Raw genomic sequence first — 288,358 nt, 5'->3', positions numbered from 1 at the left:
AAAAATGTTTTGAACAGCAGTTCTGCTTTCGTTTAATCTCTTAGAGAAAAAAATATGACCTGAACAATATTTTTTTTTCTTTCCAAGGGATTTGCAGAAGAAGAAGAAAAAAAAAGACTAACATTGATAAAATAGTTTTCTCAGTCCGCACTTAAATCAAATTGAGCCTTGGAGAATGATTTGAAAGAGGAAAGTGACCAGATAAAACCCATTAATTTTGAATCTGAATGAGAACAATGCCTTAAAACCAAGCACATTGATAGATCTTAATATACAGTAACCTAGAATGACTTTTTGTTAATGCAGTGGGCTGTAAAATTGATTAGAGCAATATTTAACTTTTGTATGGCATTCTATAATTGGAAGTAGCTGTGAGTTAATATAATAGTTGGGAATTTGAGTTGAATTTCAGTCAAGATAATAAATTATACTGACAGTTCTCACCTGTGTTTCCTCAGAGAGTTTTGTCTCAGTGAACGCAGAAAGAAAGAAGGAAGTCACATCGTGCTTTCTGCACGAGCTCGTTGAAATTGTGTTCCTCTCTGTTTTTAAAAGGAGGTTAGAATTCTCTGGCTGGTGGAAGTTTGGCGGAGCAGACTAATGCGTTACAATAAAGTTATTAAGTGTTCTGTGGGGGAAAAAAAGAAAAAACATCAGCAGACATTACATCTCAGTTATAAAAACACCGATTCATTTTGGTCCTCTGAGTTCGACAGAATGAGTTAAGGAATAAAACATCCAAGGCGCGTTTTAAAACTGATTACCACTGAATTTCACTCTCAAAGCTTTTCCAAATTCAAATTCAGTGTGAAAACATTACATTCTAACCTGTTTTCAGATACTGTGGGTGGAAACATCATTCACTCTCACAATGGATTACTGCCTGTATGACAGATGATCACTGAAGGTTTTTAAACCCTGACATTTACTACGGATGTTTCATATTCATAAAAACACTTTCTGCTGTCCGACTTTAATGTAGATGTGTATTTGGCCAGTTTTCCATGTTCTCATGAAAAATGCATTTAACCACAAAATGGACACCGAGGACTAAAACCCATACCAGCTGTTTTTAACACTACGCGGTGTATTGGGACGGTTTCATCTTTTTAAATCTCATCTGAGTAGAGGACTGTGGGAGAACGGATGCACACTGACAGCTCGTTCGCATGTTGTCTGCTCAAACACGAAACCAATCCCCTTTTAAATCTGTTTCACGTTGTTCATTTACAGTATAATACATCTCTGCCATTTCCCATCATTATATATGATTTTTTTCTTTCTCTAACCCTGCTACTCAACAAACGTACACTTGTGAGGACATTGTATTGCTTTATTGCACCAATTTTACTACCATGGAGTACAACAGCAAGTGTGAAAAACAGTTCACATAGCGCCTTGAGAAATCATCCGTTTTTTTTTTTTTACCCCGGTCGTTGTCGCCCTGCGGCTTCATTGGATCTTGGCCCCGTGACCAACGTCTGACCCCTACGTCAACCTTACCCGCACCTGAATTGGGCCGGCCAGCCTGTGTGGCGTTAGATAGATGTCGTAAAGGCATGTGTGATGGAAAATCTAGTGAGCTGCTGGAAGGAGTTCTCGGGAGACGCCAGATGTCTTGAGCAGAAGCATTTGTTGCCAGCAATGAGCAATTTAATGTGGAGAAGTTAACCACAGCAATGCCGGTTTAGTCCCAACAGGTGACAGGAGTCTCATGGGTTAGTGTGTATTCAGTTTGAGGTCCCCACCGGGATATAAAAACAGGCCCACATACACACACACACACACACACACACACACACACACACACACACACACACACACACACACACACACACACTCACACACAGTTATTGTTTATTAACACCTGGGATTTGCCTGCAGCAGACTCTGTATTCAACTGTCAGCCACTGAATAATTCTACTGGACAGAATTGGGGCTCGAGTGTGTTGTTCAAAGACAAATTCCTGGTCGTTTTTTTTTTTTTTAAGAAAGATTGAAGAATTATTCAGATACCTCACCCAACCGCACTCCCCCAGCTGGTTGCTCGAAGAGCGGCACTGTTCATTTACAGCCGGTGTTTAGCGCTCCTTCCTTCGCGGTACCTCACAGCGCAAAGACTTCAACCTGCAGGTGTCCCCTCACTTCCCCTCTCCGCCGATTTTCAAATGTCACTTCCTGCTACAGCTGGAAGAAATTCAGGTGCCTGGCAAAAGCAAACGTGACCTTAAATGCCCAATCTGACATTTTAAAGTGTAAAGCTACATGGAAATGAAAAAATGCCTTTTTCATTTAGCAAAGTCCTAATGTGACAGAAGAAAACATCGGTCCTGCAACTTCACAACTAAGGGAAGCGAACAGCAACATGGTGCAGTGAGGCGTTCTGGTGTGTGTCCCCCAACAACCATGTTCCCTGTAATGTATTCATTCATTAATTTAATTTATTTATCTACTGTATAGATACTGTTCCTTACATAAGTAAGAAGAACAGAATATTCACTGAAAGACTATTGCCATGTACCGTTTATGGTCTAGGTTAATCTGCAACGCTTGGGGGTCACCAAAGCCTTTCTGGAATAGTTCAGGGGACCATAAATGTCCGTACATGTTTTGTGCCAATCCGTGTATTAGACACTGAGATATTTCAGGAAATATTTTTTACTAGCTGGTAGTGCTAGAAGAAAAGCCCGTGGCAGTCGGCCTGGACCAAAGTGGTGGATCGACGGCTCAACCGTCATACAAAGCGACGCCGCCATTCCTAAAGCCGTGTCTAGAATGGCTAAAAAAAAATAAATAGAATCCTGAGGACACTTGACGAATCCGTGACTTTACGCCCGATCACGCCTCAGAAACGGTTTCGATTTTAAAATAATGAGGGGTTTGAAATATATTTGAACGGGTATCACGACAGTTAGTCCTCGTATCACATGCCACACCAACATCCTGTTTGAACCAGAAAAACACTGATGCTTCTGCTCCCATGGAGACACCATCGAGACCGTTATGTGATTTCAGTTTTTACACACTTACTGTACTTATAGAAATTAGAGCATTATCTGGATGTTTGCTGACCTGAGACTGCACTGCTGCTTCATCTCCGAGGATTATCATTCTCTGTTACAGCGGTTTTCCACCAAAGAAAATGAGATATTTATAGATAATGCTATATTAGATTGATTTTGACCCGATTTTATGTTCTCACTCATCAAAAATGTATTTATTCTGCAGCTCTTTTTACAGTAAACAGGGTCAGGGTTAGAGTTTGGGAGGCGATAACAGTGAAAAGAAGATTAGGGAAATGATATCCGATCTATCCTGCAAATTTATAGAGAAACCGCATTCAAGCCCCTAACAAACTACAACATCCCCGGTTCGAGTCTGGCAGGGAGACCTTTCTTATACATCATATCAACTCTCTGTCGCCATATTTCTGGGAAATGCTTTTTATATCTGATGTTAAGATCACCCAAATAATTGGCGTGTTTTCAATATTCTAAATAACTATCATTACATTTTATGTTTTGAGAATTAAAAAAACAATTAGGCATATCCCTCAGTCCTATAACCTCATCTCTCGGCAGATGACTTTATTTCCCCTGAAGCCATAACCGGGGTAATTTGGAAAGTCGCTGTTTGAATTCATTGCTGCGCAGTAGGATGTTAACCCCTCTCTGCCGGTAATAAGGAGCGAACTGTTTAACATGTGAGCAGCGGGTCAGATCAGGGGAATGTACCAAACTGCTGAATGTCTGAGCGAGTGGCTGTGAAACAAAGCTCCCCTCTCCATCCCTACAGTAGCGTTCAGCCCGGAGAGCCGGAGTCATACAGGCACAACGGAGACATATGTTTCTGTCAGGCGGTGTTAGGCTTGATTCTCAGGCAACACAGACGCCATTTGAACATTCCTGGATGACTCGGCCGAGGCTGCAACAATCCGCTGCCTTCCGTCCGTCACTGGCCGAGGGAAACCGGGGGCACACTCTATGCCTCAGCTCATCTCTTGAAGTGTTTCATTGGAGGTCTTGATTTTATCTTTTCTGTTCCTGCTTTACGTACTTGACTTAAAACTGCCGTTAAGTCGTACCCCCCTTTTTGAAAAAATCACTTATCTTCCTTTCGTTTATGAGTGCAGGATGAAGAGTGGTAGTGGTGCTTTTAAAACTAACGTCTCAGCGTAAGATAAGCTGACGTGACTGCTGTTGCAAAAGGCCAGCGCACTTCCCACAAGCTTTCTTCTCTCGGCATAGGTAACTAGATTTGCGCTGCATTGACTTGTTACCAAGAGCAGCTCGGTGTGAGTGCAGCAGCGGAACACAGGCACGTTTACGTCAGGAGCAGACACAGGTTAATTTGACCCTACGGTCCCCACTGACTCACCAGTAGGACAGTCATTACAAACTTGTGCTGTGCAGCCAAACACTGGTCCAACCCAAGAACTTCACGGAAATCCCAAACATACCAAATGTATCAGGCTGAAACTTGGAAAATTATGTAGAAAACGATGCAGAGGACATAGAGAATGTTTACATTCCAGGGAATGATGCAGCTATAAAGACATGGAATTTTGGGCTTGGACACTTCACTTAGTGTAAACATGACGTATCTTCATGAAGAGCTTGAACAAGATGAACTGACACAGCATTGTCAGTATGTTTTTCCAAACCTTAAACCTACTGGATGTGCGGGGGGGGAGGGGTTGAGAACACTGGTTGTAAAGGGGTTAATTCGGTTTGTTTGGCTGTGCGAGAATAACGGCTTTCAAACTGTGAAGGCACCAAATAAGAGCAAAGAGTTCCAAGTGCAAAAAAAAAAAAAAATCTCAAAATATGGGGGGTTTTGGTTATAAAGGAACAGGCAATAAAATCTGATAGCCAGCTGTTGACAGCTGCTCATGCTTGAAAAAATTAGCCCAAGAAAATGAACCAAATGGCACATTGCAGTCTGGACCGAAGCTCCATTCCAGCTATTTCTTTATGCAAATCCCTAACTAGTACTAATCACAAGGACTGGAAGTGATTCTTTTCATTTATAAAGACTTTAGTTTTATTAAAAAAAAAAGTTTTCCAAAACTTCAAAAACAAGGTAATTGTGACTGCTGGGTGTAAGAAGCAGTTTGGCCTCTGGGGAGCGCTAACAGGGCTTGGGCTCTCAGTCTTGTGACTATGTGCAATATGTTTCTGCATGTTTTCCAAAAACAAAACAAAACAAAACAAAAAAACAAAGCAAAAAAACAAGTCATACTATCATGAGTCAGCTGTGATACAGCACACATTTGCCACAACACCATCTGCTTTGTCTAATTAGAAATCTCACTCTTTGGTTTTGTTTTTTTAGGAGAAATTGTGTTTCAGGAAACCTGAGACAAAATCAGACAAATGTTATTATTTTTGAACTGCATGAATATAATTTATATCTGTCTGGATAATATGCAGTTACCAGTCTGGATGCTTTTAAGACCACGATGATAGAAAAAAAAAGAAAAAAAACCATTAACAGACATTCACAGAATGTGTTTATAGTCATTTAAAGGCTCGAATTCCTCGCGCCCGTTACCAAAAGCTGACCATATTACAAAAGCCACAGTTACAATATACAACCGGTTTCACAAGTGTTGAGCTGGCAACTGGAGCAGTAGTCACTTCAGGTTGGCGCTACAGGTGAGACCTCTGGACCCCGTGTGAACGCTGACATCAGCAAGCTTATATGCACACAATGGCGAAGCTAGCATGCTCCTTAGCATTAGAGGAGCTGGGAATTCTATAGATACCTTCAGAAGAATGATGAGTGTTTTAATTTCAAACACCGCCGGCTAATCGTCTTGTAGACAAAACTGCTGGTTGCATCTGTGACTCGGATGCACGCCAGTGCACGACGCCACACACCGGAGCAACTGCTGCGCCAGATGCATGCGCCAGCGTTGAGCGCCAATACGAGCGCTGTGGTGGTGGACGGCTGTGTCCAACTTTCACACACATACTGCAGTGGACATCTCATCTCGGGGCCCCGCTCAAATCGTTTTAGATGCCTAACATCAACCACACGGTAGCTTTTTATTTGCAGGTAGTTAGGATTAGTTAATGGAAAATTTTCAAAAGAGCCACGAACGCAGTCTGGGTTTTTGCAGAATTGTCCACTACCAAGATTCTGCCTCGATGCCCTTGATGCTACAATCTTTTTTTTCAGAAATGAAAACAGCCCATAATGGGTTTTTTTTCATTTTTTATTCACCTGTAGAAGAATGACAATGGCTTCTGGCTGGCCACAGTCCTGCTCCGGCACAATGCTACTATGTACTGGGGAAACAGGTCGGTAATGTGAGACTATATTGAACATCGTGTTCCAGTAGGGACATGCAGAGGTCAAAAAGATTTTGAAATTCAATGAATGTGGCTCCAGTTTTTCTGTCAGAATTGAATCAGTGCCCCAGCCGCTTACTTTTACCTTAATTTGATGCTGAGTAAAGTGCACAGACAGCTACTTCAACCTCCAACAAATCGTCAGGGAAAAAGAAAAAAAAAAGAGAAAAGCTGAGTGCACTCCCCTGATTGTATCTGAAGCTGTTCGGGGTAGTGGCCCCTCCGTGATCCATAAACCAAGCTAGTTGAAACAAAACATCAACGGAATTACAAGGACGACTGGCGTATACACACTAGTAGAACCGTTTATTGTGGAATTGTAAAGAGGTTTTTATAGGTCATTGTCAGACAAATTACCATATCAGTTTCATCCTGCCGTCAATTGTGTCTGTTCGCACCAAACACTTCCTAATAAATGAGGAAAACTCAAGTTTATAGCAAAAGTGATCGCAGGATGGAGGCGAGAAAATATTTCCCCGTCCAATTTACGCCTGTGTTGATTCACTCAAGCACATGAAAGAGCTCTACTAGCAGAGAAGCAAACAATACCGTCATGAAAATATCTCCTGAAGACGTGACATGTTCTCCAGTTCTGGCCCTGGTGTGTGACAGCTTGTGCGGCGAGGAGAACTTGGATCCGATTCATCTGCAGCGCTACCACTCGTTTCCCCGCAGGAAGACGTCTGACCTTGAGTGAAACTTGGAAGAGATGTAAATGAAGAAAGCAGCTTTTTAAGTCACAAACATCCCGTCAGCTTTGTAAATGCTCATCGTTGTGGACTTTGTGGAGGCGTAGCGCTTCAGGTGTTCATTGTCCTCTTTAAGGATTACAGAGTTTGGATAGGTGCGTAATCCTTTCAAGTTTGTATCTGCGTCGGACCGGCAGCGAAAATAAACAGTCTATGCAAGCAGCTCTCCAGTCCCTCATCCTGACCACTAGGACAAAGTCCAGCTTGTCTCTGTCCAGGAGAGCGTGTCCACCTTTGAACTGCTGCTCCCACATCTTGACATTTTTCTTCTCCGCCCCCCCTCCTTTTTGTTCTTGCTATGTCCAGGGTTGCTCATGTAATAAACAGGAAGGCTGCTGGTGTGTGATCTTGACACATGACCCCCTGTGAGAGTGCGGAGACAGACTGCTGTGGTTATTCATCTCCTCTGGAGCAGTGCAGCTCGTCTCACATGGATTAAGGGACAGAGGGGAGACCTCCAGGGAACGTACCTGGTTATTACCTCTGTGTTTGACTGCACCGAGGGCAGCGACTGGCCACCCGGCAGCAGGTGGACACAATCTGGCTGTTTTTGTTTGCTTTTAATAAAATTATGATTAGACCTGTGTTTATTTTCATCCCGAACGCGTCGTATGACACACTGTTATATTCAATTCGGCTGCCTCTAACTGTATGCAATCAGTGATCTGCAGCAAGAGGTCACCGCAGTCATGCGATATTGATGGCGGAGGAAGTGACCACGTACTTTACCTAAGCCGAAGCAATCGAAGAAAAGTGAAAGTTGTGTATTTCAAATTAGACATATCAGGGAGTATGTGCTCCAAGATGCACCAATAAATATCGTTTAATGAACGCTAGGTAATACTGATATGTGTTACATGTTCATTTAAAAGGGATCGCTCATCGGGACAAGCCCAAAGCGAATTACTTTCTGACTCCTCAGCTCCCCTCAGCCCTGCGAAGTGATTTAGCATCTTTCAGCTCATTGCCTTGTCTTTACGGCCCTGAAGCTTTTTACTGTTTCGGTTCAATCTCGCCGCTCTCACCGGCGCCGTTTCCAGCTGCCGCGCGCTGGCGACGTCGCTGTAAATTCGTCAATCAGTCAGCCAGTCAGAGTCATTCGCCTTTATAGCTCTGGCTCCGCTGTTGCGGGTCCGGCCAAAAAAATTAATTAGTACAGATTTAAGTGTCAAAAGCAAAAGTCCTCATTCTGTAAAATGGCCTCTTTTAGTATGTTGTTATATATAAGACTGTATATTATTGCACTTGTGTAAATAACATTAAAGTGAAGATATAAAGTTGTGTAGGGAGTATCCATAATAATATGGTAATAAAACTTTGGACTTAATGTGGCAATCTCGAAGATTTTCATTTAAATAAATGTCTGTTAAGTCAGTGTCTGTCGCCGAATGAGGCAACACAATGGTGATTGAGCCTAAGGCCCGATGATTAAAAAATACTGCAATGTTTATTTATTCTCGGTTTGCAATCCGATTATTTCCTACAGCCGCAGCTTCACATAAAAAGCATTTAGCTGGCGAAACACGAGTTGACTCTTATTATGAAGTAGTCACAGGAAATACAGCGTGTCGCTGAGCTTAGCGCTCACCGCCACGGTTAATCAAAAATGCCTCTACCAAACAGGAAAAGGTTCACTCCGGGCCCTTTTTGGACAGCAGATCAGTTTGAAATATTGCAGGGAGTAATGGAACACAAAGGGGCGGCGGCGGTGAGCTGTTAGAGGAAGAGCTGCAGGCGACAGGTTGCACACCCCCAACTTCTCAGCCAGGTGACAAACTCCTTCCACTGTGCCCCGCTGGTCCAAGACTCGTTCTGTGTGCCGCATGAAATCGGATCACGGTTGCTCACAGAAGGATGGGCCTGGCCTCTTTATTAAAACGACACTAGTCTGTTTTGATGCCTCGCAGAATTCTGTGACCTGTAGTATTGAACTGCATTTGCTGTTCCCACCAGTAACAACAGGAGTCGCCAGATCAACCAGGACTTGAAATCTTTGACAGTGCCACTTTACCACAGCAGTTTTATCGGTGCCTTGGAAAACGTATTGTTTCCACCTTTAAAGCGACGTTATGAGGAAATTTGAGTTCAGGAGGTTAATAAAAGCGCGATATCATAGTTCAGTAGAATATTGGAAAATTAATATTGGTCTTTATGTGAACACATTTGCGCGCGTGTGTGTGTGTGTGTGTGTGTGGACACGGCAAAAACATCACCCAGGGAAATCTGCTAATTTGCGATTTCAAGCCTGTCTGAATCAGTTAAAACTTTCATCGAGAATTATCTGCCACATTTTGATGATGACTGACAACGCTAATCCGGTGCGAATCAACCCATTGTTTGTTTTTAGTGGGCGATTTCTTTTCCCCGTTCTGCTGGAAACACGTTCTCCGTCTTCCGTCTGTCATGAAAAACGGATCAAAGCTTTTGGCATTTTGGGCGTAAACCTCAAGGTTTGCTTTGCCAAACCATGAAGTGACAAAATGTAAAATGTTAAAAAAAAAAAAGGGGGGGCACTGCTGATTGCAGACACATTTACTGTCTGGTGTTAATGCGTTCCTGAAAATGCACGCATGAATCACACAGACTCCATAATACTAACAGCTTCCTTCTAATGCAAATAAGGCTAAAGACCATGTAAATGCATGTGCTTCAGTGTGTCCGTGTGTTTAAAAAAGTATTATTATGCAGCACCCTGTCCCGCACCGGGTGGACAGCATCAGAGGGAGATGCCACAGTGACAGTGGCTGAACCCCACACCCTCCATTTGTCCGTCAGTGTCACTTCTGCCTCCCAAGCTCTCGACCTCCCCCATTTCATGTCGGTCTTCAAAGCGGGTCACATTTCAATATGGCAGCCCTGGCAATTATCACTTAATTGTGCCCTCCGTGCAAGACAGGGGACACTCACACAGCAGCAACAGCCGCATCCTCCAATTAGTTCCTCACTAGCAAATTATTAATTAAACCAAATTCTTCACATTGCTGTGAAAGCAAATAAATGGCAAATCATTATGATGGTAATTGCACGTTGCAGTAATGGTGAAACTGGTCATTAGCGCTCATATTTTATGTATGCATGGAACTCTGTTCCCGAGACCTTGAAGCAGTTTTAACCACAGTGAGAAACAGAGGGTGATGCGGTAGCAGCAACTGGGAGCTTGTGTTGGTTTCACACAAGGTCAGTTCATTGTGTGTGTCTGTGTGTGGGTGTGGGTGATTGTGTTTCTACTTTTGTGCTTCTATTGTTGTGAGGACCAACCTGAGCACACCAGTATCTTGTTTTAACATTTGGTTTTTTGCATTTAAACTTCCTAACCTGGTTCCAGAAACACAGGTTTTAAGAAATCCGAATATGCTAGTTTGGATGCTTTCATAGAGACCGAGAAACGGCAGCATATTAACAACCTATCCAGGTGTCTGATTACTGCTGCATGTGCAGGTGTATCCTCAACTTGAGTTAGTGGAGTTTGGTTTTTGGATGGTGAGAATATCTTGTCTGGCCCTTGACCTGACAGTAGGGTTTGGAATTAGGTTGAGGGTTGGGATTAGGGGCTGGGGAATGCATTGTCTTAATGAGGGTCCTCACAAGTAAACACGTTTGTGCATTATGTATTCAACACTTTGTGGAGTGCACATTCTTAAGAGAGACAATTGGGAAACAGCCTGAAATAGCCTGATTCTGTCTGACACTCAAAAATACGCCTGCCAACCCCTCTAAGGTTCATTAATAAACTTGTTTTATCTCATCTGTTTATTCCTCCTCCTGCTCCAAAGTTAAAGGTAAACAAAGCTACCTTTACATTTATTGTTTTTCAGAAAAAAGCATTGTGTGATCCTTGAGGCCTAACTGCATTTCCTGCCTAATAAAACATTTACTAACCGGGACCCACTCTTAGAAACGTCGCTCTACTACTAGTGGTCGAAAACTCCGCAGGGTACCTTTGATGCACAGCCGTAAGAGTTTATCGATCTTCTCCTCCAACTATCAGCAAGAAAGCGAATAAGCAAATTTTCCCAGAATGTCAAGCTATTCTTGAGATTGGATTTTATTTAATGTGGGGATCAGGCATGTAGCAGTTATTGCTAAGGCTAGTGTAAGACTCAAGAGAATGAGGGTAAATTAATTCAAGTTTATCTAAAAATTGGACTTTTTAACTGACGTTTTTCACTAGGAAAAGTACATTAACGAAGGCTCAGCTTGTATTTAAGTGTCCCAGTAAACCATGACTGTCACAGCGAGCCAGCAGGCACAATACCAGGACCCTGAAACAGTATCTACTCAATGGAAATCAGCCATTATTAAATGTATTATTTACATATGTGCTTTTTCTACTGTGACATGTCGAAATGTCTTGAAGATTTGAACCAAACCTCTCTTTTCTGTCTGTTGTCACACTGCAGGGTGTTATGAACCATCAACCTGGCTACAGGTGTTAATAAAGGATTGCTGGTAATGATCTTCTACTGTATGTAGATTGATGCAAGAATCATATACTTAAATAGTCAGTCATGTAAGCTGTTACATTAAACTGTTTCATATATTCTGATGACACAGGCAGTCAATGGAGTTTGAATCTAAGTGCTAATGTCTTCATTGACTTTTGTAGTCATGCTAGGAGTGTGACTCTAGGGATGGCAATGTTGGTCTTTCATTCTGTTCCTCCACCGCTTCGGTCCAGAATAAAATATCTCATCAACCTTTATATGGATTGACGTGAAATTGTATACAGACGTTCGTGGTCTCCGGAGGATGCACCCGGCTGACTTTGGTGATCCCTTGATTTTTTTTTTTTTCACCTTTTGCACGACCAGCCGGCCAAAAATTTTCTCTAATCCTGTAAAACATCTCAACATCTACCTGATGGATTCAGGTAGAATCCATCAAGGTGGTTTCGGACAATATAGCCCAATGACTTTGGTGATCCCGTTGCATTTTCTCCAGTGTCATCATGATGTTGATATTTGTGATTTTTAGTGAAATGTCTTGACAAATATTTGATGGACTACCATAACATTTGGTAAAGACATAGATGTCCCACTCAAGAACTGAAATAATAAATTTGGGGATCCCTTAGCTTTTCATCTGGTGCCATTATCAGGTCAAACGTTTAGCATGCTAGCGCACTAAACTAAGATGGTGAACATTGTCGACACTATCTGCTTAATATCAGAATGTTGGCATGTTGATGTTAAGCCGCTAGCATGGCTTTAGACTAATAGTTCTGAAACAAGTCTAATTGTAAGTGTGGGGGCCAAAATTGGGCTACATTAAATATACCGCAGGTGGAGGCCTAAAGGTTATTGATGAATATTTGACACCTGGCCAATTATCTGATTAAGCCGAACTCACTTATTTTGCCAACCTTCTCCATTCCGAGTTCGTTAGTGAGGTTGACTGCTTGCTGTTTGAAGAATGTCAATAGAAAGAAGAACAGAAAGTGGCAGGAGGAAGAGTGCCACAGTGGACACTCTTGCCTGCTTTTCAGTTCAAATCCCCCTGATTAGAAGCAGCTTTCCAATTGAGCGGAGCCAATCAAGACTAAGTCCAGCTCCGAATTGTTTCCTCAAATTAGACCAGTTGTAGTCTAATTGAGCAACACAGTGGTTGTTTGAAAGAATAATACCTTTTAGATTTAAACTGTAGAACACAAACCAGATTTAACAATGCCTTCATGAATGATGGCTAATGTACGTAAATGGCAGATATTGTGAATTCCCATAATGGAGCCCTTCAATTGGAGAATAAATGTCTAGTTAAGATGGATGTTTGGAAGAACAGGGACCCAACTGTTTCCCATCACAATCTGGCCCTTAATTGTCATCAGAGTGTGCTGACAGGCATATGTTCTGGTCACTTTACATTGAAAGCATTGTCAGAGGATCCATCTGTGTGTGTGTGTGTGTGTGTGTGTGTGTGTGTGTGTGTGTGTGTGTGTGTGTGTGTGTGTGTGTGTGTGTGTGTACGGGCCGTTCACCATATGTGCATGCTCAATCTATGTGTTTGACGAGTGCTCCAAGGCCAATGTTGACACTTGGATCAGAGACGAGGCAGAGGGAGGAAGGGGAGAGGAGCTGGACGTGAAGATTGAATGTCCTTCCAAGGACGGGAGTGGAAATGACGATAAGGTGGAGGGGAGGAACGGGAGCAGTGTGCTTGGGGCGACTGGCGTTGGCCTGCTCTGCCTGGTCAGAGATTTAAAGGCCTAAAGAGGGCACAAGAAGATGCTCAGGAGATTCTGGCCCTGAGCAGCCTGGCTTCTATCTACGCTCTTGGTTTTAATCTATTTTTAGTGGACTGCCACATGAATCTCCCTTCCCTCATTTGCGACAGACCCCAGTGTTTTCTATTGATTTTTCTCCCCCTGCCTAACTTAACCATCCAGACTCAGTGGCACGTCCGGGGAAAATTTAAAGGGTACTTTGTCCTGATGTACACAGAAGCATCCATGTTTCAGATATCAGATGTTAATATTGCAGATGAATTTCTCAGAGGAGACTCTAAATCTGATTTTTCATAGTTGTTCACCTCTGCTCGCCCGCTCTCCCCTGGTAGCTGCCCTCAGCAGGGAAAGGGATACAAAAGGCCTGAGTAGAGCTCCGAGTAACTATTCATTTCCTGCTGACAGATGACACAGAGTGATGCATAGCCTGTAGCTTTACTTGATTTATCAAAAATACACAAAGAGCACAACAGACACTGAAAGAAGACAAGGAAAAGGCCATTTGAAATCTGCTGAACGGGTTGCTTTTGAATGCTATTTGCATAATTGGTTGTTTGCCTCAAAATGATGAATAAACCGAAATACGCACATAAAAAACAATTGAAGTTTAAAGGCAAACTGGTGTCCACTGCCAACCGAGCATGCACCATGATAAGTGTGCCTCCGCTTCTTTGCTAAGGAGAATGAGATTGCATTGTGCAGATTGCATTTTTAAGCAAGGTCCAAATGACAGGACTGAAACTGTCAAAAAAATCAAATTGTATTGTTTGGTGCCAGCCAAGGAAATACAATAAAATATGAACCCACACACTGCAATAAACTTAACCTCCATATTAAAGAAAGCCTAGTAAAAAATGATTATCTATCACAACTGAATAATACATGAAGTTAAACTGCGCTTTTGCTTTTTAATAGTAAAAACCTCAGGGAGTGCTGACGACGTTCAACTCAGCGTTTTCCCTGTGAGGATCTGATGACACAGTTTGTCATCTCACCGCCCCGTTAGCTCTGTTTATTTGAGACAGACTCATCAATTCACGTTAAACGTGGATACGGGCGAGACGTTTTTATGTTTCTTGTGCTCTGAATCTAGAAGTCATCTTTGCTGTATCCCTGCACACAGCCAACCTACTTAAAATGTACCCACTTACAATGTTCAGCAGCTAAGTGCTTCCATGGCTGCAGGTTTCCTCGGTTAAGCTCAAGAAAAAGATGTTCGGCGTTCAGCTTAAAGTGCCACTTAATAATTTGGACCATGAATAACAGGCCAATGTACTTTGTTATTCTCCAATGGAAGCAGGTGGTCTACACCTTCTCTTACCCAATCAAGCCCCTTTTATAATCAACTGGAGTGTGGTTGGCCCAATCAGATTCATCAGTAGGATTGATTTTTTTCCACTGGGCTCCAGGATAATTAGCCAATTTCGACTTGAAACAAGGTGACTGATTACTTCAATGAGGGTTTTTCCGACTTGACTTTGCATTAGGCAGAGGAGGTGAAATTTTAAAATACTCACTCTTATTTCAACTTCTTGGTCGCTGTGCTGATTCTGGAGCGCAGAAAAAACAAATCTATGGAGATGACAATGTAGAAATACACAGCAGCTAGTGAGAAAAAACTTTGTGAGGAATAGTTCCATCAGATTAAGAATCAAACCTCTCCTTTTCACCAGTTTTCTACAAAACCCAAGAAGTGCCATGGCATCAAGAGTAATCATCCACAGATCTTAAAGGGCAGAAGTGCAGACATCCATCAAGCTCATTGTCACCTACCTTCCCATGCCACCAAAGAAACAAAACGCCCTTAAAACTAAACCAAGGAACAATAGTTCCAGTTTTTCAGTGTCCCACTATGGCCCAGTCAATGCCGAGTTTCCCATCCTTTAGCCCCGACACAAAGTCTCCTTGTCCCCCAGCGAGGAAGATTGACACATCCAGCCCGGTCTTTTCCATTGCTCTCTGGCCCCTTGCCCATATATGCATTGTCTTGTCCGCCCTGCCTCATTGGAGCAGTCAGCTCCATTCAGGCAGGTTCACGGGGGGGGGGGGGCATTTAGTCATGCACTGTCAGCTCTGCTGTAGTCCTTCGCCTCTCCCCGTGAGGTGTGTCAGGGGAATGACATACACACACACTCTCACCCAACCCGATCCAGGCATGACATGCATGAGACACATGAACACACAGTCACACACAAAAATCATACTTGAGCCCAGACCACCGAGGAGGTATGTCAAAAGGAACGACGCAGGTGGGTTGGCTCGACATGACTGTACTATTTTTGAGAATTGCACAGTATAAAGGGAGAGAAGTGAGCAATGAAGTGGAGGACTGTTTGAAAGAAATTCCTGGCAGCGTGCGATTGTGTTTGTGAGCAGAACTGGGAAGTAACCAAGCGCATTTCATCAAGTAATGTGCCTCTTTGAGGTACTGGTACTTTACTGGAGTATTTCTATTTTAAGAGACCTTTTACTGGTGTATCCACCACAGGTGGAAAGTCACTGTACATTTTCATGCTTGAGTCTTTCTACTTCAAATTTGTACTTCTATTCCACCACGTTCAAGGAAAATATTGTACTTGTAGCTGTAGTAATTAATCGCAGCACTTTGTAGATTGAGATTGGCCATGCCAAACATATGCTAAACTCTTAATATGCAGAACTGGGTATCATTAAAAAATTGTATGATACTAGTGCATATACGAGTTTTGGTACCAATACTAAAACAATACTTTTTACACTTTGAATACTTTTTTCATTTGACAAAATAAGCTTGTGTCTGAACATAAGCAGCTTTCCCTAAATTAAATAGTCTGAATTTGGCAACAGTTGTTTTTTTTTTGTCTGTTTTGGGTTGCTACCAAAAAAAGTTTTACGGTTTTATAGTTGATCTTAATACTTTGATATACTGTGGCTATAAACAGTTTGGAATAGCAGCAGGTGGCGCTATGTCAAATTACTTACAGGTAAATCTTTACAATACAGTAATCACTTATATCACTTTGAAAAGGCTCATTCTGCTCAATGAGTATATTTACTTTCTCTACCTACAGTCACAATACATTTTACTCATAACGTTTCTGTACTTTTACTGAAGTGAAGTCTACAGACAGACTATCACTTGTAATTTACACTGTGGCATTGCTACTTCCGTAATGGATCTGAATGTGTCATGTTACCATAACATGTAACGTGAAGTCCTAAAATACTTCACTAACGCTGTGAAACTCCTGCTAAGAAGAGCAGCCCTGTTTTGTGTGATGACGATGCGGTTTTGACTTTAGCGAAGACGTTTTGCAGAGGGAAAGAGGCTGGAGCATGTCTTACCCTGTTAAGGAGCATCATAATCCCCCAAATGATCTGAGAGAAGAAAAATCCTCCGTATTACAGCTACTAATTTAATTCACACTCTTCAATTTCTGATGATTTTAATTAATTCATGTAGTTAATTTAACACTTGGAAAGGGACCATTTTCCACTCTGAGTACCTTTACTTCTGATACTTGAATATACTTTACTGCTCATAGTAATACTTAATTTAATTTTGCATAACGCAGCTTTAGTGAATACTTTTATATTCACACTGGGTCAAATAACAATGTATAATGTGTCACTCATCGTGGATAAACCTGCAGAGAGCAATCGCTAACTCTGCAGTTACACTTAGCTTCACGGAGCTTTATAGTCTCTCTCGGCTCATTATTTCAGACGCAGCCTTACTGTTTTGGTTCAGTCTCAAGGCTCTCAGCTGAATACTGGATGTGTATTCAACACAACTCCAAAGAAATGCTAATGATGCTAACGTTGCGCTGTGTCCAATGGATGTGTAATTTGGCAGCTGTTAGCTAACAAGCTTGACCTGTCGACTTAAAACTTGTTGTGCCGTGTTCACAGCTTCATGTCATAAATATTGGTAACTTCAGGTTTGGAAGACCGGAGTACGGTCCCGCTTGTAATAGCACAGTTTCCTACTGTGGCATTCCTATTTTCACCCTCCCCGTCTGAAGGATCTGAGTACTTCCCCCGGCACCGTGTTCGTTAGCGCACATGCGTTAGCGCACGTGCGCACAGGAACAGCGCACGGGATGTGGAGTGACACAGGAGTTAACCTTGTCTTACCACTCATTGTCTATTCATATAGCATACTGTATCTGCATAAGAAATGTAATCACGGGCTTGAAGTTTTATTAAAGTAAGTGATGTAGAGGATGACTAAGACAGTAATCCCCTCTCAGCTCTGCTCACCCTGTCTCATAATGATAATGGTAAGAAGAATTAGTTTCAGCCTGCCATTCACACACACACACACACGCACACACACGCATACACACACATGCACACATGCACACAGACACACACACACACACACAGACACACAAGTACTATCATCTATCTTGCCGAACGCAAACTGTAACTAAAATTATAGACAAAATCCGTGCACGCATTGTCACCGCGGAAGCAACTGCAACACATTTGTGCACACACCAGCACACGCACGCATATACTCACACGTGTGAGCATAAGCACACGCGTACACATTCAGTGATTTCTTAGGGTGCACGTCTGTGTGACAGAGCGCTGGTGAGAAGCAATTTCCCCCCCTTGTCATTATTAGATTAGTGCTTGTATTATTTGGGAGAATAAATTGGCCGCGATTGAAATGAATGCCATCAGCCAGGCTCTAATACAGATCTCCTCTGTCTCTTCAGCTTGATGTTTGTCCCCGATTATGAAATAAAGACGGAGTGTGCCAGGGGGAGCACCGCCGCCACCTCCACCACTACCACCACTATTCAGATGGGACACTCACCCTGCTCCCACCATGTGTTTGCCTTGAGCTGGGCCGAGTCAATCGGGCGATTTGGGTGACCTCTACAATGTGACAAAATCCTATATGGTAAGTAACTGCACACACACACCGGTGATGATCCGAGTGTCAGGAATTACATCTGCTGTGACTGCAGAGTGACCCGACTTCCTGTTTGCTTTGTAGGAACAAACGATTTATCCACTCGGGACGGAGCAATCCTGCTTTCCCCTAATGCCTAATTGTCTAATTTGGGAGAAATTGCAACAAAGCAGCGCAATCGAAAGTAGCGAGACGCTTTTAAATCACCTGTATCCATCACTTCAAGAGCGCCGAGGTCACATGGGACTCGCTGTTGTATGCCGCTCCATTAGCAGGTCATACAGCTTTGTGCAATGTTCGCGCTTTGCTTAAATGCTTCCTTTCATTTCCCCCTTTGATTCGTCGACTGCTGAAATAAGCTCAGCCGGCGCCACCCGATGACTTTGGCTCTGAAGGGTAATTGATTGGCAGGGATTACCCCCCCCCTCCTCCAAGTCACCTGGTGTAGCAATCTGCAACCAGAGAGCGTTTACCTCAGTGTGATGCTGAAAGTAACGACAACTGCCGGATGTAAAATACGCAAAAATATTTTCTCTTTATTTTCAACAGTGACCCTGAGCCTACCCTTTTCCTCAGATACTGCTGAAACGGCCCCAGGAACTTGCAATTAATAACCGGCAACATTTCCATCAAAAAAAAAAAAACCCAAAACAAACCCAAACTCTTTCTTCAGTCTTCATTGCCAACTGATATAATGTTACACACCTCATGACAGTTTTTCTATCTGCCTCTCTTCCGTCCCAGAAAAAACAAAAAATCTCAGTGCAGCACAGTACATGATGCGTCTTTCAATTCTAACTGTTAGCAAGAGCAATGAGCACCTGAACCGAACTGAAAGCCACAAACCGGTCATCAAAAGGTAATCGCTGAGGATAAGTGCATTTCCATCCATCCACCTGTTTTAATGCAGATTTTGAATTTGTGCATAGGAAAACCTGAGTGCAAATGCCAGAAATTTGCAAAAAAAAAACAAAAAAACAAGTTGGTGTGTTGATACAAACAAAATGCAATGGAAACAGACTTTTAATCATATGTCATGATGTAAATGAGGCTTCTGAAAAATAGCGGCAGATGAAAACATCAGATCTGTGCGGACCAATGAAGAGACCGTGACCGTCCTCAAATTAACACATAAAACAAGCGTTAATGTCATATTTCCATCACGTTTCCCTCATGGTTTTCCAGTGTTTGAGACCTGACTGGTGCTCTTTTAATTACATCCTCTCACTGCTTCCTCTGCTTCTGCAATGGTTCTTAATGGAACCAACTGGAGTATTAGCGCCACCAACTGTTTGTATGATGCGCCCAACTCCTAATATTCGTATAACAGTAGTATATATATTTTTTTTTTTGTGCAGATTTTCTGGAAGTTTGGTTTAAAATTTGTGCTACATTTGGATAGAACCTTGACAAATGATGGGAATGACTTTGAGGCTGTCCAGCCAGCGGGCCTTTTTACAGCAGACATTCTGACTTGGCAGAGATGGAAAAGCACAGGTTTCATTAATAACAGCCTGTAGCTGCATTCCAGTCGGTTCATGGGTCCAAGTATTGCGCTTGCTCACTCCCTAGCGTTTTCCCAGTTTATCTGCAATACAGACACGTAATTGACCTGTAAAGCAGTTAGCTGTGAGGTGGAACCATCCCCCCTGACAGGCAGCTCAGCTCAGCTCAGCTTTTTCTTGGCAAAGTGTTTTATTGCTAATGATATGTAATAGATCCTCAGTTTTTCTTTACATTCAGATTTGCACGTATGGAGGTATGGTGGAATACTATTTACGTTTCAACTGTCATTGCAGCGAGCGCTGACGGCGGCTCCTGTAACTGGTCAGAAGGGACAGCGGGCGGTGGAGGGACAGGTGCAGTCCGTGGGATTGCAAACTATCCACGCGTGGTGCGAAATCAGACTTTAAACATCATCAGTGACATGATAATCACAAAATGATACAACACAGTACGTACAAATTTTGTGATTTCCACGCGAAAAGGTAGTCAAGTTAAATCCAGATGTGTTTTACACATCTAGGTTGCGTACTTTATAACTGTTATTTCACCCGCATACCCAGGGATGTCTCAACATTACTGTAGGCCCCGTCATTTGTTGCACTCGCTGTCTGGACGTCACTCCGTGGGTCTTGTGCCCCGCGAAGTCCCCAGCAGTCTGATCTGAATCCAGCTTCTCTGCCCTCTCATTCTCCCTGCAAAATCTGACCAGTCCACTCAGCCTCTCTGGTCCCACTGCGCTCAGTCAGGTTTTTGAACACTGAGCTGAACGAGCTCTGCAGTCACAACGGGGATGATCAAAAACGGCAGAAAGGTGGTGGACGCGCCACTGACAGTAGAAGCAGGGAGGAGGCTGCGGCACCTCCTACTGGCAAGGAGCTGTAACTGCAGGGCAAAACAGTTTACGGAACAAATCAATAAAAAATTACTTTTATTTTTTGAGAGTATGCAGTATAAAACATTGTTTTTCCTTAAATGGTTGAAATCCATGTTGTTTTTTATGATATTTGATTTCATTTAAGAACATTCAGTGTACTTTCTGTGAATCTGTTGCACGAACAGAGAGCAGCACATGGCTTAGCGTGAAAGATCGCGGATATTAGCGATTAGCAACCCACCGGTAATGTCGGGTTGCCCTGGCAATATCCAGCCGGCCGTCCCGGCTAACGCTGACGTTAGCCCTTCAGCTAAACCTGCGGCCAACTCTTTATTGGATTATATTAATGTTCAGGGCCTCATGAGGGAGTTCATCAGCATCAATCCAGAGGTCAAGTCTGCCTGTGGCGTGCCAAACGTCCTCATAAGGTAAGATGTTGGTTTCTTAGCATCCATCGCAATGTGTGTCCCCGTTATTCACCCCTGCCGCCGTGTAGTATGTTTGTATAATATTTCTGATTTGTGACGCAATCTTGAAAAACAGCGGAGGGGATTGCAGACCAGGGCTGTGTACCGATTGCTTTAAGTCTTCCATCACTGTAACCCGGGTTTAGTGGTTTATCCGGGTTTAGCCTGTGTCAGCGGTTGCTGTATCTGTCACTTGTGGTCTGGCACTCCATCTGAAGTTTACAATGTTTACCAAGCAGTATAAGTGGGCTGTTCTTCTATATCTGCTCTCTTAAGCATTCACCATTGCCTATTAATTCAGCAGTTGTAAGAGTTAAATTTATTGGACGGATGCATGTATTGTTAATGCCGCTTTTGAAAACTGAGGTTGAGAGGATTTCTTTTGATTTGCTACATCGCCTAAGCCTATTATGGGTGTGCCAAGCCGGGTTTCACAATTTCCATGTCTTCTGGTTTGCATTGTGCAATTACCTAATCGTTTTGGCTTTCCGCCTTGTGTGAGGTTTCTTTGGCTAAAATCATTAAATATAAATGATCCTGTCTGTTTAGTTCAACGGGGTAAAGTACATCATATACTGTGAGCGTAACTCTGTTCAATTCTCACTAATCAGTGAAGTGTGTGAACAACGGACCGGAGTCTCCGTCAGTAACAACGACAGCTGCCTGTGAACCTCTGCGGGGTGAATGTGCCTCGGTAGATCCGCGTATACACTCGTCTCCTGTGTGAAATGGCTTTATCCTCACTGTCCTGCACTGTTATAAATTATAATAACCTGTTTATGGGTCACCCCTCTCGCCCACATTCATACACTGCCTCACTCCCTCTTCCTCTCCCTGCAGTTCTCATGCATTAAGTTCTGTGTTGCTGACTGCGTAGTTGCTGCGGCTGCTTCGACGTACAGTCTGTAATATTAGTCTTCAAGTTTGCTCTCTGCTGTCGCGTAAAAGGTTCTAAAATTTTTGTAAAATGTTGTTAGTAACTATTAAATATGAATGATACTGGCCGTTCAGATTAATGCCAAACGTATGAATGTCGCACAGCATTTAGTGTGACGCCATTATATAGACGGACTTTCCCCCAGCGCCTCCAGCTCTGACTGAGTTTCAGTGTCGCTGGGTAGAAGTGAACGCGGAAATCACAGCCGTATTTTAGTATTTAGCGTTTAGCCAGACCCCAGCATGGCAGGCGTGTTTGATTTGGGACACGTGCCGTGGACGCGGGGTGGTGCATTAAGTCAGCAGCTTTTTCTCCGCTGCAGCTGCTGATTTGTGTCTTTTTATTTGCTGCCTTCTCACACAGTTAATCGTAACTTCATCATGCGACTTTTGTTTTTACTCTGTAGAGATTTTGACCTTAAATGTAGCGAAGTAAAAGTACGTGAGTTAAAAAATACTTAAGTGACAGTGAAATTACTGATTTTTCAAAATAAAAGTACCAACAAAAAAAAAAAAGAGAAAAACATTTTGTTACAGTAACAAGAGTAAATGTTACTTCAACCCTTGGTCCTTAGTGTTACTGTTCTGTTCCGTGTCTAGTTTCTAGTAGGTCACAGTTTGCTCTTGGGAAAGAACGCATTTTGCACCATGGGTAAAGTTATGTGCATGGTTAGTATTAATTTAAGCTGATGTCTCACGCGGCCTCTGGTCGGTCGGAGGCCGTAAGCCTGTGCGTTAAAGCACCGGTGAGAATATCAGTGGATATCAGTGTGTAAATGGCTACCGTGTAGATGAGGCCTGAGACTACAATTACTAAAGTATTGGAACTAGGACAGCCAGGTTCTGTAACACCACTTATCCAGAGACTGTTTGCCTGCTTAACTGTGTTGTTACCCATAGGATACTGTCCTAGTATGTATATGCAACTGTAAGAATCATGCTTGGTTTATGTTGCTGGCTTTAGTTATTAATTTTGCTCCTCTCCATGCATACAGATTTTATTATTTGACTTTATGTTTTGGGCGTGTTTATTTGTTGTCCTGCAGACTCTTGTCTTGTTTTAACGATATGTGAGCTCACCAAAGCTAATTGCTCAGGACTACCCTGAGATGACAAATGTGTGTTGATTCCTGAACTGCATGTTTAGATGTCTAAAAAAAAAAAAGCCTCCAACTGCCCAATATTTTAAATTTCTGCTCCTGTATCAATTGTAACGTTGATATTACATCTGACTCACTCTGTTTGATTGACGGGTGAATTCTGGAAATAACAAGGCAGAGCCTCAACAGAAAATGGTGCTTTGCAGTAAAGATGGGAGACAAAATAACATGGACATGAAAGTAGAATGTGCATATTACTTGTTGAGGAATGTCATTCTAACATTTCCTTTCAAGCTGTACTGAAACTAGCCAGATTCAGCTACTCTCACCTTTCCTGCGAACGGAAAGAAAACCTTGAGCAACCTAATGGATTATTCAATGATTGTAAAGCAGAAACCTCTTGCTTTTGTGTGTGTGGTTTTTTTTTATCCTGCCTCTCCAGACACTGTGCATCCTTCCTGTCTGTCCATCAGCCTGCCTGGCAACACAATTAGAGAGCTTATAAGAACAATATCCACCCAACGGGACTTACCACACATGAATGCTTACTCCACTCCCAGTACACAGTCAAGATGCCACCCCAGTTCATTCTGTCAGACACTTCAGCTGCAGTGAAGTTCCCTGTCTGTGTCTGTCTTTTACTATTCTCTCCTTTGAAGGAGCATTTCTTTTCTTTTTTCCTTGCGCTGTGCGGAGGCCTGAGGGAAGCAGCTGGACTCCGCGGGTTGCTGCCGAGGCAAGGCGGCGAAAAAAACAGACAAATCAGAGAGGCCTAATTGTTTTTTAATGTGCTCGGCTGCATGGCAGGAGGGCTGGTTGAGAGATTGCGAGCGTGTGTGTTTGTTTATGTGTTTTTTTTCTCTATGTCTTATTCATGTGTATCAGCGTGAAGTTGTGTGAGATCGTATGCTTGTTGTGTGCCGGCATGCTGGTAATGGTATACGCAGTGTGTGTTATTTGTGTATGTTGTGATAGTGGAGGAAAGCAAAGTTTAATTTAATTTTGATTTCATAAAACATTCCCCCACACTCTCTTTAGATCAGAGCACAATTATTGGGTAATTATCGTAATTTCCTGGCGTGGAAAGATGAATGAAGATAAAACAAACACGTCTTCACTGTGATTTTAGTCTTGACTTGTAAAACCAATGTTTTTTTCTGTAAGTCTCATTTTTTTTCATACACAGAAACTCTCAGTACTCAGAGATATTTATGAGTTTTTCTCTAAGAATAATGTCAGTTTGACCCTTGCAAGCACTCACTTTAGTCTGCTCTTTTTTTTTAGAAATAATAAGGTACTTCTTTTTTAGAGCCATTTTCCCCAATGGCCTATTCAACCAATCTGATTGCTACCTGTGACACAGAGGCAGGCAGGGAAAAATAGCGCTGTTAGTTACTTGTGTCATGAAGCGGCCAAATGTTCAGCTGCAAACAACCTTCTTGCATCACAAATGAGGGATGGAAGTGGTTGAGATTGGTGAGAGCTGTCTCTCACTGTCGTCAGCAAAGAATTGGCGACTCACGGTGACTGACTTGGGAGATTTTAGGTGGGTTCACAGCTACAGTGACTTGGCGTGTTACTGTACGGCTTCCTGATGTTTAGCTGCAGACAGTATTCTCTACAAGTTTCTCTATCATCTACATCTCCTCTGCTGCGAATGGTGTGCATTTGATAAGGAACATCAATAAAGGATAACAGCTTCTACCCGGGTTCACCTTGTCTACTACACGATGTCAGAGTCAAGTACAAGTGCTGATTTTTTTGGAAAGTAACACAAATTCAGGAAACTACTGGTTGAGCACTCATTTTATCACTTCAGCACTTTATGTACAAGCATCAGAAAAGTAGCACGTTGCACTTCACTTTACTTCTGTTTACCTATTTAGCATTTATAGGCAACATACAGTAAATATATACAGTATAAGATCTAAGTAAACAGTTTGTAACACGGAATATTGTAGTTGAAGCCATTTATTAACTGTTTGTATACTTGTACAAACAGTTGTACAAACTTGTGTATATATATATATATATATATATATATATATATGTATACATATATATATATGTATATATATATATATACATATATATATTTCAAATTTCAAAGGTTGTGGGTCACCGAAGTCAATAGGTTTCATCCTCTGGGAGCTGTGAATGTCTGTACAACGTTTTATGCCAATCCATCCAGTAGATGTTGAGATTTTTCACACAATAAGTGAAAATTTTGACCCGCTGGTGGCCCTACAGAAAAGGTAAAGGGGTGACCAAAGCTGGGCACCATGGATGTCTGTGCAAAATGCCACGGCAATCCATCAAGCAGTTGCTGGGATATCTGAGTCCTGACCAGAGTGGTTGACCAACTGTCCTTGCCATTCCTACAGCAATGCCATTCCAGTGGCTCCAGATGTGTTTACAGCTGCTTACAATTATAGTTTATTTTCACATGTTATAAACCACACATTAATCAATTAGATGCTGTTTTTTAAATGCTAAACCCGGGGTTGGATTAAAGTTTTACCCAAGTGGTCTTCTCGGTGGTGGCTCTTTGATTATATCGCTTCTGCAGGCACCAAAGCGTCTTTTCATTTGTCGCACTGCCTCAAAATTATACTCTGAAAACTATCTTATACTTCAAAGCTCTCACCAACAGCAATGGATTCTCGATCTAGCAATGACTTGTTCATATTGGCAGAACCACTTTTAGCAAGGCGTCTGTCATGTTTTGAAGACATTAGGCACACTGCCAAATATTGTAATTTCCGCAGAACTCCTTTTAAAGGCGCCATTTGAAGCTTTGAAAAGGCAGATGAAATTACATACAACTAGCACTCAAGCAAAACATCTTTAGAATAGATGAAAAGCTTCCGTTAATGTGTGAATTATTTCGGATTTATCCACATTAGCAGCAACAATTAAATCTCTTGGCATTTCAATGACATTTATTGTATCATCATTAAACACTTTGATTGATCACAGGATGGCTCATTTTGCCATCTAGATCTTAATGTCACAAGTGGAGTCATCTATTAATTAATACTGAGTGAAGTCACCATCCATTACTAACAATCTCAGACATTATAAGAGTATATATCAGGAATAAATGAACATTAGAAAGTAAGCTCCGAAACTGAAAGACCCACAATGTTCCCTGCTTTGACCGCTAAACCCAATACACAAAGTTATGTATTGATTTCAAACTTTTGTCTAATTCCTCCTACTACTGTAGCTAAACTGTAGCAAGCTAAACACACTTTCAGTAAAGGTTGAGGGCAGCAGTTGGCCTGTGAAGATTTTACTGCTAGCAAATGTAACTGTGACAACGGTATTGGATAACACACAAGACATAGTGATTAAAAAATCATAAAAAGATGCTGTAAAAAACAGTTGGACCAGACATACTTAAAATGAATGATAAATACAATAACAGGAAATGTGGGTTGGAGTTTTGGTGGTGAAAAATCAACATGCAGTCCCCACAAGAAGTACAGCAGAGTCATTAATCCAGTAAAGACACACACAGAGCCGAAAAGAGTAAAATCAAAATCCAGTTTGTCCAACTTCAGACAAAAAGTAGCTTGCGATGTCGTGTAAGCAACATATTGGCCTCAAACAACTAGTATAATGAATGGTCTGGTCAGGAGTAAACTGACAGCAGAAAAAGTGATTTCTATCAAATCGCAAATAAATAATCACAAAACAGAGCTAAACAAAGAGAACCAAAAGACGATCCAACAAGGGCATTTGGGAGGTGGATTAAACATGCCAGTGAATATTTCCTCGGTCACAGATCTGACAGAAAGCTGGATGTAACAATGTTAGTTGAGCTGCTACGGAGCTGAGCAACTAGGGGTTGCTATAGAAACAAATTGCCAAACTTGAAGCAACTGGTGGTGGAGCAAAACTCACTAATGCTGAAACATTTTTGAAGAAGGCATAGCATAAAGGACTTAAAGACCTGGATGACCAGGAACTTTCTGCTGTCAAACTCAGATAAAACTGGAGGTTTTCTACTTGGCCCCCAACACCTCAGAAACACATTATCTAACGATTTAGTTACTCCGGAAGGCTTTGCCCTGGCCTCCAGCACCACCATTAGGAATCTCGGAGTTCTCTTTGATCAGGATCAACTCCCGCATAAAACAAACTTCAAGAACTGTCTCTTTTCACCTACGTAACATGGCAAAAATCAGGCACATCCTGTCTCAAAAAGATGCAGTGTGTTAGCTCTGATTAGGATTTAAAATCCTCCTCTCCACCTACAGAGCCCTTAATGGTCGGGCACCATCATATCTTAAAGAGCTCATAGAACCCTATTACCCCAGTAGAACACTGCGCTCGCAGAATGAAGCCTTGCTCACTTGTGGTTCGTAGAGTCCTTGGTTCCTGAGCCTTCAGCTATCAGGCTCCTCTACTGTGGAACCATCTTCCAGTTTTGGTCCGGGAGGCAGACGCCCTCTCCACGTTTTAGAGTAGGCTTAAAACCTTCCTTTCTGATAAAGCTTCGAGTTAGGGCTGGCTCAGGCTTGGCTTGAACCACCCCCTAGTTATGCTGCCATCGGCCTAGACTCCCGGGGGAGTTACCATGATGCACCGAGCTCCTCTTTCCCCCTCTCCCTCTCCATCTGTACGCATTCATATCCCATCAGTGCTCGTTTCTAACTTGACTTCTTCTCTCTCCCGTAGTTTTGTGCTTCCTCGTCTCTCTCCTCTCTCCTCTCCTGTCGCTTTCTGCAGGTATTTCTGCCTCTGGTGCTGCAGAGTCTGGATCCGCCCATCATGAGACGGGTTCTGTTCAAGGTTTCTACCTGTTAAAAGGGAGTTTTTCCTCACCGCTGTCATCAATTGCTTGCTCTGGGGGGAATGTTGGATCTCTGTAAATATAACTATAAAGACTACGGTCTAAAACTGATCAATATGAAAAGTGCCCTGAGATAACCCCTGTTATGGTTTGGCGCTAGATAAATAAAATTGAATTGAATACAGCTTTGAGCATCAGGGTGACCACCCCGATGCCAAACTACCTTTTTAAACCTTGTACAAAATGAAGTTTGTGTTATAATATTTATGCTTATGGACGCTTACTTTTTTGCCTTTTTTTTTTTTTTTTCACCAAAGTGGGACAAGAGCCTGTGTTGTACCTTTATGCCAAAAGTTAATACCAACTCTGCACGTAGAAGATGTGCGCCTCAATAAATTTTCCCCCTGATCCTTAGGGCTGTTTTTCCACATTCCCAATATAGTGCACTTTAATCATTAATGCTGCAGTGGAAATGCATTTGCTCATGGCTTGGTACAGCATGTATGATTAAATTGCGGTCATACCAAGTAGCAGGGTTGACCGGGGCCAACCTTGGACGGTCTACTCTCAAACCAAAGCTCAGTCTTGGCCTAGACAGCACACATGAAGTTGGGCTGGTGACTAGGGAGAGAGCTATGTTTTTTAAAAGTGTCTCTGTATTCAGCTCTCAGTACTTTTGTAGCTTGTGGCTGAATCTCAGTGGTGTGGTGTTTAGCTTCAGTCTTCCGTTCCTCTTCTTTCAATCAACAAATAATCAGCCCCAGTGTTTACCAGTCGCTTTCCTGCAACTCTCGTGTAAGTTTGCCGCTAATGCAAACGAACATTTCCTACTGATGTTGCACATGAAAAGCTTTTCAGTAGTGAAAGCAGGAAGCTTTTATTATGAAGAAGACATGTTTAATAACCTTGAGAATGAATAAGCCCATTTTATGTTTTATTGCTCATTGTATGATCATTTTAAGGGCTATGCTTTTTAGTAAAATGTCTTTCATTTCTAATGAGTTCCTCTGGATGGATGAGTCTTAAAAAAAACTTTTGCTGTCTTTTATGAAAGGAACCTTTGTGATAGATTTTATTTTTAGAGATGGGAATGGTAGACCAAGTTTTTTGTGTGCTGTGTAATGTTATATGTAAGCTGTAACGTTCTTGTATGACAGATGTTTCACCACTGCAGTGGTATTTTTGGTGTCTTTTAAATCTTGAGTGGGCTGGAAAGATGTGTATGACACAACAAACCACAACTAAAACTAACTTAGTACAGGAAATGCAATGTGTTTTTGTGTGTTGTGAAAATGTGTCAACACAAGACACAGGCAGAGAAGAATAGTACAAACAGAAGAAACAAAAAGAAACAGTCACAGTGAGGTGTTAAATAAAGAGTTGCAGGTGACAGGCTCTCATTACTCCGGTTTTTGCAAACCAGCACATGTTCAGCTCATCATCAAGGTAAATAGAGCCGTTCGCCTTGCCTTGCTGCCCTGTGAAAAAACACAACTTAAATGGTCACAGATGCTCATGGCTCAGCTCGGCACAATTATCCCCACCCTGATCAAAAAAACGCGCAATAAGAGGAGGAATCCTAAATCTGCTCGTTTCTATTTCACAGTGCTTTAAATGATTAAATGTGTGGAATAACAAAATGAACAGAGTGTAATTTTTAACATAGTAAGTAGACATTAATTATTCTGGACATTAAAAGTGAGCCTTGGCAGGTACTTTCTTCAGTTCACCCGTTGGCAGTTGAACGTAAGTTGGCACTGGACTAATGGCGAAAAGCAGCAGCAGTTGTGTGTTGTGCATACCCTGTTTTACCATTTTTACCATCGTTACCAACATGCTGTTTAACTTGGTTGTGTGCGATTGATCGAGGCAATAATGACTCACCTCAGGCTCACGGTTTTTATCCTTAATCAAACTCGTTTGTCAGTTTTGGAGGGGACTTTGCAGGCATCAGGAGCCACTTAAGTACAGCCGGTAGTTCCTTCTGCTACTTCAGGACATAGGTAAGGGAGTCACGGACCCCACATCAGCTTTCCCTACAGAGATCGTTCGGCATGGTTATTCTGTGGTGAATAGGAGCTGGGCATCCAGGCCAATGGGGGCAAGGAAAAGGGGCTTTTATTCATGGCCAAACTGTTGAAGTTGTCCAACAGTACAACCATCTGGGGACAATAATGGCCAACAAATTAACATTTGACTCTAACATTGATGCTGTCTGTCGAAAGGCCAACCAGTGCATATACTTTAATCATAAGCTCAAAAGTTTTAATGTTGACACCTCTTTAGTGAAAATGTTATATTCTTGTTTTATTGAGTCCTAAACCTTTTCTTTTATCCGTTGGTTTGGGTCAATTACTCTGAAGAACAGGAACTGGTTGGAAGGCATTGTAATAATGTGGAGTAAAATCGCTGACACTAATCTGGAGGAACGCTCCATACACTACAGAGTCAGAGCTGACCGTAGTCACCCCCTGTTCAATGAACACAGGGGTCTTCCATCTGGTCACAGATATATCCTGCCCAGATGCAGGACCAACACACGTAAAAATTCATTTGTCCCTGCTACCATTGGCTTTTTAAACAATATTGTGTAATTCTTTGTCCTTTTTTGTGCAATTGATTTGAGTGTAGGTTGGTGTGTGTTGATGACTGTATTTACTGTAATTATGTACTACTGTAGGCTGTGCAACAGATTGCCCCTCAGGGATAATAAAAATTACCTTGACCCTTGATCCCTTGAATGTTCATTCAATCGCTGAGCCAGGGACTGATGGAACAACGGGTTATGTTTTTTGCATAACGTGTGTTTTTCCTGCACTTATGTAGTCAGAACGCTGGTTAAAATAGCTTCTCATAATAGCGGAGTTCACCATTTGGAACACAGGAGTACTGTATTTGCTTGTAGATGGTGCACGGGCTCATCAATGATATTACCTTTGTAAAGAACTGCAGTAGAGGCTGTGAGGAAACAAATGAGAGACCATCTGCTGTTCATGCATAAAAAAATGAACAGAGGACTACTTAGAGTTGCGACAGTGGAATAACACTGTGATGCAAGTGGTTCCTACCAAAAACATGCCACTCTGCATCTGCAAATACATTTTATTTAGTCTTCATCTTAATAAGCTACATGATCATAGTTGTGGTTATTTTTCATCTCTGTTCCTAGTGGTCGATCAGTCAAACAGTGTGGGTGGTACTGGGACATTTTTCCCTAATTTTTCTCTTAATGAATTTCCATTTTTGTTCTATTTTGTTCTGGTAAATAATGGTGACTATCATTTTTTATGTTAACTATATACGTTTTATTTGGAACAGCAGAGAAATTCAGGGGAAAAACCTGCCAGACACTGTTAACTCACCACGATTGTGGCATATCAAGGGAACGTAACAATACAGGTTTGTTGATGTAAAAAATAAGGAGTATCCAGAATAGATTTCATTTTTGAAGGGTTTGACTGTCAGACACTTTCCCTTCTCTTTATATTCCATCCCCCTCTCCCTCAATCGTCCTCCTTCTGGATCCGTAACCCAACTCTTCTCAGTCCGAATGGAGAATTTCCTTTCAGTCATCACATGCCACCAAGGGCTACACGTAACCACAGCGCCTTCAGCTAATAAAAATCAATGAAACATAGGGCGGTAATACGACATTAAACTGAATATGACCTGCTATTGAAACTAGACTGGTCTTTTACATGGTTTCCATTGTGTTGTTTGCTTCTGCTGATGTGTAAAAGTCAGGGTTGGCTTCATTAGGTGACCTGACTGAGAGCTGGTAGAATGGGACCAAAGGCAGGAAACAACAACAAGCATGGCTTCTCTTTTACTTCTTGTTTTATGTTATGACCATTTAATTGATTATCTGTGATACAGAAAATTGTAGCATAATAGTAGTACAAGATGACTCCTAAAGTGAAAAAAATTGACCTGTATATATCAGTCACAGCATTATCTAGCTAAAGATAGCAAACATTAGCCACTCATTTTACCAAAACAAGTAAGACTCCTGCAGCGAAATGCTTCAATGTGTTTTACTTTACCAGTCCTACCTCTTAATGTCTTTCCCGTTCTGTCTCTGTCCCTTTTCCTCATATCTCTACATTTATGAAGAAGATTCATAAGGTCCGGAGATAAGCGCCATTTTATGGTCAAGATGAAACATTTTCAATTTGCTTGGTTGCTTGTTTGCCTCAGTTAGCACCAGCCGGACTAGTTTGCATCTTATCGTGCGCACTTCCTTTTAGCTCTGTTTTAGTCTCTACCACCTCCTTAGAGAAACATCTGACCCTTTAGATGCTATATGTTCCACTTTCCTCACCAGCTGGTCACTGACTGTCTGTCCACCCTTTGGTGCTGGGCAGGTTGTGGACAGTGGGGTTCATCAGAGCTTGTTTGCAGAAAGCAGCCGCCTGCTACTGCTGGAAACGAGGTTGATGAGAACACTGAGACTGAACCAAAAAGTAAATGTGCTATAAATGCATATGTATCAGGTAAAAGCTGCAGAGTTGGGTAGATTAATTAATATGAGCGACCCATTTCACATTACATGTAGTCACTCGATTCATTGTTAATATACAAAATATTGACTAGTGGAGCCTCAAGGAACAAAGTGCATCCTGATTAAAAACATACTTATCTTATTTCATGGTTGAATCTACCTCTTTCCTCTGAAATATGTGAAAACAACGCAACAATGAACATTTTACTCCCTATAATGCATATTTCCTGTTGCCTGGTACCCACGTCCATAACAACAAACTCATAGCACTTATTCATTGTAGAAAAAAGGGGGACAAGTGAAAAAGAAAGAGCCATCAGTATTCAGAGATAAATTGGCTTTTATCCACTGATGCTGTATGTGTGGTTGCATATGCAAGGCCTTTCTCTGAAGTCAGAACTGCATTATTAAGTCAAATTAAACTGTGTTCTACACGCAGGAGCTGAGTGCTTGACCCTCAGACCATCTCCTTGTGCTGGATTAGAAGGCCAAATTGATCCTGTCTACAGTTTAAATAAGGCCATCTCTGGACTGAGGCACCCCCATCACTGATGGTGCAGATTTTAATCTTTTTTTCTCACCACTGGACTCACCCACCCTCATTAACACTTCCCTAACACTGACGAGCCTGTTCTTCCCACACTCGCATCGTCTAAAGTTTTTTGCTCCTCTGGCCTGTGTCCTTATCACGTCGTATTTGGGGATAGTGTTGGTCGCTCTTTTGTCGTTATTTTTGTCTGTGGGGCCCCTTATCCCACCTCCGTTCCCCCGTTGCTGTTTTTATCTGCCGAACTCTCCCTAATCCTCCCTCTCTATTTTTGTCTGTCTTGGATTTAGTGAGAAAGGCCGAGGGAGCGACTGAAAGGGATTTACGGAGTCCTTGGTGTCACTGAAGCCACTGAGACTGACATTAAAAAGCCAATAATGAGCCCTCCATCCTTATTTTCCTCAGGCACTGACCAGACTCCTGTCTGTCCAGTAGGCCCGGTCTTTTTGCGGTTCAAAGGTAATTTGTCTTGGTATTACAGAGACTGTCTCGCACACACTTTCACCATAACTTACCCACATTCCCATTTGAGTTAATTTAATCTAATTAGGTAAACATTTTGGATGATGGATTTTAGGACCCTATTCTTGTAGCAATTACTGAGTTTCAGGACTATTGATTTATTTCAGAGAAGAGCTGCGGTAGATTTTGTTGAACATTACCAGGAGGCCAACTACAGTATGAAATACACTGTATATACTCAGCTAATTATTGTCTGGGAGGTGCACTGCAAATTATGAAGCACATTCACTCTCACTACGAAGCCGTTGATTGTTTGTGGCGTTCAACACATCAAAATCTCGTATTGAGTACCATGTCATCAACAGTTATCTTTGTCAACCTATTTGCTGTGTTAAGCAAGAAACTGGATGGATCTTGTTGCATATGCACCACTCTTAAAATCAATAGTATAAATATGACCCAAACATTAGAATTTAAAAGCATGGCTGTTGTAGCCATGCTGTTGTAGGAGTTTCTGCACAGAATTTCATTAACATTAAACGCAGCATCAGCACTGGAGAAGATGAAAGCATAAGGACATAAGCTGGTATTTAAGGTTATCTCATTAAATCTGCAAAGCATTAGCAACAATCTGACAACATATAATTTGTCCCCAAACCTTTTGTCCTTTTTTCACTGGGTTCTGTAACAACACCCCCTTAAGTTCGTCGTAGGGTTGCCAAACATGGAAAGATTACCGCAGGATGTAATAACCTTATCTGTGCAGCGAAAAACTGGATTACAAAGGCCAGAAAATACCTCAGCACGGCTTATCGGGCTAACATTGTGCAGATTGCTGCAACTGATTTGAATAGCATGTTGCTTGAGGAGTCCCATCCCGACTTAAAGCAGATGGTGATTGCAGAGAGGTGGAAGTAATTAAAATGGTTAATCCTCAGAAAGATGGTGCATTGACGCCTTCCCACCGCCTGTACTGAGCCCAAACTATAGCAACACTCCCAGGACAAGTCAGACAAGACCAAGAATAATATATCACTTGCAAAAAAACATGTGCTTTGAATGATTTCTTACTATTTTATCATGTTGACATTTGTCATGATGAATTCGTTTTTGTCTTGGCGCAGTGACAAAGCCTGAGGGCACAATTAACAAGCATACTGTGGTTATGATTTTGGACCCAGTCTTGGCTGCAGTCATGATGGCTTCCATGGTGAGAGTAGTTTATCAGCCTGGTAGATCCAGTAGTTGCCCTGCATGCACTCACTATGTGCTAAGTCTGCCAGTAGCTCAATGCTGTCTACTGTTTAGGGGTACATTTGTCTAAAAAGTCAAACTCAATTACATTTTGCCTTTGGCAACTCGTGGGATTTGCTCATTGTGTCATAGATTGCATTTTTATTCATCACTCCCAGCTGTTCCCCTTTTATGCGCACCATTTTCCACAGGCCTCAACCCTATTGCTTGTTTCTGGTTTGCACAAATCAGTTTTAGGAAGTATGCAGGCACCTATGCCTACCCTCACCCTTTTTACTATAAAGCTTTAAATCAAGATGTAGCTCTGGAATCGTAGTTTAGTGGCCCATGAAAAGATGGATTTAAAAAGTCATCTGCTCTTCACTGTGCAATTAGCAGCACATTAACACACCTGTGTGGTCACTCTCCACTTCCTGACACAAATGTTGGCAGTACGTGGACTTTAAAAATGTTGTCTGCAGTAATGTCTTGACTGAGGAGCTATTTGTATTCACATTGTGCGCCCTTCAGGAAAATGTGGCTCAGGCTGGCCATTGGGAGCTTAGTGGTGTGTGCGATAGAACACTGAGGTACATTAAACCAGCAACAAGGTGCACGAAGCATAGTCATGAATGAGATCTGACCTCTAAAGCGTGACTTCAGTGATTCTCAGTGTGAAGCCACAACCTTTATAATGGCAGCTACTGATGGACAGGAGCCATGTTTTCAGGTCCAGAGTTAATATCTGTGACAAGCCACTGATTATGTTTGCAGTGAACTGGACTTTGATTTAAAAAAAATGCACTAATTTTGACCTCTGGACTGAAATTACACTCATATGAAAGGACACCTGCATCTTTTGAACTGGATTCCAACGTAAGCTCACGGAATTAAGTATACTAAGGATGCTTTCACGTCTAACCTGTCTGGTGTGGTTCAAACAAACTCCGGAGCTTTTGATTGTGAGGTTGGTTTGTTGGGCCGGTGTCAAAGCTGTCACTCGAACTCTGATGTGGACTAAACAAGCAGGGCCACGTTGCCTGAAAGACCGGGTCTCTGTGCAGAGCCGAACGAACTCTGGTGTGACTCATTTGTGCTGTGAAACCAAAGCAGACCTACCACAGGATTCTATGATGGTAGATACTGTATGTGATTTTAGCATAAATTCAAAAGCTGAACTACTATTAAAATTTCTCGTGAAAACAAATTGTACTATTGAAATCTATTTGCTCATTGTGAATTCTTCAGGAAGCAATGTTAAGCAATCTGTGTACATATTTATTTATTCAAATAATTTGTTAACCATGGTAACAAGTATACGCATCAGCGCTTGAGTGAAAGAGTGCAGATATGCATCAGAATTAGTACAGTAATGCAAAATAAACAGGGAAGCAATAACACCATGTACGGGACGGTAAAATAAAGTGAATCATCTGCAGCATATTATGTATAATGGTCCACAAATTAGGCTGTTCTGAGGCAGTAATTATGCCTAGTGGTAACGAGAAATCAATCCGATGTGGTCTTATGCCGCTCCAGTGCAGTCTGCAGACGTGTAACTCACTCTGACAGAGCTGACATCTGCTGTTGTGACAGGTGTAAGAGTTTACTTTCATGAGCTGCATGAGATACAAAGTCCCAACCACTTCTCCGGCCCACGATGCACTTGGACTCAGCATGAACTTTTGTTGAGACAGCAGTCCGTGCCAAAACATGAGCGTGACGTTCAATTGGTGGATTATTAGTTGTGCACGCCAAAAAGAGAGAAAAGATGTATCCTCGCAGAGGAAGAAGAAGCTCTTCCTCTAACATTATTTGTTAGTTTTAATCCTAAAACTGAACTTGGCCAAAAGTGTTTAAATCCTGCTCCTTCTAATGATCTGTCGGCTTATTCTTTATTTGGCATATGTGGTGTCGGGATGGAAGACACTGACACTTCTTCCTGGCTTTGCACATATGAAGCAGCCACTAACATCTTTAAATCACAAATAACTTTGAAGTAGTATACTCTCATTAACTCCAAAACTCTTAATCTTAAAGAGGATGAAAACATGGAGAAACTGAGACAAATTCATTTTAAACGGCCGGTGGAAGTTTTACTCTAAAATCCAGAGGAAAAACAGCAATACATTCTCATTTAGCCTGATATATTTTTATTATTTTTATTTTCTATAGTTTTCTCCACTTCCGACTGCAGTTACAGGCTTTTTTATTTTATTGACAAAACAAACTCAGCTCAAGGTTGGCAACAAAACTCACCTAAGGAAAGTGGTCTCAGAATTATACGTATAATTATACATATATTTCTATATATATATGTGTGTATATATATATATATATATATATATATATATATATATACACACACACACATATATAGGTAGCAGGGTGTAAGATGCAGGCAGGAACAGCCTACATGGAACGCCATAACCAAGTGGCTGGCATAGTGTACAGGAACATCTGCACTGAGTATGGGTTGGAGGTCCCAAGGGACATGAGACACCTCATAAGGTGGTTGAGAATGACCAACCCAAGATCCCGTGGGACTTCCAGATCCAGACTGACTCCACAAGAGCGCAGTCCTAGAAGCAGCTAAGATACTGCACAGAACCCTCAAACTCCCAGGCCTCTCCCTGGTAGAGGACCCGAGCTTGAGGAAGACCCACCCCCCCATGGGAGGGGGGTGAGAGGGAGATTTTTTTTAATATATATATATGTATATGTATATATGTATATATGTGTATATATGTATATATGTATATATGTATATGTATGTATATATGTATATATGTATGTGTATATGTATATATAGATAATGTGGCCTACTGTGTCTTGATGAACTATCATCTCTGAATGTTGTCCCCGGCTAACCGCTGGTCATGCCATCTCCACAAGCTTTACAAAATGCACCAAGGTCAAAGCCATTTTACAATAAGCAGCACTGACCCTAATCGCGTCGGTGAATGTTAAACCGTCACCGTTCCGGTATGTATCCAAGTCGACTCAGTATCAGCCCTCATCATGCGGTGCGTCAATATCGTCACAAGAGAAAACATTTTTGTCAGGCGGTGAAGAGCACGGAGATTGATAAGTGTCAAGTGCAGGGAAAAGCGTGTATTGATGCTCTTTTCATCTATCACTGTTCGTCAATTGACTGTATGTTGTGCTGTTGCCAGTTATGGTTTTCTCTCTCACTACTTGAGTCTGCTGGGTCTACTGCATTTTGCATTGGACTGAATGGTCTCAGGGTCTATTGTAGGATAGATCTGAATGTTCTCTGATCCCCTTTTTAAATTGGGTCTCTTTTTTTTTTTAAAACCAGGGTATGCACGTCAGATGCGGACAGGTTTTCCAAAGGTCTGTTTCAGACCTGTTCCAAAAATATTTAACTCGTGAAGACCTCTACCTCTGATGCTAATACTTTAATCCTGGTGTAGTGATGCAGGTTTCCATTGAAAGAATAACTGTCATCCTGTGTAATGCATTTTAAACCTCTTAATTTACATACACCGGGGAACAAAGGTAGGATTCATTACAGGGTGTTTCTTTTGGATAAGACTGCCTTGTTCAGGTGTTTCTACCACTGAGTGTGTGCTAATCATACAGTGCTAACAGCCCAACTGCCTATCATCAGCTGCCAGATCATATCACGACGTAACGTGCATATGTAAAGAAACACACTTCCTAAATTTTGCTTTTATTTGCGTAAGAGAAATACTAAGTAGATACCAGTTGGACTCTGAGACCATCCCAACGGCAACCCTGTATTTGAACTTCCTTGAAGATGAAAACAGAAATGAATAATCACTCTTGCTTTCTCATCACATCATCACAAGAAAGTCAAAGGAGGAGGATCATGAGCTGAACTGTGCAATTTATGTACTGTTGCATCAAAAATGCATAAAAAACCTACAATGTATACAATATGCCGTATATTATTGCTTTAACTCGAGCACTTTGCCTGAGTTTATAACAGCTGCTTCTCCTGTATCCTGTCAAGACATTTACATATTTTCTAGATGAGCTGCATCACAAATGAATGTTAATGATCAATATTCATCAGAAGATAAATTACACCTCATTATTGAATGTACACGTGGATGCTTGTGTCTGTCTGTGTGTGTGTGTGTGTGTGTGTGTGTGTGTGTGTGTATCTAAGCATACGGGAGGCTTTCAGGGGGCCTGTGATGGCATTCATCAAGTCCTTCATATCAACTACTGAGCTGTAATGTAATTTCAAGAGTAAAAAATGGTGCACAGTGCAATGCACCCAGGGCGTACTGCATTTAAAACCTATTTTTCACCGACGTCTTGTCATCAACAGTTCCCGGCTATTTTTCCAGCTGCTTAGCAATGTTAAATGGCAACATTTTCCCACCTGTATAATCAGAAGAGTGCAGACTGATTGGTTTTTTTTGTGTGTTTTGGCTAGGTACAGATGGTCAGCACAAACCTTTCATTATCTCTTCCAGTGAAGGAAAGACACCCAAATAAAGTTAACGCAATTACACAGAAACCAATTAGTTCCACGCTCTCTGTGTTGTGAAACTGAGGGGTGTAATTACGGAGATGCAGTTTGTGACGGTTATGAATGTCTCGGATGTGAGGCAACTCCATTACCCATCCTTGTGTTATTTAATTAGTCTGTTGCTCACTTTTTGCTGCAACATTAAGGGTAATGTTGCAGGGACTAGAGTGGCGTGGAGACACAGGCACACAGGCACAGTTTTTCATAACTAACACAGAGCTGTTCCTGTGTCACTTAATGTAGCGTGAAACATCAGAAGGTCGTATCCAAACACTGCAGTATATCAAATGATGGCCCTCTTTATTGATCGAATGGTGGTAATTTGAAATACACTTCTCAGCTGAAGGATCTTTTTGGTGAAATTGCTTTTGTGTATCCATTCTGAATCTTCTCGTCAACGTCCTCAAATTATCCCATGGGACACTCATCCGATGCTTCTGGCACCAGTTTGAAGTTGTAAAGTGATCCACACACATACTGATAGGTCCTCACTTGTGTGTTTCACTCTTGCTTCAAATATCAGAGAAATTTCTAAGTTATGCTTACATAGTTTTAATTTTGTATTATCTAATGTTATTATATAAGTTTGCTCAAGATGAATCTATAAACATATGAATGTAAAAACATTATCTTGAAGCTTCACTCTTGCCACGATAGTGAATATTGGGTCACATCCTGGAGATGCGATGGGTTGGCAAAGTTAGCATGCTAATGTTACTTTGTATCATTAAAGAAATGATAAAGCGCGATCTTTCTCCGCGTGGTTGTGAGTAGATATGAAATCTTTTTAGCTGTGCTATCATCATCTGAGGTGGAAATTACAGGGGTCACAGGGGGGTCTGGACACCCCCCTCCTGGGACAAACAGAGTTGTCCCCCTCGAGTAGCTACTTGGCAAAGGTTAACTTAAACCAAAGGATGTGTCGGACATTTTTCTTTACTTCTACCACTCAATAGAATAAAACACATTAACCACCATATTGGTAAGGGGCAGCCGCATCTCCTAATGCATGTAAGCAGGAGGTCTATCCACAATTAAAACTATCATAAATTGCTAAATCTTCAACTGATGTTCAAGCCGTTTGGTTTGCTACAAATGCCAGATCTGTATTTACGATACAGGATACTTTGTTCTCATACCAAAATACCCTGTCTTTTGTGGATGGTAACAGTAGTTTTTCTATGATATAATATTTAAGATGAACTTAGCCTATGTAATTAGGATCTAACTATATCCTTTTTTTTCTCACTGCATCTAAAATGGCTGCCATGATATAATCTTGTTTACAATTTTGGCAATAAATGAAGAGCCATTCCTTAAAAAAAAGGAAAAATTAGAACAAACACTCTGTTAGATTATTAAGTAAATTTCTGGCAGGCTTCATAGCATTCTGAACACATTGACAGCAAAACATTAGAGATCTGCTTCTTCTGGAAAACTTAATGTAATTATACATTCAGTTAATGGGTGTTGCTTCTCTCCAACTACTGTAAATATCCAGCATTCTCTGTGTGTGTGTGTGTGTGTGTGTGTGTGTGTGTGTGTGTGTGTGTGTGTGTGTGTGTGTGTGTGTGTGTGTGTGTGTGTGTGTGTGTGTCTGTGTGTGTGTGTGTGTGTGTGTGTCTACTTGTCAGCCAGCCAGGTCAGCTAAAATGGCATCCGATCATTTTTCAGTGCAGCCATAAGTGCAAAGACGCCGGTATTATCAAAGGCAATTTGATAAAATCTTCATAAGAAAGGAGTGAAGGGCTTATGGAAATGTTTCATAATGGGGTCATTAGGCAAAGGCAACGCAGAGAACAGAGCTGGGCACAGAGTGGTAGAGACAGTCAGACAGAGGCATAGAGTCTCAGGTAAATTTATTTTAAACATTTGAACATGCTGGTACAACCCTTGACTTATTTACTCATCAATTATCCAGTAAATATAGTAGTGATAAGGTTTTCCTCTACAGTACTTTTGGCAGCACCTTCGGTGTCCCCTTCAGGAATTTCTGTGGAGAAATTTTTGGCTGGACCACAACAGCAGGGCCAGCCCAAAAAAACGCAAATGTCAGTAACTGACCGAGTGACTGACTGAGTGACTGACTGAGTGATAAAGTTACACCATTGGTCAGCTGAATTCCGATTGACTGAGTGCTTAAGTTTAACGCAGTGGCCATTGCTCTTTCAAAATAGAAAGGCAATTTCAAACCGTTCCTACTGCGCCATCAGGGGGGCGTTTACAGGCCGTGTTGCCAACTTAGAGCCTTTGTTGCTCAATTTACCGACTATTCACACTGTCGTAGTGACTTTTCTTGACAAAAGCACCTTCTTGACAAATCTAGAGACTTTTTGGACAAACCTTTGCTACTCTCCGTAGAAGAGAGACGCCAGTGTCGCCCCGTTAGCGCGAGGTTGGGCTTTCCCTCTGCAGGCACACCTCTCTATGCGTCTCATTCAATTGACAGCACGGCAGCTGACACAGACGTGAATGAGCGTCTAAATTTCTCTCTAAATGATCATTTTAAAAGTAACTGTAGCTGACATCACAGCTCAGCCGTTGTCTTCAACTTATGTGCATGAAGATTTTGTCAGACGACGTCGTGGTTATAAAATCAGGATTTTAGCGGTACAGAGCAGCAGCTTGGAATTGGCTCAGAAGTGACTTTTGGTTAACATGTAGTCTGAATGGGTTACAGTATGACCTATCTGGACTGTTTTGTCTCTATGACTCCATACATTGACCACATTACTTTTGGTTGGTTGTTATATTAGCAAATTGAGAATCGAAGATTTCATTGTGGATGTGAGCAACAGCAGTGCGACAGATCTAATACTGAATGTGCTTAATACAATCAGAGAGAAGCAGACCATACTGGATGACATCATCTTCTCTGTGTATCTGTACCCTCTCATGACTCAGTGTCGCTGCCCCCACCGACACTGAGAGTTCGGTCCGCGGATCTGAGAGCCAGGGGTCCCGGCCTTTTGCAGAGAAAAGCTTGCGGCGGCTCCCATCTGTCATCAGCTCAGTGGCCAAATGAGCCTGTTCTTTACTGGGAGCCAACAAGATGGATGGAGCCACTTCATCTAGGCTGCATGAGGGCACAGTGGAAGCACTGCACCGCATGTCCCTTTGACAGCCAGCTCTCCCCCACTCTGCCTCCCTACGGTTACCATCAGGGCAATGTAGAGTACAGCTAACTCATTAGCAGTACTAACACCATGGCTGCCTGTTTCATTTACTGAATAATTGTTTACACCCATCAACATTAAAGGCAAGTGTGATCCTCAGATCATTTTTACACTACTAAAAATTGTTTTGTTATGAAAGAATATTATTTATGTTTGTGGTTCAATATTTCCCTCAATCTACCTGTTTTACCTCTGCTTCAGGTACCAATTCCCAACAAGTTGCTGCAGAACTTAAGATACCTGCACAGACGGTGTCTCAACATGTAATCAATCTCTTCTGTCATGGAAAAAAACCCAAAATTGGTTACTAGTTTGAAACCTTTTTTTATCTGCTCTATGCAACACTTCTTTTCAGCAAGTATCTGCAGTCCCCAAGATGGTACACCCCATTCATTCCAATGAAAGTTGCTCATTGGAGGGTTGCATATTTTGAAAAAAATTTCGGGCTTTAGGGCCTAAAGAGCTTGTCCATGAAGGTCCTCCTTTGGTTGACTACGCTACCCCAAAATTGCAGCACAGTCGATTGCTGTCCCTGGGTCCTTGGGCTCCTGATGTCTGTAAAGGGAGGCAGGCTTACCCACATCGGAGTTGTTGCTAAAAAGCAGATTACAGCTGGGTCACACTCACCAAGCATCTTTTAATGGCGTTAGGGGCTGTACCCTCAGTGCGCTCTGGGATGACAGAGGATTGAAAGTAAACATAAGGTCAAACCGTCTATGAACCTTTGCCATTAGCAGCATTTTTCAACCTCCCTACTGTCCTGGTTGAAATTATTGGCACCCCTGGATTTTAAGTACAAAATTTAGAATATCCTTAGATATGAATGCAAATTAACCAATTTTGTATAATCAGAATATTCAATAAAATTTCCAAAGTTACTGAACAAAAAAAAAAAGCCACAGTCTTTCTGGGATAATGTTCTATGGACAGATGAAAAGCAAAGTAGAGCTCTCTGAGAATGCAGTGCATCAGTTTGTTCATGGGTGACAAAATTAAGCCCATAAGGAAAATAGCACCCTACCTACAGTAAAACATGGTGGAGGTTCTATCATGCTGTTGGGCTGCTGTGTTTCCTCTGGTACTGGGGGCATTGAATGAATGGAAGGAATGATGAAATCAGAAGATTACCAGGGCATTTTAGAGAGAAATGTGTAACCCAGTGTCAGGCAACTAGGTTTGAGGCGATGATCTTGGGTCCCCTCAGCAGGACAACGACCAAGAGCAAACGTCCAGCAGCACAAAAGAATGGTTGAAAAGGAAAAGATGGACTGTTGTAAAATGGCTAGTATTGTGTCCTGACCTAAATCCCATAGAAAACCTTTGGAGATACCTGAAAACTGCCATTGCAAAACGGACTTCTGCAAAGTTAAAAGAGCTTGAACGCAGAGCAATGGAAGAGCGGCAGAAACTACCAGCAGAAGCTTGTAGATGGCTACGACAAACGTTTAGAGGCCGTCATTGTTACCAAAGGTTTTGCAACCTTATATTAATGAAGGGTGCCGATAATTGTGTCTGGGGTATTTTTTGTGTTTGTATTATTTCACTGCAAATTTTGTTTGTTTTTTTTATATTCTTTTGTTCAGTAACATTGGATATTTTATTAAAATATTTTGAAAGTAGAAAATGGATTAATTTACATTTATTTCTAAAATATTCTAAATTTTGTACTTAAAATACAGGGGTGCCAATAAATTCAGTCAGGACTGTATGTACCAATTTGCTGGTTAGTTTCAACCCACAAATATATTAAATAGAAATAATGTTGCAGTTTCTTTGACCATTGTACCTGCAGTTTGGGATTCGGTTAGTCATCTCATGTTGCTTTGAAAACTCATACATTAGAGTGTTGATTTGCAAATGCTGCCGCAATGCACTGGCTTATTGTGAACCCCTTTTGTAGCAGAGTTTATAATTGTGATTATATTACTGCAGAGTTTATGTTCCTTTCCAACAGGTGTTTTCATTAAATGTATATCTGCCTGTGGAAAGAGCAATTATGAGAGCATTTAACTCTCATCAACACAGCTAAAGTTATTCCACCTACCACATAGCAGGTGTTTGGAACTACTTTAATGTACTGATCATAAGTTGAGTCTCTTGTATCATTGGAAAAATTAGGTTTTATGGACGGTCATCAAATAAATCGGAGTTCAGCATCATGTCATCAATATTTACAATGCACATTATAATGATACTTAGTCATTACTTTTGGCTTTGACATTAGGTTTGATTTTGACACTTGATTAGCCTCTAACTCTAATGCTAGGGTTTCATTTCTTCGCATGACGGTCTGCACTCTGAGGCTCTATTATAATATTATTGAGCCTCTAGACCATCTTGAAGTGATTTCCAGAGTTTAGAATACAAATCCAGTCAACCGCGACTGGGCCTCAAAACCTGAGGGTGTCACCATAACCTTGATGTTTGATGTTGAGGTCTTTTTTTTTTTTTTTTAATACTCACCAGCATCTTGATATAATTTCTGCAATTACCCATATGGCATTATTCTGAAGTACAGGGTCTGAGTAGCGCAGAATCCTGTCTTATATTAGTGGTGGTGAAAGTTGTTTTTCATTGAAATTGGGTTTGGGAGCTTTAGGCCACTGTTGATGGAGTTGTGGTTTCAGCTGAAATGGCTGTCAGGTCTTACACGCTACTTGTGCTGTTAGTTAACACTGTTATGAATTTTTCCAGCTCTCTCAAATATAAAATTATCCATAATTTCCCTCAACTGCCAAAGCCTTTAGTTTGAAAAGGAAAGAAATACCGCTCACCTCCTTACTACTGTGATGTTTCAAAGTTAAGTGGTTGCTGGTGACATGAAATCTTCAGGGAGGATGATTTGCCAAGACATATATTCAAGTAGCAGAGAAAATTACATTTTCCACATATTTTGTTAATGCTTTGCATATCCACACCATGATTACAATGTGGACATGCCTCTCAAAAAAGCATAGAGAGCAACCACATCTACAGCAGTCTGTTCCTGTCATTTTCCTCATCTCACCCTCCCTCTTTCTTTCACCCTGCTGTACACAATCAACTTTCCACCCTGAAATAAAGTTCAGAGTCTGGCAGAGAATGGTTCCTATTGTCATGGGGTCTTGGTCAGCAGCCAAAGCGCTCCATTACTGTCCTTACGCTCTCAACATTTCTTTTTTGCTCTTTTTCTCTGTTTTTTTTTATCTGTAGCCCTGTCTGTGTTCTCTGGTTGCTGTCTGGAACAACTAAGAAAGGAAAAAAAGGAACGAAGGAAGAAGAGACATACAGTATGAGACGAATGGGTAGTGAGGCCACATAGAAATACCTAGATGGCTATCGCTTGTTGTCACCATCATACTGTTTACATGAAAAATAAAGCATGCACCCAAGAGCATGTCAAAGAGCCTTGACAATTAAAGTTTTTTTGTTTGTTTGTTCACTTTTCGTTCCTAACAAAAGAGCTAAGAATCCTAAGAATAACTTCGACTAAATGAGGAACTGTGGTTACACAAATAAAACTGTTGATTCTTGTCCTTTTATACAAGCAACCTCAACCAGTTGGGATGAAAACAAAAATATGTTTTAAATATACACTGTGTATATCGTATATACAGTCCTGACTGAAATTATTGGCACCCCTACATTTTAAGTACAGAATTTCGAATATCTTCAGAAATAAATGCAAATTCATTAATTTTGTATAATCAGAATATTTAATAAAATGTCCACAGTTACTGAAAAACAACAAAAAAATGCTTTCACATAGTGAAATGAAAAATACAGACATAAAATGTACATGTGACACAATTAATGGCCGCCCTGTGATGAGTTTAAGTTAGTATTTAAATCAGTGTTCACCTGAATTAACCAATGAATGATGGTTTAACTGCATAAAAAGGGGCTGATTGTTTCCAGTGTCTTTTTCACAATGGCGAAGACAAGAGAGCTGTCTGAGAGCATCAGGAAAGTTGTTATCAAAAAACATAACAGTTCCAGAGGCTACGAGGCGATCGGCAAAGATATCATGAAATCCCTGTTTCAACAGTTCGTAATTTTATCAAGAAGTTTCACAGTCAAAAAACTGTTAAGACGCTTCCAGGACGTGGAGCTAAGAAGAAACTCAACGAGAAGAGTCTGCGAAGGTCGATGCGGATTCATTTCTGAAGATATTCTAAATCCTGTACTTTAAATTCAGGGGTGGCAATAATTTCAACCAGGACTGTATATTGTACGGTAGCTGAGACAGTTCAATGCGTCCCATCTTAGTAAAAGTAAACAAAATACAAGCAAAGAAGAAAGAAGGAACCATTCCCACCACTTTGACAACACTTATTTATGTTCAGCATTTATTAAAAGAAATGCTGAACATAAATAGACCACTCGCAGACTGGGGGACAACAACTGTTTGTAGTGAATAAATGGCTAACCTTATGTGTATTGCCAGTGATATGAGAATCATTAAATCACAATATTGGAACTAGAATATAATTGTTTTAATATATATATAATATAATTATAATTATATCAACATCATTGAAGAGTGGTTGATACATTAATTGACGTGTATGTATTTGTTTTTGTTTTTTTCTGTATTTTACAGTACCTTTTTTGTATGTTTCTGTATGAATTGTCAAATTGGTGGCTGTTTCTGAAGTTGCTTGCGTTTAATTATTTGCGGTGATTTTTTTTTTTCTTCAATATTCAGCATCACTGTTATGCAGATGACTCACGGTTTTACACCTGATCGCGCTTCCTGACTGCAAAACCTTTTTTTGTCCAGATGACATCAAATGCTGGATGGTGAGGAACTCTCTACAACTAAATGAACCCAAAACCTTAGTAATTATACTTGGCCCTCCTAACTCTATTACTAGCCTCAGCAATGCGCTTGGTCCCCTTTTTACAAATTCACATAGCGTGTTAAAAAATATTGGCGTCCTCTTAGACATTTCTCTGAATATTAACATAAAAAGTAGTAGTGTTGTGAGGGGCAGCTTTTATCAGCTCAGAACTACAGGCAAATTAAAGCCGTTTTTATTTCAGAAGGACCTGGAAACAGTCATCCATGCTTTTATCACCTCTCGGCTGGATTACTATAATTCCCTGTGTATGGGGATGACCCATTTCAGCCTTTCACGACTACAAATGGTTCAAATTGAAGCTGCCAGACTTTTAACTGGTAAAAAAAAAAAAAAAAGACAACACATCACTGCTGTTCTGGCACACTTCCATTGGTTAACAGTGAAATACAGAACTGATTTTAAAATCTTACTATTTGTTTAAAAGCCCTAAATGGTTTAGCTGCACAATACATTACTGATCTTTTTATTCCATATTCTGCCCCCAGGTCATTTAAGTCATCCTCGCAACAACTCGTCTCAGTCCCCCAGTCACACCTTAAAACCAACAGTGACCAGGCTTTTTCTGTTGCTGCCCCCAGGCTCTGGAATAGTCTCCCGTCCCTCATTAAGTCCTGCCCCACCATTGACAATTTTAAATCAAACTTAAAAACCTACGTTTTTTTTTTATCTTGGATTTAGTTCAGTCTGAGGTTGCCTCATGATTTTGTCAATGTCAATGTTTTAATTCATTTTTATCTTATTTTTAATGTCTTTCTACTGCATTTTAATCTGTTGTTGGCTTTATTCAGTTTCTCTTAAATCTCTCGTTGATCTTGCATGCCAGCACTACTCCTTTTTTTATTTACATATACTCGTATTGCTAATGCATCTGCCGCGATTGTGAAGCACTTTGATTAAACTCCTCTTGTTTTCAGATGTGCTATAAGTGACGTGACCTATTTTTCCACTAAAATCTTCCCAGGAGGTGCAAGGAATCTCTGAGCCCCTCCACCTTAAGACTGTCACTCCTCATTCTTATTCTTTCCTCACAAGTTAACAGCCTGTCTGCTCGTGAAATGTTCTTAAGCAGCGAATCTTATATTGCCTTGATTTTCCATTTTTAATCCACAGAAATACACCGATGTGCCACAACATTAAAAATCAGTAACTGGTTTTAATGTTATGGCCGATTGGTGTATATCCAACAACACCTCCTAGGTGTGCAGTAATCACGGATTATGTTCACCAAGCGACCACAGAGTCATGCACAAGGGATTTGGTCAACAGCCTAAAAAAGAGCATATCCTTGTGTATAACTGCACAGATCATCTTATCTCGGGCGTAATCTCATTCCACGGCTTTGATAAGATTTCTTGATGAGTCACGAGGTTTTCAGAGGACTTTTTCGCATCACTTCAACTTACTTTTTCTGCTTGGAGGGAGGAAGGGGGGAGAGGACATGATTTACCTTAAGAAAGGAAAAAATCATTGTGTTGCGAAAATTAATCCTCAGCTCTGTATTCCAGAGAAGCCTCTGTGATTTCAAACTGACACACTGCATTGCTTCACCAGTTTTAAATTATCATACAGATAATGCAAAGTCTGTGTGACACTCTGTTGGTTTAGATCATTTTAATGGAATGACATTAAAGTGCTTTTACAGGCGACTGAAGAGTGAATGCAAAGAAAAGAGGCCTGCAGTATCACCCCGTAACATTGCACCGAGACGCTGCCGTGCAACAGGGCGGATACTCGGGCAACGGAGCCCGCAGTCTGATCTAATACATTACACACACCTCACATGCACAGGAAACCCTTGTCTGCCCAAAATGCAAATCCAATTTTCAAGGCAGGGGAAGAGAGTCAACGCGTACTCCGACCTTTGCCAGCCACGGCACTCTGTGTCTTTGCGGGCTAATCGATTGGTATTGTGCGACAGGCTCAACAGCTGTTCCAAGCGCCGGGCAGACGCGAGCTGCCTATCTGTTCTGTTCAGACTCCTTGGCTGTTTCTCCCAATTCAGCTTGGAATTTAATGAGCATCTTCCTGCCCTCTGTCTGCACAGTCCTTCCCTTTGACTCAAGGCTTTGTGAGACTTGCTCCAGATTATGAATGTTCACCTCTGCCTCTCAGGGTCCGTATAACTGACACAGTCAAGAATGCACAACGGTTTCATTTGACTGAAGCGGAGGAGGGCAATACGGATAAAATCTTCTGTCGTGGTATCGTGAAATTTTATATTGCAGTATATAAGTGAATAAATAGTTTGATTTTCATGTCCGGTGATTTACATGACCCCTCCCTGATGGAATTATATCTAGATATATGTAACTGCCTCCTGTTTCGAATCAAAATCTTTGTTATCTAACAAAATCGGCTTTTGTGAAACAGCAGACAGATACCAAAGTCTGGGAGGTATGCATCTGTAAAAGGCTTCAGTTACTGATATGGGAACTTCGTTGACTCAAAAGTAACATTTCAACATTCAGAGTGGGGAAAAGAAGCAGTTAAGCCCTAATCTCATCATCGGACTTCAGATACGATCAGTCACGGGGTAAGTCACCCTGGAAAGTTTGTTTTCCATTGTGAACCTAAACAAGAGATTATTCTTCTTTCATCCATTTTGAGCTCCGGTATTGGCCCACACTTTGAGCTGTAAATATATCATAAATGCTCTGTTCCCAATACATTCTCAAGCCGTGCATTCACTGGCTCGCAACCAAAATATAGTAAAAGCAGAATATAATCAGAGTATAATGTAGTTATCAAGGGCATGCTGTCTAAATGTGTCACTGGAATGGCTAATGGAAAAATCTGCATTATTTTATGGAAACAGACGAGGAGAAAAGGCCTTTTTTATTCTTACTCTTTTATTTTTTCTCGTCACTTACTCTTTCTTTTAAAAAGAGTTAGTGAATTCAGGGATTCAGGGAACAGTTTTATCACAGGGCTGCAACATAAAAAAATCTCAAAAAGAGAAGGGGTCTGAATACTTTCTGAACGCACTGTATATTGTGGTAAAGTTGTTTTTTGGAAATGACATTGTGAAACCATTTATAGATAAAATAACTGAGACATTTGCTTACATTCACGTGTCAAAGCCCTCTAGCAGCCATAGGCATATGACTTTTGTCCTTTGGAAGCATGTTGTTTGTTTCCCATTTCATACCAGCAGCCACCATTGGTTTCCCTTAATCATGACTGCAGTCACTTCCTAACCTTAACCACATGGTTATCGTTGTAACCGTGACGAAGTAGTAATTTTAAACAAATCCAAGATGTTTCCTTACCCTTAACCCCTTCTTAATAGCGTTTTAAAATCACAAAATTGATTTATTTTCCAAAAATGATGTGTCATTCCGGCGGGCGGTTACAACAAACAACAAACAATCAACATATTTTGACACTTAAATCGGATGGCATGTTGAAATAAACAGAATGAGGTTTTTTTTATATGTATAATCCAGTGAATTAATTACATGAGAACTCAAAGTTCTGCATCACAGTCATTTGCGGAATTTGTCAAACTCAATCTTTGACGGTTGACCAGTTTCTCTCGCTAAATAAATCGGTTTAATCTGGTAATCTGACTAAACGGTTTTTCACGACGCGTATGATTGTCTGACCGCTCGCGTTTTGTTGCACAGTTGCGAATATTTTTAGTAAAGTCACCGCGTTCCAAGATTGCAGCAATTACTTTGGAAAGTATAATATTATCATATCCAATAAAGGTGATGCCCACAGCTGCAAAAAGAAACCCCACACTGTAATAAGATATGTGCAGTATTTTTGATGGTGGGTTTCAGGGTTTGATCTGCAGTGAGAGCGTGATAATGTTCCTTATAGACCCAGGTCAACTCTCCTTATCCCTGTCCTCCTCCAACCCTGTCTCCTAGAAATTACATTCATATACTACTAAACTGTTTTCCCAATTACACTTCCACAGCAGTGGAGTCACCACGAGGTTGGTTGGGGTGGATGGCGGACGTACAAAACGCACAACTGTCATGCCAGAGACTGGAGTTCGCATCCACAGTCTCATCTGTGGTTAGGTTTAGGCAACAAAACCACTTTGGTTATGGTCAGGGAAAGATTGTGGTTTTGGTTGAATGTAAATAAACACTTTGTGTCCGAAGTCACGGTGAACTTTTAACTCTAACGTTAACCAAGTGCTGCGAGAACCTAAACATATCCATAAAAAGTTTTTATAATGCTTTAGTCACTGTGGATATTGTAGCGCAAGATCAGATGAATTGGTGGAAAGCAAATACATTGTCTGTGAATATTTTACTAACATGTTCCCCAAATAAATAAATTAACCACATATCCTCATTACGTCATTACGTTTATTAGAGCACGTAATCCGGACGCAATTGCATTTCCCTCAAAACCTATTTGCTGCTGCAAATTAGCAGTATATAAAAGTGATTTCTAGGAGACAAGGTTGCCTCGAGTGACATAAGAAATGATTTGGAGAGTAAATGTCATCCAACAGTAGATGATAGCACAAAGGCTGAGATGATCTGCAGGGTTTTTTGGCTTCAGTGCCTTCGATGCATGTAAATCCCCAGATTTCCCAACGCGACTGTAAATACACCCTAGTATATAAGCAGTCAACACCATGTCTTTGGAAGCTTGCTTTTCCAGAACTAAACTTTTTCAGACAGAGAGGATGCTCCATGTTTTGGCTTTTTTCGCCCAGGCTGCTACAGACCAGCACTACCAAAACCTTTGTGATAAAAAGTAAGCAGGAAACAGAGGAGATCTGTGTGCTTTTTCAAACACAGCCCTTGCGGCGAGCCTTTCGATAGCTCAGTGAAAAATGACTACAGAAATCAAAGACTTTCAAAGAACACTTAGAGACAAACCATCTGATAGGCGGCGTGGAAATTCACACTTTTTCGCTTTTGGAGTGACTGATGCTTATTGCATATCCTCCCATCTGCACGGCTGATAGTTGAAACATAATGAGAGGAGACAAAGTGTTAAGAGGCTTTGCGTGGCTGTATCATCTCTCCAACTTTGAAGGGTATTTCTCCCATCCTCTCCCTCCAGCTGGCGCCTCCCTCCCCCCGGCACTGCTCTGGCTGCTGGTAGCGGTCTTGGGCTCAGGGTCATGGCCCCTGTCACTAGCATCCCACACAGGCAGCAGATGGGCCAAGCACACACATACATACACAAACATGTTCATATAAACACAAAAACATGCACACACTCACCATACATCGATGTGCACAGAGCATATGGCTCCCTTTTCATTTTTGAAACAGTTCAAAGAGATGCATTTTTTGTGCGTATATTTACATTTGTCCTTGTACTTAAACTTTCTTATTAAATTTGGCCTTGAAAAGATACATCGCATGAGAGAAATCTTCTACTCCAAGTGTCAGTGCTCAGTTGTACACAAGAGACAAAATTAGAGGCAGGATCACTATTTGTGTTTAGGAATTAAAGACTAATTAGACATTTTTGGCAGAGAAAAGGGTGAGAAGATTGGTACCACTCTCATGTCTGTCTGTTACGTATGAGGCTAAAGCCAGGAAGGGTTTCGTTTAGCTTATCTTAGCATAAAGACTGGAAGTGGAGGCTAATAGCTAGCATGGCTTTGGCCAAAGTTGAAAAATATGCCTAGCTTGGAGAGCTGGAGCTTGTTGGTAGATCTTTATTGAATCAAATGATGCACAACCTTGTGAAAATGCTAGGAGGGAGTAAACGGCACAGTACAGAAAAAAAAAGAAAGAAATTCAGAGAGCTATTTTGACTAACTAGTGCTAGCATGTTCTTGGTTTGCTAGCGTGTTAGCAGTCAGTTCACTAGCTAGTTCGTCAACAAGCCCTGCAAGTTGTCCTTACTTCACCAGGCCTTACTGCCTGTTTTGCAAAGACACGCAGTTGTGCAACCGCGCCTTGAGACCCAGTGAATAGTTCTAGGTGTTTTCCATTAAAAACATAACAAAGTTTTGTGTATATAGCCCAAAATCACAAATTTGCCTCTAGGGGCTTTACAGTCTGCACAGCATTAGGGCCTCAGGTCGGATGAGGAAAAACTCCCCGAAAGGACACACCTTTACCAGGGAACAAAGGAGGATACCTCGGGAATCCCTCTTGCTGGATGGACACAAATGCAATAGTGGGTCACTGCTGAGGTCCAGTCCATCTCTGACTCAGCCTTCGTGTCTCACGTCAGGATTTTAGTTAAGGAATGAATGTTAATTCAGCGCAAGTTAAGAGTATCAAAGTGTGTGTGTGTGTGTGTTTTCTTTGGCCATGCATACGTGGGCAAAGTCTTACTCGGTGACGCGTGAACGATGAGGCCGAGGACAGTGATTGAGGGAGCGCGAGCCGGGCTGACTGATGACACATCTCCCACTGCGTGAGCTTCTTCGAGCCTTTTCCTTGCTGCTGTCTACAGAAGGTGGTCAATAGCTGAGAACTATGTGCCCGCCTCAAAGAATTAAAGCACGTGTCCTTTTTTTGCACTGGGGTGCAGAAAGTTATAATCCCTCCCAGACTGGCTGTAAATTAAGGGAGCTTAAATGGGGGACATTTAGAAAAGCTTAGCCCCCCCCCCCCCCGAAGTTCTGATGTTCAACATATGTCACAGTGGCATCTCTCACAATGAAACGGTCGCAGCAAAGTGCACATCCAACATTTTCTCGAACAGAACAATTACAGTGCTGTAATCTACATTAGTCTTAAATTATAGCTTTAGTAGAAATCCTGAACGTTTTGACAGCGGAAGGAGGTTTACGACTTGGTACAATGTACTTTTAATGAGTGAATCACACAATTGCATAGTCACCAACAGCATGACGTCACTCTCTGTTGTACTCTTTCCCAACTTCTTGTTAGTTGTGTATACGAGCCTTGCAAAGTGCTGACTCTGAATGTGTACTGTCAGATCTTCGCTGAAGAGACGTGAGGGACTAATCGATTTTGTGACGAGAAGGAGGTGAGAGAATGGATTGTCCCGGGGAGAGAGAAGGCCACACGGACTGATCCACCTTGTCTTTTCTTTTCGTTAAGTCTGATCTTTCTTCACACAGCGCTTCCTCTGACGAGTGCCTCGGTGCTTTTATCCTCAGACACTGAACTAATGAACTGATGGCGTGGCTGCGCTATAATGCCACACGGCTCTGGACTGTAACTGCCCTCAAGTGGTTTTTCTTCCACCGTTATGTTAATGGTTCCATTGCTCTGACGGGACAGAAAAGTACACCAGCTGCATAATGTAACTTCCTGCCCAGCTCTTTGTAGCTCTCCTCCACGTAAGCACAGTCACACGATAAAACTCATGAGATTTAGTGGAATGAATGATCTATTTGTTTGAAAAATATGATAATAATGTGATTATTACTATTATTACAGAGGGCTTTCAGGTTGTGTAATGTGACCCCTGGCAGCCATATTGAGGGTCCCTCAGTACAACAACAGAAGCAGCTGCAAACAGCTGATTGTATTTCTGCACATACACCTCTCCATTGCATTTTACTGCTGTTTTTGACAAAGATATTGATGATCTTGTACGTACTCGTGCGTCTGGAGCGTACTCTATAAAGTTAGAAAATCTGTTTTGGGCTTTTCTAAGATACTTAAAGTAGGTTTTCTGTTGTCTAAGCCAGTGTGGGTAGTACTCGCATGTAAACTTTAGCCTGCTTCAGGTGAAACGTCACTGCACACATTATTAGAATATACGTTGAGCAGCACGGTAACAACGCAAAAGGCCAAAACAAAACAACCTGCGGGTACACGGCGACACATGCAATTTCTCCCTCCACTACACTCATATTCTGTAGTTTCGTATCTGTCAGAGATGCAAAGAAGCGTCCAAGGACTGCGAACACCGATGCTTCATGTCAGCCGAAGTAGCATATTTCACAAAAGGGAAGCTCTCCAATCACTACCTCACACCCCACATGCCTTGAGCATCAAGATAAGACCATTAACTCCCACAGTAATCTCAGTCTTTCTTATCAGACGATTCTCTATTATGAGCCATCTCAGTTATCATCAACCTGTGACCCTCTGACAGCAAACACAAAAACAGTCAGCTTGGCTCCAACCTGTGTCTAATGTGTTTGGGTTCCTCTATCTGTCCTGCGTTACAAACTGTAGCAGATCTGACATTAACATCATTAAAGAGCATCTTTTATGGTTGATAGGAATCAAAGCGCCGCTCATTTAAAACCACATAATTGAGCAATTCGTCACCTATTCATTTATTTAATAGTTAGTTCCTTATTTGGTTCTTACTTTTTCCGTGGTAAGCCTGGATTTTGTGTACTACTACTAGTAAACTGTCACAGGTTTCCTGGTACATACACCCATGTTAAGGTACCTTCTGTGTAGTTCCAAGGTGTTTTTTTTTCTCTTTGTGGCTTTCGCTCCACTGCCTCCCTGCCCTGAGGTCACTACTTAATTTGATCTCACGGGGAATGTGTTTAAATAGAACATCATTTTCGGGGACATTCTGTGTGTCGTTTCTACGCATTTTAAGCTTTTCGCGTGTCTTTCCACGCCATTTTAGTCCCGCATGTCAATTAACCCCCGTCCCCGTTAGGGTCAGGGGTGAGTCAGGACAGAAATGACGTGGCGTGAAATGTCATGCAAAAAGCAAAAAATGCGTAGTGAGAACACGCCGAGTGACCTGAGGAAATTGGTTATTCATACGCGATTTGGTGAGACTTGGCTGCGCTACTCTAGGGAGAGAAGAGCTCCATGGTCAGTACATGTGCTGGGTCAGCAGAGACAAAGCTGTGGGGATGTGAGATGAACAGTTTTATACTGGAGGTTCTCAAAAAGGTTTGTGTACTAAATTACACAAAACATGATGAAACCAATTATAAAAGGCCCGACCTCCTGGAAAACATGTCCTGGGTTATCATAGCCTTTGAAACGCGCTGCATTTTCAAGAGCACTCCATCGGGGAACATGGCTGACACACAGCTTCAGTTAGTGGTGTCTCTGACCACATGTGGTCTTCTGGTCTTAACACTTTCTGTTGTACACACTGTCATGCGCCTTTATCTTCATTTAAATAGATATTAAATCTCCAAAGAGTAAAATTGTTAGTTAGCAATCATTGCAATGCTCTATGTCTGCTATAAATAGTTAATTACATAAAGGAAATGTAAACAGAACTGAGAAAAAAGTCATAAAATCTGTATTTGTGTCAGACATTACTGTATCGTTGGATTTGAAAACTATGCAGCTGGATTCAGTTGTTAGTTCCTGCCTCTCTTTACTCTTCTGCACTCGTGTCAGTCAGTCTTAATTTTTTTTTTTTTTAAAGTTCCTCAACAAAAACTAGATTATTGAGGGCAAAGAAAATTTCCGATGTGTCAGCAGCTGAGCCGCTTCCTCCGGCTCACTGCTGAGCTCTCTGCTCAGCAGATATTATGTCTCAGCCACCTTGCAGTTTAATATCATATAGATAGAAGAATTTCCCATATTGTTTAAATTATGACCCCTTAAGATTTTCATTATATCAAACCCTACATTTTTGATACTGCTGTGTTTGTAGTCTGCATTTTCCAGCAACAGCCACTCAGTATTTTTGCACTCTGTGATTACTTCTCGGTGCACTAGTGTCATTGTTACCACCTTTTCCACGTGGATTCAAATTGGGATGCGAGGGATTCACTGGAAATGATCCACGTGTAACGGACGTGATGCAGAAGGCAACATTCGAGCTTGAGTTTTGTAATACTGCATCAGGTGACACTGTTAACCGTCTTCTTAGTCTTCTTTATTTATAAAAGACCATGATATAGTATGATAAATCCTAATACTTTTTACATTACCATTACCATCACTACCTACAGGTGTTGATACCAAGCAGGAGTGAAATTTAGGATTTTAATTTTTATAGTTTTCTCACAAAGTTGTAATCTAAACAGCACAATTTATGGTAAGAATGCAAGAACAAAATGTAGAGAAGACAGTAAATAAACCTACCGTTAAACAGAACACAAAATTGTAATCAACAATTAGAAGGGCTTTTTTTCAAACCAGGATGTAAATGTGTTGTCACGAATCTTTAAATTACTTGCAAATGAGGTGTCATCTGATGCAGCTGCTGTTGAGGGACCATCCATCCTGCTCGGTTATTTTGTATACGGAGTAAAATCATTAGCTGACTGTTTACAGTGCAAATGCATGTCACCAGAAGGCCGTATGGATAAGTGATCAGCTTCTGCACTGCGTGACACTTGTGAGTTATCTCACAGTGCCCGGGTGCAAACGGGGAGCGCAACGACGCGGCAGTGACACAAAGTTACGTTTCCTATCATACTTCAGCAGGAGATTAAATGAGCACCGAAGTTGAGAGCCCGTGGTGAAGGTTCCCATTAGCTAGACTGACAGCAGCGGGAAATCTGCTGCAATAACGGCAACCTCCCCTGCTCTCTGCAGATGTACAGTAATTAGCCCATCCACTTATAATAGCTTAACAATTACTGGCATGTCACCATTTTTTATTCAGGAGATTTGCTTTGTTGACTCATTTGGGAGGAAACCAATAAGAGTTTTTGATGCAATTACTCATCATTAAGGATTAGGTGGTTGTTGTTGTTATGGACTCTTATGAAGGCTTACCCAAGAGCACGAGCGGGGCGGAAATTGTTTTTTGTTTTGTTTTTGGCTGCACCGCAACAGCGGGGGCCAGCCCTACAGACGTAAATGTCCCTGACTGACTGAGTGAGTGGTGAAGATACACAAGTGTCCCCGTCGGCCGTTGCTCTTTCAAAATCAAGCGGTACGAACAGTTTCCACTACATCATCAGGGGGGCGTTTACAGGCTGCGTTGCCAAATTAGCGCCTCTGTTGCCTCATTTAGCGACTTTTCACACCCCTTTTAGCAACTTTTCCTCACGAAAGCACCTAGTGACAATTCTAGAGACTTTTTGGACAAACCTTTCCTACTTTCCGTAGAGGAGGGTCGCCAGCGTTGCCCGGCGAGCGCGAGGTCGGGCTTCCCCTCCGCAGGCAGCACCTCTCCATGCGTCTCATTCAACCGACCGCACAGCAGCTGAGACAGACGTGAATGAGCTTCTAACTTTCTATCCGAGTGATTATTTTACAGGTAAATACAGCTGAAATCACAGCGAAGCCGTTGTCTTCGACTTATGTGTTCGTGATTTTGTCAGACGATGTTACGGTTACACAATCAGGATTTTATCATTGGTGAGCGACAGCTTGGAAATGGCTCGGAAGTGACTGCTGGTTAACATGTACAGGCACTATTTCATACTTGTTCCTTTGTCTGACAACAGAGACAGAAAAACATGTAAATGAGAACAGCTACAATGGGAATGTGGCTGTATTAAAACACTGTCTATTTGAGCAGACAGATAAAGAACAGTCCAGTCCTACGCTTGTTTCAATAGAAAAAAACAAATGCAGTATGTGTGATGGTGAAACAACTGGGGTTGGGTTTTTTTGTTTTAGTTTTTGGTTATTTTTGAAGACAGGTTGCAGGGGTTAATGACACAGCGATTTGGCTCTAATAACAGTAACATTAAAGGTAATGGAAAGTGGAGAATGAGGTATAACTTGGTTATAGAAAGTTTTGCTGTTATTTTTCTGTCTTTTTTTTTTAAATCAACAAATGATACAAAATTCAACAGACCACACACTGAATGCACGGAACACATTACAACACAATTGTTCCAACATATTTAACGAAATAATTTTTCCTGCTGCTTCAGGTCAAAGTTTGATATTTTCATCCTTTGCTTGGTTTCTTCTGCCTACATTTTGTTGACCGCTGTCCGTGAGATAACACGGACGCGGGAGCCGCCTCTCTGCTGCTGACAGACACACCCATCACGAGACCACTGCAAAGTTCTCATTTATACCGCATGTTCTGTTGTTAAATGATGACTTTACGCTTTAACTGGGAAGGGGTGAATATTCTCACCTAATATAGTCCGGCTTACCACGTACCACAGAGACCTCTGGACATTCTCAGAGTACAGGTATGTCACATGACGGATTTATATACAAAGAGCAGAGCACGGTTCACAACACTGAGTGGCCCACAAATTAATTAGCTATAAAGTACAGTGGGCTGAAAATCCCAGTAGGCACAGATTTGGTAATCTACACGTAAAAAGACTAAAGGCTACGGTAACCCTGAGCCTCAACCGCTGTTGCTACGGAGAAGAAGCAGAACTGTAGTAGGAAAGTAGGAAGTTGCATTTGGGAACAAACACCGCGCCACATGGCTGAATTGATCCAAGATTACCCAGAGTCCAAAAGTGAACGTAATGCCTCTGAATATTTTATCAGCTGCCCACAGAGAGTGATCTTTAGCTTCAGTTAGCCATTAGACGCGCACGCAAAAAAGCATTTTAAACTCTGTGACTGACTGTTTCTTGTCAAAATGCTCCTTGAGAGTTGAGAGCTGCCTTTAACTGTTTAATAGGACAAAAAAAAAGAAAAAACATTTTCTGTCATGGTTGTTTCCTTTTTTGTACTGATGATTCAACTGGCAGGGTTTCGTGTCCATCTAAGCCCAGGAATCGCTCCAGCCGTCGACCCTGTCTATGCAGAAAATGAACAGGACTTTCACTTCTAGAAACCTGGACACCCCAAGTAACTGCTCCCACCTCGTAACTCCATATGTAACCCACACATATAACTAAAAAATAAATTTAGCCTAGTTTTAGCAGAGTTTTTGAACTTTTCAATTGCCGAATAAGTGCATACTGGGAACCTCCGTTAATGTAATTTGAGTTTTGCCAACTGATAATCTGCGTTTCTGAAGAAAAGTACATTTATGTTAGCGTTAAATCAGCCATTCAAGCCGTATAAATAATTGGTGCTTCATTCACATCCATTCAGACTGGAAATGAATAATTCTGAATTACAGCCAAAAAGATGCAGAATGTAAAGGTTTATGAACACAGGAATGAAATTATAGCACAAAACAAACTCAAATGACTTTCCCCAAGGACAGTAATTCAAAAGTCCTCACTCATACTTTTCCTCCCTGTTCATCAGTGTTCGCTGCGTTTGCCAAATGAAGTCTCTGACTTTATTCGTCTCCCTGCCTCTCAGATGGCTGTCTGAGTCGCAGACTGTGGCCTCAGCTGTGACAGAGCCCGAACACCGCCACCGGAATGTTAATACAGCTCCACATTACCGTTGAATAATGTCATAAAATCATTGCTCATATTTTTATAACCACATTTGACTGTTGCTGCAGATATTAAGAAGTCCGCCTCCAGGCAAACATATTGCCTGAGTTGCAGAGGAGCGGGATGATTCTTAATGCAAATTTACTCTGCCAATGTCACCTGCTGTTTGGACAAATAATCCTTTTCCCTGGTGGAATAATTTCCGATGGCTTGAGATGTTGACAGAGGATGGAAAATGCCATGCGTAACAAATATTGATCCAGCAGACGTGTGATCAATAATGTGATTAGGGGAAGAAAAAGTCAGGTGAAGCACATGAAAGCTTGTCCACTCGCTGGTGTGACTGCGATCCAGCACAGGCCGGGGCTATTTTTACCTCTGCACCATGATAACACACCAAAACGGGCGATTACCCTGGGAGATGAGATTACAGCTGCAGGAACACTGACGCAGCACATGCCCAGGCACAAACAAAGGCAATTAAGCTCACGCGTAGTTTCACACACACACAACAAAATCAGATACTTGCATGAGATAAAAGTCAGTCTACAAACATGGGAGCAGCCTCTGCAGCTCTGCCCTATCCTTCACAATGGCACGCTGACCTTTCAGAAACATTCCACCCAGACAGAAACAGAAGTAAATGATGAGCGGCTGCACGGGATGAAGAGGGATTACGCGCTCAATGCTGCTAATCAATGAAAGAGCAGAAAAATTGTATCGGGTGGGACAAATAATCGAGTTAGAGCTATTGCAGGACACTAGCGGCTACAGCAGCTCAGGCCCGACGCTGAGTACAGTATCACATAAACATCTCAGCCTTTGTTACAACACACAAACGGCTCTTACTGTCCTCACCTGTAGATTCACAAAAACCAAAAAACAATACTCAAATTTTCACCTCCTAGAATTTGAATCAGATATATGCAGCTTTTTGCAATAAAAGAATAGTTTCAAATTTTGGGAAATATGCTATATATTTGCTTTTTTGATGAGAGTCAGAGGAGAAGATCACCACTCTCAAATCTGTATGTTAAATATGAAGCTACAGCCAGGAGACGGCTAGATTAGCTTAGCATAAAGACTGGAAACGGGGGAGGGGGGGGGGCAGCCAGAGTGGCTCTGTCCAAAGACAACAAAATCTACACACCAGCACCCTTAAAACTCATTAAGTGGCATGTTTATTCAATTCATAAAGAAACCAAAACCGTGTAAACGCAAAGTTGCGGTTTTATGGGGGATTATGTGCAATACTATTTCGGCCGTAGTACCTTCCCGGGGTCTCCGCTGGTAACTTGACAAAACTGGTGACGACTAGACTCCTCACCATCTCATCTAACTCTCGGTAAGAAAAGCGTATTTACAAAAATGTAAAACTATTCCTCGAGCGGAGGAAGTGTATGATAGTATCGACCCCTTCAACGCTCTTGACACAAACTGCATCAAGTCAAGTAACCTAGGACACATACTTGTACCATTCACTTGTCACATGGCGGTGTCCCTAAGTTGCCTTAGCAGTTGTGGAAATAGTATTATGTATAATACATAGAATATATTATCTGGCTGAGGCATGAATGAGCCATAGTGAGACGGCAGCTTACAAAAATTCCTATCAGTCCCACAAAGCACACATCTCAACACCTGTGACTCAGCTGGCTCGTTGGGAACAGCCTTGTAAGATTGTTTACCAGCAGTAGATATCGCAACATTTTTCAATATTGAAACTTATTCAAACTTCACATTCAGTAGCAGCAGGACTCCTGTTTTTTTTATTATTATTAATACTGTCTGTGTAGTTTAGCCTCAACCCCAAGAGAAATTGATTTGAAATTCAAGTAAGATCAATTTTTATCCATTTACAGCAGAATGGAATTATTTGTTATCTGTCCACATGGCCAGTTTTTTTCCAGTAATTCAAAAAGGTCTTGTTCGCTTATTGATGGTCGTCTTCCCGGTTGGAAGGCCGGCGACAGAAACGGCAGCAAAGCGTGCGTGTGATCGCTGCAGGTGGTTGTGAGACGACTTACAGAAAAAACAAGTCTTAAATTAAATATTTTTCTGATCAACATGACAAACATTAAATTACCAGGCCTTGTTACCGCTACCACAACTTCCATGTCAGGGGAAAATGACACTGGCGGGATGTATGCATCGTCGGCTAGTGATCGAATAGGGCAGAATAACCCGCCGCTCCCAACATTAATATGATGTCAGACTTACTTATAAAGTGAAAGAAAAAGGCAATTCATGCCAATGATGTGGTAGCAGGTTGATTTAGAGGCAGCACTTTATTGTTTCAGTACACTAACTGGATTCTGCATTCCGCCAAAATGCACCAGGTTCAGCATTTTGCCCTTTCATTGAGGTCGGAGTCAACAGTTACGATGAATTCCAACGAAGACCCAGAGTCTAAGCCAAGAAAAAAATGTCAAAACGCCCAAAGAAGCTCCTCAAACCACTCCAGCAGAATAATCCGCTCCTGTGCTGTTGATTTGTTCAGTTTTTTGCCAACCACTAATCGTTCTGCCAAAATATGGCAAAATACAGAGGCCTCATTTCCTTTGCTAGTGCAGTTACCGCTGACCTTTGACACCCGCAGAGATAAGCTAACTCCAGTCGCAAAAAAGGCAAGCTAGCTAAAATGTGTCTGTGTAAACAGTGCTGGAGGGTTATATCAATAAAATAACATTTCGTTTTGTATTTTAGCGTTCATGAAGATTATATTTTAAATCATGTGCTCTAAGCTACAATAAATTAAATTCCCCGAAAACTTGATTACAAACTGTTCCAGCAAAACAAATTTAAATGGTTGTATGGATTCTGAAAGAGGTTTTAATTTATGAAGCATTTTGTCTTGGTCTCCATAATCAGTTTATCACGTTGTCACCCTTGCCCCCCCCAATCCTTTCTCCTCCTGTCAGCTCCTCTTCCTCCTTGTGCTCCTCTTCTGTCCCTGTCTTCTTCACTTTCCCATCCCCTTAATCTCTTCCTTGCCATCTCAGCTGCACTTTCACTCTGTCCCCATCTCCGGGTTTTTAATGGCTCCTGTCATCTGGGAGGATGCGATGAGGGACGGGGGTTAGGGAGGCAATGTTCCCCGAGGCACCGAATCCACCAGGATCCAGGAATTTTCAGCACCGGACAAGATGTGCTGTTGCTAAATAGTGCTGTAAGTTGATTTTTCCTTAGATACTTTTGCCAGTCGAGTTCAGAAATGCAGTTCTATACCTAACTGAATGAATACGCAGTCACTTACACAGTTAACATGTTTATATATAATTGATGCAGTTTAATGCCCCTGTTAGTTGTTTGGGATCTTCTTTGAAGTCTCTACAAATGTCATTTCATTTTGTGAAAAAGCTGTGCTAACCTTTAGCAGTGTTACCTGGGCAGGTGATGAAAAAGAGGAATACTAACATGGTAAAAGTGACAAAAAAAGTACAAAAACACAGTCAGTCATGAGTCCCGTTATGGCAAAAGTGCAACAAGTCCTCCAAATAAAAACGTAATAATCCAGAATGACACATGATCTGATTGAAGTTGCCACAGTATATTGGCTGTGAGTTCGGTTCACAGAGGTCTTGTTTGCCCTCAGGAAGGAGACAGTTTTCTGTGAACACGTTGGCACAATAAAGTTTATTGAGGAGATCAAGTTGCCCTCCTTCCAACACGCCAAAAGTATTGTTATTTTCATTTTTCATCAAATGTGTGCAACAGTGGAAGTGATGAATCAACAGAAGTGCAACTATCGCTGCGGTTAAAAACATTGCAAACAGCTCAAATGCAATGTTCGCATCGTAGTCGTGGAAGAAGCGGCGTTTTTTTTCTGTGTATGGTGACAAAGCTGCACAATTCATGGCACTAAATGGTGACATAGCAAAGCATACAAAAAGCTCCCATGGGCTGCTAGTATTCAGAACAGATATGAAATGTCAAAGCATACGAGATGAGGCAGAAGGATGAGAAAGACAAAGAAGTGGATTAATTCGGTATGGTCTCTTTCCCTCCCTGTATCACTCACACTTTTCATACCAAAGAACTGTAAGACGTTCTTAACTTGATCAAGATCAAGCTAAGCACTCCCATCAATTGTTCCTGTTTTCACTCTTACCAAAGGGTCTTAGCGACTTCTCTTTCTTAGTATGACACAATCAAAGGTCTTTCCCTGCGTGAGAGAATTGTCTTTGATTGAGAGACTCGAGAACTCTTTGTTTGGTCATGTTTCTCAAGGACAGAGAGTAGACACTTCATCTTGTGTCTGGCAAAACCAGAGATTTAAAAAGGCAAAATAGCGACTGTATGTGTTTTAAATGACTTGCTCTTATGAGACATTAAAAATGTCAGTGATCAGAGACTTGCTTTAATGTTGATTGTAAAACTGAAAGGCAAATTATTATGGTGCGGTAGCTTTGCATCTCTTAAATAAGTGGAAATGATAAAATGAAAGGCAAAGGAAATGGAGACTGTTCTAAAAGATGCCTCAAGTCAGTGACTGCATGGGGAGAGCCAGCTGTGAAATTTGACATTTGCTCAGTTGTTGTCAGATCATCAGGGTGAATAAAAACACTTTCGGATTTACATTTTAGGTGTTTAATTGACAGAGCAACAAAAAGTATTTCTGTCTGAACCACATTCGTTCATTACCTCTCGAAAGAAACATGATCAGCACTCCAATGCCAGATAAATGTATTTCAGGTGATGGGACCAAGGTGGAGTGATGAGAAACGAAGGTTCACCTTGTCACATTACTAACTAAAAGACGGCAGCCATGCCATTGCCGCGTTCGCGTGCTCTCGTAAACAGAGCGACGATTGCGTTGAGCAGAAGGTCTGCCTTGGAGATGATACTGAAAACAAACACATACGCAGGCAAGGCAGCACATTGGATGCTAGCTAGCTCACAGTCAGCACCTGTACAGTTGTTACATTGGCTGTTCGGAGCAAGTGAAGATATATTTCTCCTTTAAAATGTATCTGCCTCTGCGAATTTGTTGTCTGTGAACGCGGTTTCAAGGGGGGCAGGGTTGCCCCGGGGATTTGTCTTATGGCATTTTCTTAATTGGTTGGAACACTTGAGTTTAGTCTGGGTTTGTTTCTTTAATCTTGTGAGAGAGGGAGTTGATACTGCAGGTTTTCACAAATAATAATCCTTCCAAATGATGGACTGAATGGGTAACACATAATCATACCAACATTGTAAAGCAGGATTTATACTTCTCCCAAACCGCATGTCTCCCCCCTCTCTTTCATGGCTGGCTCTTCACAACTATTAACACGTTTGATATCCAACATGGTTGGACAGCACGTCTTTAGAACTAGTTGTGAGAGACTATAAAGCGACCCTAAGCCTCCACGTTATATATTAAGCCTACAAAAATACAGTACTTACTGAATTTGTACCATATGCAACGACAAATCCCGGTAATTTGACACTGTCGACCAGTGCAGTTTCTCAACGGTTGGCTTTCACATCCCTTGTGGACTCCAGGAATCATGCCAGCACACACTCATGGGAAGTGAACCCCAGAGACCTAGTTTAAGGTGGACCATAGTCCCCATTTCTGAACTCTATTAATGGTCAAGAAAAATTTCTACACTTCGCCAGACATATCAAAGTTTGGGAAAACTCCAGGGGAAATCAAGTCCAGAAAAGAAATATAAGGTCTAAGCATTAAAACCTTTACCTTCTAGTCAGTCTTTGGCTACATATAGAGTTTACAGTTCCACATCCACTTTTCCTGATTCATAAGCACTTGTCATGATTTTCCATTACAGGCCTGTCATTCCTCCCAGTCAGTTTTTATTTACTCTTTCCATCACAAAGCTCTTCAGTCTCACTGCTGTCAGGCTACTCGACAAACACAGACCAAGTCTGTCGACAGCCCAGATCCTGTATCAGTGTGGCGTTCATCTCCTTTTGTTCAGTTATTGTGCAATACACACCCACACATGCACACGCACACATATTCTCACGGTCAAAATGAGGTTGGATTAATCCTCTCGTTCGCTGCCTGTCTCCAGTCAGGCCAAAGCTTGTAAACGCCGACCACACCTCTGACATTACACAGAAATGTACATACACACAGTTGAGATTTACTCCTTTAATTCAGATGTAGTGTACATGTATTGATCTCATAGCATTGGGTTAGAGTGTGCTACCACTGCGGTGCATTGATTTTTATTTTTATTCCATGCATTTGAATTTAGAGCAGGTGTCAGAGCAGTGGTTCCTACCGCTGCTCCTTAACATTCAGAGCCCTGCTGTTTTTGTAATTGTAGCCATTTGATCAGGGAACAGATTTACGCTTGGGTTGCCAGGTGAGTGGTATTTAATTTCGACTAACTACCTGACGGGACAGAAAACCACATGAAGACACTGTGGCTCATCAGGTCAGGATGGACGACTAAGGCACCAGAGGTTATTGCAACGATGACGCTTTTTACAATTTGATTATACTTCTGCAAAAAAAATTGTCCGATCATTAGAATTCTTGATAATGAGACTAAATCACTTCTTTCCAAATGAGAACCACTGTGTTCTCATGTGCATGTACAACACAAAAAAAATAACAACCTGGTCGAAAACACATTGCTGAGTAGTGAGTATTTTTAAGGGTTTTTTAGAATGGATTAGATTGATAAATAGATATTGGAAGGCGGTTTCGCAGGTTCTATTTATACATTCAATACATTGCTGCCTGGTGCTGAATCCTGTTAACAGTTGTACGTACATGGAGGTAAAAGCATACAATGCGTTAGACATAGCACAGAGCTGCAGAGTCCCACACAGACAAAAATGTCTGCTGAGGTTCATTTCATCCTGCATTTCCGCTTTGTCACTTACTAGACCACAAGAGAAGAACAGTTTAGAAAGACAAGAATCTCAGAACTTATTAGTTTAATTGTTCGGTCACTGGAAGTGATTAACAACCTTATCAGCTTCCTGCAGATGTACAATATGGTCACTTTGTGCTACAGTACGAAGTGGCAGTGGTTAAAGGTACATGTTATTTGTAATAATGGTAGAAATCCAACTCCGTACACTCACTCTCTGCAAGTCTCAAACAGTCACACACATACATACAGATGATGAAATCTGGTAGATCTTATCTAATCTGCACAGTGGAAATCAAATTCTGATTGCCTTGGCGAGTTGCAGCTGTCCTGGCTGACGGGACCAGTCACATTCAGAACAACGTCAGTACCCAACTCACGAAGGTGGGTCCTGCAAGGCTTAAGCCCGCTCCTCCTCACACAGTCTAATCCAACAGGGACCAAAAGAGATGGCGTGTTTAGGCAGTCCTCATCAACTCGTCTAATCAAAGTTTTCCAAGTTAACATTTGGAAATTGTTTTTAAATGGCAATGAAAAAAAATGGTAAAAGGCAGTGGTTAACCAAGAGAAACCAACTCCTGACAATGCAGCTTCCACTTCTCTAAACTCCTTTGATAAAGAACATGTCAAAGCCTCCAATTCTTCAATGTTTCTTAGGGACATCATAATAAATAAGAATGTGACGCATTCTGTCTTGAATGTGGACTCTAGAGTAGGCTGCCCTTGGATTAGGACGTAGCACATGTTGGAGTAAACAGGTTAACTGCTGTCGCATCATCTTTCTCTAGATCAATCTTTCCCAGTTTGGGGATCTGGAATTGACAAAGCTGTTGCCAGATAAGTCTGGGGAGGGGGGTCAAAAGTTACCTCTCCAGGTCTCAAGATTTCAAGCCAAAATTAATGGGGACCAATGCTCTGGATAACATTTTTTCTCAGTGACTTCTCACTACTGGAAAGATCCACATCAAAAACAAATTAAACCTTAACCAACATTCAAAGATGGTTAAAAAAAAAAAGCTAGGATTGGATTTCTGAAGATTTGAGTGTCAGTCATAAGACATAGTAACACATAGTGCTTACTTCACATCGAGAGCATATTTAACCACTACAGTGACACTGGCACAAAACCTTGCTGCATTAAATTATCATTTATTCTGTCAATGACTAGATATTATAGTGCGAAGGCCAACAGAATATATCTTCATTCTCCATTTAGCCATTCATCTTCAGCGATCTATGGGAAAAATCCATCACTGCTTAAACGGACAACACACGCCTACGTCACCACAACAGAAATCAGTGCTGACAAATTGAAAAATCCAGACCTCGCAGATCCAACCTGAGCACATGCAAGATCAGTCTGAGTATTTGATTTGAGAAATAAATATCTACGCAGATGACTATTTTAAGAGCTGCTGCTTTAGTACATTGTGGCCGCAAACTCAATAACAACCTAAACATAGTTTTTTTTTCGGTAAATCTGTCCCTGAATGTCTATTTTTTAGATGTGACATCGCACCAGAGGCAGTTCAGAATGGCCTCTTAAAGGATGCAGTTCCGTCATGTCAAAAAGTTAGTGAAGCCGTAAGGAGATCCAAATTCCCCAACTCTTAAATAACATCTCTAACTGCAGAGTACACCCCGAGACTAGACAATCTTGTTCTTAATAATACCCCCTCTTTTTTAAATTGGACTGTCCTAAGTCTGCTGACAACCCTGGCGGGATTATTTGCACTGACTTTTTTGGGTCTATTTTTTACTCACCAAATTTTATTACACAAGCCGCAGACCAAGTGACAGGTCAGGGCCCATATCACACACAAATACACACGTCTATATACACACAATACAGTAACAAAGACAACGACTCACATACACAGCACTCACCACATTTTTCATATCCCACAGCCTCTCATTTGTTCTATTTTCTACTCCCATGTCTGACTGTTTCTCCCCAGAAGCTTTAGAGAAAAATGAAAAAGAACTCCTCTTTATTTCTGACGCCTGCACAAAACTGGCTTATCGTGCATGCATTGGAAAAAGCCTTAGTTGTGATAGGGGCAATAAGAAAGGCCACAGTGAAAAGGTAGAAAGTCTATGAGGAGTTTTATTAAGCTGTCAGAAAATGAAGGGATGAGACCGCGTACTCCCATTGACCTTGGTCTGATAGCGTGGTGCGATAACCTTAAAAAAAGAATTTTTTTCAATCAGCTCTGCATTATAGAACCAGTGGCGAACTGTGGCCCTGGACCCTGGGCCTTTTAATAATAATACATGTGGCAATAAAAATCGAACGTAGTAATAAAACTAATTGCCAGAGCCCTGTCACATGGAGGGTCGGCGTATTGGAGGTTTATTTGCCCTAACTGGCTTCATAACACAGATTCCTAGTGGGCCGCGGTGCGGACCACCAAGATTGTTTCAGTGTTTCCCCGTGAAGATGTACCAACCTTCTCCGTGCGTCGGCGAACGTTTGTTTCCAACCGAGCCACCCAACCGTAACTTAACTGTAGTTTTTAAAAAGAACATCTTAAAAATACATTTTGAGAAAGACCCTGATGCTTAGGCCAAGCAGGGGCTTACAGTAAACTGACGGCAACCATGAGCATATCGAACCGTCAGTGTGGCTCAATTACAGTTCCAGAACAACTGAATTCAGTTTCATAAAATCACATTCAGTTTCAATTCAGCTCCAAACTAATAAATTCAGTTAAAACTTTGCTATTCAGATTCAGTTTTTCAAGGCAATTATTCAAGCAATTCAAATTCAAATAGCAATGATTCAGGTTCAGTTTTCTATTTCTGCCCATAGCCTACTCGTCTTCTAGCTGTGCGCAACAGTCTTTCTCTGCTGTTGTTCGCTCAACTGCAGGTCAATACCTATTTCCTTTTCGGAGAGACAGTGGCAAGCAGGTGTCCGGGGGTAGGCTGATCTTTCAGACCTGCTTTACTTAGGCAACTCAAATTATTACATCCCGTGCCGGACCAGGGCCCCATGCTGGGGTTGAAAAGCAAGCAATCCCTTCAGTGCCCGTTAGACCTGGATAGGGACTCTAGCTGCTTGTTTGAAAATGCCAGCGGTAGCTCTTGCTAGCTTGCACCAATCCTGACAAGGCAGGTGATGGTCGACCTTTCTGGATAATTTGTAGTTCTTCCTGAAAAGGCAATCTTAAAAATGGAGTTTCGATCATTGCAGCCTAACAGTCGTCTTCTTCTTCTGCACTAACTCATCTCTTTTTTCCCTCCCTACTCACTGACCACTTTCGCAGGTCGCTTACCAAACTAGGTATTCACGAATGCCCGGAAGATGTCGGGATATTGTCCCGCCCACAACTCGGCAAAATATGATTGGTTAAGACAACTGTCAAAATCAAATTCACGCCCACACTGACTATAATTACACAGCCATTCGGGACAGCTAATGAAGGTCCCGGCTGGGGGGAGTCGCTGGTTCACCCAGTCGCCGATTTACGCCATTGGAAGTAAATTGTGATTGGTCCATTTCCCGTTCCATTGTATTAAACTACTAGTTTAGCCAAGAATTAATAGTCCAAGTTTACAACGATGATCTTGAAATTACTGCTATTATTTCAGCGAATAAAAATAATTTCAAAAAATGTTGATTAGGAGTACAAAAATGCTTTCAGTATTTTTTTCACAGCACTTCACTGAATACCTTGAAGGCCCAGAGAGTTCCACACTGTTGCAGCACTTTCTAAAAGGCAACCATGTTGAGTGCATTTTGGACTGCCATGTGTGTATGACTTTCAAGATCCCTTTTTTTTTTTTTTTTTTTTTAATTATTGATTTCAATAGATGAGAAACACAGAGGCATTAAACTAAAGTCACAAAGGAGAATCAAACCGTGGGGAAGTGGAGAAGGTTGCACACATCCACAGGCCATGGCAGGAAAATGAAGACAGAAAAAAACGAGTGAAGGAGCAGAACGTCTAAAGATACATTCAATTTCTCTTATATTGACAGGTCAGGCTAGAACCATTATTTAAAGAGGCACTGCACCCTTAAACATGTTTGTTTTAAGCTATAAACTAAATGACGACTGAACTCTGTTGAAACATATCAACGCTGGTGTTAATGTTGACGTTTCTTGCCAAAGTTATAAAAATCAGCATTTCATGGGTTTAAAATGGCTCGACACGGCATCTGCTGTTTTAAATCATCCTGAAATAGAGTCAACCGTTTGGGACCTCTTTACGTCATGAATGTTATATTAAAAAAAAGGAACGTTAACGCCCTCTAATCAGAGATGGGCAGCCCACCTCCCCAAGCGCCTGTCCTTGAGTGGCAGTCTGTGAAACCATGCTCATTTTCATACCAATCGAGACTCATCATTCACAGGAATTTACGTTATTATATAGCCCTCTACTTGGTATTTTTCAATTTTGGCGCAGTGGTTCGGACCGCATTCTTTCCCTTCAGACCCTCACGCGGCTCGGCAGGGGTTGCAGATGGCAGCAGGTCCCTCGATGGGAACGCGCCGCTGCGTACATCTGCAATCGGCATTTTTCACAAATGTGTTTCTAACTACATACTCAGTTCCGAGAGCTCTGGCTCCGGGCATTACTGGGGCTGGAGCCAATTCAAATTGAGATGGCTCAGAACCACCACGGTCCTCTACACGCAATGTCCACTCCAGGGGGTTCTGGAGGGGAAAAGACCTCCACTTCAAAAGAGCCCCCTGGCATAGGTGCCTTGAGATTCTGTTTCGCTCTCCATTTTTCTATGGCCTGGGGACGTCACTGAGCAACTTCTGCCTCACGCATCCACGCCGCGTTGCTCAGCCACTTGTGCACTTTTTTGGCATTCTTCAGCTCTGTGGAGTGGGTGGAGTTAGGCTCAGAGGTGCGGCCGAAGTTTCACCTTGAAGTAGTAATTCGTGACATTTTGATACCGGTTACGGAAGTGATATTGGCCTACTGTTTTTATCTTTTTATTTTTAAAATACATTCTTGTTATATCACAGAACATTCTCATTATTGCACAAAATCAACATATTTCATTAAAAGAAGAAATGTTACTTGTGACATGATAAATTTGTATGTTTTTAAACTAAGAAAGTTCAATATGTTGTTCGAACTGGGAAAGGATCTAGTCTTTTCTCTGAATTCCTAAGGAGAAGACACTGTAGCCTCCATCCATTATCTAAACCCGCTTGTGCGCAGGGTCATGATGGGAGGAAAAATGTGTCATTATAGCACGTAAACATTTTTCTATATAGTGGAAAGGATAGGATTTAAATTGGGAAAAAAATGTCAGTATTTCGAGAAACTGAGAAATTTTTTTTCTTCTTTTATACCGAGCCTTTTGTCAGACTGCAGTCGTGATGCCAAGTTCAGGCTCGGGAAAAACCGCACACTCTTCAAATGTTGTCACCCCATTAGATGGCCGTCAGTTGTCGTCCCTCCTGATGTTGTGCTGCAGAAGTGGCAAACTGCACCCGCCAGTAGACCAGAAGGTGCACATCGTCAACACTGTCCTCCCCTGAAAAACAACCCCGTAGGTCCGGCTATCCAAGCAGCTTATTTCGGCCCATAGTGACTTTTTATCATTATGTGACCTCTAGAAGTGGAGGTCTGGTGGACGGGTGGCATGACAAAACACCAGACTTTCAAATGGGAGACCGCTGTTTGTTTCCCATTTCACACCAATGTTGTTACTTTAGTAAGTACTTATTTTATGTTAACCCCAACCACGATCTTTCCATAAACCTAAACAAGCGCTCTTTTTCATTTTTTTTGTCTAAACCCGGCGTGCTCCACGTATATTACTGGACCCATGACGGCGAAAGTCCAGCACGTGCTAACAGCTACTGAACTGGCTCGTAAGGTGGAGCAGGGCCCTGTGAACCCAGATCTACGCTCCCGGTGACAGCTCTTAACAGCCATTTAATGGGGCGATAATATTCGAATCGACAGCGGAAAAATTTGTTCATGTTCAGAATAAACAAACCACAGTCGAACGTACAAACTACACACAAACAAGCTGGGTAAGGAGAGAGATCAGAGCATAACAAGGGATGTAAATGTCCCACGCTGGCACCCCACAGTGGCAGAAAAAAGTAAGTGAATGAAACAAATCCAGTAAGGAGGCGTGGTATAATTAATAACTTAATTGAACAATCATTTTAAATAATAATCAAGGAAAAAGTAAACACTAAATATAACAAAATCTACATCATCGGATACTGTACGTAGATGACCCACAGAGGACATTCTGAAGACACAGGGCTGCTGCTCTGTAAAGCCCAAATGAGCCACAGCATGTGTGACGTTAATTTAATGTCACTGGCAGCACGTTCCAGGAGGGCAAATAAAAAGCCCTTTCATTTGATTTACATCCAGTTGTCATGTTCTCCCCGAGCTGAGACTTACAGCGTCTGAGGTCTTCACTCAGCTGGTGTGCTTTACGCAAGTCCACGTGCTCGACTTACATCCCACATCTGCCTAACAGTAACTTATAGTATCTGGGAATGCTTTTGGTTTTTCTTTGAGGGCTGGAATATACAGTATGTATGTTTACCATCAGCATCTAATGAATCCAGAGCTCTGTTTTCTCTCCGGTCTTTGATGCGCCATACTGAGAAATTATGATGACTAAGGCTATCTTGTTGTGGTATGCTAATTGCTTCAAGACCCCGACTGTTCTTTAGCATAGTATAGGGTATACAATCCACTTTGCACATTGAGAACGGGTCTCCGACAGAATTACCATTTATCTTCACTTTCGTCTCATCTCCGTACTTCTGGATATTGTAAAGGGTCAGTTAATCCAGATCACGAAGCGACATGTTTTTCTCACTTGCCACTAGTGGTAGCCTGGTTCCAGTCCCCGAATGGCTGCCCATAGTTTGTTCAGTTATTCAGGAACAACTGTTTCCCCCAGTTGGAGAAACCATTGACCAGCTAGAGCGTGGATGGTGGGATTAAGAATTTGGACTTCATGCGCTTGTCACTAGCTAGCCACCTGACTACATCCATGAAAAACAGCAACAGGAAAACAGCAACCAAAGTGGATGAGATCAGCACAGCTGCACAAGTTGTTGTAGGGTGAATTACAGGAACCATTAAAATGTACATATTTTCTCAGATCAATGTAAAAAACATTAACTTAATGTTGTGTACCACATTTTATTGACATTCAAAGTAACCTGGAAGCTGACCAAGCATCACACAGGCTGCCTCATGCGAACCAAAGATGCCTGCAACAAAATCCTACAGTATGACAGTAGAAAAATGCAGTTTTAACCTAACAGCCTTTCAGGACACCTTTTGGTAATCATTTCTCAAAGTCATGCAGGTTTACAGCTTTGGATGAGTGTGAACTTAAAGGTGATGTATTTGCACGTGTTTTCTCCACCGGTGCAGACCGTCACATCAACACCCGCCCGATGTCAAAACGGTGCCAAGGTGGACTCACTCGTTCCTTTCCAATTAAGAGTCAGGGCCATTATTTTTGAACAGGAGGTTAGTTTAGGTTCCCTCTCGGTGTGCCAGCACATTAGGGGCCATCTTGTGTCGGGGAAAACTTCTCACCGGCTTCACTCCCACGCTGCTCACAGTATTTAAACATTCATCCCCACGGGTGCTCTGCCTCCCCCAAATACTAACTCTCAGACTTTCTTGAGATCAACTACTGAGCAAGCACCGCCCCTAGGTTCACACACACACACACACACACACACACACACACACACACACACGCATAAACACACTGACACACACACACACACACATACGCCCCTGACTGAACCACATGTTCTTCATTATATTGAGCCACTCGCTGGCGAGCCCGGGGCTGTTCACTCACCTCCTGCCCCCCCCCCCCCCCCCCTTCTTTAATGGGACTGTGTGTGTGAGAGAGTGTGGGGGTGAGGTGAGGCGGGGGAGTTGAGGTTCAGATGGGGAGATCAACTTGCACTGGGGGGCTTACAGAGGATGTGCTGAGAAGCAGCCTGTACCTACAAATTGAGTACAGTTTTCAAAAAAAGGGCCACCAAAAAAGGAGTTTTCTGTGTGTGTGTGTGTGTGTGTGTGTGTGTGTGTGTGTGTGTGTGTGTGTGTGTGTGTGTGAGCACGTGTGCGTGTGTGTGTGTGTGAGTGTTTCTGGGTCTGTGTGTGCTTGCCCTTGTGAGGAACACTCTGTTTTCTCACATAGAAAGTGAGAATACTTTTGGAAAGCGATGCCATTTTGATTGGTCCTCACTTTGAAGGCCTGTTGATTTTAGAGTTAAATTAAACCCTGATCTTAGCTCTGAGGAGTCAGTGTACCCAAATTCCAAAAGAATAAATCCCCCTTATCTCTTGCGGTATCTAGCCAGGCCCCGGTCTTCTTTTCATGTGCTAAGGTTTTGAGATATCCATCTCTGGGACTAGTTCTTTCTGCAAAAAAAAAAAAAAAATAGTTCCAATGCTAACTGTTCACATACACGTTGCCGCTCGGTTTTGTTTTTCAACGCTGTGAGCACCACAGACTAAATTAAACTCCCCCCTCCAGTGCACTGAGATGGAGGAGAAGTTGGACATCTCAAATCTCGCTCAAGTTAACCCAAAGCTATGTCCATGACACCACTACAGGTACGTGTCGTTTTGGTAATTACTGTATGTAAACCGACCCTTTAAGGGTCTGGTTGGTTCATTACAACTCGGATCTTGTTTTCATAGGTTCGGCCATCATTTGTGTCTGTTATCTTTAGCTTTGTGCCCAGTAAGTTCATTACCTGGATTCGGGAACAAAGCAACATTTCTACAGACCGACAGACAAGAAGTGCAAGCAGTCGGGTTTTTAACCCCAAGTTAGAGAGAAAAAACCAAGGCAAATGGTAAAATTATTACCTTAAACCTGCATTACTTTATTTTCTTTCTTTTTTTTTTTTTTTTTTGGCCATTTGGGGGCAGAACAACAGCCTGTAAAAAAAAAAAGTACATATTATCACCTTATAAAGTTGTAATAGCGATCGTGTTAGCAAACAGTTGCCTTTTTGCACAGCCGGCACATAGCGAGTTCCGTCAACATCCATTTGGAGGCCTGTGTCTGTCAACCTGGTGAACATAAGTCCAAGTCTCCATCTCCTTTAAGGTCTGCTTTGCTCCCCACCAACACTGAGGGAAATATCTGGCTCTTTGGAGGCTCAACGCTTGTCTGTCAGCTGTGGCTTGAAACGAGGCTGATGAGAGCAGTGAGGGTGGATCAAAAACAGACCTTGAAACCAAAACAACGAGCTCAGAGACGCTTGAAGAAAAAACTCTGTAGCGCTGAAGGTCACCGCAAAGTCGGGGCGTTGGTTCTCTGTGGGGCTGTCGCTACAAGCGACCCATTTGACCCATTGTACATATAAAAGTATTAATTAGTTGAGGTTTAACTGTCCGTAACATTCATCCCAGTTTACAAACCAACTTCAGCTTTGACCATCTATACTTACCATCGCTATGTGTGCGCAGATCGTTTGCGAAATGAGGAATTTTTTACTGATGTCCCAGTTGCAGCGAACTACAATTACCCTTCATTTTGGTGGCCGCTGGATGCGCTAGCTCAGTGAGGGTCCTCACTAGAGTAGCAAAGAGCACAGGTGCGCCTGTGTGCTCACACATGTACCTGCATGTGATAGTATGTAGACATACCTGCAGTGCACGTGGATACTCTGTGTGTTCATGGGAAAGTGGGCGTGCACTTTGGTTTCCTGTCGGTGTGCACATGCAGGCGGTGTGTGTGTGCGTGTGTGTCTCAGCTATAGTGTTTCAGCTCTTTACTGTAACTTTTACAGCCTGATGGCAGGAGGCGCCCGTAAAACCGAGAGCGGCTGCTTCTTATTTATTTACGTTAGTGATTCTGCCCCCTTTTTTTTGTTGTTGTTTTGAACCAGGAAGTCTCTGCTGGGATTCGGGGGTTGTTAGTTCTAGCCGGCTAGCAGGCGAGAGGTCAAACGAAAGTGTTTTTACTCTGTCAGCTTGTAGTTTAATTACCCCTCCGCTGCACCCGAAACCCCTCGAAGTTTTGAGCCTGGCCCCAGACTCATGATTAAAGACGTGTCATCTCCAGCGTGCGCCCCCCCCCGTTGATAATGATCATCATCAGCATTAGAGCTGCAAGCAGAAGTGATGGGATTAGTATTAATTATGTTAGCCTACTTTGTTCTGATCATATGGTCTGATGCTGTGGGTGATCAAGATAAAGATAACATTTTACAACACTAACATGTTCTACTTGAACCACCCCTAACCTCAGCTAAACGACTTTCTATTACAGACAAATGGGTGCTGATTTTTCTCACAGCGAGAACTCTCAAGAATACGCAGTGAAATATTTCTTTTCAAAATTAAATTGCAGAGGGGGAAATGCTCACAGACAGATATTAAAGGGTATTCCACAGTACGGCAGCTGTTTTATACGGGTGACAGGCAGCCAGGAGTTTAATATTTAGCCATAATCATATTTTACTTTCATGTCAGTGCAACTGTAGTTGTTTAATGTTAAAAAAAAAAAAAAAGGTTTTCACACTATAGCTCAGTTTAGGTTCTTAAAATAAGAACACAACATTTCAGCTTTTCATTAATTGTTTAGAGAAAAATCTCAACCAAAACAGAGCAGAGACTGTCAAAACCATCCCACGGGTTTTTGTTTTTGTTATCTCTTTCTTCATGATGTACTTGGCTGAATATGTAAATGTCATTTCAAGTAGACTGGAGATTAGATGACGGCAGCTTTTTCTGGAATCATCAAATTTCTCACAAAGTCAGCTTCTGAATAAATCTGAGGTGAGAAATATACAGTCCAGTCGCAGAATCATGCAGGTGTCTTACTTCGACAATATTGACTCGAGGCTCTGGCGTCTCAAGAGACGGTGAGTCGTGCCACCATCTAACACTCCCGATAGTTTGATGATTGGGTTGTATCGGCTCTCATAACTTAGCTCATGAGAGCATTAAATGTAACATGTCGTCTACACCCTCCATGTAGGCAGAACCGCCGCGAAATGCACTCATCATACGTACGTGAGTTGATGAAAAACAGACCCTGGGCCCCGAAGAGATGCCTCCAGTCGCAGTCGCGTGAAGCGCAAGTCACGTGGCCCCCCCGTACAGCAGTAGGTGATGTAGTCGAAACACACCCGTCAAACTGACTGACAACTGAAATAAAATGACTGAAAGGCTTCTGGTGCAGACGGAATAAGAGCCCCTGTCATGCAGCTGTACAACCTGGCAATACTGGACGTCTGAGGTGGACAGTGGTACAGGTAATTGATCAAATCTGACAGAGATGTAGCCGATATTCTTGTTTTTTAAACTCCCAAACATCCCTCTCATTTGGTTTTTGTAAAGCTGTGGCCATGATCCATGGTTTGTTTCTTTCACATTATCGTGCTACATATTGTACATTGGCCACAACACTGAGCATTAGTTGAAAACAGCGTATGCTTTATTATTAGTGATCAAAAAAAAAAAAGCCTGAGTAATGAGTTACTGTAGATACTTGTTTTTAATCTTTAGTCCGTCCTAATTGTATTTTTGTCATCTCTACCCACTGCGATGACACAGTTTTGCCACTGTAGCCTTCAAAGTTTCATCTGGTCTGACAGTGTTTTCTAGCCACTGTTGTACATTAATGAAATCAGTCCAGCAGCCCCACCACCGTCTCCCCCGGCCCTCAGCCACACTGGGTGGTTCAGTCACGTCGTGTAATACAGCACTTTGAGAAATCATAATTCACGCCACATTCCCTCTCAGTGACATGGGACGGCACCGGCGGTGACAGAGGCGGGGGGGGGCCCGAAGCAGTGATGCGCGGCTTAAAGTAGCTGTCACGCTGATTTGCTGGTCAGGAATCAAGCCTCTGTGCTGCGTCACCGCTGCTGCTATTAGAGAGAAGATTCTGTGACTGGCTCCCAGCAGTGAATAAGCTCCGCGGGTGCAATGAGGCGCAGAAAGTTTCAGCTGAACTGATCAGTCTGACTGTACTGCCGCAAAGAGCCAAAGGGCAGCTGCTGTGTCAGAGTACTGAAACAGAGAAGAATGACTTCAGAGTCTGTCTGCTGTCTTCACAACAAACTGGTGACTTTTATATCATTTATTGGGTAGTTTTGCTGTCCGGTCCCCAGTTCTGTCCTTTGCCTTTTCACACCATAAAAAGCAGTTTTTCACATTTTTGTATTCAAATGTTTGTACGCATCACTCGAGTACTGCAGTATCCGGCCCAGTGAGGCGAAAGGCTTCTCTGGGGACATCTCGGGCTTCCGTCTCTGGCCGCAATCACCGCACAGCGCAGATGTTGAGGCCTTGTCGGCACCGAAAGCAGTTGGCGAGGTTGCAAGTGAGTGGTACGATAAGGTAGACCTGCATCCGCACTTGGTTAAACCCCTGGCACCTATCGCCACTGTGGCTGTCAGAAAAGACACTGCTGCGTCTCAGAGTCATAACTCAAAAAAAATTTGAACGCACAGACACGGTACACGCGACACACTTTCCGAGGAAAGTTCATCTGATTAGTTGATCATCCAATCAATGTCCATAAATCCGCTGCGACTTCATTAAAAAAGACGCACCTCGTACCTCCAGAACTGGCCTGTGAATCATCACAGGCAAGTTAACTTTCCTTCGGTATCATAGTAATCCAGTGATGGTTCTGTGTACAGCTATGGATACACTGTAAACAGGAACCGCTAATAGCTAATGCTGCATACTGTCAATGCTGCCAACTTTAGCAAAATTTGTTAAAAACTTAGGCCAAAAATAAACTGGGCCCGGGTTGCGGTCCACAGTGCAACTCACTGAATCCGTGGCTACATTACAGCATGCTTCCGGTTCACATCCCCCGAAGCATCATGGGAACTGTAGTTCCAAAAGAGCCTGATATACAAATATTTCTCGTGTGTTCAAAACCTGTGGACACACAGGCAAAAAAATGGGGCCTGTCTGTCAAATTGAATTTTAACATGAGAAGTCAAACTATTTGTTTCTGGCTTTGTGAGCCACCAAAACTAAGCAATGGAATTTATGATAATAGTGGCTCTCAGTACTAAGTGCTACTCCTTTTAACACACCACTAATCACCAGTTAATGTGAAAATCGGGTCCCTGATAGCTATTATAGAATAATCCCAGCCAAGGTATTCCAACATGGCCACCACTGGAGGTTGTTGCGTCACCTGAAAGCTCTATAAAGTGACTCACAGGACCACAGTGGTCCCACCAGGAACCACTTAGACTTTAGACCCTAACACTGGCATTTCTAATGCCATTTCTCTACATTTCAAACTTTATAGGCTGTAATTAAGAAGCAGTGGCGGTTCAGTCATTACCAGCCAACTTGGGTGTGGCAAAGCGAGCCGAGTCTGGCCGCTACTGTGGCAGTTTGACGAGACAGCAAAGAGCGTCTGAGCCTCGTTTGCTCTTCCGTATAGTCACCGCTCTCATTCATTCAGTTGATGGAATTTGAAGCTGCATCAACGAGTCTCTTGATTTGTAATTTAAGGCATGTTCACGAAAAAAAACATATTTGGAGTGTTCTCCTTTGGTTTGTTGACGGGAGTCAACATTAGAGGCGACACAGAAATGTAAATGTGAATGTAGCTTTGGTCTCGAGCAAAGTTCAAACGAGTAAGCAAACGTCTGTGCTTTTCACGAGAACCTGATGTAAACAAACCAACACTTCAAGGCCGCAGATGCTGATATCTGAGAGCAATTAGGCATGTTTGTAAAACCTCGAGCCACAAAAGTGCATCCTAAATCTTTCCCATATTCGTGTTGTTCTTGGACGGCGTAAACATTGTTCAAGGTTCAGATTTTAGCGGAGGAGAAGAGGCTGAAGTCACAGGGAGCGGGATCAAATTATGATCTGAGCCCTCACCTCACCAACATCGTACAGGATAACAGCTAGCAGACTTGTCCGTTTGATGAGACACTGTGACTTGAAAGACAGATTTATAGATACCCGTGGGGTAGGAAACACGAAACCGGTCATCACATACACGCGAGGTAATTATGTTTACATAGACGTGTACATCCTTTCCTTTGCACTGTGATAGCGACTTATCACGGTGGGTATAACGTTTGCGACGATAATACCACCGCTGGATCGGAAGACACATGTCTAACTCGCGTTTCTGGTTAAAAACGGGCAACAGCTGCTTTCCTGTTTCACCCTTTCTCTTGAATATCACATCACAGACAGATGTGACAGTGGACCGGCACTGAGAGATGACTCGATGCAAATGTGATGCCTGCGGTTTTTCCCTTCTCGCGTCAGACATCAGAACTTTAACGATGACATCACTCCATCTCCCCATGTCGAAGGGCCTTAAGAGGCTGACACCGCACACGAGATCACCTCCACGAGATCACCTCCACGTTCCTGTCATGATCAGCGTAACCTCTGTAAGCAGTTGGCAACGCAACCTGGGGGGGGGTTGCAAAGGGAGAGACATTAATTTAATCATTCACATTTCCTGTAAAAATCGCAACAACGTTATGACTGTAATGTCAGCTTGAGGGGCCAAAACATTTTAATTTGAATCTTTTTCACTTATAAATAAGATAGTACGAGATACTTGCAGGTTTTGGGAGTGATACTATCGTCTTGCGGTGGTTTGAGCAGCAGCTAGAGATGAGCGGGAGAGGAGGAGAGGGGAAAAGAGAGACTGGGAAACGACGCTGACGGGTAAGTTCATCCTAAATGCCTAACGATCCTGTAAATGCATTCAGTTTTAGGAGAAGGTTCCTCAGAGGGAAGCCACTGATTCACTCCAGAGCTTGCGTTCACAGAGTTTAGCACTCTTGATCAACAATCAGAAGATGCTCTGAAATGTAGTCTCAAAGTGTTGTAGCAGTGAAAGTGCTTATAATTTTTATATTGTAATAGTGTCTGTAGCAAATATCTGCTGCATTCAGTCCACCACAAACCTAAAGTGTGATAAAGACTGAGTCAGATAAAAAAAAGCTTTGCTACACTATTGGTATCGAAGCTACAATAACATTACATTTAGATGTCTGGCATTGACTGCTGCTGTGCGCCAGGATGAATCAACGGCAACAACATGGAGCAAAATCCTTGGTCAATGCAACAAAATCTGTGTTTTCAGGCAATTTCAATATCCCTCGTGCAAATCTGGAGGTTGTTCTAGCCGGAACTGCAAAAAAACAAAAATAAGGAAATAAAAGGAAAACCATTTAAAGATTAGTCTGCAAACCAGAACAGGGAGACAAGTTGCGTCGTGGCGCTACAGTCACACATGACTTACTCATCTCAATATTAAAAATATTAAAGACTTTCTATTAGCTTTTATTTGTTTTTTTAAAAAGTGCCAAGATTGAATTTTTTTAATAAGGAAAATTGAGTTAAATTAAACTTTAATTAAAATTAAACTAAATTAAACATTAAAAAAGTAAATCCAACTCATATGCAATATTCAAGTGAAAAAATCTGATTATAAAAATACAATTTGTGATGCAGCACTGTAGTTTAACTACTTATTGTTCCTTAATCACTCTGAGGCATAACCAACAGCCTCATTTGTTTTATTACTATTTATTACCAGAAGCAGCAGAAAAGAAACACTGCAACTTTTGGATGCGTGGGAAAATGTGAAATTGGGTGAAAACCCCTTTGTGCAGTCTTCAGGGAGGGACCATGTCAGACGCATTCTTAATACATACAGTACTTGTACCCGCATTTTAAAATAGCTGCTGCATTAGAGTTGGCAGATTAAGATGGCAGATTACCTGAAAAAACCTTGAAGTACAACTTTATGTATCTGATGAAAAACATTGCTTCAGTCACCAGGTTAAAATTCTTGCCTGTGGTGCACACGGCATAAAACTGCTCTGAGGGTTCATGGGAGTCTAGTCGGGGCTTTAGTGGAGCGAGAGATAGGACTTTTAACTAGATGCCATGGGAACATCTCGCCAGCGCTTCGCAACCCCTGCAGTGTCGTACCTAGATAAAGATGTGTTCATAATGTCTGACTGAGTATTTTTAGGCCTCCCATCTGGAAGCAAACAAACGCACAGTAGAGGAGAAAGTGCCGGAAGAGCTGCTGCCTGGAACTGGACCTCTGAGATGGTGAGCGTGTGAATTTTTTTTCCCAGAAGAACGAAGGCACCCCAATCAGTGCGCTACACTTACCTTGTTTAGTAACCATCAACTATTGGAAACAACTTCAAAAGATCCATCTTGGCCCATTATGAGCCTGTGAAATATAATTATAATTCTTATGAATTTATCCTTCTGTACTAAAGCGGATGTCAGGGTTTATCATTTCTCCATATAGCATTTTGCATCATGACAGAATCGACACACACTGTGGTTCTCCATTCTCGTTAACTCATTGACGATTATCGAAATCTGTTATGGTTTGATCTCTTACATAATTGAGAGCACATATTTTTTAGATTAGATTAGATTTTATTACATTTGATTTTGATCTTTCAGAGCAATGAAAATCTGTTCAGCAGCTCTTCAACAGTGCGCAGCATTAAAAAAAAAAAAAACAGTTCAATAAATAAAAGCAAAATACAAAATAAATACAGAGGCAAGTGATAAAAATGAGGCAAAATGACCTAAACAGTACAGTAGTGGTAAAGTAGCAGCATATGGGGTCACATGTGCAATACTGTAATATGTGCAATATGATTGTCTTGGGTAAGTCCATGAAGTGGGGGGCAAACAGTCAACGTCCAGGGTAGGTCAGATATTGATTATTTTGTAGTCGGGCAGTGTAAATGTCCTTCAGAGGCGGTAGTGGAGTCCCAGTGACACGCTGAGCCACTTTCCCCGCCCATCGCAGTTTCCTCCGATCGATGGTGGCACCGTAAAAGTTTACTAGCAGCTGCTGGGGGAGAGGGGACTGTCTTAACTTGTTAGGGAAGTATAGTGTCTGCTGGGCCTTCTTCCCCTGGTGAGAGACATTTACAGATCATGTCAGGTCTGCTTTGATGTAGGCTCCCAGGGATTTGAAGCTCTCCACCCTCTCTACCTCCTCCCGTCGTATGCAGAGGGCGGAGTGCTCAAATTCACCTTGATCTTCTGATGTCAGTTATCATCTCCTCAGTTTCTGTGGTGTTGAGGACCCGGAACACCAATGGACCCCATTGGAACACCCCTCACCCTTCAGGTTGTTGTTTGTTATCAGTCCTACTATGGTGGTGTCGTCTGCAAATTGGACAATGGTGTTGGAGCGGTGAATGGGAGAACAGTCATGTGTAAAGAGGGAGTAGAGGTGGGGGGCTGACGACACACCCCTGCGTGGCTCCTTTATTCAGGGCCAGAGATGAGGAGGTCTGACCTCCAGTCCTGACATTTTGGGGTCTTTTGCTTAGAAAGTTCAGTATCCATGAGCACAGTGAGCTGTCTAAGCCCAGGTCACTCAGTTTTTGGACCAGTTTGTGGGGGGTTATTGTATTAAATACTGACCTAAAATCAACAAACAGCATCGTTACATATGTTTTCTGCTACTCTAGATTTGTAAGGGCTGTGTGAAGAGCTGCTATTACCGCATCACCTGTTGATCTAGTGGTCCGATATGCAAACTGACGTTGAGCAAGATCGGCAGGGATGATGGTTGAGACTGTGTCACTGTCCTCATGGCCAGTGATTGGCCTTCTCCCCTTCCACATGCACCGGGAGTTGTTGTTATTGAAGCGCTCCCCCTCCGTTTATAGCTGTGCTTGGCGTCACCGATGCCCCCTCCTCAGTCTCCCTGAGCCCTGAGAAGAGTTTGTACCTCAGTGTCCTCACGGTTCTGTTTGGGATACACTTTGACTGCCTCGGTTATAGTCACATTTGCAGCACAAAAGCTCATGTAGGAGAGGACGGCTGATCTTCTGCATCCTCGGCTAATCCAATCTGTGATATGAAAGCGGTCCTGCAGTGCTGATGTGGCCTCCTCAGTCCATGTCTTCACTGTTTTTCCAGATAGTTTCTGTCTGCAGATCAGTCTGGTCGGTTCTATAGATGGAGCTGCTTGCTAGCTCGATAGCAGCACAGGGAGCGTTCGGGTCCAGCCAAGTCGCCGTCATTGCAATCACACAGCGGTCCAGGCTGTGCGAAGTGATCCTAATCTCGTCCATTTTCTGATAAGTGTCCGGGAGTTGGCGAGAACGAGACTTGGGATGGCAGGTTTGAAGGGGTTAGCCCAAAGCTCAGCTCGGAGCCCCTGCTCTCCTGTCCCTCTTCTGTTTCCTGTACCTCCATCATCCGCTTCGTATCCCCGGGGGATGGTAATCCCTCTGAGCTCGGGAGTGCGTTGGCTCTCCAGTGGAATGTAGTCCTTGTAAGATGTGCAGTCGGTTTAATCCGCACTCCCCGGCAGCTGCCATCTTTTGTACTGTAGTTGTGTGACTATCACTTTGGCGAGAGTTCATAAAACTGCACACAAAACAATGCTCACTGAAGAGTGCCAGGCCAATGAACGCAACCGTGCTGTGTCTTGCTAAATTTTGCATCTCTACAGCGAGTTTTTTGAACAATGCAGGAAGTGGTTTGAGCTAAAAAAACTAGATTTTTCTGATGAACACGAGGGTAACTTGCACGGCAGGGCTTTGCATGGTTAATATTGTCATATATTGATATCAAGGCAGTACTTTGATAAGTGCCGTGATATTAATACTGTCCGTATCACCCAACCAAATGCTGTACATCTGTAAAACAAAAATCTCGGCCTTGATGTGGAGACTTTTAGGTATGAGAGAGAACCATGGCATGTTGCAATAAACTAACTGTTCCGTCAGTTTTTAAAAGTGACGTTTACATCTGAAGAGAAATGAATAGAGCTTGTAGCTACTGCTGCTTTTGCTGCCATGATCCCAACACGGTCACTGTATGACCCCATATAGTGCGACCGTGTTCGAAACTTTGAGTCTTCCCGAGACAAAATGACAGAATTTGTCATTTCAGCACGTGCCCCCAAAGGATGTTTACGCTCAAGTGACAGAGTCCTCTAGCAGCCACAGTAATTATGAAGGGAGGCAAAAGGGAAGTCAGTTTGACATTGTTATAGAATGGCAATGATTTATTTTGTTATTTAATATGGAGGACTTGGTCCAGTGTTTACTTGTGTTTATGCTGCGTAAAATCTCGATGGAGTATTAGGGCCATTGCTGGTTAAAAAAAAAAATTAATGAGCCAGGAGAGGGGGGTAATATTCTGAGAAAACACTCAACATTTCTGAGATTAAAGTCGTAAATTTACAAGGAAAAACACTGAAATATTGGATTCCTTTGTCAAGGAACCACATCGCTTCACTTTGCAAGGTTGGATCGACCTCATCACACCAGCGATGTAACCAGCGATTTCCTTGCATCTGTCAGTTGTGTTGTAGTTCCTGATGCACAAAAGCTATCACCTCATTCAAATCAGTAGGTTTACTTCTGAACAGGCACCAGTTCACGGCAACGTCTGGCAAAGTTGTAAAGGTCAACGAGGAGTTTTTTTCTCCTTTACGACTTTAACATCGGAAAAATCAGGTTTATTCACCACGTACGTTAACGCACCCGAGGAATTCGGTTCTGGCCGTTGGCGGCTCAAGCAACGCAGACAACATACGGACAGTGTACATGTTATGTACAGGCAATACAAAATCTACAAGCAATATACAGTTTGTATAAAAGATAAGCAATATACATAGAGAGCAAGACTAAGTGGTAATGCAAACAACAGTAATGTGCAGCCTGTATGGGAATGAAATTGTGGTGTATGAGCATATGTACATTAGAGTATTGTAGATGTGAAGCAGGGTGTAATAACTACCTGAAGAAACAAGCGTAGCTATGTCATGGCAGATGACACTGGGCGCCTATTTGTGAGGGAAGAAACTGCTGGGGTGTCTGGTACTTTTGGTACATGGGGCTCTGTAGCGCCTGCCGGAGGCGAGGAGTTGTAAAAGGTTGTGTCCAGGGTGCGAGGAATTTGTAATGATTCTCCCTGCCCGTTCCCTGGTTTGTGTACAAAGTACAGGTCCTGGAGGGTGTTCTGCGGTTCTTACACTTTGCTGCAGTCTGTTCCTGTCCTTTTAAGAGCCAGCCCCCCCCCCACAGCTCTGTAATTTAATGGCCCTAATAAAACGCCATAAAATCAGATGCTCTCAAGGAAGATATTCCATGTTGGGGTAATATGGGATCTTCTGCCCACTTTTTACTCTCTCAGGTATGTTTTTGGTAGGAGTAAGAAAGTATAGGAACAATGCAGCTTGCATCACAGCTGCTCGCCTACATTAGCACATTGCCAAAAAGCCAATATATCATGAGCCTTAAAATGAAGCAGCGTTTATTCAAAACCACTCATTACAGGTTGCATAAATTTACCATAGAGTGAGTCGCACCTCTAAACATCTCAGACGTTTCCTTTAGATAATTGTCAGAGCCCTTAAGTGGCAGAACTATCTAGTAATTTACAAGAAAAAGGCAAAAAAATGAAAAACTGTCAAGAATGAAATTAAGATAAATTTGTGTAGCAGTTCAGTGTTTCTCCTTCTTTCCTATCCCATTAATCACTATGCTCCCCTCTGAAGAGGTCCTGACCCCCAGGTTTGGAATCACCGGTTTAAACCACAGAACTGGGGTTTACAGTACATGTAGAGAAACGTATTGTTCGTGCAGGGAACAGCTGTCAGTCTGTTCGCGTCCCCCCCCCCCATCTGAATTTTCAGGTTTAAGCTGTAGCTCAATTACTGTGCTCCTCTCCTCTCACGTGTGCAAACTGCAAAGCGCTAATAAGCCCATTTTAAGTGTTGTTTAATGAACTATACATAGAACAAAGGCCATCTTCTCTGTCTGTGCCGCTGTGTGTTAATTGCCCTCATGCCTCTGACACCGGATCAGACTGGCTTAGTTCAGGGTCGTGGTTTGCAGAATTACACCTCTACTACGGTAATCTCTAGCTTTAAACCCACGATATTTATTAAAATATTCCAGTGAATACAACCACTTTGCATTCAAGCTGGCGATACGTGTGGAAATGTCAAAATATTCTATTCTGGCCTTTAGCTTTGTTCTTTCCCCAGAGTCTCTCAGTTCGTTTAAATCATTACAAACCTTAGGCTACCTCTGCAGACCGGCCTTGGACTCACATGTAGCTTTGCATTTTCCCTCCCACATGACTTATTTCTGGCATATACTTCTGTACTGTTATGGAACCACTGATTGTTTGCCTTCTGGTTTGTTTCTCTCCTTTGTTTTTCTTAGTTAAATGAGCAGTTAGCATGAATATTACTGCCTTCATAACACAGAATGATCATATATCTGCACAGTGTTGAGGGTTTTTTTTTTTTTTAATTAATTCCAGGGAATCAAAGATCTCTGGGCCGAGCTACTGAGATTGTTGGCTTAAACTTTCTCCGCTGAAACAAAAACTCCCATCAGTTACCAGTGGCAGGAGATGAAAAGATCTTAAATGTGGGTCTACGTGTTGTCCAACTGGGATATTGCAGCAAAAGCGGGCCGAGGTAAGCTGATGCCGTTGGCTGGTGAGGTTTAAGACACTCGTGTACCGTACATACGGTGGCTTGCTTCGCGGGGCTGCGTCGAGTGTGTGCAGGCAGAGGGGCGGCTGATCCTCCTCAGTGTCGTGGGCCCAAACCAACGCTAAACCCAGATCGTCAGAGGGGGCGTCCATCTGATGACCGTGCACACCTGTCTGAAGGTTTTGCACTCACAACTTTACGTTCCATGTGCTTTTTGTTTGGTAAGGCAGCTCAAAGGGAGGTGATCCACGCGTGGAAATGTTCCTCATAGCAGCGGCGTCGTTGATTAGTGGCTATTTGGCTAACTAGTGGGACTAGATAAACAGTGGGGGTGGCCGGACAACTGAGCAGGCCCCTGTACAGGAGCCTAAGCAGACACAGCGTAGATCTGCCGCCAGGTTATGCAGCCGAGTACCTGCTCTTTGCTTCGGCGCGGCTCGGATTCAAAGATAAGTTAGGCTAGGGTGAGAGGAAGGTGCGACCTGCAGAGGGCTCGGCAGGTCGTCACAGCCTGACGCCCGCTAATGACGGGTCAAAACACCAGTTATTATTTATACTTGGCTTCCAAAGAAATTCTCACCCAAAATTCTGGCACATTCTACCAAGTGTATAACTGGAACATAACTGTGAAGTAATTGATCTAGGAAAACCTCATTTTGTTTGCATTTTGAAATCTACACTATATTGTTTTCAGCGGCTTATAGTCGTCTACTACTCCTGTTTTATTGCCGCATTGCTGCCTCTCTATTGCACATTACCAGCATCAACAGGCAATATGCTTTACCGCGCTCTACACGTGGCGGAAATGTGTATCTCGTCACCCCTGTGTGCCCACGGTATGAATGTGCTTCCTTGTGTGCACGCTGGCAATAGATGAGGAACCAGCACGGCTCGCTCACTGAAAGCACTGTTGGTTACTTTTTTAACCCTCTTCCTCTTTGCTCTGGCTGAGATACGGCGCTTTCGAACCAAGTCTAGCCCCAACGTCAAGTCCTACCATTCCAGTTTCATGAAATCAAACCCTAATTTTTAGAGTTATTTGCTTTTCAAGATTCTATCCGCATAATGACTTAAACATTATGCTGTCATGTTTTGAATGGATTTCATTGACAACGATCCATCTGTGGGCCGTTACAAAATATTTAAAATATCGAAGATTTCTATTGATACAATCTTCCGAAATAAATTAGAAAATAAAATTATGAAACTGAACCCAGGGGCCTAATTGTTAAAAAATAAAAAAAAATAAACAGCGAGTGAGGGAGGACACTCCCAGGACGTCTTACATATCGTTGATTACCAAATAGTCTGAGCTATCACAGCTTTTCGAGACACTAGGGAACATAGTTTTAGTGCAGTCTTGTTTTCATTTTGCAAAGTAATACCAACTGTTCCAAAAATGGTCCCAAAACAGTAAATAAAGAGTGTGTTTATAATAAGAAAACAATGCAACAAGAGTTTTTTGCCGCAGACTTAAAGCACAGGGAATGACTCTTAAAAAAAAAAAAACTTACTGGTGTCTCCTCTGCTGTATGGCTCGTGTCTTTAGTTCTCCCTCTGTTGTCTCAGACCTCTGACATCGTCTCGGTGCATCTCGCCCAGCTTTCTCGCTCATGAAATTCAATTTACACCCCCAACACACTCACCTCTCTGTGGTCGTCTCCTGTTCTGTTCTTCTTTCTTTTCCTCTGTCAGGAACATATCTACCTCTGTGTGCTCATCGCGCCAACTGCAGCACATCGTCCAAACAAATGTCCTATAAACATAAAAGGCTTGATGCTTTTTAAAAAAGCAGACCACTGTTTTTTTTTGGGGGGGGGGTTTTCCCAAAAGCAGGGACCCTTAGGTCTGGCAGAAGCAGCAGGTTAGCAGCATAAACAGCAGTGCAGAGTGAGGGCATTATTTGCGAGAATGCAGCATGTGTGTGGGTGGGAAAGATTTACCACTTCCATACAGCATAATCACACCAGGCCTTAAATGTTTTTCGGTATTGCAGGGCTCCAGTAATTCAGAGAGGATTGTTACCGAGTGGATGTTTTTCTATGATAGAGACAGTGAAATTTATACACTATTGTCAAACCGCCAAAGTATACATCACGCAAATGGTCTAAAAATGACCTCGAGGTGTATCGGTTCGTGTGTTTTGTTACCAAAGGCAAACACTTATTCCAGAGTAAAAACATCATAATTCAATAGTATGACAGGTGGAGCCCCGTGTTCTCTTTTCGGGTCTCAGTTTACAAAAGGGAGCAACAGCAGGATTCATCCGGTTTACTGGCAGCTCCACCACACAAATATGTAGCTTTGTCCTGAGCTGTGGCATCCCAACAATTTAAACTCAGCAGAGTCGCAGTCACAGATTTTGACAGGAATTACCAAAGGCATCACCTGTGTTTTGCTCATGAAAGTGTAGATATTCAAACTTCACATTACTCTATCTTTACATTCTTCTTATCTTATTCTAACTCACGTCAGTTTGCAGAAACAACCTCCGCTCAAGGTCCATTTATTTCTGGCAATCAGGAAAAGTTAGGTGGAAAAACTGGAGCTTAGCAGCCTTGACAACCTGCAGCAGTTGGACGTAGACATTTTTTTCACCATCAACAGCCAGTGACATTGCTCTCCTTCTTTGCATTAAAAGCTGGACACGAGTTGCCAAACCACTTCTGAAATGTCAGCGTTTGCTCCGTGGCCTTCACTTCTGAGTGTTCGGCAAAGGTACGACTGAATATTCTCGTGTATTGGGTGAGTAACCGTGGTGGACTATCCAGTCCGAGTTGTGGGCCAGCCACCCGACACAGTATCATCTTGTGGTGCCTTCATGTCATTTACAGTACACGTTCTCATGGCTTGTGCTTTGAATAAGCAACAGTTCCTCCTACTGCTACTTAGGTATAAAACGGTTGAACTAGCCGATCACGGCTACGGAAGTTTCCCACTTCTCTTCAACTCTTCAACTACAGGGGAGATTTCTCAAACTGCCTGATGATTAATCAATATTAGAGATGCATTAAGGTTGCGGGGGCTTATTCTCAGTTAATAAAACCCAATCAGTGTTTCCTTGCTAAGCACCAACAACCATAAATGATTGTTGATTCCAGTTAAGTTATATGTACTGTATCCCCTTATAACTTTTATATAATCAAAGAGCATAATTCATTATTATGCACTGCAATTCCAACCATAGCCAGAGAGAACACCTGATTATTACTGGCAGGAGGGTGTGCATTACTTGTGAAATTGTGGCCTTTAAGCCATTTTAAATTACACAGCCCAGTATCCCTGGAAATTACGCCGTCATGATTTATGCCCAATGCCAACATTCGGGGCCAGTACAGGATGTAGTTTTGTCCCGGAGTCTGCATCCTGTCAGAGACCTTCAGACCTTTTTTATTAATCGTAACCACAATCTTTCCCTAAACCTAACAAAATATTCTGTATCCTAAGTCTAACCATACCTAAATCGTAATTTATCTACCATAACTGCAATCTTTTCCTAGCCTTAACTATTGTGCAGATGTTTTAGAAAGCGTGAATATTAAAACGAAAACGTCATCTGGTATTTTAGAATCATCTAATATTGGTTTTCTTGTGTGCTGTTGGGATTAAAATGACATCTGGGTGGTAATGTTTATGCCAAGCTTAACAAACATAGGGCCAATGCCATGTTAACAAATAAGAAGTATATCGCCATATATTATAAGTAAACAACCCTTACCTCGTGATCATTGGCAAGTAGCCATGGTATAAGCACAATAATTCTCTCCAACCTGTGCACTTACTGAAAAATAATGCACGCAATTTGAGACGGCTGTTATTCTTGTGGGTTCACTTCGTGAATGATCCCTTACACATACCATAGCATGTCACGCACCGTTCTATGAGTAGTTTGGGGTCTTCAGTGCACTTGAGATGCAGGTTTTTGGATCCTGGGAAGTGGGGAAAAACTTGGGGAAACCGATGTGAACACAGAAAAAAAAATTCAAGCTCCACACAGAAGAGACCAGGCACCAAACCCAGAGCTTTTTTCGCCGTGGGGACAATAGCAAATGATTCAACTGTTAGTGTCAAAGCTGCGCAAGATCACCGCAATTAGCGATGCTCATGCTGAACGTAGAGATCAGAATAGAAATAGTGTCACACTGCGTAAAAACTCAAGTGTGTTAAATCAGATTGATAAATAAATACATTTTAAAAACTAAATTACATTTTCTCGTTGGCTCTTTGAGCCTTATGAGATTTTCAAACGAGGACGTGATATTAAAAAAGAAAAAAAACAAAAATATGGAGCCACTATGGTAAACAACCCTGTCAGATTTTGGCAGTTTTTCTTCCCGTTTGAAATTTACATGACTTACCCTTTCAAAAGTAGGTTACGCCGTGGTATTCTGTGGTCTCTGTGCCGCAGCTGCAGAGTTAGTTCGGGATGATATGGATCCATAACATCCTCTTGTTTAACACAAAAACAAAGATGAAACTCTTGTTAAGCATGCACCCGTGGGTGAGTTTCTGCACTGCTGAATTAAATATGAGTCGCTTTTCTCTCCTGGCGGAGCCTTGGTCTCTACTCTTCCGCTCACATCCTCTTTGAAGCCAGTAATGTTTGAGGAGGGCTAGTTGGGGTGCAATTTTCTCTGATCACTTCCACAGCTGAAACTTGTCACTCTCTGACAGGAGGTTAAACTCCGAGTGCTCCTTAGTGAAATTTTGCCAAGGACCAGCACAACTTCATGTGCAGACAGAAGTCAGCTGATGTTGATCAGCCGCTACGTGACTTCTCAGCAACAGTTCGGCAAAAGCTTTTTTAGCAGTTAATGTCTGAAATTAATCAAATAAGCGGAGTCATAAGAAAGCGTTTGCTGCTCCAAGGGGTGTTTTTCCCTCTAGTGGTTTTTTTTATTTTATTTTTTTCTTTCTCTCTCTCTGCAGCTCTCGCTTCTCATATATTGTGATTATTTGTTAGACTCTTGTCCCAGAGAAGTTTAAACTTGTTGTTAAACAAGCTTGACTTGCTGCAGAGCTGTTGGGGTGTTTAGGATTAGTTCAGTGAAAATGGACCTGATATGTAAAGACGGCGGTATCGGGGAATTATGTTTTTCAGCTGCGCCTTTCTCTGTCTGAATGGATGAGGCTGGGTGTTGGTATTTAGAAAAAAAAAACTGCTATTCAGATCTTGGAACACGTGATACCCTGAAGCAGCTGTGCTGCATTTCATGCACCTGATTCATTGTCGGCCGCAGTAGATCCATATCCAGAGCGTGATGCCTTAACAGAACCAATTTGTTGAGATTTGAAAAATATTTTAGAGGTATTTGATGGGACGGATGGCTCTTATTGCCAGAGATGTGGTTGAGGAAAAATCCATCAAAACTAAGGACAGTTCCACTCCTGTAGTTTGGCTGACTTAGTTCAGATCAAAAAAAAAAAAAAAAAGAAATAGCCTTTTAGTGCTGGTCTGCTTCATGACTTTTCTACGAAGAAACCAACAGGAGTGAACAGGGAGTCACATGCATCGACAGGTGACTCACTCGTCGGTTGCTAAGTTTAACCCGCTTCTTAGTGAGGGAATGTGAAATAAACCACGGCTTCCAAAGGATCTTGCGTAATTAAGTCAACCAAGTGCGCTGCAACTGTTAGTTGCTCCCGCCAGTTTTCTTCCCTTGGAAACCGTCAGTTCGTTTACTCAAGTGATGCACTTCAGTAAACAAATTGAGGTACTTGTATCTCACTTAAATACGTTGACTTTATACTCCTTTATAATTCTGCTCCATTGCATTTCATAATGAAATAGTCACAGGTTTAATCCACTACACTTATTTGACAGCTGTAGTTACTAGTTACAGATTGAGACTTTACATACATATGATCAGTTTATAAAATATAGTCATATCACAGTGGACCTTGTTCAGCTACAGTATTTATGATCTAATGTGTAATATACATTTAGAATAGAAGCCCCCAAGGGACTATTCTGCATCAGTACTTTTAGTTTTCATGCTTAATTACATTTTGCTGACAGTCGTCTATAATTTACTTGTCGGCAACAAATTGTCCATCTCTCAACACTAAGCAGTTTGTAAATCATTTTTCTAAAACAGCTGGTCTCTGTCATTTTGGCAGACATTACCCAAAAAGGAGGATATTGTGAATAAGAAGGTTAGCAGATGCATCAGGCTTCGGTTGGAGACAGTACACTTGTTTCAAGTCATTGTTGGTTTTGGTCTCTTCAGGGCATTTGTTGACATTAAGAATCCTATAGAGTATGACCAGACCTATCCTGTAATTAAATAAAGGATAAACTTCTTCCACCACTTGAATTTGTGTCACCTACTGTGCAAACAGAACAATAAAGTGTGGTAACATTACTGATAAAGGGCATCATGGGGCCATTGTGAAGTGGAATAAACCTGTAAACAACCTCACAAATCAGTCTGCTGTCAGTTTGGGACGCTGCTTCGTGCTCCCCTCAGCTGAGGAGGGTCGGGCACCAGGCTTCACCACCAAAGCGTATTTTTCGGAAGTATTCTCAAGCCTCCGGAGATGCCTCAAGCACAATCAGCGAGAAGACATGTTTCTGGAAAAGTACATTTTCTATGTCTAATTTATTAAGATGATCATTTAAAAAAATCATAGTAAGTCACAAAGAATACATGTTCTACAAAAGGACGATGTAAAAGCCAAAAAAGTTTCAGTTGAAAGTTGCTGCTTTCTTTTGGTCCCAATACCACATTTCCCATAAATCCTAGCTTAAAGAGGATGTTGCTGCTTGTCGCTTCTTTCTTTCCCTAGTTTACTGTATTAATACAAACGTCTTCATATTATTGTGGGTATAATTCTATTAAGATGTTAGCTTGACCTAAGAAATTCAATGCAGCAACTCCCCACACGCTTCCCACTGAACAGCAGAACTTGGGTTTTTGCCTCCGGTACTCGCAGGGGAAGAACACATGGGCTGTTCTGGAAAGATTTCTGTCAGATTTCTCCTAAATTATTCACCAAAATTTGTTTTCTGAATACATTTGAGGCAGCAAATAGGCCAGTTGCAGAATCAGGCTTCGATTTAGTTTTAAGAAGCCTGGTTTTAATAGTTGTGCACAGGGTTTTTGGGAGCTTCGAGACTCAGTGAGTCACATCTTCGCCTGCCTTTTTTCTCCATGCGGCACTGACTGTCCCCACAGCTGCAAAACTGATGCTTACTGGATATTTTTCCGACCCAAATCACATTGTGAAAACCGAGCCGGCAAGATTTGGATTTAGTCTTTTTTCAAGGCTGGCGTTTTTCTAGTTATAAATAAGACCATTATTCTATCGATGCCCCATCTCTTCATTTTGTACAATATTAACCCACGCTACTAACTGCATCATCACTCTTATAGATTGTTTTCCATCTAGGATCAATCTGCTTGATATTTCTTTATTGCCTGTGTCGGGCCCCTGAATGCCTGAAATGGGACTGACTTTGACTTAATAAACGCAGATAACTCGGAGAGTCTCCTCGGGGTGAAGTAGCAAGTGTAAAAAGTTAATACATTGTTGAATTAAAGTCACTAAAAGGGTCTTAAAAGTTGCCAGACGCACAGGCAGCAGCTGAGTTGCCCAAGCTGGGTTTGAAGTTTCAGGGTAGAGGTCTTCACTTCTGAGGCGAGCGGCAGAATGAGAACTGTGAACTTCTCAGCTCCCCAGAACTCTGTTCTGACAAGCGAAGTGAAGCCCAGCTCATTGTAGGAAAATCAGTGGCCTACGGGATTCTGCACAGTTTGCTGGAATCCGATAAACAGATATGAAATAGGTGAGAATATTGTCGTTTGTCTACAAATCCCCCAGTTGGTTACAGAATGTTTGATTTTCAGTGCCGGAGGTGGAAATAGGACTTTCAATTATTTATATAAATTTCTTTTTGAAGCGTTTAAACAAATTATTTTAGTTTGCATGACAAGTACAGCTGCTTATTAATTGATCACAATAATTGATGGTGCATCAAGGTGGTGTTGGTGTTTGTGTTCTCCGTCTGTTCGGGGTCTGTTCAGGTAGACCACATTTTGGATCGGGTCTAATCGTGCTCGGTTCTATTCGGGTTGGATCTGGCTGTTCTCGGGTCTCTTTTTTTTTTTTTTTTTAAATGAAGCTATGTACATGGGGTTGGGGTAGGTTTTCCATGGGCCCGTTTTGGATCAGGGCTCGAAGACCTCTAGTTCAGAGCCCTAAGACAACAACAGTGAAGATCGGGTTTTAAAGACGCAGTGAAGTGGACACTTTAACTTCCTGATAAACTGGGACTTCCTGGCAAAGGGACTGTTCCATGGTGACCTCAGCCTGCGCTTATAGAAGCCATAGAAGTCTTTAACTTATCCCGCCCTTCTGCCCCACCAATCAAATCAAACCGCCTTTCTCTGCTTTGCTGATACAACTGGAAAGGAAGGAATCACAGATGCCATTTCATTATGGGTGTGAATATCTGCGTCACAAATGATTCCGTATGTATCCTGAAACGCGGTTCATGATCCCATACAAAAACAATACAGATAAATGTCCAGCGATGCCTCTGAAAGCCGATTCAATACGATCCGATTCAGTCACAGTTTGATAGTTTTACTTTTTTCTGATGACCAAAATAAATCAACAATTTCTACAATATCAAATACTGAATCAGAAAATTCTGCCACACAAGCGATTGTAAACATAGGAAGTGGTACACAGGGTAACCTAATGCCCAGTCACTACGGAGAACTCATTTTTCACTTATATGCTGCAGGACCGGGTGTTCAACTCAGTTCCTGGGTCTCTGGGTCCAACTGAAGTCAGTGTTTTCAGTCATGCTGCACGGGCACGTGTCCCTTTTAAATACTGTCTACTGCTCCTCTCGGTAACTCTACTGTCGGGCCCACGCTGACAGCGCCTTCTTCGATGAGTAGCGAGTTTGAGATGCTACCAGCATATTTTGTGCTTTGAAGGCTGCAAATGCAAAGATTGAAGGCCGAGTCATACGTGGCACGCCGGCCCTTCTTTCAGTGGGGGCTCTTGTGGACGGCTTGAGGCTGGTCTGTGATTGTGTACGGTACAGAGGAAGCCAAAATCTGCAAGCGTGTCAGTCCTTTGTAGGAGTGATGTACAGGAAGAAATAAATGATCTAGGAGACACAAAAAACAAACTGCAATGCAGCTACGTGAAGCGTCTGGAGTAACAGTTGTCGGTCTCAGTTTTTGTCAAATGAATGAGCTGTCACTGCGTTATCAGCATCACTGTTGCTCTCTGCTGCTTCTGTATTCATAGAGCAGAATGCAACAAGTTCACATATGCTCACTGGGGACTGCTGCATATCATTCTGGGAAGTGTAGGAAATCATGACGTGAAGGAAAGTGGGCACAACAACAAGAAAGCGACGACACAACAGTACAGATTACTGTAACCCCTGGAATTTCACCTTTAGACACGAAGTCGCTGAGACGAGCCGCTTAAACACCACATGTCTGCGCATGTGTGAGCCCCTCCACGGCAAATGCTGCTCAGTGGCGAACAGACGTTCCTGACTTTATGAATATGGATATGAATAATGCGGTGAACATCTGGCTACAGTCGCACGCTCCACAGAAAACGGGGGAAAAAAAGAACAACAGAGTCAGAGAGGGAGACAGCGGGAGACGGAGTCTCGTTTCTCCGAAGGTGCTAAAGGTCAGTCAGGAGCCCTTAATCGAACGCACCATGTGCCACTTCCTCGTTTCATATATTCTATGTGTCTGGAAAGCTGATGTGGAGCTCTGTGGTTTGGCAACGTCCAGCTAGTCATCATTACGCCTGTTTTGTTTGAAGATAATCCCCGTTATGTGGCCGTGTCGGGAATGAGGCGTCTGGAATTTCAGTCCCTCCTCAGGACATGCTACTCCATGTCTGAATTATCTAGAAGTCACATTGAGGTTCCTCGACAGGTAAAGCGCACACGTCCGTTCAGAGAGGTTTGATCTTCCTCTGCTGCCGACAAAAACCCCACCTTGTGAGACGGAGAGATATTATTTTGGCCAAGGCCAGAGGTCATTATCTTGTTCTCACGTTGTCTTTGGAGGATTTCAGGACAGCGGGGAGTCGTCCTCTATTTCAACACACACATATATAGTGCATATTCACGTACAAACGCACACATGTAGCTCAGCGGGATCTTTATCCTCTAACAGGGTCCTCTCTTGCACCATTGTAATGTCCTCTGTCCCCCATGCTCCACGTGTATCTGCTCATCGCGCACACAAATAGATTTCTGTGCTCGTGACGACCATCGCTGACATAATCTATTCCCAACCCACTAACTCTAGCTTTAAAGGGTCAGTTCATCCACGTTGCAAAAATTAGAAGAAAAATAAAAGAATGTTTTTTAAAAAGTCTCACCGACCCCAAGTGTTGTCTGACGATGCAGAACGTTTCGGCCGTGATTTGGCCTCTGAAGCTCCTGCTGCTACCCCAATACAGTGCAGGTGACTGTAATTCTGTGCTGCTCAAAGCTACAAAAAACGACAGTACGGTCGGTCTCAGCTCCAAAATTAGATATCACTTGGGGCAGGTGAGAAAACTTTGAAATTTGGGTGAACTGACCCTTTTAATCTAATCCTAATTATATTCTTACCGTGCACCGCAGCATGTCTGCTTTTGAGTGTAAAGTTTGTGCGCTATGTACAGTATATGCCTCAAAGATTCACACAGCTGAGAGAAAAATGTAGTGTCCATAGCAATGCTTTGTCTGTGACGGAAGCTGAAATTACAGATATTCGTTCATGTCTGCGATGGCGCGAGATGACGAGGACTCGTGACTGTCTGGAATTTCAATTTACTGCACACTACAAAAGTGAAGTGTTTAGTGGCGGCGGGGCTGTGTCCGACGTTGGGAGTAATTTCACAGCCTACTGAGTGATATACAGTACACTTCCTTACCGATATGACGAGCAGCTGCGGCGCGAGTGGCGTTGTTCGCATACACTAGTGGGTACCTGGAGACTTAAACAGTCTAATTAGCAGGCGACAGACCATCGCCTGAATATATCCTCCTCGACCAACTTGAGGAGATTACTATATGTTAAGGTCATGGCAGAAAAAGCTCGGGAATAGATTAGTTCCTAATCAGAACTTTGTGCCGTTGTTGTTGTTGTTGTTCATTCGGTCTGCAGACGACCTTCCTTCTGATCCCGACATAGTGCTTAACGTGCTTAATTGCGTCTTGTAGACACGTACCATCAGTGTCTCACACAACTAATGATCCAAACAATCCCTGCAGGACATCGGGGGTAGCAATCACGCACATGTAACTGGAACCAAGTACATCGGAGGCGTAATCACGGTTTAGTGCAACTACCCGTTCCTAGTGGTAATAGCCACATTTTGCTAAGAGTAAATAAAGGCAAACGGTAAACTTTTAACCCAAAGTGTTCCTTATAAACGTCCATCACAGTTTGACCTACCGTTTGATTGGCAAGAATGAATGCACTTAATGACATCTGGCTAAAGTGCTGGTCGTTGTTAAAACCTGTCTGATCATCCAACTGATCGTGCTTGTTGACCCGTCGGACTTCTTTCTTGTAATGTTGCCGTGCACCCAGATGCCAGCAATTAACTACATAAGTGCAATATTTTTATTACCGATGGATAAAACAGTGAAAATAAAATCCAGTTTTTAATAAACCGTGATTATCCTTGAACCATCAAACAGCCCTTTGAAGTGGGAATTGGGCAAATTGTTTTTTCAGTTTCCAAAAATATTTCAATGTCTGATGCTCAAACTGGTCCTCGCAAATACAGACGTACAAGAATACATCGACAGACAAACACAGCTCATAACTGTTTTATTTTCCCTCTGCCTCCTTTCCCACCACATGATAAACCCTCTGTCAGCCCCCCCAGTACCTGTTTACCACATCCACAAGCTCCCAGCTGTGCACACACAAACACACAACACACCAGCTCATTAGCTGACCCGGGGTTTGGCTCCTGCCCCGCTGCGTGACTCTGTGGAGCAAAGGGTAAAAGGTAAAGTCGCAAGGTATTGTCAGTGTGTGGGGTGGGATGCCAAGCATCGCCTGACCCAGTTCTTATTTCTCTGTAACCACAGGGTCCAAAGCTACCTGCGAAACCTGCGGGGACATCCATCAAAGTCTGCTCTTAGAGTCAAAAATGACAAAGAAGCAGCTGAATACCTTAAAAATAAAATGTAAAATGACAAAATGACTTCTGATGGTTCAATTATCTTCTGCTCTGAACAAAAGCTCTGAGCGGAGACTGTGAAAAGAAAGACGTCGCACGTCAAAGAAATGCCACCATTTTGACATCGGCAGTCCTCTCACTTTTCTCCACTGCTGCATGAGAGATTCGCATTTCAAATACCAGCAGGCACACAGGAGTCGAAGGGGGAGTTTGCAGAGGGGGGATATTGCAGGAGGGCTGATTTGATCAAGCGGCAGGCGGCTTCACTTCGCCGCCAGCCGCCCACCCCCCCTCCCACACTCCCCACTCCTCGCCACCCCATCTCTCTTCCACAGAGCGAGGGAATAAAAGTGACAGAGTGCAATCACTGTCTCTTATCTGCCAATGAGGAGAATGGGTAGGGATGAGATTGAGTGACCGGCCGGCTGTGGCATGTCTGCCGTGTCAGCCTTATTGAATTATGACTTGGCAGGAAGTGGAATGTTATGAGCCGCGCGGGGCCACGGCAAGATATCACGGGCAGTGATTCCGTGTGAGGCAACGGGGTGGAAAAGGGGCTGAAATGAAACCTGTCTGCATGTAAAGTTCATAATGTCTTTTATGGGGTAATGGGATTTGAAAAGATATTGGATTGGCTGTGATGAAAAGATGAGCTAAAGTAGTTTTCAGGTAATGTAATACATCCTGCAGCGGCCATATACGAGGGCCGCGGCTACAATGTGGCCGTGAAAAGCTAATTGTCTTTAAAACAGCATTGAACTATTTTTGACCAGCAGGGGGCGGAAAGACAAAAAACCAAAAGGCACAGAGGCCCAGTGTACCCTACATCTAACCGTTTAGCACAGAACAATGGGATGAATTTTGGTCCAGTATTTACTTCTTTTAGCTCTGCTTTAGTCTCCACCAGCTCCTGAGGAAAAATATCTGCGTCTCTAGCTGCTAGATGCTGGGCAATTAGAAGCCACTCTGTCCGAGCTTGTTTGATCAAAATGGCTCCCTGTATGCAGTGTTGGTGAGAGCCATCCATCCATCCATCCATTTTCTGCCAGTTATCCAGAGTCGGGTTGGGTGGCAGCAGGTTAAGCAAGGTGGTCCGGACGTGGCGCTCCCCAGCAACATTTTCCGACTTCCTCCTCGGGGTGGAGATGAGATGAGACATATAGTCTCTCCAGCCTTCTCTGGGTCTACCCTGGTGGTCCCCCAACTCACTACAGGCACAAAACATTGAGGTTCTGACTCTGGTGAGAGTCATGCAATCTGACTGTTTGTTCACAACATAACACACAAAGCATAAATATGAGCAGCCAATGGTGTGTATGTCAACCTCCTGGTTCTAGTTACAAGTAGAAGAATAGGGCAATGTATATACAATATCTGCCACTTTACGAAAAGAACTGTTGAGGTGTGGCAAACTGATGCCAAAATGGCTGCAAAGCCACCATCACTAACAGTTCGATGTAAATAAAATAACATGTTAAAAAGAAAGGTATGTCTTACGTGTTTTAGGACAAGATGCAGCTCAAGATGCAAGACTTTTAAGCCCTTGAGTGCTTGAAATCAGTTTCAGAGAGTTTACAAGTAGCGTTAGAGGAGCGTTTTAGCATCTTTTAGCTGTTTTTTTTTTTGTTTTTTTTTGTCTGGTTTCGCAGCAACTTCTTTCTCGCCATTTCCGGCAGCAGCCGGCAGCTGTTTTGAGAGAGAAAGGCCCGATCAACCCAATGTTTGCTACATGCCCAGCACCAAAGAGCAGACAGACACAGTTAGTGGTGGGCACAGGGGAGAGCGAGCGAGCAAGAGCTAATGTTGCTCCATTTCTGCTAGACAGTGTCTGCTAGAAAATCAGTTAACTGCTCGTTTTCGACTTCCACCTGACGCCAGCCCAAGTCTTAAGTCTACAGCTCTAAAATTAGTACAAGCCAGCAGACCATCAGCAAGCCACTCCCAATATGTGACTGGGCGAAAATATAGCAGACCCAGGCGACAGTACGTTTCCTTTTATCTGCTAGCAGACGGGGCGGCCACGTCGAAATGTGTCAGCACTACCAAGTTTTTGTGTTACAACGCACAGCCCTTTGACATTACACCGACTCACGTGACTGTATGTTAACATTACACAACGTGCTTAATGCAGGTGTAAGGGCTGCCCTCCCTTCTATGTTAGCTTCTGTTTTGTGTATTTTTTGCTTAAGAAATATTTCAAGTATATCTCATCATTAAACCTATCTTTATATATTCATCTATTCTTTGTGTACAACCAACAGAGTCTGCAGCAGACTGCTTGTGCTCAGATATTCTCAGCGTAACCTTCCTTTTTTCCTTCCTTCTTTCTTTTACTTTTCCTTTCTTCTTTATTTCACCTTACGTTTTCAGCATCCTTCCAGTCCTTTTTCATCTATGTCATGCTCCCACTAGCTTCCCCATCCTGGCGACTTCTTGGCGACAACTCGTGTGACTGACCCTCGTTTGAGCAAGGTAACGTACAAGGACAGCAATTATCAAAGGGACATTGAAACCTGCTCTGCAGCTCGGGCCTGGGATTTACGGAGAATTACACAGCAATAAAACAGTCAACGTGTTTCTATGCAGATATATGTGGTAGACAGGGCGAGGGCTGTATTACGGCTGTTGAAGTATTATGTGAGGGAATAAGTACAACAGGGTCTGTGGCTACGTGCCCTGCTTTGAAATTAGCTCCGACTAGCCTCACCCCAGAGGGCAACAGTCAAGATACAGCGGAGAGGAATAATTGAGAGAAGCTTTTTTTGGTGTGTTGACCATTTATGTGCTGTGTGAACTCACAGATATCTGCGGTCCGGTCTAATAAACATACTTCCAGAAGGGATCAGAAGTGTCCTCAGCGGCTGAGAGAGAGCTGCTGTCACCACTGGCATTCAGACTTGATTCCCACAATTGTCAGAGCTCAGCAACGTGATGAACAGTGAGACCTGCAGAGAACTAGGATGCTCTTCCCTTCTACACGATGATGTATTTTTAATCTGTCATTGTTTAAACTGACATTTAGATTTTTATTCCTGCAAAGTTAGTAACTCAATCACTTCCCAGACACACCAATAGGAAACAAAACTAATCAGACATTATAGCTTTTTAAATGTCAAACAGATCTGTGGGAAAAAAAAAAACAGCTAAGGCGCTTTATTAAAAAATGAACAGTACTTTGATCTTCTTTATTATTTAGATCATTAAGAGGCCCAACATACAAACAGCACCTCCTTATTCTCACTTAGAAAAATCACATTTCATGTGTATTCCCAAGCTGAGTTGTTGTCTTTCTGGTTGAAGTAATCCTCTCTAAAAGTCAGATACAGAACGAAAGTGAAAATAAATCAGTTTAATTCTCCCTGTTGGATTATATCAGACGCCCGATTTTTTTAGACAACAGTGGGTTTTTGAAGTCGATTTGCGAATCAAGGTCATGCAGCTATGCAAGAAGGTCAGAATCCTGTGTTCACTGACGTATTTTACCGCTCCTCTATTACTGACGGTCTCCTTAATGCAATTTATGATTGTCAGATGCAACAGCGATAACGTCCTGGTTACAGACTTGTGGCTGCACCGGGGCAGCTCACGAGTCTGACACTGTGTGACTGTGTGATTGTGAAGTGACTGAGAAGATGAACGAAGGTTAGAGATTGACTGCGGGGACAAATGCGTCCTCGGCCATTTAGCAGCCAGGAGTGACCAGGCATATCCGTGGCTCTAAAGTCGTAATGACATCGAAATTATTTTATCGCTGCTTTAAGCCATCATCACAGGTTGCAGCCAAGTTGGTAGTTAAATCTCTGGTCTCAAACGAGCTGATTATGAGAAAAGAGTCATCTGTGGCTGCACTGGTTTCTTAATATATGGTACTTTGAAATGAAACACTTCATATGCTTAATAAGTAAAATAAATATGCATGCTTCCCGAGCAGTTCCACAGATGTGCCGACAATGACCCCCTCTTCGAGGGGACCTGGCACCTCACCTAAAAGAACGTCATTAGTGTTGGAGTTCACTGAAATTTATAGTGGCTCATGGTCTATGCCGTTTTATGGGTCTTTCCATCAGCCAAGAACTGTTTCTGCGGGGAAACTCCGTTCTGTCGGACGCACAGAATCACATCCTACTGGCTGCCATCACACTGTGTAGGACTTTATATGAAGCTGTCTGTGCTGTGTTTACCCAAGATTTGTATGTTTGTATGCATGACTCTTGACTTTTTTCCGCTATGCACACGTTTAAAACGACTGTATATTTTTTGGTTGTCAGTAAGTCGGTGCTTTGTGACACAGAGCTCTGGTATAGGAAGAGTTGTTGGACCTTGTTCAAATGAAAGCCAGAAATGAAGTAGCCGTTTCGCCCAGCGAAAAAGGGGATGAAGAGAATAAAAACCTGCAAATAAAACAGAATTTCAAAGTGTAAAAGGTTTATCACCCTCCTCTCTGCCGGAGTAAAAGGTTCACTAAATTTTCAAAATGTGAGTACATACAGCTCCACAAAATTTTACAAACTTTCGGAATATAGCTGTGTTTCCATTACATAAAATGTTATGCTCAGCAGTGGAGTGATTTGTCTACATTAGATTTTAAAAGGAATAATCAAACTGTGGGCTTGAAAGGTGGCTCTGAAAAGTTTGCAGCCCGCTGTTTGCGGCTCTCTGTGGAGGGCGGCAGCTCAGTGAGCTTGGAGTCATAGAAGCTCCAGTGGATTCCAATGAAGACCCGGAATCACGGCAAAAATAAACTGTCACGCGTTAAACATCCACAGAACCTTTTCCATCACTCCTGCAGCGTAATCCAGTCTGTGTGCTCAGGATGTTACAATCAAATGTCCTTTTAGAGCTAGGAGGAGACAGAAGCTGCATATTTATCTCTGTTTTGGAGAAAGTGTCGGAAGCGTACCGGACAACTGGCTCAACAGCAGCGAACCGCTACTCTGGAGTTCCAAGGAAATCTATCGTAATCATTCTCCGTCCAAGCTTACTACACTTACCTTCCCCCACAAAGGAGCAGGATGCACCTTTCCACGTCATTATATAATATCAGGTGGATCAGTTTAACAGTCAAAACAGGGCTAAAGGAAAATAGAGCTGCCGTTATGGGCTCGCTGACTGGTCTTGCTGGAAGTCACCACAGCTTCTACCGGTGTCCGTTTTACGTTTTGTTTTTTTTAAATGTATCAGTTTTTCAAAAGATCCGGTTGTTAATAGGCTGCGTTACCGCTTGACTCGCTTTTGCGGTAGCCTTGGTTGAAAGTTTTTTCGTGCACATGGTAAAAATGTGACGCAATAATAATGTGGTATGTGTCTCCGTATAAAATCAATGAGCGGTCAAAACCTGTAGGGCACAGTCAGACAACATCAAAAAAGTTAAATACAGGAATGGACATGGGTTTAGCTCACAGGTAAAATTCTGCTTTGACACCATGTCCAGTCCTTTATCGATCTTCAGTGGTCTGAGCTTCCAAGCCCCCATGTAATTCGTGCACATGTGTCATAATTCGTCCTTGGGCCTCTTTTGTTCCCTCCTTTGGACTTACCATCCCTTCTGTTAGGATTCCTGTCTCAGTCCTGTTTGTTTTGGCCTCTGTCTCCTGCCACTCTCCGTCCACCCACCGGATGTCCTCAAACTTTCCTCCCTGTTCCGGCTACCTGACTGCCAGCTCCGACTGCTCACCTGTCTCCTATTCCAAATCACCTGCCCGGCTTCCCTGCCCGCTCGCACACCTGTTCCCAGTTTCCTCATGTCCAAAGCCAGCGCTCAAACCACTCGTGTCCAGCAGCTCCTTGCCAGATCGTCTGACTCGGCGTCTGTTTGTTTCCCCACGCGCCTGCTACATGCATGTAGTAACCTGTCGTCTGTACCTGCCTGCCTCCTTGTCCACCCATCTGTCTGTTAGCCCGATTTTTGTCTATTAAAGTTCCTTCACTGAAGCTTCCTCTTTGCGCCCGTGTTGCTACCTTCAGCTGTTACAGAATGACTTAAAGACCGGCAGAGGAGAGGAGAGGAGGGGAGGCATTCCCTTAAGAAATCATTTTTAGCAGTGTCATATAAAGTAATGTTCATTTTGTACATTTTATCGCCAGCTGATACAGTGCACCGCATCCAGCTCAAGAATGTCTTATATGCACAGTGTATGTGTCCGGGGGGGAAATATATATGTGCGCAGGAAGTGAAGCTCTATATATTATATTGTTTGGAATAACCCGAAGAACTACTGTGTGGTCACGAGCAGTGACGGACGCCATTTCTGACCAGACGGGGAGAAGAGCGCCACCTGCAGAATCACACCCCTCGTCAACCGAAACTCAAAGGGAAGAGCCAGCACTGCCCGCGGCGATTGATTGAGAGGTGATCTCTGGGGGGGGGGGGGAACACTGTGCAGACACACCACAGCAGTGAGCGCTTAAAAACAAAGATGGAGACAAAATGAAAAAGGGGGAAGTGGGTGGGGGGTATAAAACAGGATGTCACGGTTTATCTCTTACCTCAACACATCCATTCTCATCAGTGTGAGGTCTGCTGATCTCACTGTGCCAAAGCCTGCCTGCCACAAAGGTTAAAAAAAAAAAAAAACGCAGCAGCCGAGGACGGGCAATATGTTTCACCCACATCATCATAGTGCAGCCACTTCTCTTCCTGTGGTGGGTTTTTTTTTGTTTTTTTTCCCCCTTGCTTGTTTGTTTGCTTTTTCTTTTCTTTTTTTTTTTTTTTCCTTCCACAACAGCCTGAAAAAAAAGAGCCAGCCTGCCGTGATGTGTCAGTATGCCTGTCACCTCGAGGGGGGCGGCGAAAGGGGGGCACTCGCGGTCACATACAATACTGCATTAATTGGGATCACTTCACCAGGGGAGGGGAGGTAGTGTTACATTAGCCCCCCTTCCCCTCTTTCTCCCTGACAGTCTAATTAGTCTTTCTGAGCTGCAAGTACGTCTCTGTGCGTTAGAGCATATATATGTGTGCGTCTGTGTGTGTCTTGAGGGGTCGTAAACAGCTACGTGAGCGCATGAAGGACAGAGGGCCTTACAAGGGGGTGGGGACGGGGGCAGATGAAAAATGCCCTGATGAGTTATGGGTCATCAACGCCTTCTCTGCTGCTAATCAGCACCGTGTTTTCACTCCCACCCCCCCAACCCCTTTCCCCTGCCGCTGCACCACTGCCGCTGTGTCTCTGCACGCTGCTGGATCCTCCTGTTAACCACCAGTGTTCTCAGTTAGTGACCCCCTTTTATTTTCTTATAATTGTACAGGATATCCACGCTAACACTGCGTTATTTTTCCCGTGTCTTTTTAAAATGTCAGTAGACAAGAAATTGCGATCCAAAGTTTCTTGGCTACTGTGTGAATGAATGCTGTAAACCAGTCGAAGTAGCCTTGAAGCTTTTGACTGACCATAACAGTATGTGCTGCAGACTCCAGGATAGTTCTTGCACCATCAGAAAGAAGCAGGAGCAAGACCTTTTTCAGGGGAAGGAACCATGGCCCAGGAACTAAATTGAGACTCTGTTTGATAAATTTTTCCCAACTCCTAAAAAGGTATTTGGGAAAGTTCCTGTGATCAAAAAGAACTATTAACGGCCCTTAAGCCAATGTGCATGAGTTTCCCGATTAAAATCTTTTAGATGTAGCTTTTGTATGAGCCAACTCAATGACACAAGTGTTCTTTGTAATTCCCTTTCATTGGACTGTGTAATGTTTGAATGAATGTTAGAAAGAAGACATGTAATGGCGGACGCAAAGAACTTAAGGTAAAACGCCCATAGTTATTTTTCTGCTTTTCTGGAGGGTGACCATGTTGAAGTTGCATTTTTATGCTCTTCTTATCTTGCTCAAATAGATGAAAAACATTCAAAATGTAAAACACATTTTTTTTTAGATTTTGCTCACTATATCTGTAAACTTGGCATAAGGTAGAAAGCAACAGTAAAGCCACTTTCACACTGGAAAAAAAAACCCACTAACACCCACTAACATCTGGCGTTTGTCTTCAGTTGGAAAGGGTACAGCCGGCATTCATTCCCAGATCAAATGACGTTGCAGTAGTCATGGGTATTTATCAGCTCCAACTCCCGTCGGCAGTGATGGTGAAAGGTGCTCACGCTAATTTTCGCCCCTTTTCCGGCGCGATGCTTTGACACGCGCCGCAGTTCCCGACGTTGGGGCATAAATAGCCAGGAAGATTTATTGCTTTTTACAGTCTATGAGAACAACGTGCAAAAGCGATTTTTGTGCTTCATATGCAACACTGCGTGAATTGAGTTTGAAGAGACTGAAGTAAAAGATGTAAAAAAGTAACCACCGTAACATAGTCACTAGCCTCCATGCCGCTTTCTACCAACCCTGTTTATATGGACACACCAGGAAAAAAAAACAGGGCGAACTCGTCCACTGACAAGTTTGCCCAATTGCCTTTTTTGTAAAAAGGGTAAAAGAGACTTCCAGGTGCCTTGAGTTATCCGAATGTTTACGCATATAGTAATTTCATTTAAATTCTAATGGGACAAAATTCTTTACTTTCTTATAAGCAAAAAGTAGGAACCATCCATATTGTTTGCAAAGTGTAGTCTCTATTCTTGTGATTTGTTGTTCAAAAAACTAAATTAAATTAGGCCAGAAATGACAACAGAGCCTCAACGCTGTATTAATCTGACGTACAAAGAAACACAGTCTTGGATCAACCTTTACTGCTCGGTTCACAGATCTATGAAATTAAACAAGGAGATCTCACATGATTCAGAACCCTATGACTCGTGAATTATACAGGTTAGAGACTGTGGATTTATCAGTTTTACTCTGTTTAGTATGTTTGTGGTGTAATTGTTTGGCTTTTATAATCTGCAAACATTGCTCTGCTTCTGGAAAGGTCAACTCTTCCAACGTGACTCAGTCACATGACTCAATCAATAAATCAAATCATCTCTTCTGGCATTAAAACCGTTTCCCACTGAAGGTTAATAAAGTTTCTAAACAAAAATCACTCATTCAGGGATAATAATTAAAAGAGACAACGGTTCATGTTTTATTGGCTTTGATATTATGTTGGCATTTTCTTGACATTATTATCTTGACATTATCTTGACAAACTACAACTACTATGTTCTGCTCATCTGCACCGCTCCTCCATGTGGAAGTTTCTGGCTAACCCTTCTGTGGGAAAACTGATATTGATGGCTGGGAAGAGTGGGCTTTTAATAACAAGGCCAATATTTGACTCCAGACTCTGCATTGCAAAAAAACATCGATACTGCTGGTCGTTAAACAAATGGTGGACAAAAAAAAAAAATTGCTCTCGGACTGGTTCCCACTCCAGAGGCATGGCAGACGGACGCAGTAAAACGTTTAATCACCGCTCTTTAAAAGCTCAGAGATTTATTCACCCCACACTGTAGAAGGCTGCAAATGGTGCGATCTGATCTGTTTAAAATACCGCCCTTGATCCGCCCAGGGCAAGAGGGCTTATCTGGCTCATTTTGTAACGTGACTCGCTGTTTAACTGCCCACTAGTGATGGAGAGAGAGGGAGTTAGGAAGCCAGCAGGCAGTGGAAGGTCAGCCCAATGTGAGCTGCCGAGCCTGGCTGGTAAACATCCCCGGGGAGAGGTGTTAGAGGCTGCTTACGCAGCCTCAACCTGCAGCCCACCAGGCACAGCTCGGCAGATGAGGCTGGGGCTGCAGAGTAAACCAGCCGAATCTCCCACCAACCTCCTCACTCCTACTAAAAAATCATTCTCATTTGTTATTCACATGCCCTTAAGGTTCCAGTGCCTGCCGATCAACATCTATGCCAGCCTCTCTGTGTCTGTAACACCTATGTGACTGTGGAGCTAGTGGGTGGATGAGCATGAGTTAATACTTCTATTTGGGAGACCTCGCTTCACCTTTGATCCTAAATTTCAGAACTTTCTTTATGCAGAACAAAAGTGCTTCCAGTATCAAACAGATGCTTTTTTCTGTTTGACCATGTAAGGTGAGATGCATCGTGTGTCAATGTGATGAATCTCATAGATGTCCACAGCTGTCTCACCATGTGCTGTTTCTGCAATTGTTTACTTGGGTTTGATGGATATGACGCTGTAATCCTTGTGACAAACCGACTGCTACAGTAGGCCTGGGGTGGCTCCTCATGCAGCCTGGCTCGTTTGCATGGCCCATTGATGTAAGCGAATAAGACAAAAGACAAAACCCAGATGACGAACACGTGACGAGGCCACTGGAAAACAACGTCTAGACATACTTTGGAACTGACAGGTAACATGAATGAGGACCTTTGTTTCATTATATGAGAGAAAATGTTGCCTTAGGTTCTGTTTTTTCCTTGTAGCAAACAAATCTGAGTCAAGTCTCAAGTATTTGATGGAGCAGACTAAATCACCAGCTGCAGGTGCTGGAATAAATATAAACAACATTTTGTTATGTCGTAGGCTTATGCTAAAATTATTTAAATTCATTTTTTCCCTCATCAGGACTAGACTCAATACCCCATGATGACAAAGCGTAAACAGAATTTCAAAAAATTTTTGCAAATTTATTACAAAGGAAAAACTGAATTATCACACTGACATGATTTGCAAAGGCACACATCTGAATTATGGGGTCTCACAGCTGACAATGCATATCTGAGCAAAAAACAAACCATGAGGTCGAATTCTGTCAGTGCTATGCAAAGATAACTGGACTTGCTTGAAGTTCTTGAAGACGTTTCACCTCTCATCCGAAAGGCTTCTTCAGTTCTAACTGAAGAGTGGAGAGGTATTTAGAGATCAGCAACACTCGTGAGTCGTTGAGGTCGCATGAGTCGTTGACCCTACCGGTCATCATGTGAGTCGATAGGATCACAGGGGTCACGGTGTGGACGGCTGGTCAGCTGTCTGGGGAGTGAACTTAGAACTGCAGTGTAGGTGGCTGACAGGTGGTGTCTCAGTCCACCTCCTCCTTTTAGTGACAGTTGTTCCAGATTGACAAAGATGGTTTCTTTCACTCCTCTTTCAAACCATCGGTCTTCTCTGGCCAAAATACGTACATCATTGTCCTGAAAAGTGAGAAGTGTCCTTTGTCCTTAAGATGCAGGTGGACTGCTGAGTCCCGACCTGAGGAATTGGTTCTCCTGTGTTGTACCATGCACTTATATAGCGGTTGTTCAGTTTCCCCAATGTACAGGTCATTGCATTCTTCGCTGAATTGGACTGTGTAAACTACGTTGTTCTGCTTGTGCCTGGGTTTTTTGTCCTTAGGATGGACAAGTCTTTGCCTCAGAGTGTTACAGGGCTTGAAATGCACGGGGATGTTATCTTTGTAGAGGATCCTCCTGAGATTTTTGGATTACTGGGACATGAGGTTGTAGGAACTGCCTGCAGAGCTCAGAGACAGGATTGTGTTGAGGCACAAATCTGGGGAAGGCTACAAAAACAATTTTGCTGCATTGAAGGTTCCCAAGAGCACAGTGGCATCTGTAATTCTTAAATGGAAGAAGTGTGAAACAACTAGGACAACTTCCTAGAGCTGGCCAGCCAAATTGAGCAATCGAGGGAGAAGGGCCTTGGCAAGAGATTTGTCCCAAAACCATGTGTTCACTCTGGCTGAGCTCCATAGATTTGTTTCGGAGATGGAAGAAACTTCCAGAAGGACAACTATCACTGCAACACTCCACCATAAATGGCAGAGTGGCCAGACAGAAGCGTCTCTTCAGTGAAAGACACACAAAAACCACTTGGACCTAAAGGACCTAAAGAACTCTCAGACTGTGAGTAACAAGATTCTCTGGTCTGATAAAACCAAGATTGAACTCTTTGTCCTCAGGGATAAGCCTCTTGTCTGGAGGAAACTGGGCACCGCTCATCACCTACCCAATAACATCCCAACAGTGAAGCATGGTGGTAGCAGCATCATGCCATAGGGGTGTTTTTCAGCAGCAGGGAAAGGGAGACTGGTCAGAGTTGAGGGAAAGCTGAACAGAGTAAAGTACACAGATATCCTTTATGACATCCTGGTCCAGATGACTGAAGACATCAGACTGGGCCAAAGGTTCACCTTCCAATAGGACAATGACCCTAAGCACACAGCCGAGACAACGCAGAAGTGGCTTAGGGACAACTCTGTGAATGTCCTTGAGCCCTGACTGGAACCCAATGGAACACCTCTGGAGAGACCTGAAGATTGCTGTCCCCTGACGGTTCAGACAGAGATGAATGGCAGAAAATCCCAAAATCCAGGTGTGCAAAACTTGTCACGTCATACTCAAGAAGACGCAAAGCTTAAATCGTTGCCAAAGGAGTAAAAGGTAAGTAAATACTTGTCTCATTGTGATATTTCAGTTTTTCCTTTTCAATATTTTTGTAAAAAGTTCTAAAATTCTGTTTTTTCTTTGTAATTATGGGGTATTGTGTGTAGATTGATTAGGGAAAAAATGGATTTAAACAATGTTAGCATAAGTCTGCAACATAAAATGTAAAAAAAGTGAAGGGTTTTGAATACTTTCTGAATTAACTGTTTATTTTCTCACTTACACAAACATGTAAAGCAATTAAAATACATTATCGTTTTGCAGATATGTTATATAAAAACATAATCTAGATTTAGACATAATATTTGGGAGATGGGGTGGCTCTGGTAGAGTGCAGCATGTATCCAAACACCCTTGTTTTTCTGTGTAAGCCTAAATATGAGTTGCATTGCATCAACTTGTGATGATGCATGTCCATGTGTCAGGAAATGCCACCTTTCTGTTCAGTGTCAATGCTCCAGAAAAGCAAAACTTTTATCACACCAGGTCCCTGGATTGGCACATCCTACCGACTGTGCTCGACCACCTTTCTATATGTTTTTCTTTAGAGGAATGGAAGTGCTACTTGTTGAATACTAACGTGATCATTTTTGCTAGAATGTAGTTTTCAAATTTAACTATCCAGTGCAGCATTTATCTTTGTATACAAACATAGAAACACATTATCATCAAAAAATCATTCATTTACTGTTAAATGAGGGATGTGTTATTATATCTATGTCGGACTATTGCTGGGCGTTATGTTTTCCTTCATTATAACAGTTTCCTTTCCATTTTCTGTTATTGCCTTTTCCCCACCTATAGACACCTATGACCATACCAGTATTCCAAGGAATTACGGTCATAGTGGACGATTCCACACCTCAAGAACTATATCTAATGCCAAAGTTTAGTGCCAATGTAGGACGCCCTTTATCTAGGGAGGTGGAAATTAAGGGTGTGGAGGTCAGGATTGAGAATGGGTAGGTAGTACATTTGGCTTGCATACAGTAAACCAAGTTTGGTTTTCAAAGAGCAATATTTAAGGTTTTTTTTTCATCATAAACATGATCTTTCCCTCCCTAACGCAGTGTTTTAGTTGCCTAATCCTAATAAGATCACACAGTATCCATAGTTTTCTTTTGCCATGAATTCAGTCTTTTCTCAACGATTCCAAAGTTGCCACATAGAAAGGAAAGATTTTTAAATCGTTAGCTTTGAACGTAAAAAACATTTCTTTGTACATAATCCTAGATTTTGCGGAATCGTCCAATATAGACATTGTTTTTGGTGACTGGGTTGACGTGACACGCCTTGCCATCCAAGGAAGAAAGAGGAGTCTCTTTCACATCCCCTAAGTTTTCCATTTTTCCTCATGTTCTAAGGTCTCATCACAAGGTACACTCAGTAGATGTCTCCATTTCTTCTGAGCCCTTTAAGGACATCTCCTCCCTTTTGACTTAAACTTTGGTCTTGGAAACAGGATTTGACAAAACAATCTCACCACAGGATATAGTCAGTAGCTGTTCAATAGCTGTTCTGGAGCTGTTTGTTGATTGTATCACACTACTGAGTGAACCTTGTGGTGATATTGTTTTGCCAGCTACTGTTTCAAGGTCAAGAATAAACTTTCAATCTCACATTTATTAAAAACAACACGGACAAGGAGTCCATAGTGCTCAGAAGAAAATGGAAATTTGAACAGACCTTGCGGTAAGATTGCTTTGCAAACTTCTGCTTCCAAGGTCAGGAGTTAATTTCAATCTCAATGTCCTTATCTTGTTGGAAAGTTGTGGGCTTGGTCAAAATCCCTGCAGATCCATGCTGACTGGGCTGCACTTGAATTTCTCCTCCTCGCCCACACAATGGAAAAGTGATGGTCACACCCAAAAGGGTTATTTGCTCGTCCAAACAAAATAGGTGTTGCCAGAACTTTGGTGATGTAGGGGCTACTCGCAGGGCTGGTGGATGAACTGTTGTAGCTGGCAAGATACTGGCTGGGCCAGCGTTAGTCAGTCCCAATAGATCCTGGATCTTCTCTCAACTGTCGTGGGCTGTTTTCTCTCAACCGTTCTCTTTACTCCTCTGTGGCATTTTGTTCACCATTGTACACCATTTCATTCAGTGAAAAAAGAAGAGGGAAAATAAAGCTCTCAGAGCTAAGGAGCTTGCTAATGGTCCGTTAGCAAGCTTGTTAGCTTGTTACCTCGGCAGGGTTGCTTACAGGACAAGTAAGTTCACAAAGTTTATTCGAAAGACACATTTATACCATAGACTTCTGCTTCCTACCTGTCTGCAAACTGTTGGTCTGCTGCAGAACACTTTTTACTCCGCAAGAAGCGATTATTTAAAGTTGAACTGATCAATTTCACCTTATTGAGTGAATCCTCTGATCACGGTGATTCGATTGGAATCAGTTGATTCTGCCTTGAAATCCTGTGTGGATTTTGAAATCCTGGTGTGACCAATCCTTAATACTGAAGATCACCCACTATATATAGAAACCCAAGCCAAACTGTGACTAGTCAGAGCTGGGACTTGGATGTCAGACCCAGGTCAGCCCTGTGTGTGTGTGTGTGTGTGTGTGTGTGTGTGTGTATGCGTGAAAACTTTCTGCTGGTTGTGCAGGTGATGTGTTAGTTTACAAAATCAGCTCTAAGCTACTGTGAACTCCCGCACAATCCCCTGAGTAATAATCACTAAAATCTTGAAAACCGTCAGGCAGATCCCTTAGCGAACAATAACAGAGGGGATGTGACGATAGCTGCCCTTCTTCCTCTTCTTCCATCTTCCCTTGCACACTTGTTTTCTTTCAGATGGGCAATGATGCTATATGGGAGGGCAGTCATGATAACTCTGTTGGGATAATCTGGTGTTGTAATCCTCTCCTCTGTAAATTGGGCACTTAAACTGCCAAGACGATGGGATTCTGAAGTGCTATTGAGAAACACTCTGCCACAGATTACCCCCCTCATTTCCCATCTCATCCTCCATTTCAGCCACTTTCATCCTGTCATTTTTCTTTTTTGTTTATTGTTTTTTCCACGGAAAAGATTGTGATCTTTTTGAAGCACAACAGATTTTTTTTTTTTTCCTCTGAAATCCATTTTGACTGTTTCCCCACTTTGCCGTCTCATGAAATGGAAGCTCTGCCAAGAATTGTCAACAAAGTTAGAGGTGGCCTTTTGGAAGGTTGTGATTGCTCATAATAATCAGCATTCCCTCAGGCAGTGCTCTGTCTTTTGATGCTCCATGGGGTACAGAAGGGTGAGGAAGGCCCATATTTGAGATGATGATGATGACGGTAGAATTGCACTAAACCTGTTTCATGGGTGCTTTAAGAGACTATAACCCAGCCCCACAGACTGTATTTTCTTACTATGGGTTCTTGTGCCATATGGTCTTATATTATGTTAAACAACTGAGGTAAAAAAAAGAAACACACACATCCCAGTGAAGAGCTGGCTCACAAGCAGACATCAGAGAAATGAAGGGGAAAAGCTGCACACTCATAACTCTGATGCAATCTTTTTATTTTAAATTCTTTTCATTATAAATTCTATCCAGCAATGTTTTTTCCTCCTGAGGAAAGCAGGAAGGGTTGAGATTGTGCCAAAAAATGATCTATAAATTTAAAATAATAAGGCAGCATCTAAAATTGATTGTGCAACTTTTCCATTCCTCCACTGTCTTAAAAATGTAAGTACATATTGTGATAACATCTTGAGAGATTTCTTACTCTTGTTTATAAGTGTCCAGAGGCTTGTTTGTTTTACTGTTTGTAATTCTTTGTCGTGTTTAGGGTTTTCATTTTTTCTCTCCGCAGCAGCTTCAAAATCCAGAACTGGTAACGTGCTACAAAAATAAAATCCCTTCCCTAGTCGCCAGTTAGTCATCATCATCGTCGTCTTTAGTCATGTAGGACTTAGACGTGTCGAGTGTCGGAGCGAATGCAAAACCTCTTCCCTTCCCTCCATCTTCTGTGATAAAATACTATATTTGTTATCCTTGCTCTTTGAAAAGAAGCTACAGATTCATGAAATTCACGCCTAGTTTTAGTCTTGGTGGCAGTTTTAGAAAGATGTTGTTCTATTAAGAAGATATTAAAGCTAAAAGACAGGTCTCTTGATTGACAAGTATTCCCATACAATCCACCACCCAGGCTTCAAAGTGAGATTGTGTGTATAGTGGTGAGCAGTAAAAACAAACAGCAGGCATCATAATGTGCAGTACCTCTATAAATATTCAATAGGTTGACATCACAGGTGGTAGACTCTGTTTTGAAGTTTGTGATCCAAAGGTTGCTGGTTCCCCTAAATCCCTGTTCCTGAAAAAAAAAAGTATTTGTGCTTGAGTAAAGGTTTTTAAACCAGAGACTTTACTGTACCTTTGTTCCCCCTAACACTCTGTCTTTCATACCGTTTTGATGCTACCGTCGACACTGTTTTATGGCTGCTTTGATGCAGAGCAAATTAAACAGTGAAAGTTGTCAGATCGTGGACAACCTCCATCTTGAACTGAGATACCTCACTGTAAATCAGGTTTCGGCAGTTGTTTGGTTGTTGACATCTCCAGATTATTCATGTTCAAACTGTGCACACAAATAATTATCTAAAGGGTATGAATTAGTAATTTGCATGAACAAATCTTAAACAGCTTTAATACCTGGTCAAGATTAGCACTAACCCTATCCCATGTACTCGAAGCTTTCAATTAATGGTACAAACCAACACGCCGATGCTTGTTCTGTATTTTGCCTCACACTTAGCTTCTTTTTCCTGCACCTGCCTTGTCATCGATCCACACAGGTTTGACTCCCTAATGGTGGAATGACCTCCGTATTCCGGTCATAGCAGAGGACTCACTCCCCCCTTCTTTTGTAGACGGAAAACTCATCTCTTCAAGAAGCGCCTCACATCTCCCTTCTCTGCTCGCTCTCGTATGTTCTCACCCGAAATCCCTCTCCTTCTCCGCTTAGCCTCTGTTTCCATTTTGTTGCCTCGAACTTCCGTCATTTTGTCACGGCAAAGTTCTGAGGGCGCTGTGGTTGTCACCCTTGACCTCTTGGTTTCTTGTAATGATGGTGATCTACTGTAGGGAGAGAAGCTGATTCTGCTGCGGGGCTCACTAGCAATTGTCAGCTATAGGCCTACATAGTAAAAAAACAAAGGATAATTACATTTTTTTTTAAAAGCTTCAGGGGGAAGTATACCGTATAGTATTTTATTAAGTGGTACTTTACAGCACAATAACTGATGTATAAAGCTGGAGCACTTTAGCATGAGGGATGTGCAGTGTAGACTTTGTTCCTTTTAATGGAATTAAGAAATACGAATTGAATGAAGTCTGCACAGTATATCTCACATTGCAATGTGCTCCTGCTTTTTGCATTAACTTATAATACTTTGTCATTGTCCAGTGATTTTAAAGTTTTCAGATACTTAGAATGATGACATAGTCTGAGAAAGGGCTGAGAAAATTCTCCTGCATCCAATGCTCATGTGAACCACTGGATTATCAAAAAAAAAACAAAAAAAAAAAACACACTGTTACCAAGAGACAGTCCTTGCAGTTTTGTTGTTAAGTCTCCTTCTACTTTGGAGCATGCAAACCTCACTCTACCTTAAGTCATGCCTGGTTCGCTCTTTTGCCCGGTGCCCCTGCCCATCAGGGACCCATCAAGTCCCCATTTCGCACATTAGCTAAATCTTTAAAAAAAATTAGTTTAGAGATTAGTTTAAAAAATTAAAAAGGGCTGGTAAGTACTTAATATAGAAACAAACCAGGACCCCAGTTCAAGAAACATACAAGACTTGCATGAAAATGTTGCTATTAATGGAACAACTCCAAAGGCCAAACTTGGTCATGTTATCTGACCACATACTGCAAATTGTGAATTGGCTGAATCCCACGGCCTCCCCAACGTCTTTCTGAGAACTCTGGGTCTTTTGCTTGTCTTTGTAGTCTTCACGCAATGAATCATGCAAACGGAGAAAATTGTGCACACTCCTCAAAGGCATTTATGGCACTGGACTCAGTTGTACACGTGAAAAGCGATGGAAGTAGTTGTGTGAAGACTGAAAATGTTCATACCTCCTCACTCACACAACCTCTGCATTGAGTGGGACTTATTGTCACATTGTCTGTTTGGGAATTTTAAGGATGCCCTCAGATTATCCAACGATTTAAACAATCCCACCAGCTCTTCTTTTGAAGCACGCTGTCTTGAGACTTTAAGGCTACAGTGTATTCTTTCCCAGGACCTCTTTGCAGATATTTCAAACCCTGCCTTAAAGTTGAAATATATGACTCTTTAACTAAGGTTTGGGACGTTTTGAGATGTCTACCGTTATTTATGGACAGAATGGAGCTGTGTTAGCTGAAAATGTTAGACTAGCAGCAAGAGCAAGAAATTGCACCAACAATAAAGATGACAGAAAACAGCAATAAAAAAGTCTTGTGGAGATAAAAATGCTGCAGATACAGCCAGTTCACTGTCTTCACTGTCTGCTTTATGTGGTTAAATGCATGGATTCCAAGGACCTCAGACTCAGACGAGATATTTGGGGCAGGCACCAGCTTCGGGAAAGGCGGAACAGGGCAAGACGTTTCTTGCCTCAAGGTGAAATTTAAGGATGTGTATCGGTTGCGACAAAACCTATTGAACCAATAAGTGTTAATGCCTGTATCATGATGGTCGGGAGGGCAACGGCACCAGAGGTCCCTCGGGGTGGAGAGTCACACCCTCATCCAATTAAATGCTCAATTTGTCTGTGTTTTATTAGATGCTCGTGGGCAAACCCCTGCACTGACTCCAAATGCTAGAAACACCACATAAAAAGTAAGGACTAGTTCTGTCCCGATTTGATTCATTGATATACTGATTTTTCCCCAAAACGCCCTTATTGGCACCGGTGGCGCACAGTAGTAGGCACTTTGTACCTGATCCTTCCCTGGTCAGTATACTGAATGATCCAGAAGCTTTCTCCAGTGTTACTACTACCTGTAACAGCTGGAATCACCAGTGCTGCTTCTCACATGCTCAGTATAAATTTGTTTGTTTTCATGCTGCAACACTGACTAAACAGCAATTTAGTACATACAATGTATTTAGTACTCTTTCAGCCTGTGGTTGTCACACAAAGAAATAGAAACAGGGAAAAAAAAAAAAAACAGCAGTTAAATATACATCCGTCCATGTGCTTTTGTTGTACCAAGGAGACCACAAAAAAAACATTGACCACATGCGTCAGGCCAGCTTCTGGCTGAATGCTGTGACCAGTGGCGTGCCGCCAGGACAAGCAACGCAAGCAGCGCTTGACCAGTTGTAGTAGGTTTTTTTTGACTCTGCTCCGTGACGTTCCTCACAATGTGTTCATTCGCCACCATGGGATGTTGAGCACATGCTGGTGTTTTGGCCACAGAGTCACCTAGTGCAGCTCAGGGACCTTGTGGTCAGAGGACGTGTCCTTCAACCGCAGGACCAGAGTTCAAACTGCGGTGTCAGTGTCTGCTCTGCCGGAGTATCCCTGTGTCAGACAGTGAAGCTCTACCAGTATGAAGCACACTACGATCCACTATTAGAAAAAATATACCATGGAATGAATTTAATGAATAAATAATTTTGAGCACATACCATTGTTGATTCCATATTTCTGATTGAAATTACATTTGCGCTGCTGCTTGCATTATGTTGGTTTTATCATATCACATTCATAATTTCAGCAAATCTGACCGACGTCCAAAACCTATGTTGGCAGCGACCCCTTTCGTATCATGGGTTTTATATAAAGATATCGATTAGTACAGCTTTAAAAAATTGGGCTGCTCACATTCATTGTTTAACCCTGTTATTCAGAGATAATGATTTGATTATCTTGTTATTTTAAGATATGAAGCCATCATGTCTTGATCACTACTTTATGACCTCATTATCTTGAGACAACCAGAGGCAGGTATAATATTATATGTTGGCGTCTCACACTCTCACCTGTCACTTTTGAGCTGCCCCCCTCTGGGTTGTCTTTCTCTCGTAGGGCTGAGAGGAACGAGTCCGTGATGACTTGAATTAACATTGAATTAAGAATACAAGCCCGTTTTACTGCAGTAATGAGAAATTTTAGGTTACGATCACTATTTGTTATCTGGAGGTAGTAAAATAATGATGATGAGGTAGCAGCTTGATGTCTCGAGATGACGAGATAACTAACCTCCAGATAATGGACATTAAAAACAACACACAACAGATGCTCTGGGGATACAGTAAATACGTTTTCAGATTATTTCTGAGTGCTTAACAATGGCAGCTAGTCTTGTTGGAGCTCTTGAAGACATTTCACCTCTCATCCGAAAGGCCTCGACTGTTCTGATCTGATCCGTTCAGAAGTGAAGAAGCCTCTTCGGTCTAGCGGTGAAAGGTCTTTGAGAATATCAACCAAGTCCAGCTGCCTTCGTATAGCACTTATAAATACCATGACCTGGACGATTAAGAATCTTCACAGGCTCCTCAGACTTTCGCCAAGATTTTCATATAATTACTAAATGTAGCAGTGGTAGTATTGTTGAAACAGAAGGAGCGTAACAGCCATCTCTTCCGACCACATGCTACTGTTTAATGGCTTAGCACAAAATCATTGGTATGCAACAGTGGATGCACTCACCGGAAGGGTATCATGTGCATATGTTTACATCTGTGTGAGTTGGTGAAGTGCACCAAGAGGACATTTTGTGACAGCAGTAGATTTCTGTCTGAGGCTCAGTGTTTTGGCAGTGACGGAAGGAGTGAGAGTGAGAGAGCTCTATTCCTTCTGCTTCTATTTGTCCTAAAGCTGACCTCTGACATTTATTTAGATGATAAACAAACAACCAGATCTCTCTTAATCTTTGTCTATTTGAAAAAAAAAAACCTCCTGGGGATTGTGGATGCCAGAATTGGATTAAGATCACACAGAAACCAGATTCACACAGCGTATCACTAATACAGCCAAATGGCCAGACATGTTTCCAGTCTCTTCTTATGGCTGCTTGTGTTGTGAAGTCATCACTTCTCCACATTCAGATGTGAGTGACACGTACATTAAAAGAGACATTTACTCTATATCAGGTGCACTAAGGAGCCAGGGGCATGTTTTCAATTCACATGTGGAAATGTAGCCTTGACATTAGAGCTGACTAATCTCTACATGATGTGACTGCTACAGGATTTGATCTATATACCGTGCAGTCTGTATTGGCATGTTTGAATTGTTTTGGCTCTGTACTTCAGCACATTTGATTAGATTTTAAGTGAAATATTGACTATGGGGATTAAATGTTGACTTTCGGCTTTAACTGGATGAACAGTGTAGGACTCTTAGCTCTTTTTTTAAAAAACAGTCCCCAAATTTTAGGACACGGCAGCAACGGAAGGATCCAAAATATACAGACAAGGCAACGGAGAAGTTTTGTTTCCTGCAGTGCTGGATCTACATCCAAGTACATCCAAGAAGCACTGTGTTGTTTTTATCACAAGGTGGAAAGTGAGGGTGCAGAGGTCAGGGTAGTGGACAGACGTCTAACCCATCTGACTTTCATCCTAGACACCTACAGACAAACATCAACATGGTAACAACCTTGTTGTGAGCATGTTAGCAAACCTAAGCACCACTGTGCTTAGGTTTAACCTGACAGAACTGCAAAGGGTTGGAAAAATCACCTTACTCCATTGTGTCTGACAGTATCATATCTTATATATATATATATATATATGCTGTATAAGGCTTGTTTCAGCTCTTCGTTTAAACTATATTATGAGTAAAACATTCACATTGAACTCAATGTTCCAGGAAATGGAGATATTCTAGATGTGTTGTCTGCATTACATATACATTTGCACAAAATTTATTTGTCAGACATAAGATATTATAAAAAAAACCTCTCATATTTCTGAAACCTGAATTTTCAGAAATATTGTCACTGAACGTACCGTAATGCATGATTTTACAGAATTATCCGAAAACAACATTCCCGCTGGCAGTGGGGTTGAGACCAGACCGAAGGAAAGCAAAACCAGGGAAGATACCAACTGTCTACTGATGTTGAATGCAAAGGATTTACAACCCAATAATAAATATGATGACGTTTTAGGTCAATCTTAAAATGAACTATAGAAATAAGTCCCCCCCCAAATTGAACGACAATGTACAGTATGCAGAGGTCCTTGATTTCTGTACAGTTCAGCTGATGTGGATGTAAACACCCTCAAATTAAAGCTGAAAGTGAGTGCATCAGCATTATAGTCATTATTAAATCAACCATGCTGATGTTCAGAGATAGCAGAATAAACATGTTGTCCTATTATTTACAGGCTGCATGAGATGTTCTAACCCAAATAACATTTTCATGCTATCTTCATTTTAAATAATTTAAAATAAAAACCTCAAAACTACATTCTGTTTGCACCGTAACAGAATAACAATGTCACTCTATTCAGGTCAAGTTAAACGAACTCACAAAGACACAAACAGTACATACTGCCACACAATATATGCAAACCCTTCAGTCACATTTACACACTCAAAAGATCCATAGTTTAAAAAGGACTAATTGCACATTTCTTTCAGTCCATCTGCACACACCTTCAATCCAAGCTACCTCGTACTATATTCTCCCCGTGGAATAGCACTAATACATTTATATATACTGTATTAATACGTATTGACAGGCCGGGCTATGTCGGGTTTTCTGGAAAATACAGGTAGATATTCTATGTGGTTTACAAACAGTCCTTTCAGTCCTGTGAGAAGATGAGACAATGAAGCCTTGTGGAACATTGTCATCATTATGCTGTATTCATTGACCACTCTTCTCTCTTTCTGTTCTTCAGCTTTCGGTGCTTTTGCTTCCTCAAAGAGACCCATGGGACCAAACATGGAATATATAGCTTGTGTGTGTTTCTCATAATTGGCTGTAAGGTGACTTGAGTCTTCGAGTTGTTCCAGCGGACTCCAAAACAGGCTGTTTGAATTCAGCCATTGTGATCACATGCGTCTCCTCCAGTGCAGGCATTTTGTGAGGAACTGCAGCATGATTGTCAGCCCTGACTCAACCTATAGGTTGCAGGACCAGTTTTTAAGAATCCTCTCGTGGTCACAAGATCATCTTGGGTTTTTAAACATGTTTGGTATTTGGGTTACAGGCCCCAAACATTAGGGTATTGCAAGAGTATTGTTGTGAGCATCCTACAGAATGCAAAAACAAATTTACAAAGTGGAATGATCATTTAAAGAAAATGAGAAAATAAATACTCAAAAGACCATATAAAACATGTGATGTTTGTGCGGTTTCTCTAAGTCGTAATTGTCATATTTTATAGTTAAAGTGAACCAATGTTGACTGTTGGAGATGCAAAACATGTGCCTCCAGTGTTCAAGTTAAAGAATAACTGCCCTTAATTAATCTTTTTCATCTTTTTCCCTTAAAGGGACCAAAAACCAGCAATGACTTAAACAGAATAACAAGTATTGTCTGAGTAACCACAGCCTGATAGCTTATTTATCTGTGCCATGGAACTCCAATTTCATCCAAAGATTTTTTAAAGGACACCATAAAAGAGCCAGAGCTCTGCATTCAGATGACAAATGGCCAGTGCAGATTACTCTGAAACAACAATTACATTTATGATTTCCAGAAAGCATGCTCAGAGGGCTTCTTTAATTGGTCTTCCCGAAAAAGCTGAAACATTATACTGCAGTGTTTGGTGCATAAGCTAAATTGGAATGTGCTAGTTTGCTGGACAGTGACATTTGAGAACCTCATAATTTTAACCAAGATTTAAAAAAAAACATTCTTTAGTTTGCATTCAACAGACTCCAAAGAATCAAAACTGCATAGGAGCTGTAAATGCTGAATGCTAACATGACAGATGTTTCTTTATCTTGGTTGAAATAACAAAGTCTTCATATCTGTCTTGCCAGAGCGAGAGTAGATGCCAATTTATCTTAAAGTGATACCTGAAAACCCCAGGAAGGCATAACCGCTTTTTATTAAGACCACTGAAGGAAACCATCTATGGCAATATCCACTATCTGGACGACGCTAAAGGGACAGTTTTGCTAGAAACTGTGACTTTTACTTTAGCTCTCCATTTGAGAAATTATCACCGTTGTTCAACTCTCGACTTTACTCATTAACTAGCCCTAAAACTAACTGCTCCTCAAACTTTTCATGGCAGTAAAATAATACAACATTAGCAAGTGTTAGCCAACTGCTGCGCCACCAGGTGTCTTTTTTGCACCTGTCTACTATAAACCTACAAATACAGCTCAAAATTGACAGGGTAAATTAAGATAAAACTGGGTAAAAAAGAAACAAATGGAGTAAATCTACCAGTGTTGAGCCGGAGCTAACCAAAAACACACAGCCATGTTTCTGCTGCTCGAGGCCAAAGAGGTTGTTGAACAAGCGTGACCCGGAAGGAGGCCATCTTATTTATACGACCGCCAAAGTGGCTGACGGAAAATGTTGCATAGCCACTGAAGACAATTGCTGCAGGAGCCACTTGAACCGTTGTCCTTTTATGTATAACACAAGAGCGTTCCGACGAGACAGACTGACTGAAATGGAAATGCAATAGATTTAGGCTAGAGATGAATCAGTCAGTGAGTCCATAGCCATCTACTAGATTATCATCAAACACTGATGCAGAGTCAGACCAAATGCCTCAACACTGCCATCTCTGCGCAGGGGTCTTGTTAGTGTTTCTGGGAATGTACAAAACATCACCATTACCGGCTGATTAAATCTTGTTGGTACACTTTGTCCCCGCTTCTGAAATCATGTTCAGCCTTTATTCTTAGCAGGACATTCATAATACGTGCAGTTTGCATGTTCGGTGCCTTCTTTGCACAGCAGCTTCACAGTTTATTAGAAAGAGAAAACAATGGATGTGTGCACGCGTTAAATATATTTATTTGTACGTGTTGTGTACAGATTCGCAGTGATAGGCGTGGAGTGGACTAAATACAGTATACGGGAGTAGGACTGAAACAAAAAATAATTTAAATGCAAGCCATTTGTCAAGCAAAAATGGCAGCATTTTGCTGCGTCTAGCTTCTCAAATTCATGGATTTGCAGCTTTTGCTAGTATTTTGATCTAAATGGAATCTCTTTGAGTTTTGGACTATTGTTCCGACGAAAGAAGCATTCAACACAAGCATAATCGCTTAAGGGACCCTTGAACTCTTGATGGGCATTTTCACAATGTTATGACATTTTATAGACTGAGCAATTGTCAGTTTTTTTCTTCCGGAGTGATGTGCAAATGACTTACAATCCAAGCAACAGCAGGACAACGTGATTAACTGATTATAAAAAAATAAAAATAAAATAGTGAGTTAGTAGCAGCTTTTTTTCTCTATACTGGACATAAATTCCAGACCTCATATCACAAAAGAAACTGTATTCTCGTGAGTCGGTACTGTAGCAAATTATATACTAAATATACTAAATGATATGTTGCTATTATGATACAGTTTTCCATATAGCACATGCACTGAAAGCTGTACAGAAAACCGAATGAGCACGCATTCGCCAGTATGGTGCGACACAGTATCATAACTCGGCTAATGTCGTTTCACATTCATTTAAATGCCGTAAACTCCCGAGAAGTCCAGCTACGCCTGTGTTCTAATCCCCGGTCCTGCGCCCCGATTGGCCGGCCGGACTTAACGACGGGCCCACCGCCGTTCAGGCACTCAACATCTGGGAGCAAAGTGAGCCGCGCGGGGGGCGGGGCGCGACGCGCACGGAAACCAGAAGCCGGAGGGAGGCCGGCCAGTCGCGGGCGACACGGTTCCCGGCGCGGCTCCGCGATTGGTCGGGGGGCCTGTCAAGCTGGGCCGCGCGGGGCGGGGCCCGAGTCGCCGCCGAAGTGTTGTGATTTCAGTCTGGCTCGTGTCTTGTCACAGTCGTGAGGGGCGCCTTTTCGCTGCTCCGGCGCTCTGGGAATACTAACCGTCTGGCGGAGAAGAAACTAGCTAAAACTAACTACCCCTGTCCCGCTCGCTGCGACTTTACCGCCGCTCCGCACCGGCAACACTGTCTCTCCCCCTGAAAGACCCCGGCGTTTGTTCATTTATGTTTTTGTTTTTGATTTTTTTCAAACAGCGGAGGCACGAAAGGAAACATTAAGGTAAGAAGTGGTTCGCTTGCTAGTTGGGAGACTTTAGCGATGCCGCCGCCGCCGCCGCCGCCGCTTACTTTGCTCATTAGGAGTCTGATGCTCCAAGTTTGCCACAGCAGACAGATTATTTCGCCATGTAAAGGGCGTTCAGATCTTTGCAGCAGTTTTAATCACGCAAACACAATTTTTTCCCCGACGCGTTTTGTGAACCTAAGCTGTTCATTCGCCCTCCTCAGATTGAATTTGGGCTCCGGAGAAGCCGTTTGTTTTGCTCCTTTTTTTTTTTTTTTCTCGGCTGTGTTCTCGAGTCCTGGTCATTTTTGCACCGAGAGACAAACAAACAAACAAACAAACAAACAAAACCCCCCCAGCATGAATAACAAGTCTGTGTCAGCTGATGTTGCGCTGATTTCGCAAGCTGTTGGACATTTTGTAGTCCCCCCTTTGTGGGTCTCGCGATCTGGTTTTTGACACAAGTTCGTGGATGTCTAATATGTGTTTTAAATGCCTCGGACATCAAACCCGCAACACACGAATCACGTTTTCTCGCTCTGTCGACCGTTGCTGCGAGAGTCCTCCGCAACTTATCAGGAATTAGCAGCTGATAGCGAGCGGCATCTTGCCTAAGACCCTTAATTGAATTTGGATGCTCCGATTCATTTTTCCAGCCATAAAAAAAAAAAAAAAAAAAAAAGGCCAAATTTGTTTACTCAGAACATGTTTGTGCCGAAAAAAGCAACACATAATAGGGGATTTGCTGTCTTTTACGAGAAGATAACATTAACCAATCAATTTGAACTTGCAGTCGCCTGGAAAAGAAGACTGTGTTTGCGTGACTGTTTGATTACACTTAAAAAAAAACAAAAAAAAAAGGGAACGTTTCCTTTTCACTTTGCATAGATCTTACCTGCTAAATCATGCTCACTTCATCTGCAGTTCTGTCTTAATGCCAAACTCGGGGGGGGGGGAACGATGAGCTCATTGTTCTAACAGGTTTGTGCTTTTGCACGCAGTTTAGGCAGCAGCCTGCGTCGGACTTCGGGGTTTCTGATGTCTTTGTGCGACGAACAAAGAGATTAGATGGCTGTGTTTTTCTGTCATGAGATTCCCGGGGAGCCGCTGGTGGTTATTTATGGTGAGAGAGATGCTCAGAGCTGCTCTTGGGCCATTCTCTGCCGAAATGGGACTATGATTTGTCTCAGCCTGTTGTGCATTACCCCTCTCATCTCCCCTCAGTGGGTGTTCAGTTTCGGTTGAGGATAACAACATTTGCCAGTAAATAAAATCTCTCCCATGCACAAACAGAGATGAGGTACACCACTGCTACTTCTATCTTGGCCTGATGCAAAAATAATGTCTGCGTTCTTGCCTGAAACTGGCCTGTTGTTTTTTCTCTGATCTATCTACGGCCTTTCAAAGGTTTTTGCAGGCATTAAAAAAAAAAAAAATGATGTTCACCTTAAGGATGACATTGCCCTGACTGAGCAGCAGAGGCAACATTTGCTCATGTAGAGTCTGCCTCTTGTTTTGGCTGTCGGGGGAGAAACATCATGCACTCTGCGGCCCAACCAGTCAGATGTTTGAGTGGAGACTATGTGGTCGGATCTTTTGATTTTCTTTGGTTTTGCCTTGTCCCCGCTCTCCTCAGCTGCTGCAGTGATATCACAGGATGGGGAGGCCACTGATGGCTTGCGGTTTCCTAGCGCAATTGTACAGTGACTTAGCACTCTGTGCTGCTCAGAGGACATTGCGATTTGGTTTCAGGTTATTTTATTTGACATGTTCCTGCTCTGCTTACAAGGAGAGGTGCTGCTGCCCTGCAGGAGAAGTGAGACACTCCTGTGTTCCCTGAGTCTGTCTGATACCTACCAGCAGGTCTGTCTGTACTCCCACTTATTCTCTATACGGTGCATATAAATCTAAATTCAAGGTGGTCTCCTACGCTCACAAACAATAAGCTCTCTTATTTTTCCTCTTCTTTTTTTACACAACACCATTAGGAAAGTCATATTCTGCTGATGGGTGAGTTACAGTTTTAAATGTGGGAGAGAGCAAAGTACTCGCAGCGCATTCATTTCCTTGTCACTGCTGAAAATTGCTTGCTCTTCGTCCAGCGCTCATTTGCGGGCCCTGATAGGTCTGTCCCTCAGTTGGCATGGTTAATGTTGCATTTAGCCCAGTGTATAATTTTATTTCCGATTTCCATTTTGGTGCTTTCTTTTAGTTTGAAATGACAAGAGGCCCCAATGGAGGGGTCCCGCGTGTGCAGATGGCATCGTCCTAATGGTCCTCAGGGTAATGATGGTTGAAATAGGCTCCTAACCGGGGGGCTGAGGACTGTGGCCCTGGGGGGGGATGTTCAGTGGGCCTGTTTCCATTTTCATCACCGAGATAAAGTGCTCAATATCTGCACATAGCTACATATAACGCTCGTGCACACACAGTTAGTCAACAGTTTGAATAGGTCAGTGGAAAAAATGAATTTCACTAGAACACATGAAGACACGTTACATTAAATCCCAAGGCAAACTTTAAGTCGCCGAATTGAGGCGCAACGTTTATTTCGCCTCCATTTCAAGCTCAGTGGAACTTGAGAGCATTGGATAATATTTTTATGGGCTGTTGTTGTGGCACCTCGACAACAGCGATTTGTCTGAGGTGTCTCAGACCTCAAGCACATGGTGGCATAGTGCAACTGCCGATGTCTGAAGAATGGGCCGGCAGCAGTGCTGTGCTTCAGGAAGCAACAGTTAATCTCGGCTCCTCATCCGCGACATATGGCACTCTGTTTGGCCCTGCACCTGTGAGAGGCACCGGTCTGTGGCACCTCATATTTCATTTTGATAATGGCTGGTTACCCGTGGCAACTGGGCAGCCAATGAGAGCCCCGCTTCTTGAAGGGGATGGTGTAAAAAGGAGAAGAGGGTGGGCTGTGAGGATGTGAGCTCCAAGGCTGTGTCCCTCCACCCTCACCCACCCCCACCCTTCCCTGGCTGGTTGTGTTGTGTCCAGTGAAGGCTGTGGGACCCCTGGGGAGTGAATAATTACCTGTCAGCCCTGCAGGCTCCCCGTCATCCATAATCCAGGGCTGACATAGCACAGGCCGGTCCAAGCTATCTGCTGAGACCACCGGCCCTTGGCCTCCAGGTTTTGCCCTGTTTGGCCACGGCTGGTAAGAAATCACATTAACATGTTGCATCAAGCGTTACAAATGGATAGGTTAAGAATAGCAGGCGAACCTGCCTCCTACCTTCTGCAGCATGACTGAAGTGGGTCCTCCATCACTGTCCTGACCGGACTGGGTTTTTTTTTTGTTTTTTTTTAAATGGTATTCAGCCGTTCTCCCAACTGAGCAGAAACAACTTCTTTACTGTGCTTGGAAGAAAAGTTTCCCCTCCTCTTTTTGCTGATTCAGTGCACTGTATCTCCCAGGTACACTGGCCTGCACACCGCCAGTTTAGTTACATCTGCTCTTCAATTGCTGTTGCGGATTTCTGCAAGTAATGCTGAATGCAGTGGATGTTTTCAGTGCTGACAACCTTTTCTCCCCCAATCCAATCAGGAGCTATTAGATTTGAATCATTGGCAGGCTGGTAATTACTTTGGATTCCAGAATTATTGATGACGGCACGCACAAGTGTCAGCTAGTCATGGCAGCGCCGGGTCGGTACTGAGCTTTCTCTCTCTCTCTTCTATTTTCCGCAACTATTGTGCTTCTTTTTGTAAGCATGCTTTTGTGCCTCTTTTGACTCTGGTGGCGTCATCCATTTGTTATGGAGTGGTCTGTTGGAGCAGCAGTATCTCAACAGAACACAGGAAGAGACTAAATAAACTGGTCAAGAGGGCAGGCTCTGCCCTGGGATGCTCCCTGGATACAGTGCAGGTTGTGGGAGAGAGAAGGACTTTGGCCAAGCTTTCATCCTTAAGGGACAACGTCTCCCACCCCCCTGCATGAGACTCTTAACAACACTGGGCAGCTTCTTCAGTGACCGGCTGCTCCACCTGCGGTGTTCAAAGGAGCGATACCACAGGTCTTTTCTTCCTGCTGCTGTCAGACCAATGAACAGTAGTATGTGCAATATTTCTTTAACACATGCAACGTTATCCCACCATTGCTTTACATACATGCAATACTACTCTTCATGTAAACAGTGTGCAGTACTCACCTCATCTAAATACACTGATGATGTGAACACTTTTTTCTCTCTTAACTATGCTTGATACATACCCTCGTCTATATCCTGCTGCTGCTGTAACGATGCAAATTCCCCTTCCGTTGGATTAATAAAGTTCATTTTATCTTAAACAGGCGTGCAGTGGCTCCCCTCCTGTGGTCCTGGTGTGGTTGGTGCAGGGCTGGTAATTATAGCCAAGCTGACGAGTCTGTAAATTTTGGGAGGAAAAGCTTTGAGTTCAGTGAAAGGCTAGAGGGAAGGAGAGGGAGAAGAAGAAAAAGATGGCAAGAGGCAGCAGCCCACAAACTGGACAAGTGACAGGCTTCGGTCCGTCCATCCAGACTGGCTGTCTTCCTGTGGTTTTGTTGAGCTGTTTTTTAGAAACGTTAACCCCTTGTCGAACATGGACATGGGCCCCGCTAGCCAACCCCCACGGCCACAAGCAGCATAGCAGGAAGACTGGATGACTGTGTGGTTATGCCTCATGAAGCACAGTGGATGGAGTCCAGCAATTACAGGGGAAAATATAACCTGTAGCACGCAATGTCAGCAAATTGCCTCAAATTTATATTTTTAGACCAGAGAGGGTCTTATGTCCCATGAAAGAATCTTTGTTAAGAATTAAAACCTCAATTGCTGTATATTTTTCAATGCTTTTATTCTCCTTTGTTTCATTTCTATGTTAAGTCATGTACTGAGGTTTCTGTGTTTTTGTTTGTGGTTTTAGTTTAAAAATTGCTGCAATCAGAGTCATAATAATTGTGGATACATGCTTTTGACTCCCTCACTGCTGTATCAGTGGCCTTTTAGACGAAGGAGAGAGTCCTTATACAGTACAAAGTATCATAGACAGTCACACTGATTTGTGTGACTAGCAGGCTGTGCGTGGTACCCACCGGGCAGCTTGGAAGCAGCATACACAACAAAAAGGATCTCTCTTGAAAGGAAAGAAAATGAATCATCCAAAAATGAATCCTTGCCCTTTTTCATGCATATTTCATGTGAAGAAGTAGCTAATGTGGCTTCACATGTGCAATGGATTTTCATCGTTTTAAAGGATTATTAGCTGATGGCTAAGCGCGTTCCTCCAAAACTCCCATTCAGCCGCGTCACCCACAGTCCTCACAATCCTGTTTATTTTAAAAACCTTCATGCTCAGGAGCATAATATTACCACCAAAAGATTAAGATAATACAGACATAACAACACACTCCCTCTTGCCACCATGGAGAAGACAGAAACATAGCTTTCTCTCTAAATCCATTAAATTCTTCTTGCCTCAGTGTTTAATGGGAGGAAGCGACTGAAATAAGGAAACAAATGTCTCTGTAAATAGCCTTGGGCCATACATACCAGCTATTGATTGTTGAACTCTTTGGGTTGGGTGGGCTTGGGGATGGCAAAAGTACATTGGTTTGTTGTTCCAAGTGATCTCTTAATCCCTTCATAATGAGGGCAGACCTCCCGCATCATTGATTAGCCAGCCAGGCTGAAAGTGGTGAAAAAACCATCCACCTGACATCCATATCTCCTGGTCTTCTTTCTGGTACTGGATAAATTAGAAGGTATTGTGAAAGTTTACCTTTTCACATCTGAATATATTTTTTTCCCAAGATAATATACACTGTGAGACAATAGAGCCATACCGTTTATACTGTGGGTGCTATCCCCGTCTTATATCTGGTTGGGGTCGACATTATGAATGTCCTCAGTGACCTACTTTAATCACGTAGACTGTTGTCGCCCCCTTTAATGCCCCTGAAAGTACAACAATGAATTGCATCTAACCTTGACAGCAGTACAACAAAACCAATCGCTGTCAGTCAGCGTGTGCTTAAAGTCCTTTGTGAAGGCTCATTCTGACCAGAGGAAGTCAAGCTGCTGTTGTTCTACTTAGCAGTTGTTACCAATGTAATCTCTAGTGAGTGCCCAGTCTAACTCGGACAGAGAAAAATTGCAGCTGGGTGTGAGGTGTAGCCAAGGAAGCCCTGGTACCACCTCCCCCCCCAAAAAAAACTTCCTGTTTCGGATGCGTCGGGACACTTTGACTTTAGTAAACAAAGTGTAGAACCACATCATAGGCTACAACACGAAGAGTGCATGGCCAAGAACGATGTGTCGGCAGAAAATCACGCACTTGACAAGGACACATTTCAGATGCAGCAGTCTGTTACACAAGTTTTGCTACTGCTCCTTGATACCATAGAAAGTCTCACAGATAGTTAGATAATGAGAGCCATAAAGGTGTTAATCACATGAATTTATTTTATGTTAATGATTCCAAGAAATGTGAAACGGAGCCTGATCTTACTTTGATTTTCTTTATTAAAAAACTAATGCCTGAAGTTCCATTTAACTACTCAATATGTTGAATAAATGTGACTCCGTAATTTACGATTTATGGGTTTATTATTGGTCAGTACCAAGAATTAATAAGGTCATCTCTTGCAGGCCAAATTTCTTGTTGGGTAGGAGCTATTAGCTGCTTTTAGTATTTGAATAATTCTAGATATTAGCTTTATTAAGATATAGTATTTTATTGTGCTAATGTGATTCTTTTTTGTTAGAATTTTACAGTATAGTCACATAAATTTTCTATAAGTAAACAGGTATAGGACCAGCATGCACCTGGGCACGTCTATTATTTATTTATTTTTTTTACCAGAGCACGAGACGCAGAAGGAGCCATGATTTCTTTGTTCTTTGTTTGCTTGCTAGGATAAGTGAACAAAGAGAAACTGACGGGTACAGTTAATTATAAAGTGAATTGGTGGCATTTTGATTTCAAGTTTGTTTAATTTTGATTAAGGCAAATAACCACTACGGTTTGTATTAGTCTGTTGTGGGCAGTGTTGCAAATCTGCAGCTGCTTAGTAGTTATGTTGGATTTACAAGACAGTGGCATCAGCAGATCTAAACAGTTTGTGGATTGCATTTCAATTGACTCCACATGTAAATACTGTATCGCAATATACTGTGTGTGTGCGCGCGTGTGTGTGTGCGTGTATATATAATATATATATATATATCACCTCTATTGCAATCTGTCATCTCCGTCTTCATCAAGTGTTTGTTGCTGTGGATTTTTGGTGCTTCGTTTCCCAAAGATTGGCTCTCAATCAAGTGGTGTGGGCGGCTCGGTAACGTCCTTTCCCTTGGATTTTCAATTTGTGAAGTTTTCGTTTCTGTTAGTCGAGTTATTTTCTTTGCCTTTTCAGCCATGGTGGCTATCACAGCTTTTACAGACAGCCCAGTCGTTCTCGTATTTCCTCCAAACAAGTGGCTGTTGTTGCTGGAGGAATTGTAACATCCATCTTTGTGCCAGAGGTTATTTTCCCTGGAAAAACCTACTGGACACCCTGGGCCTCTCACCACCTCTCCCTGATTTGGTGTGCAGTCTTAACAAGAACATTTGGCACAGCAGACATTTGTTTTGTTTTCAGCACCAAAAGTTTATACTGACACATGCCTTGAATTGGAATATGTCTTCGTCCAAAAACAATAAGGGTCAGTTGGGGGAAAAAAAAAAACTTAAAATAATTAAATAAATAAATAAATAAAAATTATTTTTTATTTATTTCTTACTGAGAACCTTTGTCCTGACGTGACATGTTGAGCTTCTTATTATTAGTAAAACACACATCCAGCCTTTGGTGTCACAGATTGAAATCTCACAAGTGATGGAATGATGAAATTAAGAGAAAACAAGGCTGATCCAAGCATGATGAAAAAACAGGTTGGCTTCATTTAAATTGGCTGATAATGCCTGAGAATCTGTTGTTAGACGTGTCTATTTTTGGTAGAGTTGGGTTTTTTGACTGTTTGTTAGTCTGTTAGTAGCTGTTTAAACTAAAGCGAGTTGGACAGACTTCCCTGGCAGACTGTTAAATTTAGGTTTTATTTAGGAGTCAGCTGCAGGCCTAAGCTCCTGCTTTGTGCAATTTTAAGATAAGAACATTTTTTTTATGTCATTTGACTGCAGGTAATCTCGTGAAGTGTGTCTGTAGAGAGACTGAAATTGGTGAGTGAATGAACAGCAGTCAAGTTGTGACACTGAAAGATCTGTCGAAGTTTAGACTAGAATTAGAGCAGCAAGTAATGATTATTTTCATTATTAATTGATAGGTCATTTACTTTTTGATTCACTGTTTAGTCTATGAAATTTCAAATGACACGTCTATCACAAGTTTCCAGCCTACAGGGCTGTCTTAAAAATGTTTTGTTTGACTGATAGCTGAAGCAGTTTGTCTATTTCATAGATTACGCGACTGAAAATTGATCTGGCAACTATTTTTAAGTACGATTAATTTAATCGTTTTGTGTCCTTTTTTCCAAGCATGAATGCAAAAAAATAAATAAGAATAAATTCCACCTTCTCAATTGGGATGAAATGCTGCCTTTCCTTGTGTTATGTAAACTAAATGTGTTTGAGTTTTGGTTTGCTGTTCGGAAAAAACAAAGAATTTAAAGACGTCACCTTGGGCTTTAGGAAATCTTGACTGGCAGTTTTCATCATTTTTTTTGACATTTTATAGATCAGTTAATCAGCAATGAAAATAACCATTATTGCCCTAGTTTAACCAATGTTCCAGCCTGTATTCCAAAAAAAACGCAAATGTATCCAGTTTGCAGTGAAAATAGAAAAAAAGCAAGTAAATCTTGACATCTGAGAGGGTTGCCAATGACTGAATTGATTGTGTGTCTAAATGTTTGGAATCGCTGTTTATTGTATTGTTATGTGTTTGGGGGGTGAAATCCAGCAGAACTGCACTGAACACATACTAAGACTTGTAGGGAAGTGTGCAGATTGTTGTTGCTGGAAAAGTACACTTCATTCCTGAGGCTTCAGAGCAAAGAAATGTGGGTCAAGAGTTTTTGGCAGAGTGAGGCTGAAGGATTGAATATCTGATAGTTCTTTATTTTTTATTTTTTCCTGGTTTGTCTTTTGATAATCTGTTGCACAGCAATTGTCTGGCTTGTCACATCTTGGCTAAAGCAATTAGGCTGACTGCATTGGGGGGGGGGGGTCTGCCGCTTAGTTACTATAGAAGTAATTCTGAGTTATGAACATGTCTCATTGTTGCTTATTGCAGTTTTTTCGAAATGAGAATTTTTATGGTCCTGAAACGTGAAATGAAGCAGGAAATTAAAAACCTAAGATAAGCCCTTTTTTTTTTCTGTCTTCTTCATCCAAAGCTGCTGCTTTCACACAGTAATGCCCCATCATATCCCATTCCTGCTCTGCACGCGCTCAGAAGGTGACAGGTATTCACATATTAAATTTATTTAAGTGTTCAGAGAAAATTTGCTGTTTTTCTTTTTTCCCCCCAGAGAGTTATCAGACGTCTTTTGAAAATGAAATGGGCTCTCCTCTCAGCACTAACTGCATTTAATTTCCAAACTTTCCAAAAATAGCAGAGCTGTTTGACCTTGTTCCTTGAAAAGTTGGTCAAGTCCCGTTGCACAGTACGTACTTTGAATGGACAGCACGAAGTTAAACTCTGCAAGCACTAATTTTAGGTGAAAGGTTCATTGATGGTTTACGAAACTCGGATTGGATTCCTAGCTCTCCTTTTCCCTCAGGCTCTTTATCCGATTTCTTATGCATGCACCCTGTGCTCTGCAGATAGGAATTGTGGCTGATTTTCCACAAACAACACTCTGCATATCCCCGTGCTTAAATCTGGAATCTGTTAAATTTAGAATGTGCAATGCTTTTTCTTTTAAGGTTTAACTGAATCCCTGTGCGTGTACGTGTATGAAGTGTTTTACCTCTGTGCAAGCATTCGGCGGTGGATACTTTAGCTCTCACGCTATTTTTTGTGTATATTTTAGTTGTTGCCATATGTGCAGTGAATATTTGGCTTGGACATGGTGTAAGATAAGTCTGCTTGCCTACACTTAGCTTGGTCATTTTCCTCCGTTTCTAAGAACTCCGGCCTCATTTCCATCGAATCGAGGCTATTTTTAAACCGGTCTTTGAGGAGGAGCACGCCGGGGTTTATCGGGGGGGGGGGGTGTCAGTTGGTGTCATATGAATCCAAACTGGGCAACGGTCCAGGGTGAGTAAAACACACCTCCTCCTCCCCTCCACTGCCCTGAACTCTTCCCATTCCAAGAGTGTGCGTGTGCGTCTGTGAGTGTGTGTGTGTGTGTGTGTGTGTGTGTGTGTGTGAGTTAATTAACCATGTGTTGACTCACCCTTGCAGCTGGGTCTGTGTGTGTGAGTGGGGGACAGCTTGCATGGTCTTGGTCAGGAAATAATTGATTCTTCATAGATGAATCATGAGTCTCTCTTGGAACAGTTCAGCATTGATGCATAGAAATATTATTGGAATTTTAAAATAGTGCTTTAATAAATAAAACCTTTTTCTTCCAGATCAATATGTGTGTGTGTGTGTGTGTGTGTGTGTGTGTGTGTGTGTGTGTGTGTGTGTGTGTGTGTGTGTATGTGTGTGTGTGTGTGTTTTGTGTGTGTGTGTGTGTGTGTATATATACATGTATTATCAATAATGATAATGATGATGATGATGATGTGTCCGTGTGTACAGTATACACACCCCAACACATCTGACACAGGATTTTTATATATATATTTTATACTATATTACTGACTAAATTGCTAGTAATTTTTCTTGACAAATTGATTATTTGTTTGCTCTATAAAAGGTAAAAATATGTAATGCTGATAATTGCCCAGCACAACAGTCCAAAACCCCAAGATATTCGGTTGAATATCATAGAAGACTAAGGAAACCAGCAAATGTTCAAATTCAAACTCGTAGCAATACAGTTCTGGCATTTTTGTTTTAAAAATTACTTAAATAATTAATTTAGTATCAAATCTTCTCATTATCAACTAATTGGTTAATTTACCTCTAAAGTGAACAAATAACATAACACGTCGGACCGTGAAATGTAAATAATACAACAGTAAACGCACCATGTGTAGCATAAGGCTAACTAGGACAGCAACCAGTTATTGTCTTATAACTCCATTGAGATCATCAGTCATTGTTTTTCAATTGGTATTTTAATTTATACTGTCGAAAATAGTTTAAAATATCCATTGAATGGTCTGAGAAGCCAACTTCAAACCAACACACCAAAATCCTATGGTATTTGATTTACCATGATAGAAATAATAGAAAAACAGCAAATCTTCACATTTGAGAAGATGAGACAAGGGAATGATAAATGACTAATGACTTATTCCATGTCTATAGACTAGTTTACTAATTTAGTAATTGTTCCAGCACTAAAGCTAACACATGTAAAACACCTTATGGTCAGTGAAACGTGTTGTAAACAAGCTGTAACCTCAACTTGACAGTTTCTCGTATATCTAATGTTTTAAAAATGATTAATTTGAGAAAAATGAAACTGACCTTTCAGGCCTCCAGATTTTTTGGTTGCACATGCAACTAAACATTTTCATTGGTTACGCATGACATTTAGCAGGTCTGTCTGTGTGTGTGTGTGTAGTTTTTTTTTTTTTTTTTTTCTCCCCCATCTGCATTCTGTGAAAAACCTATTCAGATCTTTCAATTAAGTGAAAGTACCAATACAGCAATTTAAAAATACTCCATTACATGTAAAAGTCATGCATGAAAAAACTTCTTTAAGTAAAAGTACATAAGTATAAGCATCCAAATGTAGTTAGTGTAAAAGTAAAAGTATTGGTTTGTTCAATTTCTGTGGCTCAGATATGATAAAAACAGCCCAAAAAGGTGTAAAATGTTTTATTGTGGCGATCAAAATTGCGGTGAAAAATTTTGGGTGCCCGTAAATGGAAAAATTTAGGCACACCAATGCAACCAGTGTGACAGGTTAGTCTGGAGCCCTGCCTTTGTCATGATTGATTTTGATAAATGTTATATTGAATGGTCTCAGTAAGACAGCAGATGGAAGTCATAAAAATGCAACACCATAAATCAAAGTCAAAGCACAAGTTTCCTAGAGATTCAGAACCAGAGTGCACGTATGGATATGTAGGTCTGTCTTTATTTTGTGATGTTTCCACATTTAATATCATCAGTATTGGCAGTTTTGAAGCATGTTATTGTACGTCTAACATCTGCTGTAGATGAAAAGGGTCAAGTTGCTTGTCAGAAAATTGGATTAGAGTCAAACTGTGATCCTCCAAACATGAGGACAATCTCAGAGTAATCGCTGAGGATAATTTTAGCCATAATTGTGCAGCCCTGCGTGTGTTTTGTGTGTGTGTTTGCCTGCCGTGATGTGGATGACTGCTTGAGGCTGAACAAACATTCATTAATTTACTCTGTGTTGTAAACTTATTTCCGCCAAGAGAGAGACACAAACACAACAAAACACCTCCTACTCAGTCACACAAGCCACTTTCCTGGTCCAGCGAATGAATCCTCATCGGCTGTTTGATCTCTCTTCATTGCTTTCCTGCTTGTACTCCCTGCCTCCACAGTCTCTCCCCGGGGGGCAGTTTTTGATGACTGGCGGCATGCAAACCAATTCAGGGTAAACAAAGCACCCACCACCAAACCACGCTGTTGTTTTAATGTCACGAAAATGACAGGCGGCTGGCTGAAAGGAATGAGGGGGCAGCACACTCACACTTTCACTCTTGGGCCTTGTCGGAGGCTCACAGTAGCTCTCCAGCAAAACACAGACAGTCTGCACTGGTTTGTGCCTGTTGCTGCAGGTACCGATAGGATGAAATGTCAGGAAGTCCAGTTTGGAGGCTATCTGACACAGAGACATTGCACAGCTGGTTGTATTCCTTTGAGGCAGGATTTTACAACTTTGCAAAGTTATCATGACAGCAGTCATTTTCTCCTGCATCTTGATGCTTGCAAGGTAAGCAGTAAAATAAGCACAATACTACAAGCTACTAAAGAGTCACCTAGTGTGGACCCTTGCACATATTTGCTTAACCAATGTTGTAGTTGCAAATAAGTATTTGCTACACACCTTTCTAAACGTCACTACAATCATTCCATTTATAAACATTAAACTATGTCAATTACCTAATTTGATTAGTTGCCACCTTCCCACTCTATGGACAATCTCTTGTCCTTTCCACAACATCACAGCCTGATTAAATTTGGCTAATTGCCCTCCAAATAAGCCAGCAGCAGCCTGGAGCCGTAACTTGCCTGCGGTGCATGTAGATATTATAAAAATGAGTTATCCATGGTGCAATGACATCAAAGGAAAACACTGTCCAAATGAGGGTCCAAGACTGATTTTCTTCTGTTTCAAACATTTTGCCAGGACCAGCTTTTTTGCTGAGTGACCCATCGTGCTGCAAAATCCAGCTACTGTAGGTTTAACCATGCTCTTCAAATTGAATGCTGTACTGAATCCGGTTTGTGCCTGGCCTAGCAAAAACTCATTCATGTGTATTACAGACCACTGAAAAAATAGGTTTATGAGCACACATACAACTTCAGGGCATGACAATATGACCGAATATCATCATAACAATGACAAATATATATAGCCAAGTTTTCTTAAAAAAATTAAAACATATTTTAAATGTCATCAAGTCTCTCTGAATCTACAAGTTTTGAATATATGGCATGATCTTCTATAAGGTGGTGCAGAAATATTAAATGGGCTTAGAACACATTATGTTATATGCCTTTTTGTTATTAAAAGCAGTTGGGGAAAACCTGAACCCACCAAGTTTCACAAAGGAAGCCAGTTGGTGACTCCCAGTTTCGGTAACAGTATGGTCTTTGTATCTTCCAGCACTAGGTCAGGCTTTTATATACTTACAAGCATCAGCTATTTAATTTCAAATACTTGCTTTATTGGCATGAAAGCGTTAAAGTATAGTGTCATTATTCAAGTTATAGTCAAATACCTGAATTCAAGTTAAAGTGACTATTGCTCTCAGCCATCACCACAGTCTGTGTATATCCAGGCCTACGTTTCAAATAACCTCTACATTAGCATCATTGAATGATGAAACCCTGACTGTCCATGAACAAATTCCATAACTTTACTTACAGAATACTTGGACACAAATATATATATATATATATATGAGAAAAGGCCTTGTGCAAGAGATGTGCAATTACATCTAATCAAATCGAAGAAAGTTTTGTTGATCTTCAAATGGAAATCATGAGTCATTTAACAAGCACCAGCACCCCCACCATGATCTGGCACACTTACTGCACCGTGCTCCATTTCTGTTTGCTGCTTGTCAGTCGAAGCTGCTCTGATGTGAAAATTAAATGCTTAAAAAAAAGAGAGAGACTGACTGCTCTGTGCCCAACATGTGTGGGAGACACAGGTCAGTTGCTGTGTCAAGGCAGTCCATTCACTACGAAGATCTATTTAATTAGGCTATGTTCTTTTAATTAACCAGCAAGCACAATGTCTGTGTCCATTTGTCACCCCTGCTTTGCTCAGGCGGAGCTTGGTGAATATACCCTCTTTTGTCTCCTTGTGGTTCCAGAGGCCCCCGCTTCCTATTATGTTTCCTTATTCACTGAAATATATTTTTTTCTTCTTCTCTTATAGATTAGCATGATAATACCCCATGGAGGTTGGGGAAAGTGGTGAGGAGCTATTGCGGGACTGCTCATCAGATTCACTGTGTGCAAGACCGTGGTTATTATCATACTGAATGCACCATCAGTTAAACTAACAGCCTGAATTCCGACATTTATCTCCAATATCATAGACTAACTGTCAATTGCATAGGGAGCACAATGGCAACAATGGAACTACACTAGCACTCAGTAGAGCGCATACCTACGCCAAGGTGAAAAATGCCCCTTCTTGCAATATTAAGGAAAGTGATAAAAAAGAATTCTAGATCTGCTCCTTTAGCCGGATTCGTACCAAAATTTAATGGGTTCTTCCCTGGTCCATGCCCAATCCCCCCCACCAGGTTTGGTGCAAATCGGTTCAGTACTTTTTGCGTAATCCTGCTAACAAACAAATAAACCAACAAACAAAAAAACCAACAGACAAACACGGGTGAAAACATAACCTCCTTGGCGGGGGTAATTATGGGTTATAGCTCTCTCCTTGGAGTCTGGATCTTTCCCCAGTGTAATTACCCAATGCTAATTCTGCCCCCCCATGCATTTACCATGACAGAAACAAGGCTTCGCAACTGTTTGGATGTCAAGAGTTGGGTGAAGTGAAATACGAGTGAATAAATGTGTTGGTTTGCATACTGGCGTTGCCCACGAAACACGAGCAGATCCTCTGTTTCTCCCTTTAGCTCTGGGGAGGGGGGGCTCAGCGAGAACTTGTAGCCGTTTTTCCAGAGATGGGGTCAGATTCAGGTCAGGCCACCTTGAACTCCTCAGCTGGATTTATTGTGTCGGAGGTGGACAGGGTCAGGCCACGCTCCTCCCCTCAACACGAGGACTTTGTTAGTGTCAGACACAGACAAATCCCCGTCACACTCTGTAAGGAGAATCCTGCAGGGGTCAGAGGTCATGTGTTAAGAGGGGCGTCCCTGTGGCATGACCTGAATACTGATTGAATTTCTTGAGTGAGTGTCAAGGGAGGGGGGGCCCTGCCTGGTGATAGTAGGGAGGGGTTAAGGCATTTACCCTACCCCATGTGGCAATGTCGGGTGAGGGAATGTGGTACAAAGGAAGGGAAAAGGCACAAGAGTCTCAACATGCCTGACTCCTCTGCTTGACTGTACCGCAGCGAGTGTGTGTTTTCACTTTCCCTGAAACAAGACACTAGGCCACATGTTTTCCTTTTAATAGACAGCTAAGTGGAGAAAGGGCAGGAGTGTGTTCTGGTTACCAGATGATTACTGGGTTGTTGGCATTTGGTGGACGACAGAGGAGCACACACTCCCCAGTTCCTCTGCTAGATTTATTAGTTGTTAAATACGCACAACCATGGAGACCATTAACAATTATACGAATCATCCAATTAGATCAGTTCAAAGTACTTTGCAGATGACTTACAAGCTAAAGGGAGATTCCATTTTCATACTACTGGAATAAGACTGTTGTTCATAGTAATCATTTCTTTCAGTAACGATAAGATTGTTGATGCGAAAATGTAGACATTGCTAAATAGAAGTAAGATTGGGCGAGAATGAGCAGTCAGATGGTAAGAAAGATTTTAAACAAACCAACAGGGTAGACAATCATTTTTAAAAAGTAAAATTGTCATCCAAGCTCTCCATAGTGAACATCCATATAGTTTTACAGACGGACTTCCTGCTTCAACCTTGAAATCTTGTAGTATCATAGTGCATTGTTTTTTCCCCTGTGCATTTAGAGTTAGTGTTACACATTTCAGGTGTGCTGACTTTTGGTTTTACCTCCTAACTAAACTTTTGGCTTATTTACAGCCTGATTGTTTCACCCAAGACTTTGTCCTACCAATGCCACAAAGTTCCCAGATCGAATCAATTTCTTTGGTGGGTTTAATGTTATCATAACCATAAGAAATGATAGCCAAATCCATGGAAATAGGACCTAAGTTGTGATAGACTGGAATTTTCCTTTAAACTAATGACAGTAATATCACGGTCAAATCAAACAAGTTAAACAAGTTAAACAACATTAGACTAATGCGAAGAAAAAAAGTAAAAATAGAGAAATAGAGAATTTCTTATATTTATTGCAATTTATTTCACTCTAGAGCACTGTATTGAGCGTTGACCTTAAACTTAATCTTCTTCTTTTGAGGACATTGTTTCACTTTCATCTAGTAAGCTGCTAAATTATCAAAGATGGTGTTTTCCCAGTAGTGCTCAGTGGTTTGACTTTTTTCAGAACTACTGATATACAGTATCATGATATTTTAGCAGAGATGCGGGGCTTACACAAGTCTCATACTGATGCATTTCCAGAGGGCAACTATAATTCTGAATAAAAAGTTTGTCCTTTTTCAGTATCCTCAATGGCATTATGCCATTTAAATGTCTCTGATCTCCTCAAGTGAAATACAAAAAGGTCACAAATAAGACCGAAACAGAGAGCGCACCGCCAACCTAAAACCTGAATTTTCCCTATCAGGGTGGCCGTGTTATATGAAGCTAACTTGTTTCTTTTTGAAGAAGCACTAAACCTTAGTGAGGTCATTGTGTCCTTTCATTGAACCCCCTGAATAGAATTCTCAAGAAAAACTCTAAACTCAAAATGCTTTGAGTTAAATTAAAACCTCTTTCAAATGCAACACCTCAAGCAACAGGTAACAAAGAGACCAATGACAACAAGGTAATCATCCCGTTGCCATAGACTAATTGCTTCATTAAGCTTTGCTTGGAAAGAAAATTAAGAAATAACAGCTATGGAAAGGTAGCAGGAAAAAAAGTTTGTAAAATGGCCGAGCAGTATATCATAATGGACTTGAGCTCTGGATGATCCCAAAAAGCTTCTAACATTGATCCTCAGAACAGATCAGGCACCCTTGAGTTTGGATCTGGGATGATGAGTGACTAATCTTCTTACAGTGGGCTCAATTGACTAATCAAACTGCTGCCAGGGCAGTATTAACAGGTTTGGGGGAGTGTGCATGGGAATGCAATGGGAGATTTTTACCAGCCGCGACAACTTTGCTGTTATTGTTTTCATCTTGTGTGTGTGTGTGTGTGTGTGTGTGTGTGTGTGTGTGTGTGAGAGATCATGGCAAAATGTGGTCCTGGAGACAGGCGGCTTTGAGTACTTTTCAGGTGTTTACATGTTTGTCTGGCTGTGGACAGATTTTGTCACTGTGATAGCGTCACAACCGGGCAAGATGCAGTCAAAAATTTACATGTGTGTAGTTGCGATCAAAATGAAGGCCTAGTTCGAAGCTGGGTGTGATCCGACCCGTGACTACTGACTACTCATGTAATAATGTAGTAATGACTACTGATTACTCATTGGTTGGAACATCAATATGTTGATTGGTGTCGTGGCTGGTAAACCTCTAGTTTACAGGTATTTTTCCCTCTAGACCACTATTTGCCTTGCAGCCCCCCCCCCAGTTGCTACTATTAGCATATTCAAATAAATAGTTACTAGCAAGTGCTGCCCGACACAGGGCTAATCATTCCTTCCCCGCATTCCTCTGAACACATCTTGTGTGTTCCTGCATTTTTAATGGGAGCTGACATAAGCAGAGAGGTTGTGGCATCATATCCAGTCTTACTGTCTTGTATCTATTTACTGAATCAATAAAAGAGTAATTCCACAAGTGTGAGGTTTGAAGACTCAATGCATCCATAATTGATTCAGCAGAATATGTAGACTAAGAGCTCGAGGCAGCCCAAGTAAGCAAACAAGGAATATTTAAGTGAGTAGAAGATGAACTGATCTCCAAAAGGCATAAAGTTAAAGGTGAAACATTCTTTTCAACATTTTATGCAAGATTAACGTATTGTTTTCATTTTTGTACAAGTTTAGAGTGAAAAAGAGAAAAGACCACCTTTCAAAAATTTGGGCACCCCAAGAGATTTGAGCTCTCAGATAACTCTTGCCAAGGTCCCAGACCTTAATTGGCTTGTTAAGGCTATGGCTTGTCTTACAATCATCGTTAGTAAAGGCCAGGTGATGCTAATTGCAAAACTTTATAAATACTGTGACTCCTCAAACCTTTTCCCAGCAATCAGGAACAATGAGCGCCTCTAAGCAGCTGCCTAGTGCCTTGAAAATTAAAATAATTGATGCCCACAAAGCAGGAGAAGGCTATAAGAAGAAGGCAAAGCATTTTCAGGTAGATGTTTCCTTGCTTTGTAACGTTTAAAAAAAAAAAAAAAGGCAGTTAACAGGAGCAGTGGAGGTGAAGTTGAGGTTTGGAAGACCAAGAAAACATTCAGAGAGAATTGCTCGTAGGATTGCTGGAAAGGCAAATCAAACCCCAATTTAGCTGCAAAAGACCTTCAGGAAAATTTAGCAGACTCTTGACTGGTGGTGCACTGTTCTACTGTGCAGCGACACCTGCACAAATATGACCTTCATTGGAGAGTTAAAACCTCAGCACAAAATTCATTGTCCGAAGTTTGCAAAGGAACATCTAAACAAACCTGATGCATTTTTGAAACAAGTCCTGTGGAATGATGAAGCTAAAATAGAACTTTTTGGCCGCAATGAGCAAAGATATGTTTGAAGAAAAAAGGGTGCAGAATTTCATTTCATGGAGGGGAGAAAAAAAAAAAAAAAGGAAAAAAAAACAACTCTCCAACTGTTAAGCACGGGGGTGGATCGATCATTCTTTTGGCTTGTTGCAGCCTGTGGCACGGTGAACATTTTTCTGCTAGAGGGAAGAATGGATTCAATTAAATATCAGCAAATTCTGGAAGCAAACATCACACCGTCTGTAGAAAAGCTGAAGATGAAAACAGGATAGCTTCTACAATAGGATAATGATCCTAAACACACCTTAAAATCCACAATGGACTACCTCACGAGGTGCAAGCTGAAGGTTTTGCCATCGCCCTCACAGTCCCCCAAGCTAAACATCATCGAAAATCTGCAGATAGACCTCAAAGGAGCAGTGCATGCAAGACGGCCCAAGAATCTCATAGAACTAGAAGCCTGTTGCAAGGAAGAATGGACAAAAATCCCCCAAACAACAACTGAAAGACTCTTAGCTAACTACAAGCAGAGTTTATGAGCTAAGATACTTGCCAAAGGGGGTGTTACTAAGCACTGACCATCCAACCTTTTGTTTCAGGACCTTTCCCTTTTTTGTTATTTTGAAACTGTAAAATGTGGAAATAAAAAAGTAATCTTGCTTAAAATAACAAACAAATGTATAATCTTGAACTTATTTCCAAAAGGATCAAGTTAATCTTTTACATGCTTAGATATTCACAGTGACAGAAATTTTGACCAGGGATGCCGAAACTTTTTCATGCCATTGTATGGTCCAATGGTTAATAAGCCAAGCATTGATTTGATTCCAGCTTAAGGCTTGGCTGAAGTACTTTGGTCAGTCAGAGCACATTAACCCAACCATGTAAAATGCAAACCTCCTGCAGTACTGTTTTTTGGTCAGGACATTGTTTTCAGCCTTTTGTGCATAATTGAAAATGTAATTCGGATTATTTGATCTGCAAACAGAGGTGCCAGAGAGCAGTTTTGATTTGCTATGTTAGCACCAGTGACCACGCAATGCTACTGACTTGTGAGTCTGGCAAACTTTTCCAAGAGTTTAACCATCCCCCGTTTCATGCCCCCTAAATTGTATCAATCAAAAATGATGGGAGACATGTTGGCATGATTCTAGCAGATTTCCAGCTGATCTACATTACTGAAGCCCTTCTGGGTTTTGCTATAAAGCACAGAAACACTCTACTAAATTAGTCAAGATGCATTTAGGGGCAATTTGTAGTCTTGGAATTTAAAGTGCCTCAGAGATGGTCTGGAACTTTTGTTGAGCCTGCAATGGAATTTGTTTCCCACTTAGTCTTATCTGCCCTTTTGATGTTTTTTGTTTTTCCCAGGCAGTACTGTAAGTTCAGAGCCTGTCTGTTATAGTTCCTACAAATGGTGAGCACAGACCCTTGTCAATCAACATTTAACACTATATTACTGAAACAAGAAAATAATGACCACATGCCCAATGATAACATGCTACCCAGGATAGGCCGTTGCTTTATACACAACACAGCAGTCGTACTTTCTTTCTGGGGATTGCGGTCCTTTTGTTGAAACAAAGAGAACTTGAGAATGTGGAAGAGAAAAATTAGCAGGAGAGCTGGCTTTGCCTTAACCTTAACTGAATCATCATCAGCATGTGGCTGCCAGCTGGTGTGCTTGCTAATCCAGAGCATGCGGCCTCCACAAGTCTTCCTGGGTTCTGCTGCTTCAAATGTGGTGAACTTGAGGTCAAAACCTCCATCATCTCCATTTGTCAGAATTAGTCTTTGTGCAGGTCAGGATCCAGCTAGGTCATTACATTAAACAGCATTTCCAGAAAGCTTAATAGATGGTTAAGGGCAACTATCTTCAGATTCACTTATGGATAAGCTGCAGAAAGTTTCTAGCTCAAAGATCTTCCAGAAAAATGGACAAGTTAATGAATTTCTGAAGTTACACAAAATATGAATGCTTATTGTGATGCCTGTCACAGTTTAAATTTTGCGCATAAACTCTTTTGAGATTACACACAAGATTGAACCTCTGATCGCTTTTTTTATGCTTAACGTTTAATTGAAAACTAATCAGCAGTGGCTGTATTGATAAGAAAATTAAATACATTTGCTATATGTTCAGGAGTCGGCTCCTTCAAAATCAGACAAGATTGCTAATCAAGCTCAGTGAAGTTGTCAATTATTCAGAAATTCACATATCGGCTTTTTTTTGTAATATTATATGAACCTCTGTTTAGGTTTGTGCACTGGCAAGGTGAATATATTTTCACCTTGTCAGAGCGCATTGTGAGCCAAGATGCCATCATGAGATTTGGCTATTTTGAGATTAGAGATTTGTCAAAAGATTCTGTTCACTTCTCTCAGAGGCAACCTGTTGTCACGCAAACATCACCAACCATGTCTCTTTTCCAGAGTTCAAAGCAACTGGGCTCACATTTTCATGTCACATTTTGGCATTTTCCGGATGAAAGTAAGCAGTAAATCCAGCATTAATAGTCTGTCATTGTTATTCATAGTTTGGACTTTTAGAGTTCTTTGAGAGAAAATACAACGTGATTGCTCTGACTGCTCATAGAGGCTTAGGTTGCATCACTGTAAGCTGTCCTGCAGTATGTTCTAGACAGACACAGATGCAATAGTCATCTCTTATTTTTCATTCACAGATACACAGCTGACAGCTACTCTCTGAAGTCTGTGCCAACCTGGTATACCTGCCGGCTTGGTAGATCGCTGCAGGCACACAGTTTGAAAACTAAGGTAAGGAATGCTGTTTCTTTCTAAAGTGGATCCTGTGTAATTAAAAGTTGAAGAATATTTGACTTGGGAAGGACTTGAGTCTCTGTTCACTGATCTTTCAAATGCAGTATTTAGATTGAATTGGTTGTAATGTGAATGAGTAAGGTCTACTTTAAGGAGATGTCTATTGAGACCACTTAATTAATGGATGCTTTGTGGAAACGCTGCTACTGAAGCAGCTTTTTAAATTAGATATCATCTACTCAATTACTTATCTACTCATTTTAATCAAATGTCAGGAATTAGCTTTTAAATATGGCAAACTTTTATGAAGTTTTTTTTTTTTCCTCAAACCAAGGACAAACTTAGTTTAAGGTCAGCTGATACAGTAGGACTCCATAGGCACTGCCATGAATTTACTGAACTAAAGACTAGCGAAAGCTTTGTGCTCACTGTTCATTATTAAATATTGTGTTGACACGTACCATTTTAAAGGCCCTGAAAACATATTTTCATATCAGTTGTTTACTACGTGCAATGGGGTTCTACACGAAGGCGTAGTTTCTGCCGAAACAGTTTCACATTATTAATTCATGTCATTTCATTTGAGAGATGTCTCCATTTGTCTGTGCTCTTCTCGATAGTTTCAAGCTGGTGAGGCTCTTTTCGAAGGAGATGTCAACAGTTGAGTTTTAATTAAACTCTTCATAATAATAATATCTTAGAATGTGTTTTTCTGAACGTTAACAGGCTTATCAAGTCATGATTATTTAATGTTACAGAGAAAAACTTAACATTTAAAACCACATTTTTTAGTGTACCTAGTTTATGATGAAACAAGCATTGGGAAGAAAACTACTCTTAGATTACCAAGCTCTACAGTTTAGGCAAATTTTATATGAACAACATTTAGTTGAATTACAGTATAAAGTTACTGGTGGTTCATTAATCTGCTGCTATGTAACTCAATTGCTGTCATTGGTTGTAAAGTGTAATTCTGTGTTTCTAGTAGTTTGAAGCTTTGCTGTGTAGTAGTTCATAGAATATTGTGTTCTTTTCTATACACTGTAATTCTGTTACTGCTACAGTCTGTCTATTCTGTACTAGGGATGTTCCTAATAACTCATTTCCCTGTCGATTAAATTATTAAGTATTAAATATTATTAAATTTAAATTCAGTCTAGCCGACTAGACTAACAGTAAGAAAACTCTCAGTCAAAATTGCCGTGATGAGCCGCGATACATTTTCAGACCAAGCAGGACCACAGCATCTAAAGGTAAACGATGTCATATTGGTTCACCAAGCGTGGTTCATGTTAGCAGCGCTACGACCAGCAGCCTTCTTTCCTTGCAGATTAATGTTCATATGCCTGTGCTGAATGTGGTTACGCATTGCTCCCGTCGCGTGGTTATACATCAGTTTATTCTGACACAGCCCACATTACAATCTTATTTTCATTTTCTAGATCTAGATACCGGACCTGCAGCCCCATCTAGTGCCGGGTGGCTGCGTAACATCTTAGACACAACAGTTAACTGGCATTGTACATTAATAAAATATTGATAAATAGTCTAACCGACTAGTATTTCTGGTGCTGACTAGCGAAGGTAGCAGCGTTTAATCGTTTAGTCAGTTAACTGCACGAATCCCTACCCTGTACATGCTATCTGTTGAATGTCAGGCAGTCCTGGAAGACGCATCTTCTGTCAGTCTACATGAGCTTCATTCATTGTTTCCCAGATAAAGGGCTTTGTCTTTTAGTTTTTCCTTATCTGATTCAAGGGTCTAAGGATATAGGGTGTAAGCCTGTGGGACGAACTTGTGATTTTGGGCTACATAAATGACTTTGACTACCTACAATATTGACCAATAAGTGTGGTACTTAAGAACCATACACACCCAGTTTAGGTTTTCCAGTGAGGTGAGCTCTGTTGTGCAACTGCAGAAATATGTCAGAAAGCTGTAAGAATCACTGAGAAGCTATTGTGTCTGACTGGGCATTTCCCCAGTGAGCTTGAATGTGGACAGTAGAGGACAGGACCAAGCAGCACCGATGACAAGACACCCCATGGGATGGCTGGAAACAGATGGCTGGCCAGATGCAGGCCTGCTGTGACCTTGAAAGCATCTGAAGGTAAAAACAACAAAAATGTCTCAAAAACAAGTGACAATCGACAATATAGCAGGAGTGGCAGATCTGGTTTTTCTGTGCTTCTTTTGAGCAGATTTGTTGTTAGACTTGTTGGTGTGCCTGTAGATGTTATTGTGTTTCATTAGGGTGTGATCACGCATACAGTTCATTTTCTTAGGTGTGCACCTCATCGGAGAAGGTAACCTTTTTTGGGCACATTCTAATTTGGTTGGTTCTGGTTCACACTGTTCAACTGCAAGGGAACCAAAGCTTGTAAACAAGAGGAGCTCAAAAAGCTTTTATTAATTGGAAAAAGTTGCGGAGAATTTGGTGTGGCAGGGAGGTCAAATTATTCAGGTTCCACTCTGTGCAACTTTCACTAAGCATGATGGACTTATCTAAGCTTTGTTTTCCAGAGTTTACCTTTTCTGGTATTCATACCAGTTAAAAACACCAGATGAAATAAACATCAGTTGAGACTGTGCTTCATAGTTGCTTCATTATGTTATATTTGGCTCTCCAAGCAAGAGGAATTGGTAACTATCAGATGTTGGCATCCACCTTCGTATACCTATTAAAGATTGGGTTTTGAAATTGTTTTCCTGCCGTTGCTATTAATCTTGTTCTTTCTTCTACAAACCTGTTCTGCAGATGGAAGAAAATTAAGACCTCAGCATTTTCTGAGGGTCTCTGTGAGAATTACTTTGATTGGCATTGTTTGCGGACTTCAATCAACATTATTTTCATTATGAATTAATCTGACAGTCACTTTCTAGGCCAATCAATGAATCAATTGGTGCATAAAATGTCAGAAAATACTGAAAATGGCCATCAAAATTGACCAATGCCCAAATTATCAATGCAGATTGCTTGTTTTGTCCGACCAGCAGGTCAAAGGCCAAACACAATAGGTTTACTATCATAGACGACTAAGAAAACCTGCAAATAGTTGGAAACACTTAATCTCTTGCTCCATTTTTGTTTATGAAATGACTTATATGATAATCAATTACCTCAGTTGTTGCCAGATAATTTTCTGTTAGTTAACTTATTAATTAATCAACTTAATTTTTTCAGCTTCAGTTCTCAAATTTAAATGGACTTTAAATTTGTGAACATGCGTTCAATCTCAGATGTTGATTTGATGATCATGGGGGAAGAGTTGTCAGACCTGATCCTGTGATAATTCCAAAGTATTTCAGAGAATCTTCAAGGCATGCCTCCACAGGTTGGCACATCATTCCGTGTGAGTGTTGTATTCTTTTTATTGAATTATTGGATTAGATAACATTACTCCTACAAGTAATGCTCTGATTTAATGTTTCAAAATGAAGAGCTAATGAAATCAATCGGCCGGACGGGGCTATCTGATGGATCGTTGCAACGAATTGAACTATTTAGTTCGTTGGTTTTAGTTAGTTAAGTTAGTTTTAAATTGGCACAGTTCGCTGAACAGTAGTGATCTTTTGTTAATACTAGAAGAGATACATTCCTGATGTGATTCAGGCAGAAGACTGAAGCAAACACCACCAGCAGCCTGATGTTGTGAGCACGGCAAAGGGAGAGCCATGATCAGAGCTGGGAACTGGATGGTGAGGTGGTGGGGATGGGGAGGGAGGGAGGGGGGGTGAGAAGTAAGAGGAGATGGGGGAGGGTAGAGGTGTCAGGCGTATAATTGGGGTGAGGTGATCTCTGGGGTGGATAGAGGAAAGCTTTATTAAGACCGCTCAAGTCTGATGTGCTTGCACGGCTGCCTGGCTCTTCCTCGCACACCCACGCGTACCGGCCAATCTTCGATTTCCACAAGAGACTCTGTAACAACAAAGGGATGAAGGGCAAAGTCCTCAAGCTCCTTTCAGTCACAGATAAGACAAAAGACCCCATTACTTGAAAAGCGCTGATGGGGAGGCAGCAGTATATGGATCTGCCTTTTTTCTTTTTTCTTTTTTTTTTCTTTTTAATTAAGGCCTATTGTACCTGCGTTCTCACTGGGAAGCTAAGTAGATATTACTTATTGATAGTGCTGTCGTATTGTATCCTGAGATGGTGTAGATTTTGTCACTTAGTTGTACTTCAGTCAGACATGCCAACAATTCATTCAGTAGTCTACCACAACTGATGACTGCTTGATACGATCCCTGAATTCACTTACTCTTTGTAAAAAAAGATAATAAAAAAGGCCTTTTCTCCTCGTCTGTTTCCTTAAAATAATACAGATTTTTCCATTAGCCATTCCAGTGACACACTTAGACAGCATGCCCTTGATAACTACATTATACTCTGATTATATTTTGCTTTTACTATATTTTGGTTGCGAGCCACTGAATGCACGGCTTGAGAATGTATTGAGAACAGAGCATTTATGATATATTTACAGCTCAAAGTGTGGGCCACTACCGGAGCTCAAAATGGATAAAAGAAGAATAATCTCTTGTTTAGGTTCACAATGGAAAACAAACTTTCCAGGGTGACTTACCCCGTGACTGATCGTATCTGAAGTCCGATGATGAGATTAGGGCTTAACTGCTTCTTTTCCCCACTCTGAATGTTGAAATGTTACTTTTGAGTCAACGAAGTTCCCATATCAGTAATTGAAACCTTTTACAGATGCATACCTCCCAGACTTTGGTATCTGTCTGCTGTTTCACAAAAGCCGATTTCGTGAGCCAACAAAGATTTTGATTTGAAGCAGGAGGCAGTTACAATATGGGGAGAATTAGCAGGCCTCCCTCAGTTCTCAGCTGTAAATTGGTGTCTGTGAAACTTATGAAAAAGGGGCTGGAGGTCTGTTCTCTGCTTCCTTAGTAGCTTTTTAATCCCCCACAGCTCTGGCCATAGGGAGAATTGATTGCGCGTATATGGCCCTTGTGGAGAATGGCGCTACTCCTTCTCCAGCCCTCCCCTGTCCTCTTTCCACTCGGTCCTGCAAGGCTTGGTTAATCCTCTACCTGGTCACGGTGGGGAGATTGCAGATTTTTTCAAAGCCCTTTGCTGGCTGGACTTCAAAGTTACAGGGATATAGGGACTTGAGGGGGCGGGAGAAAATGAGGTCCACTGCAAGCAAAGACTGTGAGTGGTTCACCCCAGCTTTTTCTTGTGCCATTCCTGAGGTGACACTGAAAAATCTGTGGTCTCAAGGGAGAAGGTTTGTTGTTTGCAAAGACAGGGCCATGGACACAGTCTCAGGAAATCAGTTGTTTCTAATGTTTGCAGAGCTCTTGGTCTAGCTTTTGAAACTATATATACATAACATATTACATAACATACACACATGTACTCAAAACAATATCCTTATTCAAAGAAAAAAATAAATAATTCCAAAAAGCAAGAAACACATACAAAATGGTTGTTCTTCTTCTTTACAGATTTAAAGAACTGACAGGTCTGCCACCATGTTTTAATAAACTTCATCTGTTCTTTGTTACAAACTGCTGCCAAAATCCACAGTACAAGTAGAGGTCAGATACTCCAAATTAGTTTGACATTTTCTTTCCACTGTTCACAAAGTTCATTTACTTTGAAAGAAAATAGTTCAGTAGATTCTGAACTCTCTTCTCTACCTTATCTTTTCTCTGGGACTAATCTTATTGGGGTCTCATCAACAGTATTATTCAGCTGGATTCACAGGATGTCTGAATGCCTCTGCCATTAGACTGGTCTTTGTTAGAGTTTCAGCACTGTTGTTTCAACACAGAATTTTGATCCAGTTATTAATTTTATTTTTTTATTTTTTGCTACAAATTTCTCTGATTTGATGGTAATGTCTTTGGATTTTGATCCTCTGTTAACCTTTGTTGATGGTACCAGTTTAAACAAAACAGACTAAAAAACACAGGGCTGGAAGCTGGAGATCTATCGTAACTCAGTGAATCCACAGTAGCATTATACTTGACATTCCCCCACAACATTATGGAAACTGGCGTTCCAAAACTTAGAGAATGATTATCCCCCAAATAAAAGTAAGACTAATAATAATGATGATGATTATAATAATATTAATAATAATAATAGTAGGAGTGACAAAATCCATTCATTATTAACCTTTTCACTAAAAAAAATGGTGCTACAATAATTTGGTTTCTTAATTAAATGATTCCATCCATATGCTTTATTTTTTTAAATTTTTTAAAAATTCATCTTTTCATTTTTTTTTTAAGAGGCAGGCGAGACCTTTTGCACAGTGTGTCTCTTTGTATATTCAGTCTCGCCATTTAAATGCAGCTAATCAACTTTCTTAATTGCTTTAACAATTCACTCATTTAAGGCTTTGATTACAATGAAGCATGATTCCAAATTCTTGGAGCTCCAAACTCACCGCCCCACTTATTCAACAAATACATCTGAATGTGCAACATGGGAATTTCTTCAAGGGGACTCGTGGGTTTTAAGATTATACATTACTCCCCTTCTTGATGTTCAGAAAGTTTGCAGTTGACATACAGTGACTCAGTTGGACCTTAATGTGCACACACACACACACACACACACACACACACACACACACACACACACACACACACACACACACACACACACACACACACACACACACACACAAACTCTACCATGTGTGCGAGAGATGTCAGTAAGCCATTTAGAGCTTCCCCTTCATAAAGGTTAGTTAGTTTTAGATTAACAAGGAGGATTCTGTCATTAACTACGGTTTCCTTAGTAACAGCTGGGATTGAGTTTTATCTTATTCCACTGAATTTATGTCATTAGTACTGCTTACTTTAAAATGGATTTTAGATTATATCAGTGTGCTAAGGGTGCAATCAGACCTGCAGTTTGTTTACTTTGTTCTGAATTGTAGCAGAAAAGTTAACTTTGTTGTTTTTCTAATATGGTTGATTTAGCCACTAAGTGCCCAAACACCACTGACCAACGGCTTGTAAACAAAAGTTGTAAAAGCTGCCTGTGAGCCCAATCGCAATCTTAGAAATGGGCTTTTTATGTAGTTTCTCTGCTTTTTATTATCGGAAATTAGGAGTGCAACTAATGATGGTTTTGTTTTAATTCTTATTCAGTTTTTCATTAAATTGATTAATCGTTTAGTTTATAAATTGTCATAAGCTTAAGTTTTCAAGCTCAAATGAAAAACGTATGCTCATCCTCGGTTTTCAAATGTGAGGATTTTGTGCGTCTCATTGTCATATATGATAGTAAACTGAATATCTTTGGGTTTTGGGCTGCTGGATACATAAAATTATTTAAATGTCGACTTTGGTTTTGGGAAATTATCTTGGTCAATTTTCACTATTTTCTGTCATTTTATAGATTAATCGATTAATGAAGAAAATAGTTGGCAGATTAATCAATAATAACAATGGTGATGGTTGCAGCACTACAACAGATTATCGAGTCTTTCCTGTCCAAGCTTTAAATCCACATGTCTCCCCCATGACAGGGCAGTAAAGACGATGTTGAAGCCTGACTCTATTGACCATAAAAGCTGGTTGTTTATGGGCGCAGTTGATGCAGCATGTGGTTATTGATCAGAAGCTTTGGCATAATGTGGGAGGACCAGTCTGATTAGTTTTGAGAACAGAGTGGGAGCTGGTGTTATTACTTTTTTATGTAAACGAAAGGTTATTTCCTTTACATTTGAAAGACAATTTTCAAGCGATGGGTCTAAAAAATCAATTCCCTCATTCAAATCGATATTCATTTGAATGATCAGATATCGATTCATTTAACTTCTTTATAGCTCTTCCTCCCAAAACAATCTACTTGAGTAGTATTATAGGCATTTAATGTACTCTAGCATACAAGTACACTATGGTGCTGGTTTACTATACAGTCGTTTGGCGACAGCAGAATAACATTTTACAAGAAACTTTAGCTTTTGCATTTCCTGACAGCCAACATTTTCCACTTCAGTTTGCATCATACTGCATTTTCCACATGTACCGCTATTAACGGGCATATATAGAAAAATATATATATTAAATAAGGATTGTGATTTAAAAAAAAAAAAAAAACTAAATCCACTGCTGTGTCATACAATAAGTAGGCAGTAGGTGTATTTTTTACCTAACGGAGATGCCTTGCTGTAATCTTTGTTGCTGCGGATGTTCGTACTCTCATATTTCACATCAGATTTGGACTTGAACATGTACGGATGGATTTGAGAAGTTGCCATTTCCTATCAATTATTGTCTGTTACTTAGTTTTAGGTACTAGTTACTTAGTTTTACAGTTTACTTTCAGAACCTCCACACCGGTAAGGGGATGAGGCAGTGCTCACAAGCGCTGGGTGTGCTGCCCCTTGGCAGGCTTCCGGACGTTTGGCTAATCAGAAGAAAGTGGGCTTTTGAGGAAGCCTGAGCTAATACTCGGACACGCAAACGTTTTAGTGAAGTGGCAATCGCAAACCTGTATACAGATGTGAAACATAGCATCACAACTTCACTTAAATTGGCAGAGCGAGTTGCCCTAACTCGTGACAGCCGGACATTCAGAGCAAGGCATTTGTACCTGACAGTCACTTCTCACTATGTTAATTATTATTTGATTTTAATGAAATTAATTATTGTAACTGCTTTGGGATCAGTTCTTCGTGTAAACATAAATATTTTTAATAATGCACCAGGTTAGAGGGTTCCTTGTACAATTTACAGCATTAGTTCTCTGAGAATCTTTTCCGTATCCAGGCAAAATTGATATTGTAACTGAAATATCCGTAACGAAATCAATATTGAATTAAATCGCATTGAACCAGAAATTGAATGAAATTGGTAACCTGTGAACTGGCATTGAATCACTTTGGGGAATCAATGAGGATACACACTCCTACAATTTTCCCTCATAAATCCACCTGAAAAACACAGGCTGATTTTGCTCCAAAGACTGTGAAAGAGTCTTTGAAAGACTGAAAATGATTCGGTGGCGGTGGTTGATTTGGCGATGTAACTTATTACCTTCCAGAGAGATTTTTTTGTTTATTTATCGCTAATATCACGTTGTGACTGCTGCAGAGCGTGAGGTTGTTTATCTGAGAGTCTCTCTTATTTCTTATAATTGATGTTTACAAATTCCCTAGGTGGGCAGATAAGGTAGATTGCTGTATTAATTGCCTGCATATGCAATTTAAATGGTTAATTGCTTGCAGTTTGCTGGAATGTAAATTTGCTCAGCTTGGTTTTAAGAGAGTTTGTTTATTGAGGTGCTGGCCGCTGACAAATCAGATGCTTAAATTGATGCCCTCTGCTTTGAGGAATGAATGTGCCCTTTTTTCTGATTTTTAGCAGTTATTAAGGTCACAGTGACTTATCTGGATATTCTTTTTTGTTCCACTACAAAAGGCATATCAACACATTAACTGCAATCACAAACAGCAAAAGGGTGAGATCTAACATTCAGTAAAAGAGGATATTCATATTTTTTTTTTTTTGTGTGTGTCTGTGTGCTACACTGACAATTATTTTAAATTATTGATTCATCTTTGCATAGTTTTTAGATTAGTCACCTGGAAAAAACTGAAAAACACCCATCCCAAGTGTCGAGAACCCAAGATGATGTCCTCAGATTTTTTATTATGTCCGACCAACAGTTTAAAACCCCAAGATATTGACTTTACAATGAAATTAAATAGAGACAAGCAGCAAAATCAAAATTTGAGAAGTTTACTCGAGAAACTGTTTTGTTTTTTGCTTAATAATCATATACCTAAAAATTTAATTATCAAAACTGTTAATTTCCTGAAGTTCAACAAGGGCTGGGCAATATATCGAATTAATTTGATTAAATCAAATTTTGCTTTTTGCACAATGTATAAAATAAAATGTCTATTTTCAAAACTGACTCATTAGACCATGAATCAGTGTGCGAATGTTTCTATTCCATCTGTGCTGAAACCGATTTTGAAGTTGAATCTGGTACTGAAAGTCCGCAGCTGTATGGAACAACCTGGGTTATAGGTGGTTCAGGTCTTTTATCAGTATTTCTTAACTGTCTTACACATGAAGACCTAAAAAATATGAAAGAATTGCGATTATATATATTTTTTTGGTCATGTCGCCCAGTCCTATGACCGATCAAGCGATAAATTGACTGAATATTTCATCATTAATTCTGTCTCTGTGGTCACATGTGCAACCTGGCATGTAAATCGTTATTCCCATATGTAAGAGTTCAGTAGAGCGATAGTAAAACATGCCATCAACTGTCATTTATAGGATTTAAATGCATGGAAATACATTCTGAGCCTTGTGGGGCTCCCCCCCCCCATAAAAATGTATATTTATATCCATATAAACCCATAAATAAAAACCTAGCTTTTCATTTCTGCTCTTGCAATGAACGCAATTATTTTGATGCCTTTTTTTTTTCTCTGGAGCAGTCTGACTTGAATTAAGCAGCCCCTTTATCACGACCACCTTCAGCCAACTCTCTGCACGGTGTGACTGACCCATGATAGATGACTTCTCTATGGTAGCTGACACGGGCGGACACGTCCACTAAATATCCCTCTGTCCCACTACCCCCCCAACTCCCACCGTTTTCAATAAAATCGACCATCTCATACCTCTACATATGTGTGGGTGTTTGAAATTAGTTCATCTTCATTCATCCCCTCTCAGCGGGCTTCGCCCCTGCACTCAATATCCAATTTTTGCCCAATTGTTGGATGAAGAAGCAGAGCGCTCTCTCCCCGGCTTTTGTTCATACCCTGAATTTCTCTACACATCAGCACGCACCTTCGGCGGGGCTGATACATGGAGAGGGAGAGTTAAGCGCCCTCCTCATGAGCATCTGTGTCTCAGAGATTGTGGGGGTGACAGTGGGCGGATGGGACCAGAAGAGGAGGCGAGGATGAAGCAGTTGAGAGGGTGAAGAAGATGATTACTGAGAGTGGTCTTGAGAGAAAGTGGCACACGGAAGTAAGATGATAGATTTTTTTTCTTTTTTCTTTTTTCTTTTTGGTACAGCAGAGCCTTTTCAGACATACACACAAACGTCCTTTCTTCCTGTTTGCAGTTATTTTCAGTCACTCCTTCTCCTGCTTCTTAGAGCCATTCGTCCTACCCCATTATTTGTTCTGTCCTCTTTCTTGTATTCCTTTCCACCTGTCTTATCACTTCACTCTCCACCTTCTTGAACAGAGCTGTGATTGGAGAACATTGAGCACCAATGATCCAATCTCATCCCTATTCATAGTCTTCAGAGCACTTTCCCTCTCTTCCGCTCCCCCTGCCTGGCCTCCGCATCACTCAGTAGTGAGCCTGCTGCCTCTGCTTTTTACCTCTTTGTTTCACACATTTTGTTTAGCTTTTAAGTCCCCTTTTTACTTATCCGACTAACTTGCCTACAGTAAAAAAGTTGACATGGCATCGCGAGCAAAAGGCTTGGTAAGCTTTTTAGAGCCAGTCACGGTGCAACCATTCCCCCATCGTAATTACTGCTGAAACAAGCAGCTCTGGGAAGTTTCAGCGCCGGTGGACCCGTCATTACTGACAATCTCCCGGCCTTTATCTGCCATAGCTAAGATGCTCTCGCACTGCGGGGCTGTGATGATTGCCTTACTGAGCTGGGGGAGTAAGAGGGGAAAAAAAGAGGATGATCAGAGACGAGGAGCAGCGTGCAATTGGAGGTTTTTCCTAAGTGTGAGAGAAGCAGCACCGCTGCTGAGGCTCTCACACTGAAAAAGTGTTTTAAACCAAAAGCTGTTCAAACTTGCCAAACAGTCATCTTGGTTTCCATGGTGATTCGACACTTTCTAGCTCCAAGTGCGGAACTTCAAATCTATTACACTCACGCAGCCTTGTCAAGCATGCTTTTGCTGAGGAGGTGTCCGGTCATTGACTCTTGGTCTCCTGTCAACACTGAGGGTAGAACAGCGGATTGTTCATACCCTTCAGATCAAGTCGTCAACACTCAGGCCTTTTTAGCCCAGGAGGTGTCACGAGCCACTTTCTTGTTTGCATCTGCTAACAACTTTATCAAGCTTTATTGAATTAAATTTTTTTTTTTTGGTCTGTCACCAACCAGCTCTCAGAAGCAGTACATTGTATGTAGGAGGGCTGAAACTGTGACACGGTGTTAATTCTACTGTAAATTACCTACGGCCCTGCTCCGCTGTTTGACCTTCACCGTGTAGAACCACGAATGCACAGATTTTGACATCTGTGCTCACCTTAAATTTGAGATTAAAAAGTATATATATCTGATCATTTTAAGACATCACAGTTTGTTTGGAAGCCACACTCTTGTCTATTACACAAGTGTGATGTGGAAACTTGAGCGCACATACACTGAAGATTGACTTTTCAGTTGGGGAGATGTGCTTTTAAGAATTTTTTAAAAAGGAAAGCTCCAGTCTAACTTTTCCCAGTAGTAGCACTGGTGCTCAAAACTGAAAAGTTTAGAAGCACCAGCACAGAATTTCGGAGCACCAGCTTAGACCGTCATGCAATACAACACATTCATATTTTTTGCACCTTAACTTGTATCACCGATAAATTGTTGGTGATAAATAGACATTCACAGAAATAACAATGTGCTGTTTTATTTTACAGGAAAAAGTCACAAAGTAGTGCTTTGAGAGAAAAAAGTTAAACAGTGCTTTTTTTAAACATAGACACCAAAGCTGACAGAGGCACTGCAATTCCATCAGTGCATCTGTCCCTGCATAGTTTATGTTTCATGCTGTTGTTGTCTTTCATGTTTAAAGTTTGCAGCGGAGTCAGCAAACTTAGTTTTCCATGCAAATGTTGGGCCAAACACAGAGAAGTACATACAATACATGACATTCCTTTCTCAGCCACATGAACTGCGTGAGCCACTCCCGTCGGAAAGAGTTTAGATGCCTGCCTTTTCCAACACGAGATCACCTGCCGATTTCTCGTTTGAATTGTCCAGAAATTTGGGACTGCAGTGGAACAAGAGGGTCTGAACGATCTTTTCTTTTGAAAAGCAAATTGATAATTTGTTTCATCGTCACCAAAGGGCCAAGCAAGAATGTCCCCATCCCGCATTGTTATGATGACCATGGCTGTATCCAGGTTTTGAGAAACACCAAGGCTCAAAAACTGAGCTTGCCAGGGGCGTTCGGGGCATGTGTTGAACAGCACAGGGGCATAATGCTAATACCATCCTGGGCACAGTGGGCAGTGCCTGCTCTTTGTCTCTCATCTCCATCACCTTCTCTCTTATCTTCTTTCCCTCAGTCTCCTCACCTTGTCCCATATCTCTTCCTTCCCAAGGCTGGGCTTTGATTGATGCAGTCTTTTCATTTTCGTCTGTGTCAGTGAGGAAAGTAAACACAGGGTCAGTTGATATTTACATGCAAATGTTACTGGCCTCCGCTAGGGAAATCTTTACACAAACTTAATTGAAAGTTGGTAGCTAGTTACTTCACTCAAGTGAAACTAACTAGCCGGCATCATGGTGGGCGGCCACTGTTTCTATTCATCCCATGATGTCCGGGGATGAATGGCATTGAACTACAAGCAGTCCTCTAGTAAAATTCTCTAGTTACCTGTATCATGCTTGGGTGGATTCAGCTGCCTGTCCGGTTTGTTGACGTAATCAAAGGACCACGATGTTGAGTAAAGATTTTAATAGAAGCGACAATATTGTTACTCCACCCAACCTAACACAAGCGATGACGCCGGTGATCAGATGAGAACGCCGGCTATCTTGGCGTTTGTGCAAAATCTTTGAGTCAGCAAAGCAGAGTAATTTTTAGGCAGTTTCAAGACTTTTATTATATACGCCGCGGAAAAAATACCGAGGTCCGTACCTCAGCGACCTCAATGGTGGGTACGGCCATTATGATGATGAGAGCCTTGCGTTAGCTCTCCACTCTAATCACTATGTATCTATCTCACTCTTACAAACGTACGCACACACAGCAGTTCTCACTCCCTCCTGGTGTTTAACTTGATATACGACGAGGAATAAAAAATACGGGGGGGGGGCATATTTGCAATTAGCACTGGTGCTCCTAGTTATAAAAATTTAGTAGCAGTGTCTCCAAAAATGGTTGCAAAATGCGACTCAGTGGTTACAGTCTGGAGCCCTGAAAGGCAATTGAACTTCTGTTAACAAACCATGTCAGACACAAATTAGTATTTCAAGCAGTGTTTCTATGTCTTAAAACATATCTGGAGGAGTCTTAAAAGGCTTTTCATATCCACCTCTTTCTTCGCAGCTGAAAAAGAAGGGTGACTCATCTTACTTTAAAGAGCTACTCGTATGATAGCATAAATCTGGGGGCCCATTTGTGGTCAAAATACTGTTTCAAAAGGCTTTTCTGTTATTTTGAGGTAACGATGAATTTATTTCTGGCATCGAAATGAGTCACTAGATGTTAGCATAGTGGTTATCAATCCGTAGTAGTAACTCAAAGGCTGTGGAAATGTTCTCTGCTGTAGACCAACAAACTGTTATCACCAGCCATTCTGCAGCATATCCTCTGCCTTCTGTGCCCACTGTTAGTGCTTCAGCGTTCCATGAAATAGCTTGACTAAATTTGCAGGCTTGTGTGTGTGTGTGTGTGTGTGTGTGTGTGTGTGTGTGTGTGTGTGTGTGTGTGTGTGTGTGTGTGTGTGTGTGTGTGTGTGTGTGTGTGTGTGTGTGTGTGTGTGTGTGTGTGTGTGTGTGTGTGTGTGTGTGTGTGTGTGTGTGTGTGTGGCTCCATCCGTTTCCAAATGGGCGTGGGACTGTGCTAAAAAGGGAGAAGGGAAGAAAATACTGGCAGAGAGCAACTTCAACCCAGCAGGTGGAAACAGGTGTCATTACCTACCTACCTGGTTGCAAGCACCTGCCCCAAGCTGGATACAAACTGGTTCTTGAAACAACAACACAGACATTGCAACACAAGGGAGTGCAGAGGTTTATGTTTTCATTCCCTGAGCTTTGGGAGGTTTCTTTGCTTCTCACAAGTACATATTTTTAGTCATTTTGCCTTTAATAAAAGCGCAAAAATCAGTTTGAAACATTTGAATCTTCCTTTCACTCGGAGTTTCAGCACAGTTGCCACAGTTGGTGGTTTGGAAATGACCCTTCATTGTAGTTTTTTCCACTACTACCTGGACTACAGGCACAACAAGATTTTATATGAAGAAAGTATTCAGTAGTGTGTAGGTACTCGATGTTCTGTCAGCGAATACTAGTTTGTATGGAAATTACACTATTGCATTTCTTGGAAAACTCTCCTGGTTTGTGTGGGTGTGTTGTTTGTTTTTGTCCAATAAATAAGCACACAATGCTGTCACAGCATGAACTTTTGCTTATTGTATAGGTTGTAGTTTATCTCATGCAGGTTATATACGCATACAGTGCAGTCAGAAATTGTTGATAATGTGTCTTTTTTGTTGTGTGGAATTTATACACTGACTGAGCTTAAAAAGCTGACTCCTGGCTTTAATTTGAGAGCATTTTCATCCACATGAGATAAACAGTTTAACCCTTTTTGTACACAACCCCTCGGTTTTTGCGGATGGAAAGTTGATGAACTACAGTAGTTTACCTAAACTTAGATAAAGGCATCATTGTTTATATTTGGGGGATTTTTTGTCTTTGGTTACATCTTTCAGCAGTGAAACACATTCCAATTTGGACACATGTCATGTGACTGAACATACCACTATTTGGCCATAAAAACTCCTTGGTTGCCTTGTATGTTAGTTTAGGATGATTGTACAGATGTGTTTTCCTAAAACTGAGGCACTGTTTTTCAGAAAGGACTCCTAGTCCTAAACTGTTTGCCCAATATGGATGTAAACACCCTCAAATTAAAGCTGAAAGTCAGCACTTTAGCCCCATAGCTATTTTTCTTCATTTCAAATCCAGACTTCTGGTTTACAGAGCCAAACAATGCAAAACATATCAGTGTCCTAATACTTTCTGACCGCACTGTATATGCCCCACTAGTATATGTCTGTCGCTGCATATTCCTTTGGGCCAAGCCACCAGTTTTAACAACCCTGGCACTCTACTACCCCATAATCTCATAAATTAGTCATCACTTTATTCCTACCCCAAAGGTTATATGCATAATGCAGAAAATGGACACAGTAACAATAAATGAATATTTTAAAATCCTAACTTTATCAGTGTTTTGTCTCATATTACTATTAGCTAGAAGTATGTCAAAGTTTGTTTTTATGAGTTTTACGTAGTGGGAGGATTATTTTTCCCAAGGTTGTTACAGTCTCTTCTCAGTTTTCCACACAAACTGGGATATGCTCTCCAACTGCATTATACCGACTCGGACCAGGCCGACATTCTCTCAAGGGCAAAACCTGAATAGGGGGTAGCTCTTGTGCACTGTTGACGAATGAAGCACATCCATGCGCCAAGTTCAACAAGTCAGCTGCCTCACCGCACCAACCTTCAGCCTTTTTTTTTTTTTTTTTTTTTGCACGCTGGTCTATCTCCCCCCTGCTACTGCACTCATCATCTCCCCTTTCAAATGGTAATAGCACTGAACCATGCTGGAGCTCTTCAGCTAGAAGTGAACTTAGAAGAGAATTTATGGATGGTCATGCAGAGTTTTTAAGTTTTGGCCCAGCAGGCACCGAGAATTTTTCCTCGTGGCCGAATCATTTTGGCTATGGTCACAGCAACTTAACATAATACACCACGGGTCTCTAGCTATTGTTGTTATGCATAATGGAACAAATTCCAGTTACAGTGTCCTCTCTGTACACGCACCACTCTATTTTTTTGCTCTACAAAAACCTCTGATGTGTGGGGTTTGCTGCCTGGCATCTGCGTGCTAGTGTGCTGACGACTATCCAAACTCTGTTACAAAGTTAATTTATGAAATTTGCCTCTAGAGCAACATAAACACACATCCTAGGTTGTCTCCCCCACCCCTGTCATCAAAGCTTGTCTAGCCAAAGAAGAGATAATAACAATCAAAAGCTGAGCTCAAGCAAATCTGCTCTCTTGACGTGTTTGGATTCTGGGAAACCTGCGCATGATCACACACAAACTACAGAGAGAAATGAGCCACGCATTTGCATGCAACTGTCTTCTATTGTTTCATAGTGCCTCACCCATTCGTCCCCCAACCAATGGGCTTTGTTTTGTTGTTTTTAATATGTTATCAGCATCCCAGTTGCACAATGGTCTATGATGCATAACACGCAACTTTAACATCCCATGTGCAAAGGACTACTGTCAAATGGCATTTCCCACTCTCATTCCTAAAGTGTGAGTTAGGGTTTAGGTTACACTGAACTATAAGAAGTAAAATGCTACAAAAACAACCATAAGGAATGTTATTAGACAGAGTTTACAGATACAAATATCATGTCAGTTAGAAGTGCACATCAATTGTAAAGCCTTACTGTAGCACAGTTTTATGCAAAATGCATGGCTTTGTGAAAAAAATCTGCCCTTAATTATTAAATTATAGCTTTTCATTTATCATAGTTATTAAATGTACATGTGTGCTTAGTGATTGATGTTTTAAATCACTTCCAGGTGCATGAAGAAATTTCAACGAGGCAGAAAAGCTTTGGCTTCTGTCTGACGCACTAAACTCTTACCATATAGGGGAAAAAAATTTAAAGGACACTGTCTGAGATGCATTTACCATATGTTAAGTGCCAGTTTTTTATTAAAGGTTTAAATGGCAAAGAAAAGAACAACAATAATAAAACACTAAAAAGGAGCGCTGGTAGGCAGAAGAAAGTAATGTCTCGCTCATAACCTTGGCATTGATTTTGAAAACAGCTACACCAGTTTGAGAAGGTGAGGGTCCACTCTATTATACATTAAAATGAACAGCTTGAATTCAGTTGCTGTCAAGAATAGGCAGAAAGTTTAGGCATGTATTGTGAGCTAGCAGTTAGAACAGATCTTGGCTAATCACCTATTCTAACATTCAGTACCCGATTATGATTATCAGTTTATCGATTAACCCCTACTCAATTCATTGCCTAGCAAAACTGATAAACATGAGTTTCAGTTTCAGCAGCATTTTGTGGTAAAACTCTAAGCTAATTTATTTACTTTTTAAGATTATTTACGTGTCTCTCGGGGTGTGAGAGAGCGGCCAAGACAACCAAGAGTTCATGCAGAGGAAATTTACAAAGTACAAGAATTCAGTGCTTATTCCTGGAAATGATGCCAGACAAATTGGGTACAGAGGCAGAGGCTGTAGAGAGAGGACAAGCCAGGCTAGATGATCATCTGGCCCTCACAGTGTGAGTGACCCCAACTGATATGCTGTCAAGTTTCTCCTTTAAATAACTCCAGGCTCCATTGCCAGACCCTCTTCAGAGCCTCAGACCTTGGAAGAAAAATGCTCTGTTGTAAACGCTGGGTTGTGTGTTTGATTACAGTTGCATACTTGTGTTAGTGTGCGTGCGTGAGCAGAATTTGTTCCTGCTGATTGTGTGCACGAGTTGATTGGTGGTGATTTGTGTGAATTAGTGAGGGAGGGATAGATCGACACAGCAAATTGAGGCGGGTAGTGGAATCGCTGACTGCCAAGTTGTACAGCAACACTGTATTTAAAGACTGTACTAAAGCTTTCTACATTACTCATATTTTCTTGGGACCTTTCACAACGCAAAAACAGGAAAAGGCAGACAAGCACTATGACAGATCCTCAGAACACAGCTCTACCCCAGGTTTGCACCTCTCAAAAGTGATCCCTGAACCTCTTCATTACACTCTAACAAGCCTCTCGAGTTGAGTGTTGTGCGTTCTGGCAATTTCAGCCGTTTCTCAATAATTAAAGCACAGGGTTAAGCAGCACTAGCTTGCCTCTTCGCTATTTAGTTTTTCCTGTTGGGGGAGCCCATTGGGACCAAAGATTGGTTTCTCCGTATGAAGGTATGGCAGCAGTGTGTTCAGCCTCAGCCTCGTCTCCCATGGCATCAAGCTGCAGGATCCAGGCGGGTGATCAAAAACCTGGCAGCTGTACCTTACACCACTGCTGAATACATTTTTTATTTTTTTTTTATTTTTTTTACCCCCCCTTTCCACTTTTTTCATATTTACTGTTCATTACCGGTGCATAAATAAGTAATGCAGGATCAATCAGCCGAAACCTGGCTAGGAGGGAGGCTCTAGGACTTTATAACGGAATCATTTGAATAACGGGGCGAGTGGCTTTGTTTTTTAAGGTTTTGTCAGAAAACAGTACCACTCATGTTCCCAGGGGATTTGGCTCTTAATTGAATCCTGCCTTTAAGCAAATTGTTCATTATTCATGACTGCACGGTGACGGAAATGGAAGAAATCCTGTCTCTACAGGAGATGATTTGCACATCTGCCTCTGCAATGCTATATTCATCCAAATGTTGTCTTCTGCACCCGCCCCTACCCGGCTATGTTTGTTCTTGGCTGCTTTCTTTAATTTTTCCCTTTGCTTCTCCCCTTTGTATCCTTCATTTTCCCCTTTGTTCTCTGCTTCCCCTCTCATCACCTTGGCAAAAACCAGCCCCTGAAACACTTAATTGAATTTCATTGACGCGAGCTGTAATTGGCTTTTAATCACCGTTTTACATCATGTTTTGATATTCAAATCAGTGGTGTCAGCTCAGAGAAAGGGACCTCTTCAGTGCCTTGCTGTCATTTACTGTGGCTGATGCTACAAGAGGACCGTCTCAATATTTATGCCATGTTTAACATCTTGCCTTTGCTCCCTGACTGAAGGGAAACGAGCTGTGTTGATGCACAACGCCGCCTCTGGAAGCACAAACCTAAAGACTGACTGACACTTGATAGAGAAATGTTTGTGTTGCCAGTGGCCCTTTGTGACAGCCACCAGTTATGAGAGATGTTCACACCCATTGCTCAAGGTGAATCAAGTTGAATTGTAATCACCTATACGTAGCCTGTAATGACCCTTAGCCCTATTTGACAAAATCCCACCTTTGTCTGAGTGTCATAAAAGAGTCAAATTGGAATACATTCTGCTGGATTCAGTGAAAATGACTCCTTTCAGTGTTACTGGTTTCTCTTATGTCTTTTGAAGTTAGATGTCCATAGACATGTTCAGAAATAAGTCTTAGAAAAAAGGTGCTCATAACGACCTCGTTTCTTGCCTCATAATAATGACTTTTTCTTCAGTATCAAATTTAACAAAGTCCTTTCACTCCAAAAAGTCTTGCAATTGATTGTGAAAGGACCAAGAAATCCTGCACACTGTCAATCCCTTGTGCTCACTAGATTTATGAAGTTTTGGTTTTTGGACCCTTCAACGGGTCCATAATTTCCTTCAGTATCAAAAAAATATCCAATTCATGCTGGTTGTGGCTAATGCGTGTTGCACATCTTCAAAACAAACACATGTAGGCAAATGTATTCTCAAAAAATAACTATATAGGACATGCCAAGCAAAGCCAAGGAATAAATATACCATAAGCCTGTCAATAAGGAATGAAAACCAAGGAAGGACCTGCACTGTGTTATGTAAACATCCTTTTGTTTGTATAGTTTCGGTTTTCTAGGGGAAAAATACGGTATGTATATAAGCTGATCAGCCACAACATCAAAACTGGTAACTGGTTTCAATGTGGCTGATTGGTGTAGGTTTATTATAATCAATAGGTTCCATTTTTAAACAGACTGTGTATTTGGCAGGTGGCCACATCAGGCATGAAGATGTGCGTTGCAAGCACTGGTCGATAAGTCAGGGTCAGTCTTCTGCCTCCACTCAATGCTCTGAAAGCAGTTCCCACGCTCTTTGCTACCAGTGGAGGAAAGATGAGAGTAGGCATGTATTCTGTAGACGGCATCAGTTTGAAAAAAACACACTTTTTTTTTTTTTCCCTGTTTTTGTTCCGAACTTTGAACATTGCAGCAAAACAAGGCACTTCTGTAAGATGTTCATAAACTTGTAGACTTCAGGATGGCCTGTTGTTGTTTGTGCTTTGCTCAGTCCAATCCCTTGACTGTTCAAAGCTCTGCAGCTCAGTAGACTTTTCTCACATTAGATTGAGTGCCACAGGAGACAAGGATTAAGATGCATGAGTATTTTCACTCTCTCTCTTTACTTTTTACTCCCGTGTCTATTTTTTGTTAATCCACCATCAACCCCTTCTCCTCTTTGTCACATTCTATCAATGTCTCTCTATTGCTTTCTTTTATTTTGTCCTTTTTTAATCTCTTTTCTCTCCTCTGTTTACTCTCTCTCCTCTCCCTGGTGGCTTAATGATCATGAGTGACGTTTAGCAACTCCTCAGCTGCCAGGGAGGCTTTGGGAGAGAGCCCACTCTTTTTAGAGCGTCCGTGATGCTCCCCCAACAAACTGTGACACTAAGATGAAACGTAAGCTGGCAGCAAGCATGTAAGCCATGCAACTCCCTAGACTTTGGACAGGTTTTTGTTCATTGCTCCATAAGACTCATTCCGCTCTCCTTTCACTCTCCCTTGGCATCCAGCCGAAGAATGTAAAATCATTTCTCTTTTACTCCTGGAAGAGGGAGGAGAGGCAACCTGAAGGCTTGTGAGTTATTGCTACGCAGCGCCTCCAACGTTCTCCAATACCTTTCGTTCATCTAAGTAAGTCATGCAATTAAAGACTTGCACATAAACTCATTTTTGTCACTCCGGGAATGACTGTAAAACCAACGATTATTAAAAAACTTTACTTATTTAGTTTTCATATTAACTGTCATGACCAAAACCGCCCCGAATCCCTGCTAAAAATCACAGTTTTCCTCTCACCTTAGCAGGAGGGATTTTCCAATCCACTTGCCCTGTGTGATTAATTTTGGTTGAATTGTGAGGGAAGCAATTATTATTTCAAGTAATTTTAGGTATTGCTTAATATTCAATGGTAACCCTAGGCCATTCTTTAAAAACTATATTAGCTATAAATCATTAAAAATAGTCAGGCTGTAACCAGCACAGCCTGAAACCTGATTAAGAGAAGTATTGCTCACAATGGAACTTGCTGTGGTTCATGTGGGAGGTACAACCGCACACACTGTGTACAATTTCACTGTTACATTAACTCATCGGATGAGCAACCTCTCATATTAAGCTTCGGCAGGTCTCCTGTCCAACCCTTCATTACTGATTCCCCATTATCTGGATGCCTGCCCCTCTGAGGCTATGAAACCAGGCTGATAACGAGGCCTGCCATTTAAAAGGCCACTGTATTCTCACTTTGTCATGTCTCATTACAAACCACTGCAAAATTTGTTTACACTCCTCTCTTGGCCTCCCAGCCCTCTTATCAAGACCTGTTTCTGCAAGAGTCATAGCAGCCTAAAAAGCCTTCATCAAAGAAGTAGGTCTGAAAATTTCTACATTAGAGTGAAATGCAGTTTCAGTCAATATTTCCTTCCTCTGCTGCACCCTCCTCAATTTTTTATTTAGCGAGATCAATCTTGTTTCCACACAATTGCACAGATTGTAATCTAGTCAGGTAAAAGAAAAAAAATGCTCAATTTGAAATAGAGCCATTCATCACAGAGTAAACAGCATAACAGAAGGGCCGAGAGAAGGAGCAGGAGAATGCTAAGAGAAAATGCTCAGGGTAAAGAGAACAGAGAAGTAATTGCCACTGGAAAGGCAAACAAACCACAGCAGCCTTTGCCTGACAGAAGTCAACAAAACCCATCGTCGTTCCCCGCTGTCCTCACAAGGATGTGACATTTAAGAGGGAGGTGTCTTGTCTTTGCAGACCTAATTAACATTCCCCGATATGCCAGCTGGAGCTGGACACCCTGCCAGTGCTGTCCCCCTTTTCACCCCTAGTCATGTTTGTCCATGAAGGTCTTTACTTCCTCTAAATGTAACTGGCTCTCAGTGACTGTTCCCTCATGCCCCGAGGTCTTTATTGTGTGACGATACACACAGGCTCTGCCAGTGTCGTCTCAAATGTTCCACTATGGTCAGTCTATTTGCCATTGCCAGAGGCTTCAGGCAGTGGTAGCTATGGTGACAATGCAAGGCCTGAATTTTTGGAGGTGTCAGAGCCCCCGGGGCACCACAGATCTAACTACAAGAATCTGTTGAACTCGATGCACTTTCTTTGCCAGGTCGGGTTACAGTCCTTTGACAGATGTCAGAGAAATGTATCACAGGCACACAACCTTATCTCAGCACACCAATGCAAGAGATGGAATACAATTTCTTTTTTAATTTGGTCACATCTTCAGGTGCCCTTTTTTTTAATAGTTTGTTCTGCCATGATTGTCATCGCTGCTCATGGTTACTATTCAATTGTAACCGTTAATTTCAAGCTCCAAACTACTATTGCTGCATCTGAGAACAAGTGTACCTGATGATTCCTCTCAGAAATTACCATATAGATGTTTAGAGCAGAACATGTAAAACCTTTTTATGAACTGGTTACAGGTTGATACACAATTGAGAGGGAATCTGGCATTGAATCACTTACTTACTGCTATTTGCTATGACCTACACAGCAGACAACACCACAAAGCTAATTTTAGAGACACATTCTAAGGGCTTTTTCACACTAAGTTCGAAATTCCACTCATAAAAAATGTAAATGTTCTAAAATTCCATACAGACAAGAACTGTCTGCTTTTCCTCTGAGCAACCAATAAAAGAATCTGTATTCACTCGTTGCTGTCCACTAGCCGCAATGATGGACTGAGCACCAGAAGTTGTATGACAAGCAGGACAGTTGGTATAGAACTGAAAGATAACACATGGTAGAAAATTACAGACAACAAAGAGAAAATGGATTGGGGGTTTGTACATTATTGTTCTCTGCTCGTGTATGTGCTACTGTCTTGAGTTAAAATTTTAGCCTAAAATACTGTTAACTTTTTTTTTTTTTGCTGGAAAGGTTCAGAGCTTTCTGAGAACCCTCCTTGATACATGAAAGAAAGAACTGCTTGATATGAAAAGCGGGCAGGCAGCAGGAAAAAAGGAGAATTGACATAAGAGTAGAGTTTCTGTTCCGGGCACAGTAAGAGGGTTCACTTTTTCTAACTGTTAATATTTTCTAAAAAAAAAATTGCAATGGATTTGGTTTACATATCTAAAATCTGCTGATTACAAACCATAAATTTGTTGAATTCTAGACATGAAAGGGACTTCTTTTCATTTTAAACCAGAACTTCTTCCTCATTTTAAACCAGACTGATACAAAAACATTTTAGGACATCAGTGCCTTTCTCTGTGGATAGCACTTAGGAAAAGAATGATACACACATCGTTAATGCCAGCAGTCAACTTTCAACCCCAACCATTGATACTGCATGAAGCTGTACAGCAGACTGGATTCAGAATTCTGAAAAATAACCAAAAATACACCAAAAAAACAGGCCTCCTCCTGGTGTCAGTATGTGTGTATGTGCTGTATTGTGATTTATTCATCACCTCAGTGTTTGGCTTCTTATCAGTAGTGCAGGCAAGTATTGAGCTTGCGGAGATGACAGAATTGCAGGGCTCGCTGTGCCGAGCTGAATATGTGAGCCTGGAACAATAGACGATGAAAAGGAGAGAGGCAGCAAGGGGTTGGGGGGCGTTGTCACTCGCGTGAAAGATAGATGCCACACAGAGCCTGGGCTGAAAGCGGGACAGCTCTCAGAAGGACAACATAGAGACAGGGGGCCAAGATACCAAATAGCCTCTATTTCTTGATGTCTGCGGTTTTAGATCTGGGCCGATCTTTCAAGGACTGATTCATCAGTCTTGTCTCTGTTTCAGTCTTCAGGACATACCAGTCCGATAATGAATAAGCATAACTGGTTTGGTTTTGATTGTTCGGGCCCCTCCCTTGCTGTCATTTCAAATTAAACTCCAATTTAGATTGTGTGCCTTTGTTCATTTGCACCTCATTTGCTCTTACTGTTAGTGGAGTTTTCTCCCACTGGTAGTAAATTCCAGTGACATTTCATCGTCTTTGATATCCTTGATTGTGTACGCCACCTCAACTAAAACACAGCCACTGAGTCTGAGCAGGTCTCTGTGGACTGTCTCCACTGATCACTTCCTCAGCCCATCTGTCTTCCAGGACCACACAGTAGTTGAGACGAACCCTCACTGCAGGAGTCTTCATTAAACCGATCCTCCCTCCCTCCTCCTCTTCTAGCTCTCCCCAGGCTAGGTTGATGAGAAGAGTCGATTAGCTGGCACCCCCACCTTCCCCAACTCAATCCCTGCCATTATCTTCCTCCAACATCAGCCTTGACTCATTTACATACTTGAACGGTGCCTAGGCAGTCCTGACCTGCTTTCTCACTCCAAACCTCAAGTGTCTTTAATAGGGATTAGATTGGTTTGTTGACCTCAGCTACCACTGATATGATGGAAGATTCAACTTGACCAAAGCAACATTAACATTGTTTTAGTAGTTATATTTTTGAAAATACAGTCTTCATTTGAAAATCTTGTTCTCAGTTTTATTGCAAAGGTTTTTGGCATGCACACGCTTACGGTGAAAAATCAGTTGCCTAATATATGGATGATTTCAACCCAGAAACAATCTGCATCACTATTTAAAATAACCTGTATCGGCAGAACTCCTGTCTTTTAAATTTCTCTCTACCTGCATCTGTGCTGTTCTGTGTGTGGGAGGTGGGGTGTGATAGTTTGGCTCAGTTATGCTGCCAGAGAAATGGATTTGCAGTGATGGATGCCATCAGTGGCACTGTACAGGTCTCAGCCTGTTGCTGAATCACAGCTTTAAACTCATTTTGTGGGCACAGCAGAGCCGTTGTGCTTTGTGCCCTGGCTCGGGACCTGGCTCGTCTAACTGCCCTGCTGAATCTTGCATGCCAATTACCCCCACCTACTTGCCAAGAAGAGCAGGCGAAGCAAGAAAATAAAGAAGTGTTTTCTCACTTGCTGAGGCAAACAATTTGTCGTAGTGTCCTCATAATTCAAGGCCACAGATAGCAGGGACTGTCACACTGTGTAGTATCCTACAGATGACCTCTTAGTTAATTTGATTATTCTCATCAGTCATTTTCCTTTCTTGTACAGTCTGTTAACGCAAGTGTACTTCTTGTAGCAGCCTTTTTTGCTTGATTCACCACATCTTGAACATCTTGACATTTCTTTGTGTTTTTATGAGTATTGTGCAGTGTTCAGATCTGTCTTAAAACTATTGGGCTCACTGCACACTGTTTACCTTCGACGTGCTTTGCAGAGTGATGGAAAAAATAAACTGCAAGAATGTCAAAAGTAGTTTTGAGCGCTAGAATTAATTTCACTCACACATTCTCATCACACATTCATTTTGAATTTTTCCAAAGACTTTGCACAGGTATGGAGTTGTGATTAGATGTTTAGTGTCTTGAATTCAGAGTCCTTAATGCAGCAAAGAAAAATTTTTTTTTTTGATATTATTATTGTTTTTTTTTTTTTTCACATACTGACTTTTTTCACACACACACTATCACATTCACACTTTGCTTTTTTTGCTTTTGACTCTTCTTTTTTGCCTTTTGCAATTGAAGGCAACCCAAGATCAAAAAGTAAGAAGTAGTACTCAGTAGTAGTTAGTTACCTGGAGAAAGCATGCTACAGTTACAAAAGCATGAAGTGATCAAATCCAAAGATCTTCTACAGATCTTCTTCTACTCACTTTTAGATGTGATGTGTTTGTTAGTGTGTTGTTTGTTATTGTAGTAGGTGTGTTTTTTTGTTTTTTGCAAACAATCGCAGAGACAACCGCATTTCAATGAATTACATTGATTTCAGTGTGAGTGTGAATATATATGAATATTATGTGTTTGGTTTGTTGTGTTATTATACAGTGGCTGTGCACCACCTGACTCTCCTCTTCCTGTGGTGTTGCATTGTTTGTTTGTTATATATTTACACATTGAGAAACCTTGACTGACTGCAACACCGCCAGGTGAAGTGTGAAGGTGTGAAGGCAGGCGGCTGCCACTGCACTGCATCCAGCACCCACCAGTCCAGTCACGGTCCACTCTGCATTCCATTCAAAAAAATTTTGACATGCTTCAACTTCAGCGGCAGCAAAAGAAAATGGGCAAAATCTGTGCTTGTTCATAGTTCTCCACCGGCCCCTCTGTTTTCTGGTCTGAGACAGTAGTCTGAAACACTGTGATGCCATGTTGCTCATTCATTTGCTGAAACATTAAAGGGCTACTACTTTAGTATTGCACTTCCATGAAATTGGTGGTCTTGCGATAGACAGATTTAAAACAAGACTTATCAAAATCAATGTAGGAGAGGCTAGGAGATTATGACTTTGTGTGCCTAGTATTGGTAAAGATCCAAAACCTCTGGATTTTACATCCCATTATGGCACTAAAAGCATTTCCTCTGTTTGTAACATAAGCTTTATCTTAAAATTTGCTGTTCTCCAAGCACGAGATAACCCTGATGACATTGCCATAACGTCATCAGGGTCATCATCAGACTTGACAGAGCTCCTCCAGAGCCATAGAAGGCATGATTAAACATTTTTCACTTGCTATGTAATACTTCTCATGACTAATAAGCTTAAGTGTGTGTATATGTGTATGTGTAAAAATTTGGTGGAATTGCCCTTTAATGCAGGAACACCATCTTACGACAAAATAGATTCAGGAATGTAAAGTATGCTGCCAGTAGCTGTTTTTTCACCGTGTTGCAGTGTTTTAGGGAGGATTTGTCCCTTAACATTGTTAAAACAGTCCAGCCTCTTAGGAAAGTCTGTATTGATGGCCTGTCTTGATGGAGATACTGTTAGTAAAGTGACACTAACATTAAACTGACAGTATATTTCTGCTCATATCTTTCTGCACCCCCCCCAAAAAAAATCCCTGGGAACAACCCCCCCCCCCCTCACAAGAATCAGACAGAGGGATTAATGGCAGCTGTGTGTGACCTCAGACCTGTTTGGGTCTGTAATGCATTAAGATGAATGCAGCCATCCCACTCTCAGATGATGTATTGCAGGCTACAGGGGAGCCTCTCCACTATGTAAAGGAGGCGCTTACAGACATGGCACTTTCATCAATCAGGAGGAGGACTGCTGTAATGTTGTTACACTGCAGAAAGAAGAGCTTCTGTTTATATCCAGCAGACAGACCTGCAGACACAGACCCATGTCTCTGTTTGGATAACAATTTTCTCATTTCACTCAGATGGCAATATCAAGGTCTCAATTAAATTGGCACCTGGGATCGCACCTTCGCACTTCCTTACGAAAACCCCAGCAGAGCTCATTGATGGTGAGCCTGGAGCTGCTTAGTCAACACTTCAGAAGCCCTGGAGATGATTTTCGGCATGGTGTAATGCCCCCAGTGGAGTGATGGTGTGTTGCAGCAAAGCCTGCCAGCTCCAGCGAGGTTAGGGCATTAGAGGGGTTTATGGGTTAAATGCAGGTGGCCATGGCTAATGTCATTTCCCGTTGACAGTAGAGAAAGTAGAAGATGACCGAGATGTCTTTTTTTCTTTGTATTTGTTCTTCTATTTTTTATTGCTTTCCCTCGCTCTTTCGTTCTCGCCTCCAAACTAGAACTGGGCTATAAATATCAGAGTGATATAAGAACCAATATCATATGGGAGTTGGTTATGGAAATATCAAAAATATATCTTAAATATTGTCTTGTTCAGGTCTTTAAGGCACTGTTACAGTTAAGTGACAGAATTTCTTCAGTTTTTTTGAAAGTGTTTCTTAAATCACCAATAGCAGTCCCCACCGTTGACATGATCATAACAGATTGTCAGGTATGATTTTGGAGCCAGTAGTGAATCGATACCCAACCCTATTGATGATAAATACCGTTATCGTGCCAAAATTTGCATATACTTTGATAACATTTTATTCAAGAACACACTGCTACTCCGAACGCACTTCCAATGCTCTATCATATTTTACCCCTACCTGCTTTTTCTGGCTTACTCTGTCGACAGCACCTTCTTATAGCTCACAGGATGTAATGATTCTCACGCTTTTTTGTGTGTTGCTGATCTCCTCCCAGAACCTACCGTGCCTCTACCTCTCTGTTCTCTCGTATCTCCCTTCCTGTTGCTACCCTCTTATTCTCCCTGCATGTGGTCGTTGAGTCGTAGCAGTTCTTGCGGCGGGAGGTGTGGTGTAACTCTGGCTGTTTTGGCAGATAAGCCTCAGCCTGCCCACCTGCTTCCCCGCTGCTCATCAGCCAAACAGGACTCGCGCCGTCACCGGCATTCACTTGGCAGTGAAGGGTTGCCACCTCGACGGATCCACTGCGACTGCCTCACCACCTGTACTTCTCATCCCTGAGAAGGATGGCGAGCATCCAAATCTCCTTGAAACAAACAACAAATATAAAGTCTCCAAAGAATTAAACCATTCAGTGGTAAAATTGCTCCCTGTGTCAGTCTGCTTGAGACAGTAGAATTTTAAATTTATTTTCACTTAACCTTGACTTTACCAGGATAGTCTCTTGAGATCAGGTTATTGCCTTTGCAAGAGACCTGGCCAAAATAGCGGTACAGTTGACAAAACACAAGTTGACTTATTGATGAGGTGATTGACAGAAAATTTGATTAGATTGACAGAAAATTGATTAGATTTGTTAGATTGACAGATCAATAATCAAATAATTTTGGTTTTAGACTGTTTGAGTCATTTGTCAAGCAAAAATGCCAAACATTTTGCAGATTCCAGCTTCTTAAGTTTGAGTATTTGCTGCTTTTGTCTGCTTTTTTTGTTGTTTTTTTTTGTTTTTTTTAAATCAAATTTGAAACTCTGGATTGTTTGTCAGACCAAACAAGCCATTTGAGGATAATCTGGGAATTTGCGATGGACACTATCAACTGCATACACCACTCGTATAACTATATATTATGGCCTAACCAAAAAGAGGGAACCAAGGTTGAAATACAGTGGCATGATAAAACTAATTATGTCAGTTATCTTCTGAGACTTGGAACTGAAGAAAACATTTGTGACCTGCAATTTAATATGATCACATGGGGTAAAAACTGTAGTTTTAAACATTCATGAAAATATATAAGGGTAGCAAACATGAAGACTTAATTTCCAAAGTCTGTATGGGCCCTGGGAATGGACGCAACTAAATATCATGTGGCAAAGCTTGTATAATAAAAATGATTGAACAAAGGAGCAAAAAACTAGTAAGAGCCTCATAAAAGTGTATCAGTGAAGCCGCCTATGGTTGGTAAAGGGGGGGCATCTTTGACTTGCTTCACTGGTATACTTTAATTTACAAGACCCTTGCTTAAAAGCATTATTTTTTTCACGTTTTTTGCCGTGAAATTGGACGGCAGCGGCCAAGTTCCAGTCTGAACGATACTGTGACCATCAAATATTGTGTTGTGAATGCAGACTGTGTGGGCATACTCCTCTCAGGCACACGTGTGTACACAAGCCTTTAGTGCTGTGATTCGCTTTAATTGATTTGTTACTGCACTAATGATGGTTATAACATCAAGTTGTCTTCTTTGATGATCCAATCATCACAGCTGTCAGGGAAGCGCTCCCTCCCCCAGGCGCTTTGTCACACATCCTGATGTGGATCTTGAGCTGTGAATGCATGAATGCCAGCTGTATAGTGGTGGATTTACAGCACTGAGCTGAGCAGTCGGAGCTATATTTCTGTGCTTCGAGCCAAGGAAGCGATTGCCTGGTGAAAAGAACCATGGTAAAGGTCAATAAACAGTTGCTCGGTTATTGTATGGCAGACTGAAAAGGAAATTATTTCGTGGTGGAGGCAGGGGAGTGTGTGTGTGTGTGTGTGTTTGCATGTACTGTTTTTATGTGTCTGTATGTGTGAGAGTGGGTGTTGAGGCTTTCCGTTGAGGGCTTCTCTTGGCAGCGAGTCTTCCAGCTGACCTGTCAGTGTTAGTCAGCCAACAGGGCTGTGAAATGACCCACCACAGGGCTCACCTGGGGCCCCGCAACCTCTTTCAGCTGTTCTCCCCACACTGTTGCTCCCTAACTATGTTTTATTCCTTTTTTCCATCTCCACTTTTTTTTTCCTGCTTTATATTCACTTGCTACACCTCATTCACTCAATCTTTTCTTTCTCTCTCATGTAAGCAAAATCTCTTACTTTCTATCTTTTCTCAAGAGACTTAATGTTTCCTGTTTGTAAGGCTTCAATAAGAATCACTTAATGTAGTGAGAGAGGAGAGACGGACCCTTGGTTTTTTAATATACCACCGAAAATATTCCAGGAATGGGAACAGCCTACCTCAACAGCCCATCTTGCTTTCTGTGGTTTTTGGCTGTGTCTGATGGTCTTATATTATGTACAAAATGAGAACGCCAAGTTTTTCCTTTTTGCTTTGTCCTTTTTTCACTTCAGTCCTGCAATAAATGTATTACTTTATCCTCACGATACTTAGTACACTTCCTACACTACCTGCAAATTTGAAGCTTAAGTGCTTTTTCATTTTGGGAGTTTGATTCTGGGAGCACATCCACGCCACTTTGGTCCAACATGTCGGAGCACTGTACTTTGGTCCTCACGGCGCAGACATCAGTCAGGCTGACAAATGACAGCCCAACACTTGGAAAGCCATTGGCAGACGGAGGAAGGAGTGAATCTTGGGCCAAGCCCCACTGATTTCCACGAGCCTCCCTTCCAAAGCACATGGCTTTGCCAGGCCACGACATGTCAGTGGGTGTTTCGACACCCCGTGCCCCTTCTGGCCTTTGCTGCTACCAGCCAGCAGGCTGACATAGGGCTGAGCCCAAGTCATTAATGAACAAACCCCCTGAAGACACATGAAAGGGTCGGGCCATCTTTTCATTTGACTGTCATGACCCATGCAATTGGCAAATGCTCTGTGGGAGTTGAAAATAAGTGCTTTGACTAGCATTATGTATTTACCGCCCAGTGTTTACAGTTTGTCAACATTGATGTCATGATTCAGGCTGGAATTTGGACAAAGTAAAGCAGAGTTTTTGGTATAAGGCTCCTAATGCACACATGTGCTGAATTAAAGTGTCTGTGAGGCCAAGGCTGTTGCAGTCTGATATATATCTTCATGCTCTCCTTTTTAACAGCTCTCACTCTCTTTCTGGACACATGCCAGTTGGAATAATTTTGATTTTGAATCTGATTCTCACTGCACGGGCTATGCGAGACAGCTTCTCTTACAAAAACCAGGTGAGAGGTTAGCTTTTCTCCCTTTGAGTGAGCTCCAAAGAGTGGAAAATGTGTTTGGTAGACATCAGCAAGTGCTGTGCTTTTCTTTTTGTGTCTTTGTTTTAGCAGCTGTTTTTGCAAAGGAAATATCGTTTTTTTTTTGTTCAAACAGAAATAAGAGTCAGTGGGGAGGGAGGGCAGAGGGGTAGAGAAGCATTAGCTTGTCTAAACGCTGTGCCAGAACTCTTCTTCTACAGTTACTGTAAAATAACACTGGATATACCAAGGGATGTTTACAGGGATGTCTTGGAAATCATGTCTGATTTTGCAACTTGTCTTCAAAAAGACATTTGAGTGAAGTAAAATGTGGATTGACACAGTATAAATATTGAGAGAGAAACCTGACTGTTAAAATGACATTTCATTAACACAGGAGTTGTTTAGAATAACATTGGCAATGATTGTTTGAAGATTAAGTTCAGCCTTTTAAATGCTTTTCAAAGACATGGGAGTCTGGATGCAGAATAAACAGTTTACGGTGAAATATTCTGCTATAGACAAAGAGGAAATTGGCATCATTTCAGAGCGTGATTACATCTAGCTGGTAAACCAAACAGATCCTCAAGTGTGTGATGTTTGAGTTGGATGTAGTTGCCTCATCAGGGCAGACAGTGCATGAGTACGTGTCTGTTTTGGAATTTCACCCTCTTGTGTTAGACACTACAGTGACACTCAGGTGGGGGAGAAAATGCCACTGTACAGGAAATGTCATGATGCAAATTTAGATATAACATGAGGAATGTGGCCCTACTTTTCCTCAAACCAACCACATGATATGATGACTGATAGAGAGAGCTGAAGAAGCCTTTCGGATGAAGGGCGAAAACGAAACGTCTTCAAGAACTTCAAGCAAGTCCAGTTGCCTTCGCATAGCACGTAAAGAATACCATGACCTTGATGACTGAGAGTCTTCACAGACTTGATAGAGACAGGCACTTTAAACGAAAACCACAAAGAAAAGTGCAACATGTGGAGACAGCTTTGGAATAAAACTTACTTTTGAGAGCCACTGCCTCTTTAGGGGCATTGAGAGAGTAATTATTTATCATTTCTTCCTCTATACTTATCTGTTCTACTGCACTTTGTCTGTAGCTCTGTATGAGCTTATAAGCAATTAAACCTTTGACATTACCTGGCCTCGTGGGCTTTTAACTTTCATTATAGATGATCGTAAAATGGCCTCAATTACCAAGTGAACACTACCATAAACACAGAGGGAAATTTGACTGTGAAGCTTCTCAAGGTAACAATTTTTAAATAAGGGCCTCAAACTACAGTACTTTTAACAAACTTTGTTAAGTTAAAGTAATGAAAAGTAAATTAAAATAGTAACAGAAAATCTCCGCTCACATTTCTTTCTTTCAAATGAACATGTAATCATACCTGTCACCTTGGTCTCCTGTTGAATATCAAGTAAGCAGTCTTAAGAAATAGTCATGTAAATCTTCTGTTCGAAGTCGGCATATTAAGACTACCGAACCACAGGGTTTAACAAAAAACATGCAGATATATAGGTAAAGGTTTTCAAAAACAAAATCCGTCTTAAACTGTCTGCAGTTACTACACTGAGGTCATTACCGAAAACTACTGTATACAGATGACCGGGGCTCCAAATTTAAGTTGCTGATAGACCCTGAACAAAGACTCTGTACACCAAAGGAAGATGACAGGGGATTGGGGATTGAAAGGAATTTGAAAAATGTATTAAACAGAACAGAAGGCTAAAATATAAAATAAAAAAAAGTATTAAAGCACAAAAGTTCCATTTTGTAATTTCTGTCCTCACAAGAGTCCTTACTAGTGTGTGTAATTTCCAAGCAGATGGAGCTACCCACCTGAAGGCTCATTTTAATGCAATTTTGAGAAAAAGCACTCGAAATTGAAAACATTTTCTAACAGTGAAATATTACTTTATTTGAACTGTTTCTAGCTTTTAATGTCTTCATTGAGTCAGTCAGGCCAAGCACAGGTCAAGTACCATGTCTGTCTGGTGCTTCAGACATAAAGGACAGTTTTTATCAGCCTCTTGCATTTTGACCCCTTCCTTCATTAACTAAGAAAAGTGTTTTTACTTTCTTGGTGTAAAGATTAGCGTTTCTCACGAGCAGCTAAATCCCCCCTCCCTCCAGCAAACGGCAAACTACTGGTGGCTTGATTGTCCATCTGTGGTTTTCTGTTTGAGGGATTTTAAGACAAAATGAAAATTTCATCTACCATCTAGATGCCTTGTTTACTGAAGAGCTCTGCACACGTGGAAATGGGCAAACAGGAGCTTAAGAGCGTGGCTGTCAAAAAAAAAACCCCCAAAAAAATAGGAAAGCGTTGACAAGGCAACGAGAGCTCATTATCTTGTCGTCTATGCTGGTCCACGGCGGGCCATTGATGGGTGCCAGAGGAGAATTTGAAGCAGACAGATGGGGTTGCACCCTAGGTTTCTCCCAAAAGACGAGTGAGCAGGAATAACACATCCACGGAAATGACATGTCGGCGCTGTAATCCTGGATTACCTGTCTGCCTTGCTCTCATTTGCCATGCATCTGCGTGTCGCACTTTGCACATCAGAAAAGATAACAGCGGCTCAGCCTCAACTAATGTTAGACTGTGTTTGATCTGTATTGTCAAGATACAAAATGTGTGCAGCGGGAGCCCAGTTATCCCTCCCTCCACTCATCCTCTGCTGACCAGCTTCTGTCAGAATGTGTAATGTCAGGACAGGTTAGACTGAGGCCATTTAGGTAAAAGGAAGGGATTTGTTGCTCTAGGTCATGTGGTCAGCATCGTGATCCATACAAGATAACTGCTCGTACAGTATCTGATTTTGTCTGGGTGAGTGATCGTATCTGCTGTAATGAAAGATGCAAACCATCTGCTGTAGTTATGATCTTGCAGTGACATAAAGAATGAGTGCGTAAGCAGAACCACAATAACAAAAGATTCCACATCTGTTTTGTTTAAAGCACATTTCAGTAATAGAGCATGTATCAAAAGTTGTCCGTCTGCACACCTATATAAGTTCGGAGGAACACATGCATCAGCACAAACAACTTTGAAAGCAGAGTATAAGAGAAAGTCCTGCACTGTATAGGCTTGCAGCTAGAACATTCTATTAAACCGACAATGTTGGTACGTCAATTTCCATCTAATCGCTATTCACCAATCAAAAGAACCAGTCAAACTTTATTTAGTCAGGTAGTCTCATCAGGTTCAAGAGCTCTTTTCAAAAACATTTAAAGTCCACAACATGAAACAGTCAGTGTACAAGAAACGATGACCACAGTTTAACAGAGAATATATTTTTAAAGTTTTGGCTTCAATAAAATTTTGAAATTTTGAACTTTACACAGTGTGCTGGAGGTTTCCCTTTTTTAATATTACTGGGTTCCCTTTTGAGTTTTGCCTGAACCGAGGTATCAGCCAACATACCAACGAAGCTGACTATTTTGCTCTCTTTTAATTGTTGAGTCTTCTCTGCTTGTGCCTGGAAAGCTGTCTCAGCTAATTGGGATAAGTTAAAGTCATGTCAGCTTTTTTTAAATGCAACCTTGAGCATTCAAACGTGTTGTGTGTAAGTTTCGTGCCTCGAGATCCAATTTGGTCCCATTTTTTTCACCTGGTCTTATTAGAAATTATAAATGTAATTTTTGCAGTTCTCATTGATTTGAAAACATCGGGTTCGAGACCTGAAGTTCAAAACCTTCAGAATTGGAGACCCCAGGCTCAGTCCGCACATGGCCAGAGAGATTTACTGTACATCAGCAACTCTGCGGGTGAAGACGGTCCTCAGAAATTGCCTATGACTGCTGTCGCTGGTCAGATTACAGCCACAGGAGTCTGGAGACTAAACAAACAGGCCTGGGTCCCCATCCTCAACGTTTTATTTCTAGAGTGTAACAACTTCTATTTTGAGAGTCGCTGTTTACATTTCTGTCTCTCATCAGCAAGGCTTTCTTTGCAGGATGTGTTCTGCTGCTGGTGTTTACCAAGGGGTACATCTTGTGTTTGCAAGAGTGGGAGAAAGGGATTTAGTGTTTTTCCTGTTCATGATCTGCATGATTTTGGTTGGGAGCACTGTGGCAGCCTGCAGATTTTTTAGTCGCATTTAGTTTGAACAAATAGTCCTATAGCTGGAAGAGCAGGCAGAGTTTTGGCATCTGGGATTCCTTCAAGAGGGCTTGATCCTTTTTGTGTATGATAAGCAACTGGCAAATCTTTTGTCCATGGGCATGAAAACCTTGAAAAAGTTGATGAGCGGTGTTCTTGAGGCTGAGTTGAGCAATGGTACACTGACAATAACACTGTGATTACAGAAACTATTAATTAGGTCAAATAGGGGCGAAATGTGTAGAGATTGACCTCGTAAATTCAGAGACTAGGAGAAAATGTAACATGGCATCTTGTTGCAATTTGTATGAAGTTCTTCTGAAGGGTACAGTTGCATCATTTCTTATATATTTACTTAATCTGGAGACTATTGCTTTTTTGTGTTAACTGCAATGATCTGTGATGTTTTCACAATCTTCAAACACACACATCCGACTGCAGTTTTTTGCTGAAGGCAGGACAGCTTCTCGAGGACAATCTTTCAGTGGCTTCCCCTTCTACACTTGTTGTTGAGACAGAGGGGAATACAACAAATTCCCTTCCTCAAGCTCTCTTGGGTAGAGAGCAGGGAGAAAATGTTTATTAAAAGGTTTTGATTTCACCACGTGGTAATTAGGGCAGAGATCTTAAAAAGCACCTTAAGATCCCATTAAATTTGCCTCATGTGAAACTTATTTAGCGCTTTACTTCTGCCTTCGGCATACAAAGAGGTCTTGATTTGAACAAATTGAAGGGCTGCGTGTCTCCTCTCTGTTAACATATAGGGCCTATACTGATGCCAAATCTTGATTCATTGCTATTTCATTGTCAACTCACATGGCATTTACTTATGACATTTTTCAATTTAGCTGTCAAATTTACTGAAGGACAGCGAGGAAAAAAAAAAAAAAGTACAATATATCAACAAAGCAGGACACACACACACATACAAACATCACACTCTTTTGTGTAAACTGTGTGGCCCGTAACATTTAAGAGATTCGCCAAAGCAAATCAGATATGAATAGACATTCGTACATTCAAATTGATGCGTCACTCAGTGGGAGGGAGACAATTGCTGTAATTGTGAAAAGGGACGGTGAGAAGATGTAAAAATAATGCCTGTCTATGTCTCACTCACTCACTCACACACTCACACACTCACACACACACACACACTTGCACACATTCTGTATATAAAAGCTTGGAGAAATGTATTTGTGCCTGCAGAGGAAAGTATTTGTATTCTTGCGTTTGCATAAATATATGAGCTGAGGTGCTTATAGCAGGGCGACTGGCAGAAAAGGCGCACTTCAGTATAATGTGCTCTTTAATAAAGACACAGGTTGGCAGATTGGGAGTGTCAGTCCATGTTGCATAAAGCCTCTTCAGGTGATTTATGAGCGTGCTGCTAAGCTATTACATTATGGGCCCCAGTCCTATTCAGTGAGGGTGATAAGAGCCCACCTCTATTGAAAGACTGCAGGTACAAGCATTTTGTTTTAGTGGAATATCACTGCTTTTTGATAAAAGAATTAAGTATGAGGAGAATCTAATCATGTTGTCTGTGCTGAAGCTGTAGCTCATCTATTAGGTTAGCGTTTGTGCTTTCGTCCTTCAGAGTTTGCAGAGCACATTCAAGGGAAAATGGCTTGGAATTATTTGCATCTTCATTGAATTTCAAATTGTACACCTCTCTTTGTTTTGTAAACAATATTATGCATCAGTTATATTTGCATTAAGCATCCAAACAAAAAGTACGTTTTTTAACATCTTGAGTACTCCTTCAATTTTTTCTGGAACAATTCTCACCAGCAACTCACCAACAATTTCTGCTACACTCTGGTGCCGTAACACAGGAGGAAAAGGGGCAAGTCTGCAGTTTCTTCCCACTCTGTGTGGCTTGGGACCTTGTGTTTTGTAGAGAAAGAGAGGCCGACATATCGAGGCCAGAGTTCACACTGCAGAGCAGCACAGCCGAAAGGCCAGTTATCAACCTTCGGTGGAGGGGAAAACAGCGGGGTATCAGCCAGAACAGTTTTGAAAAAGGACGAGTCAGGGTCGCTTTCAATTAGCACAGCATGTCGTCACTGCAGTGAGCCACAGGGGCTGAGAGGAGGAGGTGGGAGGCAGCCTTGGGCTTAGGGAAGGAGAAAAGAAAGCGAGCAGGTATAGACCAAGAACGACACAACTGAAGGCAGAAGACGAACTCTTGTTGCACGTTTCAAACTGTCATCGCATTATAAAATGGATGAGTAAGATGCTGCATTGTAGTAATTGTTTATCTCTATAAGAATCACATCCTAAACACATCTGGTAAATTCATTGATGCCAACTTTATTTGTTACTTGTCCCTAATCCATGGGCAAAAAATCTGGGAAAATCTGCATTCTCTCAGCGACAATGCTGTTCAAGTTCATATTTTACAACAAGCCGAATCTTACAGTATCAACCACAAACAAAAATTCCAGAAAATCCTGGGTTCACACAGTGCAATATTGAGTCTAATTCTGATGTAATACCCTTTAACTGGTTACAGGTTTTTGCGTTTAGCAGTGATCTCAGAATCTAGGAAATAAGAAATTGGGCCCTGTCAGCAAATCCCAAAGTATTAACAGACTCTAAGCTTAGGCGAATGGCACGTTTAATTTGGTAAATACTACCTGCAGCATTAAAAGAGTTAGGTTTTGTTTTTGTTTTTTTCTGAAACCTTACGATGAGATTCTAACTTACTTTCTCTTTCTGAGTTTTTGTGTTTCCGATCAGTCCCGGAAGCATCCAAAAACGCTGGATGAATGTACTGGCTATATTGTCCTTGGGAAGATGTGCATACAGATTCCAGTAATGGCAGTCCAACAGCGCTCCATCCTCAGACATTTGCTGCAGCAGCAGTGGAGTCATGCGGAGATGAACTTTGTCAGATATGAAGGACTGACTCAGAACTTCCTTCCAGCAGGATGGAAGAGCGGAATAATTAATAGGTCCAATATTCCACTTCATCCTGACAGCCCCTCAAGAACTCATTTGTGACAAGAAAGAGTAAAGACCCATCTCACTGCCAAAAATACTGATAGAGACCAGTCTACTTATGATACATGACATTAGATAAGAGGACCGAAAAAGTAGGCCCTATGTTGGCAACATGCATCATTGGCAGTTTAGTTTCCATTACTGATGACATCATTATGTCAGAGTTGTGAGATGGATATGGACGACCAGCTGCACTGCAGCATAATAGGATTTCCTAGTAATTTTGCAATTGGGCCAATTGCGAGTCTTCTACAGGCTTCTTGGAGATAAATCATTTCTTACCAGAAGTCAAAATCGGCACAGTTACTGCGCTAAACATACCAATGCATGCTGGGACTGTTCTCCCCCGAGGTTGGCGAGAGCCAGCAGAGCAAGATGCGACTCGCCATGGTCTGCTGGTGCAGAGGGAGGCTGAGACAAATAATGCAGCTCCCTATTTGGAAGGCATTATCCCCTCAGAAGTGTGAGGCTATTTATGTTGAGTGTGGGTGTGTGTAGCGAGTGTGGCCATACCAATTAGTCTAGTACTCAGAAACTCATGCATGCCTGCCTCACCACTCGTTTGGAATGAAGACGTGATTTGGAAAGAAATAATTGCATCAGTGATGTTGACACAGGGCTTGAATGATTCGGGTTTTTCAGTGTAATGCCAGTTTTAATAAAGTATCTGGTGTTTTCCAATAATTTTGATAACAGGATGGAAATACTTCAACAAACGTTTTGACCATGAGACACTTGCATTGTTAATTGAAACCAAGGATGGCTGAAATTAAGTATAACAACTTCCCACAGACTACCAGTTTAGCCCTGATCAAATCTGCAACATATATATCCTCAAACAAAAATGCATCACATTCATCATCTTGGAGGTTACACAATGACAATAAGTGGCCAGTAATTGATTTTTAAGTGTCAGTCTGAAATATGGGCAAACCAATTTGAATCTAAATTAAATTAGAACAATTATTAGAATCATAAACAACATTTGAAGTTGAACAGTAAACACATTGTGTGAAAGAGAAGATGCCGATGAATATATGTGCAGATTCATTTAGCAGCTTTACCTTTTAAAAGTTCTTTTAGACCCCTCAGACTGGATGCCACAGCTTTGATGCGTGTTTTATTAGTTTTATCTCCAGAGGACAGCGGGGAGATTAAGAGGAACTCAATCACCACACACCTCTGCACCTTTTAGCTAATGTCTGTGTTCACCAACACGATCATTACACACATTACACGAGGACTGGAGAGTAGTGGACCTTATCATGTCATGTTTTCCAGATAGCAAAGGCTAACAAGACACAAATGTGGGAACGAGAAGTGGAAAATGTCTCAAACGAAAACAGCTAATAACACCAGTGTCTTCTTCAATTAGCAGTGTAGTCAGTGCATTTGAGTTGTTTTCTTTTGCCATATGCAGGTGCATTGTAGAGAGAGACCTCCGGAGAACTGAGCAATTTATTAGACATTTTTAAAGTAATAGGTAGTCGGTTGGACTTTGATCGAATTCTTGTTTATTACACAGACTCAGGCTATTCTTTCCTGAATTGTGCACTCATCTCAGAAGAGAAACATGCGTTTCTAATCGGAAAAGCTCTTTTTTTTATTTTTTAAACAGCCTCAGTGGATATTTTTCCATCAGCCAGGCTCCTCTACCCTCGCACTTGTCAGACCCCCAGTCTATTACATTCTCCTCCTTTTCTAAAAGACTGCAATTAATCTAATTAGTAATCAATCAGCTGTTGGGCCTCCCGCCTCCTCTGTGCTAATGGAGGATATGACAGGCCTGGACCTTGCATTATTAATACCTCCATTCCTGGAGCCCAGGGCCCCCCTGATGCCCGCGGCCAGGGGCCATTGATCACTACCACAACCCAGTGAGCACCGCAAGGCCTACAGGGAAATATCTAGAGTAGTTGGATTGGAGTTTGGAATGTGGTGGGTCAGTCTGTGTGGGCTGAATCTGTTTAGGGTGATATAAGGTCATTTTGGTAAGGCAAGGAGTTTGCCAACTTTGCTGGGGGAAAGTTGAATGGAGGCAAAAAAAAGTGAGGTGTTGGCTTGGTGGTGCATGGGGTCTGCAGGGAAGCTCACGGTTCACTTTTGAAGAAGATGAGGAATTGTATGAGTGGTGCTAATGGGAATGTTGTGCTCTGAAAAGCTCATTTGGTTAATGGGGCTCCCCTCAAAACTATTATGGCAATATAAGGGGCCTCCCTGTGGGACTATTTCTAGAAAATGAGATTAGAAATTATAGGATGCCACTAACGCTGGGGCACAATGATCGCAGTGTGGCAATGAAACAATCACGGCAACACTATCCTTCATCTCCCATGCGTTATATGAGCACCCAATCTAATAGCACCAACAGCTGATGTTACAGAGCCTGATAACAATCCCACCAGCTGATCTCATTCACTAAAATCAATATTGGAACCTACTCTGTTCAGACTGGAGGGAAAAAAAAAAAAAAAGGTGAACAAAACCTCTCTGCTCTTTGGTAGCCGTTACCTTCCACATCCAACAGACAGACACAGGGCCACCCTGTGTCCCCTTTAACTAAATCTGCTGACCCTAATTTATCCAACCTCTGTGCCTGCAGCTATTAATCATGTTGGTGAGCCAGTCTACATGTTGTTTTTGAGGACAATCTCTTAAGACTTTGGTTAGGACTTGACAATATTCATGATCAACCTTCAGTGGAATCTAATCACGATATGATCATATCATCATATCAAATTCATTGTTGTATTTGAGTAAAGAGTTTTTTCACATCTTAAATTCAAATACCTGTTTTCCGCTATATCGCTGATTATTTTAGATGTTTAGATGATTTTGCACACATTTTCAGTGTACATAGAGCTGAAAAATTCAGTCAGGTTAATCGACTAGTTGATTGACAAAATTAATCAACAGCTATTTAAATAATCGATTAATCATTTTTCCCTTTTCAAGGACAAATGCAGAAAAAATACTAGGCTTCTCCATTGTGAGGAATTGCTGCACACTGAATCTCTTTGGGTTTTGGACTGGTTGTTACCTTGGTCTTTAGGAAACTGTAATGGGCATTTTTCATCTTTTTCTAGACCAAACAGTTACTGGATTGATCGGTTTGTCGATAATCGAAAAATGATCAGTAGTTGCAGCCCTATATGTACAGTCAGCTGATAAATTAAAGGAAATAGCTGGACAAATTAATGGAAAAAATGCGATTAATTCAGTTGCTCCTATACAGGAAACAAAGGCTCATTGAATGGTTTGATGAGGGATATGATTCATATGCTGTAGTTTAGTCACAGTATCTCAACTCAATTCCTTTAGACACATTTGGATCTATTGCAAGTATTACAGCTCTTTGGAGGCCCAGTACCTTACTAAAGCACGTTATGTGGTTTTCTCTAATTTGTCACCCATCTGTATGCCTGTATTTGAGAAAAACATTCTTATGAACCTTTTGATATTGATTTCAACCTTATCCCCCAGCCCTATTGATGGTGATGATTTCTGACAAGAAAAACAGCTGTGGCCTGTGCACAATGTGACCGATGCGTGGGAAGATGGAATTAAGTGGTCAGAGGTTGTGTGTAATGGAGCCTAGTAGTCTTTAAATTCTTTTTTTGAGGTGACATCAATGTCTTTTATCCACCAGGCCATTGCCCATGACTAAAACCTGGTGTCATTTGGCACAGTGGCCATAACCTTTCCACTGACCAGCCATACACTCTGACTAAAGCACCGCCCCCTCCCTTTACACTGCATAGGTTAAGCCGCCATAAGCCAGCATGCCAAAGCTCTCACAGCACTCTGCTTAATTTGCTGAAGACTGGGGTTGTTAAGTATTTACAGGCCTTCAGGACGGGAGTCAGCGGTGATGTTGAGCTCACAGCAGCTGCAGTCAGCTACCTCATTCAGGATGGATTGGGAAAGCAATGCAGCTGAGCTGCTGCGCTTTATGACTGAGTCAGTGAGTTGGACATGCTTTATCCATTGCTAAGGATGTGATGAATCGCTCTGCGCAATGTGGTTGTTGTTGGTGTATGCGTCGGTTTAAAAAGTGTGTCTGTTTAATAGGAGGTAAGCTGGGTTACAGGAAATCCATGGACCAGTTGCCATTAGTCACCACTGTTAATCAGAGACGGCGTGCGTGCATGCAGGTGGTGTGTGTGTCAGTTAAAAAGTGTATCTGTTTAATAGGAGGTAAGCTGGGTTACAGGAAATCCATGGACCAGTTGCCATTAGTCACCACTGTTAATCAGAGACGGCGTGTGTGTGCGTGAGTGCGTGCAGGTGCTGTGTGTGTGTTTGTGTGTGTGTCAGTTAAAAAGTGTATCTGTTTGATAGGAGGTAAGTTTGGTTACAAGAAATCCATGGACCAGTTGCCATTAGTCACTGTTAATCAGAGACTGTGTGTGTGTGTGTGTGTGTGTGTGTGTGTGTGTGTGTGTGTGTGTGTGTGTGTGTGTGTGTGTGTGTGTGAGTGAGAGAGTGCGTGCAGCTGGTGTGTGTGTCAGTTAAAAAGTCTATCTGTTTAATAGGAGGTAAGTTCGGTTACAAGAAATCCATGGACCATTTGTCATTAGTCACCACTGGTCATCAGAGACGGCGTGTGTATGTGTGTTTGTGTTTGTGTGTGTGTGTGTGTTTGGGAGTTGCTGATCTGGCAAGAAAGGATTTACAGGAAGTTCATCTGACATGAAATCTCTTCGGTGTAATTGTGTTTACTACGGGGAGGCTGAGTAAGGGATGACAGCACAGTTGTTGACGTGAGCTAATGACATAGCAGTGTTGCTTTAAATGCCAGCTGTGCCCCATGAATGAGTCTCCATGGAGTAGAGTCAAGCGTCAGGCAAATTGAAGAAAGTTTCAAAGTTCTGAAAAGTCCAGAAAGATGTGAGAAAGCCCCCAAACATGTAGAATGATAAAGCTCACAAGAAACCTGTGAGAAAATACTGTTTCATGGGGTAACCGAGGTAGCTGTAGTGAGGAAATTGTAGATTAAGACGGGTCAGAAGTAAAGTGACAACAGGTCAGTTGGTTCACCGGTGCAATAATACTATTCTACCATGCTGGTTCTCTCTTTTGTTGAGCATTGTTTTGCTTTGCACGATATTTCCTCCCTATTGCAGTATTGAATGGAAACAAGTTCTGGATGCCCACACAGCAAGCGTAGGCATGTTAAACCACATGGTGTGGTTGTCTACTGTAAGATAGTTCACACTTGGTACATAGAAACAAAGAGTGTTGGAGGAGGTTTGGGTGTGGGAACTAAATAATCCTGAAGTCATGGCTCGTCTATATTATTGTCAGTATACACACTTTGATATCATGTGCACATGATCTTTTCAATTATACAAAGGAGGATATTGGATAGAAGAAAAAAAATATTCACGCATCATCCTGTAGTCTTCCGGAACCTTAAAACCCCTTGGTCCTTTACTTATCATCGCCATTTTGAGCCAGTAACCCAGCACAACCCAGCACATCTGGCTCTATTTATGGCCTCTCTGCTTGTCTTATCTGTGATGTTATGACAGCAGGGTGACTGAGGAGATTACACAAAGAGGACACAGAGCCCCTCTCCTTGGGTGCTCTGTAGGCCAGTGGCCCCGTTTAAGTAAAAGAGACAAACCCCTGAGGTTTTTCAGCAGTGTGTTTGCAGTGCAGCTGCTCCTCTTGTGTTGTTGTCCATTCTCATGTTTTTCTCTATTTTTTTTTTTTTCTCACAGGAAGTTTGTTGAAGACTGAACATTCTAGGAGGGATAACCTCAAAGGGGGTCTCAGCATCTGACACCGCACCAACCACACCATCTTCAAAATCCCATCACCTACACCCCCTTGCTGAAGTCATTTCCTGAGAGAAGTGGAAGGAGCTAAAGATTGGTGGATCAGTGGCTCATTGGACATAAAACCTGTCTGTAAGTTCTGTTTTGTTTTGTTTTTTCTTCATTGTATAAACCTTAAATGCCACCAGTTTCAGCTATTTTGAGTTTGACCTCCCTTTTTGAGCATTTGCTTTATTGGTCTTTCCTTGTGGTTCTTAAAAATGCAAAAACAACCAACTTCTTCATCAGGGGTCAATAGAGTATCTCAAAGTACTATCCATGTGCTTCCGGGATTTGTGCATGGCAAAGGCAATTAACTCAACTCCAGTAATTTTCCATATATTCCCTAAAAAAAAAAAAAAAAAAAAAAAAACACAAACAAAAAAACAATAACGCAGGAACAGAAACACAAGCTGAGTTAAAGCAGATTCAAATTTAAAGGCTGATTCATGTGCCAAATTCCGACCGGTGTAGAGAAACACATGGCATTACCTCTTTCCAACTGAGCACTGCCCATTTCAAATCACTGAGATGAGCTTAGGCAAAACACAGCTACAGAAATCTCTTTTATAAAACACCCAAAAATGATCTAACTTTGGCAAAAAAAAAAAAAAAATCATGTCAGACCCCGTTATATCATGATGAGAGTAAACCTTTTTAGGGCGTCTAAAAAGCAGAATAGGATTTAATTGTATTTGATACGCTCTGGATCCCTTTTACTCACTTTTAAAATGTTGTATTTCATATTCATGCCAGCTTGCCTACATTGCACAACTGCAAACTGTGCGAAATTAATCCTTCATAAAAGCTGGCTTTTTGTAATATACAAAATCAGTCATTTTGTGCAGCTGTAGTGTACCAGTGACTTCAGTATCTTGACCAATTCTCTTTGTGTTGGTTCAGAAGTTTTGTTTGAAATTTCTCCTTAGTGTGTGCTTTGTTCTATGTATTTATACACACTGAATCGTAGAGATTCCCCACAACAGTGGGTCGTTGAGAGGAATGTAGGAAATAATTAAATATTTGTCTACTATTATTTCAAGTTCACACCCAGTGAGGCTTAGTAATGGAGAGAAAACTGTCTGCCAGTTAATGGCTTTTCCATATCACGCCCATACCTGATTGTATAAGCCATGAGTGTTTTTCCAAAGTGGCAAAAAGACTCTTGAGAGCTTTCAGTCCGGGCTCTGCCTCACACGCCCAGGTAGACAAACAAACAGGGGTTTTGTCCCCATGAGCTCTTATTTGCAGCGATTTAACAGTATGAATGCTCACGTCGGACTATCTCTTTTTATTCATGGCACTTTCAAAGCACCACTATTGTGCTGTGATCCCTCTTTTGGCTGGCTGTGCATACGTGCGACATGGGGCCATTGTGGAGTATTGTACGTCAGTTAAAGTGAATAGAAGCCCACCACTTTTGCATTGCTCTCTGCTGACAGCAGGGAAACAAAACATAAGGGTTTGGTTAAAAGGTTGAATATGCAGGAATGAGGTTTTGAGCTGGATCATTGGCATCATGGTGGCATGAGGGCCCTGGTGTGGACAGCCATTTTCTGCCTGTCATTACTGGTGACACAAAGACATATCAAAGGGGGTGAAATGGGACAGAACAGTAGTCAATACGGGTGCACAGGCGTGAAACATGATCAGACCACCGAGTTGAATAGAGGTATTATTATGCCGAAAACGGGAGAGAGAGACGGAGGCAGAAAGAGACTGAGTGGCATTGCTTTCATATCTTGTCACCCACTCACTTGACAATGCAGGCACTGTGTCCTTCCCACTATAAATAAAGCATAGTTTGGATGTATGAACATTTTTTCATGGCCCACATGCTTTACAAGGACAATAATGAAAAGATATTTATGTAGCAAACAAAAGCATCAGAAAGCTCTTGGCAAATCCTGCCCTATGTCTCAATTTGCACAAATTTACAAGCAAGAAACTCTCAAACCTGCATGATTTGATTTATAACGACTTATGAGTCAATACTTACCAAATTTTGTCTGTTATTTTTCATTTTTTTTATCACACATTAACCATTTTCTACACCCCATCACGTCTCTGCAGGAACGTAGTTTTACTACCTGTCTGTTCAGCTACCAAATTAAGGAAATGTTCTGCCAAATCAGTGCCACACTGAGAATGCATCTGTCTCAGTTTGTTTTGGGATTTTTTTAAAATTAATTTTATATTCATTTTTTGGCACGTCCGACCCAGATTTGAACGCAGGGTGTTGCAGGTATGCGGTTTCTACCTGAGCCAGCTGAGTCACCGGAACGCCCCCTGTGCATATTTCTCATCTTTGCCCTCTGATAAACTCCATTTGACCTCTCTCATTGCTCGCCCCGAGGAATGCAGTCTATGTCACTGCCCTTATTTTCACCTTCTTCCCTTTTCTTCCTCATGTTCTTCTCTGAGTTGTGCCCGTGCTCGTGTTAAATGAGGGCAAGGCCACACTTGGATGTGCTGTGACAAATTGGCACAGAGGAGGCAGATGGTGATGGGGAGGAGACTGGTTGTCATGCCATTTGCTGCAGCGACATGAATTGATCTCCGCGCCGCAGAACAACCACACATGCTCCACTTGTGTAATCCTGACTCTGGTTACCCCATATGCACACACACACACACACACACACACACACACACACACACACACACACACACACACACGCACACACACACACACCCCAGCGGACTCTGACACACATGCCACCCTACATCAGCCTTCCGCCCCCATTAGTATCAATGATGTGTGCAGTGGAGGCGCTCGCTAACTGTCAGAGGCTCTCTGCTTGGCTCCGCTCGGTGAGGCAAAGGGATACAGAGGGATTTTGACAGAGAGACGGAGCTCAGACTAATGGTAGGCTGGTGGGACTCAGGAACCTTAACACACGGCCTACTATAGAGACACATACCATGACTGATGTACTGTGCATGTCGGCAGGCTGTTCTATTTACAGAGCCGCTGTCTTAACAATGTTTACCCATGAGAGTTTAGTACAGCTTGACTAAAATCCCCATGGGTGTTTTTCATTGCAACCTGATGTGTGGTAAGATCATAGTTTGTCTGACAGGACTGGCACTGCTCATTAGGCTGTGTCTCAGGGATGGGAAACTATTCCCCAGTTGGGTTTTCTTTACAGTTGTGTTGGGCAGGGATTTTAAAAATACACGTGGGGCTGCGACAGGGAGCAATATCTATGCTGACAGCAGGTGAAAAATTAAAAATGAAGTGAACTTTTCTTGCTAATGTTGAATCTCTTGACCCTGTGGCAGCAAGCATCACAGGTCAGGTAGATAAATGCCAGCTTGCCGAAAATGGTGTTAGTGCAGCTTAGATAAAAAGAGGCACACAAAACAGTTTTCTATCTTTCGACTTAAGAACAGCACCAAACCTCACTGGAGGTCTTACTAATGGAATTGACATTGTTTCAGTTTCTTCTGAGTGGCATTTGGAAAAGCCAGCGTGCAAAGGTGCTTAATGTCTCTTTAATTGCAAAACTACATTGAGCTACATTGCACTGAATTGTTTACCTCGCAAATTAGAAAATCATCACTGCATGCCCTGGATTTTAACTCAGGTGTCAAGTGTAAAGGTGATCGTAATATATCTCATTTGAATTAAAATTGTCAGTATCTCTGTAGCGCTTTCTTAATAGTAAACGCAAAGATTCAGGGATAAGATAATTGGAAACTTACTCATCACCATCTCTCTGCGTCATTTCACAATTCTTATAGGCAACACTGGTGAAACTTGGTGTCATATTTGAGTCTCAGTGTAGCTTGTATGACCAGAATGAAAACCCTCCTGTTGTTCTCCCAAGTGGGAGAATATCTGACATATAATTTTGTTTACCAGTCACCCTCTGCTTGCAATGGACACCTAACGAGCTAAGTAGTTATCTGGCATTGGTAATAGGAAGACGTGGATTGTACTTTAACATCTGAGTCATGATTTGCGCTGTAGTCCCATCAACTCTAATAGAAATAGTTCAAGCCAGGCTTGCAGGATTTGGCCAAAACATTTGGAAGTTTGTCTTAATGTCTGTTGGCTGCCTCAGTAGAGCGCCACAGATGCTGGTACATATAATATCAACATGCAACCAAGTGTTTAAAGTTACTACATCAGTCTTGAGTAACTGGTACGTTTTTGAATACTGAGCCATAATAGCTTTAGTTTGTAGCTCAACAAATAATACAAGTGAACATCACCAGCCCTTTTTATAGCATAAAAAAGAGAAAACCAATCTGCTAGTCTGTTTACGGCTCCAAATTGCGTTAACCATAGAAGATATAGGTTTTCGGATGAAGGGGGTTCATTAATTAATCGGTTTGTCCTTTCATTAAAAGCCAACGTTCAGTCTGTGGGATAATTAGTGGTTTTACGTGGAACATGAGGAGACCTAAATGAACGGGGTAACTTTCCCACAGTTGCTTAATATTCAGTGAACCTGTGAGCTGTAAGCAGGGGATATTGATCAGCAGATGTGATGTATTCTCGACATCCTAATAGGCATCTGCGGAGTCATCTGAGTGGAAGTTGTGATGTTCCCTCAGGACCTCAGGCCACCAGAAATTAAAATAAATGGTACATTAAGATAACTGAGAAAACACAAGAGCAAAGTTCTCAAATGGTTGATGCCCTTTCAGGATTTTTCTATCACGCATTGAAAAGAATAATTTTATTGATCACAGTTTGAGCTGGTATTCAACAGTGGACTGATGAGCTTTATAACTACAGAGAGAACCAAATCGACTTTCCTCTGAAACATGGCTCTAAGACGAATATTTGAACTTCAAAGAAAGTTTTTGCTGACTTTCATGTTTGTCCGCAGCTAATTATCCTCACGTGGGACAGCTGAAATGATGCAACTTCTTGGGGCGTGTTAAACTAGCTGGCTTAGCAAGAAAAAATGTACAAACCTCACACAGCATGCAATGTTCCACATGCTATTAGATACTCTGAGATGCTGGACAGGAGCCAGTCTGTTACACAAAAACACACAAAATCCAATTGCGTGTCCATGCTCGAGCACAGACAGCAAGCTGTGAGGAGAAAAACATCCCTCTGTTTGTGATAACAGCTCTTTCACTGTTAGCACAAACAATCTGCAGACCTTACTCCCCACAACCAGGACCAGTGTTCATATTTGCCATGTTCATAGAGAAATGAAAAGCTCCCACAACATGCCGTGCAAAAATAAATCTGCAGCTGAGTTAGTAAGTAAGTCATCTCCCTGTAATGGGGAAAGAAATCCCTATTAAAGAGCATAACTGCTCATACAATGTCAGCAAACATGGCTGCAGCCCTACTGCACACCACTCAGCCTAAACATCTGTGTCAGGAACAAGATTCGGGTACTGTGTGTTTTACTTTAACCTCAATCCCCTTATACCTAAGGAATTGTATCCCTGTGCTTGGGTTTGAAACATTTTCTAAATGTGGATAATGAGGGTAGGATAATTTAAAGTTCAGGTGAAAGTCAAGAAGCCCTCCAAAGCTTGACTCAAGGCTTTTTTATAATTACGATTCAAATGAGCAAAGGGTCAAGAGTTTGATATATTTTTGTCTTATACAACAAGTAGAGGTCACAAAGTAGTGAATCTTATTTTAGAATTAGTCGGGAATTGGGCATAATTTATGGTAATGTTCTATGCTATTGAATAATATTTATTTTGAGGACAAAACCCAAATTCATTCAATTATGCTAAAGTTCATATATTAAATTAAAGTTCTGTTATTTTCACCCTTCAGATAACTCCTATGCACATTAAAATTGATCAATTTGGACAGGTTGCTGGGATCCAGAATTGAGATGGCATAGGGTGTTTGCACTTGTCTGCTTGACGCCGTCTCGGTGCACTTTCTTGCCAAAGTGAAATAGTGATTTTTTTTTTTTTTCTATTTTGTGCGATAACGAGTGGAGTTGGATATTCTTCCTGTCACCAATTAGCTTTAGATTATGATGTAGAAGCAGTGGCTATAGTTCATTTGTAAGGTTAGATTAGCTCTGTTTCCATTGTAGACTAAACTAGATTCCTGAACGTATAGGCTACAGAGAGTAGCTATAGTAGATATGTAGAGTTACTAAAATAGATATTTATTTTCTAGTGCGGTAGTGTGTTGACAACAGAAACTGTTTGAGTGCAACAGAAGGGGGCAGTTTGTTGAATGATAGAATTCAGGATTTGAGTCCTCTTAATGTACTCTCTATCCAAACGGAGAATGGAAATTGTATTGTGGAGAGTGATGGGAACCAGCCATCTGAAATAGATCAAGATGTAGCGATCTCAGCCCTGGCTGCAGCCAAAAGACTTGGAGGCAAGAGGCTCAAGCAAACCTCAGAGCTTTGTCTCTTTTAATGACAGAATGTGCTCCGTCATTGAGAAGAATGATTAAAAACCCTTTGTGTCATGGTCCGGGCGGCAGTAGCATATGGCTGAAGGGCTTAAGCACAGAGAGAAGACATCTGCACTACCAAATCACTGAAACAGAAGCAAGGAAATTAAATCAGAGATTAAAGTGAAACTGCCTCATTCCTCTTCTGGAGAAATGGCTCATTTGTGAATACCACTAGTTTGAGTTTTTAATTGTGATGCAGTGTAATGTCAGTGTTAAAGCTGAATGAAATTTAGTTTAATGGGCTGTGAGATATTTGGCCAGTTTTTGAGAATACACTGGAATCTGATCATAGAGTAAGAATAATTTGTAAGAATCGGAATGTACCTTATTACAACACTTGACACAGTAACACTCACGCAAGGAAATAACAATATTGTATTAGTTGTAAATATGCCAGAGCGAGATTATGTCAAGATACCAGCTGTCTATCACGGTGCCCAGGCGTGGCTCTAAATGATATGCATGTATACTCAGTGTTTTTCTCAAAGCCTCTCAGTTTCCTTTGTTTCTGAATACGGATCTGTTCTGCAGTTCCTTTAGAAACACATTTGTTTCGATTTTATACTGCGGCCAGACCACAGGCCACGAAGTTTAAAAAGTCAGGGTACTAAAAATCTCCACACAGTCTAACAGTGTACATTGAAGAGAGTAAGTGTTTATGGGTCCTGGGTGTGTGCTATGATACTTTGTCAGAGCCTTACATAAGCAAACATTAAAATGACAAATTACAAATGTTCATCCTCACGCACAGTTCAGAGTCCAGAGTGCTTTTCATTGCTCTCTTGCCTTGGAATAAAATGTTTAGGTTTATTTCAGGGCACTACTGAACGCCACAAAGATAACGTAGAAGAATTTTGCAGTTCTGAATTAAACCTTGTTTATACCAGCTTGTTCAATGTCATTAACACCATTTATTTATTTATTTTGTCTTATTTTATTTTATTTTATTTTGTATTAGCTATGGGTACAGAGCATAAAGAGTTTTTTGCAACGTTCATTCATACTGTTGGGCAATAACTTTTAAAATCAGGCTGCTGCTCCAAATATACATACATCTTAACTCAAAAGGCTTTTCAGTCATGACCAGCACTTAACTCTGCCAAATATGTCTCAACAGTAACTGCCCCCATGATCCTGCTCAACACACACTGCTCCAATTAGTATTATTATCATTACCATTATTATATTTAGTCTGATTATTATTAGTCTTATTATTAGACCTATTCTTTTATTATTCATCTCATTATCATTATACATCTTTACGTGGAATCTGTAGTTGGCTATGACCCCCCCACCCTAACCCCCCGACCTAGCCGGTCAAGGCAGACGGCCGCCCACCATGAGCCAGGTTCTGGATAACCTCTGTTATGATTAGGCTCTATATAAATAAAATTGAATTGAATTGAACTCAACAACAAATACGGTAAATACAACAAACCTTGGCACTATAGAAAATATAGTGTTAACATATACTGTACTTTTCAGCACTAGTGCCAACACTTCACACAAAATGCAGATTCATTCCTTTGGCGGTAACCTACAAATCCTATCATCGTCCCTTTGGATACATTACATGCATTACATTTAGTTTTAGTGTTAGCGTGCACAGATTTCTCAGAGATTTTTAAAGTCCTAGGAGTCCTGTAAATTCCCAAGAAAATTCTCCCTAGAACTCAAAACAATCTGTCTGACTGCCTATCTGTCTATTTAATTCAATTTGATTAAATTCAATTCAAGTCAGTTCAGTTTTATTTATATAGTCATAGTAATCATCACATACATTATCTCAAGGCACTTTACAGAGTGAGGTCGAGACCTTACAATATTATAGAGAGAAAACCCAACAGTTGCCACCATGAGCAAGCACTTGGCGACAGCGGAGAGGAAAAACTCCCTTTTAACAGGAAGAAACTTCCACCAGAGCTGGACTCGGGGTGGGTGTCCGTCTGCCCAGACCGGTTGGGTTGAGAGGAGAGAATTGGGGGGAGATAAGGAGTGAGTCCAGGAACAGCTGTAAATACTGTGGCATTGAAGCACTGTCAGATTGGTACTAATCATAGTTATACTTGTATTATTATTACAATTTACTTTTTTAATTATTATTCTGACTCTCCAATCTTTGGAGGCTTGCCTGAAAACTTGCATATCCATCTCAGTTTGGCTTCTGAGTTTTTGTGTGCTTTCATCTTGTTAGATTTTCCAGCTCTCTGAGCAATCTCATCGCTGTTCTTTTTTTGAGGCAAGTGAGGCTGTCAATTATTAAAAGAGGATAATTTTTTATAGCTGTCATACAGGCTCCTCAGTACCCAGCACATAGTCTTGAAATGAAGGATATCACGGCACCTGCTCCGCAGAGGCTTGTACATAATGAAAAATATGCAGCTATTGAGCATCAAGGTCATTGTAGCGGAGGATTTCTCAAGAGGGCTGAAAAGTCATCTGCGGCGTGAGCAAATAAGGCCAGGTGGCTGATGAACTCCAGAATAGTTTGACAAACCCTATCACCAGTGACAAATTAAAGTGTCAGCGGCTGCCCTACGTGGCTTCACATTTCCTGTGTTGGTCCGTGATAAGCCCTGCTGCCGAAAAGAGCCAGCAGCACACGGCTGTCTGCAGAACAGTTTGAGAAGGCCATGAGGACAGGGGTACAGTAACGGGAGACCCGGGCAGATGCTTGTCTCTGAGTATTGATTGAGCCAGACGTCCAGACGACTGATACAGCCACTGACGCAGGCAGGCAGGCCGGGCTGGCGGCTACCTCTTTGTTAATCCTCTGTGCAGCTGAAAGGAACTGTTTTGAAAATTTGACAGGACACACTGTCACATAGCGCCAGTGGATAAAGGAATTTGTTTCCTGGGTACATACATCCTTTTGCTATCACGCATTTAAAAGATACCCAGCTCCATTGTGTCAGTCAGTGACACAGGCAGTTTAAAGATACATTTTCGCACACTGCTTGTGTTGCACGGTGTGTGTCCCTGTTTTTTTCCCGTAGTGGCTTTGTGTCACAAACCTCCTGGCGGCCACAGCCACAGTTCCCTGGAGAACTGTACATAAATAATGGCTAACTGCATAAGAACTTGGCAGAGAGGCTGAAAGGAGTCTTGTGGTGTGGATGTCAGTTCAGTTAAGGTTGCTGGAAAGTATGACAGTACAGATTTATCATTACCGTGACATGGGAAAGTGGTGTTTTGTTGACCATAGTCTCAAATCACACAGCTTGATAACAGTTTGGTAATTCAATAAAGTAATTAATTATGCCTCCGTGCCGGCGACAGCGGTGGCCAGAGCCTTAGATTATGTTCTTTGGTTGTCCGTCCGTCCAATTCTCTTTTACGCGATATCTCAGGAACGGCTTGAGGGAATTTCTTCAAATTTGGTATAAACGCAAACTTGGACTCAAGGATGAAGTGATTAGATTTTGGTCATCAAAGGTCAAGGTCACTGTGAACTCACAAAAAACATTTTTGCCCATAACTCAAGAATTCATATGCTAATTATTATAAAATACACTCAATATCTTTTATTAAATTCTTTCGAGTGTGGACAGACATGGATGCAAACTTCAACTTGACTGGTTTGCTAGAGTTAGGGATCAAGAATTCTGATATGGAACAATTTCCAAAATACAATATACAACCAACCAAATATGTCACTGGGTCCAAACGCTACGTTCAGTGACAGTGCTTACAATATCAGAGCAGCTGGTGCTAGACTTAAGAAAAGACAGCCGTGGTACAGTGAAATGCCCTCACTACACGAAAATAATTTCATGCAAAGGTGCCTCGCTAACATGACTGAGCATTTACTATAGCATGTAAGAATATGGAGTAAGAAGCACTACATACACCGATCAGCCACTAAATTAAACCCCTTAACTGGTTTGAATGCTGTTGCTGATCAGTATGAATCATGGCTAATAGATGCAACTGAGACTGCCAAGTCATGCAAGCAACACAGCCAGCTGTTGTGTGAGAACTCAAGTCCTTTTGACTGTGCCTGACAGAGGGCTGGATACGTCATCTAAAATGCCTCCATGTATACAAGCATCCCAATAGAAGCACACACTTTTTCTTGCTCTTTTACGCAGACACTTTCAGCCTCTTGTCAAGGCAGGCACAAGAGTAATGGCCCCAGGTCTCCTCCTGAACATAGACTAATGAGAACCTCAAATCCGACAAACAGAGTGCATTTATCACGCACTCACACTTAATGACACCACCACCCAGGCTCAACGGCACGCTCATGCCAAGTATCTAGCCCCATTATAGATAGCCCCGTTTGTCCCCTCACTTTCCTATTATTATTATTATTATTTTTATTATTATTATAGCTACTTGGTCATACCTTGTGTAGGGATGAAGACAGAGGAGAGGATGAGGATATGGGGAGGAATAGAATCACAGTCAGTGGTATGTCTGCTGGTGTAGAGAGCCTTTGTTTTTCTTCTCTTATTTTATCCTGTCCATCTTTTTCCCCCAGCCCTCCCAGTGTGAATTGGTCTATTCTCAACTTCTTTTATTCTCTTTGTGTCTGCTTCACTCGTGTCTCTAAAAACCAAAAATGCAGATGAGTGGAAAACTTCAATTCAGGAATGGCGAGAGATTCGACAGATAAATACTACTTGCGCTGCTTTGATCTACCAATATGAAGTGTTGTTTTGTTTTTTTTATTTGTGGGGTGACAGGGAGGTTTGCAAAAAGACTTTTAACTCCAGAAACTTTAAACAAGTGTCTGTCAAGGAAACATGGATTTTCAAACGATTAGACATCTGGCAATGGATATTAAGCTGCATATTGCCTATATTCAGTGATTCAGAGGGAAGTGGTGACCATTTGAAGCAAGATTCCTATATGAACGTACCTCTATTTTATAATCCCAAATCTCAAGCTCAAACTGTAAGAGAGACTCGTGCTAATTTCAGTAGTTACACATGTCAAGGTAGAAGTAATGACGTCCTAAATACAATGCCTGTATAATCCTCAGTGTCCATTGCAGTGATTTGTGTTGGGAAGAAGGAAGGATGATTTGAGCCCTAATTAGATGGACTTCTAAGCAGGCTCTGTCGCTTCTAATGACTGTTGGGGATTTAGACAGAGATAAGAGCTTATCCTCCTTGAGTGCTGGAAAGGCTACATTATCTAAAGTGAAAACTGGGCCGTGCTTTAACACACAGCTCAGACACATTAGACACATGCAGAAACACAAGCAGCCAACACTCCGATTTAGCAAAACCTGAGTACTCCGGAGACAGTAAAGGCGGCATGTTGTCAGAAGAGCAATGGACAACAGTGATTGATGCCTCTCATGCCATCTGAGACAGTGAGCCGGATCGGGGACTGGGTCTATTTCAGAAAGATTCACCTAACACTCATTTACTATGTCAAGTATGTCAGGATTTGGGTTCGTTTCTGCAACTCTGACTCCGACGACCTTAGGCAAAAGGTCCAAGCTTAAATGTCTGTGAGCAAGGCGGTGAAAGTAATGTAATAACCTCATACTGTGTACGATCATGTGAAGTGTCTTTTCATTTGGACAAACTTAATAGTTGTGAAAAGTCATGTGTCACTTCGCAATCAATACTTAGGCAAAGATTCAAAAGTAACAATATTATCAAAACACATATTTTCCGTTAAACCATTCAAGTAATATTAGATAGTGTTTACCAAAGACTGCCTCATGTAACTTCTCTGGCTGTGCAGAAATGTTAATCCTATGAAAAATACTCATCAGCTGACCTCCCCTGATTTTCTCTTGCTAAATTATTTTGAAAGAAACCCATGGAGAGTGTCTTAGTCATCAACATGAATGCTCTTTTTTTCTTTGTTTACCCACCTGAGAATACCTAATCTGCAAGGGGACCGTTGATGGATGTTATCTTAGAATGTGTTGTAGCTTTAAAAAGTTTCATTGTCAAATAAATACAACTTGCATTTGTATCTTAGATGGGCCTAGCATTTAATCCAGCAGAGCAATAGCGACGGACAATTTCATAATCATCTGTCTTTACTAAAAGAGGGCAGTATTTGCAGTACTTTGCATCTTGTACTTATTTTTGTAGTCGTATTTAATTCTTAAATCTTGAAAAAATGTGATGATATGGCTTCTGTTAGCAAAAAGAGTGAGCTTTGTTACTTTCTGAATGATAACATATACACTGAAGAAGTCTGCTAAACAAAATGATCTCCACCATGTTTGTTGTCAATAGAGTTGTCAATAGAAGCAGAACCTAAAGTACTTAATTAATCCCAGTTGAAAATTGCAGGCAATCATACCATAAGGGTGGAGTTTAGGAACGGTCAGTTTCATACTTTTGTATATCATATCATCATCGTCATATTTGTCTCATTTGACTACTGTGACTACTGTGACTTACCATTAAAGTAATCCAGCACAGTTGATCATTTTGTTCTGCCTGAGATGCTCAGTGCCATTGAAGCAAGACCTGCCAGCCTGAAACTGAGTGGTGGAATTGATTGTCTGGCTGATTCCAGACCAGTGAGCTGTGAGACACTACTGACACTGAGCTGCATGTCATTCCTCTTCTCCTCCTCCTCTTCCTCATTTAGAATTACTGTTTTTCCCACTGTCACTGTTCCTGTTCCATTCCCCCGTTTCATGCCGTTGCACCTTCTATCTTCCTCCCATGTTCCACGACACAGTGTGGCCTTTGATGAGGGGAGCGACATTGCTCCTTAGTGCATGATTGCCCATGGCCATTGACTTTTCTCGGGAGCGACGGAGTTGTTAGAGCCATAAAATGAGATAAACTGAGCTTGAAAGCTGCTGGGTCTTTCAGTATGTGTTTAGATGATATCATCAGTGTGAGACAGCGGTAATAAAAGTGAGGTCAGCTGCCACTGTGGGCTACTGCCCTGAAAGGTAGCACCGCCCTGATAAGACTGCTGTCTCATTTCATCTCTCCTCTTAAGGCTTCTGGTGTGTGATGAAGCTGACACGTGGATGTCGGGTTTGAGCAGAAAAGGCGTCTAATAATTGGATGCATGCTCTATGTAGAGAGACTGTTTGTCCCAAAGACAATGATAAAGTGTTTAATCTTCCCAGAAAGAGCGAACCACGCAGGCATGATGATGCCATTATCTCTGTGAGGCACTCTCGCCGAGAAGCGTCACTCTTACCCTTGATTTATATTTCCCTTCATCAGCATCGACCACTCAGATTGCAAAAATCATTCATTTATAAAAGCAGGGCTTGATACTTTTGTTCTTATTCAAGTGAAATTCACATTCCCTTGGTACCCCCCCCTTTATAATCTTGTTGTGATAAGGTGACAGGGATGGATCTTGTGGGTGACGACTGTGTGATTGCATTTGCTAACAAGGGATAAAGGCAGTTGAAGAATTTTCACAGCTATTTAGCTTCCTTTGATCAGTTCTCAACGACTCTGTCTTCCCGTGTCTTATTATTTGAGTAGAAAGCACTGTTTTGGCACACTTCAAACTGCGACCTCGTCCTTTGTCAAGACCAACAGAAAATAAGCAGGAGGCCACCTCGTTTGTATCATAATGAAATGAAAGGTTTTCACACTGAGCGAAGGCAACAGTGATTGGTGGGGGAAACTAGGTATCTGAAATCTTCCCTCATTTGAAGGAGCCAAACTTTAGAGATATGCCACTCATAAATCACTTTTCATCAAGAGGGAATAAAAGTTCCGGTAGATTGATAATTCATGCAGGATGCCTTTCAAAATAGGAAGCGCAAAGAGTTTGAAATGCAAACGGTGCAGCAAGCTAATTGGTACCACAGGGGAGATAGAGATCAAAGAGCCCCTGCGTTAATACAGAAGTCTCACTCTCTTTTTGTCCGCCACTGAGTTAATGGACACAAAGCCACCGTGAAGTCCTCAAAGCGGTGGTCCTCAGCAGAAGCATCCTCAGCAACTGCAAAGTTACACCTTTCCGTTCCATTTATTGCTAATATAGGCTGTGCATGTATGGGCTCTGATTTGGTCTCATCAAATCAGGCAAATGTAACAGACACATCACATTTGCCTGATTTTTCCCATGGCCTTGATGTAATTCAGGATCAGAGCAAGAAACTATTGTCCTCATAAAATCACCCCTTTTATTGTAGCAATCAAGTTGTGGCACATAAAACAGCATCACAAGCATAATAGACTTCCTACTCACACTTCAAGGTTAGTTGAAGGTCAGTATCCTTTGTTGCCATTTGGAAAACTTTCCATCAAGTGTAATTCTTAATTTTTTGCCAGCCCGCCACAGCTCTGCTGACGTGTGAGGTTTTCTTTTTGTTTCAAAAAGAAAACCTTAGGCTGAATGGCGATACACGATGTATAGCTCGGCATTTTCTACAAAGTGGGCTGAATGTTCAGTTGTAAGTCAGAGCTACATAAGAGATGTCACAACAACTTTTATTAAAACAGGCTGTGATCAAAATAAACTGCAGACACAGGCTTTCCTTCCCTGTTTCAAAATATACAGCTGAAAAACATTGATGAAAAATTATATAAATTATATGGCCTATATTAAATGAAAATGAGCCTATCCAAGTTTTCCCACAGCTTCACAATTTGCTTGTGGAGGTGGGTGGCGCGGTGTGTGACCAATGTGCATGTTGAGAGAGGGAGAGTGTAACCCAGGTTGTTTTCTCAAGCCACGATTTACAGATGCCCAATAAAAAACAACATGCAGACTATCGGTAGATGCTACACTTTACTAGTGTGGCAGATGCACAGACAAGCCTTTAGTCCCCACTCAGTTACTCCAGTGCACACAAATCAGACAGGTGTGTGGCCAAAAATCGGTTGGTTTGAAAAGAGTGAAATAAGGCGTTCTAATTTACATTTTACCAAAGCTGAAACGGAGTGATCTACCTGAGCGGGTCTTAATCTACTTGGGCGAGCCGCTCAAGTAGAGCCTGTGTATGGGAAATGCTGCAATCTCTGAGAACGCTCCTTCAGTGGTTTTCAACAACAGTAACAGACTGATTACAGTACAGTACCATTACATGTATTTTCGGCAGTGTGGACCCGCACTGTGTCTCCCGCCATGTTGCAGGGGATCTTGTGAGCAAGTGCGGCCGGGTTTGCACACTGACGGAGTGGGAGAGTGGTGGCGGGTCTGCACGGAGAGTGTGAGAGAGGAGAGATGCGAATACTGGCATGGCCTTACAGAAGAACCGGGTTATATAACGGAACATCTAACTACAACGATATAAATGGTATTGTCTCATCCTATACGTCATTTGAAAATATATTGATATGCCTTGAAAAAAGTCGATATACTGTACCGCCCAGCCCTACCTTATACACAGTGTGATCAAAGTATCAGTTAGTTATTTAGGTAAATATACATGCACATCAAAGTGTAGACACACTCACAAACCAAATCAGATCAAAGGAATGCAGACAAACCAATTAGCTCAGTGCTCTTCCCTTCCCATGACTAAGTTTTTATACCTGAGGGGATGTAGGGAGACCAACAAACATCACCACAGCCTTTAACCGACTGCTTTGCTTTGACTCAGAGCCAAATCTGACACTGGTCTCTTAGCTTTAGTTTGGTTGGAAAGTCCACCTCCTGGTGACAGGAAAGGTTCACCTTTTCTCTCTATCTTTCTCCCCTCCATATATTAAAGCATTTTATTAGCATATTTTCATCCTGCCTGGCCTGTTGTATATCTGCTACATCCAGCTAGCTTTTGCCTCTCTTCCAGGCCTTGTAAAGGGTCAGCAGTTCTGTGTGAATCATGACAGGCTCAGCAGGCACAATAGAGTGTGTTAAGTGTTCTGGGACAAGAGATTGTATCTGCTCTTTTCTCCTTATATTTGCTCTTCTCTCCATTGGGTTAGCATCAGAGCAGATGACAGTCTTGTATGTCCATGATGTGCATACAGATAAATCATTTAACAGGGGGGAGAACACTGATTTTACTCTCAAGACTATTCACAGTATATTATTTATTGCATTGTAAATAGCATCCTTAGTGGGGTTTCTAATTCTACAGAAATTTTGGCTGTCTTTCCTTTTTCATGGGGCTTAGCGTTGCATGTCATGAGATTATGCGATGTTGATTTTAATTTTCATACACAGTTGCATCAAGTACATGTCTCTGCCAATTAATGAAATTAAACAGTTGCCCTTCATTCAGGGATTCCTTTTGTAGTTCCAATCCGGCAAGTTAGGATACTCAAACACTTCCTCGCCCACCTCTAAACGTCCCAGAGGGATTGTCCCTAGGTCGATAAATTGCCCAAATTTTGCTGCTGGGTCAGATTGGAGTCCCTGAACTAAAAATGTAAAAATGGAAACACTCAAAAAAAGGAAAACAACAACACTCAGCCTGCTTTCCCCTCGTGCTCTGCATTTCGTATCAGAAGCCTCGGGGGGTATCCAATTATGACGCCCTTGAGAGAATGACAGTGCTTGGGTTTCTGTCAATACAGGGTTCAGGTAGTGTTTCTCAATAACATTCTGAATTATTGATGGCAGAGAGATTGAGAGGAGAAGGGGGTAGTTAACATTTACTTTTTATGTATGAAGAGGAGAAAGAGAGATGAGGGAGATGGGTTAGCACAAATGCCACCCAGCATATTTTAAACTGAAGTGTTTGATTAGGTGACCCTGAGGTAAGACTTAATTGAAAATGCCATAAAGACCACAGAAGATTGAAGGTGGATCCTGACTGACAGGGAGCACAGAATGGTCAGGGAATTAAAGGCCTCTTTCAAGATGAATCTAAATAATTAACAGGAGGCAGACGGATGAAGTGGATTCCACTGGTGCAAGCTTGATCGTTCTTCCGCTGATAGCCCTCTGGGCTTTTTTTCACCCATTGCAAATAGACATGAAGACGATGGATGATGCCTGCAGCAGTTTTGCAGATCGATCAGAGAACCGTCTCACTGTCTGTGTCCTGGAAAGATCCCTCTGTGCAAAGTCTGGCCAACTTGCTGTCTAGAAAAAAGTCGCGAGAGTAGGCCTGACTGGCGGCAGTAGTACTTTTTTCTGAGATTGATACCCGTGCACAAAGCAGTAGGTTTTAGTCAACGATTTCCATTGCTCTCTCAACTAATAGTCTATGTCATATCAGTGCAGTGCTGAAACAGTTCCCAGAACTTTTGTTGGCTCTTGCTGTCAGCTTGGTTTTACTTTGACATCAATCCTCTAAAGATCTGCCATGGAAGCTCAAGTATAAACCAGGCTCTAATCTGTGGGGATTCTTCGATGAGGACAGAGTAGAGTAGTCTGACATGGGGTGACAATCAATGGCCTCTGCAACAGGACAACCCGTCACTTGTCTGACCTCTGTGGGTGCTGAGGTTAAAGCACCATTCTCCCGAGGACCGGCTGAGTGGCATTGATGGCAAGGAGGGTCCCAACCTCCCCTGACAGACACATTTCATCCTGGATGCCATCTTGCCCTCTCCTTGCCATGGCACAATGCAGGCACTCTGAGAATGAGACTACATTACACTGACACCAGGCAGTTGACATACTAATCCAAGAACTAAAGGACTACAGGGACCATTGATTTTCTATTCTTGGTAAAAGGCAAGGAGCCAGACATCACTCCTCTTCGACCAGGGATGCTAATGGACTTTTTAAAATGTTGCCACGGAGATCCCCTGGTGCCATTCTGTTTTTGCCACTGCAGGGCCTTTGAAAAATACTGAAATCTCCAGCTCCTATATCTGACATGTTTGTATTCAACAGACCAGCTGAGATGTCTTGGATGTGTCAACTGTATATACATAGCATATGCCTGGTTAGCGACAGGTAACACTTGAAGCCTAAACATCTGACTTAACAATGAAAATAGAGTGATTCAGCTTTAAATCTATAGATGTTGATACACTGTTGTGATCTTTAAAGTAGCATTCTTAATTGAAGTTAAGTTGTAACTACACTAGAGTGAAATCGTTTGGGCCACATGCGACACCCGTCTGTAAACTGGCCCATAGACTCCACCTCTTTGTCCTGTGGGGGTTGTTCTCTCAATTATCCCCAAATTCCCCTTGATCCCAATTCCAATTTGCCACGACAAAGTCTACATGGTAGCCATAGGAAATCTAATTAGCAACATTTCTCCTGTGTGAGAGGGTGGAGAGCAGAGTTGAAATAACCAGGAAAGGAGAAAAATGCTGCAAAAAGACAAAAGTGAATTTTTTTGGAAGGAATATTCATGGCCAATATTCACTAACTACTGTACGTGCATCGCTCAGGAAATTTTGTTTTCCTCGTCATATATTAAGTTTGAAAGTCAGATATGACTGTTGGTGAAGAGTGAAGTCAGGGAAGAATGTGAGCGCTAAGAGAAAAACAGCTCTGTGCCGACGGTGATGATCTATGTGATTCGTGTCATGGGACTGCAATGAGATTGGTGGTCTGATAAACCTTCCGTAAGGAGTTTGGGGGAGGGACAATATGGTTCGGGCCTCAACAACGAAATGTTTGTCTCAGCATGCACCGTTCATATCATGTGTTGTTTTTCCTCCTGTCACATTAAAATTCCCACAAGGTTGTTTTGACAACAACAAAAAATCATCAGGCAGTGTTTTTATACTGATCTGGCAAAGCAAGGAAAGTTGTTGTTTCCTTATGAAAATCATTTTTTTCCAATGTGTATGTGGTTATACCCAGTTGCTTTAAAGGTATGAGCTTCTCTAAAGATATTTATACAACACAGATAAGTAATTGTTGTTGAAGCAGGTAAGTGGTAGTATAAAGGATGTCACAGAGACGATAATGTAAATAGATGAATGTATAGGCTCCACAACCGTCACCACAATGCTCCATATGTTGATTTGTATGGACTATATACACCACCCCCCCACTGGGTATTCTACAACCGAGGTCTCTTTTTTGGTCCTTTTTGTGATGATGTTCGTGGCTTTAATACAGTTATAAATCACATTGTGAAATCAATCATATCCTAAAGTTGACTTATCTTGTCACCATTATCATGGTGTTATGTTCGCACGCAGCATAGGAGACTCTTTTGCAAGGGCCTGCTGAGAGCAGAGGCTAATGTGGCTAATTATGTCCGAAATTGTCAAGGAGACCTGGGATATGCTCGCTCATTATGCTGGCCGGTGTGTACAACAATTACAGCATGTCGGAGTGGAAGAAAGTGGGGCTTAAAATTTTCACAGTAAAGGTGCTCAGAGATATCCACGTGCACAGAGGTTCTTTTTAAAAAAAGGTTGCGTTCCGTTGTTTAGTTGTGTGTAGCACGGTGTTGGCGGAAAAAAGACGTCCTAAGAGTCAACAGGTGCATAAAGTGCAATGCAGTTAATTGAGGATAAAATTGGAATTTAGATTTTAAGTGTGACTTTTTATGGGACTGTTATCCCTGGCCAAGTGGGGACTGTGGAACATAAAAATTTACTTGCAAGAGTTTATGTATGAATTCAAATGACTCTATGTCCTCATCCATGCCAACCATTAAAGACTAAGATTCTCTTATTATTTAAGTCTTATTTATGCATTAACCCACTAAAAGGCCTTGGGACTCCAAAATTCTATGTGGATACATTTTATCAATCCACAGACGCAGCGCTGTTGGCTAATCCAAATGAATGTCAGATAATCAATGGAGTGCCCCAGCATCCCAGAAACCCCTATCCTCTAAAGAGGCCCAACTGCCGATGTCTCCCAGATGGCTTAACAAGTCCAGTCCATTAAAAACAAAATGATCTGAGCCCTCCCGTCCAAACCCTAGAACACAGAGAGCAAACATGGGATGGGATAAGCAGTGGCTTATTTCCCTTCGACAGCTGTCAGCTCATCAGCCATCCACTCCCTCCTCAGACTGCAAGTCATTGAATGATTAGACTAAATTAAGAAAGTTCAAAATTCCACCTTGGGGGTTGCATTGTTGACACATTTACATGGGAGGTAAAATTGGGAGCTTAGCGACAGCAGGTGTGTTTCTGCTGTGTCCATTTGTGTCAAAAAGGTCAAATGGGATGAGCAGCCCTTTTACTCCAGTTGTACCCCCAGGACGGTGCCAGAGCTGGAATCAAACCGAATCAAAGCCTCCCACTCTAATTATTGAATAATTTATAATTAAACGATTTCATAATTGAAATTTTGATAATTAAAAATGTCAAGATTTTGCTGAATATAATCATTTACAGGCAGGTCACTAAAACAAAACCAAAACCATAAAAATGCTGGGGCCATAAAATGCTGTGTTGTAAACAGGACGCATTAACTAGGGCTGGGTCTCTATAGGATGGCTTACTTTTGGTACAAATACCAAATTGGTGCTTTCTTTCAATACCTTACCTTGCTCCGTATAAACATATTTTTCTCCTAGAAGTTTTATTCCTCAAATACAATGAACCAAATTTCTCATATGCAAACATTTTAATGTCGTGTTTTGATATCCTTGTACTACATGTGCAATTTAAAAACAATAATTCTGATTTATGAATTAGATAGGCTTACCAGTGGATAAACAGGACAAAGAATCCGATGGGGCAATCAGCGCCTACTTTTCAATACTTGAAATTCTTACTACTTTGTTAGTACATAAACCACAGCTGCACAGCATGAATTTAGAAACAAGTCCGATTTTCCTTGTGTAGTGTTCTTTATAACTACATTCGGAACAGCAGTGTATGCATGCACTGTAGTTCACTTGCAAGATTATGTTATTTACTGCTCTATAGACCTTGAACAGTTTATGGATTTATAAATCTGTGTCTGTAAAGTGGAGTATTTTTTTGTGTGGCTTGACCATGCCAATATTTGGGAAATAATATCAAAAAGTCAATCTAGAACTTGAAATCTGAAGGTAAAGGATCAGATACTGATACAGCATTTCTCTTCACTGAGAGCTCGCCAATTTGTTTTTACATAATGACAGACCTATATTCTTACCTAGTCGACTCCCTTTTTGACTGAAAGATGGCTAAGGGCCATGATGGTTCAGACTAACCAGTTCTACAGCAACTGGCAGGAGGCGGTTTTTGTTTATTACTTTTTTCCAGTGATAGCATGTACCTCTGTCTGTGTCGGTTTAGTGTGCTGCTTACTGACACAGTTTTCTAAGCCTTGTAATGATATGACAATCAATTCTTTAAACCTCAATTTGATATGGCCTACAGGCAGACCCCTCCACTTTCGACTTGTCATCCTGCAGTTCCTCATCGCCTAAGTAAACTCTGTTAATTTAATCCAGTAAAGACTGCAAAATTTCTCCAGCAGCAGCTAAGCATAATGATAAAGTCATCAAGAGACAGCATGGTTTCTGTCTCTTGGCTTGTAAAAGAGGTGTTACCCTGAGTTTCAATGTATATTACTGGTCTTGCATAAGCTCTTGTACTCACTACGGTTGTCTTGTTTTGCATGCATCATCATCACACTCTTTCAGCTGCATTCCTTTGGCTAAGTGCCCAGTAGGTTGTCAATGAAAGACCTCTGCCTTCCATCCTCACAAGGATACAATGTTCCCTGGATATGCTGCCTATGTTTTTGGGTGGCTGCCTGTGCATATTCATAAGAGAGGTGTTGTGATCAAATGATCTAGATATGATCATTCGGTATTTGGGACTCTTTGCATGGTGTTTAACAGCTGTTTTAAGCATTAACATGAGCAAAGTCCTTTAAGCCCTGTTGTCTGCCCCGACTGTTTTTGACATTTTGGGGGGATTTTTCTCATGGATTTGTCTCTTGGAGCGATACCACTACAACATAATCTGTTTGTTCAAATGGTTGTCTTCCTTGGCAGGAAAAAAAAAACAATAAATCATGCCATATGAGGCTAATCCAACAGGTATATTGTCCTCATATATTGTGTAAGAGAGGCCACACAAGCTGTTGTAATACTCAAAGTAAACACAAGCAGACACCCACCCACTCCCCTGGCTTTATGGCATTGTGCTCATCGCTTGACTTCATGGCTAAATGCAGCTTTCTCCCCTGCATTTAAATGAAGCAGACTATTATCAATATTGATGACAGTTCATGTCTCTGTTGACTTAATTTTCTGCTCCCACTTAAAACTATGTGGCCCAAGTCTCATTGCCAAGCCACACAGTGGCTTGTAAGAACCCCCGTGGAGGACACATTGCCCTTAATAAGTTGGCTGTGAGCACAGGTCATTACCGTTTGAAGTTTGTTTCAGCAAATCCCTCTGCCATCCATCTTTGACTGTCCCTTCCCTAAGATTTCAAACAGATGTGGAAATTAACATTTGTGGACAGTCTCAGCTTTGTGCAGACGGGCAATCATCTCCAACTTTTATCTAAACCTTTTTTTCAGAACCATTCTCAGGGTGGTATGGTAATCTGTGGCTTCAAATGCAGGTGGAAGAGGTTGCGACATCTTCACGTGATATAAGCTTTGATTGCTGTCTCTTGCTTGTTCTGTTCTGCATTTCTGTTACATCACTTGTCTGACACTGTGTGTGGTATTGTATCATCTTTATCTTTGACAAAGTTTTGTTTTTACTGGTAGCACCATATGTCTTTATTTGCCCACTGAGTTGTTCCTGTAATTATGCAAATCAAACAATTATTCCTATGTTTAGTAACAAAATGACTGCCTGTTTACCAGCCAACTTTTTCTGAAAGGACGTACTGTATTGTACGTCTTTGTGTTTGGTAAGGGGTGTCATTGCAGTGTCATTTTTACCTTGATTAAAAAGTGTCTTACAAAGGACAAATGCAGTACAATGTCCAACTTCTACTTTTAGTTTTAGCAGTATGTATTCACTTGATAAAAACTGAGGTGGCTCAGATATGCTAAGGACCCTAACCCTCACAATCTTCTACGTCATTTTAGGTGGGAGGTGAATCTGCTGTGGGCCATGTGTTTCTAGTGAGGTCTCATCTTCTGCCAAAATGAGGCTGATGCCCGGCTCGCCTCGACCCGTCCTGCCAGCCATCTTGGCTCTCACCCTAGCCACCCTTTTACCTCAGCTGTCCTCAGGAGCCACACCGTTCCCCCAAGACCTGGAGCCAATCAGCATTGTGGGGAGAGAATGTAAGTTCAAAATATTTTGTTTTGCCATGGTGTGATGCCTGCTGCAGGAGTAGATGTATCTCGTCACCGGGAAAGGCTCAATAGTGAGGTGGAAATGTTTAAGGCTAGGTTTGGAGCTAGAAAATTTGCAGAGGTTTATGCGGCTAATGGAATATTCTATTCTTTTTGTTCTTTTTTGTTGACTTAGTATGAAAAAGGCCATTTCAGCACAGGAACCAACATGCATAAAAACACAAGTCTCAGTCAGAGCGAAGGTGTGTTTGTAAGGATTGAGATTCTGATCCAAACTGTGCCCCCAAATGAAGCTTTTTGCAAGTTTTTATGGAACAAGAAGAATGATTTTTTTTTTTTTTTAACATAATTGCTAGCTGTTACTCAACAACTAAATCGCTTTTATTTCCACCTACACTAATTAAAGAAAAAACATACAGCAAACATTTTCACTTTGGTTTGAACTAAAGAAAAGAAACACTGAGTCAATGAGGGGTCACACAGATTAAATGAATTTCACAATCCTAATAAGAATATTCCTGTGCAATGTTTCACTCATTGCAAACAAACTCTGGTGCGTTTGCCTATTTGGTTTGGTTCGTTTAGGCTGGCGTGAAAGCCGTCAAACTCTGGGGCAGACCTAACGATCACCATTTGAATTTCATTTTCCTCCCCAGGTCAATGTAGTGCTGATGATACCGGTTCACAGTCACCGAAACTGTCCAAATAAGGGGTTACCTGTCAGTCTGTGTGGCCTTGTGTTTATACCTCTTGATTTGTTAGTAAAAAGTCAGTGTAGGCATGACACGCACAAGGACTAAAACAGCAACACTTGATCACGGGGTCATTTTTTTGCCGTGTCCGGACCAACTGAACTGAAGTACAGGTGTGAAAGAGTCTTCAGATATTGATATACACCGCAAAATCCGATAAATGTAACTTTTTTTTTTACTCCTGTAAAACAAAAATTTCAAAAACTTAAGTTTTTTTTTTTTTTTATTATTATACTTTGGTTGAAATCATTCATTTGGACACAACAATCACAATACAATTCCAGTCCATAACGGCTAATAGCAAAAGGAAGTAGAAAGTAATATTCGAGAGTTTAGCACCAGCTTGTAAGGTAAGATTTTTAGTGGGGAGCATCATTGACGTCTGTGAAACTCTCAAGACACCGCTTCATCGGACCACCCTAGGGATTCATCAATGCCACCAAATCACTGGGGAGGTCTACAGAAGAGATCCTGGCTGCTAAATGTAATGACCCATAATTGATTTAAGAGGTGGCTGAGACCATGGCCCGCACACTGTAATTGATCTATCTGGAAGAGAGCAACGCAACCATTAGCAGAAATAGCTGCGCTAATAGTGCTATATGTGGAGCTCCGTCCCAGGTGTAATGAGAGCAATTTGTCACCTCTGGTTCCAGCAGGTGACAGTGTGGCACAAGGTCCCTCACAACTCTGTGATACTTCCTTTATGAATCGTAGTACTTAGTCAGTCTGAAGTGTATGGTATCATACCCAAGTTGTTACTTCTTTTGGGAAGTGGGCAGATGAGTCACCTTGCCTTTTTTCTTTTTTGTGACGTAGTAAGCTTGATTTAGGTTTTTACAAAAGACTCTGAACACAATCAAACACACAAAACACCGATAGGGTTAAAGTGAAATATATTGCAAGTTATAATATAGGAGACAAACAAACTTATCATAAGAGGTCAAAGGAGAGTCTCTCAATAGAGACAGTCTTACAAACATCCTTGAAACCTCTATAGAAGCATCACCAAAAGTGAATAAATGATAAACCAACCTTTTTCACAAAGTGGTGATATTTTTATACTGGGGCTGCTAATAGACAGAGCAGTCATATTTTGTGTATACTTATATGTTAAGTGCTCACTCACTCTTAGCAGAATGCATATGCTTTACAAGGATTTTTCTTTTATTAGAACTGATCAGGTCGATTTGGGACCCAGAGGGGGTGGGATTAACTTTCGTAGGAAGCGAACAGAGGTTTTTTGGATTTACAATCTCAGAGGCTTAAATCCAAGGGGAACGAATGGCGAATTTAGCATCAGAGGTTTTTGTACAGTTAATATTACAATTATTTAATAAAGGTTTTGTATTAGAGATTTTAAATACTCACACATTCATTATTATTTTCTTACTTTTGTGATGGTATTTTGTGACTGTGGGATGTTTGGCTTTTTGTTTTATTGTCCATCTCATCTACTCTGTAATTATTGAAAATAATGAATTTCAGTTTTTAGAATCATGTCATAATATATTTACATATAAAAAGTAGTCTAACTGTACCCTTTACAGATCTCTATGTGAATCACTATATTTCTCTTATCTTAACACGTGCACAAGAGGCTGCATTGTCGTCGGCTTTTTGCTCAAGCTCAGGTGAGAAGATGAAATATTATCCAGGTAGTCCAGTCCAGTTTAAGTAATACATCCATGAGTTTTACAGCTTATGAGATGCAACAGCACAATAGAACGGTTTACAATACCATGAGACAGAGTTTTACGGCTCTGAGAAGTTATCATAGTTGCAATCATTTTTTCCTCTATCTGGACTGTTGCAAGGTAAACAGTAGAATTTGGCCGTTGACTTCAGAATATGTGCTTGAGAATATTAGCCCACAAAGTGCATTGCTGGGTGACTTTGTATTTGGGGTGTATAATTATTGACGATTTTTGTTCATTATTGATTAATCTACTGCTAATTTTCTTGATAAATTGATTAATTGCTTCGTCTATAAAACTTCAGAGAACAGTGAAAAATTACACGGATTCCCAGAGCCCAAGGTGATTTCAGCAAATGTCTGACCAACAGTCCAAAAGCGAAGGATACTCAGTTTCCTATAATGTAATACAGGAACAACAGCAAATCCTCACATTTAAGAAGCTGGAACCAAAATATATTTGGCATTTACACTTTAAAAATGACTTAAATGAACCTATTATGAAAATGGTTGCCGATTTTTGTTCTTAGGATTCATTGCTGCAGCTCCAAATACAGTGCATTGTGGAAAATGTTAGGCCAGGCTTATTTTTGCACGACAAACGCTGTTCTGGTTAGACAGGTGCATTCATTGAGGATGTACATTGTACCAATCCATTGTTGTCACTGAAATGAATGAAGAGGCTGAATTTTTTGACACTGTGCCAATGTTGGTCTAAATGCAGCCTGAGGAAAAGGGATTGTGGTTTAAATCAGTCTTTGGCCAGCAGAGTTAGTGGGGTGGGCCACTGGGAGTCTCTTCACCAGGCAGCACAGCAAGGTCCAGCGCTCAGCCAGACATTAGGCATTTAAATCTTTAAACAGTTGTTCGAAACAAGCGGTTAGGGGAACATACGGCTCCCTGTAGAGAGACTCATTCCAGATTATGGTGGGGGGATTGCTAATTCAGCAGCAACCCAGGTCAGATTGGAGGCTGGAGGGCAGTTAAAACAGTACTTTATAGATCGAGAACACAGTGGCCTTGAACTAAATCTTTGCTTGGTTGAAAAAAAATTTAGAAAAAGGGAAGGGCAGGGAAAGTCTCTGTGATGTAGAAGACAGCCTGGTTTAAGTATTGAGCAGGCTAATTTTATTTCTTCACTTCTGCCTCCAGCATCTATTTTTTTATTTTTTTATTTTTTAAATCAAGAATTTGCGAGGCATGTCCATCCCCTCGCTTTCATGCTGTTATTTAAAGTACTGGGCATCACCTCCCATTGTTCAAATTAAGCTCTCCCTCTCATGAATTGGTCTACTGTTTTGAGTATGGGAAGGCAAAATGGAATTAAGATGCGGAAGACGATGGAGGAAAAATGAAAATCAGCCGTAGTGCAACGTCGAGTTGATATTATATCACTCTCTTTCTCTTTGCGCCACTTCCCTCCGTACATCTTATCTTACAATTTTTGTGTTGCAGCGCACACACCTTTATTTTTCATGCATGGAAACACCTGATTTCCAATGAATCATACTTAAACTGCATGTGGTCGGCACGGTAACTCAACACATTTTGCATTGCATTGCATTCACGACAACACTAAGGAACTTTAGTGACCTCGGAGACGATTGCTATTTAAATGTGGGTTAACCAGACAGACCCCCTTTCCATTGAGATGCTTTTGATTTGTTTCCTTGTCCTCACTTGGCACAGTCCCCAGATGTGTCTGTTAAGAAATGCTTACCAAGATGCATTTATTAAAATCAGACTGACTTGTATGACACCACTGAGTAATTTGCAACTTTAGTGCAAATTAGCATACAGTGTGTGTTCTGGGTTTTTAGCACAGTAGGCCAAATTGTAAACTTCAGTTAGTGTCTCATAAACTGCAAAGGGGGCAACGTTTCTCTTAAGGTGCAGATTTGTTGAGGAGATATGTTAAGCTGCAGTCATCCTACTGCATCTTTGCAAACGTGAACCTAACAAACAGAGTTGCTTGTCAAAGCACTGACATATGAAAACTAAGATTGAATGACATATTTTGGAAGGATGCCCTGCACGGTAAACAGTTTGCAGAATTATTTCTTTGTGAACTCATGAAAGGTTTGAGCTCTGACTTTCTTTTCCTGTTCTGAAAAAAAAGTTTTTAACAAGACCTCAAAGGGACATAATATATTAGTCAAATTTTTCTGACCTTTGTGAGCTGGTATCTGTTGGTATTAAGAGTACTTTAACATTTTCTTTTTCTCCTCTTCTCATTTCTCCACGCAGCCTCCTACCTCTACCCCAGCTTCCAGGGACTCATGTCGGACAATGACACCGTCCGCCTGGGGCTGGACTTCCAGAGGATGCTGAGGATCAACCACATGCTCTACATCGCTGCCCGGTCAGCCATCACCACTCACCTGCTAGTTTAACATTACAAAGGATCTGATGTAGCTCTACTTACACTGTTTAGTGAGGTAGAAAACATGACTGATCTAAATGACTGATAAATTTCACTAAGATAATGGTTATATGCACTTTTTACAGATTCCCATACACTGTTTGTCTACCGCTGTCTGCAAATCTGATCATGTGAATATATATACATGGTTGCACAAAGGCTGCAATGACAGTTGTTTCACTTCTTATGCAACTTCACCAGTAGCCAAAATACCCTGAAGTATCCATTTGATTATATAAAACAATGCATTTAGTTGTTTGTTTAACTTTTATTTAACTAGTGAAGTCAATTAAGCATAAAGTCAGTTCGACCGGAAACCTTTGTATTAGTGAAGGGCCTTGAAAGCAGAGAGAGTTTTGGTTCAGTTTCATAGTCATTTATAAATCTACAACTTCCATAAGGTTCAACAGTAAATTATGCCTTTCTGAAAAAAAAAATCCTTATGTTCCCCTCTCAGTCAAGATGTCATAGGTTAATTATCCAGAAAGGACGAGGTTGCGCCTCCTCTGCTTATTTTCATTGCGCAGAATAAATTCTGCTTTAGTTTTTTGGCTCTGTCTCAAACTGCAGCACTCTCAGTGCCAAGAACCCCATCAAAAAGGTATGGAGATTCTTAATGTACCTAAATGGACTTAATATTTTCCACAGCTGCATACAACAAAGTGCATGCCTCACTTCACAAAGTGATTCGTATGGATTGTGTCGATAGTTGGAAAACTTTTGGTGATGAAAAACTTTTGTGAGGTTCTGAAATTGAAAAGCCAATAAACTGTCCGTTAATCCACCTTCAGCCTCCTGTTGTTGAACAGCTTCGATCAGCCGTATTGAGCAAAATAGAAGCTTCTTTTTTTTTTTTTTTTTTTGGAAAGCAGGTTTTGGTGAAATGGTTGGATCAGATGCTTATAAAGCTTTGCATTCTAAAAGCATCAAGGCTTACAAAAAGAATTATGTGACGATGGCCCCACTAATGGTATCTTAACTCCATCTCTTGCAGGGACCATGTGTTTGCCATCAATCTTGCTGTTTCATCTGAGCAGATAATCCCACGGCAGGTAGGAAAGTCTGTCCAAGATCCTGACTGAAAACTTTCTGGTGTTAGCTTTGTTGACATTCAGAGTCACCTTTCTATCAAATTTACTAATGGTTCCAACATACAGTGTAACCTTTCTTGATGGTGTTTAGTCGATATCCATTTACTTTCCAAATACATTATTTAATGTGTAGCTTGTACATGCCTTTTACCTTCTAAACTGAAACGTGGTCTGTTGATTTCCTCATTTCAAAAGCTCAACTCAAAGATGAATTCTTGTTCTTAATAATCTGACATTTAGGGAGTGTATGATACCTCTTGATCCTTTGGAATCGATACCAATAGTCTGTGAGTTACCAGTAGAGTTTTTGAATTGCCTAGCCTCACTTGACATTTTTCTATAATTAATAGTATAAAATAGGATTCTGCAGTCATTAAATATGCAGTATAAGAAAAAGAAAAAGAAAAAACAGACCTGTCCCTCCTTTAAAGATGGTTTTAATGCAAGGAAGTGCTCTTTAGACTTTAGTAGGCAATTCAGCCCTTGTTTTTCTGAACCACAATGTTCTTACAGAAAAAAATTGTAATGTTCTAATGTTTGTATCTCATTATTTTCCTTTCTACCCTTTGCCTGCCTTTTCATTCAAGTATTAAGCAATCTCTCTTCAGACATATATCCAATACAAGTAGAGCGGTGCTCTTGCGGCTCTTGAAGTACCATGCTCCCTCCTATCTGAATCTCATTTGTCAAACATGATTGCACTTAAATAAAAGCGCTCCGAGGCCTGGACTTTTGTTTGCTTGTATTTAGATTAGTGCCTAACGTGGATATTCATTCTGATGAGCCTACCGCTCCATGTCGAGGAGATCTAAACTATTGATTTGGGAGACTATAAAGTTAGTCCATCTTTTTTCCATTACGTTATGTAGGGACTGAGATATTGAAAGTTTGTGTATGATGAATTTTTTTAGCCATTCAACCAAACCCCCGTCGCCTCCAGTGTGACAGCAGGAACTGAGTGGAAAATTATTGAGGACTTTACCCATATTCTGCTATCACATTGTCACTCTCCTATTCCTGTTATCCATCTGAACTTGATCGTTAGTGTGTGTCTGACTCATACCACCAGAAAATGCTGCGTTCTCTTCATCACAGATCCATTCCTTCACTCGGGCTCATTTTTAAACCAGCTCTTCATTTTTCACACCGGGTGCTCATTCACATTCTCCCCCTCACTGATCTCCCTGGGCCTGGGTGGCCATAAGTAATTATTAGTAAACTAAATCGAGCATGGACAAGGCAGGACCTATTACCATAATGCTGACTCCTACTGAATCATGTCACATCTTCACAAAGTCGCACCGGAGGTCTTGCATGCAAGGACTCGGAGGGAAGGGTGCTGCCTTTAAAATCAGATGTGGAGGAGTCTGTCATACGCTGCTCAGAAAAAAATAGATAAGTTGGTCCTCATCATTTTGACTGAGCTCACTGATTGTGAAATTTTGTAGATAGATCTTGTGTTGTACAAAAAAGGTGACAATCAAACACACTGAAGACGTGCAGCACAATGTGATGCCAAGGGTTTTTTTGGGGTAAATGTCACTCCCACATACACTATCCTTCTGATGTTTAAAAAAAATAAATAAATAAAAAAGGAATAAATAAACTCCTTTGTGTGTATCACCGAAAGTACTGCACAAAAAAATCATTAAACACATTCTCTAAAGACTACGGTGGCCTTTTAAAAAAATATATTTTATTTACTTAAAAAAAGACATATGTCTGCAGTAGGCACCAGTGGCCGTGGGGCTAAGTACTACTGCAACTGTAGGCAAGTCAGAAACTATTGAATGAGAATTACTAATGCATTATTGGTTTTGGTCTTTTTAAAAGATTTGTGGTAATTTAATAAGAGAAATATAGAATATTGTCAGCCTTATTTTAAAGTGCATTTCTCTTACTTTTACTGTACGTGGAAGTGAAACAATGTTGGTTTAGTACGTGTGAAAGAAGCCCTCCTCGTTTAAGATGCATGTCGCTTCATCAAAACTACTGCCAGTTTTCCTGCTTGCAAGCTAGTAAGATTGAATTCACAAGCTCTAAGTAGTTTCTGACTTGACTGCTGGAATGAAAGCTATCTGAGGAAATGGAAAACCAGCCATGAGGACAAGAGAACAGGGGGCTCGAGGTACAAATTGTGTTTCAGGGACTTATGGTCCAAGAGGAGTGACTCTTAGCCCAAATAAGGCCTCAAAATGTGTTATAGTACGGGGTGGTTTCTTGTGTGTCTCTAGCTGAGGACACCTTGTTCTGAGTAGATGAGGCTCATTTACAAAAATAATCATAAATTAATTAAAAGTACTTTTTACTTGTCTTTCCAGCTTTGTGCAATACCTTTCAGCATCTAAGATATAGGACTCATCCCTGATGCATGATTTATTGAATTTATTCATTCATTCATTCATTAGTTTAATTTTTGGTGAAAACTTTACTTTTTCTCTTTCATTTGGTGGGGACGCAGGGACATATTGTAAAACAAACAAGATCTGAAAGTCTTTCATACAGAGAAGGCAAAGTTTGCTAAATAATTTGTGCATTCATATCAAAAATGTGCCGACATAAAGGTTACATCAAGTCTTGACACAAATACAGACTCATTGTCAAGACAGTATTTAAAAATGTGCATATGCATGAAAGTTTGTGAATAATTCCCTTTCATATATTTATAATGATTATTGTGCTTGCAAAAAACAAAAGTGGACCACCTGAAGAAAAGTGTACAGGCTTAGTTGTGCAGGAGAAAGGAGAGTCAACATTCAAAAGTGGCTGAGACCAAGACCTCTACAAGTCACATTTGCCATTAAAACCTAACAAATAGGAAATATCAGAAGAGTGGCCTCAAGCTCGGACTCCAGGATGTATGTCCAAGACCAGATACCACTTCTAGTTCTTGTAAAAACCCTTCCATAATCTCCAGAGGTTGACGTGCGGCTGAGTGAGTTATCAGGCTCCTGTCTGCTCACATACTGTTAGGAGCCGGTACAAAAAGGATCGTGCGAAGGACTTGGAACTGAAACAGGAATATACACAACTTCCAGCATTCTCAGTGGTTTCCATGAGCTCTGAGAGAATTCAGGTCGGTAAATTATCCGACAGTGGATGGGAGCGCATTAAACCTTCAGCTGCAGAGCTTTTTAACATGTTGATGGATCTTTTTCCGCAACAGCCCACTTGACAACTGGTACTTATATAGGATGTGTGAGTTGGCATGTGTGTGCAGGATGAGGTCAGGGCTTTTAATTGGGGCTAATTTTATTATTCTTCATATGGACAGTGAAGTGATAGAAACATCCTCTGCGGCCCTTTGATTCCCATGTGTTCTCGCATATTCGGACAAATCTTGCAGAGTCATTTTTAATACTGAGGAACCACAATCTCTAGCTGCCCACTGCTGATCTTTACATGCCGCCGCAGGCATCCCTGATTTTTCTCCGTTTGCTTGTTTTTCTCCACGACAGTTTATTGAAGTCAATGAGATTTTCATCACAGCTGTCTCGTAACAGCACTTGAACGATTGGGAGCAACAAAAGCTGGGATGGTGAGAAACAGCTTGTCTTAGAGCTGACAGTTGGCTGTCTGTTCATTTTTCAGAAACTGACTTGGAAGACGAAGGATGTGGAGAAGTGCACTGTGAGAGGGAAAAACAGCGTAAGTATTATCTTCCAGACACATACACATCTTCCTCTCTCACTGTTTTTTTGCTCTTGGTTTTATTTCTCAATCCTTTTTCTCTCTTCCTTCGCCTCTTCCTTTGCCTCTGCCACAAGAATCAGGCTGGGGATTACGATAATGACTGTAAAACAAAGAGAAAGTTGTGTGTGTGTCAACCAGTAAAATGTTCTGTCTACCTGCTGCAAGTCTTGCTTTGATTCTGTCCTTGGCATGCCAGGAGCCCACATGGGCCTGCTCCCTGATGTACAGTAACATCAAGCTGTTTTCCTCCTGACAGGACGAATGTTACAATTACATCAAAGTGCTGGTGCCACGCAATGATGAGACACTTTTCGCCTGCGGCACCAATGCCTTCAATCCCACCTGCCGTAACTATAAGGTAAGATACTGTACTGCTGTGTGCTGCCTCGTGGCCTCAATTACAGATAAGAGACCATATTACAGCTGTTATGAGATATGTTTGACCGTGACCTTGTGTGCTGTTTCAGTTGTGCCCCGTTATTTCAGCTGCTAATGGAAACAAAAAACTACAAACTAAATTCATATCGTGTTCGCACCACACCGGCTTTATGTCAAAGCGACATTACCGGGGATATCGTGTCATAAAAACACATACAAACACAGGTCGCAGAGGCTCACACACACAAGGATGTTTTATACATCAGTGAAAACCGCAAAATGCAGCAGTTTTACACATTCAGTCTGGGCAATATGCGTCACAAGATATTTAGCCCAATGGGGGGGATTGATGGTGGAATTTGACGTTAATATTAAAGAAGAATCTGATACAACTGGGGGGGTTTATCAATATATAAACATCACATACACATGCGTTTGTGGTGAGGATGCCCTAAAACTTGGTTAATTAAGAGTTAGGCTGGGTGTTACAATAAACTTTGTCCAATAAATATATATATAAATATCATACAATAATTAATAAATATAATAAAAAAATAATAAATAATAATAAAATATAAATATCAAAATAAATAAAAAAAAAATAATAAATAAAAATCATATAATATAAAAATTTAATAATAAAAAGCTATTAATAAAACACTTGTACTGTGCTGCAATTTCCTGTTGCTGTCTCCTTTACTTTTCATAAGTATAGAGTACCTAGATGATGATGAACTGGAGGAGCCCATAATAGAGATAAAACATTTTTGAACTCAATGTTCAAATCCACTACTCAAATAAATACAACCAAATAACACTGCATAACAAAAGATACATCATACCTGCCAGACGCAGCATAGCATTGCAAAAGAAGCAAAAAAACATGGCTTTTCAGTTTTCAGTTTGTGTTTTACAAACAGCAAGCTGCAAGCTCAAAATGCTGCAATGAAAAAATAAAAGGAAAAAAAAAGATATAAAAAAAAAACAATATAAAGTATGACAAATGTGATACATATAAGCTTGTTTACATATACTTACATACATATACTGACATATACAACAGCAGGAGCAGCACTGCACTGAACTGTACTGTTCACTGGAATGCTGCTGCCATATTTGTTTTGTGTTTTAACTGTACTGCAGGAATAACTTAATGCTGGTAATGTGTTGGCTCTCAAAGACAGAGAAAAAAACAAGAATGTGTACAGATAAAAATAAGATATATAATAGATATATAAATAAAAACAATATATACACAACAAGAAAAACCAAAAAGCTGAGGAGGATGGAAGAATGGGAGGAAGAAATTGAAGAGAGGGAAGACAAGGCGGAAAAAGAGACCAAGAGCAAGGAGCAAAGCAGTAGATGAAATCAGGCTCTCAGCTGCTCTCCATGATATAATAAATAAACTGAAAGTCAAAAAAAACATTAATACTTTAAACAACACACACAGGAGCGTAAGCTCCTCCCTCAATTGAAGTGTGAACAAAACAAGCAGCAGGCAGCCAGGGCATTAGGCGAGCGAGGGAGACCTACAGCCTACAGCACATACTGAAAATCGGACAGTCGTGAAATCAAAAGGGGAAGGGGGTGACATGAGGACTTTTTTTTTATATTTCAGTCAGTTTTTTTTTTTCCTGTGCTGACCTGTGAACTAACTCGTATCAGCCATACCGAGGGTCCACCAGTTGGGCAATAACCCGGGGTTCTGGGTTAGTGCCCAGCAAAATTAGAAATTATTTGAAGGTTTACACAGTGTGAGAAGGTATTAACAAAAGCATGGTGTTCCCGCTGTTGGTAGCAACATTGTATGGAGAAGAAGAAAAAAAAAAAAAACCACAGCATAGATGGTATGTTATACCGTATTGTTGCCGTTCAGTAACAGGGACGACTAATGAATCTGTCATGTGAGTTTTGTCCCTGACATTAAAAAAAAAAAAAAGATCCGCAAACTTCCGTCACAGCTAAAAGTGTATCACGTAATACTACTACTACCTATAAGAGCGGGACAGAGCCGCTGACATGACCCTCAAGTCTAGTGGCATTCGGGGCCAGCGTTACATCAGCTATCACGCCATGGATGCTTCAGTCCGGAATGGGCTTTTCCCCAACCTCACAATGTAATGTAGGTGGCTACTGATGTGCAAACTCCTAGCCTTGGAAGTAAAACTAGGTTACAGCTGTAGGTAACAGGCTAGTCAGCCAGGCATCCTTACTGCAGAGGACAAACGCACTGCCCTTGTATTTTGGGTTTTGCAAAGGCGATCACAAAGGCACGACCAGTCGAAGCTCTTTAAAGGCAGAGTATGGCTCTCACGAGAACCCTCTTTATCCCTCGTTTTTAGGGGAGGTGTTTAGTGAATGGTCACTTCAACCAAAAGTCAGTATGTGATAATATTGATTTATTGCACAGTATAATCTGGGGGCTTATGAACTAAATACAGCATCACTGTAGGCCGATAGTATCTAAATACTTTCCAGGATCATGTCTCAGGTGTCATAGGAGGATCTGCACAGTCTCAATACTCAGCAACCGTACGTCCAAAGGTTAACACACAGGGCTAAGGTTGATCTGAAATGTTTAAATAACTGCATACCGGCCTACATCTAAACGTCGTCGTGTCACTGCCACAGACTCCCTCTGGTGAAAAGGGGCTGATTTACAGTTTGACCACAACACATCCACACATTCTTTATGTCTGCAAAACCCTATCCCCCACCCTCGTCTTTTTCCCTAGTCTGGGGGAAAAAAGTACAAGAGATGACTATCCAGACAGCTGGGGAGGGAGGGAGGAAGTGTAAGTCATATCAAGGAAACTGTGTCTGGGCTTCCATGAAAAATGGGCAGAGGGGACAACGGGGGATTGAGTGAGAGGCGCTTGTGTGTTTGTGGGTGTGCTGGTCAAAGACACGAATGGATGCCCCGCCATGAACATGCAGCCTCACTGACCGGACCGCTGAGTCTGTGGACAACAGATAGGCTGTCTTCAACATGCGTTTGCGATACAACAAAACCTCGAAGCGTCAAATCCATCTGTCTTCATCTACCCACTGGGGTAACGATCCTGCAGTCACCACACAGCTTTGTTGAATCCTCAGTTCTCCCCGACTTCTGAGCTCTTTTTTTTTTTTTTTTTGTGATTAACAAACGGCTGTTTCACTTTAAATCATGTCACGCTGCTGCCGAGAGGTCTAGTCAATACTGTTTGACTGTTTTCTAATCAGATTTAAAACAGAATTTAATTTCATTTGAAGAGCACAAATCTTCTGATTTCTGATTAGAGACACTTAAACATGTCTATTTCTGGCTCTATGCTTCTAATTTTTTCTTTTTCTTTTTTTTATCTCATTTGTCTCCTAAATCAGTGTATCATGACTTTTGATGAGTTTCCTGGGTTCAAGGTCACATTGCTGGAGTTTAATTTGGAGAAATAATTTAGTCCTTTCTTAATAAATAAGTTCTCTGGTTTATTACACAATACAATTAGCCCCTTGTGAACTCTCACTACTGAAAAAATATTAGTTCTTCTCAAGGGGAACTGCCAGACATAAAATATTAACAATGACTCCTTTGACAAGAAAATCAAAATAGATGTCAACATTTCGTGCCCCAACAGCTTCTAGAAATGTACATTTATGACGAGTGAATTTCCTGCTGTCACATGTCACGTTTTTTTTTTTTTTTTTTTTGGGTCATGTTTCTTTCTTGCTTCTCTGCGTGTGTCTGCTTCCTGTGGAAAAGCCAAACTGGAAAACACATTAAAAACACTTAGTCTTTGCCACTTTCTGAGCTTCACCCTGCGTGATTTTATCCATGTTTTTGTGAATTCCACTTTTCACCGGATCTCACCGAAGCTCAAATGTGATGCCGTACAAGAATTGGATACAATAAAAGCGGCACTTGTGCCTTTTATAATAGAATTCATTACAGCAGCAAGACAAACTAGAGACTCGGTCTGAACAACAGCTGAACACTTCACAGAAGTGATATTTAGGGCAGAGCTGTTGTGTTGGATTGCATCATGTTCAGGGGTATAAGCACATACCTCTGACAGAATCCAAAATGTTTTTTTGTACAGATCCCTTGGGACATTTATGCAGAGTTTACGTTGAAAAGTTCCACTGTGAGGCTTATTTTCTCATCCACTGGATCGTCGTATTTTCACATGTACACAGAGCAGCCATTAACCCACCACCCACTCGTCTCAGGTGGAAGTGAAAACAAATGTCGTCTCCAACTCAGCTATACTGATATTTTCAAAAACAGACTGGTGCCCCCTGTGACAGAGGTGGGTAGAAAAACTGAACATTTGACTCTATTTAAAACATGATGCATCAATTACTAATCTATTGAATAAAATACCGTGAATGTAACAAGCTATTACACACACTGCTTGTGTCAGACCAGGCGACACAGCATCACATAAACCAAGCCATGTGTTAATGGACTGTGAATGTTGTGTGTGAGTGTCAGTCACCTTGTTGCGACAGAGGGCGTCCAATCCGCTCTGCAGGTGTTCACCCACCACTACGCGTACGCACACACACACACACACACACACACACACACACACACACACACACACACACACACACACCGCTGGGTCTTGCTTATTGTCATATCTGAGCTTTACGACCTTGTTAACAGCAGGTTGGAAAATAGCAACTAAATATCTGCGGGCTAGAGATAAACTGTCCTGTCCGCTCGTGACGGCAGGACTTCAAACTTCCCTCACATCTTTTATGGACCTGACCCACATAAAATACATCAAATAAAACAAATCTTTATGATGCATATGTTGCCTTTCATTATCACAGATTTACACAGATTATTTGTAACGTAATCTTTGCATTCAAACACAATTCTTGCCGCATAAAAGACTTTTGTGTTTAAGGGCTGATTGATTTTGCAGTTGGTGCATCTCTCGGTTTTACAAGTGTAAACAGTGATGCTGTTTTCATGTTTACAATTGTCACTCTGTCTTTTATATCTTTTTTTTTTTTTTTTTTCTAACAATACAAGCGTTAGAGTTCTGTATATGGACTTTTTAAAGTATTTCTTTGCCGCCGCGTCCTCTCTGACCTAGATGTCCACACTGGAGCAGGAAGGGGAGGAGGTGGTGGGACAGGCTCGCTGTCCCTTCGAGTCCCGCCAGTCCAATGTCGGCCTTTTCGCAGGTGGGTAAAGCAGAGGAACCCAGTGTCTGTAAGTAAAATGTCACAGGTTCAGCTCCCATGGCTGCTGATCTGTATAATTAGCCCTTTGCAAGTGTCCTTAAAGTAGAAGTACTATTTAGTTTTCAGGATTTTTATTGCACTTTTTCGCTGGCTTACCCTGAAAGTAAAGTAAAGTTATATTGTTTTGAATACTAACTTGGTGTTTATTAAATTGGTAGGTCACCAGTGGTAAAGCACTATACCTTACTGTACCTTACTTTGGGTAATTCAGATAAGACTCATCTGCCTTGTGTGATTGAATGGATTTTAATGTTGAGCAGAGAGATCAAAACCAAATTTAAAAATACAGCCATCCCAAATGTAGCCACTGAATCAAGTGTGGATCAAATATGTTTATGAGTAAAGGGTCATTTGAAATCCTCTTCATTGGGCCTTTTTTTTAAAGGACCACACGATACCACTGTTTTTTTTTTTTTGCAAGATTTATTACAACTCAAATCATGTATGTGTCATCTGTTTGCCTAACCTTTTTAAAATGCATGCTAAACAGTTTTAGATTTTTGTATTTGCTTTTTCCACCTTGTGCTATTTGAAAATCAATCAGCAGAAACAGCAATTCTGCATCGGTTTTTGTCCGTGTTGCGTTATTTTTAGATTGATTTGAAAGGCTTGACATTACGTCACAATGATACAGAAATGAATGGAAAGTGATGGATAGCTGGAATGGTAGAACAAAAAATCTCTCAACTTTCTAAAACAGGGTTTGCTGCTGTTTGTTTACATGGTTACCTGTGATATTAAGTACATATAAAGTACATGATTTGTACTCAATCAAACATGTTAATGTGATATTACTTGCTTTTACTGCGACATGTGGTCATCCAATTCAGAGATGCCTGATAAAAGATCAAACCAGAATGTAATAATAGACTAAACTACATGTTAACTACCACTTCATCGTTGCAAATCTCTATGGAAAACAGTATGACCTAAAACCCAGGAATATAATTGCAGTTCAGGATCTGAGCATGGATAAACACAGGGTATAATCTGAATTTGCCCCCTGATGGATTCTGATCTGTGCTTAGATTTTCTTCACTAATCATAGCAATGAAGGAAGCCGATACTTTGTGAACATTACAGGGTCAAGTTCAGGGAAGAGTGAAGGGAGGGCCAGACCTACACTCAATCCTGCCAGGTTTCCACTGACATTTATGCAAAGTTCACACGGGGTGTTATTAAAAGTGACACGTTCTCCTACATCTGTTCTCCTCTGCCACTTTTTAAAGGGCAATAAAAGTCACCTGTGACCAAAATAGACACTAAAGAAAAGTGGGTTATTCATTGGAACTGTGATCCCTGACGATGTATCTTAATTAATTTTTTTCTCTCTCTCTCTGTTTTCAGGTGGTGATTTCTACTCAGCCACTATGACTGACTTCTTGGCAAGTGATGCGGTCATTTACAGAAGTCTGGGAGAAAGTAGCCCCGTCCTACGTACAGTCAAGTATGACTCCAAATGGCTGCGAGGTGAGCATCCAGCACGTCGGTTAGAATCATATTTTTTTTCTATGCCTTTATGCAGGAATAGATGCGATGTGCTGTGAACAGCATTTGAAGTTACTGAAACCATCAGACAACGACTAAAAATCCCCATAGTTTGGTCTGACTGTTCACGCGGAAGTCCAGATGCCAGAAACAGTATGGGCACTACAGGTAGATGGTAATAAAATAAAGAGGACTGTGGAAACAACAAAGCAAGAGGGTGTGGGTACATTTTTGCATGTCAAGAAAAACTGCCAAACGGATTTAAAACCCAGCATCTGAATCAGGATATAAAGATTATTAATTAGTAATAATGTAAGTAATGTTATCTTTGTAACGGTTAAGAATCTTTTCTCCCTATTCGTCTTACCAAATATTCAAATTTGCCATTTTATAACACTCTCTCCATGCATTTATCTTGGTCACATTTTCCAGATCGAGCCTCTGCGCTTACCAGCTCCACTCCCCGCCTGCTCACAATGCGCTGTCATGTTGGAAATAAGGCATCACTGCCAGCGTGTTTGTCTCACATCTTTTCTTCTTGTCTCCCACAGAGCCCCATTTCCTCCACGCTATTGAGTACGGGAACTACGTGTACTTTTTCTTCAGCGAGATTGCAGTGGAGTACACCACTCTTGGCAAGGTGAGGGACTTGTTTCAGACCAGACGCTCGTGGTTAGTGGTATCAATACTTTTGTTTTTGAGTGAAATGAAGTTGAACGTCACCTGCGATGCAAACCACAAGTTACGAGTCAGTTTTAACCGCTGTTCGCAGTATGCCGTGTTGGATTTGCCCGAGTGTGTCGTGGTAAGCGACATGATTTATGAATTACAGTTGTTTCCGTTTCTGTGCACTCAGGTGGTTTTCTCTAGAGTCGCACGTGTTTGTAAGAACGACAACGGTGGTTCCCCGAGAGTGCTGGAACGTTACTGGACATCGTTCCTCAAAGCCCGACTGAACTGCTCTGTCCCTGGTGACTCCTTCTTCTACTTCGACGTCCTGCAGTCACTGACCAACGTGCTGCAGATCAACCACCGGCCGGCGGTGCTCGGCGTCTTTACCACACAGGCGAACAGGTCAGTGGGGCCAGACAGAGATCAGTCTCACTGTCTGGTCACAATAGCGGGTTTTGTTTTCGGGGTAAAGCTGAGGCTGAGTCAGGAGATGTATTACTACAGAATACTCCGTGACGGAGCTCTGGACGGTGTCATAAGTTCCTGGTAAAAAGTAGCTTCGCATAATGCCAACCCTGTTTTGTCCGATACTACGACGATCCTGGCTCCAAAGTTGACTCATATCTTCACATTAACATATCAAACCATGAGATACAAAAAAGGTGCTTTATTCTTTCTGATCTGAAGTTTTATCATCTTTGTTGTGAAAATAAAAACCAGAGTTCATTGGAAGTTACTGGTCTCAGCTTCTCCAATGTGAATATTGGTTGGTTTTCGTGGTTTTCTGTGATATTAATGTTAATATCATTGTCCAGTGTCCAAACGTAATATTTGAACTGTTGGTAGGACGAAACCAAGTTCTGGCTTTGAGAATTTGTCAATTTATGTGTAGACTGTCAGCGCGGTGCGTGTATTTGTGCTTGATTTTCCAAAGGGAGCATTTTATTGCTAAAATGAGGTGTGAAGTTTCTTTTTAAGAAAGAAAAAACTGCACACACAAATAGTTAAAGCCTTTCAGTGTCATATAATTATCTTTAAATTAATCTGTACAAAGTCCTGGTCACCGTGTACTTCATTCCCTCACAATAACACTTATCAAATAGCTTCTTTACAAGCATAATAATTATTCATATATTCTTTTGTCTTTTGTTTTTAACTTCACTTAACAAGGTTAGAAAGTGCTGTAGAAAGAATAAAAGCATTTAAAGCAAACAGTGAAACTAAAGGCAAATACAGGCAGGACAACGAACAAAGCAACAGATAAATAAAGTCTTAAACTCCTTAATAAAAAGACAGAGTTTGTGTCAGGCTTGGACAAGGTCCTGAAATCCCGACCGTTGTCTTGCTCTTTGTAATGTCATCTTCCTATTTGGCCCCTTCAACAGTATCACCGGCTCAGCAGTCTGCGCTTTCTACATGGATGACATAGAGAAGGCCTTCAGTGGCAAATTCAAGGAGCAGAGGAACAGTGAGTCGGCGTGGACCCCTGTTCCGGAGGAGCAAGTCCCAAAACCAAGGTAAGAGACACATATTTAAATAGCAAACTGTCACTTTGCAAGAACATGTTTTTTTTTCTGCCTCTGACAACGGAGTTTTCGCAGCTGCTCTCGTTATTGTTCTGCACAGCCATCTTTGAACAAAAAAACAAAACAAAAACAAGCAGTCCTACTAGGAATCTGTTTTTCCCTCCCGCTCATCCCCAGAAACAAACAGCTACCAGTGCTTTTACATCCGTGCCCATGAAAGTGGATTCAGTGCCGATGCGTTTTCTTTCTCTGCTGCTGTGCAGGCCGGGATGCTGCGCCGGTGAGGGCTCGGCGGCTGCCTACAAGTCGTCCACCACCTTCCCAGACGACACCCTGACGTTCATCAAATCGTACCCACTCATGGACGAGTCTGTCCCATCAGTCAATGACAGGCCCTACTTCACCCGCACCACCAGCAGGTATGGGATTTCTTTTGATGAAAGTGACGATGAATAAATGACAGGATAGATTTGGTTCTTTCGTTACTGCCAACAGTTTTGCACTGCATAAAGTCTTACTGACAGGTGCATAGGATCCAAAACGCTGGACTGAGAAGGAACCAAAGCAACTCAGTACATTGTTTCTCACTTGTACTCATTTTATTTCCAGCGTGTGGGTACAGCAGTTTTGTATCATTAAATTTCTTTAGGATTTTGGTCTGTTGGGCGGAGAAACACAAATAAAATGAAGAAGATATCACACTGAGGTCTAGGTCCTTGAGATGGGGATTCTTTCAACAGTTCTTTGACTCTTTATGGACTGGAGACGACTGATTCATCACAGAACAATTGAGAGACTAGCTGATAATGAAATTAATCATCAGTTGAACCCAGTTCATGTATTTTTTTAAATATGTAGGGCTACAATGAACAATAATTTTCAATAATTTTGCTGAATAAAATCGATAAATTCACTCCATAAATCTTCAGTAAATAGTGAAAAATGCCCAAGATGTGGTCAGACGGCTTGTTTTGACTGACCCAAAGTCTAAAACCAAAAGATATTCAGTTTTCAATGACTTTATGCTGAGAAAAGGAGCAAATCCTGAGAAGCTACAATAAGAGAATGTTTGATGTTCTTGCCATAAAAAATTATTCAAACGATTCATCGATTATCAAAATGGTTTAAGATTAATTTTGCTACATTTCTGTCAATCGATTTAACAATTAATCAAATCACGGTTTCAGCTCCAAAGATATATCCACATCTATCTCTGAAGCCTTTGAAAACTGTGGCATTTTGCAGCTTTAAATGCCTCATTGTAACTCGTAATTAGAAAAGTGTTTGGCTTCAGTTTGGCTGAGTTTTGCTGACGTAGACCGTATACTATCTTATTCATCATAAATCATGAAAATACATGCAGAGCTTTTGTTCAAGTGTTCTTAAATGCTCAGTGTACTCTTCTGAAAACAACTTAATTAAATCAGATTAAAAACATAACCATTAGTAGGACATCAGTGTTGTTGTTCAGAGTCTGGCTGAAATTATAAAACAGCCTTTTCAGAGAAAATGCAGGGTCTTTTCTTTAATGGTTAGTATGCAGGTTTTATTTTCTATTTTCTATAACAACATTATGTACCGGCAGTGTTTCCACACTCGGGGCTGTGATTGGTATCGATGAGTGAACTCAGGTGGAACACAAAACCTCGTTCCTCATTAAAACACTCCGCATTTATCCCGGCCTGAGTCAAAGACGAGCCACACACGGAGGAAAGTTTCCTCGAGCGCTGACCCGACCTGCAGACTGTCCTCTGCAGCTAAGAGGGAAGTGAGGAAGGAAGGCGTCTGTGCGTGCGTGCGTGTGTTGTGACAGTTGAGAATCCACTGATATCAGATGATGATGATGGGGTGAATGTTGAATCGGTGCTAAGTGTCACAGGTGTCTCAGACAGTACCGCAGAAACCTCAGACTTGGATGCACACACAGCAGGTACACATCACAGAATCGTCCTTAGACACACACACACTCACACTCACACACACACACACGCGCGCGCAGTTTACAGGAGCCTCTCCCGTGCCTCGTGAAGCAGAGCCAGGCTGACAGCCAGCCAGACAATGCAGAGGCTCCACAAAGGAGAAACATGTGCCACCTCACATCTGGCGCCAAACACATCTGCCTCGCCTCTCCCCAGAGAGGGTCTAGATAAATGAAACCTAACCAGAAGTGCATCACACAATACTGCAGAGTCATTGCGGGAATGCGCCAGTCAAATCCAAGTGGGTAAACTAACCGGCCTCCGTGGGACCATCTGGGAGGGACTGAGGGAGAAATGAGGGCACAGGAGCCTCCGTCTGTGTCATTTATAGAAGAATCTAGAATTGATGCCAAAAAATATAACCGTGTTTACATAGGAAGTTTTTTTTGTTCGAGTCCCAGGGCCAGAGAGGCAGGAAGAGAAAGTGAATGAGTATAGCTAATCCCTCTGTCAACAATTACTGGACTCAAGGTGCCCTTCAGCATGGCTCTTAATCCTCAACTGCTCCAGTGGAGCCAGCAGCAGTAGACAGCTGTGGTGATACTGGGCAGCTCCCAGGTGTGACTGCGTGGAGCTGGGTGAATATGAAGCAGGGTGGTGCTCCAAACAAAGGAGCAGCCCACCGGACTTCCTCACAAATGCAAAACAAAAAATAGAAAACTGTGACTGAAAAAGAGACTGCAGTGTGTCGAGGAAAGTGGCTAAACAACAGGAAGTATGGATCGATCGAATGGCTGTGGGTGGATGGCTAAATGGGTAGATGAATTAATAGGATGAAGGGGATTAAAGGATGTAGGCGATGTTGGAAGGGAATGGTGGGTTGGTAGGTGCAGTGATTGATTGCACACTGATGCTTTATACAATGAGCTCAGTCCTCGCCCACTGTTTGTTTTGTTTACCATGGGAAATTGACTTAGACAATGCAGAACAACAATGTTAAGATGCTAACTAGCACATTTGGAATTGTTAGCTCCCTCTTAATTTATGTCAGTTTGAATAGAAAAATGTCAGCTTCAATTTAGAATATCTTCACCAGAGATTGACTTCTTTAAGTGAGCGCGTCTGTCGATGGTGCATCTTTTCCATAAACACTTACAATAGTTTCTTTTTATAATTGTCCTTTTTCCTTTTTTGTGCAGATTCAAGTTGACCCAGATAGCGGTGGACACATCTGCGGGGCCATATAAGAACTACACGGTGGTTTTTCTGGGCTCAGACAATGGCCACGTGCTGAAGATCCTGGCCAGCACCGAGGGAGCCAACGCATCCTTCAGCACACAACTCCTGGAGGACATCGACGTCTACAATCCTAACAAGTTAGAGATTCTTTCTAGTTTAAGCTCTTCATCTTTTTCCTTAATTGTCTGTCCTATTTTCTGTCTTCTGTGTTTTCACTCTCAATTCTTAGTCGTGTTTTTTCTTTGTCCTTTACTTAGTATCTTTCTCTCACTTTCTCTGTTCTTTTGCTTCTCTCCTCCTCTCTGTGTTCTCCCTTGATCTGTCCTGCCCACCCACTCTTTGGTCTATTGTAACACTTTGCATCACCCTGTACAGCTAGAGGGAATGCTTTTTCTCTGTGTCTTTTGTTTTCTGACTGCACAGCTTGAAAAGTCTATCTTCATGGAGTTCGATTCATAGTCGGCTTTCTGTATAATTTTCAGACTGCGCCAGCTGTCTGCAGCACCGATTTAAAAATGAGAGTTAATCGAAAATGTCTGATCATGACGGCCGATGGTTCTCTGTGTTCCTAGATGCAACGTGCGTGGGGAGGACAGGAGGGTGCTGGGTCTCGAGTTGGATCGGGATCATCATGCGTTGTTCGTGGCCTTCTCCAGCTGCGTGATCCGTGTGCCGCTCAGCCGCTGCTCTGACTACAGCAACTGCAAGAAGTGAGTCACCTGTAGGACAGAGCATTCCCACAGCCACAGTTAGGGGTTATGAACCCTGCATAGCTTCTTCTTTTTTCCCGATGGGTGTACACATACACTAAAATTAAAAGTTTTAGTCAACACATAATTAATTGATGACAACTTTTCAATCCATCATCTATGTCATTCATCAATCATAATTGCCAGGCGCTCACTGTCTCCAGTTTCACAGATGTGAGGATTTGCCGCTTTAATCTGTTTTTTTGTGACTGTAAATTGAAGTTTTCTAGGGTTCGGACTGTTGTTTTGACGCAACAAGCGATGTGGACACATCAAATTGGGCTTTAAGAACTTGCGGTGGGGAGTTTTTCTCAATTATCCATCAATTTATAGATTGAATGATTGATAGATTTATAGATAATGAAAATAATTATTTATACGGCCCTTAAGAGGGAAATCATCCAGATCATCTTAGTTTTATCAAGACCAGGTCCAGTTGAGTCTGAGTGAAAAATGGAATTGAAAGTGGGACAAAACCCCATCAAAACCAAGTTAGTCCTACTCAGGACCATGATTCGCACCGAAGAGTTTACATTATGTTTTCAGATTTAAAGCAAATCAAGAGTTCTATAGATTTACCTGCAGGAGAGCTGACAATGAAATAAGCAAAGTTTGTCCAGATGAAAAAAAAAAAAAGGATCCTAGGCAGGAAAATAGTTTTAAGAAAATCACTGAAACACAGCAAGTTAAAGATGTTGGAATGTCTCAAAACCAGCCCGAAGACTTGAGACCACACTCAGTGGTGCATGCAGTGAATTTAAAGTTTCCTCCCTGTGTACCAGGAAGAAAGTGGCACTAGCACTGCCAGGTAACCCAAGTAAAGCAGGATCAGTCTACTCTGCAGCTACCAATTTAAGAAATTTGTCCGCTCATGATGCTGTTGGAGGCATTTGGACAAAAGCCTGTTAGCAGATAAAAAATAGCAGATGTTAAGCTATTATCTGTCTGGTTCATGGAGTTGGTTGCGCCCATTTTCCCCAAAAAGTAGTCTGAGGTTATTTGTGGTGTTGGCAGGTAAGTGAGAGTAAGAAATAAACTAAGCAGCGGGGAAGTATGGCGTGGGTAAGGTTGAATGTTTTTATAAGACGATTCTGATCTGATTCTTCCCCGAGCTTAATGTTTGAATGTCCGGGATTCTGTTTCCTTACAGAGCTGAAATAAGAAGGATTTTTAGTGCTCCTTGATAGTTTCATATCCCTGGGATTTACAGTTGCCATGTTAGATGATATTAACTGGTATGAAAGGCTAAGAAAGAAATTGTGGAATACTTTCGTAAAGTATTAATAGATTCATGCTTATAGTCATTTACCCAACAAAAAATGCCAAACATTTTTTGTTTTGTTTTTTGTGGGTTTTTTTGTTTTTTATTTTTTTCAGTGATATTAAACGTCTTTTCGTTTAATATCACGTTTACTCAGAGAAATTAGGTTACACGTTTCACATTTTCATGCTCTGTAGTAACCCGCTGACTGTAAATCCATGTAAACATGCAGCAGGTCAATCACATTTTTCTCCCCGCCTTATTTTGGAAGCACAGATTACTTACTTTAACTGTAGTAGTGAGACAATACGCTACTTCCTGACTTTGTGTGTGTGTGTGTGTGTGTGTGTGTGTGTGTGTGTGTGTCCGCACACGCATGGGCATATGTGTATGTCAGGTGGTTGATGCTTCAGTGTGAGGACAAGCACACCACTTTGCCTTACAGCATACGTGTGTCTGATTTGTATACATAGTCAAATGTTCAGCTGCGGAAATCCACTTATTTACTTCCAGAGGTTAATTTGAGTTAGTTTTTACTTTGAGTTAGACTCGGATAGTTATTTTGAACACAAGGACGCATCACTCCGTGCTCTGATCTTTCTTTTCACCACGCCAGTTTGCTATCACAGCAATACTTTAGCTGATTGATGTCTTTGTTATTCACATGCGTGTATGTAAAAAGCTAATTGGAGACCTGGTTATGTGTATACGTGGCCAAGAAATCAGCTTTGGCCAGCAGAAGTCTAGCTGGGGAAATCCAGGGTTCTCCAATCCCCTACCCAGATTGTTTTAAGTATCAGGTTACTACAGAAAGACAACTGTAACCCAATTACCTAATGTCAACCCACTGCTTCTAAATTTAATCCTTTTTTGGTATCAGACTGTTGGTCAGATAAAACAAACATTAAAGATGTCACTTTGGACTGAGAGAAATTGCGATGGGTATTTTCCACCATTATATAGACCACAGTTGATGAATCATACTTTACTTGTACAATGTAAAAAAAAAAAAAGAGAGAGAGAGATTAATTAACAATTAGAATAATCATTAGTTGCATTGATAAAACAACTGCGTTTAGTATAATCATCAACTTATCACCCACAGTTGACAGTTACTGTAGGTGACTCTCTAGTGTAAAATTCTGTAAACTATACAAAATAAAAGCTTGAGCTGAGCACAGAACAGCCTTCAAGTGTCTCTCTTGTCCACAGCCTTTTGTTTTGTCAGCCGATTTTTTAACCCCAGCTAATAAAGTTGCTCCCCAGCTTCGGGATCTATTTTTGGGGCTGTGAGGAATGTAGCCCCCCCCCCCCCTTCTTTTTTTTTTTTTTTTTTTTTGTCAACCCCTACAACCCTGAGGAAGGATTTCTGCTCAGCTCCACTGTGGAATACATACACCCCATAGCATGCTAACCCCTCATTGCAAAGGCCTGGAAAAGCTCTCAACATCATTCGTTCATAAATTGGATCCAGCTGATTGGCCAGGAGCCAGCAATGGTGGCTTCCATGTTTTTTTTCTTTTTCTTTTTCTGAAGCTGAAGGAGAAGGAAGAGGAAAACAAGGCATGTGGGGAGAAAATGGAAAGGGCCTGCCTTACTTAAGCTTACGGCCGGCTACATCCCCAGATCCTTTTTAGAGACTAGAGCTATAGCACACCTCATCCTGGGATTAGGGGGCCCCGTAAGCCTCATCAGCACTGGCCAGGAGGTCAGGTTTCAGCCACCATATCCTCCTTTACCACACCGATGAATCTGTCTCCCTCCAGAGGAGATTTAATCCATCTCTCTGTTTTCTGCCTCCATTTTCTCTCTCTCTCTCTATATATATATATATATATATTTCTCTCACTCTTGGCTTGTTTCTCCCTCACTGTGGACTTTACCGGGTTTCTTTTTTCACTCGAGGCCCTGCTGCCAGTATTAGGTTTCAGAAAATGCTCTGTTTTGAACAGCGTCTAGGAACTGTATGAAATGGGAGTTTTAATAAAAAAAATAAATAAATATAATAAAAGAGCAGGGAGGCCCCAAGCCCTGAAATCTTCAGCTCCAGTGGATATTTTCTTTTTCTCTATCAACAGTTTCAACTTATTGGCTGCTCTAAGATAAATAAATGTATATTACTTTAATGTCACCTACTGTATTAAAGTGCTGTTAATTTTTAAGATTGGATAATTCCAATTATTACATCTTGGGTCTTATTTTTGCAGTTATGGCCGTCATTTATATTACTTATAATGATATTGTACTTGCCAAAGCAACTTCCGAAATCTCAGACAGAGACTCAATGCGATGTTGTACAAAGTCCAAAGGGAAAAGACACATGAGCAGTAAGACCAACAGAAAGGTTATTGTCTACTCCACTCAATAAGTCTTCAGGCACAAAAACGGCCTAGTTAAGCTTAGGGAAAGATCGTTGTCGTGGTTAGAAGAAGTCAATGTTGACTGACTGTAGGATAGGGGAAGCAAGCAGCAGCTTCCCGCAGCTAAGTTGGACATTTTGTTTGTTTTCGTTTGTGGCTGTATAAGAAGATCACATTTCTCTTCCTTTGCTACTGACAGACAAGAGTCATAAATCCTAAGGCTGCTAGAGGACTTGGTCACTTGAACGTAAACACGTCATTATAGGACATTTGTTGAAACGACCGGTGCTATCACTTTTCTTGGGAGGACAGTCGCAAACTCCTTTATTTGGAGGTAAAACAGAATAAAATGTCAGTAATAACCTTTCATCACACAGGAAAACTGTGTTTGCACAACTACTGGAAGCACAGAAGGTCAGAGCTGAAGCAGGAAGTTGATCTGTAAACTGCGATGGATGTTTACAACAGACAGTTTGGGTCATGACTTTACTGATTGCCTTCATTTTCTCTTCTAAATAATGTGACTAAACTCTTTTTTTTTTTTTTTTTTAAACAATCTGTCCGATCTCCTGACTGCTCATGTTTCTTGTCCCGTCAGACTTCTCTGTAGAGATGTCCCCACATTTGCAGATTTTCAGAAATGAACTACTTATTGCAATATCATTACCAATGGGAATAATGTCCAACACTATGAAAATAAAATCCTAGTCATAATAAACTGGAATTACCCTTTAACATTTGTGATCTGACTCTTGTAAGAAGCCCATTGTATAGTTTGTATACATTCTTTTCATTCTCTGGAAAAACATTAATGATATAACTTAAAAGCTTTATAATAAATATAGCATTACAGCAATAGTTAGTTACTATCAGCTTCAAGTAAGGTAATAAAATGTTATATTTCTTGAAAAGCTTAACTGAGTTTAGGTATTCACCATCAGCGTCACACAGTATTAGCTAAAACCATCTCTAGCAAGCCAGTATTGGGTTATTCCCAGGATGTTGGCTAAATGACAGCTGGAAGTTATGAGTCCCAGCCTCAGAAGCTGGATAAATCCCTTCTCCCCTCAGCAGCTAATGGATGTTCCTTACACAGTTTGGCTGCAGGCGAACATACACACCTACGTGTTCATCATAGCATGACAGAGTTTGAGCAAGAGGGAAGAAGAGAAGTCTGAAGCTTTAAAGAGTGACGAGGGGCACGCACATACACACGTCGTGTATATAAGCCGAAAGTATGAGAACAATGTCGCACGAGGAACATATGACTTTTCTAGGCGTCTCCCACCGAACTCCACAGCTTGACACAGCTGGCCTCTTTTTCCAGTGCTTCAGTGCTGACGTTAATTCCTGTCATGTAACTGAAGGCATACAGAGAGACGAAGGGAGGCAGAACGAGGAGAGAGATGCATACATACCTTATGGCTAGGGCATGAATCATTTATTAAAGCTGCTCTATTCACTGTCACATATTGGTAGCCACACACGCAGGCGAGAGTAATTTTAAGACCTCAATACGCAGAGGTCCTCGGTCTGTGAAACTTTGAGAGCAAAGAAAAATAATAACAGTTGGGGATTTTCTGGACAGGAAGTTGTTTTTGCTGATTAAAAGAGAGTTTTCTTTCACTCTGAAGTTAAGCTCACCCACTTCCTGTGAATGTTTAGGTATGGGGGGGTGAAACATAGCAGTAACCATTCATTTCAGTTGTTCAGCATTAAAAGCCTATTTATTGAAGCTCACAATTTTTGGTTTCAATTGACTCTTTGAGGCATCGACTCAACTCAGTGGTCATTTTAAAAGCCTTTGTTTTCACTGTTGTTGGGTAAATATCCCATTAAGTGTGTTGTACCAGATCCTGATGGCCACTGCCGTCATCGAGACTTTATGGACTTGAGTACTTGCTGCATTAGCAGAACGTTTAACGACATTACAGAATTTTGCAGAATTTTACACACTTGAGTCATGAGTCAGATGGGTTTAAACGGGACTTGGCTAACTCAAAACACCCTTGCAGCTTAGCTCATGACTTATGACGAGAAAAGACTTCAGCCCTCCTCTTTCTGTATGTTCCCTCCAGTCTGAATGTGTCATGTGGACCGTGTCTCTGACGCACTCGTGACTTGCGCTTTTAATGTGAATGTTGTTTTCCCCTCACTGCAAATCAATTGTCCTTTGGAATAATAAAGCTAATCACTCAATTATGCCATTGAGAATTATGTAATTGGGGAGAAAGTTTTCTTTACCTTCATCACAATAAAATCCTCCCCAACACAGACCTGAAGATGCCTCACAGAATATTTATGAAACACAAGGCCACTACTGAGTTGAATAAATACCTCTTGACAGTCTCAACAAAAAAAGGAACTTTATCAGCTCGACTAAATCATTGTTTGTAACAATCCCTAAAGCGAACGATGTATTGTAAACTTATATTTACGTGTATTGTTATTGTCTGTTGGAGGAAAGGCAGAAGTACTGTGGTGGTGTTGTAGAGCCTCAAAGCCTGTACGGGGAGGAGGTCGGTGTGTATGGAAGGATCAACAAAGCGTCGGACTTTGACACACAAATCGTCTTTTTTGAAGGCAGTGCGGACAGGGTTGTCAGATCAGAAAACGCATATACGGGTTGTTTTGGAGGGCAATAACGATGAATTCCATCTATGTCAATTTTGTAGCACATGTTGTTATAAGCTGTAAGTTAGCCTGGATTTGTTACGTATCTCTATGGCATCCCCAGGTCAGCTGTTGGTGGTTATTATTGTTGTTTTTCTTGTTGTTTCCATAAAAAACTAGAGACCATCTTGCGATGGGATCACTCCAGCCACGACGCCCGTCAACATGTTGACATTCCGACCCATGAGTTCTCAGTAGTCCTTACTACATTATTCACAGGCGTCGGCTAGTGTGATCCCATCGCATGATGGTCTGTACTTTGACCTAATGTCCTAGAGTGGACAGGAATAATGGGAACTGGGATACAGTGATCCATGACTTAAAACAAATTTGGGCCAAGGGTGTCATTTGGGGGGGCCAGTGGCCCGCCCCTTCCCTACTTTTAACCTCCCTACTTCCGGCGCCCTTTCTTGCCCCAAACCTGTCGTCGAACTCACCTCTCATTTTGATCTCAACTGCACACGTGTACGTATCTTGCACGGTTGTGATGCTGTGCTATGCTACGACTGCATGCATGAGGTGTGTGCATAACACAATGACTCAGATAAACTGATACTCAGTTCCCAGCTGCAGGCATCAGACGGAGAATAGTTTCTGTGTTGAATTACCTCACTCTCTGTTAGAGTGACACTCCGTGGGATATCTCTGCAGTGTTTACAGACTGAGGGTGAAGGTAGTGTAACACCTGCACACTCAGATCAGATCAGATAATTGTAAATAACTTTGGATATTTAAAGCAGGTCACAGGAGTCCTCATTAAAACTCATTTAAACTCGTTCCTTGACTGCCATAGAAGGTTGTTGTTTGACATGACGCTGCACCCAGCACCACCACCAGCAAGCTGTTGGCGTTTTTGTTTTGTTTCTTTACTTTTATCTCCGATGGAATTATTCAGCATAACAGGCTAAAACATCTCTAAAGTGACTGCTGAAAGGCAGTAGGTAAACATTACTGTTGTCACTGTGTACTTTGTGCTCACTATGTTGGCGATGCTGGGTGAATACTGCAGATCTGCAATCAGTACGTACTGCAGTGGTGAAAAAATATTGTTAAATCTCTCCCTGACATCCAGTGTTGGTTTGCAATTATACAGCGGCAGAATGACGGCCAGAAGGATCGCGCAACTCGTTCCACAGTGCAAGATTTAGAAACCACAGACTTAAATGAAACATGTGGCAGAGGGACTGACGGCAGATCAGTGGAAGAGTTTAATCAACAGATCTGACATGTGGGTCTCAAAGCAGAGGAAAAGTACTGCATTTTTTTTGATTCTGCTGAGAATTTATACTGTGGGGAATGTGACTGATGGCTGTTGATGGAGGTTACTGCTGGCTGCCTTAAAGCGAGGAAGTAAACGATCTCAAGTCCATCCAACATATGTTATCCACTAAGTCACGCAACAGACATAGAGTACAGTACAGTAATTGGGAGTAGGGGATTTAGTCGTCTGCTGACTGCTGACACGAGACTGGTGGTAAAATGTTGGCTGTTCTCACAGAATGAGGTCATTTATGACTAATCAGTATGACCACACTGTAAACCTTAAGTGCAGCTTTTGATGGCCTGAGTGACCCGCATTGATCCTGACTTGAAGGTCCAAATGCAAATGAAAGAGTCTACCCACCACCAAAAGCCAAACCACGAGACTGGAAACTGCAGTTGTCAAAATTATAGACAGATCTTTTAAAACCTTGATTAACACTAGACAACATATAAGTCAAAATTATTATAATTAAAACAAATTATCAAAGAGCAACTTAACCTACCTTGTTTTAGGTTGAACTAACTCCCCGTAAATCTTCAAGTAACAGATTTTTAATTAGTTTACTGTTTTATACCATGTGTTGAAGGGGGACGTGCAGATTGTAGGGAACATGATGTCGCCTTGTACTATGAGAAGTGGAGGACGCTCCCAGATTTTCCTTAGTTTCTTTTTTGTTTATTTGTGTATTTGGACAGAGCGCAGAATCGATTGATTTTCTCTGGAAATGACTTCCTGAAAACTAAAGACTAGGACCATAATCTATTGGTGTTGTACGATAGAGTGGCTTCACATTTAATTTACTAAATAAAAAGACTGAAATTACTTTCAAGCTACTTTCATTTGTTTCTGATGCCTTTGGAGTTCAATTTTGGTAAGTACAAAAGAAAAAAATGGCCTTTTTTTTTTTTTTTTTTTCAATTATGCATCTACAAGTTAAGCTCTTCCATTATGTATGTGTAAATACTTGCAATGTATCTGGTCAAAATAATTATGGATTGGGACTTTAAAGCCTGTAAGAGATGCAGAAGAGTACAACACAAGCTCTGTTTTTAATCCCTTTCAATTCAGTAAGAAAACAAAAACAAAGTCTGTTGTCCTAACTAATCAAAAACTAATCTGATTGTGATCTTTCCTGTGTCTCTTTATATAAATTCTCTGCATTAATGTCTTTTATGGAGATTACAGTCGGGATACTTGTTAGTGAGTGTTTGTGACTGAACGTTAGCAAACATAGCTAATTACATATTTTATTCATACAAAGAAGCACTGCTTAAATTATGATGTACCCATTTTAAAATGTGCATCCAGTCATAAAAAGATTTAGATAAACTGTGTTTAAATACTACACATCTGTGTATATGAGAAATACTTTGTAAACAGAACAGAAGTTCATTTGCATAAAACCAAGAATATAGGAGTTGCATGAAGAGTTGCAGTTAAGATGTAAAGATTTATACTTCGATTTCATGATAATGCCGCTTCTGTTCTATCATCGGGGAACTATTAACAATTTTTACAACTTTTCACCACACTCAATGAAAATGAAAGTGCCGCAGAGTTGAGGAAAGCGATGGGTGTCGTTAGTTTGGTGGCAGTGTAGTGCCTCATCACCCAGCCAACATCTGCTGGGCTCTGTGTTTTTCGTACACGCTTCACTCTACACTTCCTTACATCACTGACCATCTGTCTTTGTGCGCCTCTGTCTCTTGTGCAGAAGCTGTCTGTCTTCACGGGATCCTTATTGCATTTGGCTCAAGTCAGGCAGCTGTGCCACGGTCTCACCTGGATTCAAGTAAGTCACACACACACGCGCGCACACACACACACACACACACACACAGATTGTACTTATTATAGGGGAGAGCTGACAAATGTCACCACAACCAGCATTACAGCCATCAGTGTTGGATTAATGTTGACTTTGTAACTGGTAAAAGCTGCTTGACTACTGCTTTGTTTGTATCTCGTTCCTCTTAAGTGCATGTTCAGAAATTACAGGGGAAACTCATTCAGCCTAATGTTGTGCGCTGAGGTATTGATCTTTAAATGAGTTGCAGTCCATATCGGGTATAATTTCAAATACAAACATTACTATTAGTTTTTAAATTGTCAGACATATTTCAAGGAACTATGGTAGAGAGTGCAGAGAGGCTGAGCGTAGGTGGAAATTTAGCTTTGAATTTCTTTGGGAGGTAAAACACACAAACCGGACCTGCTGATGGGCCAGTCATCGTAAACTCCTGCTTTTTTTGTCAGATTTTGTTCAATTTCACGAAACTTTATTTTAAATTCTAGTGACGATTCCAAATTTTCCTAAGACACCAAACATCAGTGTAAACATCATGTATGTAGATATATATGTGTGAGATAGGCAGACTGTTGGACAAGGTTGAACAAGGTGATTTTTCCAACCGTAAAGCTACATTAAGGGGAAAATAAAAGGGGCAAACTGAACGTTAAGAGATAAATGATCTGGTACGGTTTCATATTTCCAGATTGTGAATCAGTACGTACCCGCACAGGGCAGAAAACTGTTGCTGCACTGCTCTCTGTTTTGAAACCTTTCTTGATGTTTCTCTTCAAGTTGCAGCTTTGCTTTGACAGCTCATGCAAAAACACCTGTTTATTATCACTGATTGGGGTTTTCCCAGAGGTAAAACATTCTTCAAAATTTTGGCCCATTAACGATGATGCAGCCGCAATTTTCTACCCAGTGTGATTCATTGTTGATTCCTCCTTTAACATAGAAGTCTCCGATCAAGAACCACTGAGGGAATAGTGTGATTTCTAATTAAACACTCCAGCAGGAGATTTCAGCTGTTAATTCTTCCCTGGACAAAGTTGTACTAATTGGTGAGATCAGAAACTGTGTTGTTTGGTCAGTCTGAAAGCACATGGGTGGACACAGCTATATAAAGACATTATTAGTTCTCTAACTCACAGTCACAGCGGACAGATTTTTAACTTAGTCAATAATGTGCAACCAAACAGGAGCAGAAGTAATCATTTTCATATCTCGGCTCACTTCTCAAGTGAGTTGTTACATGCTGTGCTGATCAGCTGGATCTGCATGAGCTTCTGAGGTGTCGTACTCTTTATAATCAATAGCTTATCTACAATTAGAGAATTTGGCAACGTCAGCATGATGAATATCTGACCAGCAGTTTTTAATAAAAAACTTTACTGATCCCATTTGAGACCCACAACTTGTATCCATCTGGTCAAAGCGACCAAATCTGTTGTTAAAATAAGGCACAAAAATAGGACAAAGGTTGTTTGGAGATATATCAGAAAGGCTCCTTTAAGCTTGAAGCCCCTGAGTGGGCATGTTCATGTGTGATTGACAGCTGAGCTGACAAGGGCATAGAGGCGTAAGGTAAACAAACTTGCGCTGGAAAATGTAGCATTCAAGTCAAGGACAGAGAGTGTTTTGTAAGCAGTGATGTTGAAGTACAATAGCAGGAACGTTTTTATGCTATTTAATGTCTGGGCTCCTTAGCCCACTGTGTCTAGCCTGTAAACAGACATTATCAGTGCAGTTTTCCCCACCGGATGTTTGTTGGGTCACTCGTTTAGAAAGTCAAGGTGCAAGCTAAGGCATGTCTGTGCATGTGGATAAGAAGACATTAGAAACAAGAGACAATAGAAACCTCATCAAAAAACAGCAAGGGCTCTTTTTGTTTAACATCTTAGCTGTTTGTGTCACTGTCAGCCAATGGTAGAACAGCGAGTTTCTTAGAGAGAGTATTGAGACTCTCAGGTTCAGGTTCTAAAATTAAGAACATATTATAAAACAGTTCTTAAGTAAAAAATAAGGGAGAAAATAAAAGTATTTGATGTCCACAAACAGTTTCTACGTCTACGTAGACAGTGAAACGGCATTCTGGCTAAAGCACAGAAAGGCGGGCCATGAAAATGAAAAAAAAATTGAAAATTAGTAAACCTATTTTTTTCTTCACAATAACTATTATGTAGTAGCTAAAATGCAATAAAATTTCAGTTGGACTTCCATGAGCAAGCAACAGGCCAATCACTGCACTCTTTTTCAACATCTCCCTCCACGTCTGTCATGCAGCGGTCTGGCAAACTGGGGAAGAAATATGGATGGGTGGATGGATGGACAGATGCGTGGATGAATAGGTAGACAAATAGATGGATGCAGTAAAGGGTACAGAAGGAGGAGGAGGAGGCGCAGAGGCAGTTTAAGGTACTATTTTCTCATCCTGTGTCTCCGGGCAGTCAAGGTCTTTGCATATCCCTGTGTGGTTGATGCACAACCTGCAACCTGCAAATTACCACCCTTTAACCTCTATGTACACTGGTTGTAAACTGTGTCTGTGGCGTTTGTCGTAGACTGACATCCCACTACACCTACCTTGCCCCTCCATTAGACACACACACACACCTACACACAAACACAAACGTACAGAGAGCATGACTGCCACTGACGACTGGCTTCCCATAGATTATTTTGAAGGCTGAAAATTTGCAGACTTGGAATTATTGCGTATCATCTGCTTGGCCAGTCAGACATATTACTCTCTTTGCCCTCGCACAGACAGAAGCTAATGGGATTTTTTTGCTTTTAGATGCATGTTTCTGTGTGCCCCCTTCTATTTGTGTATTTGACAGTACAATGTGTACAAGTTGGATCCTTGTACTTGAATCATTCCATCTTTTGTTTTTAGCTGTTACGGACTGAGGACTTTTTTATAGTGTTATTACGTTTTTGACTTTAAAGGAATGGCTCTGCAGTTCGGTGAAATACGCTTTTCTTGCCAGTTTCTTGGTCAGGTACAGTGACTTCCTGGAGTCTTGTCTTGCCAGACAACCAGCTGTTTCCAGCAGCTGGTTAACTTTTCTTAGTATAAAGACTGGAAACTGCTGGTTGACTGGCAATCTCTTGGTGACGCAGGACTCCATGAAGCCACTGTGCCCGGCCAAGAAACAATCAGGCAAATAACCCTCCTGTTAAACTTTTACACTTCGGTTCTTGTATGGATTAAGAATATAACATGTTGAGGCAGATTTTGTGACCTTTGTGACAGAACCGAGCTGGCTTTGCCCCCCTGTTTGCAGTCTTTGTGCTAAGATAACCTAATTTAAGCTTAATATTTACCATACAACGTGAGCGTGTTTTTAAGTCATCTTTTGAGTGTCCAACACTCAACTCCCATAAACTTAAAAGGTGGTTCTGAAGGTTTGTAGCTTGTCTTGGGGAAGGAAAGCAGTTGTTTCACAGCAGTTACAATGAATTGCAGTGGTTACCAGGGTCACGATGAAGAAAAGCATTAAAAATTCCATAGAAACATCTAAAACCACTCCTGCTCCTTAATCCATTTCTCTTCTGTTCATACATACGTTCAGTATGTCCCAAACTATTGACACTTTTCCAATAAAGTTACTTTCTTCAGAGCTCTGAGGAAGCAATAGCAGGACGAGGACATAGTGTATCTAGTAAGAAACTGAGTGTTTGGAACAACTGAACAAACACATTAACAATGGAGAAGGGGATTATTCTGAATTAAATTGTTTGAAAATGTTTCTGTGTTTTCCACATTTTTCTGCAATGACTCTTTGAGCCACTTTGCAGAATTTTATACCGAGATTTTTGGGGGGGTATTCCTTCCTTCCTTTTGTACGCTATGCTTCGTTCTTCATTCTTCATTTTGGGAAGTGCGCACATTTGCTTTCCTGCTGTGAGTTAGGCGGGAAGATTGACACTACACTCATATCTCCCAGTTAAAAATTAGGCTAAAGCCAGTTAGCTTAGCTTAGCAGTAACACCGCAAACAGAGGGAAACAGCTAGCCCAGGTTGTCCAATGGTAACAAAATCCACCTCCCAGCGCATCTACAGCTCAGCAATTACTATGTTATGTCTTATTTGTGGGCTTTAGAGGTGATAGTAAGCAGATTTAGTGCTTTTAGACAGAGGGTTATTGTTATTTTCAGGACAGTAGGCTACACAGACATGCCATCATTTGGCCTTTTACTCGTTCTCTGATACTTTTGAAAAAAGTGTTTGCATCCATTGGGGTGAATTGGTTAATCTGATGTCCCACCTCCCAATGAGATGGAATATTGTGGGGAGAGGGGTAATTTAATTAGCAGAAAACAAGCAGGCTATGACGGAGTAAGATACTTAAATTTGAAAGAGGTGGCTTTGTTTAGAAATTGTTTAGACATTCTATGAGTTGGAACATTTGTTTATGCATCTTGGTGCACACTGAGTTATCATTAAAGATGCACTGGTTTCAAGGAAGTAAAAGTAATGAGATTTTGATGGAAAATATGTATTGGTTTATTAAAAATGTGTGTGTAATAAAGCGTGATAGTTGGGAAGCAAGATGAAAAAGTTGTTTTTAATTTTGTTGTGACTTTAAGGAGTGAGTTTTAGTATTTGAGTCAAGGATGTAATTAAGATTAAGGTTATGTATGTGGTTTGAGGTTAGGAGTTAGTAGCTGTCACTGGAAGGTGAGAGAGGAGAGAGAGGACATGCCGATGTGGCTTCACGCTGGGGAGGCGCTCCAAGCTGCTGGCTGAGGTTTGATTTATGAGTCGGTGTATAGCGTGCAGGACGGAGCCGCACTGGAAACCAATGGACCAGAACCTGAGACAGATCAGCCAAAATATCCTGTGCAGACTCAACTATCAGCCCTCGTCCAGAGAGAGAGAGGGAGAGAGGGGGGGGGGGGGTATGGACAGAGGAAAGAACAAAGGGAAGTAGGACAAAAAAGAGAAGCAAAATAAAAAAGTTGGGAACTGAGAGAGAGGTGGAAACTAAGGAGCAAGAAATGGATGGACTGAGGAGGGAAATGTGAAGGCAAAACAAAAGGAGCAAAGGGTAAAAGAAGGAGAAAACGTGAGAGGAAGGGGAGAATGATTTTTCTTCAGATTCCAAAGTACAGAGTATTGCAGAACATCTGCTTTTCATTTCAATTGTCCTAGTCAACAAAAGAAACAGTCTGCTCAGGCTGTCTGTGTGGCTCTAAAGTGACATCAGATTTTAAACCTCCCTTAAGTGATGTCTTTTTTATATGTATACATCATTGAGAGGAGTTGAGGAATAGCGGGTGAAAGAGGAGAAAGGGAAGGAGATGGAACGAGAGAAGGATGAACTAATGTCAATCAGGCAGCAGCAGAAAGAGCCAGAGTTTGATATGAAGCAGCTCAATAGTCCTCACCCTCCTGGGCCCTCCTCCTCTCTCTCTGTCTGTCTCTTTCTCACTGTCTCCTCTCTCACATCACTCTTTTCATGGACTATCGGTCTCTTTTTACCTCCGGTCAGTTCTCATCCAGAGGTGGCATAAATTTTAATGACTGATTTGTGACTGATCCGCAGGAGAGAGAGGGAAAAGAGGATTCACAGCCCGCTTTCTCTTTCTGCCATTTCGTCTCACATGTTGAAAGATTGTTTGGCTGGACGGCTCGACTTCATACCGTTTCAGGGTGTTTTAGTTTTTGTGTCATCCATAATGCATTTGAAACGATCACTGTCGCAACAGCACAATGCCAAAACAAAGCACGGCCAGGGACGGCAGATGGATAAACAAACTGGAAGGAAAAATCAGGTCAGCTGTGTAGAGCATGTCGAAACGCCTTTAAGGAGAAAGCTGTCGACATCTATATTTTTGTTATTGTTAACAAATCAGACCATGTGTTCATCCACCTCTGGATACCTGCTAACTTCAGTCCCCTGTCTGTGGCACTCCGCTGCTCACCTATTGGTTCCTTAATACATACAGTAAACCACTGAAAGCAGGTTACTTACATGTACTTTCATTATAAAATAAGGGCTCAGTAATTTCCCTGAAACAGGTCGGCACTTTACCTTTTAGGAAATATTAGACAGACTAGAGTAAATAGTGCACTTGTTGAGGACTATTTTCAGCTGTGTATTAATACACATTTGGTTCTAGTCTGTATCTGTGGCAGCAGAGCGGTGTATGTGGGATTGACTCAAAATAGGAAAAACGCAGGATATCGCCAGACTTATTCATTAAGTGCAAAGCCTGACTGCATTGCCATTTGACATGTCACGGTACATTGAACAGGATGTGTCAACCCGGGCGACATTGACACGCATAAATGCAGGGGAAATAGGACAGTGACGTATCCCAGTGTCAAGACACTGCTTGTGTGTGTGAGCTTACATAGAAAACATTAGATGCAGGTTGCCATCGCGATGAATATGCCTTAAGATCACTAAAACCTAGAAAACTAGACGCCCCACACTTAACAGCTATTTTCATCAACATGCACAGATTTTTTTTTTTTTTTTAAACCTTGGGAGTCAGAAAGAAGCACATACTGAACGACTGATGACGAGCTGGTGATAGGTAGACTATTATTAGACCTGTGTCGTTAGGCAATGGCCAAAATCCTATGGGAAACCAAGTTGAAATACTAATATTGGATGAGATGTTGGATGAAGAGATCAAGAACAACACAAGCTGTGAGCTCAAACTCAGCGCAGAGAGTAGCCGGAGGACCTCATCAGAGTGAGGTGAGATTCCGAGCTGTGGCTTTTACTTGAAACCCGATGAATTGGATTATAAAATAAGTCACTCGAGAAACGCCACTCTGTTTTACCTTTTGCTCGCCATTTTTAGTTTAGTTTAGTTTTTTTTTTTTTTTTAAGTCTCACCAGCTGCATAATGTCAGCGATCCTGATGCCAGTCGTGAGTGTAGAACCTGTTTAAAATAATCCCTAATGAGAGCAACAGACAGTGAGTTGTTCAGACGGTGATTAGTGACATTAGCGAAGCATTAAACAACACATTGTATGATTTTATCTCCTGAGTGTCAACACCAACTCGTTCCGATCTGTCATGATGCCAAATCAGAATTATAATCGGCCCTAGATTTATAATGTGTGTCTGTGTATTTAGGAAATTAACTGCTCTACTGTATGTCATGTCTGATCTACACATGGACTATTTTTATGCAAAGCGCTTTGTATCCTGTCTTTGAAAAGTGCTACATAAATAAAATTATCGTCTTCATGTTTTGGTCATGTTCAGTTTAGTTTGTTTTATAATTAAAGAGGAGCAGTGGTGGAATATCGATTTTTAAATCTGCAGATCAGACACCGAACATTTTCAGCCATCCGACTTTTAAATTGGTAACAAATCTGTATTCATGCAGATCGTCATTTTGTTTTGTCGTGTGGGCTGCTTATGAAATCTTTATTTTGTGCCAGCATTCTATCTTTTTTATGGACCCGCGTCTGCAGGTGTTAATTTGTTTTGCAGATACTCACCTCAAGGCGCTACATCTGTGTGGTATGTTATTTAAGGTTGAGTCAACACCACATTCATTAAAACTGAAGGCGGTCCAGCCAAAGAAGTTTTTTCTGTGATCTGCTAAATGAAATCAGTATGGTGCCACTGAGTGCAAAGCTCTTTTATTGTCAATGCCAGGATAAAAAAAATGATCACACACCAAAACTATTACGCCAGGTGGGAAAAAAATCAGTTTGTTTGTTTGGCCTGGCGAGAACAATACCATTAATAGTCAGATGGCAGCACTACAGCACCTGGAAATTCAAATCCCAAGTTGTCTTATGACGTTTATTAGACTAAAAGTGTAACTGAGCCAGCAACAGGACATGAACCCAGACTGAATGGGGTTTGTGGGGAAGCAGACAGATGTCGATATTTGACAGCCAGCAGGTTCTTGTGTTTGCAAAGCCAAGCAGAACAAAATGAATTCTTGCCTCATGGTTGTGTTCAGCTGTTTAATTAAGTGCATGAACACCAGAGAAGGTCAATTATGGTGAAGAGTGCTGACAAGTCTGGCGTGCTTTTTGAAGTGTAAAGGTGACCTGTCATCCTACTAGTTAACTAAACTCTGTTTACAAGCTTTGGTTCACGTCAGTACATAAAGTCCCCCTCCACTCAAAAATGGGTTTTGCTTATTACTATTTCACTGTTGGACACATTTGACATTCACTGTGCAAAATGATTTATGTGCAGAGTTTGACACTGAATGGCTCTTTTCACATTCATTTGCCGAATGTGGAAAGTTCTTGGGCGCTCGCCTTAAAGCGGAGTTTTACCGGTGGGCATACGAAACGAATTTGTGACATAAATAGGTCGTGGCCAATCATAGTCCAGTGTGCAACTTTCACAGGTGTGACGTGGAAACCCGAAGCCTCCGGTGCACTTAACAGTGAGAATGGAGTTTTCAGTTCTCCTGAAGCAACTAAACCCAACAATGTGTCTCACCTGCTAACAAATGCATAGCCAACAGCTTGACATCGCCTATGCCTTTGTGCCATGAAGCCCCGCTCCGCTCCAACTGGATTTTATTCTAAAACAACCCCACAACTGAATCGTTGATTTTTAGAGAGTAGCTCACATCAGTTGTCACAGAGCGTACTTCCGTGTTTACAGTGCTTTACTGGTTTGACGAGCTGGGAGGAATAAACCGCAAACTCCACGTGGATTTCGATGAAGGAACATGTCAGTGCAATATAAGCCGTATTTCCATTAAAATGTTGTAAATAAAGTCTAAATTACTACACGTACTGATCATCTATCTTTACTGTATATGAGTATGTTTAGGAGGGCGCAGCGCGATCACATAATAAATCACGCACAAGGCATTTTATTGCTGCTCTCCATCAAAGATGGCATTTTTGGGTTCTTTAATGAATTAATTTATCTTTCCTGATCCACGTGGACTCTGGTGGTTTTGCCTGATGTTATGGTGGTAGAGAGGGCTAACGTGCAAGAAGAGCATTCATTGTGTTTAAAGGGGGACATCGCTGTTACTTTCACCCCCAACACTCGTGATCTTTTAATTTTCTGGTGTTTTCTGGTGGAGATTATGTGAGTCACAGCAGGATAATAGCTTAAATGTTCTGTCTTTTTTTTTTTTTTTTTAACTCCTAAAATGTCTAAAAATGTAGATAAATAAATACAAGTGGAGGAAAAAGTATCTATGGCTTTTTCGTGTGTTCTAATAGTTTCTAGACAGCAAAGGAGTTTTATGACATGAAACCGTGATCTGTGTCAGGATTTAGCTGCACAGACAGTCGTGACCAAGTGGAATTCATTGAAGGTTTAAGCTTCTTCAGTGAAACTGTTGATTAAAAAAAAGATGATGTAGTACCAGCCTTAAACCAGTGGTTCCCAACCTGTCATTATAATCATTTTCTTCTAATTTTTGCATTTTCCCTCTGATTAACTGGATAGTTTTTACTCTTTTTTTTTTTTTTTTTTAAATATAATGTTAAGAAAATAAAACTTTTCGCTGTGATTCATACCGAAGGAAAAAAGCTTGCTGTAAATGTGATCAGACCATTTATGGAGCAATAATTGTTTGACGTCAAGCCTTGGAGAGATATTTCATATTTTTTAAGTTTGTTCTCTCCCGGACACCTTCATTCTCCGCACGAAAACTTTGCATCAGCCTTGTGGTCTTTGATTTTGATAATCCCCTCCTGTTTTACACCGACCCCCTCCGAACTTACTATGAGAGATCCGGGGTTTTAAGTGAGTAACGAAGGGTTTAATTTAGTGCACCAGGTGTGTATTCGCGTGCTAGGCAGCCTCTTCACAGCAGGTTCTACAAACACACGTCCCAAACCTGACGGCAGAGTTGCTGCTCTAACACACACTGAAGAAAGAAATTGAGGGGATTAATTATTTGACGACGCCCCCCTCCTCCTCCAGCTGGGTTCAGTGTTCTCGATATTTGGATGTTTGTTGGCTTCTGCCTCCAGTTTAGACATCTATCCTCTCTCTCAGGAGCTGAGAATTATGTTTGTGTTGACGATTGTGCGTGACACCAACTGTAGGTGCAAGATTATGTATTTTTCCCGTGTGTGTGTGTGTGTGTGTGTGTGTGTGTGTGTGTGTGTGTGTGTGTGTGTGTGAGAGAGGGAGAGACAGAGAGAGTGAGAGTGTGTGTGTCTGAGAGAGTGTGAGGTATGCTCGATAATTATAGATTGATGCAGGAAGTCTGTGTGTTTGCATATAATCTGTGTGAGATGTAGGTTTTATTTTTAGGTTATATAAGGAACTAATTGGTTTGTTACAGAGTAGGCGTGCATGCATGCCTGTACAAAGTGTTTTCTGCGTGGATACTGGATCATTACACTTGTGCTTGTGCAGTTTATAAGCCCATGTCTATTTTATTTGGTTTATTACAATGTGTGGGAGGATTGTTGGCATTGATGCGAAGCAGCGCTCAGCTAGAGGGGCTTCCACTGCACTGTGTGCGTCAGCTCAGTCTCATTACTCAACTGCCAAATGGACGCATCTGGATGAGCCTTTGATTTCTGATTGACTCGAAGGTGAAAGATGGTGCGTCTATTGGAGGAACAGCGAATCAATCCCAAGCACATTTTCATCAGAGTAGCAGAAAATCGATAATTGTCAGCTCAGGTTTCTTGTCAGTTTGCAGGAGTGGTTCAAAAGGCGAATAAAGGGGATTTGGATTGCACAGAAACAAGTTCAGGATGACAGAAGGATTTGAAGGATTTATTTGACATGATTGAGCTTTTGTTTTGTGGCAGAAAATGTTTCCACAAAACTATCCACAGAAATAACATGTTTTTGTGTCAGTCGCTCTTAATCAACACACTTTCCTTCAGACTATTTTTTTTACTGATATGCAACAATCATACACTTTGACATTCATTGCAGAGAAGGCAAACTAGGTAACAATTTTACCAGCGGTAGACTCAGTAGACTAAAATACAGTGCAGCCACAGAAAGTGCTATGTATAAAGACAGATCTGGCCAGATCCAGAACATGTAGGAAATGACTATCTGAAGTACAACCAGAGGAGGCAGGTGGAGGGAAAGTGAGGACTGACAAAGAGAAATGACAACTTTTGATCACAAACTAACTCCTTGAATCTCCCAAACACCACAAAATTGAGGATATATAGAACCTTGTAAGAAGATCCAAGGGATGAATTTTTGCATCAGGTCCGGCCACCACTGTATCCAAGCAACAAATAGGAGATACAGACACTCTGACCTCGGGCAGACGGAAAACAAATTAAATTTTGTTAAGGTGCACTTACTTCCCTGTCTCTAAGCAGTCCTCATCAACAAAAACCAATTTTTGGGAAGACTGGGTGAGGTACTTTGTTAGAAATGGACAGTCAGTGAAATGGATTGAAATTTACTGACAGGTCTTTTGGTCTTTGTTGCTGTTCTCTGTGTGTGTGTGTGTTCTCTGTGTGTGTGTGTGTCCTTGTGTGTGTGTGTGTGTGTGTGTGTGTGTGTGTGTGTGTGTGTGTGTGTGTGTGTGTGTGTGTGTGTGTGTGTGTGGTTTTTTTTCTTTCTTTCTATTCAGAAGTGGGTTTGAACAGGATGTGGAGAACGGCTACCATCAGCACCCTGATACCTGCCACGGTGAGACGGAAACATTTATTTATGCTTAGTGATTTACATAAGTGATGAAAGAGGAAAGAGAGAGAGAGAAAAAGCTATCGACTATGATCAGTTCTTGATGGCAGAGCGACAGCAGGCACAAGTGATTGCGGATCTAACAAATTATAATGGAGCATTATGATGTATTTATTTCAACGAGGGCGGCAGATCAGTTGAAGTTGAACAAGCTTGAAGAGTAGTTTGCACACCCCCGTTCACATTTCTGTCGGAATATTGTTCTCAATGTTTCTATGTTAGTTAAGCGTTTGCTCATAGAAGGTTTTTTTTTTTTTTTAATGTAAGATAATTTGGGTTGTTTACAGCTCTTTTGCATGTGTTGGGGATGTGATGAAACTTGCAAACAGGGCAGATTCAACTATTAGAAATGAAACACCTGCAGCTCAGACACCCAGACATTTTAACAAATAATAACCACACACACTAATGTTGTTTTTGTATTTCTCTTCTCCAGATGTCCTGGCAACCACTCGCAAGCAAAACACAGCGCTAGATTCAGCGTATGGTCAGTGGACATGTCTTTATCTTTTCACTTAACTGCCTCAACTGAGCACTGACAGGTTAAAGGCTAGCACACTGAAGACAGTGGGTGGTCTTACACTCAAGTAGGATTTTAAGGAAAGTGGTTTTTATAGAGGCTGTCTTATACCTAAAAGGTTTGCGTTTGATTCTTTCAACAGCTGCTTTTTGTCTGTCAACAGCCACGATTCACAGTAAATGAGAATTTTTTTTTTTTTCTTGCTTTCTGCGGATTTTATTTCGCAAAATGGATCTTGCTTTCGTATATTCACCCACCGTTTCTGTCATTTATGTTAACAATTTACCTATAAGGTAAATGCCATCACTACAACAAAGAACATGACTAGTCAGATAATAGTAAAGTTGTTAACAAACCAGAAGTTTATCCAAAGCACTTATTTGATGGTGAGACTGCAAGTGAATCCAAAATGTCAGTTGTAATCCCAGACAATTATGTGCATACACAGCTAAAGTAAGTACAGTACAGTGGGTGTGATTATCCAGGAAGTTGATGTAAAATCCAAATGAAAATGGGGTTTTACTTGTTTTCTTTTCTTTTGTTTTTCCCCCAAATAACTTTGTTAAAATCGGAGGCTTTTTTACAACCCGTCTGATCATTTGCTTACTTACATTCCCGACCTTTTCGATTCTTTTTTTCTCACGTTGACGAAATTGGTGAGTAAAACATTATAATAAAGCGAGGGCCAAAACTATAAAGAAAATAAGATTTGTGATCTTTTTAAAAAAAATGTAGTTGTTCTTCAAATATCCCTTAACAACATATCGAACGTCAACCCACTCACTCAGTGTTACTTTAGAGAAGAGGATCAGATTTATTCAGTTACATGCCTACCAAGTAAATGTTGCTACTCTTTACTATTAACTTGGGAGGTTACAGAATTCTATTCAGGCAGCTGAACAGCCGGTCACCTCTCCCTCTTAGCCAGTCTGAAAACTTAAACATTGAAACCATTGTCTGAAGCATCACTCCTTTGATGGACCAGGAGCACTGCTGGCCAGGCTACCTAATGCCCTGTATCAAGACAGATCATCATCCCTGTCACGTCCCATTACTCCACCGCCGGCCACACAGCACAGCCCCTGGCATGGCTGGAATAGAAACAGAAAAGCCGCCAAGCCGGCTAGCCTATAGATAAGATTGAAGGGGTGGTGTTAGGACAATTTTCTAACACTGCGACATTCAAAACTCGTCATTGTCAATGAGATAGTTTTTGGCCTGCATCATTTGCTTTTATCTACACAACTAAAGCACCCGCCCCAACTTTTGGAGTAGTTGTTAAGACTTGCTCAAACTCAGATCTCTTTGTCACTGAACAAATTAGGACACGGGGGAGCTAAAGATAGTGGTTGATCCAATGTAGTGATTAGTTATCAGCACTGAGCCCATCATGCTGGAAGATGTCAGCCATTACAGCTCAGCAGAACCATCCATCCTGCATCTTTTTCAATCTCTTTCTCAGAACACAGGCCACTTTGTCTGCCAACGGCGTCGGTCCAGACCTCCACAGTCCCACAGTGCCTCAGTAAAGCCTCCCTGCCGGAGGAATTACCACTCAGTCAGTAGCAAGACTTGATGAGCAACCCTACTGCTTAATCCTACGGGGCTCTCGCCACCCTGATGCTTCACTGCATCATTTGAAGTTTTCAACACAGTCAGATTCTGTCTCTGTTGTTTTTTGCGTCTATATTTTTTTGAGCTGATTCACACAAAGAGTCTTTTAAGTCTCTGCACTGAAGATCAATTATCAGCTTTCCCTGACAATAACACACCCCATACGCCGAACAAAGCTGTCGTCACACAGGGGCCTTGTTGCCTGTTTGAAAGCGCACCAAAGGCTAGGACTTTTTCTGTCTTCCACTTCCCTGTGACCCAAACAATCGCAGCCAGCAGAGAGCAGGGCTTAAGACAAATGCCTGCCTGTGTAGGTAATCAAATTTTTCTCTATTTTATAACATGCATTTTTTGAAAGAAAAAAAAAGACAAATAATATGACCCTACGTGCACTCTCAGAATAACACAATTGTGATGAATTGAAGCAATAATGAAGTCCTGGAGCTATTGTCCGAGGTGCCGTGGCCAAACACCCCCTGGTGTACAGTTTTAATTTGCCCAGCGCAGATGGTGAACTGACAGGGCCCCTCATTCAGAGTGAATGTTGTCAACTGGCGCACAGTGAGAGAGAGAGAACAAGCCCTTTTCCTCCAGCCTGGGTGAGAGCTCTGCAGAATGCTAACATTATGGCTGGCTTATTAGTGCACAGGACCAAGCCAATAGCAGCATGCTGCTCACCGGACCTCAAGGACAACAGAGAGCTAAAAATGCTATCAAGATGTGGAGTGTGTCATCAAGATAAACATGTTTGATAATACAAGGCCTGTGGCAGCTAATGCCCAGTGTGTTTTCTTGGCATATGTTTGAAATGATTCCAAATGGGCCCATCGTAATGTTTGCTGGTCTGCTCAAGGTGACGGAGTGTTCTGTGAAACAGCTCAGCTCGGGTGAGGTAGTGGAAAAGAGCTATGGTGAAAAAAAAAAAAAGAAAAAAAAGACATTACCTAGCCAGCAACCAGTATCTATTTCAACTTATCTGTGAAAACACTTAGTAGAGCAGACGCAGACAAGTTTTAATGGTGGTCGGAGTTCAAGGCTTTATACTCTTCTGTAAAATAGGATGGAAAACCAGGATTAAATTATTACTGAGTGGTTCACTAATACAAGTAAATTTTGACTAAAAGCCGGTGGTTCTCTCATATAATGATGGTATTGAATTCAAATACATTTACCCGGGAGTTTCATGTTGTTAAAGTACCCAGACCCCTTGCTGCAATGTGCAAAAATTCAAATGCCATTCATGAATGTTAGCATACTTTATACTTTTATAGTGATTCAGTGTCAACTTTTGCAAACCTGAGTTTATTCTGACAAACTGCCGGAAAGCTGCGGTATGACTGTTTAAAGAATCACAAAATTTGCTGTGAGATATTTTTCAAAATAAACTGGTTATTTTTAAATGTGATAATATCTGCACAGCATGAAGTATCCAAGGAATCAAGGCTGTGTCATTCTAAATGTTGCAATGCCAAAACCACAGTTTCGTGGAGATTGAATGTGGGTATTAAGCGGCTGGTAAAGTACACTGAAGCACTGTAAAATGATAGTGTATCTGTTGGGATATGAAGTGATGGATGAATTAACTTCTGCTCTGTGTGCCCATCATGTTGCTCACTATCATCGCTGGGTCTTCATGTTAACGGGTGATGGTTTTCTTTCCACTCAGGACTCACCCTCATTTTTCTGCAGTTGATTGTCCCGGGCTGATTCACATTTCACTAATCACTCACTCTGTTGCCCCCCTCCTCCTCCTCCTCCCCCCTTCGTTACAACCACAGGGAAGACCACACCCACAAGCGCCAGCACAACCTATCATGGGGCGGCATTCCCAAAGGAGGCAGGTGACCCTGAAAGAGGTACAGGTCCTGATGGCCCTCCCCCAGTGGGGGAACAAGGGTCACCTGACTCGGAGCCAATCAGTGTGGAGATGGAGGGTAAGGGGTAGGGAAGTGTGTCCTCAGTGAACTCTGACCTGCGGGGGTTTGCACTGCTGGGCCCCGAACACCTCACCGTTACACTTCTAACCAGACTGACCACTAACAATAAACCAAAAATGATGTTTCACTCTGGTAAAACAGTCTCCCGTTTCCAGCATGCCTGCCTGCGCTGTATCAGTTCCATCATCCGACCTGTGTTTCCATAGCGATGGAACTCATTTCAAACAGCTGATTTTGAAAATGAAAAACGCAACAAAGTCCAACCAACTCTACTATTTTATGTCCTCCATCTATGGTTGCGGTTTTCAAAAAAATATGTTTTCCTCTTCGCAATTTGATGGCGATGACTGATGTTAAATAGTCAATGAGAAAATGAGTCCTGACCAGTAAAAGCAGCTCCTGTTTGAGGCTGACCATTCATGAACCCATGTGATGGTATGCATGCTAATATGTGTAAATGTTCCTCCAGGGTGAAATATCGCTTTCATTAGCTCACTAACACTTAACTCTCTAGTTATACCACTCTGTTAGATAAAGGCAGCAAGCACTGCTAATTGATTTTTTTGATCCATACACTTCATTAGTCTTAGCTTTACATGATGAGATGCATAATTTCCAGAGCAGCATCACTTAATGGTTCCACTGACTTGAAACCTTGTGTGGTTAGACGATAGGATGTTCAATATGGCTGAAGACCACAGCGTATATACAGGGATAAACATTGTTCGGATAGGACACTGACACTGTTCATTTACATTTATAATTTCCATTCCAATTTTAGAGAGCACCACAAAAGTCCTTTACCTGTGCAGCTAACATTTACTTTGAAAGTATTGAGAGCCGAAGTTCTGATGTGACCTTCCAGCTGCTGTTCCACTGGCTTCTACAATATGATTCACTGCAGTTTCTCATTGGTGGTCTCTTTCATCAGTCTGTCTGAAAAGATTTAATGTGTTCCTTGGATTTACTATCCATAAGGTAGACAAGGTAAATTACTAAATCATATTGCTTCTAAAAATTGAAACCTACTTGATTTTGACAAAGTTAAAGGAAGAGTAAGCGAATCTGGAGAAAGACAGTTGATATTTGAACTCAGCAGCAAAACAAATACACCCCGCCCTTCGGTGCTCCTTCAGGGGCTCCACCCCCCAAATTCATGGACTCGCATTGTCAAGGCAACGACACGATGGCGGAATCTAGAGCGTCTTATACAGCGTGGAAGTGGATACTCTTTCTCGTAGCTGAAGCAAAATGAACCCTAAAACGTCATCAGACAAGCGACATGCACACAAACACAGCATCCAAAACACAAAGGAGCTACAAGCCTCTAAGGAAGGCAGCATTACCTGGCATAGTGTTTCGAATTATGCATCAATCCAAATTATCCCACTATGCTAGCAAGCTTGTGTTTTAAAGTCTTTTTGGCTGTAAAACCCTTCACAGGTTGTAAGGACCAATACCACGATATAGAGCAAACAACGAGACAGAAAGTAATGTAACTAACTTTAGCTAGGTTGCGGGTTAGCAAACTGTCGCTACGGTTGCTGCTGCGAAGCTAACATGCAGACAGGATAAGATGATTTGCCATAGCCAGCACACCAGCTGCAGACAGTGAAACTCACAACTCTCCTGCTGCTATAGCTAACACCACACCAATAACATCTTGGCAAAGTAGAAAGTAAGCCGAATGTCAGTGGGCAATTAATTTAACGTTAAAAAAACTGTTTAAAAAAAATATATTATTGTGTCTAAATAAATGAAAAAGAGAGCGAAGCAAAGCATATCAACCGCACACTATCAGTTTCTTATCAATGAATTCCACCCGCACTCCCTCACTCTTAATGTCATCTTTCCCACTTCCAATAAAAAAGATGTTCACTCAAGGCCACTAAAAACATTAAAATCAAAGAATCAGCAATATTACATGTTAGCTATTGTGTTTCAAACTTTTACCAACCTTGTGTAGGCACATGGAGCAAACTGCAACACACATTAATGGATATTTTGTCATATACTTGTTTGGTCCATTAAACGTTATAGAGTAGCGAAAAAATTCCCATCCCAATTCTCCAGAGATAAGATTGAATTATTTAGATTGCTTGTTCTATCCAACTAACAGTCCGAAGCCGAGCTCTTTTCAGTTTACTCCAGTGTAACACAAAGAAAAGCAGCATATCCTCATACTTCAGAGGGTGGAATCATCAAATTTTCGGCATTTGCGCATGAAAAAAATGATTCATTGACTGATCATTTCAGCTCTAAAGGTTATATTGTTCAGCTGGATGGTCCGTAATTTGAGAAATAACAAATGTCAATGTGATTTTCAATAAGGCATCCCTCTGGAACTGAAAGTTGTAGAGTCACTTCAGGTCCTTATTCACGCTTTGTTAAAGGCATCAAACCAGTAATCTTGCAGTAGATCTTGCAAATCTTGCATAGACTCTTCAACAGCTATATCACGCCATCCAGCTACCGCAATAAATGACCAGTTCTTGAATATTTAACTACACCTTAATCTTTATAGGCTTGAGTCTCATTATTTCTCACATTTTTAATTTGACGTCAGTTCACACTCATACTGATCGACATTACAAGTGCACAAGAGCAGGATCTGCAAGTCAAAGAGCTATGAAGCCATGACGGGAAGTGGAGGAAAACGTCTCTGTGACCCTCAAACAGTCATGTAAAGAAATTAGCTGCAGAGAGAGAGAGAGAGAGGTTTTAGGGTCTTTCCTCTCCTAAAGAGCATATTCCTGCAAGGTAAGGTAGAAGATACAGTTCAATTGGATGTGATTCAGGGAGGACAAGGTGGCATGAATCAGGTTTTGTTCTCTCCTTGCTGCTTGCTTGCACAGGCGCCATGTCAGAAGTGCATAAATCCTCAGTAGGTGAAAGAGGCTTCCATTCACTCAGGCAGACTCTGTTGCTGCAATGATGAGCTAGTCGGGCTTAAATGAGAAAAGCCCATAACAAATAAATAACCAGCGGGGGCCAGAGCCAGGAAGGGGGTTGTCGGGGGGATGTAGGATGTACTAGAAACAGCAGCGCAGTCTATTTCAGCCAGAGACTCTGATGCTGCCAGTTCAATCAGAAGAGCTGGGCAGGCGGGTTGATTAGGCAGGAGAGGAGCTGATGTGGAAGTAACAGCATCACAGTTCCAAGAGGGCCTCCAATCTCTCACTTCCTGTCCATTTCTCACCAGATATCTGCTTTGTGTCTGTACCCTCTGTAGAGGCACTGCAGCTGGGTCACAAATCTCCCAGCAGCCAGCAAGGTGGGCCAGTAGACAACAGAACACTGATAATGGACAAAAATAGAACAACCAGTCAAGAGAGACAAGGATACCTGAAGAAAGGTTTTTAAAAAAACCAAAAAAAACTATGGTTAAATGGATACACGTCTATCCAAATTGGTCATTTTAACAAAGAATATTGTCTTGTCTTTGCTCCTTAGTCTTACTCTAAATCACATGCTCCAACAAACAGTCAGCTCACCAACAGGCCATCGGGCTAAAGTAATTTAAAGTCATTGTAAACATACAACCACTGGCCTCTATTAAGACCAAACCTGTAGATTGAAGACTTGGATCTGAGTCAGACTTAAGTCGCAGTAATTAGGGCTTGAGACTTGGAAACATGAATATTGAGTAAATTAAAGTTTATCAGGTAAAAATGTGGCAGCGGCAGGCAAGCATTACGTATGTGATTATTAGTCCTGTTGCCTCAGGAGGACTTTGTGTCAGTTACATAATAAAACATTATTGACACAGCGTTCAAGAAGAATTACCAAGTATCGTGACCTTGACCTTCATTTCGACTTGCAGTTTGCTTATGCAGACCTTCGACTTGGCTTGGCTTTGCCATAAAGTACCCGGGACTTGACTTGTCATGTACACGCTGTCTACAGCAGACATGTTTCAGCAGATGTGCATTTTAATCAGTACAGCTGTATACTCTGGCTGTGTAACGGCTCAGGCTTCACACTTGTATATGTGAAGTGACTATAGTAGCGTCACGTATATGTTCCTCCAAAGTGCCTACCTACTGTACATTAATTATGTATTCGGCTATGAGCGCTGTTAAAACACTTCAGAGTGCACAGCCGTAGCTGAGAGCAGTAAGTGTAGACACTAATGGTGTACTGCAAATGCTGCTGACATACTGCTTTCATTACATGTCCAATGTAGGCAAAGTGGGAAAGATTTAGGACTCGACCTGGACCAGGCCACAGAGGCCTAGAAACAGCTCTGCTAGTTGAGTTTTAGCAACAGTTACCTTGCCAACTAGCCATCAGACTGCCTAACCGGTAAGTGTTAATGTAACATCAACTACTGGGCACTAAAGGCTTTTTTTTTCCACAGCAGATATTTTTGCCTTGACGTGGTACAAAAAGCACAGGTGTTACTAACAACATTAACGTTGGCCCTGTTCTATTCAGGTGTGTATGAGCAACAGCGGGATCCTGACGTCCTAAGCAGCTAAATGTGATTTAAGCCATCATTAAGTTTATTATTTTACCCCTGTGCTTTTCTTACCATGAGATGTCAAAATGTCTGGAGTGAAAAGGGCCTACTAATACAGGGTTCCCTTAGAAGACAGGGACAGTTAGCTGACCAAATAATATAGTTAGCGTACTGACCAGGAGTATTAAGAATTCATCAGTTCCCAGCAACAGCCTAGATATTACACGTCTGTTTAATTCTCTGGAGACTGCCTGGTTTTTATGTCTAGAAATTCAAAAGGCTCATCACATCCATGGGTACGCAGGATCTGCAGTATGATCACCGAATGGTGTGATGAATCATCGGTTAGCTCGCTATAAGACTTGACACTATACAAACCCAAACCCGCTCAACTGGTTGCCGCTGCACTTCAGGGAGATTCCTACAAGTGCCTCCTTTTCTCACAGACATAAAAAAAACGTAGTACATTTTTTTTTTTTTTTTTTTGATTAAACCAGCAAGTTCCTTTATGAGTGAAAATGTGCACCTTTTTTGATTACCTTCTGAAATGAGGGTAGTCAGTAAGCTAGTGAATGTTTATTTTCACTAGTATTTCAAGGCCGTAGAAGAGCCTCACCTCTGAGAGTCCACCTTTGTTATAACAGCTCAACAGATATAACTGCTCAGAAAAGTTTTTAAACTTCAACAGGTTTCCCTTTCAGCAAAGATCTCTTAAGGCACATGAGTAAAAGTAAACTATCTGTAAATCCTCCGCGTACATGTCAAAGAGATACAGTGTAAATTCTATAAGCAATGAGTAAAAAGTACAAAGGCAGTCACTTAACATGAGCCCTGTTAATCCTAACCACATTTGTTTTTACGATTCATGTGACTCAGTTATCCACAGATAAAAACCGCAAGGTGAAATATTCACTCAGATGTGGGTAGCTGCATTAGATTATGTAAACACCAGGCTAAAAAAGACTAAAAGGCAGGGGCAGGAACCTGTTGACCTGCTGTTATTTAGAAAAATGCCAGTAGTCAGGTTGCACTAGAGCTGATTCTGGATGGGGAATACGCCCACCTCGCCATTGTGTGTTAACACACAGAAATGTGTGTGTTGGCAAAACTGTTGCACAGGACTCCTGGTTCTAGACCTCTCCGGTTTGTTTTCTCTCTCTCTCTCTCTCTCTCTCTCTGTCTCTCTCCTGCCCTCTATTGTGATTTGACCTTTTCCTTGACTCTTCTGCTCATTTAGATGAACCAGCGTGGGTTGGACTAAAAAGCCAGGCTAGCAGCTAATTTAGCTGACATGCACAGAGAGATGGCTCGATAATAGAATCAAGTGAAGCGGGCGTTTTCAAACTCATTAAAACACAACAGGAGGAGAGCAGAAAGTGAACTCGGGCTGAACCGTTGCATGAAGAAGGGCTGGTGTCCTGGGGGGGACATCGATGCCAGCTAGTTATTTATACTTCTGAAGACCATGGCAACAGACACCGTCTGTATCATCCAGTCACTGATAAAGCTCTGACTATGTGTCCCCTCTAACTACCGTGACAGAGGGGCTCCTCAGAGGGGCTTCATTCCACATCAGTATCTGTATTTATATGATTAATATTTTATTGTTTTTTTTTTTTTCCACCTTTTTGTAAGTAAAAGCAAGAAAAAAAAGAAACAAAAATTCAGGGTTTAATATTGGAAGTAACCCTTTTCAAATATACTCCTTACAAAGAATCAAGCAAAAATCAAGAAAAAATAATACACGATGGTAAAGCGTCAGCATTCAATGTTTAGAAACAAAGGGTTTCATCACTTCGTAGTTTAAAATTAAACATGCAGTCCTCAGCAGTGTAAATGACCAACAATCCAACACGTTTTTCCGAGGCTTTACTTTTCGTTTCAGCAGTGGTTTTGAAAGCAGCTGTCACTCTTTTCAGACTGTAGACAGTGTGAAGTTGAACTTTAAAATATTTAACACATTTTTAGATCTTGGAGGGTCAGATTGAGGCAGCATTTCCAGAACACGTTCATTTTGACTGTTCAGTATGACTGCTGACTGCCACATTTCATTCAGCCCGTTCATCTTTTTTGACCCTACTGGCTACTCTTAAATGATTTATCACAAGTCGGGGCCATGACGTGCACACACACACACACACACACACACACACACACACACACACACACACTTACTTCACTTTTTGAAATGTTGCTGCCAGTTTGGACTCCCTGAGTCATAGTCATGGTGTAATGGCACTCATTAAAGGTCACACAGAACTAGGCCATTTTTCCCTTCGCTCAGCTCACCAGCACTTTACGGCAATCATACAGTGACATCACGTTTTACTACAAAAACACACTCTTAAAAACTAACCTTAAAGGCATTACACATAACAAATACTCCGCTTTCCATAACCGGCCCTTTTAATGGCTTTTTATTCCATGTCAGCTATTAAAGCTCAGCTCAGTGCCAGGATGGAGAGCTGTCAGCTCTGACCGTCACAGCGATCCACGGGGCCCACAGTGATCAAATCCACCTACGCAGTTGTCCTGGCTCTTAGCCCTAACCCCTTACCCTTTAATCTGTCCCATTGACTTCTGGGGAGTATTTCTCCCATTTTACCTGCCTGTTTCCTTTTTCTTTGTTCTTTTCTTTTCTTTAGTTGGACTAACCCTTTAGCTTTACCTGCCTCCTTTGTTGAATTCTCTCTCACTGACCGTTTTCACCGTCTTTTTATGATCTGCCTTTCCAGATTTAAAGCCGGTGGCTGAAACTGTGCGTTGGTATTTGAGTGACCTGCAAGCAGTTTCTCCATCTCTTAAAGCAGCAGTTCACTCCAAAGCAAGCGCCATGTGACACAATGACAGATGTGTATTTTAACAGAAAGACAAAGCTTTGAAACAAAGATTATTTGGAAAAATAAGTTTCTTCTTTTCAACAGTGAGATTCTAAGATAAGTGTCCACCAAATAATGACAGAAGGGGAGAGTTTCTTTACCTTTTTGTTTGGTGTATGATCCTCATAGGGTATTTCTTTTTTTTTTTTTTTCTATTATTCAACTAGAACATCACCAGAATGATTTTTAAAAACTGTAAAATTTCACCGTATGTACGAAAACTGACTTTGGTGTGGACTGTCTCTTTAAGTTGGTTGGTAAAGCCAAGATTCTTCCAGTGTCGCTTTTTCCTCTCAAATCAGATCATTAACAGGTGGAATTTTGCATTGGAACCATTTTGCTTTACCAGCCACTGAATGGCAAATAAAGGGCTCCTCCTTTTTTGAGTTCTGATGCAACTGCATGTAAAAAGAGAAAAGTACATTACCCAGTGCATGTGCTCTGCCTGGTTTAATGGGTTGTGAAGAGTTAATCGGATGCTAATTTAAAAGGGTCGCTTTACCCAAATTACAAAATAACATATTTTCCTACCTAACCGTAGTGGTATCTAGCCATGCAGATAGTTTTGATTTCATGTTATGATAATTGAGCTGTTTCAGGTGCCTCAGGAAATGTTTGCCTCCACTCTAATATGGTGATATTGGTATAATATTGATACCAATAAAGACGTGGATTTCATTTGTGCTGGTAAAAGTAGTGAAAAGTCACATCGGAAAAATTCAACTGCAATGCGTCTTTCAAAAAAAATGATGGGCTGTGTGAATATTTCTTCTGTAGAAAGTACTTCCAGTGAATAATATTCATAAGGAGGTTTGAGGGTTGTTTTCAGAAACGCACTCTGCTTTTGAGTTTTTCAAATGTAATTTTTTATCCTTTAATCAGCACAAACAGAACTCCTTTCGCTTCCATATGTACTGCAGTTGCAGCATAGAGAGAGACAGATATCTCCAAATCCGGATGATCAAAACCAAAGCTATCTTCATGAGAAGTGAAAAAATTTGCTTTTTTGTAATTTACATGAAGCAACCCTTTAACCAAACTGTTTGTTGTATGAGTTTTAGAAAACAAAATGTGTGTACTGCTACTTGAAAACTTGACTTTCCCTTCAAGGCACAGGTGTAAATATTTCAGGACTTAATAAGGACAGTGTGGTTCTGATTGCCAGATGCCACAGCACGCTTAATTTACCAGTATTCAATCAAAACTGTAATGAAATCTATGCTCCGTATGCATCAGCACACCTGGAATGAAATGCAGTTCTCATTACCACTACTTTTCAATTGGAATTGATCTGTTACATTACACCATATCACCTTTGCTAGTGTGCATATATTAAACTGCATCCAATTGGCTGTGCACTGAGATGGAATATTATGCAAATTCCTAATAACAAGTGTACATGATTGAATTCACTCAGTCAACACCCAGAACCATGCACACATGCAGCACATTATACTCAGTGTGTGTGTACATGCGCATACTGACACACCCGACCATGCTCTGTTTGTTAACCATGTCTGTCATTGCACAGACATCAGGTATTAAAACTGTCAAATTACTAAAGCTCACAGCGATGCGGCAGAACTGCTCTGCTTTTCACCCGCATTTGAATAAGGAAAATAATTCATTTGTTCCGATCCTCAACCTCAGGGTGTCTTTCAGGAGTTAAATTGTTATTTTTAGTGTGGAAGAAATAAATCTGCAGCATTAGCAGGAGGCGGGGGGGAAAATGGTCGCCTATGAAGCTTGGGGCCATTTGGTCTCGTTGGCTTTTCATTGGGATGGAGTAGCCATTAAGGGAATAATTACATGCACTTCCAAGCTTACGGAAGCAGAAACTAATTAGGGCTATTTTGGAATGTCTTCACTTGACATGCAAAAATAGAACACAAGTTCTCAGGTTACAAAGTATTTAAACGGACCCTTTAGACAAATCTGATGTAATGGAAAAGTCATGTTCCAAAGAAAAAGTCATTCCTCTAAATTATTTCGTATCTGACCTTGAAAGCGTTTTCTAAAATAAGAGTAGCCGTTCCTTCCTAGCAGTATTTTCCGATGCTTCAACGCCCTGCGAGAGATGCGAAAAGAATTCTTTTACGATCGAGCAAGTATGAAACTTCAAAGTGTTCAGATTACCGGTAATTGGTGTCACGGAAAAACTATTGGCTGCTGTATTGTTAATTAGGCCGATTTGAGCTTGCGTAGACAATAGTCATTTACTTAATCACTCACATGCTTAAGGGAAATTATCACTTCCATTGTAATTTGTTTTCAGACTCGTCACCTGCAGGAAAAAAACTACTTAACACATAACAACAGCCAGACCGCCTTACTTTATTTTCCCTTCTGCAAAAACCGTCGCCAATTAGTAAGACGCGGCGCAGGCAACGCTGTGTAAAACCTGCCTGTTTACATAACCTACCACGCCATCTATTTTTAACAGTGTGGATGCAATCACAGAGTGCTTCTCTACCTACGGTACTATGGAGGAGCATGTGGGTTGTTCTCCAACCATATCACAGCTGCCACAGAGCACCAGGCTTCAAAACCCAGCAGAGTGACAGTCTGTCACTCACCCAGTCACGTCTATCAGGTCTCTCACCCTGCCTCTCTCCCCATCCTCCTCCTCCTTCAAATCTGGTCCTCGCGCATACATTCACCCGTTCTCTCCATCTCCTTTTTTTTTTTTTGCTCACAGGCTTTCCTCCCCACTCCTTCCTTTACTTTGCTCTTGCTCCCCTGTGTCTTCCCTCTTTGAGTCCTCTCACATTGACTCCCCTCTTCATCGCCACTTTGTCACCAAGGCTGCATTTCATCCCTTCATCTCCCTCTTCTTCCTTCTTCTTTTTTTCCCCTGGCTGTCACCATCCCTCTCTCTCCTTCCCTCCCTTGACTCCACTCACGCAGCCCATCTGTCTTTTTACCTTTTGGCAGACTTGGGTATCTCTATATTAAGCCTTCGCTGAGCTCAGACCCGGTTGAGTTGACACAGAAATATAATGTGACAGTTTTAGAGAGGAATACTGACTCTGAAGCAATGTAAACACTGAAGTGAAGTTGAGAAATTAACCGTCAAGCAGCGTTAATTGTTGCATATACTTTTCCCTCCGTAACCAGGCTTAGTTTTTTAATTAAAAAAAAAAGAAAGTAGTTTCAAACCCCAGTCTTTAGTTTCCATACACTTGTGATGCAGTGCAAAGAAAGCCAAGTAGGTGTGTACAGTTGACCAGCACCTCCTGTGCGCCACCTAGCTGCTTGCCAAACTGTCGGTATGATTCACAGGGTATTAATTTCACTGTGACTGGTGGCACCATATGTCCCACATACCCAGTGATTGAGTCATCCAGCCTGCTCATGAAACATGTTGTGACAGGTCGTTTGTAGGCTCTGGATTTGTTTATCCCCAGCTGCGCGTTTCACCCCCTGTCATGGCACTTGACTCATACCCCTCAGCCAGGAGGAACCCCTCAATAGGCCTGTAGCTAGAGCCGGGGAGGGGGTGTCGCGGTCCGGAGGGAGCAGATGACTCACAGGTACCAGAGAGCCACAGGGGTGACAGGAGGCAGAAGCCACACTGAGACGAGAGCAGCCTTTCACCGCTCATTACAAAAGCTGCACGCAGCCACCACCGCCCAGACACTGATCAGTTAGAACCGAAAACTTGGAAGTGCAACACTGCTGCAGAGCTGATTGGCAGCCTGTGTAATGAGACAAAAAAAAATTCTCCAAGATTTAAAGAAGAGGTATTAACAAGCTCACTGTAGCATCACTTTTGATTGCCTCTCCCACTAGGATTGCAATTATGATTTATGACTTTTTAATGTGGTCATAAGTCGAGGCAATCATAAGACTAAATGGCTAAAAATTGAGGATTTTTAATTGGAAGCTCTATTCAAAGCCTTATTTTCAGAAAGATTATAGTGCACTACAGTACCTCTCCCTCTTTAGGGAAAATGGTAGCAAAGCACACCTCGAAAATGAATGTAGCGATACATGACGATGAGATAATAAGCCTCTACAAACACACCTGCACAAAAGCCTACTTCCAGATAACGAACAGCAAAAAAAACTTCACAGATTCACAGTGAGTCAGTGACCTAAATAATCAACACATTTTAAACATGTTGGCCAGGAACTGTGTACATATAGGTCTTCCGTAACAAGAGATAAACCTTGTTTGATTCTAATTTTGTCATATCCAAATTACTTGTCTTTCCATTGTTACCATGGTGTCAGGCGCCTTTTTGGGCTTCAGAAAATGAGTTTAGATTTCACTCATTTGTGCTTTTGTCTCTTGTGGATTTATAATGAGATTTGACTGAAATCTAATGAGTCTCTGATCAGATTTCCCCCCTCTGTAATATCCCATAATATTTTCTTCTCATTACATACACACATTGAAGGAGACCCTTTTTGCCCTTCTAAACACACACTCATTACCTTTAGTAATGTTCATCCAGGCCTCACTGACTCAGGAGTTCATGTAGGAGGTTTTATTTACACCCTCCATTTCACTAAAACGAAATCCTTTCGAGATGTTAGCCTCAAAGGGACTGAAGAATTTCATTAGTTTTGAGCGTTTTGGGTTGCGTTTGTGTCTGCAACGCATGACACCTCCGCATGAATTGAAAATCATGATCCATCTGGCAGGGTTGGGTGATATGATAAGACTCTACATGATTTGAAACTATGATAAGGAACCTTGACTGTTTCCAGTTAACTGGCCCAGCCAAAAGCAGAGATTCCCATATGGTTGTCATATCTTTAATCAATATCTCAATTGAGTTTCAAGAAAATTTGCCAGATCAAGACATGCTGTATATCCTTACTGCAATATAAAATCACATACACTATACCCTGATAGACTTTATCCATATCATCCACTTAATAACTCATTCAGAGATTTTTTCTTTTTTTACCCAGGAATATTCTGGAACAAAGAGTCTTCATTCTGTCAAGTCTGCGTCACTTAATTCAGAGAAAAGATTAAAATCCGCTCTAATGCGGACCAAATTATTGAGATGGTCTCCCTTATAGTCATCCACCAATTATAACCCTCATCATCATCATTCTGAATCAATCCTTTAGACATTATCGCTTTCCATTTTCATTCCTCAACGAAGCTTTCTACAGCTGCTGAATTTAACTTGTTTGGAACAACTGCATTTTTTCCCCCCTCGGTGCGGCTCAGTCGTCCCCCTCCGCAGACTAATCAGTTTCAGAGAAACTGTCATTAAGGTTGGAGAGGAGGGTCTGACACCACAGATGGCAGCAGCCTCTTGCAAATGAGCTCTGATTATGAGAGGTGGCAGGTTTCACTCCTCTTATCATCAATGCCTTTCACGCTATTAGGCAAACACAGCGCTAGGGTCACATCACCCAAGGACATTTACGTGGTAGATTTACCTCAGCTAAGTAACCTTGTGTTTTTCGTGCAGTGTTGCACAGACTGTCCCTTTGGCTTCATTTTAAGAAAAATTTGACAACGTCATTTGAGTCTTTGTTTGCAAAGGCACCACACCCCGTGAGCTATTGGATAGACCTGTTATTTTTGGCCCGTTTATCGCACCAGGTGGTGTCGGCCTCTGATCCCTACATTGGCAAGCCAAATCTGTGAAAATGACATCAGGTTCTTGCTGCTGTGCTTCCATCAATATTTAGAGCTCTAACTCATTTCAGAGTTGATTTCTCGCTGACTGGGGAACTCTTGGCCTCTGCCAGTCTTAGGGAAAAGCATGGGTCCTAGAAAGAAAGGCTGTATTGATCTATTAACAGTGGAAGGAAAGGAAGCCAAGAGCTTAGTTCAAACACCTCTCCCATGCTGTTCCCCATATAGTGAATCCCCTGTAAACACAACCTGTCTCTCCCAGCTGCTACTTGACCTATATTAGTTCTTGAAAATGTGCAATTTTTTTTTTTTTTTTTTTTTCCTGGTGGCTTAGTCAGAAAAGCTCTAACTGAAGTACCCTTTTCTCAATCGTTTTTTCTCTTTTGAAGGTGTCAGGCGGCCACCAGAGCTGGAGAAGACCAATCACAGTGTCCATTATACGCTCCTGATCGCTTGTGTTTTGGTGGCCTTCGTCCTTGGCGCTTTTCTCTCTGGCTTCCTGGTCTCCTGCTACTGCAACCACACAGGCCACAAGACCAAGAAGATGTCGAAAGACCCTGAGGCCCCGATCCCACATGCCCTATCCCTCCGCAGCCTGGCTAAGCTCAACGGCCTCCTGGACAGCCAAAGTAAGGATGACAAGATGGAAGTGTCAACTCCAAAGATCTACAATTCTTTCTTCGCCAACAGCAAGGAGCATCACCAACCAAGGAGAAATGGCCATCACGGAATGACAATGGGAGACATAGTTCACCCCCACCATCATCACCTTCACCATTCCTCAGAGCTTTCTGGTCTGCCAACACCAGACTCCACCCCAGAACTGCCCATCAAGAGCATGAAAGCCTTCAAGAACCAGTGGGAGAAGAACCAGAATTGCAACAATGCCAAAGAACCAAAGTCCCACAACATTGGCTCCAGGCCCAGCTCAGCCCTGCTTCACCAACAGGTTTTCCCCTACTCCCATGGCCTTTCCAATGGGCAGCCACTAGTCGGAGGTCACCTCCATCCAGAGGAACGCAAAATCCACAATGTTGAACGTGTGCTATCTCAGCAGCCTTACCCTGGTTACTCGCAGAAGGTGATGGAGGTAACCTCACTGGATGAGCTCCTGAAGCACATCCATGAGGCAAGCGGCAGCAAGAACTCCCAGTTAATGAGCCCGTCGGGTCTGATGGCCAGCGGTGGCGGAGGCCAGCTAGCCTTCGCTAACCGCATCCAACCTCAGATCCCTGAGACAGAATCAGCCCCCTACTACAGCTCATCCACTTTACCCCGAGACAGTCTCACCCGACGCATGGATGTTCCTCCTGACATCCCCCCGCACCACCAATCCACCTTGGAGAGGAGGCACTCCTCCCAGAGGCACTCACTGATTGCTGCAGCCACCAAGATGCCCGGTGGAGGTGGAGTAGGAGGAGGGGGAGGAGGAGGAGGTGGAATGATCCCTCGCCAGCACAGCTTCAGCCAACGAAACGGTGGGCCCCACCAGCCGCCTCCCCTACTGGCCCGGATGAACTCGACGGGCAGCGCCTGCGAGGTTCACTACCCCCTCATCCCCAGTGGGTACCTGGCACGCCAACAGAGTTACAATGGAGAGCAGGAAGTCCTACACAGGGGCGCCATCGTCCGCCGGGCCTCCTCTCTCAAACCTGATGTCCCGCCCAAGCCCCTGTTCATACCTGCCACATCCCCGGTCAACGAGCAGGGGAAGTTCAACTACTGAGGAGGTTCACTCCTGAACTAGGGAGGGAGTCTCCCTCATGGTGTCTTCTTAAAGGACCTTCCCTTTGAAGAAATGCAGTGGGTTCGAGGTTGCAGACCTTCACGATAAAACACAACCAATCGTGTGAAAGCAAGTGTTACTGTGGACGAAAGCCTCAACCAAACTTGTTTTTTTTTTCCCTTCTTTTTGTCCAGCGAATATCTTTGTACCATATTGGTATTGCTCAGCTACTTGCTTATTATAGAATTGCTGACTTGGGTGACGTGACGCCACCTCCTTATATTAGGCTGCCAATGTCCTCAGTGTGGATTTACAATGCAATTTAGTTTTTGGACGCGTTGATGTTGGAAAAACTTAACACATCAGTCATCTTGAACACTTAAAAGCCGGAGACTCCTGCGATGCTTAGATTCAGGCTGTTGCTTAACCTTTTCTGATGTAGTGTTGGTAACAAGTCCCAACCCACCCCACCCTCGAATGTGTTTATATTATGCATGTGTGTGTATATATATGTGTGTTTATATCCACACCGTATATGTATACATATACATATGCAGTATATGTAACCTGTGGTGAAAAGTCAGCAAATTCCCCTGAAAGTAGTTATGTCTTTGCCTTACTATACTCTTTCATCTTTGGGCATATCAAACGATCCCCCAACCCCCTAAGAAATACAGTGTCTTAGGGACACCAGATCATGCACTTCATCCACACAACTCATTGTCAGTTGGCTAAAAACAATGAACCAAATTTGTTCGTGTTGACAAGAGAAAGGAATTACTTCAACAAAGCAGCTATACTCGTCTTTTCTCTCTTTTCTTTTCCTGTCCCAACAGATGTCAGGTCAGAAGTGACGTAATCGGGTCCATTTAAGTTCCTCAAGAATGTTTCTATAAGATTGGTGCTTCACAAATCTAATGGGTCTAACATCCTCTGAAATGGAAATAAACAATACTGTGTACTCCGAGATATTTTGGACCCAAAGAGGACAAGACTAACATGCCATGCCATCTGGCATCCTGAGAATGAACATAAAACATAGAACGGACTGCAATTATTATAATTATTAACTTTGTGGCTATTGGTTGTAAATAAAGGAATAATTACTAGCCAAATTTTAACTGTATGTGTAAATGTGTGCCTTATTTAATAACAGTGTGTGACATGGGGGTAGGGGTTAATGCAAGGGGCTCAGACGGCTACTATGCTACAGTATATTGTAGGTGTGTCATTTTCTATGGTCTTCAGAATGTGTCATACGGTGTATTGTATATTTGAAGAGTTTCATTCCAGAATGAGATATTTGTCATTTAAAAAGTTGTCACCTGTTCTGATAAACTGGGAACTGTGAATATGATTGTAACACTTACTATTGAATCATATTTTATATCTTGAGTATATTGAGCCTTTTTTTCTTTTTTTTACAAAGGAATACTTTACAAATTATCATGTTTTTTTTTTTCTTCTTCTTCTTTTTTAAAGATGGATACAGCATTTTGGAATGAAACCCTTCATTTCGCTTTGTTGTTTTGTGTTTTTTTTTTTTGTTTTTTTTTTTGTTTTTTTTTAGCATCCCAGAAGTGTGAGCCTGCAGACTGTTTTTTGGGGACTGCTGGGTAAAGCAAGAACTCACAGCCTATGCTTGCAGACATTCAGGTTCGACTGCCTCTGTATCTTGTCACTTTCCACTGGGTGTCACTTTCCCTATAGGTGCCATTGTTAACTTTTGTTTTTCCTTTAGTGGTAGCATTAGCATCTCTTTGGGTTTCTTAAGGAGCAGTTCACAGTTCCTCTGAAATATTCACCTACAGACCCATAGCCATTGTAGAAGTCCCATTCAACCGATGGATAAAGCAAACGTGTGACGTTTGGCTCCAGTTCTGAATGTCAAGAATTATTTTAGTTCTCTATAGAGGAAATAGTTGAGAAGAAATAGTGTGTTACACCACATTGTTTGGGTTTTGTATAAAAATCATAATAAATGCAGGAAGAAGCATGAAGCTGGACTTCTACAATGGTTACTGCTGTAGATTTTGACTTACCTGTGTCACCGGGTGTCAACTTCAACAATACAGGCATAATTAACTGGAGTGGAGATAACAAAGTCTCCCTTACTAGAAAATATGTTGAAACATGGAGAAGTGCAATGAACTCTGATCCGACAAGCTGAAATTGTCTCTCGGATCGATACTTGGGAAGCGATCGTGGAACAGGTTCCCAGGTAGCCGCGCTGCCGAATGTCTGCTGAGGGTTTCCCTCAGTGATGATGATGCCAGTGGGCCCAGCCTCAGAATTATCACGCCTGTAAGACTCCTCGCTGTTGCACTTTTCGGCAGAGTCACTTTGACCACGGTTGACTGGAACCATGATCAATTTTGTGAAAACAGCACTACGCTATTTACTGTAACCGAAAGTGGTGTTTATTGATTGAAATTTCCCAGAACTCATTTGACCCAATGTAAAGTTTACCATTCATACTCCGGCTTCAGTAAATGAAGGAGAATATTGCTGACTACGAGGTTTGTTGTACGGAAAAAAAGTTGATTTGGATATTAACAGGCAGCAGAGCATTAAATAGCCTTTCAAACACCAAATATAAAACATCCAACTTGATTTAAGGTCATGCCCGTAATGTTTGAAAAGAGGAATTGTGTCGGCTACCGTGTTTGAAGAGTGTGTTGTTGTTTTTCTTTTGATCTGCCGGTGACAGATTGTATGGGAGAGGGAGCGGTCTCGCCTCTAAAAGCTCTATCAGTATTTGATTTGGTGTAAATACATTCTATCTGGGCGGGGTCTCATTGATTCAGTATTATGTTTGTTTTTTTTTCTCTTTGATTTTTCAGGCTACGCCTCTTGAATTACTATGAATTTGGTCTCACAGAATACCATTGTATGTCTCTTATACTAGGAATAAAATGAAAATATGATAGAAGTGTCTCTCTGGTGAATGTTTGAAAATAATCCATGTAAAATTACTTGTGCGGTGCATGAGGGGTGAACACAAACACAATAACCGTGTAATTGACTATTCAGTACAATGGCAATACAATACTACTTTTCTAAGATTGTTATGTTCAGTTTTAGTTGAGACCATGTGAGCTATTGACTCTGTGGTCAGATTTGAGAGTGTAGTTGGCGTTGGTGTTACATTGGATCGCGTTACGTCCACCAAGGACGCTGTCTTCTGTCCCATTGTGTTTGACTGTCAGGACGTCTCAAAGACATGTCAATGGATTGGTGGGAAGTTGGGCAATCGGCCGAGTACCAAGTGATTTATTCTTTGGTGCAGATCCAGGAACTGTTTTAGAAAAATTCAGTTAAAGGAGTACTCCAACATTTTGGGTAATACACTGCTTTTCTGTCTCAAGGGGGAGTTGCATTAAATTAAATCAATTAAATCTGTGCATTTAGTACAAAGAGATCCAAGTGGGAGAAAAAAAAAACCCATCCATTTCAACTGCAGTCTTCACTGCCAATATGTTCATTGTTTTAATACACAGGGTGCAGCAATCAGCCCATTACATCTTGGCACAGCAGCATTTAGACACGGAATACACCACCCTCCAAACATACTTGGACAAGCCATAAAAAGGTGAGGTGTAATCTCTACAGGGTGCATGCTAACCAACTGTTTCTCTTTTAAAGGCTTTAAGTGACTTTAGCAAATGCAGTTTGGTTTTAGTTCCTCCGATGAAGATCGGCCCACAGCCACTAGAGCAAGCTCTGCCGCAGTAAGTATCCAGGACGGGCTCCCAAGCAGCGGACGAGCCCGTCGTGTTCGGACCTAATCCCCGATAAGAGGGCAAACGAGAGCATTTACCAAACTGTCAAACTATTCCTTTAACATTTCCAACCACCTGCTTTTATGGACATTTTAAAATTGCGCAGAAAACCTAAGTGGAAACATCAGATAATTAGAAAATAGCCAACATCAAAAAAAGTTCATATGTTTGGCAACAGTAGAAAAAGTTGACATGCTGGGAATAAAAGGCAGATGGAAACAGACTTTTTTTGAAGACCTTGACCTCATCTTTACTTCTTCTGCTGTAGGCAAAGTACTCATGTCATTCCAAAACATTTTCTGCTACTGAAATATTTTAAACACTGTATTTTACAGGTCCGTAATGGTGGTTAATTTCCCAGCAAATGTTCTGGAAAAAATTAAACAATTTGGACCGAATTACAGTCCAGACATCGTTCAATTAATACACTTCAAATAAAATAATGTCCGTTAATTATACTCTTTTAGTTTAGAATAAGTTTCCAATAAAAAATGAATGAGGAATAAATATTTACTCGGGTTTGAAAGAATTTTGTCTCCGTTTTTCTGTAATTATTTCCAAATTACACAGTTCTTTGTATGAAATAATTAGGGAGTTACTAGGAAAGAGTCCAAAATACCACATTTACAGGCTTCAGCAGACTTGGTTAAGGTACAGGCTCTCTGACTGCTTTTCACTCCACGTGTTTCTTTTATCTTATTTTCCCCCTGTACAACTTGCAGCGAGTTGTCTAGGACAGATACATAATCCACTAATTACCTTGCACGTAGTGTTCCTCCGGCACGGCACGGCACGGCACGGCAAAGTACAGTACGTGGTGTATAATGCCATGTGAACACGATGTCATACATGAACTGAGATCACACGATCCCAGGTGGAGCGCGTCGCTGAATCGGTCGTTCAAATGAATGCACAAATCTGAATTTCTTCAAACTGCCTTGACCTAATGCTTTAAGATCTGTTGTTCAATACAACACCGTCCATGTGAAGGTAAGTTGACGTGTAGTTCTTCAGTGCACGAGATGAGTCGATAAATACCTAATTAGTTGCAATGGCTTTGTGCATTATGAAGGGGCCTCACTACAGCCCCCACTCCACTGAAACTCTTTCATTCTCGAAGGGAAAAGAGTGGGTGGGAAAAAAAAATTCCAAAACCACACAAAGGAATTTTTGAAATTTTCATGTTATGACTCCGGCTTGATACAGGCTGTGTGCCTGAGGTTTTACACTGCCTCATTACTCTACGCACACGTTATCAGAAGCGGGAATTTACCTGGGCAACACGTTGTCGAGTCAAAAGAGCTCTCACAGGTTTCACTTACCAATTAAAAGGTTTTGGTTAACTGGAAGATCCGTGTTTCGAATGTCTGCATCACGGGAGGGTGAAAGGTGTCTTTCTCACCGGTCCTGTTTACAGGAGCAAATCTGAATTCTACTGCTGAGTCGCACTGAATAATAGACTCCACGCAGGCTTTTATGTAAGCGATAATAAACAATCACAGTGTGAATGCACCCCCACAGTGAGTAAACAGCCAGGAGGTTCGGGGTCGTGTTAAGAGACCTTTCTGCAGGGTTTACGTCTGCTGATGGCTGCTGTGTGTCGGCAATCTTGGGGTTCGGTGTTAGTCATTCTACCCACCAGACCAATCTGACCGAAACTAGCAGATACTGGAAGTAGCTATATCGTCTCAAACTGGTTGCATGAACATGACAGCGGCTTCAGTGGACTTCAGTGGCCTCCCCAGTCACCACATCTGAATCCAGCAGATCCCCTCTGGGATGTGGTAGAACGGGAGGCCGGCAGCATGAATGTGCCGCTGACAAATCTGTAGGAATTATGTGATGCAATCATGTCAACATGGAGCAGAATCTCAGAGGAAGGTTTCCAACATCTCCTGGAAACCATGTCGCAAAGAACCGGGGCTGCTTTGAGGGCAAAGGGATGAACTACCCAGTATCAGTAAGGTGTTCCTAATAAAGTGCTTCCTGGGTGTTTCTTTTTTCCTGTAATTTCAGCAAACCAACCCTTAACTGTTAGAAACTAAATTCAGGAAAATCCAGCAGAGATTTATATCGAAACATTGCAAGAACAATACGTACGTTACGGTGTTGAACTGTCCACAGGTTCCTCCAGTGTGAAGGCCGAGCAGTTGCCGGTCGATTTAGAAATGTGAAGGACTTTCCCGCAGCAACAGAACAGAGACATCAGAGCAGCTTTACTGCTATTTCAAGGAAGTTTGTGAGCCACACATTACCGTAATGTCCCTCAATTTGATGTGTTGTCCGACCTGTAAGTGCATTACCGCTGAGGTGCGCTTTGAAAAACCTATTTCAGCGTTCAAGCAAAATGATGTTTTCGTCTTAATATATACAGTGAAAAGACTGTGATGGGTGATGAGATTGACCTTTTAGCCGAAACAGTTCTCCTAATGAGGTGATATTGATTAGTTTATGCAATTATCCTCCCCGCAGTCTATAGATAATCATGTCTGTGTGTGTGTGTGTGTGTGTGTGTGTTCTCGGGCTTTGTGTCTCGGGGAGAAGAGGTGACTGAGAGACGGAGGTGCTTGTTGCAGTTGGAGATTGAAGCCAGGCTGGATAATGGACAGTGATTAGCTCCAGCATAATTATTGGATTCCAACAAAACGCGAGTCAATGGCCAATAGTCCCAGAGAGGTCGGGCTCTTCTCAAGCCTGTTTGCCTGTTTCCATTTCGACGGCTGCCGATGAGGAATGAGTGCTGGTGGAAATAAGCCTCCGTCGGAGGCATTATTTGACACTTGTCAATAAGCCCGCGCGAGGAAATTTAACTGGCGTGTTGCCCCCCGTGCAGAATTTCCAATAGGACAAAAGGTCAAGTATTGTATTGTAAATAATCTTAATGTAGAAGCAAATTCCACATTTACTAACTATAGACGCTATGTTCCCCACGTTCTATTTATTATAGTGACTCACTGTTGAATGATTCTTGACAGCTGCTGATCTTGATAAGGGTCATGGCGAGGATGGTTTTAAAAATTCAAAACGGTATACCACTGTCTGAAATACGACTCGTACTTACATCATATTCAGTCACCTGTAGACCAGTTTTTGTGTTTACCATGGAGTCCCCCGTCTGTATCAAGCACTGGTACCTGTGAGACCACCCCTCTCATTTAAGGAATTTCCAGTTATGTTAGCTGTTCAGCCACTAGCAAATATTTAGATGGCAAAGACTTGGGGGTCGGACTAGCCAGGGGCAGAAAAAACTTACAGGTCATTGTATCTGGGCCTTGCAATGATTTCGCCCTGCCACTATGGTGCGAAGTCCTCCAATGAAAATCTGGTTTCACCACTGTAAAGCTGCCATGAAAATGTAAATTGGAAACAGAAATCAGAATCAAACTAGTCTACATTATATCCGTTTAAGGGTTGAACTTTAATGCACAATAATGCTGAGTTAAATGGCAAACAGTGCTAATTACAAGCCAACGACTACGCTCGTCAAGAGACCGAAATGGTGGCAAAATTACAGTGGGAACGTTCTGCTCGCAGCATTTGATATTTGATCAATAAAAAAAGACAACTCTCACAGGCAACAGGGAGAAGAGAAACTGTTGCTGGTGAAGCGGTTTCTACAAATGAGGGTAATTCCCTGCGGTGTCGGGACTGAACTCAAGGGGGAAGCGGCACAATTGCACATAAAGCCCAATGCAAAGATGCAAGCGGACACAAACCGGGCACAGATTGGCGGCGTTGGTGAACGAGCGACTTTCGACTCCGGAGCTTTGTGTCTCCACTTCACGAACGTAGGCGGGAGAAGGAGCAAAACTGGAGGAAGAACTTTTGAGATCAGTCGGAGGCAGCTGCCAACGGCGACAGACACAATCCACATACGCACGGTCAGTGCCTGTGTTGCCACTTCTTCGAAAAATATTTAAATTGAACGCATGTGAACCAACATGTGCAGTAATTCATTCTAATTCATTCAAATGCAACCCACAAAGCATAATCCTAAACTGCTTAGAATATATGTTCTGTTCCGTTCCTGACCATAGACTCTATAATATTGTACACGCTTTGGTGGCGCCCCACAGCCTCACCTGACTGCGACTAGCTTACGTTACTGATCCAGGCATTTTCCGTCCATGCTGTCGCACCCAAAACGCTTTCTCGCATTATATCAGATGGTTTGATTTCATTATTTTCCTTTCGGCACTGCTCGCTAGTTGTTTTTTTTGCCATTTTGCATTAACAAAGAGAACAACAGTAGCCTAGCGCCGGCTAGCAGTGGGGCAGGCAGACGGTGCATTTTAGGAACGTCCA

The 288,358-nt window shown here is 41.5% G+C and overlaps 1 protein-coding gene across 4 annotated transcripts; it reads left to right on the top strand.

Moving 5' to 3' along the window:
• Positions 1-126,981: 126,981 nt before the first annotated feature.
• sema6e (sema domain, transmembrane domain (TM), and cytoplasmic domain, (semaphorin) 6E) lies at positions 126,982-281,708 on the top strand. Of its 4 annotated transcripts, XM_040118196.1 has the most exons (22): positions 126,982-127,227; positions 149,115-149,208; positions 151,198-151,322; positions 194,176-194,364; positions 217,460-217,660; positions 222,368-222,482; positions 223,537-223,594; positions 227,225-227,281; positions 227,583-227,684; positions 232,792-232,882; positions 234,290-234,412; positions 234,982-235,070; positions 235,287-235,504; positions 236,488-236,619; positions 236,892-237,047; positions 239,747-239,923; positions 240,359-240,496; positions 249,808-249,885; positions 261,413-261,471; positions 261,962-262,012; positions 265,438-265,593; positions 278,935-281,708. In XM_040118196.1, the coding sequence occupies exons 5-22, from the start codon at positions 217,519-217,521 to the stop codon at positions 280,269-280,271; spliced, it is 3,279 nt and encodes a 1,092-aa protein (XP_039974130.1). In that variant the 5' UTR covers positions 126,982-127,227; positions 149,115-149,208; positions 151,198-151,322; positions 194,176-194,364; positions 217,460-217,518; the 3' UTR covers positions 280,272-281,708. The 4 variants fall into 4 exon arrangements, with proteins under 4 accessions (XP_039974130.1, XP_039974131.1, XP_039974129.1 ...); XM_040118197.1 differs by lacking the exon at positions 151,198-151,322 and having other exon boundaries at positions 265,438-265,515; XM_040118195.1 differs by lacking the exon at positions 151,198-151,322.
• The last annotated feature ends 6,650 nt before the right edge of the window (positions 281,709-288,358 follow it).

The sequence above is a fragment of the Xiphias gladius genome, chromosome 22 (genome assembly GCF_016859285.1).
Source record: "Xiphias gladius isolate SHS-SW01 ecotype Sanya breed wild chromosome 22, ASM1685928v1, whole genome shotgun sequence".
In the NCBI taxonomy this organism is placed as follows: Eukaryota; Metazoa; Chordata; class Actinopteri; order Istiophoriformes; family Xiphiidae; genus Xiphias; species Xiphias gladius.
This window is presented reverse-complemented; position numbering and strand designations above follow the sequence as displayed.

What these genes read in the sequence shown, in the direction of transcription:
- sema6e (XM_040118195.1), top strand. Translation starts at nt 217,519, where the DNA reads ATGAGGCTGATGCCCGGCTCGCCTCGACCCGTCCTGCCAGCCATCTTG. An exon ending in ATGCTCTACATCGCTGCCCG is followed by an intron (nt 222,483 to 223,536) that starts GTCAGCCATCAC and finishes CATCTCTTGCAG; the next exon opens with GGACCATGTGTTTGCCATCA. An exon ending in TGACTCCAAATGGCTGCGAG is followed by an intron (nt 234,413 to 234,981) that starts GTGAGCATCCAG and finishes TGTCTCCCACAG; the next exon opens with AGCCCCATTTCCTCCACGCT.